Source organism: Botrytis cinerea, chromosome 9, assembly GCF_000143535.2.
Source record: "Botrytis cinerea B05.10 chromosome 9, complete sequence".
Lineage (NCBI taxonomy): Eukaryota > Fungi > Ascomycota > Leotiomycetes > Helotiales > Sclerotiniaceae > Botrytis > Botrytis cinerea.
Window position 1 is genome coordinate 2,296,583 of NC_037318.1, and position 250,984 is coordinate 2,547,566.

Here is a 250,984-nt window from a genome sequence, read left to right on the forward strand (position 1 = left end):
TAGACGGAAAATGAGAGGTGAGTGTTGAAACTCCATCCAAATTTATTTTGTTCTCTTCACTAACATTGCACTAATACAAATGTTTTAAAATGCCACTTTTCCAAACTTCCTCCATGGCTTCTAATTTTGGATTCATCTTCCTCCATACGATATTGGAATCCCAATGTTTCCCACCACCTGATCCAAGTAGACGAAATCTCGAAAAGCATCAATGAAGTTCACCGTCTCCACCAACACAAAGAATGATGGATTGTAGAAGGTGATAATAACAGTTCAAATCCCCATAGTTTATTGATAAGCATCATCATGTCTGGTAGACTTTAATGAAAGGTCGTCATGCTCATGGGATACTGGTTTGATGGGTTTATTTGGGATTCACACTCACGAAGCTGTGGCAGTCTAATTAATATGAAAGACAAGAAGACTTTCAACATTTCTTCGTCATCTATATGATACAGTTACTTTTTCTACTTACGGCAAGCTTGTGAACACGAACTGTGATTGATCATACTGTAAATTTCCGATCTGGAGTGAAGTATTTCCTATTTCATAATTTTATAAACTAGCTCGACACAAAGATACTACTATATTGTATGATAGCTCATCACGCACTTACTGTGAATGTGCTATCCGGATTATAATTAGTACATCCTACTGTTCATTACTGACATAAGAAGAACAGGAGCTGGGGGACCCAGGGTACTCGAAAGAGGAGAGGAACAGATATTGGAATGTCTTCTGGTGGCAGTCAAGTCGAGGATTGTCTTGAATAATGATGATATACGGCTTCCGCAACAAACTGGGATACCCGTTTGAAACGAAATGTACAAAACTCGAGGCGACAGCAACTCATAAACGTTAACTTCAATTCGCCACGTGTGAATGCTAATGAGAACAATACGCCTACAATTGTATCAGCTCGAGTGTTTGATACTGCTTGAATGACCGATAACGGAAGAAGCCCTCGAATGGTCAATATAGCGTCGTGGAAGCATGTAATATGGGATTTATGACAGACACTTGATCAATCAACAAACAGCGTCAGATTGGCAGTCTTGTAGAATTTAAGCCCGCTGATATTTCAGCCTTCCACACCTAGAGTCATCCCATAATTGAGGTAGCACAGAAAGGGCCAATTGCAAAATTGCCCTTGCAAATTTCTCCGACCGATGCGAATATGATGTTTGATACAGCCTCGCATCTTTGATACAAAGGGTGATGAGTGGTCCTAGATATTGGTGTATTGATACCACTCATTAATTTTAGCTCACATATGCTTGCTCCATAGTAAGTTGGATATTTTAGTGCGGTGTTACCTTACTATGAAGCTAATTGGAACTCAGAACCTTGAATAAGGAGTTCAAAGATTGCTGTTTCCTTGATTGGGGAAGTTGGGTAGTTTATGTTTGAAAAGAAATGCCTTTCCGTAGCAAAATTGCTGAATGCTGAGTTCGATTGTGAGTTGGTATAAGAGCAATTTCACAGAAATATTTCTCCTTCCAGATGTCGGAGAACATAATTTTGGTCTCAACGTAATGCCTCAATGCGAATGTTGTGGTCTTGGCAAGCTTACATATTGAATCGACAACTCGTATGCATGCTACCTTCCAAGTATGAACGAGATAAAGAATCCTTGTCTCCGATGGGGTAGAGACCCATTTCCAAGGCTTCATCTGAGAACCATGGAGTGTTAAACAGTAGAATGAAAACAATGCCTCGAGATGTGACGGCAGTAGAAGGCAAGCGATACTGCCCCATCATATCAAGGCCAAGACGGAGATAACTACATAATAGATGAGATGAACTTTGTGTTTTCCAAAATCGAAGATGTTGGCCATACCTCTAATCCCATTTTCTTTCTTTGGCCATCCTTCAAACTCTGTAGCAGTGGCAGCCTGATATATAATAGGCTGATGCAGCAACCGACCAAAAAGGAAGGCACAATAAGACGAACAAGGTACAAGCGGCAGTGAGCACTTGGCCTGTCTATTATACGGAGTATCTAGTCAAGACGAGAATGTCTCCGTTGTACCAACCGTAGATCATGATGTTGTGAATCCCAAGCGCTTTTAGGAATTCCAGATGATAATTTTCAAACACTTGTAATGAAATCTACCAATATACGGAAAGACGTCCCCTCATCCAAAAATATATGAGAACAGAATTGAGAACATGTCTCATGAACATGATTTTAGGCTATGCAAAAAGCTTTTCGAAAATTTCAAATCCCCAAGACCATCGGTCCCGAATGCTTGGTTCCATTATCCACACCAAGCCCTCCCCCTAACCGGATATGTACATCCGTACCAGTACGTGCCACATCCACGGGGAAATGTCGTCGTAAGCTTTACCCGTACTGCTCGTGATAATGGAAACACCAAGTCTGCAAACCAACTAGAATGAAGAAAAGGTGTTTTGTTGCAAGTCTGAAAAATTGCCCAGCTTTCTGCTTTTCCTTACTGGGCTAGGTTTGTAATCGGGAGATATGAATTGGTGGAACTTTGAACGCTTAGTTTGTGCAAATGTTTATTTTGAGATGGAGTGGTGGGAGAGCCAATGTTGTGTTCGCTTTGTTCCCTTGCTCCCTTTGTTTTATTCCCACCAGTAGATGTTGAATTTGAAGTCTTGGTGACATTGAAGAACGTTACCTACTCAGAAGGTAGAGACGTGGATGAAACTTTAGGAGATGTCGAAGGGAATGAGGGAATTAGGTGATGTTCGTCACGTGAACGCGTGAATTTTTCAACTACGAATTGGCATGATTGGATTCGAGACCTTCACCTCATGAGATTGTCAAACGCGTTGAAAGCACTACCAAGAATGAGAGCAACGCACGTCATATACTTGATCAATTATGGAAAACACTCATTCAAGTATGATGATTTATGATTCCGAGGACCTTACGTTTTGAGCATTCAAAGTGATAACATGATTTCTTGAAATGGCCATACGTCTCACAACTCCCCGCCTATCAACGTAGGACAATCCATCTCCCGGGAATTCTCGAAATGGCTGAAATAGATCATATGGCTCGGACAGAAGTCTCGAGTCCTCCAGTACCAGCTCATCCAATAACAGCGGATCAATTGCTTGAATTGGAAGAGCGGCAACGAGCGCTATTCAATGAGAAAGATGATGGACCGACACGCATCAAAACAGGATGTCAGGAAATTGATGATTATGTTCTCTGTGCCGGCAAAGATAATTTAAATGGAGGATTCGAAAGAGGAATTGTAGTAGGGTTGAGTGCTGCTGATGGAGATGAATCGACAGCTAGTCGAATGGTAAGTCTTTGCACTATGGTGTATTGAATTATGTATCGAACAAGGGTCTGATACATTCACTCTCTAGATATCTCTCAATCTCATAGCATCAGTCCTCCTACAAAACATCGATTTGGTAGATGCCATTCAGAAGTCCCAGAGTGAATCGGGGAATAGCATCAAGCCAAAAGTTGTGGTAATCGATACAACTGGTTCCTTTGACCTTCCTCTTTTAGTCAAAATCTTGAGATCAAGGCTCTTGGAGAGAAGATATGAGATGAGGAGTAGGGATGATATAACTAAGAATCTCAATGATGGCCATAATCCAAATGAAAGCACCGAGATCGACATACGAAAAGTAGTCAATGCATTATTGGAGCTGGTTGCTATCAGTAGAGTCTTTGATATTGAGGGGTTACGGGAGGTATTAAGTGAGCTAGGACGACCAAATGACCAGCCCATAAACAATGGAGGCGATCAAGAAATACCCAAAATCACACCATCACACACCAGCAAACCTGTCGAAGGAGAAGTAGAGCCACTTCACAAGATCCCAGATGAAATCTGCGATAGCGAAGACGAAGACATCGAATTAACACCACCACCAGTCAAACCCACAGCACTGAACCCCAGCTCAATAGAAACCCGTCCCGAAATACTAATCATAGACAGCATGCACTACCTAATATCCCATCTCTTCACACACTCCGAAAAGGTGTCGGCGCACACTCTCCTCTCCCTCCTATCACGAACTCTCCACACACTAACCCGTACTCAAAATATCCTCACCATCCTCCACAACACCACCATCTCTACCCAAGCCAACTTCACAACCCAACACCTTCCTCGTCAACCTCCCCCTCCAACCACCCACTCAATCTTCAGTTCCCCCGGCCAAAAACCCTCCTTAGGACGCATCTTCGACGACTTCCCCAACCTCCACATTATGATCTCCAAACTCCCAAAGAAGCGCGAAGACGTCGAGGTCCTCTCCAGCCGCGCTAACCACCCATCGCATTTTGGAAACGAGAACGAGAACGACAATGTGACGTATAGTTTTGTATTTGAGGTTTTGAGGGATGAGTGTCCGGTTTTGGGCGGGGATAGGCGGTTAGGGAGGAGGTTTGGGGACAGGGATGAGAGGTGGGGGGTTTTTGAGATGGGGGTGGAGTTGGGGATGGAGAGGGGGAGTGAGATGAGTAGTTAATGTGTAATGAACTGGGGAAATGTGGAAATGGAGAAGAAGGGGGTTGAAATGATTGATAGACAGACAGACAGAAAGACAGATAGATAGATAGATAAGTACATCTTTCGCATACCCATCCTATATCTACCTATATCTAGTATATAATCATAATCGACTTGCTTAAAATCACTTACTTATATACTATACCTATTACTCAATAAGTTTCTATACATGTACATATACATTGTAAAAATATATCACAGGAGTTTTAGGAAAATAAGACAAAAAAAATACTCACTCGCAAGGATTTATACATGCACTTCACTTTCCACTTTCATTTGAAAAGCCTTGAAATTTTCTCTATTATTCATGTAGGAGGAGAGATAGGGAGGGGCGGGGGGGATTAACCTTTAAGTGAGTACTCCATGTTGTATCTGTTTAACCACAAAGACTATTCATGTATATGATATGATATCATGGATTCTCATTCCGATTTCAACTTCAATTCCGCAAATGCAATACAATGCAATGCTTAGGTTATGCTATTACTTAAAAACAAACAAAAAGACCTATTCCTCCGCTTTCCTGGATATTCTACTTCATCTCGCTAGCCCTCAACATATCAAAACTCTCTCCACTCTCGCTTCCCTCTCCCTCGTCCTCCTCATCTTTAAACCCACCAACTACACCCTCAACCAAGACACCCCCCTTTCTAAACTTCTTCCTGCCAGTTTCCACCTCTTCAAGCGCTAGTCTAGATCCATTTCCTAAAATGAATCTTCTATGCCATTCTCCTACAAACATACCTTCCGGATCCGCATCATTTCTAATCCTTCTCCAGTTCTCCAAATTCTCTCCATACATAGCTTCAATATCTTCACCTGTAGTTTCGAAATTCTTAGCCCAATGAGGTCTACCACCTAATTCTCGCATCAGAAATTCGAATCCTTGGTAATATCTTGCATGGCATGGTGGATCCATATCATATGGACGATAGAGAGTTGCGTTTAGGTAGAGAGTTGCTTCTTCTGTGCATGTAGGATCAAGATGTGGACGAGGGGTAAGACTATTGCTTGTTTCTGTGACGCGAACTTCGACAGGTGCGTGAACATACAAACCTTCTGCTGAATAAGGAATACCATGTGCAACGTAATCTGGATCATCTGGAGTAAGATGGTTAAGCCACGAACTCAATCTCTTTAAAGCTTCTGGACCTTTGGAAATTGGAATTGCCCATTCGTTAACGAATTGCGAGTAAAGACAATTCATCAGGAGAGCTTGACGAGATGGTTGAATTGCAGAACTCTTGGAACCATTTGCAAATCCATATTGCATACCAAAGACAAACCATTCTACCCATGGAAGAATACTTGGAACGTAATGTCCTAGGGCAAGAAGATTGTGGTAGACGTGATATCCTAACCAAGCATCATAATACGATTTTGGAGGAGGCATGGGAGCCAAATCTGTCTTTTCAGCAGCCCAAACAACTGCTCTTCTTGTATAAGGAAACCACCACACTCGAACAAATTCGGTTTGTGTCCAAAGTGTTTTATCCCAGTTATTCATCATTCGAAGATCTGTGTCCACGGTTTGTTCCCATGAAAGAGTGAAAGCTGGGACGGCTTGGAAAGTAATTTCTGTAATGATACCGATTGCTCCCAAAGAAATGAGAGACGCGCGAAAGAGTTCCTCATTTTGATCTGGTGAACAAGTTTCCGTTTTACCATTCGAAAGAGTAATCTTCAATTCCAAGATCGAACTTGACAAGATACCATGCCGTAAAGTACTTCCGTGAGTTCCTGTCGAAATAGCCCCAGCAATCGATTGGTGATTAATACTACCCAAATTTGGCATGGCCAAACCGACAGCATCAAGTTGTTCACCCACGGAATACAATCGAATGCCACTTTGCATAACCACCACGCCTGTTTCCCGGTCCGCAGATAGGATTTTGTTGAAATTATCCAGATTGATGAGCCAGCTCGATGTGCAAGTAATATTGGAAGGAGAATGACCACATCCTACAGTTGTAATTCGGCGTCTACATCTTCGCGCAAGATTGACCACCTTTTCGACTTCGGCGATAGATTGCGGTTGAATGAACAATTCGGGAGACGAGTGAAATGTTCTTGCCCATGTTGACTGTGTATGGTTTGTTACTGCGCGGAAAGGAACGTCGTCGCCATATTTCTCCAATTCGGATTTGATTGCGGGGTCCATCTTTGCGCCCAGATCTAGAGACGATACCCAGGTGGGTTTCTGTGAATGGTGTAAGCAAGTTGTCGATCTATATTGAAAGGCTGATCCAAACTTACTAGGTACTATGATGCGAGTATATAATCTGGGTCGAGAGGAATATTCTATTCTCATCTGATACTCCCGAGAGAAGTGGAAGAAAGGAAATATTCTCCTTCTCCCATTTTTGTCGCCTCTCGTCGAAAGAGGGTTGATACTTTTTTAGGCGGGGTGGTTTTGAATATGAAACTAAAATGGCTGCAGATGCGTGAATGAGTGCATAAAAATAAGCCGACGCCGACAATACATACCGATACGATACATCCAATGAATCCAATTTATACCAGTCCAGTCCAATGCAGTCCAATGCAGTCCAGATGTTTGCATGGTTTGATGAAACTAGACCACGAATGGGCTCATCGTCTACAATCGCATCATCCGTTGGATACCGTGAATACCGTGAATACCGTAAATACCGTAAATACCGTAAATACCATAAATACACATACATATACAGACACACATACAGACACATATACATATTCTATCAATCTAGGTATTAGATATCATACTATATTATACTATACCATATTGTATTGCATTTTATTGTATCTAGACAATTGAATGACGCTCCGCTGGCCCTTCGGGGACCACTGCCGTGGAGGCAGACTAACTTCTATTACTTCTATTACTTCTAACTTATATATCTATATCTACACCGTTTACATCTCGAGCGCAGCGAGCTATGGGGGTTTGGGGGCTTGCCCCCATCAATAGACTCAGAATATGGACATGCAAAGTTCAGATCCTCTGGATTCTATCTAAGATATATGAAAAACACGAAGACGACGAATGAGTTCGTGCATCTCCAGCTTCTTCTCGTTTTCTCCCGGGCAAAGACAAGAACGAACGATAAAGTTTCTAGAAAATGTCGAGAATGTAGAAAACCGTTCTATTGGCTCTTCGCAGGGATATACATGCTCAATTAATATATAATTCCAAAGTTATATCACTCCCACTATGCAAGGCGACCTGTCAAAGATATTCATCACCAGTCGTCAAGATCATGTCTCCACCAATATCACAACGATCCTATTGATCTTGGCCAACCCTCGAAAATCTTTTTATATCTCGTGAGCCTCACACCGGTGCCAGTATACATGTACATGTACATGTACATGTACAAGCATCCTCTGGAGTGAGGCAAAGTACGTGGAGTATACTGTCTTCGATTTTCAAGCACACCATCATATCCAATATAAATGAAAAATCGAGATGGGAGGACGATTTGCCAGACTTCCCCAAACCCTCGATCCCTAACTTTTCATCTCTTTTTCCTTTTTTTGCAATTCTTTGCATGAACTTCATCTGAACTCTTATTTCATGGTCAGACCAAGAACCGACCCTTCGTATGCGGAACATCCGGACCCCTCGCTATCCATTCCAATGAGGTAAAAGTTTAGACATTGTGTCAATTTAACATAGGGGAGAAATCTCCATTGCATTGTGTTGCTTTGGAAAGGCTCTCTAGGTCCAAGATCTAGATACTCGAGTGCAGATTTTATAGCTCCAGACCAGACAGCAATAGCTACAATAACTATCTCCTCTCCTACATCATTCTATCGGTCTGATTCTACATACAAAAGTACTTATTGCTTTATTTCATCCTCTCTCTCCCTTTCTCCCTCTCTCCTCTCCTCTCTCTCTATATACGCGCACTTATATATTCACACTCATATCCATATCCATATCCATATCCATATACATATATACATATATACGTGCATATACCTACTTACTTCCCCAATCTACTGTCCATCATCTAAATCTAAACTGTTCACGTCGCCTTCTTTCGCTCTTTTCTTATTTCATTCTTTCCTTCTCTCACTCTTTCTCCATCCTCTATTCTCTCCGTCTCCCAAGAAGATGAAATAATGGTTAATGTCGCCCTCTCACTCACTTTATCAGCTGGAATGTCTCCCACACCAACCAGCACATTTTGCGGTCTTCATCGTCCCTCACACTCTCACTCCAATGCACATAAAGACGTCGCCCAGCAAGATACTTCCGACGCAAACTCCACGACTTCCTCGAAATATCGCAAACAACTGGTAGCAAATGCACGACCTCTTCTCCTCCGCCGTCGCGATACCGCAAACACAACTCGCAGTCTCCCCAATTTGAGTTCCAGATCAAAGTCCAGTCTTCAAGACAAAGACAAAGACAAAGATAAATTCGGCAGCAGCAGCGACGATTCGCATTCTTCAATTCCAGTCCCACCCGGTCGAAATCTCCGATTAAAGAAATCCCAACCACCCGGGTCCAGTTCGCCCAATTTTTCCCTTCCGCTCAATAATAATAATAATCCTAAACGTCCATCCGCCGATTTCCAATGGGCGCGTGAAGATCAATTGAGTGTGATTTTAGAATATCTGGATGAAACCACACGGAGCGGGAGTACTCCCAGTTCAGAGAATGCCGATCCATTAATTCATTCCAATCCAGCAACTCCGCTCGCATTACCGCAACCCCCCCAAACAAAAACCCCACCTCTCGCAATCCCCGAAACAATACGAGAAAACTTGTCTCCGACACCGACATCATCACCTCGCACACCCAAGTTTAATAAGATCGGTGTTCGCGAACGTGCAAGCAATTCCAAAATTCCAAGTTATTCTTACTCGAGAACTCCTTCTACTCCCTCGACTCTCAATACTGCCTTTACCAATTCTTCAACTCCTTCCAGACCCTCAAATCTGATCAGGAGAAGTGAACAACGAAATCTGGAGGAAAAATTCAGAGAAATAAGAGAAGGCTTGAGAGACAAAGATCGTGTCGACCCAGTTGACTTTTCAAGTAGCGCATTGGGAATCAGAATGGCTAGCAGTATTGGTAGTGAGAGGGGAACACCGGAGACGGCACCTAGACCTATTGCGCATCCGCCAAAAGATGTAAGTATCCTTTTTATTATGATTCTCATTTCTGAAGATGAGATGGCAGAAGGGGGGGTTGGATGCTGCTCTTTATGGGGGCAAGCCCCCAAACCCCCTTTTGCTCGCTGCGCTCGATTATTTCCTTTTATGAAAATAGTCGGCCTCCACGGCAGTGGCCCTCGGAGAGCCAGCGGAGCGTCATTTATCAAGTCTTTATGGCAGACAGTGCCCTATTCTATTCAAATGTGATACATTACATATCTCAACCGATAAACATCAGACCAAAACTTTCAGTCCACATCTCAATCCCATTAATCCATTTCACTGAATTATACTAACATTACCTCTTCTATAGCTCGAATCTATAGCCCGCATAGACTCCTCCTTAATCTTCGAACATTTCACCACCTCGGATGCTTGGGTTCTCGGATCCGCTCTTCGCGAGCGTCTCCTTCCGCATCCAACTCCAGTCGTTATATCCATTTCCCTTTCGAATGCCAATCAGGTTCTTTTCCACTGTTGTACCCATTCTGGAACCATGCCCGATAATGATTCTTGGGTTTCGCGAAAGAGAAAGACGGTTTTGAGATGGGGTGTCTCAACATGGTATATGTGGTGTAAATTTGAAGGGGATGAGGGTGCTTTTGCGCGCAAATACGGGTTGGGGAATGAAGCGGGAGATTATGCGATTCATGGGGGTGGAGTACCGATTAGGGTTACGGGTGTAGAGGGAGTGGTGGCTTGTGTAGTTGTAAGTGGGTTGAAACAATGGGAAGATCATGGGGTTATTGTGGAGGTTATTAGGGATTTGTATTATTGAGCGATTTATTTGTGGATCTGTGGATGAATGAATACGTCTAGATTAGATGGGATTAAAGAAGTGAGGAAGGAAGCGGTGTTTTTCATATCCCTTGACTTGCATGATGCATGATGCATGATGCATGTAAAGGATGGATGGATGGATGGATGGATGGATGGATGGATGGATGGAATTGCGAACGTTTTTAACTTGGCTTGGGTGGTTTGGTTCGCATCGCATTGTTTACGCATGTTAATGAATATGCACATAGTAGGTATATTGTTGAATGGGGAAGTTGGGGAAAGAAAATGGAAGGGAAGGAGAGCGAGCGAGCAATGATTAATGATTAAAAGAAGAAAGGAAATCAGGATGGATGGAATGGAGAAAAGGGCATGCATATCTATGTGTGTGGATGGATGAATGTATAGAAGTATACCCAACAAAGCCTATCAGTGGCTATGGCTATGGCTATGGTGATGAATGAATGGAATTGAATGATATGGAATGAAGTTAAATTAAATGATATATTGTATTGTATTGTATCATGCTTTGTGTGTATATGTGTGTGTGTATGTGTGTATGTTGTTGATATGTATATAGATAATATGGTATGATATGATATAAGTAGTTTGTTTTTTGGTTTTTGGTTTTTTTCTTCTTCTGAATAAAGTGAGGAAATAGAAATAGAAATAGAAATAGAAATAGAAATAGAAATAGAAATAGAAATAGAAATAGAAATAGAAATAGAAATAGAAATAGAAATAGAAATAAATATATCCATCCCAATCAATCAATCAATATAAACAAATAGAGATATATAATTAGTTATTACTTATATTTATTGATATTCTTTATCTTTCTATTTGTTTATCTCTCTCTCTCTCTCTCTATCTATCCACCTTTCTATCTATTTATCTATCTATCTATTTACTTACTTAAACTTAAACTTAAACTTAAACTTATATTACAAAACTCGAGTGAGTATATTTATTAGTATTTATTATATTACATCACATCTCATTACATCTCATACCATCTCATCTCCAAGTAAGTATTCCTCGCTTATTTTCTCTCCTCTCCTCTCCCTCCCTTCCCCCCTTTCCCCCTTTCCATTTCATTCTAAAGTCACCCTTTCTCTCCCTCCTACTTTACTATCGAATTTTACTGATTGGGAAAAAAATCTTATGTGATATACGTATGTCAATACATGAGAATTTCCTGGGGGTTCCTATCATTTTATTTTCTTCTTCTGTCTTTTCTTCTTAGTTATTTATATATGAGTGTGATGTGTATAAGATTACTAGGAGTAATAACTCTTGTATGACTGTTCGATAAGGGATTTAGAAAGGGAAAAAATAAGTACAGCGTTATTTATTTAATCAGCAAGGCTATCTAAACATTTCTAAATCTCTCTAATTACTCCTCTTAAATCAATACATATCCATCTCCACCTCACAAAATAACTCATCTATTTCTCCCCCTTTTCCCTCTCACCCTCCACTGAATTCTCAACCACATCCACCATAAATGCACCTCCTAACAAAATCGCTGGTTCTTCTAAACTCTTGTGTTCATAACTCAATGTTCCTACTCCGCCCGCCTCTAGCAAAAAGGTCGGTCCATCCTGCAACGTCTTTCCAACCCATCTCATCGCAAAGGCTCTCAATATATGTCCATGAGCTACAATCAATACATCTCCTGGTCCTGCATCCTTTTTATCTTTCCCAATTACGGGGCCGTGGTATTTGGATCGGATATCCGAGATGAGAGCATCGATACGTTCGGTGACTTGTTCGGGGGATTCGCCATCAGGACAACCATCGCGCCAAATATCCCACTCGGGAAGTCCGGCGGCTTTACGATCAGAGCGAATTTGTGCAGAGGTGATTCCTTCATAAGAACCGTAATCCCATTCCCGGATATTTTCAGTAATTTCTACTTTTGCTGATGTGCGAATTCCTGAGGTTTGGGAATTAGCAGGTGTCAATATACATATTAGAAGTTGGGAAGTACAATTGCCCAGGAAACAAAAGAGGATTTTAGATTGAGGAAGCGAGGTAAGGAAATGAATATTCACCATTTTCAGCATGTTTTCGTCGTTCTTCCCATGGAAGTTTTTCTGCACATCCTACTTCGAGAAGTTCGAGGGTTCTTTGGGCACGTTTCCGAGGGGAGACATAGCTGGATAGTTGTTAGAATTGTGAATTGGCTTATCTCTTTAACAAGAAATAGAATATTCGAGCGCAGCGAGCAAATGGGGGTTTGGGGGCTTGCCCCCATTAATATCAACTTAAGAATTAAATGAAAGACGCTCCGCTGGCCCTTCGGGGACCACTGCCGTGGAGGCAGACTAGGAGAAGATGAAAACATACATGTGAGCCAAATTTCTCGGAACAATTAATCGGTCATCGCCAATTAATGCTCTTCCTGTTGCACGAATTCTCTTTTCTCCATTGGCAGTTAAAGGAAGTTCTGTGATACCTGTATGGCGTCCATTGAGAGACCATTCCGTTTCGCCATGGCGGATGACGAAGACTCGAGGGGTAGTCATTGTGTGTGTGTGGGAGGATATGATGTGATGTCTGTTTGTCTTTTAACCTTCAATGGAGGGGTGGAGGTGATGCTTGTTTTGGCGGCGTAGAATGTTGGTTTAAGTTATGGGATAAATTGTCCAAAAATGAACGACGTATTTATTTATAATAAAGTCTAAAAACGAATTAGCATTTATTCCATTTCTTATAAGTTCCAACATCTTTTCCATTTCTCCCGGGTCCCAAACTCAGAGCTCTTCTATCTCCTCCTCTGCTCTCCTCTCCCCCCATTTACTGCGCATAAATGGCGGCAGGACAGGAAACCAACATAATTGAACCTACCCAGCTGCCTGGCTCACTGTGCCTCACTTGCTCCTTCGACTTCGAGAGTCCAACGATAATTACTTCAAAAGGCCAAGTATTCACGTCAACACCAAACAAAAATGCCAAAATCAGATCAATATGCAGGCAGCTTATTACACAATGCGAAACCAAAACCGTGGGATTTCTGCCCCTCACTTACACGTCTACACACCAATGACGTCGATTTGAGTTCCGTGAGCTCCGTACACCGAACGCGAACCAAAGGAGTGGAGTTGATTGGCGAGGAAATGGAAATGGAGATGGCATTTAGATGGAAGGAAAGAGGAAAAGAGAACGAAAATGAGGAGGTGAAAGAGACGGAAAGGGAAGAGAAGAAGGAGAATAGGAAACTTACTAACAATAATACTGGAGAGAGAAGCAAGAAACAAAAGAAAGTAGAGAGAGAAAAATCTATTGATGAAATCTGGAAGGGAGTTTGGAATTGATTTTCTGTTTCTCGAGATATCTGCTTCTACTTCTACTTCTTTCTACTTATTACTCGTACTGCTTACTGCTTACTGCTTGCTTATCGGGCAATCGGGAAAGTCCAAAATCTTCGGTGAAGTTTGAACCCGAGATTTCTTTTTCCAGAGCTTGAGTGTCAATCATCAAATCACCAAGCAATAAACTTTGCGACGACACAAATCATTGCCGACTACCCCAGCGAGCATAAAAATGTCAACGGCACAGCAAGTAGTCAAGTTGAAGAGAATAGTATGGACGGGTGCAATTGCATCAGTTACAGTCGTGGGCACAATCTACGGTGCTGGATTGAAAACGCAAGGAGAACAAAAACAGGTACTTCCCTCTCGCTCAGATCTACTACCCGAACCCTCTCTACAACCTCAAACCCAAAAGCTAACCTTTTACCTTTCTTGAAGCAAATTCGCAAAGTCCGCGAAGCCCCAATCTCCGAGCGAATTTCCCATCTCGAAGAACAGCGAGGAGTACTGGTAGGGAAAAGAATGGGGCTGCAGAAGAAAATCGAAGAATCACAAATGAGGAGGAATGGGGCGACGGTGGAAGAAAGTACCAGGGGAATGGAGAGGAAGAGGGGAGAAAATGTTGGGCTAACGATGGAGGGGGAGAGGAAGGCGACGAGGGTGGATATGGAGGATAATTTGAGGGTGGTGGGGGTGGAGACGGAGATTGAAGAGGGGAAGAAGGGAAGAGAGAGGAAGAGGACTTGGTGGTGAGGGGAGTACATGCTTAGAGATTCGAGATATTCGGGGGAAGAGGCAGGCTATACATGCGGTGGCGAAGACTTGTGATAGGGCTGGACTTTGACCATAAGCATCGATATTTCCATGGACTCGAGAAGATGGAAATTGACGATTGCAAATACATCGCATAGCACAAGAGGGAGAGACTTATAGTCAGGCCGGAGTAGCTGTACTATAGGGGCGGCAGCATAAGAATTGCAAGTCGTCATCGAGAAAAGAAGGGAAAGGGACCTGGCAGCCGAATTTCGAGAAAGCAGTCTACATCATAAAAGTGAAAGAATGCAAGAAGACTCTCACTCCGATTACCGGAAAAAGGACCACATGAAACTTTTTCTAGCCGACTCGCCATCTTGGATAAATCAACCACTTCGCACTCTCAACTCTCAAACAGCGGAAGACGAGCTTTGGAATTGGGATCAAAATACCTTCGTGTTGGGGAAATTTACTCGACAGAACATCTGGATCATATACAAGCCATTATACTATACTGGCTCTGATAGATGGCAAATATCAAACTCACAGTTAGCAGCCCCAATGTTTTGAGTAGTCATGAGGAGGATGTAGATATCACTACATAGCCAATGATACCTCCTGAGATAATATCATCAGATGATTTGTATGTCAATAAAACACTAAGACGATGCAAACCTGCCTTCATGATTATTATCTCAAATGATATATAAGCTGTTTGCAAGTGCGTTCTGAAGGTTACACATGCATATGATATACGATCGTTCAAGCAATTCTATCGAAGTCCCTGGAATCTTGTTACATGGCAAGTCGCTCATTCAAAATGTATTTCCATTACAATCTCATTTTCGTATACGTGAATGATTTCATGGGCTAAGCGGATCCATCGTTGATAACTAGACACATATATCTTGACAAAATACACCGATACAAAGATATCATATTTGCAAACGCGTTCAATCCTACCTTAAACTTCTTATGTTGTATTTGTATGGTATGATCGACGCCTTACTACCATAGTTCTTGTTATAATCCTCTACCAGCTAATATCCGATATCAAGAAGAGTCGATCTATTTACTTGGTATCTTTCCTTTCCTTTTTGACTTGATCTTTCATCTTCAGAGCCTCCCATATCTTACACGTACGTAGTAAATGGCAACAAAACGCCATAACAAGAACTCAGCATTTCACTTCTTACTTCTTACCGGGTAATGAATGTATCACATCACTTCACTCACATCTATGTATCTATCATCCATCACAACGAGGGAAACCTCGATTACATAACCACAAATTGGAGACGAAATAAAACAGTATAGTATGTATTGAATATAACCCATCCGATTCTCGTAAGCGAGGAAATCCATATCTATGTAGCTCATCATTTCATTTCATGTCTGTGACAATTTATCGATTGTTAGATTGATAGCAATGCATGATGGTTTGTGAGTAATAAGAAGTAGAAGTGGAGTGGTTCTGTTTATTATGATTTTGTGCTGTGCTGTGTAGTGAGATGAGATGAGACGAGATGAGTTGAATTTGCCGAATTTGCTGAAAGTGATGAGATTTGTAACTTGTGGAGGCGGGATGATGATTAGTTTGTGAATAGGGGAGATATGGAAGATAGGGCTTGTGATTGTGAGGGGTTGGTTTTTGTTAGGAGGGGCGGATGTGATGGTTTCCTTCCCCTTACGGCGGGATAGATAGAATGTGGTGGCGTGGGATTAATTGTGAAGGGGAATTACTGGGGGTGAAATGCTTGATTGCAGTTTAGAGTCGTGATTGAGGGGCGAATTTATGTTCGACAGGATGTTATTGATTAGTTTAGCAAGCTTCGTATTTGGTTGGGGCGATGAAGGGTGTGTTTTGTTAAACGACTAGATTATTAGACGGAGTAGGTTCCTATGCGGCGCTTGTGGGCTGTTTTGTATATTATGTATATCTTATATAATTATTCATGCATTTAGGCCTATGTTCAATATCATAGTTATGCGAGTTGCTTCAGCACCGCGAGCACCCGTCAAATAGAATACACTCACCATTTCCAGAAACGATTGTATTCTGCCCAGAACTTCACCATTCACTCACCAATTTTCGGCCACTTGATCCAACTCTTAATTATCTCCCAAGAAGCCTCCGCTCTCTTAGCATGTTCATCCGGGACATTTTCACCTTCTTCAGCCATCGACCGATTGAACAATTCCATACTAACCCATCCCTGATAACCCAAACACTCAACAATAATCCTAGTCACTTTTTCAACCGGCAAATACGCCCCCCTTTCACTCTCCCCGGCAAACAACCTCGCATTCCTACTCCAACTCATTCGCGCAGGTTGATCATCATCCCAAAATTCATGGCCCTTGACTAACGGCTCTTGCATTTTCTCCGCATCAACCACTTGGATATAAAAAAGCTTCTTCACATCAATCGTCTTAGCTAGCCTCTCCAAACTTTCATTCAACGCTCTCTCTGCATTTTCAGTTTTCCCATCGCTCGATGCTGGATCTCCATACACCCTCCCGGCAATATTAAACGTATCCAAAACAAACCCGAAATTCTCTCGATCGACTCTCGTCACAATCTCCCATCCGGACTCCCACGTGTCGAAAAATGTACTCCAGCATAAGTTCTCGTAGGAAAAGCGCACGGTGGGCTGCTCTTTCGCGCCCATGTCGGCGACTTCTCGTAGATCCGAAATGATGATTTCCATATCGTCAGTTAATTTATCTTCGGGTAAGAAGTTTGCGGGGATTTGGATGAGATCTGTTCCTAGAATCTTCACGATTTGCAGCCAGAATTTCATTTTCTCGATTTTCTCGTCGTGGGCCTGTCTATCCTTTAAGCCCTCGTAGAAGGAAAATGGTTGCAGCGAGATGATGGTGATGTTTCGTGCGTCGCATAGCGCTTTTATGGTGGAAGCAGCGTGGAGAAGAGCTTCTGGGGAGGGCGTCTCGGTGTTGGATTCCGTCCGTGCGAGATGTTCGAGATCTTCGTAGAAGATTTCGAGACCGAGGATGTGGTGGTTGGATGCGGCGGAGAGTTTGTTGGGCATGGAATGCATCCAGGCGCGACCCAGTGACATGGAGGATATGGCTGGTTTGAGGCCGTTCATTTTTATGGGTGAGATGGAGGGGATATTTGATGATTTTTGATGGTAGTGGAGAAAATGGAAAGGGAGAAGGAGCAGGAGAAGGAGCAGGAGGAAGAGAATCGTGATGTCGTATATAGCTTTTTTGAGGTTGATTGGATGTGAAGTACTACCTCGATGTCATCCTAGCTTTGACTTATAGAACTGGACCCCACACACTCTGGTCTATGACGACACTCACTTGAGCGTCTCCCCACATGGTTGAGAGAAGGGATTGAGTATTTGTTTCTTTCTCCTGAATACCTGAGTTAAGGTAGATCATACTACGTCCCCCCTTTCAAAGGTTTCAAGCTCTATGGGTCCCGCCATTTGTAATATCGGAACGTGCGGTCGTCTCGGCCGTTAGGATTACATAACACGACCATCCATGTGATTATCAAACGATTCTCCTGCCGTGTTGAGAGACCGAACGATGTTTTAGGTAGTGAAAGGATGAATTATTGGAATGATACAAGACGAAAATGATCGTGGGATGAGAGGGATCGAAACGGCCGAGTTTCTCTACTCCGCTCCCTGTTGATATCAGGACTATCATTGAAAGTGCTCTGATCGGTATTGCCATTGTTGTTTTTTGTTGTTGTTTTATATTCAATTCTAAGAGCAAATGTATATCTTGGATGCGATTCATTTCATCTGTCAAAAGAATCTTGCTGCCATTCCTTGGAGATAATCGAAATGAATATTCTTGTCGTTGGCGATTACTGCGTGTGGCTGTTTGCTGTCCAGCGATGGGTATTTCAATCAAGTGAAACGTTTTATTGATGAGATGTGAATCTTTGGATTGGTTGTTAGCATGTAGACAATCATCATTGAAGTTCAAAACATGAGAAGGTATTGTCACATTCTCTCTTATACATGCCTGTAGTAAGGGTCGGACGTCTGTTGTTTTTGCTCATTGATGATTATCCATGGTTGTTTGAAGACTTTTGGTGCGCTATAGTTAAGATATTCACACGGGACTCTTGATGTCTCTGATGAATGAGCTTTCGCACTGAGATTCACCGAAGGGTGATGTATGAATGTTGAGTTTGTGGTTGCAATTCAGGCTCATAGACTGAGGTATTGGACTTGAAAGATTTTGACGCTTGTTTGTACTTGGAAACGGTGACTTTATCCTCTAGAAGTTATGTCTCTTCGACCCATTTCATAGGGTTCGATTTGTGGCTTGTTTGACTCTATCCGTTGAACAGGAGATCAAAAATCTATTCAAGTAGAGATGTAACTATATTTTCCAAATATTTCTTCCGAGGTCAAAATCTTCCTAAAAGTGTCAGCAAATTATAGTATAAATGATTCGTATCTCTTCAACTAAAGGTCCATTTCACTAATGTGGAGAACATAGGAGGAGGCGCATGATATCTCTATTAATTCACTAATTCATCTGCATCTACTTCCTGAAATACTTCTCCGCTTTATTACTATTTGAATCACCACTCTTCTTCTTCTACACTTTGTACTTTACTTAACTACGACCACGCTACAAGTAGTTTGACTTGCTCACATATCATTACTCGCCATTATTTCGACTTGAAGCTTCACTTGCGCCACCAAGAAGTTACTCTTGCTGTTGTTACAGCAAATCCGAAGCAATGACTACTGCACCAGATCCCAAACATCCAGACCTTCCTGGTTTGATCTTTGGCTGCTCCCCTTCTAAACATCGAACAAGCTACATGAGACGTCTGCTTCGTCGCTATAACGTCCAAGTCAATGGGAATGAAAGAAAAGAAAACACACTTCATAAGCTTGTCGACCTCGAGAAATCTATCGGCGAGAGAGAAAAAGAAGCACTTGTCAACTGGTTTGCTGGTGAAGGTACTTATAGAGCTCTGGCAGCTTTGCTAGGTGATGCTATCAAGGTAAGTCTTTTCACTCGATCCGAGGTTTCATATCATGTCAATGTTCGAAGACCTTAGTAAGACTGCTAACCTTCGAGTATTACAGCCACCGATTACCCCGAAAAGCATTGACGAGCCAACAGCCAAGAAAGCAAAGCTCGAGGAATATGACGATGATATCATCTTCGCCGTAGTCGACGAGTGTAGGATTTGTATGGAAAACCTAACACCGGAAAAATTTCCACAAACTCGCATAACTAGCACGTGTGCACACCATCCAGCGGTCTGTAGTCGATGTTTGACTAAGCACATTAATGATCAAGTTCAAACCAGGGCATCAAATCAGGTTTCATGCCCTGAGTGTCAAGAGAAGGTTTCTGATGCCGAGATAAAAAAGTATGCCTCGCCGGAGGTTTTGGAGAGGCAAGATAATCTCTTCTCCTCTATCTTCACTCAACTAACTAATATATCTTCTAGAAACGGAAGAAGACTATTAAATATGTCTCTTCAACACCTCCCAAACTTTACATTTTGCCTCAGTCCTAAATGTGAATCAGGTCAAATACACACAGGACCCGATCATCCAATGATGACATGCACTACATGTGGTTTCAAGACATGCTTCATTCACAAACTTCCATGGCACGAAGATCTCACATGCGCAGAATTTGATCTATTCAATCAAGCCAGAGTTCGACAAGAAGCAGCCTCTGAAGCATGGATTGCAGAGCATACAAAACTTTGTCCAAATCCAAAATGTGGAATGAGAATCCAGAAGAAAACTGGTTGCGATCATTTGACTTGTGAGTGTATGTTGTATGATTTCTATTGTATTACTGTTATGAATTTAATGTCATAGACTGACTGAGAAATTTTATTAATCATTAGGTGATTATTGCCTCTCCGAATTTTGCTGGTGTTGTTTTGCCGATTTCAAAATGATAAAGAAACGAGGTAATGATCACCATAAGGAAGACTGTCGGTGGCATACGAAAAATGAAAACGGTATACCTGGACATGGTAGAAGACATAAATCTGCTCTTAAGAAGCTCAAGGAACCGAAGAAGTCGAAGAAACTAATAAAATCGGACGATTCCAAACAATCGGATGCAGGACCAGCGCCGAAAGAACCGAATGTTCTGGAGGAGTCGGAAGAATTGAAGGAGGTAAATTTTCGAGAGGAATCGGAATCAACAGATAACCCGACTATTCTGGAGGATTTGAAACAGTCACATTCACCAATGAAGCCATCTGAGGCAGCGGATGAAGTGAAGCCATTTCAGCCAAAAGTTTCAGACGATGTTAAGAATTCATTTGAACCAGACGTTACAGAAGATTTGGAGAGACCCAATCAATCTCAAGAACCAGTTAAACCTTTTAAACAAACGGAGTCGACAGAAGCATTAGGGTTGAACATGCCAAATCCACTAAAGCGACCTCGAGAGGAGTAAGCTATTATCGTGCATGTTTCTACAAATCTCTACAATTTGCCACAAGTGCGATGTTGTTCGGATCTCAAAGCTGCTGCATGGTTTTCTTTGATTGGATTTCGTTGGGATTTTAGAGCATGGGAAGAAATGATGCATATCCTTCTTACCATGACTGATGGTGTCTTTTTCGGTGGGTTTAAATAACATTCAGTACAGCAGGAGAGACGATTCATATTATTATCACTATCATGACTGATGAACTTTTCGGTGGGCTTAGTCGAAAGCTTACAACATGGGTAGGTATAATGCATTTGATTATTACCATTGTTAGAAGCTGTGGCGACATGAAATGAGGCGATTTTAAACGCCCCAGACAAAGACTGCGGCGACAACGGGATCTCAAGGCGTACTTGGCAATCGAAGAATGCACTTCTACCCTTTTCTGAATTTCAAGTTCATTTCAAAAGAATGGAACAAGGAATAATCCAAGCTTTTCAAATCATGCAATAAAAAAAATCAGCAAGCAGGTAAAGTATTTATCCAATCTTTTTCACCATGAAGTTCACATGTCTCTCCATCCCAAGAAAAGAAGAAGAATATCGGCATGATGATCCGAGAAAGATACGCAAATTCCTTTCCATAAGTAGTAAAGAACCATCGAATGATTCTTGAATTTGTGGTTTAGTACGGTCCCAGGGGCTTGGACATGATGATTCGCTTCGTGACGAGACAACGTCGCACTAGTGAGATCCGTGCGTGTTTCTACTTCCTTCGTGAACCTTGACCCCGAAACTTCGTACCCTGATTGTGAATTTGTTGTGCATAAGGAGAAAAGAAATGTGGATTGGGAACTGGCTGGGGATTAAGGTTTGTATTAGACTAAGATTCGGATCGGGGGTTGTTTGTAGATATTTTGAATATCTGTTTGCTTAGATTTTGCCAACTTGAGCAATTGGAATTGTACTTCTAGTGAAGTCTTCTTTTTAATGTCTACAACAAGCTCTCAATGACATATTCCTCGACAATCAATGAACAACCGGCTTTATAAAGGGTACAATCAAATTGTAATCATATGAAATAGTTCTTCATCAGATTCTACCTTGAGTCCCGATTGGACGACATTCCCAAACACTTCGCGCACAGACTAGTGGTAACCAAGATGCGAAGTTCTCACATCACCATTGCATGTTTGCATTTTTGCGACCATTTGACAAGGCAAATTCTGTGAATGCCATTGGTATGAAACGCGCAATCTAGCCTTAGATGATCGCGGGAAGGTAAATCCAACCGTGTACGTTATGCATGTCCAAATGATTACTCGTAGGTGTGGAGGTTGCACGCGTCCTCAACTACTGTATGCTTTGTCCCCCCCCCGCGATTTCTGTCACTTTGGTTGATGTGGTTGTGATATTTTGATGTATGGCATACATGTTAATGGAGTATTGAAATCGAGAACTGCCGGACAGAAAAAAAGAATTAATGAGTAGATTGGATGGATTGGAATGGTGCTGGTCACATATGTAGCTGAATTTTAGTATACTAAGGTAAGATCTCATTCATATCCCATACAAATGTCAAGATGTCGGAGTATCAAAGCTAATTGTCAATTCAGACCACTCGAGGGCGTCATGCACCTTACTCAATTTTCCCTCCTAGTCTTCGCGACAGGAACAGGACTATGCAATGCTTCTCTTCTTCGTCGAACCCCACAACCTGCACCAATATCTACTGCTTCAACGACTCTTCAAACTGTCACATCATCACCTACTTCTCCAACTCAACCAGAAGTTACAACACCACCAGGCCTCAAACTCGCTCAAATCGCAGGCATTCTCACAATCCTTCCAGAATGCAATCGCTACATCCTTTCATCCTCCAGCGCTGTCTCTTCAAATGGCGCATCCAACGTTTCCGACCAATTGATATTTCTTAGCACGGCCGCTGCAGCCAGCATCTCCATGGCACAAGCCAGCATCTCCGCTGCTGATGCTAGTGCTTCTAGTGCTATTGCTGAAGTTCAATCATCCGCCTCGGCAGCATTGGCAAGTGCAAATTCGGAAGTAATAAGCGCCCAGGCAAGCGCCAGCTCACAACTCGCAGCAGTATCCGCATCTCTTATTTCTGCGGCAGCAATGGCAACAAATAGTGCTCAAGCAGCAGCATTAGCGATAGGTGCTGCGGCGACAGAGAGTGCATGGGCTATTTCGAGTCAGCTGGCTGATGCAACGACGGCAGTACAGTTCTCGAAAGCGACAACTTTGCCGATGACGGTCGCGGTCGTATTGATCCTTGGGACGAGTTTTGCGACTGGTGTTGTGAGTGTTTTGGTTTATCGATTTATCTTTAGGAGGAGGTTAAAGAGGGAAAAGGAAAGTGAGAATGAGATGAGGGATGCACAGAATAGGAATGGAAATGGATACTATGGTGGTGGTGGAATGGAAAAGGGCCCAAGGAATTATACAACTCCACATCCGGGGACATCATACAATTATCCCGCCACTCAGCACTCCTCAGTTTCAACCTCTTACCCGAACGAAAAATACATTTCACGATACACCCCTCAACCCGAAGAAGAAGTCATCAACAGAGATTATGTAGAAGGAAATTATGAAAGAGGCAATGAAGATAATTATTCTACACACGATATAATCGACATTGAAAAGGAAATCGCAGAAATGAATTACCAGATGAAAATGGCCGAAGCGGAATTAGGGCGGAGAGATAGAGAACGATCTTTCAGAGCAAGTGAGAGTGGATTAAGCAGGAGTAGTAAGAGTATTAGTGTTCTATTTACTCCCAGAGACGTACCCCAGAAGGCGGGAGAAAGGAGAGGAAGTGGGGCGAGGAGTGTTATGAGTATGGGAATTGGTGAGAGATTGAGAAGCATGATGCCTTCTTATCGACAATCCCAGGCTTCTTCTTCTTCTTCTTCTTCTTCTTACGAATCGAAAGAATTTTCAAAAGATAGCATACGAAATTCCACGAGAGAAATGACTGAAAGAGATTTGGAGGAAGGAGAAGAAATTATTTTCACGTTGGATGAAAGACCACCGCCGTTACCTAAATCAAACCCGGCAGCGGTTACGAGACCAACGCATGCTTATACAAATAGTGATACCAGTATTATGACGCTAAGTCCGAGTGTTTATGACGGTGGTGGAAGTCAGAGTTCGAAGCGGGGGAAAGGGAAGGGACCTTTTATCCCTTCGATTGGGAAGGCTTATTGATTGAGCGTCTCGCAGTACGATGTACAAAGATATTGTGTAGTTTTATTAGATATTTTTATTTTACTTTCGGGTTAGGAGGAGAAGGAAAAAGAGGGCAGGATACCAGAGATTTTAGCAGACTGTTTATTGTATTTTTTAAGGTTACTCTATATGAATAATGAACAGAAATGTTGGCGTATAGATTACCTACTCAAAAAGAATGTTTCTCAGCAGTGATTTCATGTAAATGATGGTTGTGATTTCTATACTATGTTTCTCATTCGAGCATGAAAAGTCTCAGAGAGCAACACCTATTGTACCCCGATCATCTGGAGTGTTTGGCGGAGCAGCAAGTTCGAAACTCATCTCTGGCTGTGTATATATTTTCTGAATTAACTGGCGACGAGAAACGTCATATTTTGACCTATAAGATTGTGGTCAGTTGCTTCGTCGAGAAGAACTTTGGAGATAACACTGGCATCCGTAGGAAATATAGTCCCACACGGATCCCGAGATCACATATAACTGAGCCTCCTGTGTAACAGCACGGAGGAATATTGATCAGAATCGACATAGTTATGGAGTTCGCCAAATGCGGGGTTGATTTAGTGTCATTGATTCCCGCTTCCTGCTCATTTCAATTATCCGGCTGGGTAATCTCAGATGAGATTTCTTTACTTGACACAGGAAACCTGAAGCATTTCAGTTGGTAATCGTAAGATGGCATGTGTGGGATGAAAAGGGAGACATTTTGACCTGAGTTGCTAGATGTAGATCGTCTGGAAATAACAAGATACTTGCCGCCCATATTTCTCTTTGTTGTCGATTCGCTACTGCATTTTGTACTGTCATATTTTCACACTCGCGAGCTAATCACTACTTGCTCGATACATATCTTAAAATTCAGGTACTACGAGCTCATCCAAATAATCTCAGGTACTTACTAAATGTAAAAAAATGTATTTGCAAGCTTAGCTTCCATCTTCCATGCACCTATATAGTCACCACTCCAATCTTTCACATTGCCAGCTAAATATTTTAAACATCAAGAGGGGGACTACTTGTCTGCCACATCTGAATCTTTAATAGTGAGAAAAACCTTGCATTTCAAATATTCCGATCTCCCCGAGATAAAATCTATTCTCATTGGAGAGCAATCATGAAATCTTGGACTGATATCTGGACATTAACTTTCATCAATAACACCAAAAGTTGAATCATATGAATGCAAGACTATACTAGGAAGATATACTCTTTTTGCTGCCCCAGTTCGGCTAGTAGTGCTGTTCTCACAATACTGCAACAAAGTCCTGAGATGAGAAGTTCCCTTGTACCGTAAGTTCGGACCGGCAAGACTGCTATCATCGATCAATGTGGTACTCATCGGTTTGCGGTGATTCACTATTAAGTCTACGTAGAGGGAATCATGCACTTATGTGGAGCATGCTTCAACCGTTGAAGCTAGGGCATTTTTCCTTAAGTTTCGGCTCCAGGAATTTCTATATAAACTCCGGGCTGCGGGCTGTCTGTTTCATGATTGCAAAAAATTGTCCACTTGCAAAAACTAAAAATCATGTCACTTTATAGCCACTGGTGCATGAATGAAATGGTGTGATTTGGCGCGGTATAGATGAACGAAGCAGTACACCAGCTTTGATCTTCATCCAACGTTGTTATTAGAGCTATTCTCTCTGTATCAACCGAGAGAGTTTTATATTGAGCGACAGCAAAAATAATGGGATTCATTACAGAATTACAGAATGATAACAAGTGCGCCTGCCATTATCACTCCACAGCTGATAGATTGTATCGGTTCTTGCACATTCGCTCCAGGGCTCACTATTGGTCCTAGAAAAGCGGAACTGAATAGAGGATGAAGCTTACCTAGGTAGCCATCAGACTAATTTCCATTACATGCGAAATTTTCCTTAGAGCTCGCTCATATTTCCATTTGGAGTCTTTATGTGGAATTTCTTTGATTGGAGCCCGGCAAGATACGATTCACTAAGTAACAAAAGACGAGGCATATAGTATTTGCGGGTTACCATGTAAATGAGCCAGATCATGTTATCCTGCTCGAGCATATGAACTTGCTCACTCGCGTGAAATCTTTGTAGAAGAACAGCATAAATACTCCTCGATCTACCTACGACTCAAGGATCAATCTACCCGGACAGATCGAGGACGGAAAGTGGGTAAGTGTCACTTCGTTTTCTTTTTAATCTCGAAGGCTTGGATCTTAATAAAAATCACGCTCCGAGGGAATGACGAAACAACAGGATATTGATGGATAAGGGACTCGACTCGAAGAGATCGAACGTGGAAAATATGAGTATTGTCAATCTGCAACTTTGCCACCACACTTGTCATGATATTCAGACGAATAAGAAAATCTTGCTGTAATTCTCTTTAGATAGAATTAGATGAAAGCTCACTTGAGCCTCGAAATATGCCATCGCGAATCAGAAGACGCGACGCGAAGGACAAAGAAGGACTACCAAAACTTCGAGCTCTGGACGCACCCTTATTTAGACCGGTTGCAAAGTAGCTGAAGGTAATTGTCTCAGTCGGTTGCAAGAGCAATGCCTTAAGTATCAACAGACAGGAAAATACCTGATTTGCTACTTGGGTGAGTAGTGAATTCACTCATGGGTAGATACCACAGGGACCGTCGTTTGTTGTTTGTGGTACTTGGGGTGAATCGTGATCTCTTTAGGATTAGGATGGTGAAATTCTGCAAGCTTCTTGTCTATTAGAAGAGATCCTACATCAAGGAAAGAGTGCTGTCTGAATGAGGTTGACTTCACAAATCAAAAAGGGTGTATTCTCCACCCCCACAATGTTGAGGCGAGGGGTAAATTCTTATCCGAGACCCATTTTTATTCCCCGCAATCAACCTCTGTGCAAATCCTCCACCAAAATACACAAACCTCAAGCAGTGGAAATGCAAGTCACTACTGGTACAGTCGGCATAGTAATCCGAGCTTCAAGAATGGATGAAAGCAATTCCGTTGAATAGCGTAGGTTAAGTAATCTGTATTTTCTCTCTCCATGCATCTCAATTCTACTTCGTGCTCACTACCATACAAACAAATACACAACTCCAAACCATCAATTGAAACCTCAAATCAAATCTCAAACCAAATACCACCACAATGGCCGTCAAAAAGATACTCCTCCTCAACGGTCCAAATCTCAATCTTCTCGGAACCCGTGAACCCCACATCTATGGTTATGACACCCTCGCCTCCATCGAATCCTCACTCACCACCTATCTCTCCTCTCTAACACCCTCCGTCACACTTCTATCCTTCCAAACTAATTGGGAAGGTGCGCTCATCGATCGTATCCACGAAGCACGTACTGATGGCACCGATGCTATTGTTATAAATCCTGGTGCCTTCACACACTATAGCATAGCGCTGCGAGATGCGTTGACTGGTGTTGATATTCCATTTGTGGAGGTGCATATTAGTAATGTGCATAAGAGGGAGGAATTTCGTCACAAGAGTTTTTTGAGTGATAAGGCGGAAGCTGTTATTTGTGGATTGGGCGTCTATGGGTACAGAGCAGCGGTGGAATGGTGTGTAGGGTATTTGAAGGAGAAGCCAAAAGCGTGAGGGGAGGGACGATTAAAATGTGATGCAGAAAAGCATCGGATCAAGTGTATATCTAGATATGTGGAACTTCAAATAAGAAATATTAAACAGCAGTATATTTAATTGATGGCAATTGGGTGAATGAACTTCAGAGTAGTAGTTATTGTTGAAGAAAACTCTAGTTACCCTGAGAATTTATGTTTTCTTAATTAAACATGAACTCGATTTTTAAAAAGAACTTTTGAATTTTTAAAGAAAATACCTAATAAGTAATCAGATTTGTATTTTAAATATTAGAACGAAAAGAATATAACTTGGAATTAAAATGCAATATTATATTACATTTATCAAAATTTAAATTCCTTGAGCGATTTTTATTTAATTCGATAAATGATAGAATTTCTATAATAATAATATTTTGATATTTATCAAAAACGATAAAGTACTTTGGAATCTAAATTATTATGGTTTCTAATTTATTTATATAAAAAGATTGAGGGGAAAATAAAAGGAATAGAGTTTTATTATAATATTGAATTTTATTTTCATTTTTTATTATTATTGAATAATTAAAAGTTTATTTTAAGATGAGAGCAATTGTAAAGGTTTATATGTTTTTTAAGATATATAACCAATTATATTAACTACATTAGCCAGTTTTATTAAATATAAATTAGAAGCTTTGTTTTTAACTTCCTTTTTAAATCTTTATTAATAGCTATAATTTCTACTTTATTGGTTTTCCTTTAGTTTCTCAGTTCATCATGTGTAGAGATATCATCACTAATTTCATTTTCTCCTAGATAAGGATCAAAATTAAAATTATCATCTGCAACACCAGCAGTATCATTCAAGAAACTATCAAAGTCGAAGTCATTAAGAACATCCGAATTTACATTCATAGGATTATTGGACTCCACCACTGCATCGAACTATTCGAAGATTAGTAGTGAAACTAGAAATGAATTATATGTAATGAGCATACCGATGGTTGGCTCCTTCGGGATGCATCTTCCCAGGCCACAACGCTTTCTGGAGATTTATTATTCATTTGGAATGCATCCGAAACAAGGGGTTCTGTCCTGGTGGCAAGAATTTCTGCAAGGCTGGGCGACTCTTCGTTCATGTTAGGGGAATGATACTTTTTATTATGCTTGTTTAGGAGCGCTCGGGTGACGAATCCTCTCGTGTAATAAGCGCACGAAAGATGTGCGCATTGGTACCGACGTTGATGATGTGACTCGTGCTTGTCCCGTTGAGAAGAAGTTTCGAAGCCATCAACATTGCGAACACAATTTAAATATCGGCATAGGAAAACTGAGGCACCATAAGTCTCTCGAAGAATTTGGATATCCCTCTGACTGATATTAGGAAACTCTGTCAAAGCATTGCTTCCCAGCAGAGACTCGATCGTTCGTTGAAAATGGAGACCAATGGCACTTAGATGAGTTGGATCCATTTCACATAAATCCGTTGAGATTGCTGCTGAATTTTAGTACAGATATTGAATTTCGAAAGTTGAACTTACTTTCCGGAGATTTGTCCAAAGCAGCCTCCAAGTGCAACTTTGACCGGGCTTTAAATCCAAGAATATCTAAAATCAACTGTCTAATTTCAGGCAAATGACTCAAACCTTGTAAACTCTGATTTTCGATAACAGGTCTCATCTCCTCTTTTGTGTCTTTTGGTGTGATGTTTTCTTTCCTGTAGCGTAACAAATATTGCAGTTGATCCAGAAGCTCTGCAGGGAGTTGAGAATGCTTCTGAAAACATTCTAGGAGATGCTTGTACCAGAATGTAATGGCATACGTGAGCAGACCATGAAATCCCTTTACAGCAACAACAGCCCTCTGAGCTTCCGTGAACTTGCTCGGAATCAGATTGTCGCAGGAATTCAGTATGGCGATGCAAGAGAATGAGATGCTGAGATTTGCGTTTTCACGCGACAGAAATGGCAACTTCTCTTGATACTCTTCTTCAAGTAGATATCTGTAAGGAGTCAGCCACATCATCCTTACATTTTTAAGAGTTTTAAGGGGCTTGCTACTCTCTTACTGAGAAATGCACAAATTCGACTGTATTTGCAGGGCCATCTTCTATAAGAGGGCGACAAAGATCCAATGCTCTTTTTCCGATTTTTGTTTTAGACGTAAGAGTCCAATTTGAACGATCAATTGCAACTCCATCAAGTATTTCGTAGTTCTTAAGTACTCGATAACAACATGCCATCCATTCCAGAATACGAATAGCCATGAATCTTGCCGTCTCAGGGTTGCTAGGATCCATGATTCTGTCAAGAATACGGCCATACCTGTTAGACATCAATTACATGCTCTGGTATAACTAGTGGTATCTTACGCTGCCTTCAAACCTTTCGGTAAGCTCATGACTGTCTTTTCCAATGCTTCATCACTGTAGCAAAATTTGAGTTCGCCTAAAACTAGCCGAACCCATAAAAACATACCTAACGAAGTTAGTATCGCTATTTGTTTCATGACATTAAACTTGGTTTACCATTCGCCTTTTCCATCAAAGTATTTTCGATTCTACTTAATAAGTCCTGATCAGAAGTATCAAGTTTAGAGACTTTGTATTTTAGGTAAGACTGAATGTCTTGATTGACTTCTTGGCGGCTGTCTAGAGCGATGTGTGGTTGTTTGAGAAGCTTCTGGCGAATGTGTGCTTCTTTTCGACTAGAAAACAAAATCTTGCATTGCAGCGCTGGACCAATACAAATACTGCGAAGTTCTTTCAATATCACTTTTTGATCTTCCTTTGAACATTCATCCAAGCCGTCTACAACGATTCTTGTAGATGCAACAGTCTGTAGAAGCTGTGGGACTAAAGTTCTGAGCTGAGTCATTGTGCAGTCTACCCCTCGGTAGACGAATTCATTGGCAACTAGAGTGGAAATCTCATGGTGCTGTCTAAGAAGTTGAACTGCAACAGTTTTTAGGATCTGCTGGCAGACATTGCCAGAGCTGCGACTATCACAATAATAGTAACATGTAGTCAATCCAGGCCTCTCTATCAATGTTTGGATTATGTACGAGCATATAACGCTCTTGCCTTGGGTAATGAAATTAGCCATATCCTTAACTTCGAATTTTATGAAATAGGGGCAAACCTGATCCCGGCTTGCCATGAAGCCACAGGCACGGATCTTCTGTGTTATTCTCCATCCAATTCTTAAACTGATGTTCCCTGGCCATCCACTCGCACGTCTTATCATGACGCTTTTTGTGGATTCTGTCATGCACAGCTTCCTGATCCTTACCATCAAGGTTAAACCATGCAATAGCATGCTGCAAACGAGTAGCTTTCGCATTTTTCTCATTCTCTTCGACCATTTCTAACTCTCGCTTCTGCCTCAGCCGTATGTCGTCTTGCATCTTAGCTCGTGACTCTCTTGACTCCACAATATCAAATGAAACAGCCTCTATGTCGATAAATTCTCGATGTTTCTTTAAAGAATTGATGATGGAATCAAATCGGCTCCCGAAGTCCTTCCAAAAGGAAAGAAAGATAACATGCCAAGCTACATTCTTTCTTTAGTGTCAGTAAACATAATTAGATTAATCTATTTACCTCTTTGTCGAAGAAATTTGTAAGCACGTTGATGAAATTCTAGTATGTTAGTATATACTGTAGCAAGGGATTGCTGAAATTCGACGTTGTTATCAAATGCCTTTTGATATCGGTCAAATCGTGGTAAGGCTTCACCAATATCAACATATGCTAAGATCAAGGCCTCAAAAATATCACGATGATGACTCGCGATCTACCACAGAATAAGCTTGAAGTCTGAACACAAACTATGGATACCAACCTGAAGCATAAGCTTAATTGGAGCCTATGTAATAATTATCATCATCATCATCATCATCATCTTCTTCTTCATTCGATTAGGTAGAAGGGTACGAACCCATATGAACGACAAGTAAGGAGTTCCATTGCATAGAACGTCCACTATTTTCGAGTACTTTTCAACACCTCGTAACAAAGGTTCGATACGGCGTAAATTCTGACCAGATTGCCGTTGTCTTTGTGTGCTATCGATCTCGCGAACAGCCAGCCACACATCTTTTAACTCTGTTGAGGCGAAGTTATGCGCATCCTGTTCCGAGATTGAAGATTTGAGCCTCTTGAATGCACCAGCAATGGTGTTTTGGGGGCTCGCCATGGAGTCTCTATGGCAGTATGATTTACTCTGTCGAAGAATCACGTTCTATAGGAAATTGAAAGCGATCGAAGAATTCATACGCCCCTCGTGGTATTTGTATTAGTTAAATGGAGTTCAAGGCGTTCTGCGAGGCTTCCGTGATGCAGGTTAAGTTGCACCGCATGGAGGCTTAGCTAAAAGGTGCAGGGAGGCTGGACATACGTGTAAACTTGCGATGACCTTCTCATTCGTCGATTATCTCCAGCGTAGTATGCTGCAGGGATTACTTGGCTCGCTAATGGTGCTGACAGATACAGTTGGCAAGCAGGACCTCCACTGCTCGGAAAAGTCGACCGACTCAGTTAAATCTTATACCAGAACACTTATTTTACTTCCTCCGCTATATAACTGTTACGGAAATGATTAAATTGACAGTCAACATACCTTACTACAACATTTAATTCTCTCGCTGCTCACTGCTGTGGCATCTTTAATTTACGAATAGCATACCTCTAGACGCATCAAAGTGTTCGATCTTGACAATGTCTTACGAAGAACGACCAGCAAAGCGTGTGCGGGTTGACAATTCTGGGAATCGTGAGAGCGAGATCAGAGTAGATAAGGGTTTCTACTCGCCTCCCGTTGAAAACTCGAATGCCCTAGGAACCGTTGGACAGGAAGTATATGAATGTTGTTATGGGATGGTAAACAAGAATTAAAACACCTTTAAGGCCCTTTCCAAAAAATCCTAATAGAATATAGTGTTAAACAACATCGTCGTAAAGAAATTATGCAGTTCAGAGATCCATTCGAATTTTATACCTGTCAAATTTCGTAGTCCTAATCATCTTTCCTCGGGTGATGATGATCACTCAACTACCTTCGACATATCAGACTTTGCAGCGGCCCAAATCCTAAAGGATTTGGCAAGTGTTCCAGAGGTCACAACGCAGTTATACTGCCATTCACAGGTTGAATTCAACCATAGCGGACACAGTCGACAGATGAGCAAACGTTCTGATAAATTGCGCGGACTGTGGTTTTTGAATGTGATTATTTTTGGTCCAGATCGTTTTGTTGAAAAGATAGGGGAGTACTTATCAATCAGAAAGATGTATCTCCAAGACACACTAGGGTGTGAGCGGTGCGTCCCGTACCGCAATCCTCATGCTATGACCCCAGACACAGAGGAAGTTGTAATGACAGATTTATCCATCTTGGCTCCCGGATACCACGATATAGAGGAATTAAAATCCGGGCCAGATCTTCTAGCGCAGTTAATGGAAGGGGGGACTCCTTTGAGAGAGACCGAGGCACCAAAAATTGTGGAGACTTCCTTATTTAGGTAAACTACTAGCACATTCATGAGGGCATTATCTACAGGGGCTTATAGAATCTTCATTATAGGCATCAAAAGCAAGCTCTGACTTTCATGCTGCGTCGCGAAGAAGGTTGGAATTTTGATGATACAGCTTCTGACATATGGAGTCTGCGAAGTGATACTTCGGGGCGATTAAGGTACACATCCGCAATCTTCTGATCAATTTCTGTGTTGACTGAGGCTATTAGTTACGTAAATAATGTCACCGGATGCAGCACTTGTGAAGCTCCTCCAGAATTTCGAGGTGGCCTACTGGCAGATGATATGGGACTGGGAAAGACGCTCTCCATGATATCTTTAGTAGCTTCAAACCAAGCTTGCTTAGATTATGAATTAATGCAAGCTTATCCTCGCTCTTTAGAATTGAGCCCTTCAAATACCTCAAAGGCTACACTACTTATTGTGCCTCCAGCATGTATGTTCCATTTCATGGCAGAGGAGTTAATTTCACAATACTAACACAAGAATAGTGATTCAAGTATGGGAGCATCAATTTCGATTGTAAGTCTCCGCACATATATCCAAAATCGAAGTTGCATGGCATGTGTCTTTGCAGTCGTGCTAGATTTATGCAGTACTAAACTATCCAGACATCTTGTACCGCGAGCACTAGCATGCTATATCTACCACGGCCATAACAAAAAGAGCATAGACTTCCTCAGACAGTTCGATGTTGTTATCACAACATACCACACTATTGCGGCAATTTGGAAGCATCATAGCGCTCATCAAGATGACGAATCTTTATATTCTTTAACTTGGCATCGCATAGTTTTAGACGAAGGTGAGGGAAGGCATATCATAAATCTTCATGCCTTTATCTAAATTCAATAGCTCATATCATCAAAAACCCTCAGAGCCAGCTAGCTCGAGCCTGTTGTGCTCTTAAAGCAACAAGACGATGGGCGATAACCGGAACTCCTATTCAGAACAAACTTGTGGATTTTGCTAGCATTGTAAAGTTTCTGCGCGTTCATCCTTATTCCGATACAAAAACCTTTGGAGAAGAGATTACAACGCCATTCAAGAATTCTTCCTCTATTGATGCTAAAGGGTTTTTACGACTCAAAACACTTGTACGGGCCATTACCATCAGTCGTACGAAGACAGTCATTGAACTTCCATCACGGGTTGACGAGATTCACCATCTTCACTTTACCCCGGCTGAACGAGAGAAGTATGAGGCTGAGAAAGTGCGAGCGAGAGTATTAATCGAGAGAGCAATCTCGTCTGGGAACCAGAATGGAAAAATCTTCAATGGGTTATCATTACTCAACCGCTTACGTCTGATCTGCAATCACGGTATATTACAGCTTACGTCTACTACAGATCATGTGGTTTCTCAAGGAATTGAAGTTGTTGCTTGTTGCTCCATGTGCGGCGACTATCTACAGGAAGAGGTCTTTGGTGGCCCCTTTCCTTCGGGTATTGATATTCAACGACAGCCATTCTGCGAACAATGCATTCTCCAAGAAAGAGACAACTGTGACCCGTCTTCGAGTAACACTTTAAAACTTCCCGGTACAACAGAAGATTTGGGATCTGTGACACTGCCAACAGTTACAGATACTGAATTCTCTATCAAATATATGTCGACAAAAATCAATGCTCTTTTAGCAGATCTCCAGAAATACAAGAATGCCGAGAAAAGGTTGATAAATCCCAATAAGACCCAAAGAGTATTTTCAGAAACTAATTTGCGATAGTGTCGTGTTTTCATACTGGACTAAAACACTTGACCTTGTGCAAATGATGCTGAGTGATCAAGGAATACGCTACACAAGAATTGATGGGACAATGCCCCTTTCCAGAAGAAATGAGGCTTTAGGTGCTTTCAAAAACGAAGATACTGTCCGCGTAATTCTTGTCTCAGTCACTTGTGGTGGGGCAGGGTGAGTTATATCTATTACAAATGTTAGTATTTAGCCACTAATGGGCATGGACAGTCTCGATCTTACTACTGGGTCCAGAGCATATCTTCTCGAACCACATTGGAACCCAATGATTGAAGAACAAGCTCTCTGTCGTGTACATCGAATTAGTCAGAAGCGTAAAGTTACTACAATCAGATATTTGATGCACAATTCGTTTGAAGAGGTAAGCTTGCCCATCTTATGTCTTCCATTGAGACGGGATTTAATGAGAGCACCTGGTGAGATTTTACGGTGATATTCTAACAACTTATAGCAAATTGTGGAACTCCAAAAGAGAAAGAAAATGCTTGCAGATGCTACGTTTAGTCAGAGTTGCATCTCAGAGGCTGGCGTTGATGTGGGTATTTTGAAAGTACGTTTCCCAATTGAACTTTTATATCTCGTTTGTCATTCTGATAAATATCCAGCACTTAAGATCTGTCCTTGAGTAATATCATAAGAGAGGTCTAAGATTATTACTTAGCTATAGAATCGCACCTTATAAGATTGTATTATCTAGTAAGAGTCAAATTCATAATATTGGGCCACAAATTCGCTCTCGTCACGTTGGAAAAGTTTCTCTGCCGGGTTTGATTACACTGCTCCACCAGTAAATCGACTTATATACGTGGCGTGACTGGGAAAGATACTAGAAATAGCGAGGAAGTGGTATAACTTGAAGATATAAAGACACTCGGATCGCACATATAGGTGGCCTCTAGTATCTAGTCATTAGTTCCGCTTATTATCAATTCCCGAATTCCAAGATTTATGGACATTTTATGCAATATGCGTTATTTTCATTGTCAACTTTCATATCCTATCAGCTACTTCTATCCAATCCGGTGATGGAATTCCCGTATAGACAACAATGGATATAACGGCAATTTTGAAGTAAAGCGTATAGACTCAGTCTCGAACGTGTCCTGTAGCTTCATAATCCTATCTATTTCAACCCCCTAGTAAGTATGGTCCAAGGGGAGCAGGGCCTACCAGAGTTCTCTCTATGTTCTCATATCACATCCCCAAAGTTCCTTAGACCTTTGACGCCGACGTTTAAAAATTCTGGTATCTTATTTATATCTAGAACTCGTGTCCAAAAGTATAGTGGGCCGGGGAATCATTTAAAATTCTAAGCTCATTAAAATTCCGTTTAGAATAGAAGGTGACTCGAAGAATATGCATTAATATAAAGTCTCGCTGAAATAATTTCGGCATCTCAAAAGTATTTCCTGATGACCCAGAAATGGACAAGGGCTGTGTTTGTATGGAAGATACAAGCTTTGAAGAAATATCTTGAGAGAACTTAATTCACTTACGGTGTTTCACGCGCTATCCGAAGAGGTTCAAGGAAATCCATCTCAGTCATGAATTCGAGTTTTTATGACAGTGAGTACATGTTTTCGCATGATGTTGACCACATTATCACACATAACTGTCTATCCATTAAGTCCAGTTGTCTCTCTACTCGAATGCTTTTATTTTCTATCTCTAGGCCCTTCACCAGAGAGAATAAAACATAACCATCTCCAAGTAACATAGAATTCGGGGTTTTATTCAAGCGGTTCGGTATCCAACGTATACTTAGATGTTGAGAACATGAATGAGAGTATGAGAAGGCTCAGATAACAGTGAGACTTTGTCCAGATCTTAGGATTAGTGTCGCCACAAGTAAATGCACCACAACGAGACATATAAGCTAAAAAGTCACCAGTTCATCTATGAGCTTCAAGAGAAACGATTACAGAGCTAAGATTTTGATTTGAAAAACTGTTACAGAGATGACCCGAAAACGCCGAGAACATTCCTTAACTCCCGAGCTGTCCAAAAACTCACTTCTCCTTTCCTCCATCACCCTCACTATGGCAATGACGGCAATCAAGATCTAAAATCGACGACAAATTCACACGATTTCATTTATTTGCGAACTTTGAATCGTCTGTAGAGCTTACAATTTCATTAAGACTGTCATAACAACATCTTTTCTGGAACGAATAATCATCAGAGCCTTGGAAAAGCCCGAGGGTCAACATAAGCATTCTTTGCCGATATCTGACGGGAAATTATGTGATCTTATTTATAGAGAAGTCTTGAGAACGTGCAGTTCTGAAGGGGGATTTGATCTGAGTTCTAAGCCCCAAGTGAATTAACATATCCCTCCTCGGATGCTGGCTGATGAAACCATCTTGAGCAGCATAAAGGCATTGAAAATTGGTAATAGCTTTTCTCGAGCAAACCAAATAAACAGAAGGGCACTTGCATCAGGATGATATTCAGCATTGCATTTGCAAACTTCTAGGAGTCACGGCGTTTAGAGTACACACTGTATGTAACATGGGGGTTGATCTTTGGAGCTTTTATTTAGACTTGTGTTTTTGAAAATGACAGCGAGATATATATGACGCAAGTCATAAGCACCATCGAAAGTGAAAATTCCTCCCTGAACTGTTCCCGTGAGCTGGCATATAAGATTTTTGACTTACGATCTACACTTCTCAGAGTTGCAGTTGAGGTTAATACTGAATAAATTTCGGCAAAGTTCAAGATCACACCCCCACTGTGAATATTCCTCTTTTTTTCGAGCAATAACCTCTAAATCTATCAGGTGAGTCTTTTTGTATGAACCCCAGGGTATCTCTTTGGCCTGATCTGAGGAAATATCTACAGGAAATGAAAATATGATATTAGTTACCAAGACTAGCTAGGTTGTGACAGGAATACTCAATATTGTCTATGTCTACATTACTGAATTCAAAGCAGCGCCTATATTAACGATGAGGATCTTGGATCAGAGATTTATCCTGCAGCTAAGAAATCTAACATTTCTAATCGTATCAGGATGTCGACAATTCAGTGCTAGTATTTCCGCCGCGTGTATCAGGAGAAAAAATCCCCCAGCTTATTAGAAGTTGGCTCACTCTGTATCCGATTCTTTGCAAACACGTCACTGTTGGAATTGAGAAGCATGTTGTCAATTCCTTCCAACACTTGTTCTACCCCTTGAATGACAAAAACTCACAGCCGAAAATCAAACTTATTCGTAACAGCCAAACCGCCGAGACGAGAAGACTAGAAGTCCCTCAGAGAAACTTCCGATCTCCGTGGTGAGAATATATACTCAAACAAAATCAAAGATTTCCACGATGGATCCTAGAATCTCTTGTTGGGTCCAAGGGCCAGATGGTTTGTAACAAAACAGATTAAGAAACTGTACCAAGCTGTTTTATAGTTACCAAGCTTTCTTTACCGTTCGCTTGGACTACAATTCTATCCTAACTTATAAATAAAACACCGCTTTCTGCATGAAAACTACTGGTCTATTTGTCGGTAGTCGTTTCTACAAGTAGAAATGTTTTATTTTTCGATCTGGGGGATGTATAAAGAGACAAGACTGTGAACCTAGTGACGCATTATAGTAAGAGAAGAGACATCATTACCGACGATTGATAGCCAGACTTGGTGAAGATATATTATTAGTACATCACTTGTTGATTTTACAATATCGAATCGGGGTTACCAAAACTTGATTTTTTTGTGTTTAAGTTTGTGTTGTTGGTTTTTATATATAGTTGTCAGCCGGTATCAAGTGAATGATAATAATATCAAAGCGACAGCGAAAACATGCTTCAATAACTTATGTTACGAGTGTGATATCAAAAACAGGATTGTAAGTGTGTAGTTGAAGATCTCGGATCACTGGCTCCTTGTCCACACAATTTTGGACACTAAAATTCATGTCATTATCAGTTACTTCTTATCAATACCGTATTTATAAACTCGGTGTAAACTCCTTGAGATTGTTAGTTATGAGTGATTGAAAAGATATCATTGTCTTTCAGTAGCTGATTATTAGTATTAGTATTACCATTTATGTACACGATTATCTAGCTCTCAATCTAATGTTGTCAAAATATATTCTGTGTTCATACTTAATGCTTTTTATCCGCAGTCTACAAAGTCTGAGATTTCAAAAATAATAAAATTTTCACGGAAGCATATGCATACTACTAGAATCTAAGCTCAAGTCATCAAAAGATCACGCGGGACGCTTAGCTACCCATGATAGCTCTGTCTTTCCAGCTACATAAATATCATCGCGAGGCTTCCACACCCACCAAATTAGCACCGGGTCAAAGTCGGATTCGAGCCTTCTCCATATACTGGATGGATTATCCACACGCATATCCACAGCAATCTTTTCAATAGATCTCAAACCGAACTTTTTATAGAGGGAGTAGCACATCTCGCTAGATTCCACAACCACCTCTACTCCCATTCTCTCCGCCTTCCCCATCCCCCATTGCATAAGCATATTCCCATACCCCTTGTTGCGTTGCATCGTGTAGGTAAACATGTAATCCAGCTCTAGAGGGAGTTATTACGGGAGTAGGGACTGTGGACTGGGAACAAATTACGACAATGAAGCCTCCGCAAATGTTCGCCCCCGAATTGATAAATTTGATTCAAAACCCGACCTGCGAGATCTCGACCGATATCTTCCGGATGCCAGAGAACAACTGATTCAGGAGCACCATCCATGAATTTCTGATGGTAATGGATTAAAGAGCGGGTGATATATGTATTGATAGCAGTATGTACACTTGTTAATTTTAGCAACAGTAAAAATAGTAAAATTTATCTGCGGATATTGAAATATGTGGCAATAAGAACGAATTTCACCCAAAGAAGAAAAATAGCAGTTGTACACTTGTACTCTCAGTTTTCAAGAGCGATTCTGATACGAAGTGTTATTTGTTTACTAATTACCCGCACGCTTACCTTTGCGGATTACCTAGACTTCCTGGGTTTCTTGGGGTTGGCCCTCGTTACGTATAATTGTCGAAACCCTAGAGAAAGTAATGTCATGCTTTTATTTATGTGTACCACGTCTTCCAGTTCGGGACAAGCGAAGGTACTCAGGGGTATTGAAATCTCGAGACTCGGTTGGATCTTGATCTCTAGATTACTTTTGTAAGTATGAAAGACGATAAATAGGTGAATGTATTGGAATAGGTACATAATTATGCAATTGTATTGTTTTATGCAATAGTTCAATGAATAGTGATGATTCCTCAAGAGGATTGGGGTTCATGTGGAACTTGTCTTTCCAGTTCAAATGTAATATTTGCGAAAACGTAGGCTATAGACGAGCAGTCTGGATAAAAAATCATCGATATTGAATGATTACCGTAACGACATCCGAACAGTTTTGTTCTTCTCGTCGTTTAAGTCGGATTCTCATCAAATGTATTGGATACCGCAATCTGCTTAGTTGAGGTGGAGGTAGGATGCATGATGACGACGACGAGGGGGGAAAAGACGGGGAAGAATGGAGAGAGTGGAGAAGAGGATGTAGTAGGTGTATCGACTGGAGAGATAAATAACGCAGCGGGACAAAAGCGGATATTGAATGAAGACACAACTCGACTCTTTAAAGTATTCGGATGTAGAGTACTGGCGTATTTACTTCAATCCTCAATACTTATTTATCACCAACGATACTATCACCAGCAATAATATCACCAACGATGCTATCACCAGCGATACGATCACCAAACAATCATGTTGATTGACACCTAATAAGCATCTACCCAAGCTACATAGGTATTCAAGCTATTCCATTCCCGGATTCACCTAACGCTCTTCCTCCCCAAACCATCAAACATTCCCTTGCCCGTCCGTTCGCTATTCCCAATCCGAAGTCCGTATCTAAAGTTCACTCCTTCCCAAAGCGGCCATCCAAGCGACAAGTAAGTTTTTTACGGAGCTGAGGGGAAATCATTATCGCCGAAAACGAACAGATGTATGTGAATGCCACGCACGATAAGAATGGAGATGGATGGATGGATGGATGGACGGATGGATGGATGGGCTGGAATGCAACTTTATAATTCCACTTGAATCTAATCCAACGCCAACAATTGACCTTTAATTCAATTATACGAGTTCGTGCTAACTCGTTTGACCACTTGAAAGATTATATAACTTACATCTACTAACTAGTACATACATATATACATACATACATACATACATACATACATAAGATCGCGTATATATACATATATATACATATATACTTCTTGGAATCATGAATATTATATCCCTCTATCTGTCTGTCCATTTATTATACAACAACCACTTCTCTTCTTCTTCCTCCTCTTCTCTTAAATAAAATTGCTTCACATTACATTAATGTATCATGATTACATGAATGAATCTCAATCATCTATGATTAAATGAAACAAAGCACAAAACCTCCCCATCCATAACATAAACACACACAAAAAATGGCCCCTTTACCTCTACCCCCAAGACACGCCCAAGCTTCAAACCTCTCTTCTTCATCTCCACTGCGTCATTTCAGCCTCAATCTGGTCTTAGCAAAAGATTCCATTCTGATAAATAGTTATCAACCGCCACCACGTAAAGCAAGACTAAGACGACTACCGTTGAATTTAGTGCGTTTACCTATTTTAGAGGAATTGGATGGGATGAGTACACTTTTGGGTGAGTTTTGGCTTGTTTCTTTGATTGGAGAGGATGGGTGGAAGGATGCATCGTTGGAAATGTCTTGAAAGAAAGAAAGGGAAAGAAACCATTGAGAGGAAAGGCTGGATCGATGATTTATTGAGAATTTCATGGGATTGACTTGCTGATTATGATTGGGTTTACCAAACGATTAGTCTCAAAGGCTAGAAAGGTATGTGTTCACTGTTTACTGTCTACTGTGCTGTTTCGTTTGATTCAAAGATGGATGATGGGTTATGAATGGCCAATGGCAAATGGCAGATGGCAGATGGCAAAGGCTAGATAAGAGAGGGAGCAAGGGAAATGCATACCGTTTGAAAGCTGTGCAAATGGGCAGACGGCAGATGGGAGGTTTAATCGAAGAGGAAGAATATCTGAGGATATATCATTCACACATTCATGTATACATGTAAACTGACAATCATCTCTCCAGCCCAAATTCGATTTAGTCCTTAAAGTAAGTTCTCCTTCCAAGGATTCCAACACACCGCACCTCTTCTTTCCCAGCCAAAACTAACCTCCTACTCCCGCAGTTAATAGATCTCAACAACGTCCCTCTAACTAGTGGAACCGTATACATAAAATGGCACATCTCTTCCTCTGTTGCCTCCGAACATGCAGGACAAACTCCTCGCTCTCCCATTAAAGAACATAAAGTTCAATGGGATTACACTCGATCCATCCCCGTCCGTCTCACAATCGATAAATCCAACTATCTTTCCGAATGTCTTATCCATTTCGAAGTTATTCAAGATTATAATTCCGGGGCTACCTCGAAGGGAGAACGGGTCACTCTAGGACATATTACGTTGAATTTGGCGGAATATGTGGAAGAGAGCGAAGTGGAAGGAGAAGAGGGAGTGGTGAGGAGATATTTAATGCAGGATAGTAAGATCAATAGTACGGCAAAGATTGGGATCAGTATGAGACAAGTAGAAGGGGAGAGAAATTTCGTAGCGCCAACATTAAAGAGTGCACCCGTTTTTGGAGGGATCGCGGGAATTATGAAGGGCGAGACGGGAGATAATGGTGATGATATTGGTAGTGAGTTTACATCCTTTTTTCATCCTTCCGTGTATTTCACAATGCGCAAATGGAACCCGGAATGCAATTCTAACGATTCTAAAAAGATATGCCACAACTTCAAAAATCCTCCGATAAATCCGATCTGCACGACATGTATCGACGCGCCCTCGCAGCCTCTTGGACGTGTTCCCCTGGCGAAATGCCCGCAGATGAATGCGTCGAAGATATATTCGCCGGAGGAGATGGCTGGAAACGCGATCCGGGTTCCCATTCAACTTCCCATTTCGATAACGACTACCATCGAGACCTACGAGACACGCCTCGGATTGTCCATGATGATAGGGAGTTAAGCGCGAGTGGAGGAAGCGGAGAAGATTTGAGAAGGCATAGGAGGAGTCCTAGTGATGCGAGTCAGAAGAGCAATCTAACTACAGCATCTTCTATTCCAGGCGGAGGTGGAAAAATGGGAAGAGTTGATGGGAGAGGGCATCGATATAAAAGAAGTAACGACACGACACGCAGTGGTGTTTCATCAAGTGGAGGCAGGAGCGTGAGTGCGCAATCGGGACTTTCGAGTATGGGGGATAGAGATGATGATATTTCGATTATGGGGACTGGAGAGAGGGGAAGACAGGGGAGAGGTCTGGGCCATATCCCGGGAAATCATCATGGGTATGTGAGACCGAGGGAAGTGGATGAATTTGATATGAGAGAGGATTTGGTGGCGTGGAAGTTACCTGGGGAGGTTTCTTAGATGGTCACGGAGCGGAAAGGGGACTTGTGTATAGATAGACGGTAGATTGGACTGGGTGTATATTGGATGGCGAAAAAGAATAGGCCGGCTTCCGTTTGGGCTTGCGTATATATGGAGTTTATGGTATTTCTAGCTGGGGCATGGCTAAGGAAGATCGGAGAAGCATAACATGCATGGATGGGTGGATGGATGGAGGAACCACGGAAAAATAAATTGGCTGGTTTTTATCATAGATTTTTTAATTGTTTTAATTTATAAATCCCTATTTTCTTCGCGTCTAAGATGTGTTTCTGTTCGTGTACCTCTACCAGACACGAATTATGCAAAGGTAGGGAGGTATATCAAACTCCTAAACGCCTCGCTTTGCTTCTTCTTTTCTTCTTTTCTTCTCATCCATGTCTTCTAGTTTATAACCCTTTAGTCTTGGAGATGTGTGATTTGCAGTTATGCCATATTCATTACCTAGATAAGGCGTAGAATAGGGTGGAGAAGATACCTGTCCCCAAATCGGTATGTGCGAATCGTGATAGAGTCTTCGACCAATTGGGAAATAGGCTCTGTTTGTACACCCATATTCACATCCATATCCACATCCACATCGACACCCCCAGATTTCGAGATTCTGTTGGTCCAAATAACCAAACTTTTCCCATACACTCCCTAAATTCCCCCTCCATTATCCCCCATCAATACCCGTCTCACAACTCACCCACTTCCCTCTACAACTCCCCACCCAGCCCCTCCTCCCCCTCCAAAACCCTCCCCCGCAAAATCCTCACCTCCTCCACCGGCCTATCCTCCGCCCCCGTCTTCACAAGCCCCATCCTCTTCACCGTCCCCATGCCCCTCGTCACCCGTCCAAAAATCGTATGCTTCCCATCCAACCACGGCGTCGGCGCCAGCGTAATAAAAAACTGCGATCCATTTGTATTCGGCCCCGAATTCGCCATCGACAATATTCCCGCCCCCGTGTGTTTTAGACTCGGAAGATTGCTTCCCGGCGGAGGCGTTAGCTCGTCTGCGAATTTCTCGCCGTAGATGGAACTGCCCCCGCGTCCGGTGCCGGTGGGATCCCCGGTTTGTAACATGAAGTTTGGGATGATTCGGTGGAAGATTATGCCGTCGTAGTAGCCGCGCCGGATCAGAGTCTCGAAGTTGGTGCAGGTTTTGGGCGCGTGGGAGGTGTAGAGTTCGAGGGTTATGGTGCCCTGTGTTTTTGGGTTAGCATGGATTGAATGATGCTGAGAACTCTCTATAGCTGTCTGCCATATAAATGACGCTCCGCTGGCCCTCCGGGAGCCACTGCCGTGGAGGCAGAATATTGAGGACGGGAATGCGAATGGGGAGTTTGTACATACCATTGTGGTTTCTAGAGCGATATTTACGGCCATTTTGTATGTTTGGATATCTGTAACGAGTAAAATCTGACCAATTGATAATATAGAGACTATGGATTCAATTCAAAGTGAAGAAAGTGTAATATGGTTAGGATTCGAGAAGGCTTCAATTTATTGTTCACTTTTCTGCAAGGCTGAAGAGAGCTTGTCGCCCACCAGTGGCCTTGTCAAATCCCTGCCGTTTGTTTGATCCTTTGGGAAGGACAACATCTACAACCAACTTCGTATCCTAATTTTTGTGATTTCCTAGCTGAAATTCAAGAATTATATTCACTTGAAATTAAACTTGGTATTTCTGAGAGTGAAACGGTTTTAGCTAGCTAGAAACGAAAGGATCTTTAATTTCAAGTCATCACAATGAACTAACTGGCTTCAACTGTGAAAATACTCAACACTTCACAGCTTAAGGTTAATAACTTCCAACCTGTCAATCCCATCGTGGTCACGATTTACCCTGTACCAACACCAAACATTCCAACCACGCAAAATGGACAACGTTAAAGATTTGTTGGCCAAATATGGCTCTGCAATCTACACACACCGAGAGATGATTAAATTGGAAATCCATGTTATCCTCGCCGCTCTCTTCCCCATCTATATCGGATCACATGCATCACTTCAACGCCCTCCTTCCGCCTCGCCACCTCGCAAATCCTCTTCTTCCGATAGTCTCCAAACTTCAGATGAAGAAGATGAAGAAGAATCCAGAGCTCAGATGGAGGGTATGACGCCTTCTGATGCTATCATCTTTCCACTTCTTGCTGCTGTGGCGTTGGGAAGTCTCTATTTTATTATTAAATGGTTGGACGATCCTGCCATTCTCAATAAGATATTGGGGTGGTATTTTTCTGCTCTGGGGATTTTTGGAGTAGGGAGATTGGCAAAGGATTCGTTGGATGTGGGAGTGGGATTTATATTTCCCAATGTGTGGACGAGGGGAAATAGCATTTTTCATGTTGATCAGAAATCGAGACGACAAGTTTCTGATGATGGACAGGGAACGTTGGTCAATGTTGGAGTTGTGCATCCTCTTCCTGGACGACTTTCAAAGCTCCGTTTGCCACAAAGAATCACGGATCTGTTGTGGGATGTTCGTGGTCTTTTGAGAACAAATTATACGCTCAATCTTCACATCAAGACTATACTTCCTCATCAAAAGTCTCCGATCAAATTTACATCCCTTCTCGGTCTGTTGATAGGTATCGCCACAATCACAGCTTACAACATGCTGAATGCACCATGGTATCTTACAAATCTTATGGGATTTGGGTTTTGCTATGGATCTCTTCAACTTATGTCTTTGACTACATTCTTCACTGGCTCATTAGTTCTCTTCGGACTTTTCTTTTACGATATCATTATGGTTTTCTATACGCCTCTAATGGTCACTGTGGCTACTACTCTGGATGTTCCAATCAAACTTGTGTTTCCAGCAGGTGAGAGCGGAAGAGGTAGTATGTTGGGATTAGGAGACATTGTTTTACCAGGAATCTTAGTTGCGTTGGCATTGAGATTCGATTTGTATCTGCATTATTTGTATTTACAGAAATCAACATCTCCCACCGTTTCCCCTTCCACAACCTCAAAGAAGGCCACAGAAATCTCAACAACTCCCAATTTCCCATCCCAAAAACCAGCCTACAGACCAGCAACCGGTCTCTGGGGTGAACGTTTCTGGACCTCTTCCTTTTCACCTCTCTCCTCTTCCTCCCTCAAAACAGGCGTCGAAGGAACTCGTTTCCCAAAACCTTATTTCAAAGCAGCTCTTGTGGGGTACATCATTGGAATGCTTGTGACATTATTCGTTATGAATGTGTGGAAACATGCACAGCCAGCTCTCTTGTATCTGGTTCCTGGCGTCGTATTTAGTTTGTGGGGAACGGCGGCTGTGAGAGGAGAATTAAGAGTTATGTGGGAGTTTACTGAGGATGGGAGTTTGTCGGATGAGGGCAAGAAGGATGAAGGGAAGAAGGATGAGGATGAGAAGAAGGTTGAAGGAGGAGGAAAGGAGAAAATAGACGAGAAAAATGGGAAGAAAGAAGACGATAAAGTGAAGGAAAAGCAAATCTCAAACGGAGAAGCAACAGAGGAGAAAAAACACGAAGAAATCAAAACCAAACTCGCGGAAGCGATCGATACGCGAATGAACGATTCAGATGCGAGCTCGATACTATCCGACGGGTCGATTTCGTGGCCGGAAGATAATGGAAATGAAAACGCGAGTGAAGCAGATGATGAATCGACATACGATAGGTTGGAAAAGGAAAAGCATGAAAGGATTGAGAAAACGGCGAGAAAGGAATTGAAGGCGAAGGAGAAGAAGCGGGAGAAGAAAAAGGAAATGGAAGATCAGATTTTCCTCTTTTCTATCACGGGACCGGGATCAAGGGGTGCGGAGAGGAAAGGGGAGAAGACGAAAGTAAATGGAGAGGGGGAGGGAAAGAAAGATAGATGAAATGTTGAGGAGGGTGAAGGAGTCAGTACCAAGAGAAATCAAAACAACTAGAAATATCTAGTACTCAGAGAACGGGAATGACAAGTTCATATGTATCTACCCTTTATACCATAGCAAAGCACAGCACAGCACAGCACAGCATGGAAAGGACAAAAGAGGAAAGATGAAAAAGCTCTAGATAATATTACATCATAACATAAATAAATAAGTAAATAGATGTATAGTTTACATATCACATCACATCGAATCCCAAACCAAAAATATCATTACCCCTCACATTTCACACATGATATGATGTGATGTGATATCTCATGCTCGCTCGAATACCTACTTCTACTACTTCTACTACTACTACATAAGTAAAGATCTGAATGTCCATCCATCCATCCATCCATCCATCCTCCGTCTCCACAGCAGTGATCCCCTAAGATTCAGATTCAGCAGAGCATTATTCATATTCACATTCATGTTCCTGTTTATATAGCAAATAGCAAATAGCAAATAGCTAACTAAAACTATAGAGAGGGAGGGAGGGAGGGAGGGAGGGGGTACTCGATATAATATCTGCCTCCACCTCCCTCTCCTCCACCATTGCGGTTCTGGATTGGTAGGTAGGATTTTAGAGTGATAATTATAAGATGACATATGCAATACGTGATTTTTTCCAAAATAAGGCAAGGAATGCATTGCTCTGTATTTTGAATGTATTGATCTAGGTATCTATCTATCTATCTATCTTATTTTCCCCCGAATTCTTTGCCGGTTCTGTTTTCTTCTTGTGGCTGTTGTTAGATGGAATGAAATGAAATGGCAAGTCTTGTCTTCCTACCTGTCTAACATCTATTGATAAATCCATACGCAACTTCCCAATGTCAAATTTTTGGCTCTCAGTTTATTTATTCATGCTTCTCCGAACCCTTTTATTCCATCTCCTCTAATCTTTCAACTTCCAAATCCCAAATCCCAAATCCCAACTTCCCATAAACCACGAATATCATGCATTTCAAGAAATGAAAAAAATCTCCCCCTCGAATCATCTAAGCTCCAAATGCAGCAGCAGGGTAACTTCGCTTTTTCTTTCCACCACTCCCTGAAGCTCCACTCCGACTACTACTTCTGGAACTTTCTTTACTTTGTTCATCTCCTTGTGCTCTAGGACGCAAGAATACTTCTTCGGGTAAATCATTCCATTCTCTTTCTGGTCTACGATCTTGAAATGATGTTGCATGTTTTGATAGGGGTGGTCTTGTTGATGTGCTCATTGGAGGAGGAGGGGGTGTTGATTTCGCATTTGCATTTATGATTGAGTTTATTATGGGAGTAGGATTTGTTTGTGGTTGTCTAGAAATATGATCTTGAACCGAGAATCTTCGTCGAAAAACGAATGCGTCTTGTGGTCGTAAACGTCTGTAATATCCTTCAACTAATTCCCCCTTTTCGAATCCGCGCTTGGTATACCATTCTAATGCTTCTTGATTATCGACCCAAACGTGCGCGTACAATCCTTCTATTCTGACTCCAAGTGGTATGCGAGAGGATGTCGCAGATTCGATGACGGAATTTAATAGTGCGGTTGCGAGACCAAGGGTTCGGTAGGGAGACAGGAGAGTGAGCGATTGGAGATATATACTATATACATTTGCGGGGGGTTCGGCATATGGAGAAGATGGAGGAGAGGGATCGATTCGACAGATTATGGAGCCGACTACTTTTGGTTCGGAGTTGGAGTCTGGAGTATATGTGACTACTCTTGAGAAAGAGAGAGAGATTGGTATCGAAGGAGAAGGGGGAGACGTAATAGCGTGGTAGAAAGCATCTGGGTATGGAATTGGAAGGAGGAGAGCATTAATACGACGTAGAGGTTGGATATGATGATCTTGCGGTATTTCGATTTTGTAGCCCTGGGGAAGTTTCTGTGATGATGCAAGTGACGATTCTACAGAATCCGGGGTAGCGACAGTTGCGGTGGCTCCCGGTGGTGGAGGGGCATTGGTAGAGCTTGGTGGACCCGATGCAGGTTGAGGTGGAGGTACTGCTTGACTTGCATTTCCATTTCTGTTCTCATGGGAGTCGGGAGTTGTGATTGGTGTGGTTCCTGGCGGTGGAGTGTATGTAGGTTGTTTTGGTTGAAAGAATGATCGAATAGTTGATTGTTGGGGACGCGGTGGTGGAGGGGTATTGTTTGACATGGTGTCTGCTGTGTTCATTGTTCAATTTGCTTTGCTTGGGTACCCTTCCGCTCTGATGTGATGTTTAAGGAGAGACAAAAATGCTTGGAGGAAGAAAGGAGATGTGCGTGGTGACTGCTCCGTGTGTATTGTGTGCAGTTCGACTCAAACATGTGCGAGAAAAGAGATCTGTCTTGTTAGACTTTTCCTACCAGTATTTCGTAGAGCAGAGCAGAGCAGAGCAGAGCATGAGATCAAGTATAGCTCATGCCATGTATGATGTGGAAATCCATTGGAATGGGGGCATTGTATCAAGGTTCAAGGATATCCTTTCACGGTGTACCTTTTTTCACCAGCCACAGGTTTCCATTTTTATCTTTTCTCTCCCTTCACTTCAAACAGGGTGCCGTGCCTCTCGCCAGTGCAGGCAAAACAGTGAAGCTTGCTCGCCTCCTCGCTTCTCGTGCCCACCCAGCTTCTCGAGGGCCAGTGATTAGTCATCCCAGCTGCCCTTCACCGCTCTCACTAGGCCGCATCGGGCTAAACATGACTGGCAATAATTTCGAGCATATCATTGAGCTCTGGTGGTGTGAAACCCCAAAGGACCGTTCAGTACGGGAAGCGCGAGAAAGCGGTTCAAGGGAAAACAATTAATAACAGTACCAAGTTGATCAATATCAACCAACTCAATTTTCTACCGCAGAAAAATTGAAGGTATTCAGACAACGACGACACATACCACTTACTGCGGTTCTTCCTTTTTCTCACTTCACATTCAAGCAGGGGCAATCTCAATTATAAAATGATCTATTATTTATTTCAGATCCCGTTTATCATTTCTTGAAAGAAGGAGAGACAGAGACAGAGACACAGAGAGAGAGAGGAAGAGAGACCGAGAGATCTTCCAATCATTTCTGTCCATCCATAGCTCCTAACCCTCTCCCAAGTTTCCCCCCCAATTTTAACAATACCGTCAGCCTTGGGGTTTCCAGGAAATCCAATTTATTTCAAGACAGGCCATTCCACCACGGGCAAATATATCTTCAACATGTCTGCCAACGATCAGTTTCCTCACTCTGGTATAATAATTGCTGGGCAAGATGAAGAAATTGACACCATGGGGAAACTGGTAATTATTCCTTTTCATTACTTTCCCTTCCCTGCCGTGCTTCTTCACTTCACTCTGTGAGAAACAAACTGGTTTTGTTGCCTTGCTTACTTACCAATTTACTGACATTTTACCGTAGACAAATAGTGTACTTGATGACATTTTCTACAACATCATTCATGATATGGTATTACAAACTCATCGTGAAGAGAAAATAGCAAAGGCATGCTCTGCTGCTATTGCCATTGAACAAAAAGTCGCAGAAACCAATCCTGATTCAATAGACGATCCTACAAATTCATGGAACACAAATCAAATTATAGAAACCGACGCTGCAAAGTGGGAAAATAAAGAGGTTTTCTTAAAAGGCAATCCGTTGGAATTGGTCGAGGAGATTATCTGCGCAAAGTGTGGCTTACCTCGACTTTTACAACCTACAGATGGGGTGGGGGCAAAGAAACCTCCTCCAGGAAAGGAGTTCTGTAAAAAGAAGCCTTTCATTGAGAAACCATGGCATGATGTTTATGGTCAGACTTATGTGCCAGAAGGACCCGGGAGAGGAAAGAAGAAGAAGGACATGATCAATCCTTTACTGCAACAACAGAAAGAAGGGACACCAAATAGTCAGGATGGTGAAGATGAAGGGCCTGCGAAACCAATTTCTTTCCCTCACGCCAAATGTCACAATTGCAATACGTTCTTGCCGATTAAGCGAATGAACAACCATATGGTGAAATGTATTGGAGGTGGAGGAAGAGATTCTGCGAGAGCAGCTGCCTTCAAAATCAACGGAAATGGATTGGGTACAGGAAACAACAGTCAAAATGGCACACCACCTTTGAGTCGACAAGCAACGCCACAACCCAATGGAGGAAAGAGAGTTAGTCCCAATAAACGCGAAGCAGCCGACGATCCAGATTTCGAATCCGATTCTCCACAAAAGAAAAAGAAATTCTTGAAGAAACCAGGTAGTTCGGGCGGAATTATTCTAAAGAATAAACTCAAAACTCCGAAGATGACAAAGACACCTTCACAACTTTCTTCATCAAATCTAAGTTTCGAGCACAAAAGGCCGGATAGTGATGATGATAACGATTCAGGAGATGATGATCGAGATGGTGAATATGGAAGGAGAACTAGTATTGAACCGAAAAAGAAAATGCTGGCCAATAAGGCGGGGTCGGGGATAGTCAAGAAAAATAAGGACGGTGGTGGTCTTGGTATTGCTGGGTTGAGTGACAAGAAGAAGAAGAAATTATTATTGGGAAGACCGGGAAGTGGTAGTTCAACGCCAGTACTGAAACCAGGTTCGCTACCAATGGATGAGGATCGAGAGAGAGAGAGAAAGAAGATCAAGAATGGAAATGGGAGTGGGACTTTGAGTGCTCATAAGAGAGATAGAGAGAGAGAAAGAGAGAGGGAGAGAGATAGGGATTGGGGTGCGGATGAGAAATCTGAGAGTAGTCAGACTTTGTCTAGTCCAAACTGAGGGTCGTGAACTAGGGGGGAAAGGTGGTGGGTCGTTGAATTTGAGTGGTTAAGGAGTGACTACAATAGAGAGAAAAGAGAACTCATGAGTTCCTTAGTGTAAGACCATGGTGGGATGAAATTTTGAAAGGCATTGATGAGGAACAGGATTCCAATGGGTAACATACATGCATATGGTTGGCGTTCATTTCTTACTACTCACTTCTATGTTCAGCATTCGAATATGCATATGCACAAACGTTTCGAAGGAAGAATATATTTGAGGTATGGTGTTTACATTGCTACCGGTGCTGAAAATGTATCGGGAATGCATTGGGGGTATACATTTGGCGTTGCATTACCTCGTTTTTTTTTTCGTTTTTCTTCCGTCTTGGACGACTTACTTCTTTGTATTTATGATGGGAAGGGGTTGATGGATTGGTGGATGGGATGTGGGAATGGGGAAGGAGGGGATGATACCCGTTAGTCAGGAATGGAAGGGGAATATAATACAATATACTTTACTTATGAGTGTGGCTGGATGGGTTTTCAATAGGGGTTCGTGATGTGCTGTGCGCTATTGTGCGGTGATGATATGTGTTGTGAGGAACGACTTTTACGCAGAGTGTGAAATCGTGAATGGTGTGTGGGGGCTTGGATTGGTATATAAGACAAAGAGGTTGGAGTGTTTTGCCATGGATCGGATTGGTTATTTGGTTATTAGTATCCTAGGCAAATGGATAAAAAAGCAAGTGCTCATGTGTCAAGAGAGAGACGCATAAGTGAGTGAGGGTATGTGTGGATGTGTGTATGCAAAGAATCTTTTGCATATGCTCTGGTGGTTTGATCTTGTGTTTTGATAATCTTGATGATGGGATAGAGTATGTGTCTGTGTCTGTTTGTGTGTTTGTGTGTATGGAGGGGGCTTAGCTTTGTACTGGTGAGAAAGGCTGTGCGTGCTTTTTAGATCTTGATTGATTGGATTGGATTGGGTCGAGATGTTGTGCAGTTAGGTAGGTGTATGCGGGTTGAAGAATGGGATTGAATGGGGGGAGGAGGAAGAGGACTGGGGATATACGGGTTTTTGGGTTTCTGGTGGGTTTGTGTATCTCAATGTGGAGGGGTGGAGGTTTCATTGTTTATTTTCGGGGCTTGATTGGGAGGGGGGAGGGGAGGGAAGCGAAGCGAATGGAGAGATATAAATATGTCTGCTGTATGCATCCTGCCTATTTTTTGATATCAGCGTGTTCTGGAAGAGAATCTACTCACGAATGATGGGCTGCTGGGATGATGTGATGGAAATCCTCCAATCCATGTCGAGTATTCGATTCCATGCGAATCGGGAGGAATCTTGTAATGTGCGGATCGCACGAGATGTGGTGGAGTTTGGGATGTGTGAGTGAACTTTATTCGTCATTGTTGGAATGATTTTGCTGTTGTTATTATTGTTGTAGTAGGTTTTAATTGGTGTTTTGCTTTTTCTTTGCTTTTGGGAGAGTTGGCGTTTGCTGTGGATTCGGGTCTTATTTTTGTTTTGGTTGTTTCCCCCCCCCCCCCCCCCCCCCTTCATTGTCATTGCAATTATTGGGAGAGGGGCCGGGGGCTCTTGCTGCTTCTTAGAATACCTGGCCCTCTTCATATTTGGTTCTCCTATCGCAGGTTGGGGATGGATGTGAGATTTGACTGGTATTCTCGGGATTCTTAGTCATGGGGTTCATGTTGTGTTTCGAAAGTAGAAGGGGAGGGTGAGGAGATCATTTTAGTCGCTGTTATAGGATTGGCGGTGTTTGTTCTCTCTGTGGGCCTTGCTGTCTATGTATTTGGCTCTCGAGGAGCAATTCTGCAGAAGGGATGATTATAAACTAATGTTTGTAATGGAGGAGGTCTTAAGATGAGCGACTGCTCTCATTCTTCTTTATTATTATTTTTCCCGCATGAGTTTCTCGTCTTGGTGGGTGGGTATTTTGGTACAGAGGTTGGTAAGTATAGCTTCCAAGTCCGCAAATATCACCGTTCTTGTTACGATGCTTAACTCTAAATTTCGATTATCTCTTATTCTGCGATTTTTTATGTATTCTATAGATGTAACGAGGTAGATCTATAGATACCAGGAAGTTTTGCCCGGTTGTCTGTAAAAGAAACTTGCAGCTTGTAGTTTGAAGTTTTGCAATCGTGTGGTACTCACAGAGTGGACCAGCAGACTGAAGGCGCTTTTTAAAGTTTTGATTTGTGGTGTTAGATTGAGATGGGTTCGGGGACAAGAGAATATGAGGCGGTAGAATATTTGTGTTGGTGATACGAGCTCCAAGAATAAGTGGGAGGGGTATGAGTATACACATCGCTATGGATAAAGCTGCTATTTTTGGAATTTGCACTGTTGTATTCGTTCTTTGGCTCATTATTTCTTCTTGTTATCAATCAATAGTTGAAATTGCATCCGCTGTCCTCATTTGTTAATACCGCTTTTTTTTACACCAGCGCCGTCTTCGTCATGGCTCCCTTCTTGACTGATGGAACTCTTGAATCTAGAAATGTGGTTTGTGTATCTTATCCAAGCAAAATTAAAGGTAGTATGATCATGAAACTGTGCTTTTCTTCCCTCGTACTCCTTGGTAGAGATTTATGTGTTTTGGTAGAGACAAAAATATATGTAGTGGGGATTTATAGAAACACGTTGAAATGCAAGAATTAAGACCGAAGAGAAGGCTTAGTTAGGAGCATAGTTTAAAGTGGCGAGATAGAGATATTGAAAAGAAAGGAGGATATGATAGAGTTTAGATAGTCATTTTAAATCATAACATTTGGAGAGTAGGGAAATAGGTATATAAGTCCCTCTATTTTGGCTATCTATACTCTCAAAAGACCTTTAGTAAGGGGTATACGCGCACTTGAGGACTGAGTTGCTCTCCGTCCATTTGTTGATATTTGGATACAACTCAAAAAATGAGAGAGTGAGAGGGAAGCCTAACGTGGAAATATAAAGAGACTTGAAATCTCAATATTACTGATGTTCACCTTATTGTCATTTCTCGAGTATTTCCAATGTTCTTTTTCGTTGTTATTCTTCCATTACAGTGATTTTTTTTATTTTTTTTTCACAATTTGGAAATCATCGTTGTTCCACAAGCTTAAATACTGGGCTTAGCTGTTTGGATATAGATAGTACTTCAGATGCTCACGTTGGGCTCTTGCTGTTTGTTCCTAGTATAACGAGACCGAATAAATCCTCTTTTGCTTTTAGAAAGTTGAAGTCAAGGGGAGTGGAGTGAAGCTTTCATATATATGGAATTGTCAGTAAGCTTTGGCGGCGTTTTGGCGAGTGGGATGTTGGATGTTTTGGTAATGTGAACTTCGCTCCTCCTTATTTGTGTCTAGAAACTCTTTTTACAAAAATGCACATTCACGTATACATGGCGACTTCTTCTTGAAGCTTTTTAGAAATAGTGAAGAAGAATTGAATGGCTTTGTAGATATTTGGATTATTATTCGGGCGATCAGTAAATAGTCCATTGCAAGGAATTATGGACGGATGTGTGTCTGAGACTCGCAGCAGGAAGATACCGTTCTGCATTATTGTTATTTATGAATGTTCACATTGGTAAATACCTTCGCTGCCGGCATTTCCATCGCCACTTACACTCCACTATTACAATTTTTTGTATCATACCCATACTCCAAGGATCATACTACTTTAAATGTAGGCTCAGCACAAGCACATCTGAAGCAATATCAGTCCACCGGGAAAATTGATTCTTGTTCATTTACCTTTGTCAAAAATGTGACAAATCTTGATACCGGATCTGGGGAATGAATAATAGAAGGAGAGACGATTGGGCTTTTATAAGAAGCGGTGATGATATATGGAGGTTTGTGTGCAGGGGGGTGGGCGATGAGATTCTGTATATTATAACTAGGTTAAATTATCTTTGCTCCTAGTTAGATTTGGCATGAGGGGCAAAAATTTCTGGGTTCCGATTCGAATTGTTGAGTTACTGACTGGAAATAGAATAAGAGTGTGGTTGTGGTCAAGCGATCTTCTTCACATTCTCCTAGAAATATACCTGTGGATGGGATTACGTCAAAGCTCCAATGGTGGAATGATTAACCGCTGTGAAGATGAAATTCAGTCGTCGTTTGATTGGTCAACTTCTCATTTCTGTTCTCGTCATCGATTTTCATGGCCATCTTTACTACTTTCTCTAGCTATTTCGTAGTTAACTCGTTTAATGATGTCTGGAATTTCCTACCATTCGCATGACACTCACAATCTATTGGAATTCGATACTCCATGGTTGTCAGATCGGGATAATAGCCACCCATTCGGATTGTTCACGTATTATTTTGTTGGCATAGGGATCAATCAATAGGGATGTCATGAGTTGTTTTATATTGTTGTGTTGAGAATATTCATATCTGGACTAAAGCAAGTTTGTGCCACAGCAGAAAGGCGGTTGTATGACATGAGTGAGCCGTCAGTTCAACTCCATATGTTGAAGGTTAAGACTTAGTAAACTGGACAGGGAATTTTGTGTCTTGATATCATGGGTCAGCAACTGTCAAGTACATAAGGGTTAGCATTATTATCCATTTTTATCCAGCAACATTCCCTACAATGGCCACTACAAGCCAGACGCATGTCCCAGTGCGACTTCTCAAGATAAAACATTTAGCGATGAGCCAGAAAATCATTTCCTCCCTTTGCAGAATAAAGCTTTACACATTTATGGGATTGAAAAATGTCTGAATGTTGTTATTGTCAGATGTAAGTTGATGAATTTGTTGGCATTTTGTACTATGGGGTCATGAAATGAATCGTTGTCATGTCTACCTCTTTTCTTGTAGAGACTCGTATGTGTGTTGAATACGAAGAATCTCTTTCTAATGTGTTACGGATTGAAATATTATGGTGATTAAAATTGAACAAGTCAGATAATAGGTCTAGCAGTTTAAAAAACTACTCTTGATCGAGATCCGTGGTTCGTCGTAAACTTGCTTCCAAATGTCTCGCATTTCATGAACTCAAAGAGTTATTCAAGTCCGATGAAACTTGCTCGTACGAAAGACATGATCTAAATCATATCATAAAGTTGGATCAAAGGATCGAGTGTAAATGTCCATCGGAACATACCATAAATCGAGATATAATTCTTTGTTTGCCACGTGCTCAAGATTCTTCCCCTTTTCTTATCCTTCAGCTTTCTATCTCCGGTTAGAACTCACATGAGGGGTGCGGTAGCTCTGAATTAGCAGCACACCGGTGATCACACTGTTTTCGAATTCCCCGTGATTCAGAATAGACTTCTTGATAATGATTTGACTTCGCGTGATTGGTAATGTTCGAACATAGCCGCCTAGATTCAATTCGACCTCGCGTAACTTTCCATGTAGTTTAGACGGCCTTTTCCATGGGGAAATACCACAAACAACCCAAAAGCATCATTGTAGCAAAGATTAAATTAAGGATAATTCCGTTATATGTCATGAAGAATTTTGCGATAGGCATTCAGAGCGCCTTTGACTATGATTGATGAATTTATAAATTCAAGGCTTTTTGCCTGAATTATGATGCCATGGCATGGAAAGTAACCTTCATTTTATCTTCACAAGACTATGAGGCTATTATATAAAGCGACAGCTCTTTACCTTTTGGCTGGTGAAAAGCTAATTGGAGCTATAGCTACAAACAATGCACATACCACCCAATTTTGCTTCACAAGGTATAGCTCCGAGAGCGTGTTTTCTATATCAACTACAACACACACAATCACAGTTCCATCATATACTATTACTACATACCACCCAGAAGAGTTGATATCAGTTACACTTCCACTGATAGTAACCACCACTATTTCTCTTTCCGTAGCCACTTCTACGCAAATTGGAGAAGCCACCAAAACTGTCACAAGCAATGTTATTTCTACTGGCACGGTTATCCAGACAACAACCCTCATGGAAACTACTGAAATTGGTCCTACTATCACTGTAACAGCGGTGCAATCAACTTTGATAGTCCCTGCATCTTCTGGATTTCTTCCTCTGGCAAATGATCCTTATGTGATCGCCAATGGAGGGGCTGGAGGGCCCAAAAAGAAGCGCAGAGAGGTCAACATCGACTCAAAGATCAATATTTTGATGAAAAATAATAAGACGAAAGCTCCAGCCACAAATTCACCCTCTAAGCCAACTAGCTTTAACAACCGCCGCTACTCCCGCCATCATCCCCACCAAGCTGATAGCCCAGAGCCGATTGACTCTTCAGCTTCTGTTCCAATGGATTCCGATATTGGGGCCAAGCTAAAAAGATGGTGGTTTGATTCATGGTGGACAGGCACCAGATATCCTTCCTTGGTGTATTGTCGAGAAATTGTCAGGAATGTCCAAACTCGAACAATCACTCTTCAACCACAAGGAGGAAGTACTACAACTTTGCCTCAAGAAGTCGCAACTTCCGTCATACTATCAACGACAACACAAATCATTACATCGACCCCGTCTACGACTACAACAGTTGTCCAAAGTGAAAATGTAACCTCAATAATCACCGAAAAGGATGTGATCACTCATGGTTCACCAACTACAACAACCGCATTTCCTCCACAGGCTACACTGTTTGATATGTGCCAGGAGAACAACATAGTAGCGACCGTTGGAGGTGCTACTATTGACTACTCTTTACCCAGCTATGGTCCATCCAGCCTTCAACTTCACTGGACATATATAGCAGATCCCTATATAAAACCATACAACTGCTGTGCCATATGTGCACAATCATCTACATGTGTTGGATATTTCTACAATATAGACACAACAGCCAATCCCGGTCCTGCTGTGACCTGTTTTACACACGAAGCGACAGATGGTGTTTGTGATCCTTCTGGGATTCGGTATGTCTTCCGCGCAGATCCTAATCGCAGCACTCTATTTCCTGATATAGTAGGAAATGGAAATTGCGGTAAAGGGCAACTTGATACAGGGGCTAGACCTACGCTGGATGGTAAAATGTGATTCTTTGTGTCCATTGAATTCCAGGAGAATAGGAATGATCGTTGGTCGACTAACCAGGGTATATTTTATGGATTGTTATGTTTTTCTTCGCTTCCAAATTTCGGTTGGGCCAAATGTTCAAAACCCTCACATAAATAAGAACCAAAAAAAGGAAAATCTGGGGTTTTGATTGTATGTGATTGAATTTCGAAGACGTGGAACGCCTTACAAAAGGAAAAGTAAATCACATGGGTTTATCTTGTATTTGTCTCAAAAATTAAAGTCGAATTAAGATAAATTGCTGTCTACCTTCTGGTGAAATGGAGAAAAAAAGATTGCATGTGAGATCCCAGCTATACAGCCTATTAATTTTGCATTTGTTTAACTCCTCTGTCATTCAATGCAAAACATCATTTCTAGTGTGTATAGTCCGGGGAACTAAGTCCCAGTCATTCAGAAAACTTTTGCCAGATTAAATAAATTTCAATTTCCAAATATATACAAAGAGAAGTGAATCCAACCCAAGTACCAATGTATTTCCGTGTTTTTATCGCCATCTATCCACTCTTCTCAAGCTTCCTCAACAAAACTTTCGCTCCATGTCTTGGGATAACCATTGTGGTGTATCCCATAGTAAGCGCCTTGTTATCATCCGCCAATTTAAATTCGTAGTTGGTCAATAAATGCACCAAAATTTGTTTCAATGATGCGCTGACGTACCAACGGCCAGGACTAAGGAGGTGTTAGTTTTTGCACCATGCACAGTCAAATGAAAAACAAAGGAACATTTTTACTCACCAAGCTTTCCTACTAGCCCCCCAAAATGGAAATCCCTTACTAACATCTGTATACTTCATCCTGGGTTCTTCTCTCCCTCTATCCTCAGGCAGGACAAATCTGAAACCATCAAAAGTATCCGGATTGTTGTAATACTTCGGACTCTTCATTAGAGCGTCCTGAGGCACCGCAATGAGATTACCTTTCGGAATCATTTCACCACTCGAGAAAGTGAATGGTTTCATGACTTTACGTTGGATGGAAAGTGCATCTAATGAATTCACGCGAGCTGATTCGCGGAGGAAAGATTCCATTAAAGGCATGTTCTTGTAATGGACTTCTTCAGGCAAGGATAGCATGGTGCGGATCTCCTCAGTTAGTGGTTCAATGTATTCTGGGTGAAGACAGAGGTTGTAGATTGTGAAAGTTAGAGCTAGTGGAAGTTGATGGGCCGAGGCAAAAGTCAGAGCAATTATTTGTTGGACAATACGCTCTACGGTGCGCTGGCGCGGAGTTGTGGATGATTCCTAGACGAGGTTAATAATTTTTGGAAAGACAATGTGAAAATCGAGATTCATACAATGACCCAAGTTATACAGTCAGACTGTGATAAGGTTAGCAAGCAATTCTTAAAGATTTTCCATGATAGCTTACCGGTAAAGTTTTCTTCTCCTCGATATATCTGAGACGTTGGATAACCAAAGGTCTGATTTGCGCGGCTATTTTCTTCATTGCACCACTCCAAGCCATGATAGCAGGGCAGGCGTATCTAAGAAAAGATCAGAATTAGATACCTAAAGTGTAGACATTGGGGTGCTCACGGAATGATGAATGCCGGCATGTAACGACAGAATTCCATAGACAAAACAACATCATTCGAGTATCGTAACACGGCATCAACATAATCTTGATTGTTGGCTGAGAATTCGTTAGTGAAACTAAAACATCAAGTAAGATTCCGGCGTAAAGACGCACCAAGTTCATCTCCGACAAGTACTTGACAATTGATTCTCAAGCCGATATCCTTAGATAAACCCAAGACAGAAACCGATGTCCAATCTACGTTAAGTTAGCAGAGCTATTTTTCACGAGTAATTTTCACAGCAAGTTCATTACCATTCACAGCTTTTCCTTTTGACAAAACTTTACTGAAAGCTTCCTCAATTTTCTCTTGAATTCTGGGTCTCAGAGCTGGTTGGTTTGTTCTCAAGAGAAATTTAAGAACACGCCCTGGTACAGTATCATGAGGATCAATCTCTCCCGTCTCAAATCCATAGAATGTATATTTCGCTTTGATTCTCTGTACATTACATTAGCTCAACCATCATGACACAGGAAATTCCTTCTCAAAGGCGACAGAGAAGACACACATCTTCCATAGCATCATGCAGGGATAAATGGTCTTGAGAACTCCTATTGATTTCCGCAATATGTTCCTCGGACGAGACAAATACTTGATACTCGTCTAGAGCGGGAATAGCAAATGGCTTTCCATTGGCCTACAACCCGGTTAGTTTTGGATCAAACATAGAATTGACAGCGGGATATTAGAGTGCAGTACCTGATTGTATGCCTTTTGGATGATATCCGGAGCACCAATGACATATTTTATGCTGCTCAACCACTTTCCCAAACGTAACTTGGGTCCAGATATGAGTATGTTACGCTATCGAAGTTAGTTATTATTGACATTGTGAGAAGATGAAGGGGGGCTTACGGGACGGTTGCGGTAGATAGATGCTGTGACATAAACTCTATTCAAAATGATCAAAATTACACAAGCATCAAACGCCACCTCTAAACCTATTCTCCAAGCACCCGCTTGAGAGCGAACTAGGTCAAAAAGTTCCTGAAGCATTTTGGTGATACAAATCAAGGTTTGAAGATGACCGACACGAAGGATCACGAGAAGAAGACTAGATGTGTATTGCGTGGCAAAGGTCGGAATCTCATTTTTAGAGAACCAATTTCTTAATTGGGAAGGGTGGGGGCGTAAAATTGTGACTTCACATCAGGCAGAACAGATGAAATTACCGTACTCTAAGCCGTGCCGCGATAGTAGACATACAATCGACGGCGGTGAGATAGAAATAGCCGCTGCCAACTTTCACAGGTGATGAAACGATTGTGATATCAAGTCACATAAGTGCCGGAAGCACTGCTAACTACGAACGCTCCACTAGATAGTTCATTAAAACTTAATCGTTCCTTCACCCCGAACAGGTATAACAATATGATGAGCGGGGCAGATCGTTGAGGTATGAAATATAGCTTCGGTAGTCAGCCCGTTTTAAGAAACTCGCAAAATTATAGTGGAGTGAAAGTTCGTGCCATTGGGACCAATTTGATCCGTGTTGCATGAATTAACTTGAAGCCTACGATAGTATGATAACTAAGTTTGGGCGGCGTGTGAGATGCATGCTAGTGTGTGCGCGCATCAATTAAGCGCAATCGATTTACCTCGACCATGTTCCTGGAAATTGCGCGCAGTCTTCTACCGGAGGATTCTAACCTGGAGAGATCAAATACCGTGAAACCCATCAATTTCGATTTCATCACAGTGGGATGAAATATTACTGGTTGAGATGCGTTTTGAACGGAACATTTTTGTGCAGTGCCACGTGCGGCTAAGGCGTTTTTTGGCTTTCAGGGGTAATTAAAAGTGTGGTGGAGAACGTGGAGCTAGGCTTTTGTAATTAGGGTGGAAACACGATTTTCTTCAAGGGAGTCAAATAATACATGATGAAGAATATGTCAGCGTACCTACTAGTCAACGGGGGTGCTTATATCCGGTATATTCAATTCCTTTTTAGATATTAGAGTATCATTGCAATGGGCATAACGTACGAAGTACATTGACATAGCGTGGGGGCAGGAACTAGGAACTGGTATTGCAGCATTGGTGCATTTAATAGTCTCAGAGAATATTATTTTTCGTGGTCCGGATATTCAATTGCAGCGTACATGTTGTCCAAGGGTGGGATACCAGGCGTGGCGTGGAGGCGTGGTTGCATTGCATAGTTGCATTGCTTTGCTAGCTTAACTATACATAGAACGTTGGAAGAAATATTGAAGGGATTGATTTCTAAAATCAGCTTTTAAGTTTGAATTGATCATTGATCAGCAATTCCTTGCACTTTTGAACAATCAGTCCTCGTAAAATATCCCAATCAGCTCAGCTTAGCGAACGTTTAGAAAACCGGTTCTGTGTTTTTGTGCTGTGAGTCTAGCCGAGCTGAAATTCCCAAGCAAGCATGTAGAGGCCGGGTCAGGGGTAGTTCAAACCAGGGTATGCGGGGTATGTATGCACATCTCGCCCTGCTATGCGCCCGGGGTTTCTTCGTAAGGTGCGGATATTCTCCAACAGCATTACTTGCAAATGATACCAAGCACAGAATGAAGTTTTTAGAGTTTTTTTCGAGAAGATTTCCCCAGGAGGTTTTCCCTGCGAAGGATAAATCTGTGAAAATTTTGATTCTAGGCTCTGAGATTAATTGTGGTGTGATTAATCACCAGTGGGTGACAAGAACCAGACCAGAGAATAATCTGACTACCGTGACATTCTCAAACCTAGAGAAGATGAAAAGCATGTGTAAAAGAATAATAAATGTGGGTATTTGCTATATAAAATTTTGGAATGAATACAGAAGAATCCCAAGCCCCTAAGAAAATCGTAATACGTCCGTTACGCATGCTATAATCCTTTCCTCGACCATTCCAACCATTCCCACATAATCCATAACCCATACAATATATACAACATTGAAAGAGAACTAAACGTGTTCATAATATGTACGCTCACGCTCCGGTGTCGTCGCAAGCTCATGAGTGACCTCGTATCGTTGCTTGACTCTGACATTATCCAATGGAAGAATATTTTGTTCGCTTGTTACACTGCTTCCTCCATCGGTAGGACTCTGGTTGTTCTTCGGATCCTCTGTTCGCATATAACTGTCTCGACCGGTAAATGTATCAAGTGTTGCTCTCAATCTGTTTTTTCTGCTGTTCTTGAGGTAGAATTCGGAACTCTTCGGTGGAGTGTATTTAGTTGGTTTAACATTTTCTTCCTTGGAGAAGAGACCGCGAATAGAGGCAAGGCAGACAACTACAATGGCTGAAAGAGAAATATGAATTAGATTACCGGTTTCAAGATAGAATATGTTAGAGAATTAACTTACCGATTGTAGTCTCAATGGCAGACCACATGTAGAGCCAAGAGGTATCAGGCATGCGGGTCAATGAACTAACGACCGTAGTTCGCACGATGGCGAAAATGACTGTGATAAGAGCTAGGGAGAAGATGATACCGAAAGTAATCTTTCTCTTCATCTTCATTTGTGTACCCCACAACATACTGATTGGAATGATCATGACTATGCAAGTTAGCTAAGTCTCACACAAGGAAAAAAAAAGAGAAGAGAACTTACTCAAAGCATCAGAAAGCACATCCCAAACACAGTTCAACTTCAAGGTAATTTGTTGGAAGTTTACCGCAGAGTCCGTTGTACATTTCGTTTCAATTGTAGTCAATGGGACAAACAAACAATTATATTGAATCGTTCCAATGCAAGCAAAGTAGGTGCAGATAGTGAAAACAGTGATTGGCCACCACAGGAATTCCACCTTTGCAACATGCGATCCAAGTCGTCGAATGAAAAGCAAGAAAGAGAACTTGACAGACCACAGAGTGGAGTAAAAGAGAATAATGACGACTCCGGATGCTTTGGAATAAGCTTCGCTGTTGGTGACGAAATCTGTTCCAGGCATTTTTATCCCAGCCGATACGGCCATGAGGTCGAACATCGCTTGGGCATGAATCTGCCATAGTATTGCACTGGCAAGTGCAAGAGCCAAGGCTAAAAATGCAAAAATATCGTCGGTATAGAGACTTTTGAACGTCTTGATTCTAGAGAATGTTCGCAGGGCCATGCAGATTACAGCTATAGCGAAACCTCCCCAGATGACACCCTGAATGATTGTTAGTTGAGGCTTCCCCAGTGTCCGTGAATACAACAAGTGCACGTACCAGGAAGGTTTTCATATCAACCTTTGTTGGCTCAACAGTAGCCACTGAGCCCGAAGTAGAAGTAGACATGGTGTATGATAGGAATCAACCTTGAGGAACTTGGTTGTAGATGCTGAATCAGTGAAGGGTGATTGTCCACAGCACAAATGAAGACAACTTGGTCTTTAAAATCTCGAACATGAAGAGAGCGTGGTGCTTATCTACTGCCACTGGTTACAGAGATGCCACATAGAAATCAAACAAGGATTGGGCATAGAGGTGGGGTCCCTTCCATCACAGCCTTTTAGGATGGGGTCTCCGTGAATCGCATTGAAACTGTCCACTGTAATCGGCATACCCACTGTGCAATGCGCTTATTACTGTCATGTAAGCCCTAATGTAGTAAATTTGCAATCCTCGCCGTTCACTCTGCCACGATTTATGCAAGAATCTCATGGTTAGTCGTCTATCTCACGGCCAAAGACTGTGGAGACCCCCAATTGCGTTAGTCTCCGAGTTCATTACCCTGTATGGTTCGTCAATACCCCTCCAAATCCTTGATTCCACTAGTCACAAACCCCAAACATTGTCGTCACACGGTAGTATTTTGCCAATTCTTCATTTATATGTTCATCGAAATTTTGTGACAGGAGGAGTCACGGAGGAAGCGTGTCAAATTCTCATTTCCAACCGCCTGGATGTAGATCGGCGTGTGCCATGTGGCCAGTGCGTGTAATTTGTACAATCACATAGGCTAAAAAGTTTACCTGCCTAATATGGGTCTAGCTCCGTCCCAGCATGGCTGAGCTCGATATCACCGTGTATATCGCATATCTCGCGTGCGGAGAATTTCAATCGTCGGTATTGCACGATTTGTGAAGATTGTGCCATGGTTGTGCATGCCTGGCTGTAAAGACCCAAGTTTTGGGTTCAAGGTACCACGGCTTTGAAGGAACCGTTGCGCTGGGTTTGCAATCCTGCCTATGAATGATGCCGACACTTGAGCGTGGCAGACTCTCTGACTAATAATATTCAATCGCTTAATACCGAGGTCTAGAATAGCATCTAAACGAGACGCAAAAAACGACGACCTTCTAAAGCTTTCGCGTAATACATTACTCCATGATAAATTTAATCCATGTCATGTTGTGGATGGATAGTCAACGCAAACCAATGACACAGGGACACTCAATTAATCAAGCATGATACAATCATCTTGTTACCAGTATGAAATCGGAATTAATGTTAAATGATTGATGAAATTCAATTGTTCCTCTCGACGCTCAAAAAAATTGTTAAAAATATGTACATAAAAAATAGAGGCGAAGCTGTAACAAAGCATCTTATGAAACCCCTCCCAATGAATAATTGCTATCCCTCTCTCTTAGTATTGGTAGAACTTCTCTCTTTCGGTCAAATCCATGAACACATCCATATTTTTCACTGGACCTGTAATTCCTAGCGAAGGTGTACTCTCATCCAAAACCGGAAACTTTCCATTTATTCCAGGTGCCAACTTAACATCAAATCTTCTGAAAATGATGGCAACGAAAGCGTAAACCTGCTCCTTGGCCATAACACGCCCAGGACAGTAACTGATTCCACCTCCAAATGGGCGGTAAGAAGAATGCTTTAGCATGCCCTTATCTCTAACAAATCTCTCTGCGTCAAAGTTCTTGTAATCTTGACCCCAGACACTCTCGTTCATATGCAGTTGTCGGGAAGGCATGAGAACATTAGATCCAGGCTGCATTAGCTTGTTGCCAATCATAGTTGGCTGCTTGACTTGACGACTCATCATTGCACCTCCGTTTAAGCGTAGTGATTCTTGGAATGCACCGTCAAGATTGGGCGAGTTGGCACATAGATATTTGATATCAAGCTCGCCGTCCTTCCAGCCTGCTTCCAATTCGTCGCGAACTCGTTCCATAAGAGGGACGTTGTAAACAAGATGAGCAATAAGCCAAAAGGAGATGTTGTACTCATTTGAGTTTGCACTATACAATGTTAGAAATTTATTCTTGTATTCAAGCATCAATGAAACTTACGCCCAGTAGATCAGTAAAAGCATGCAAGCTCTACTCTCGATATCAATACCAACAATTTCCTGTGCCTTAAGAATCGTGCCAATTCCCCAAGCTTGACCCTCGCGCTCTTTTTCTGGAAGACGAGCAAATTCGGCCATTGTCTTTTGCATTGTTTTGCGTGCTTTGGCTACTTTGGCTGAGAAGATCTCGGGAAGACCGAAGAACACCATCCAAGCACTATCATTGAAGTCTAACATGTGTTGTACAATATCTGGATTGAGCTTATGGAGAGCTTTGTCGAACATGGAAAAGGTTGCAGCTTCCACAAGGGTAGACCGACAAAGAGCTTTTAACGAGACTCGGCGAGTGAGACCATTTCTGCTCAAGGTACAAAAGTCCATTTTTGGTGGTTGAAGAGAGTCTTTGAGCGATACGATAAATTTCTCGGACATCTCGGTCATATGCACACCAGGGAGTAATTGTGCAATGTACACCTCCTCAATGAGTTTGACTAGAGATAGTTGCTTTGGGTTGACTGGATTCTTGTGCATATAACATTTATCTCCAGGAATGGGCACATGCCATGCCAACTTCAATGCTTTGCCAGTGAAGCCGAAGTTAGAGAGAATTTGAGACAAGTGACCATCCCAACTCAGAGTGGCTACATTTCTGTAAACCTCTGCGACATCTTTAGGTCCTGTGACAATATAGAATAATTGGGAAGCCACTTGAAGTGCGAAGGGTTCGTGAGTTCTGCCAGTGTAGTCTCTGGAATGCAATTGTTAGTATCATATTCCGACAGCAAGAAATACATCAAGACGGATGAGAAGATGAGAATGAAAACGTTAACGTACAAGCCACGCTCGATCAAGCTGTCAGAATTCTGGAAGAAACTAAGACTGTGTCCGAGAACTAGGTAGTGTTAGTAAAGAACGAAGTAGATTTTTGGAAGATCGCCTACTTGGGATCCAATAAGGAAGTTCAACAGGGTCTTGTGGTCTAAGGTATGGCCGAATGGTGAATCTCCACAAACGCCATGAGAGAAGCCAAGTACCGAATAGTGCTGTTGCGAGAAAGTACTGTGAGTACTCGCTTGTGGACACAAATCTCCAAGCTGCGTTGAAAAACATTGTGAGGTAGTCTACTGTCTGAAGAGCTTTGTGGACTTGAGGGTATCTAGAGCAAAGATAATATACGTGTGAAAACGAAAGAAGTGCACGATAATCTCTTCGATTGGAGATCCAAGAGGATCGACATCAGTAGATATACTTTCTCACTTTTGCCTCCTCCACTGTTGAACATGATAGATACAGCCTCCAAGGCAGGACTTTGCCGATACTAGTCGCATAGTGCTGATTGTGCTATGGGGTTCTTGTTCAAATTTCCAGATGCGCGGTCCCCAGATTGGCCCATCACCTAGGCGTCAATTGATATTGAGAATCTGCCTTGAGATTCCATCACTATCACGAACTATCATGATGAGATATTACCCAAAGCAGACATTTCCCGACAGTTCATACTTTACGAGGTCAGGGTTGTCTGCATTGACCACTTCTTCACATCAAATTTATATTGGAAACTAAAATCTGCGCACTAAATTTTAGTGTAACATCAGCTGACAGGGGGGTCTAAAAATTGCCCCTCCCTTGTCGATTTCATGTGCACAATGCGTGATTGAAGTCCGGTAGATAACTTGCGTGTCAAAATGACTGGAGGAACAAGTAACAAGCCGGATATGCGTCAATTGCCCTCAGGCTCCAACATGGCTTCGCCTCGTGTGCTGAGATCAGCTTGAAACGATGCCATCTCTAGTTAGTCAGGCCTTGCACATTTTGGGGGGCTAATCATGATATTCGGCAAAATCCACCCGCTGAGCAAACGGTGAAGGCTGTTCGTCACTCATGCCATGCCATGCAATTTCTTTTCCACCAAGAATGGTGGGTAGGGAGTGGACAAGATTCGGGAGGCCCAAATTGCTGAAGTTTTCCTTCCATCTTTGATTTCATATACAAGAAGCATTTGGGGCCACCAAACAAGAGATTCACGACTTCGAGTGGTTCGCAATCATCTACCAGCCATGACATTGACGCAAGACGAAGCTTTGTCCAGCAAGGACACTATCTCTATCGATAAAGATATGGCAGCTGTGACCATTACGGATGTGTCAAGCCCCTCAAGCCTCCAAACATCCGAGTCCGATGAGCTCTTCCTTCACTCATGGCGTCTGGCGGCTGTCATCGGGTCTTTATGCTTGGGAATCTTTCTCCTAGCATTGGATATGAATATTATCGCCGTTGCAATTCCGAGAATTACATCTGATTTTCATGCATTGAATGATGTTGCCTGGTATGGTTCAGCATATCTTCTTACTGTCACGGCATTCCAGCCTCTGTTTGGTAACCTGTACAAATACTTCGATCCTAAGATGGTTTACATGGGGTCAATAGTTTTATTTGAACGTAAGTCCTTTCACCGCACGAATCAATTCAATGATATCTGACTTGACACAGTGGGTTCGATATTGTGTGCGGCAGCACCTTCTTCCAGTGTTCTTATCGGAGGCCGATCTGTTCTTGGTTTCGGGGCAGCGGGAATCCATCAAGGAAGTTTGGCAATCGTCAATTACGTGGTAGAACTCGAAAAGAGACCTATGTACCAAGGCATAGTTATCAGCTCTTTTGTCATTAGCGTGTGTGTTGGCCCTGTGCTTGGTGGTGTTTTCACTGACAAAGCCTCCTGGAGATGGTGCTTCTGGATGTAATTGATCCTTTCTATTCTTGGTATCTCAGATACACTAACAAAACTGTAGTAACGTACCTATGGGAGCTGTTGTACTTGTATTCATCGTACTATTCTTTCGAATCAATGGCGTACAAAACTCGAATCGTGCCTTGAATCTTTCAACAAAATTGAGACGTATGGATATTGGCGGAGTCTTGCTGTTCCTCGGAGCTATATACTGCCTTCTTCTAGCATTACAATGGGGTGGACAGACTATGCCATGGAAATCATCTAAGATCATAGGATTATTTGTTGGCTTTGGCTTACTTATAGTATCCTTCGGTATCTTACAATGGAAACGAGGCGAACATGCCACAATTCCCTTGCGGATTCTCCGGCAAAGATCAATTCTGATGGGCAGCATATTCCTCATGTTATTTGGCATGATGAGTTTTGTCTATGCTTATTATCTACCCATTTACTTCCAATCCATTCAAGGCGTCACAGCAATCCAAAGTGGTACCCGATTCATCGCGATAGTCCTTCCTCAAATCATTGGCCTGTCACTTACTGGAGTTGTGGTTACAAAATGGGGATACTACGTTCCATATATGATTCTTGGAACGATCATCGCAATGGTCGGTGCCGGTCTTCTTACTACCATTGATACCACCACTTCCACGGTCAAATGGGCCGCATATATGGTAATCAATGGATGGGGGACTGGAATGGCACAACAACTTCCATATACCGCACTACAAATTGTGTTGAGTGAAGAAGACGCTCCTACTGGAAATGCCATTGCAGTATTCATGTACCAGATTGGTTCTTCTGTCTCTGTCTCTATCGCACAATCCCTCTTTCTGTCAAAGTTACAGACCAGTGTACCAGCGCACACCACTGCTGTATCAGCAGAAGCGGTCATTAAAGTTGGGGCAAGTGGGTTACAAGATTTGGCAGGCGGCTCGGAAACTGTATTAACTGCCTTGAGAGAAGCATACACCATTGCTATTAGAGATGCAATGTATTATGCTTTGGCTGCGGCATGTTTGTCATTACCATTTGCTTGCGGAATGCAATGGTTCAACCTCAAAAAGGTTGCAGAGGAAAGGAGAAAAGCAAAGAACGAGGGGAAGTCGGTTGGGGAAGAGACCTCGGTCATGGTGGACAGTGTGATTGGTTCCGAGAAAGTTTAGATTGTATGAATACTTAGATATATATTCTAATAATGTAATAAATCAATTCTACAATGCCCTTCCCTGAGTGAATCTTCAGCTAAAAACACGGGTGTTGCTTTTACCATTTTTCACCATATAGATTAGATTAAAAATAACCAGCAAGATTTCCGATTTCATTCTGTGTGTTGCTCTAAAGTGATGCAGTTGATAAGTAGTTTCATTCATAATTCGTAATTTCTAGTACGCCATCCAAAATGCAAATCTGTCCGTCCAGTTCCCATGACCCATCACCATCCAGCCCATCCAGCGCATAGAAAATCAGAATGTAACCAAAACCCTATCCTGGAACCAAAACCAAACCGTATCCATAATCGTAGCTATATCTCATATTCCCTTCCGTCCGCACCAACGCCATACTAATGCCAGGACTACCTGGTCCTGAATTCAAAGAACTACATACGTAGTCGGTCGTCGTCGAGAATACCAAATTCCCGTCTGATACATGTGTTAGCTTCGAATATCTATGAGTGCTTTCAGCACCACGGTACATACCAAAACACAAAGAATAGTATCTAAGAGACCCCAGTTAGTCAAAGAGTCATATTACCAGACATATAAAAATCACAAACTTACAATCCAGCCAGTCCAAACTTTCCACCGCAAACGCTGCTTTTGCAACTATTCCGAGAATAATTAAAACCATGCATGATATCTGAATGGGAGAATTGTGTGTGGCTTCGGAGCTACCAGAGTATTGGGAGGTGGCGGTTGAACGTTGAAGTTGGGTCAGGCGCTCATCGGCGAGGAGAGCGGGGAAATGCATCTTGGAGTATGATTACGTGCGTATGGAAGGGGTTTAGGAAAGAATACCCTTTATAGATATGCTATCGACGTGCTCAGTATTTGATCTATTGTTATACCTCTGGCGTTTTTAAGGTTTCCCAAGAGTTGGAAACGGCGTTTCGAATGGAGGCTTGGCGTGACTTTCGTGTGATATGATGTAGATACCTGGGAATAGATAGGGATAGGTACAGCCTAGTTGGTATCAGATATTAGATCGTCTTTGGACACGGCTGAGCACGGATGGAGAGAATTGGCATACAGCAAGCAAGCTTAGCGAAGCCACATGTTAGTGGGCGGGGGCGGATAGCCTAGCCCGGCACAGTGTCGCATCACAGTGAACGCCCCAGTTATTAATGCTCCAGTAAATATAGGCCCCCAACTTTGATTCTGCGCCATTACCGACTATCGTTCACAGCGTTGCGTTGGCGTAATCACTTATTAGAGTCACTACTCTACCCCATTATTGAATGACTGCATTGAATGACTGGGCTCGGTAAGCCCCATGAAAGGTAATATGGTTGCGTAACTTCCTGAATGGTGATTTGCTCCGTTTCCCGTTTGTGATTTGGGGGCTGCAAATACATGTGCCGGTTATGCAACGGCTTGTTTATAAGTGCTTATGCCTCATCTGATGTGAGATGTAAGGATTTTCCATTTGTAATTTGTGATTAATTAACAAAAAAAATCCCTTGTGTTGCTTCATTAGGACTAGAATGATTTGGCCTATTAATATCTAATTGTATACCCAGGTAGAAAAAGTATAATAGATAATGGCTTGTGAATAATTTGAACGACAACATCACACCACCCCATAATGACAAGCAAAATGCTTAGTAGCTTTCCCTAACCCTTACAAGCGTAGACGCGAGGTTGATTTCTCTCGAGCGTCCAATGATCTTCGTGTAATTTGTTTTAAGCGCTGTGCCTCTCGACTGCTCTCAATATCATTTTATTTGATCAATTGTGGATACACCCATACGAAAAGTCCCATATTTCCATTTATGGGCAATTGGCCCGAACAATGGTCATCAACGCGAAAAGCTTTGAAATTATTGCCTTCTGGTTTGTGAATATCTTCTGTCTTTGCCAGTCAAAGTTGCTGCTTTTTGTTGCTGTTCAGTCGTCAATCATGGCTGGTTTTTCGTTATTCTTAGGATTTATCCTCCCGGTGGCAGCATGGATTTCATACGTACTGTATTCGTTAGCTGTCAACTACAATAAAGCCAAGACAACTGGTCTACCCATCGTTATCTTGCCTATTGATTCCGGCAATCCTCTATGGATGGCCGTTGATACCAAGATCTTGCCATACTTCAAAAATCTACCCTTCACCAAAAACTTTACTCGGTTCAATTATCGAGGATGGGAAATTCACGATCGATACAAAGCTCATCAGGAGATAGGCGATGCGTTTATTCTCGTCACCCCGGGCAAAAATTGGCTACAACTTTGCAATGCAGAGACTTTGATTGATATCAATGCACGTGGTAAAGAATTCACCAGACCAACGGAGATGTTGGCGATGTTGAACGTGTTTGGGCCTAATCTCGGGACAACCGAAGGAACACAATGGCAGCGTCATCGCAAAATCACCGCCACTTGTTTCAACGAGAACAATAATGAGATTGTTTGGTCCGAAGTCATTCGTCAAGCAACAGGAATGCGAAAATACTGGTCATCAAAGTCCTCCATCAATACCATTGGCGACGATGTCCGCACGTTGTCATTGCACGTGATGTCTAGTGCTGGTTTTGGAAAATCATATCCATATCAAGGAGCAGAAGAAGAATCTGACACTCAAGGCTCTGCGAATATCAGAGATGCATTGAAATTGATTTTGGACAACTGTATCGCTTTGGTTGTACTGGGCCCAAAGAATTTGGACAAATGGTGGTTGCCAAAAAGTTGGAAACCGCTTCATGAAGCGACTGTCACATTCCAAAACTACATGACAGATGCATACGAAGAAGGAAAGAAAGCTGCCGCGGACGGAAACACACATGGAAACAACTTGATGAATTCACTTGTGCGCGCGTCTCAAGCGGAAAGCAAGGAAGCTTCCAGCCAAGGTGGCTTGACGGAACAAGAAATTTACGGAAACATTTTCGTCTTCAATTTCGCTGGTCATGATACCACAGCTAATACACTGGCTTTTGGTATTTCCATGATAGCTACTCGTCCCGATGTTCAAGATTGGATTGCCGAAGAGATCAACGAAGTTTTCGGGGACCAAGACCCAGAAACTTCAAACTATGCAGAAATATTTCCTCGTCTGAAGCGTTGTTTGGCTGTTACTGTAAGTCATCATTTACAACCAATTCACTAGACTCATAACCATTCCCAACTTATACTGACCCTTCTCATAGTACGAAACAGTCCGTCTCTTCACTCCCGTAGCCATTGTCAAAACAAGTGGCCCCGAGCCCCGAGAGCTCAAAGTAAACGACTCAACTCACGTCCTTCCACCCCATACCATGATCATCCCCAGTTACTCAGCCATGCACACCCATCCCCGTCACTGGGGTTCTAATTCACTTGCCTGGGAGCCCTCTCGCTGGATCATCCCCGCTTCATCACCTTCAAACCCAGCTACTGAAACCTTTATGGAATTTCCAAAGGCAAACAATCCGTTCATTGCTTGGTCTGGTGGTGTGAGAGTTTGTCCCGGGAGAAAATTCTCGCAAGTTGAGTTTGTTGGGGTGTTGGTGGGACTTTTCAAAGATTACAAGGTCAAGCCTGTACAGCTTGAGGGCGAGAGTGAGGAGGATGCAATTGAGAGGTTGAAGTTGTTGATCAAAGAGGATACCGGGTTTAGATTGCTACTGCAGTTGTTACATCCGGAAAAAATGTTTTTTAAATGGGAGAAAAGAGTTTAATGGTCTCATGTGCGGGGAAAGAAGATATGTTTGTGGAAGATGGAAGGGATATTCATTGTAATTATTTAGTTGTATATTTATAAAAGACTCGTCTTCTTCTTTTCACTATGTGTATCATGATTTATCTCCACGCGGTAAGCACAGAGTGAAAGGCTTCGAGTCGACCCTTGGCGAATTAAAATTCGTGATTATCCCAAGGTTTACTTCGGCCCCGCAGGTTCTTTCATCTTTTTCTCATCATCAAAAGTTTGGATTTATTGCCACCTACCAGTGCAGTTTCGCTGTCTATATGCATAACCTCTCATCATCCACGTTAATAGCATTATCAGTCTGCACAAGCTATGAATTGCTAAGAATTTTCAATCACAATTCTCTCTTTCGATACAGACTTGAGGGGAAAACAAACTGAGACCTGGCCAACCCTCCCTCCTCTATGAGCGTTCTTGAAGTAAATATGTGAGCCCTACCCTTCTCACGTATCGTAGACATTAAGGTCTTTTATATCTCACCCTCGCATATATATTATCCGATCAAAAGTAAGACAATCTCTTTTTCCAGATTCCTTCATTCAGCATCTTAAGCTATCTCTTCACGCCACAATTCAAACTTACACTTACTTGTATGCTCTTCTCTAGTGTTTGCTTGGTTCTTCGAATAGATAGCACCCTAGAAGCTCTCGATATCTTCCCCCTTCCAATAGATCAATCTTTAGCCGTTGAGATTATTCTTTGATCGTTCTTGTTTCTCGATATTTACACCGCAAACCTATTTGTTGACTGGATCTTTAAAGGAGGGGTAGGTGGTTTCATAGGCGCAATCTCTGCATTCATATTGTCATACGCTTATTCTCACTGTCGTATTTATGAATTCATCATTTAACTTGAATTTATATCATTTCATGTGGCCCATTCTATATCACTCCCAAACTGATCCACAATAGCTTGAAACGTCAAATGAGTAGAAGATAGACCCAGTATACACAAACAAATACAGCAGATCTATCTCCTAACACATATGTATTCTGTCTTGAGCTAATTACACAGCGTCACATATTGCCCCCCTTTCCCTCCCCAACATATCTCTTCTTACACTTTCCGGAATTCCGAAATTTCCACTATCTCGTATTCCTAATGAGACATTCTCCGAGCTTTGTCATTTGTATGTTAAATGAATCGGCGTGGTTTAACCTGAGAGTGATTGGAATAGATTTCATTGTTCTTTACAGAACACTCTTCTTGATTGCCGTTCCTCAAATTCTGGAGTTGAGATGGTGGATGCATATCGTTGACGGAAACAGGGCAAGGCATGATTACATTTCTCACAAAATGCCTTCGTTGTATGGAAAGAAAATGCTGAATTGGGGAGTTTCTTGATACCCAGATATATTCCTACGAGTAGTGAAGCTGATGTCTAAAAGTCATGCGTTTTGCTCCTCCCAAAATGTGATGATTAAGACCAAGAATGAGATATAGAAGTAACGACGATAACAAATTTCTATTGAATTCATGAACGCTGCACTCTTGCTACCATTTTCTTCATCTCATCGATACATCTTGACTATGTGAAGTGCACCCCCTCCTCATTCTCCCAAAAAGATTCATTGTACGTTTCGACTGACTATACATTTTACAGCAAATTACTCTCATGCCCCTCAAATATCATTTAATTACTCTCATACCCTAAAATTGAAAAAAAAAATACTCTTATACCCTTTAGATTCTATAATAGAATCTATCATAGATTCTATAATCAAATGAATAGATTCTAATCTTTTGAAACTAGATTTTATATTTAAAGAAGATACAAAAATTACAAATTACTTTATTATAGAATCTATCTTAAAATTAGAATTATAGAAAAATAGATTCTATAATTAAAAATATAAGTTCTATAATAAATAATAGAAGGATAGATTCTATAATTAAAAGTATAGATTCTATAATAAGCGAAAGTAAGATAGATTTTATAATATGATTTTGATAAAGATAGAATCTAATCTAAAATAGCTAGATTCTATAATTTTAGATTAGATTCTATAATAGAATCTATAATAGAATCTAAAAGACATAAGAGTAAATTATTTCTGAATTTCAGGGCATAAGAGTAATTAAATGATATTTGAGGGGTATAAGAGTAATTTGCTGTACATTTTAACCTTAGGTCACATATGAGGTCTTTGCTTCCACCAAAAAAACTTATTTCGTACGATCCAATGCGGATTTCAAAACGAAGAGAATGATCATCACTTGAAAGCTTATATAGTCACCCCCGTTTCAGGAATTCAAGATTTAGTTATCCATATCCACCTTTCTGAATTTCAGACGGACCATCATTTTCAATGCGGTCTTAGCTTTGAGCCTTCTAGTCCTCTGTTTCCCGATATAGAAATGCTGCTACTTGTATTATGAAGAATTAAGTACTTTTCTGCTAAGGGTTAAGATAGGGCATTCAATAGTTCGGACTGCAGTTCAACAATTTAAGGTTTTGAATATCTAAAAGTAATTAGAATATTCAAATCAATCAGGATATTAAATTTGGTAAGAATACTAAACCATTTTCAGATATCTAATTACTTTTAGATATTCAAATCCCTACATTGTTGAACTGCAGTCCGACCATTGGACATACCGGGATAAGATGAGAGATGATTTCAAGTAGGAAACTGTCTGCACATTGAAAGCCCGTCACCACCCCGTTCCTAGATCTATCTGTCTGTGGGTGCGGAGTTGGAACAGACCACGATACTCCTTGTCATTTCTTCTCAACTGATCGTTATCACCATTGTGTATAGCAACAGTACTTAATTACCGTCACCCACGTCATGCACAGGACCGAGTTGGTTCTTCAAATTTGTTTCTCCAGCGAACGCTATCTGCAACAAATGTAAGAACACAAGTTGCCTTCCCCATCGCTCGTTGCTACAACACATTATTATAGATAGCGCTAGCTTTACCGAAGCCAGTCAGGATCTTGGCGCAAGAATGTATGATTCTAAAATACTACGCTTAGTGCATGAGCCGATTTCTTCAAGCTCTTTTGAAACAGATAAGATAGATGCCGACCCGGACACTGCAAGAACACATAGCACGATACCCTTCATCGTTCCAATTTACGTACGTGCTGGTCAGAGAGAACGTACGCAAGCTCGAGCTAATGGAGGATTAGAAAAAGTATTTTCAGAAACCATTACATTTTCACATCGTCCTCGTAAGATACCACCGATGACCAAAAACCACCTCCGTGTATCCTGATTGAAAGTCGAGTTCCTCTACTCACATCAAGGTAGTAGGACAAATCATAGCAGAGGCATCTTTAATTGTAGATAAGAAAGTTACTTGAATTTGCAGATCTTTTCAGATCTCTTCTTCTTCTTCTTCTTCTTTGAATTCTGAAATCAGAAAACAAAAAAGGTCTGTAAACTTAAGGCTTCACAACCTTTTCCTCCAGCCATAGCCCACTTTGACCTATTCTATATATGAATTGAACTCGATCTATCTTGCTTTGATATGTTCAGATCTTTGCAGAGTGCGTTTCCTAAGAGATCTCTGATGTTTGGATATGAGTTACTCAAATGAGATCTTCTGTTCCATCGGATACACGCAACTCTTTCCATTCACCTTCCTTTTGCTTTTTGGAACCAGATTCTTCTCCATGCTCGACCTTTCTCTTCTTTCCCTTTCCCTTTTTCTTTCTCTTCACTTCTTTGCTGGCACCTGCTTCGACTCCCGAATCTTGTCCATCATCATCTGTATCACCTCTTTTTGTATCACCTTGAGATATATCCGCCAATCCCTCCGCATTTCTCTCTGCCTCCTTCATGTCCTTCTCTGCCTCTTTCATGTTCTTCTCTACCTTGCTCTCATTCATTCTCTCTTCATTCTCTCTTGCCTTTCCCTCTTCGTTAATATCATTCTCCCTCTCCTTTTCCTCCTTGTATTTCTCGACTGATGCCATAACTTTGTCAAAATCGTCGACAAATTTCTCACTCATATCATCCCAAACTCCATGTTCGACCAACAACTGCTTTTCAGCAGTCCAATCAATGTTTGTATGCATGCGGGTGACTTCTGAACGACCGAACAGCATTTCTTCCGTGGCTATCTCGAAAATCGATAACAAACAGTCAGCAACTAAAGTAGAAATTGATCAGCTTCTGTTGAATATGCAGAAATTATTTGAACCTTTTTACATAACATTCGTTAAGTATCAGTGAAGAAACGCTGCTAATATTTTCTTCGACATTCTTTGGTGCTGATGCCTCATTGGAAGATTTCTCTGCATTTTTCAGTGCCCCTTGCGAAGACTTTAAAACAAAAATCTAGCTATGTTTGCTAAAAGTTAGTGACAATAAAAGCACATTAGAGATCAAAAGGACAGTGAGATCCATATACCTTATCTATGAACTCGTTTGCGTTCTTAGTAGCAGTAAATGCATGTGAGTCTGCCGGACTTGCGATCATCAAAACTCCTCTGGTCGCAATATCTATGTTATGGACAGGGTCGCCAATCAATGTAATGCCATGATACATATGAACTTTTCCATCATCACTTTTGCTTAACCGAAAATTTCAACCAATACGATTTTCAATAGATGATTGTTGTCATTCTTGTTCTAGACATCTTTTATGCCGTAACAATGACAAAGTCAACTCGTAGTTTGGCTTTACGTGAATAAGATTCGATCAAATCTCATCATCAATGAAATCGTTTCTTCGATTGAAATTTGGATCATTCATGACAGAGCTCTCGAACAGAAACTATAGCAACAGGTTATGTATTTTAAACTTCAACTCGAATTGGGCAATGCATGAAATTTATATAAGACTGGGCCAAACCTTCTATCTATCTGAGTATTTCGAACATTCCCGATTAGATATAAATTGCACGAGTTTTCGATAATCCATCGAGTAGACTTGACATTTCCATTACTGTCCCAGAAAGATAAGACGGGTAAGAATGATTCTAGGGCCTTTGGATAGTACCATTCACTATTGCAGATTTTCTTCCCAAAGCTCAAAACCATCACTTCAATGTGATCAACATAGGTTACGCTCCTTCTCTACCAGATGACAGGTGATTCTCGTTTGATATCATACAGTTCGGGGTATAAATATCTCATCTTCAAACTTGACGACGCAAACTACAGTCCAAAGCTCGAACAGGAAAAGATCGAAGGTTCTAAATCTACGTGAGTTTACCTTGTACTCATCTCCAACCAAGCTCGAGATTCAAAATAGTCTACACATCTTCATCTTGGTTTGAAAGACACATGGGCTCTGTAGATCCCAATTCGTTTCTTGCTGTTGTTCCTCCCGAGAAGTGTTGACGAGAGAGATATTTGACTATTGCCGTAAAAAAAAAAGAAAAAAAAAAAAGTTTCTTGTCGCCAGCACAAGCAACTGTAAGAAATCTCCTCAGCAGCTCTCAAACCGGAACATCAGCATAGATTTCTTCAAAACGATACTTACAGTAGTTTCAATGTAAGTCTGGAAATTGAGAGCTGGAAGATGAATATTGCGGGGTTGTACTCAGTTTTAGATGGTGTAGAAGCACTTTGAATACTATACTCGGACGAGAAGACGCGAAAGTCAAGTCATCCAACCTGGTAGAGTTGGTTCGCTCGCAAAAAATGTTCCAAGTATAAAAAGAAATACTGTCTCTGCCTGGAATCAGCACACTACAATCCGCAGCGATTTCCCGGGATTGGATGGGGAACATATTCCGGACGTCTTTTAAAACTTTCCTAAAGAGAAAAAGGTTCGAGTCGAGCTATTCGAGGCCTCAAAACTGGGCGTCCTGTGCATGTTACGGGTTTTGCTATCATTTAACAGACTGATTGTTATCTTACATGAAATATCTCGTTCGAACTCGAACGGTCGTTAGAAAACTTTCTTGCTGGCCGAGAGAGAAAAACCACGAAAAACCACAAAAAACCACGCGCGACCAAACATATCATTCCCGCCGAGAACCATACCAATTACGTGCACCGAATGCGTAGAATACAGATTCTGTTTAAGAGCATGAAAGAACATCCAGCAGTTGCTGCCGAGGAGTCATGCGGGAGAAAGTGAAGAAGTGTTAAACGGTTATATACATCAGACGACGGAAGTTTGTTCCTGACTTGGAAGAGAGTTGGCATTCACTGGATCATATGAAAGAAATCTTAACTTAGGACCACTTAATCATAAAGCGTTGGATGAGCTACGAAAAACGCTGATTCTTGATGTCTGGAATTGTTATAAATATTGGGTATTGTGATTTTAGCAACACATCCCTCATTTGAAACATCAGTGCGGATCAACAGTATAGCAGGTTCTCAAGCTTTCACGTCCAACTAGCGTCACAAACAATAATAAAATTTAAGCTCGAAAAATGTTCAATTCTGTTTATACAGGACATAATATATACAAGAAAGTGACATGAAGCCTATCCAACTCATCATGCGGCTCATAAATTTTCCATCCAAGCTATGCCCGATAGCCCGAATCAGATCCAAAAATAAACCATCAAAATATCATCAAAAAGATTTTTAGTCAAAAGGAGGTGCTGATTTTAAACCAAAGAGGTTCAGAATTTATGCAGCGGTAACGGTGACAGTTACGACGTCAGTAACAGTGACGTAGTCGGTGATCATATCAGTGACAACGTTTGAAGGTGCCGAGGTGACAGCTGGGGCTGAGGTAACAACTGATGCAGCGGAACTGGCAACAACTGATGAAGCAACGCTAGCAACGGAGCTGGAGGCAACAGCTGAGGAGGAGGCTACTGGAGCAGCGGAACTGACGGCGGCAACTTGTGCGCTGGTTTGAGCGGAGGAAGAGGCGACAACAGCGGCCGATGAAGCGGCGCTTGAGGTAGCTACGGCGGCGGCTGAAGAAGCAGCTGAAGAAACGACGGCGGCTCCGGTGGCAACTGCTCCGGAAGTACCTAGATTGAGTTAGAAATTATGATCCAAAGAGAGATATTTGTAAAGAGGAAATCGAAAGCTTACCTTGAGCAACGGAAGCAGTAGCGGAAGCCCATTGAGTAGGACCTGGGACATCGTATGAAGCAATGGAAGCGTAGATGTTGACGTTGACACCGGCTTCAGTCTCGGTGTAAAGAGCCGTACCGAGAGTGGTATCTGCGCTAGCTGGAACAGCAGATCCAGAGCCGGAAACCCAAAGGTTAATACATTGTGGGTAGTTTTGAGCTCCATCGGCTTGCTCAGCGGAGTGGAGTGCGATGATCTCGTGGCGGAGAACGTAACCACCTGGTGCCAAGGACTCTGGGATGGTAACAGACCAGGAGTTGTTGTTGGCGATGAGCTGATCAGATGCCCATGTACCTGGGACGGTGGAATCATCGATAAGTCCTACACCATCGATCTTGAAGAATCCGAGGGTGGTCTTGTCAACAGTTGTGCAATCACCTCCAGTACAGGCAGCAAGGTAGTCTAAAATATTGATTAGTGAGAAGAATATGCAAAGAGATTTGATATGAGCATACCGATGACTGGACCGTGATGCGAATCGGGCCAGGTGGTCCATTGCAAGTTAACCTCACTTCCGGCAGTGACATTAACGTATCCTTGAGCATTGGTAGCGGCCAAGTGGCAGATGATGTCGGATGTACCATAAGCATCTGGTGCAATGAAACCGTTCGATTGATCAGTTGGGTCGGACCATCCAGCAACGACTGGTGCAACTTGCTCGTATTGGAAAGCTGGGTTGTAACCCTCGTACCTTTTTGAATATAAGCTTTTATCCCAAGAACTTTATTTGAGTTTTACTTACCAAACACCATCAGCAGTGATACCTTGGACACGTCCGTGAGCAGCAACACCAGAGATAAAAGCGGCACCAGCCACAACGGCGATCTTGGAGAAAGACATTTTTGATGATAAAATCTTGAGATTGATGATTTTGATGGAAAAAGTGTTTGGAAGTTTTTCGTGAGGTGGAAAAAATGAGCGTTGGATTTGAAAAGTTGTTGATAAGCTTCAATCAATGAAGTAATGAATGTAGATAGTCACCGAGGACTGTGTAAATGAATGTGATGGGTAAAGAAAGAAACGTTTGCTTGAACGATGAAGAATTCGAAGTCAAACTGGCCAAGAGAAAGATACTTATACAAAAGTTGGGGAATGGGACCTAGCACTGTGCCATTAGATGAACTGGTTAGTTGTGGAGATTCAATCTGTGTACAAGAAACTAGATATCCCAGTCATCCACGAATCGAACAAGCAGATTTTGCTTTTGGAGGCAGTCAAGGGAGCATTCACCAAAGGGCTAGAAACATGATCCAACGCTTATGCCCGTCATAAAGCTTGGATCGGATTGGATCAAATCTGTTTGTGGATGATTTTGAATGAACAAAAGAAGTATGCAAGGCGGTAACTGGTAATATATTTGTTGCTCGCAAGGGTATTTTGATTTGGAAAGGGTGATGACCCATACATGAATCAATTCCTTCCAGTGCTTTCCTCCCCACTTCAATCTGACCGATATCCGAATTGCTCAGATGGAAAAGAGAGGAGATTAGATGAATTATGGGGATTTGACTACTTTGAAGCACTGGTAAGGGTATGAAACACAGATCTCGTTTAATTAGCCCCTGTAATTCCATCCTGGGCTCACTCTACACTAACAGAGTGACAGACTTGGTCTGTGTTCGCATTGTCGTCGTTTCGACCGTGCAATGCTACCAATGCATGGGAAGTATCTGTTGTTCCCACCCAATAAACGTTCACTGGAACAGTCTAGATGAAGAGATTCAATAAAATATCCAATAATCCTCCAGGTAATAAACTTTCTTTGAAACTACTGACGACGTCGCTTTATTAAACTTCCGGCCCCGTGCACCAAATTCCATCATTCCACCACTTACGGAGAAGGATAAGGGAAGTCAATTGAGTCGAAAGGGGCGGCTCTAGATTGCATGCCTGTTTTGTTTTTGGAGGGTATGATGCTGTTGTCGCCAGGATGAAGTACCAAAAGAAGCAATTCGCTGTCCATGATTTCCGATTAATTGATATTAACTTCGCGAGTCAAGCTGCGACTGTCCCAGTGTAGCAAACTGAGGGTCTTCAATTTCTTTCATCATTTACGTCTTCGCTCGATACGTCGGATAAAGATCCAAGAGACTCGATATGGCCTTCTGTTATTCATTCATTTCGGACAACCATTCGAACATTGATTCTGAGCCACTCTGGAAGGAGACTTTGAGTGGAACCCTGCCTGTAGTATTTGGTGCCGAATGGCGATTATTGATTCGGAAACAGGAAGCAAGCGCCGTTGAATATTGATAGTATTGGCGCTGGAATCCAAAAATAGCCTCCAAGTGTATACAATTCATTTATTTCGGAATTGCGGCAGCTCGACAGCACTTGAGAATCTGCTTGGGTCCTTCCTGGGATGGGTGAGAGAACCTACGATATGAAAGGGCGGTGATTTGGCAAAACGCTTCGAAGTTGGCTCTGTATGATCTTATTGCTAGTTGATTTTTGTGGATGGCTCTTGAGCTTCAGGGAGGGCTTGCTCAATCTGTAGCCTCTTCACGTTGTAGAACATTTACAAGGGATATGCCACCCTACCGGGGAGGAAGAATTTAGCGTGAAGTCTCGACCACATTCCTAAATCTTAGCATAATATTCTACCACTCATTGCATGGAAATTATTGAAAACAAAGCATCAGAAGACAAGCACATGTTGCTGCATGCACGCTGGTGTGCGTTCGATCGAATGTGATGACTTTTCGAAGGAGCTCGCATCGACCGTGTAAGACTTTTCTGTTTTGGCCGTCAACATTTCCGTGAGCGCGTGGGCTCATTTTATATTTTCAAATCAATTGGTTCGAATTCGTATCAAGAGGCCAGTATTGAAGCGATCTCGTCATGGTAATGGTGGTGAATACTCCTATCGGAAGAATGATTGCCCGTTTTGACTTCAATAACCTTCTCCCACGAAGAAGCCCCCTGATTCTCAATGTCTCATCTTTCATATATCGAGGATACAAGTGTTCCATTCGTATTAACGGTATAAGTATTTTGTTCCCGGGCTGTTATTGTCTTTTGAGTTGTCATTCCCGATTGCTTCTCCAGTCTTGAGTTGTTCGATGTTTCCCACATTGGTATCGCGACGAGTATTTAGTCTTTGTGTTTCAATTTGGATTCGGCTGGCAGAAATAATGTTTTGAAGTCAATGATCTTGTTGTTGGGGGTGTTCGTCCATTTTGTATGAGGATGATTTGGTCTTGGCGCTGTCTAGTTTTTGTCCACTTCTTGGCCATTCATGGCCCCATTATTTAAACCTTATAATGCATTTGTGGAATGCTTGATGTTGTACTTGGTGGTATTGAGTTTCTTGAGTTCTATTTGACTTTTAAAAGACCCGAGAAGTCGATCTGGGGATATCTGATTTGGGACTGCTTCTTCATTGGCTTTGTGAGAAGTGCATACGATGCTCCCTCAAAATATTCTGCTACATACGTCATGATTATGATACTACTAAAAAAAATCTATACCCTATTGACTACCGACACCGACGTGGACGCTTTTGTACCTAACTCTGAGCTTATAGGTTGCGTCATCCTATTATCTCAAGGTCTTTTGATCTTCCTTTCGTAGTGGTACCCCTCGGATTACAAGAACATAACATTTGGATGTGTGTGGGATCTTTTAGGGTTTCACGATTTGCATTATAGAAACGCTGCATTTTTTTTATGGATTCCCACTAATTATCTATGAAAGGGACAAAAGTCAGAATCATAATCTACAATCATGGTATTACCACTTTACAATGTGAACTCGATGCGTATGTTATCACAAAATCAGACTATAGTCTAATAAGATCCTCGCTGATTCCGCTTGCATGTGCCCTAGGAATGAAACTCAAGGTGTTATCATACCGCTAGTGTCTTTCACCCTACACCGATAAGAATAATTCAGCGTCTCGTTTGAACCTTTGAGAACCGCTGTACTTTACGGGAGGCTCAATACTATGTCTTTGAGTTGGATGAGATTTTCCCACCGAACCTGGCACTTGTCTAGAGTCTTGCATATTTGTGGGAGTGGGACGACGATGCTGATCCGCTACAGGCCCTGGCATTAAAGCTTGTGGATGCTGTTGAGAAGTGTTATCCTCTTTGCGTGTACTACGCGGCGGCTGGGACGGGGTTTCTCTTGTTTTGGGATAAGAGGTTCCATGATTCTGCTTCCGAGTAGATTTTGTGATTTCATCTCCAGCACGAGTCTTTTCCCTGCGTACGGGCGGACCGCCATCGGAACCACTCCCTACAGAACTTTGGGCTCCATGATAACTTGGGCTTCTTTTCTGGATATCTGAAGTTTTGTGCTTTAATCCAGACTGTGAGGATGTTGTATCTTTTGGGGGAGGCCGGGAATTGTAATATGTGCCGGCTACTAGGGCGTCTCCATAATCATCTTCGCTGGGACATGTAACATTCTTCCTGATTACTGCGGTTTTCGATATTGGCTTTCTTAGGACTTTGAATTTATTGGGCCCTTTAGAAGAGATGTGAGTCGAGATTGCTTTTTGTTCAGGACGAGATCTTTGTTGAATTGGAGTGTTACTTCTGGCATCCGAGTGTTCGTTTGCACCCGATTGACGATGAGCTTCATTCCCTTGGCTCACTTCGGAATCCATACGTCCAAAAGCCCGAGAAATTCCCGCGGCTGTGTATTCTATTTTTCTCGGCTGTGGATGCTCCAAACCTAGCTCTGGTTCCTTTTTTGATGTAAATTTTGGTTCCTCTACATATAGAGATCCATTGCCTCTAGGCATTTCTTGCTGCTTCTCTCTCTTCATAGCCCTAACTTGTTGTCGAGAATCCGAACTATGTGTTCTTATTGTAAGATTTTACTTATAGAGATTCTATCAAAGAGCTGTTTGATAGAAGATGATAGGCGTGATTATGACAGGGAGTAGTGATAAAAAAAGAAAGACTTATACGTAAGGAGATGAAAACATTGTAAGTCTCGTGCAAGTGAAGATTAATTTCTCAAGGAGAACTGGATTTATATAGGTACCCGTATCTATGTAATAAGATCTCTCTTTTGAATTCCTTCTGTCTGAAAAGGCTTACTTTCCAATTATTCCAGTAAGACCCATGGCGGTGCAGATACAAACCTTTGGAGTGAACAGATATTAGGAAAAAATGACTACTTCACAATAAGGCCGTTAAGTGGTCTACAGATCAGACCTTCATCCTAAAAATTCTGAAAAGTGACCTAAGTCATCTGAGAACGGGATAACGTAGCTTTCATCCAGCATCGAGCAGTAAATTTTACGATGTTCCTCATGTCTTTCATCATGTATTTTGAAAGCTTGCGCCGCAACATTCATCCACAGTTCTTCCAGCTGAATCGGTAGGCCTCAATTTTCTCCAATGACTCAATAACCAGGCCTACTTGACCACTGAAACTTGCTTCATGACACCTGCTAGAAGCTAACCATACATGGCCAAGGTGTGGACCTCTCCCTCGACTTTCAAGTTATAGAAAAAACAATTCTTGCTGGTGCATAAATCGCAGAAAGAAACGCAGAACACAATTAGGCTAGAGCTTTTTTTCATTGTGGTGCCACCCCAGAGATGATAGAATTCATGTGACTTGAACATCGGGATAGATGACGCGGCCAGGTAGTCATGTGATGAACGGAAAAGGAGAGTAGATATGAGCAGATATGAGCAGCTAATATCATTACCCAGCGGAAAGGTTACGTATGCGTTACAATTAAGACAAATCTAATGGGTCCACAACATCTCGTACGGGTTTGAATTTTGTATAAAAGACTACCTGTTTCCATCGCAGCCAAGAACTTTTACACAACATGTTGTTGAAATCAAAAACCTTTTTGTTGAACATTTCAATCATCGATACCTGTAGGAACAACGCGGGACATTCCTTGCGACCTGGTATCGTCGGACTACACGGGCGCTTCGAGGACACTTGAAGGGTGGAATGCGCAACCTTTGCTAATTGAAGTTGGATTAAGCGCTTGCCAAGATTCATATAGTTCATTCTACATATAGGGGGTAACATTCAAAGACGACATTGTTTTTCATCGAAAGTTTCATAACGTTGATGCTGGATTCTATTGATTCATTTGACCAGACTCGAAGAAGCACCAGTCACCTCCCTATGGACTGACGTTGAACGTTAGGCGAGCATGAGTTCTGTTTGAAACACCAACGTCTCAATAACCAATCGGAGAAAATCAATAAATTGGGCGCTAGAGCCACACGCCAAGATACTGTTTGCTGACATTACTGGTTAGAAACTATACGTCTTTCTCTATTTGGAAACCCGGGTGTACCCCTGGATTATTAATCAATTTTCGTCACACATTTTTTCTTTTTCAACCCACTTTGATCCTCATCTAATCTATTTGATTCTACTTCATTTCCGCGATTATGGTTGGCAAGCTTACCTGGATTTATCGTGTGTTGCTGGAAGGATTGAAAGAGTCAGTTGCCAGTACAACGACGTCAGCTTTCAGTCTATTCAATACGCTACTTGGCATCGGAACATTAATTCGCAAAGTTGCGCATGTACCTTATTCCACGGAAAACTCAATTCCTCGCCTAAAGACTGGTGTACACTGCTGAATTAGACCTTGAGGAGAACAATTAGCGAAAATGGTAATACGATGTACACAGCCACAGGTGTATCATAAGATTCCAAGGCTTCAAAAACTTCATCCGATGCATTATACTTGGTACGCGGAGGTACATCTCGATTGATTGAAAAACCAGATGAACAATGATTCAAGGAGGTCGTGAACACTGGAGTCGACGATAAAAGAAACGGATTATAGCTGCATTCGAAACATCAGGGGGAAACTATTACCACACCAAGATCGGAACATTAGATTAACGAGATTGCGGCCACGCCTATAGTTAATCTAAAACGCTTCCAAGAGCCCCAAAACGTTTCGAGATGCGGGTAATCCTAGTCTCTTTTCTCCAAATTCAATCCGTTCAACCAATTGAATTAATATCGTCTTCTCCATTTACAAACAATATTTGATCCCTTTTGGAAGCGCTTGTAATTAAGAGATGAAAGTGGTATGAGAACAGCATCATAGTCAATATATTCTCGACTGCTTGGCACTCAGTGTCAACCAGATGCCAAGGCTATGAGGTACGGATTAGATACATACAGATTATGGTAGGGCGTCTACCCATATCACTATTGCGTGAATGGGGTGCAAGGGTATAATTCAAAGTTTTATATATTCCGACGACTTCGCTCTCCTCCTCGATATTTCTCTTTCAACCACATCAAAGCAAGCCTTTGTACATTCAAGCTCTATCATTCTCTTTTCGCTCTACCACACTCTCTTTTTGCTTTACGCATTTACATTCATTCAGCTGGTCTAACATCTCAAATTCTTTTGAATTTTTTTATCATTCTATTGTCAAACTCACTCACTTTTTTCTCCAAATCCCCAAAAAATATCAATCAAGATGTCTTTCTCTAAGCTCACCGCTTTCGCCAGCATGGTTGCCGCAGTTTCTGCTCACGGATATGTTTCCGGTATTGTAGCTGGAGGAACCTAGTAAGTTTAAACGTTCTCTACTTATTACAAAACTCAAAATACTAATTCAAGATAGCTACCAGGGATGGCTCGTCAGCAACGCATACCAAACCCCACAACCCGATTCCATCGGCTGGGCTGACCAAAACCTCGATCTCGGATTCACAGCACCATCTGCTTATGCCACTGGTGATATCATCTGTGCTAAGGAGGCTACCAACGCTGCTCTCTCAGCTAAAATTGCCGCTGGTGACACCATTGATTTCCAATGGACTGTCTGGCCCGAATCCCATCACGGCCCAGTCATCACCTACCTTGCCAACTGCAACGGAGACTGTGCTACTGTTGACAAGACCACTCTTGAATTCTTCAAGATTGACGAGGGTGGATTGATTGACGACGCCACTGTTCCCGGAACCTGGGCTTCCGACAAGATGATTGCCAACAACAACACCTGGACTGCTACCATCCCATCCGATATCGCTCCTGGAAACTATGTCGTTCGTCATGAGATTATTGCTCTCCACAGTGCCGGCTCCGAGGACGGTGCTCAAAACTACCCTCAATGTATCAACTTGGAAATCAGTGGTTCCGGTACCCTCGCTCCTGAGGGAACTCTCGGTGAGGCTCTCTACACTCCTACCGACCCAGGTATCTTGGTCAACATCTACGCCGCCCTTGACTACACTATCCCTGGTCCAGCTATGTACAACGCTTCCGGAGCCGGCGCCGCCACCGGAGCCGCATCTGCATCAGCCACCTCCGCCGCCGTTGTTGCCACCAGTGCCGCCGCTAGCTCTGTCGTCGCCGCTACTTCTGCCGCTGTTTCTTCCGTTGCAGTTTCAAGCGCTGCTGGTGCCGTTGTATCCACAACTGCTTCCCCAACCACCATGATCACATCTGTTGCTCCAGCCGCTACATCAGCCGCTGCTTCTGATGATGACGAGACCTGTGACGCATAAGCGTTTTGAGTACTTTGCTCACACCCGGAGGAGATTGATTTGGATGAATAAACGAAAGTTTATTTTCAATGTATATATACCTTTTTTGAATAGGAGACTCTTTCTGTAGTCTTTCTATTACACACATACAAACTAGCGTTTAGAAATGATAGAAGTTTCAAAACCCATAAATTAGAGCATGAATGATGTGATTCAAACTGACTTATATGTGCTGCTTGGTGATTTCTTGTAAATTCATTATAGGTATATAAACCAGATTATTCAAGTGTGGTTTTGAATCCAGAATTTGCGGCGATAGTAGCAAATGCTGAAATATGCAAGAAGGAAGGGGGAGGTGATAACGTTGGCAAAGAAAAAGAGAGGAGTAGTGTGTACAATAGTCCGGATTGCAGTTCAATAATAAAGGTTATCAAATCTCCAAACCAATTAAAACACCCAGATCAAGTGAGATATTAAAGTTGATTAGAACATTAAACCATCTTCAGATTTCTAATTGCTTTTAGGCATTCAAAACCTTATATTGTCGGACTGCATTCTGGGCTATTGGATACTCTGGAGAGCAGTTAGTAGGTCGACGAGAAGGTATAGATGAGGTATAGAATGACAAAGGAGTGAATGGAGAGGGTAGGCATAGAGAGGGCAAACAGACAGTAGATTTTAGCCTCAAGAAGCAAAGGGGAGACTAGTAAAAATGGTCACGTGAAGACGAGGAAGATTAATTCTCTCGATCAACTCGTATCCAAAGGTTAGGGATGTTAGCAGATATTCTCTGGTCATTCATTATAGAGTACAGGACATCAGGAACATAGCGCTATAGCAGAGTTTGCTCCATTTGTCACTTATATGTTTTTTCTCCCACGTGCTGGTCAGCGATTACGTACGCATGTTCGAGCCAATGGAGTATTCAAAAAACTATTTTCGGAAACCATTACATTTTCACATCATCTTTTACTCACGTGAAGATAGTAAAACAAATCATGACAGGAAGACATGTGATTGTGGATACGAAAGTTACTTGAATTTATGAATCTTTTCAGATCTTGCTTTCTTCGAATTCCGAAATCATAGAATAGGGAAGGAAAGTCTTTAAACTCAAGGCTCTACAGCCCTTTCATCCCATCATAACCTACTTGATATATTCTGTATATGAATTGAATCTTTACAGATAGATCAACTTTCACCTCATAGGTTGAAAGCCAGTCGATCAAAAGATTGTTGCAAGCCCAGGGCAATACAATTTCAAACCACGTTGGAGAGGGTGGAACACCATCCGCCAAACCCTCAACTTCTCCCTATTACTTCTCAACTACATCCTGTACCTTCTGCGCAGAATCAACGCCCTCGGGGCTCGAGATGTCGGCAAAATAGTCCGCATCACTTTCCGCAATGTCATCCTCCTGGGCCATGTGTGCTATTAAATCTGGTACAACTTTATGATACCGTTTATTCATACGGACTTGCATAAATGTGTTCTGCACCACAAGCTTATACGCTCGACTGATTCTGGTTTGACCAATTCGATAGATTCGTGCAAGTTCCTGGCCCTCTTGGGGGTCAGAGAAGCTAGTGCCTGACATGATCTCATCGGAGCAATTGTGTTGAATGTTGAGACCGTACGCCGATAGCTTTGTTGACATTATCATGACAAATGGATCCTCTTTTCCTGAATTGAATCGAGCAAGCAATTCTTGTCGTTCTACCTCACTGAGACCGGAGTTATACGACTCACAAGGACAGCCGGTTGCCTTCAAGCACTATAAATCAACATTAGCATCTTTCCTACCCTTCTTCACAACCCCTCCACGAAAGATTCTTACCATTTCAATGAAGAATTGGGGGATAGGAAAATCCGTCCACACAATGATGTTTTTCTTTGTCACGAACACCACATTTGCAACCAAGAACGCGATCCGTCTCAATATCGGTGATTCCTCGCATATTACATTGAATAACTCGACGTCGGAGGATTCTTTGATAGATTTTGTGCCACTCCATTCGTACTTGGTGTCGTCTTCTATGGTTTGAAGTAACCTTTTCAGGTTGTACTTGTTATTTCGGAATACACTCATGTCGTTTACGGTCCACTCGTCCAAGAACATAAGTGAAGCCCAAATATTCATCATATGCAGTGTACGGAAGACATTGATATGGAATCGAATTTGGGACCCGCCATTCCTTCCTTCATCATATGTCATAAGCTTCATGGCTACTGGCTTAACCAAGTCCAAGTACTTCTCCATACCCTGCGCCGAAAATTTCAACGTGCTATTACCCTTATGAAATGGAGGTATATCTTCTCCAAACTTGCGGTTGCCATACGAAACTTGAATAACCGTGTCGTATGTGATTCTTCAGAATATTTGCTTCAACAATTTCCCCATATTCTGAGCAGACTTGACCGGATCCTTTTCCTTCACAACATATTCCACATACGCCATTTCTGTTCCCTGTAAGATGGGTAAGTTGAAACTGGGCAATAAAATCGATCTGCGATTTTCATCGCCTTGGTGAAAAACTCATCATTCTTTGTAATCCTTTTCGATTTAGGACCGTATAGCTTTACGTTGAGGTGTGGGAAGAACTTTGTAATTTTGCTGTGTTAAGAGGTCAACACATTGGCTGGAACCACAATCAAGGTAACTTTTGGTTTCCACTTCTTCGCCACCTCTGGATCGTCTGCCATGGCTCGAATGACTCCAAGAGCTTGAACTATCTTACCAAGACCCATCTGACAACCAAGAATCGCACCATAATTTCGCATAAGTTTTGCTTTGGCCCATACAATCCCGCAAACTTGAAATACTTCAAGAACGAGTGTTGGTGATGTACCCGGCAGCCAAGGTCTCCAGATGTTGCTGATATTTAGATATTTCACTGCCTCGGAGGAAGTTGGTCCGTTCGCCTGCCCATTCAAGAGAGATCTTGCAGAATGAACCCTTTCGACTGACTCTTGAGACGGGGCGTCAAAAAGGTCGTAAACACCAGTTGTAAAAACTTCTACTGTAACACCATCCGGACCAGTCCCGTACATCTCCACTTCTACGAGTGTTGATCTAATGAGTGTTAGAAAGGCATCGCGATCCTTTCTGAATATCCACTGGCAGGCGTTTCTGGCAGCATGTTTCATGTCGATGTAGTGTGTGTGAGAATTGACTGTTCTTTGCAGAACGTTTTGGGGGGCAACGAGTTTCGGGTTTGAGCGAGGTTGTAAATGATCGAGCTCCACCAACCTGCATGCTTCCTCGACGAACCCTTGAAGTTCGATCTGCGCTTCAGTCATGTGCGTCTCTACATACTTGAATAGATCCTCGTCAATTATTTTCCGTATAGTTTTTTTTGGCGGAGCTTCATTGAACTTCTTCAGCCAGTAACGGTAAGGTGGCTCGATTTCTGCGATTCCTTCTTTCTTAGCCTCCAGCACATAGTCGCCATAACTGGTTCCATATATAAAAGCGAAAAGGACCAGGTCATCGATCTTACAATTTGAGGCAAGAAGTTGGACAATGATGATGAGGACACCTTAAAGTAAGGTAAACCTGGAGGAAATGATGGATATCTCCTCATGAACGAACGGTGCGTGAATTTCATTACACAGATCGCCGGTGCTTTGATATTGAGTGTACACGACCTCGAATTTGGTTGTGAGGTATTTGAAAAGGAGATTGGAAAAGTGTGTATGCAGAAAACAAGCCCAAGTGGTTGAGAAATTTGTATTGTTGGATAAAACACACATATAGTCAAATTGCTATGATTTACGTTTGAAGCTCGTTCGCAGCCTTTTCGTGTAGGCAGTTACAAGATAAACACTCGCTCATAAGGTTACATTAATTGCCGGAGGTGAGGTGATAAACAAAGCGCAATAGTTTGCGTCGCTTCGGGGAAATTTTCTATCAAAATCACAACCAGAAATGCGCGCTGATTAAACTTTGTATCGAAGTAACAACAATGATTGCGCTCCGATTGAAACTAAACTTTGTGGTCTATCTTAATTATTCTTTTCTACAATCAAAAATGTTGCGGGAAAGGAAGTGGATGACAATACGAAAGATCGGAAGACCGAAAGCGAATACAACTGTGGACAAGAAGGAAACGAAGTTTCAGTTGACGATAGCAATGGTAACGACGAACAGAAGGATGCGGAAATTTGAATGGGCGAGCAATTGGCATTCGATCCCAGAGCTTACGGGCACCCTGTTGTATCTCATGCCAGACAACAAGATGTGCAAGGGGGAAGATTGGCACAACTGCCTCGCATGGAGTTTGATTATAGTGATTGAACGGAGGAGGAGGATCGGAAGTGGGAGATGGTATTGAGGGAGTTGCATGGATACGATTTGAAGAGATTGAAGGGGTGCTTGGTATGGAAGATTATCGACTATGCCGAAGAAACGGGGAAGATGACATCCGATCAGACACGTTGGCATATACGTGGCATTCAAGAGATGGGAGAAAAGCATTGGACGTGATTCAACGTACTCCCAGGTTCTGACACAGATTCGAATGACGGCGGAGTCAAGTGGGAAGGTCAAGGAGATAGAAGTGAGCAAGTAAGAGAGAAGGTTGCTGAAAAGACCGACGTGCAAAAGTTAATGTCAATCCTCCACAGTATTTATTTCCAGCAAACTCACCCCGATGTCCAAATCTTATTGTCAATCGTCGACAGAATTTATTTCCCGCAAATTCACTCAAAAGGCCTAAAGTTGCTAAACAAAATGGGGTGGAAGAGTGTTGGGTATCCAATGGATCCAAGGTGACACCAATGGGTGAGGGTCAATTTTGAGAAGAACGCCGGATACAGCGAACAAATTTTCGGAATTATCAAGCCTCTCATGTTATTCGGACAAGATAACAAGCGCGGATTGGGCTATGTCGAAACCGAAGAAGAATCGAATAACAAAAATGGTCGTATAATCACAAGGAACTTTCGAAAATATCCAATGTCATTTTTTTACGGAGAAGATACAGAGATCGGTAGTGGATGAGAGCAATACAATGTTGGTGAGCATGAGGGGTCGCGTGGAGGAATCGAAACTACGAGTCTTAAATCTGTGCCTCCAAATACTCAAAACAACACCCTTAGTCAGTTCACTCAATTGCCTCTGCGCAATCCATCGGTGCGCCCTCAATTACAGCCACGACCACCGCAGCATATCGCCAATGACCACAAGGCTTATTCCAATCACCAAGTAAAGGTCATCACTGCCAGGTATGTGCCGGGAGGGAAAATTACTACGAAAGCCCGACGAGCTCTCGAGAGAAGAGATTCGCACCAGTGAAAGTTACTGTCCCTGCTACTGCATACAGAAACGAAAATCTACCTCCTCTATGAGACCATCTCCATTATCAACTAAGACTAAAATGGAGGCTAAAAAGCCTAATGTGGAAATCAAGCCATGTGATCCGGCGATACTTCAAGGAAGAACTATAGGTGAGATCTTACCAGACTATCAGAGAATCACACGGGAATTCATCGATGAGACATATCCATCAATGAGTGATGAAGAATTGCTTGATCTCCCTAGCAGCTTGAGAGTGAAAGGCGATCTAGATCAAGCGAGGGTATTGTGGGCCTTTCCGACAGGCTCATTATCACCCGGAGTTGCCGGACAAGCTATGATGAGAGTTATGTACCACGACGTGAGATTTAATTCGGATAGTACAGTCGTTTCTACGTTGAGGCTTGCTGCTCATGGCTTGCTCCATGAGGCAAGTGTACGAGATCCTCTTAATACGAATTGGGTGGAATTGATGTCGCGTGTATTGGATCATCCTGTTGGGGAAGTTGACGAACTTTTTTATTTAGAATGATTATAATAATTAGAGTGATGAGAGTGATGAGAGTGAGGGTATATGTGCCCTCTAAGGTATGTGACCGGCTATACTAGCCATACTAGCTAGTCTTTTTAAGCATGGGTTAGAAGAGAAGCTTCTAACTTCCCTTTTAGATCTTCATCAATGACTACAACTCTAAATACTACCTTTCCTTCGGTTTTCAGTCCATTACAATGAGAGAGATGAGAATCTTTTAAATCTTTTAAATATCATGATATCTCAAATTAAAAGATCATTATTTATATTTATTTTTTGAGAAGAAAAAAAACAAGAAAAAAAGAAAGAAAAAAGATTTAATTATACGTTAATTAATTACAGTACAAAAACTTAATTGGAAAGCTTTCTTTTATAAAAAACGAAGAAAATTAAAAATTCGAAAAGTCAAAAAGTTAAATTAGATATTTGATCTACATAACTGGTAATAAGATACTCATTCACTAATAAAATCTAGACGAAGATGAATGCACGTATGCAAAGAGAACCTTGGTAAAACCATACCCAGAAACAGAAGAAAATTCAAAATAATCACTCTTTCTCTCATCCATAATTCCCCTCATTTTCATTATAAATATCTCCATCTCCATATCCATCTCCATCTCCATCTCCAGCTCCTACTTTCTCCATCCCCGCTAGCCCTTCTCAATATAATCCCCCCTCCAATCCACTCCGTCTCGCTTCATCCCATAATCTCGCATCTCCTATTCCCCCTCCATATGCATACCCCGTTCTCACCTCTCCATATCCCGACGCGTAGCCTGCTCCATAACCTGCTCCATGACTACATTGATAATTATTAGCCTAGAAAAATATACTATGATTAAGTGAGAGGGAGACGAGGATGAAGATTACGCTGCTGAGGAGAAGACATGATGGGAAATAATCAGAAAGAGAAAATTGGAGAGGAAATTATATCAACTGCATAGAGCAGGAAAACAAACAAGAAGTTGAATCAACCTTGCAACCCAAAAGCGAAGGGGTGCAAATAAATCCATCTACATAACAAATAACCTCACTCCAATGCCTTAATCAAACCCTCAACCCCAAAATCTCAATACTCCTTCCACCATATATTACATCAAGCATTCCGCTTCCCCTCCTCAAGACATTAACTGACTCACGATCGACACGATGTAGAAATGAAAGAAAGATGCAAGAAATAAACTCACCCCACACAACAACCAACCGGATCCTCAATCCACCCCACCAAGCGAAAACTACTCCTCATACTAAAAGGATGAAGACAGTATTTCCTTAGGAAAGGTCTTATTTTTTTCTCATGATGCTTTCCATGTTTTCCCTTTCCCTCTCCCTCTCCCTCTCCATCCCTAGCCTTCCCACTTCCCAGGAACCCTCGAACTTTCCCCTTTGCCCTCCCAAAACTTTTCCATCTCTCCATTCGTGAACTAGCCATCGATACACCCAGCTCACAATCACTTTTCCCCTCGACATTCAAAAACGAAATATCAGAAACCGCAGACCTCGAAGTCAAAGTCTCAAGAGAGAGTCCTGGCACTCGTGGGATGGATGAACAAGATGTATATGAACATGAACCGTTATCCGCATCTGTATTTGGATATCCAAGAGTGTTGGTGGAGTATACACTACTTGCAGCTGGACTTGTATCTCTCCCTTCCATTTCTTTTTTTATATCTTCGGACCGGAATATTTGAGATTGAGATTGATGTTGCGCTTGTGAAATCTCCCCATCCTCCTTCCTCACCACAGCCATCTCATCACGACAAACCGTCACAGTAATCTCCGGATAAAAAGCAACAGACTGTTTCTCCACATCCACATTCCGAATCACAATATCTCCATTCTCCCACTCCGGCATTGTGGGATGTGAGAACTGAGGCTTAACATGATCATGGAATTGAGGCTGGATCTCCGAAACCGACTTTAAAGAACTCGAACCCGATGAAGTACGACGGAATGAAGTACGTTTGAAAGGTGATCGACGATGTCGTTGATGAGAGGCTGGCATTTTCCTTTTCCTTTTCTTCTCGCCAGAAATGAGTTAAACAAATCGAAAATCCTCCGCTCTCAATTTCTTTTCCGCAGTATCCCATCCGTGTGCTCACAGCTAAAAATCAAAACCAAAACGAAATCAAAATCCGCAAGAGAAATCCCACAGGATATATCATCATAAAACCACATCCTACATCCTACACCTCAATCCAAAACATAAACACACAACGGACGGAAAGAAGTACGAAAAGTCTCATCTCATCTCATCTCATCTCATCTCATCTCATCTCAACCCCAATCCACCATCCACTACCCTTCATACAAATGTAAATCTGCGTCTACGTCTGCATCCAAGACCCCGACTCAGACTTTATTATCACCTGAAACCAAAATCGGATCGTTGAGTTCCGGTGCTACAACACAACACAACACAACACAGTCCATTCATATTCCAATATTTCTAAATCCTGAAAGAAACCATACAGTACAGTACAGTACAGACAATCAAGTATGTAACAAAACCCTCAATTCAACAAGTAAGAAGCTCACAGTTAAAACCAACCAGCAGAAGCAGAAGCAGAAGCAGAAGCAGAAGCAGCATGAAAACACAACGCAAAACAAAGAAATGAAATAAAATAAAACAAAATGACAATATAACTAACAATAAACAGACCATTCTCCTACAAACCCGCCGCGAAATCGAAATGCGTAATAAAACATATATATAGACTAGAGATTTCTGTACTTTCTCGAATTCTGCATATAAACACCTCGTACGCCATACAATATCATCATCTTTCCATCCATCCATCCATCCACCCATCCATTCACCCATCCACTCATGCAAAGAAACATAAAGCAAAACCCAGTAAATTGAGCTCTAATACCCATTTCTATCCATCTCCCCCTTTCCCACCCCAACCAAGTAACTCGTTCCAATCCAGAATTCAAATGCCCGAATCCCACCCACTCGTCCAATCCACTGATCTCCGCACCATGTCCCCAGAAAAGAAGAAGAAAAACTCCACGATGCAAGCGCCAACATTACTATCCAAACTGTTACTCTCTTCTCTTTCCTCCCCTTCCTTTTCCTTTCCTTGCCATTCCTATTTACCGCCCGTTTCTATCCCATCCCCATCTGACCATTCCCATACCCATCTCCATCCCCATCCTCACTTTTTCACCTTTTCACCTTTTCGCCCATAATCCAATAATCCATCCATCGCGCATCATGCATATAATACAACGAGCCATAATTCTTCATTCATCCACCTATCTATCCATCCATCCATCTCGAGCGAAAAAAAAAGGCATGTTTCACTTCAGATCACCTCACCTCACACTGCATCCCCGAAATTTTGTTTCGTTTTGCGGGGATGTAACGACTAGAGTTGTGCGAGTATCACAAGTACAACTATGTACCACACACCGAACACACAAACACAAGTACAAACACATACAAGCACAAGCACAAACACATACAATAAATCAAGATCAAAAGTCATAAGTATAAGATGAAATTGCATATTTTCATTCACTACCTCCACCTCGACTACTAATCACCACCATCTATCACTCATCCTCTATTCCCAATCCCCCATCAACAATCATCATAATTCATAAAAAAATCACCCCTCCGGTTTCCCATCTCAATACATACACACACCTACATCAATAAAGTAAGAGAGACGGGTATAATGCTCGCATGTTTGCAAACAATGCAATGCAATGAGACATCGCAAAATGTGCAATGCAAACCAAGCAAAAGCCACAGTAAATACAAATGCAAATGCTCAAAAATATGATAGAAATGTATACAAGGTTTTGGTATCCATTAGACATATTAGAAGACTATCCCCCCATTACATCATCATTATTAGCTCCTCCATATAATTGCCATTTTGTCCAGTATTAGTAGACATTCATCATATCCATCCACTCAATTCTCCACCATCATACACCCTTCACCTATTTTCTTCTCGTCATAAACATTCCCCTAACTGAACAAATTAAAAATCAGAAGAGAATATTTAAGCCGCTTGTTCGTTCTCGGCTTCAGACTTATTCTCAGGAGTAGCATTTCCTGATGCGGCCGCGGCAGCAGCAGCAGCAGCCGCTGCCTTTCTCTTCTTCTTCTTAAGGGTAGACTTTGATGGGGATGTCGAAGATGATGGGGATCCTGGAGATGTTGGAGATGTTGGGGTTGTTGGAGATGTTGGTGTAGCTGGTGACTTCAACTCAATAGTTTTAACATTCTCCTTGATTTGACCAAGTCCCTTCTCATTCAAGAAAACACCCTCTTGAGCAATCAACTCTACCTTGGTCAAAACTTCCTTGGTATCAAATTTCTCGGTTGTAGTCTTAATTTCAGTCAAGACACCATCTTGGGCAGAGATGCTTGTAATGATTTCTTTGACGGAAGATTCAAGACCAGTGATATCAGTTTCCTTGAAGGATGGAGCTGGAGTAGATTTGATTTCATCAACGGTAGTCTTGACGGAGGCGATAGAGGACTCGATGTTGGAAAGATCAATCTTTTCTGGTGCAGGTGATGCCTTGACTTCTTCGATAGCTGCCTTAATCTCAGAGATAGATGATTCAATTGAGCTGAGATCAATCTTTTCTGGTGCTGGAGCAGCCTTGATTTCATCGACGGATGACTTGACAGCAGCAATAGATGATTCAATGTTAGAAAGGTCAGTAGCTTCATGAGTTGGGGCTGGTGTAGCCTTAATTTCATCCACTGTAGCCTTGACAGCTGCAATGGAAGACTCAATGTTGGAAAGATCAACTGCCTTTTGTTCTTGAGCTGGAGTAGCCTTAATTTCATCAACAGTCATCTTAACTGAAGCAATGGATGCCTCAATTACACTCAAATCAACCTTTTCGTGAGCTGGAGCCTCCTTGGCCTTGATTTCTTCAACGATGGACTTGACGGACTCGATGGAAGATTCAATCTTGCTCAAATCAACTGATTCTGGGGCTGGTGATTCTTTAGCCTTGATTTCGTCGACTGTGCTCTTGACAGAGGCAATTGATGCCTCAATAGCGCTCAAATCAATCTTTTCGGCAACTGGGGTCTCCTTTGTCTTGATTTCCTCAATAGATGCCTTGACAGACTCGATGGATGACTCGATTTGGCTCAAGTCAACCTTTTCGGCAGCTGGGGTTTCCTTAGTCTTGATCTCCTCAATAGATGCCTTGACAGACTCGATGGATGACTCGATTTGGCTCAAGTCAACCTTTTCGGCAGCTGGGGTTTCCTTAGTCTTGATCTCCTCAATAGATGCCTTGACAGACTCGATGGATGACTCGATTTGGCTCAAATCAACCTTTTCGGCAGCTGGGGTTTCCTTAGTCTTAATCTCCTCAATAGAGGCCTTGACAGACTCGATGGATGACTCGATTTGACTCAAATCAACCTTTTCAGCAACTGGGGTCTCCTTTGTCTTGATTTCCTCAACAATTGCCCGAACAGATTCGATAGATGATTCAACGTTGCTCAAATCGACCTTCTCGGCAGTTGGATATTCCTTGGTCTTGATTTCCTCAACAGATACCTTGATGGATTCAATTGAAGATTCAACATTGCTCAAATCAACCTTCTCGGCAGATGGAGTTTCCTTGGCCTTGATTTCCTCAACAATAGTCTTAATCTCGTTAACGGAGCTCTCAATGGTAGAGAGATCAGTCTTTTCTGGTGCTGGAATAGACTTGATTTCGTTGAGAGCACCGGAATGAGATTCGAGGGATGCCTTGATTTCAGCAATGGAGGATTCGAGAGAAGAAAGGTCGACTGGTCCAGAAGCGGAAGACTTGATTTCCTCGAGGGTGCTCTTGTGGGATTCGAGGGAAGATGTGATTGGAGTGAAGTCAATTTCCTTAGGAGTGGCACCAGTAGAAGTCTTGATATCCTGGAGAGTAGCAATGATGTCCTTGACAGAAGATTCCAAGCCAGAAATATCAGTTGGTTCAGGAGTAGCAGCTGGGGTAGAGGTAGATTCCTTAATAGCTGCAACGTTAGAGGCAACTTCCTTAAGTTGAGCATCAATTGGAGAAAGGTCGATGGTTTCGTGAGCTGGAGCTGGGGTAGATTTAATTTCATTGACGGTAGCAGAGATCTCCTTAACAGAAGCTTCCAATCCAGAAATATCAGTCTTCTCAACAGTGGCAGCTGGAGCAGAAACAGTTTCCTTAACTTCACCCAAAGTAGAGAGAATTTCCTTAACGGATGATTCAAGACCAGAGATATCGACAGTAGATGGTGCAGGTGCGGACTTGATTTCCTCGATGGAAGCAGCAATATCCTTGATGGAGTTCTCGAGACCAGAAATATCAGTTGGGGCAGAAGCAGGAGTAGATTTGATCTCTCCAAGAGTTGAAGCATGTCCTTCAGCAGCAGACTTGATTTCGTTCAAAGCAGCAGCGTGGGAAGCGTGAGATTCATTGGAAGAGTTAACAGCGGAGAGGATATCCTTGGAGGTAGCACTTGAGTCAGATTCCTTGATGGCGGCAACATCACTCTTGATAATAGCAAGGTCGGATGTGATGGCATTGAATGCCTCCTCATTTGTAGAACTCTTAAGAGCAGCAACCTCTGTAGCAATTCCATCCAACTTTGTAGTGTGCGATTCCAAAACCGATGTATCCTGTGGAGAAGCAGACTTTTCGTTCAATCCCTCCAACAAAGATGTAAGCTTGGCAACAGCTTCTTCGACGGCAGCCAGTTTGCTTGCAGTCTCTGCATTGCTGGCATCGATTTGTTGAGAAAGCTTGGTAGCTGTGGCAGCGAGTTTCGTATCGACAGCATCAACATTGAGGGAAACATTTTGAATAGCGGTAGGGATAGAAGCGATAGACGATTCGAAGGCTGGTTTAATCTGCGAGACCAAAGAGGTAGCGATGGCATTTGAGAATACATCCGAGTTCAAGGCCTTCTTGACAGCCTCCTCGATCGCAGCCTCGACGATTTCCTTATCCCTAGCATCTCGCTCGGCAGATGTAGTTGAATCCTCTCCACCTGATGTCGTAGTAGTTGTGCGAGAAAGAGGAGCTCCAAGAGCCCTTGGAGGGGAAGCGGTACGACCTAACAAACGACCGAACATGGTTGGATTGAAGATTGCGTATGGTAGGTGAGAAATGTATCGAAAAAGAGACATCCGGGAGAACCTGGATGTTTACTTTCTCTTCTACTCACTTTTTTCTCCTGCTTGTGAGATGGCTACACAAGGGGGGGGAAAAAGAGGAGATGGAGTGAGGTTGACTTGCAGGTTGGGAGAAAAAAGTCGGAGAGACTTGTGATGTGGTAAGGCAATGAGGGAAAGCTCTTTTCTTTTTCCCAATGCGGCAGATGGGACCAACAGTGAGCAAGGAAAAAAGACAAGGTTGGGAAGAAATGGGTGGGTTTGTATGGGTAGAATGGAGGGGTTGGGAGGGCCGGCGGATGAACCAATGAATAAGATCACAGATGTCGAGGGAAAAGGAAAAGGAAAAGGAAAAGGAAAATTTACTTTATTGCATCCGAGAAAAGATTTACCTGTCTGGGTGTGAAGGTGATAGGTTGTCGTGAGAGACTTTGCTATCCACTTTCCGCAATTTGCACCGTCCACCGCATGATTTATCGATGCATCTGTGGAATTACGGCCATAATGGCTATAATGGCTATAATGTAGACAATAAATACCGCATTGGGACGTCTCGTAATTCCGTGGTAAATGAGTGAATACGGGAGTGGTTGTCGTGGGCGAAGCGCTGTCCACACAATCTGCGGACATTCGCCAGAGAAAAGATTTTGATTTTTCTCCGGCCAAAGATGAGGTTATCCATGAACATGAGGGGGTCCAACAATGACTAAGCTGTAAGTGGATTAGTCACACCCGGGCCTTTGAAAATTGGGTACAATTGGTCCATTGGTGGATGCACGAGTGGATACCGCAGTGGATACCGTAGTGGGTCAGTAGTGGATTGCAACCTTCTCGAGACTTCTGTGAAGCCACTTCGAGCCATGCATGGTCTGTCAAGCTACCCTTGTCACTAGGGAAGAATTTGTTGTCACCGCATCTTTCGTCCAAAAAAAGATTGCTAACGAAAATGAAGGTTTTGTATGAGCTTCTGTCCATTCTTTCCCTTCTTTCCCTCCTTTCCATTGATAATCAGAAGCAAAATGCCGAACCTAGCCTGTTCACATTCATGCTAAATGCTCAGAGTATCATCAGAGGGATGTCAAAGAGTCATAGATGTAACATGTCAAAGAATAAAGTTCTCGGAATTGAAATTGCTCCAATGAATGCCGTGCCCGCGTCGTCAATGGGGAGAGAATGGAATGATAAAATAGGATGTTGACGTGCTGGCGCCGCATGTCTGCCCTATGTGTTGTGTATGTGCGCACTGCACTGTGTCTCGTGAACTCACGAGAAAGGAAAAGGAATTCGTCCCCACTACCGAATGAACACTCCTATCATCGGTGAACAGTTGTCTAGACAATCCATGGAAGTTATCGGAACCATTCTGAGTGGTTGTGTTTAGCTTCATGGAATCTCTAGAAGCTCCAAAGGCAAAAAGAAGCTTGTGAATGATGCTAATCATGGATTTGATGGGTCGGATGAGATGTGCTCATTGGAAGTCTCATTCTTCTAGAAGTTTAGAAAGAAGCTTGTGATATGGTGAATGGTATTCAAAGCCAGGTACCGTCCCATCCAGATGTACAGTGAGCATACAGAGTAAGAATTGTCCATAGATCCATCAGCATGAGCTTGAAACTTTTGATTCCCTCAATTCTGGCCCGACTCTCGAGCTCCATATGCACAGAGTATGCCCCCACGATGATCCATCTGCAAGCCAACAATATTTGTACGGTTCAAGGTTCATTCTACGCCAACGATGCTGAAGATCTTTCGTCAAACAGGAAGTTTTGCGGCTGAGTGATGGTTCTAGGTCAGGATCGTCGTCACAGCCTTTCACTTGCACAGACACTGACAGTTATTCAGACAATCAACTGAATTCCCCCTGTGTCTTCCGTATCTAACGGCGAAGATGTTTCGCTTTACTTGTGCAATGGTACACGGCATCACCTCACGAGGTGACAAATATATCTTGTGATTTGAAACCAGTGAAGCCTTTTGGGTAACGATGCCCGATACGTGCTCTAGCGAGTCCATCGATGTCTTGTTCACTGTTCTGGTGACATCAAGTCGCCTATTGTGAGTCTCGGATATGTACTCCGGGTTGGGTATCTTGGTCTGTCTGTCGATGATGATGATGATGATGATGAAGCTACCAGGAGCTTCGAGGCCGGATGGCTATGCTTGTTTATCAAACTCACCATCAACCCCTCGCAACAATCGCTACTTCCACAGTCCTAATTTCTATCGTTCACTTCTCTACTTTCACTAAGGAATCGAGGTCTGGAGGTAATATGTATCCATGTTAGATGCAAGCGCACATCCTACTGCTGTATAACATCTGGCAATTGCGAGATTCTAGGCGGTATGGTTGAAGGATCTGAAGATATACGTCTGGATTTGGAGTGCTGGAGTCTAAAGATTGACTATAATGATTGATGTTGTGACGTCTAGATGATGGTGTTTCCAAAAGTGTCGAAATACGGTGATCGCGATGTGCTCGATGTGCATTTAATTGGGACGTAAATTCATTTCGCATCGACTCAATGATGTTTTATCCGCAAACATACATTTTCACATCAGTCCAAAAGGAAATTTGATCATTCTCAAGCTCGATTGGATAACGCTCTTCAATACTCGAATTCGTTCAGAATGCTCTTGCTCACCAACTACCTGTCAATTCAACCTGGCATTTTGCATCTTCTTGGCTATCAATCCAAACTTCGAAGTCTCGATCACAAGATCTTGGTAATGAGTAGATTCAATCTTATCGCCGTCGAATAACTCAGTCTTTGCAACTCAAGACCCTTTTATGATAATCAAGAGGCTCAAAATAGACCGCAAACTCCCAATGAAGGTTGTATTGCTGGCTCAGGAAATCCTAATTATAAAGTTTTCCTTGCTTATTTTCACCTCCTCATCTTGAGTTTCCATTTATATCTGGTATCTGGTAGTCAGTGGGCAGCTACATAGACGTGATACACAAGGAGGGCTATGGCGGCAGCCCTGGGCCACAATGCGATGTAGTTCAACCTTAACATCCCACCCTCTCTTGGTTCATGCTTCATCTCAATCTCCTTATCCTTTTCCAAATTTCATATTTCACATCTTTTTCCTAAATGTTGATCATACAATGGAAGGGTTGATGGATGCTGGTGGTGCTATTGGCATGATTTCATTGACAGATCAAGTCATATAAAGCTGTAACTATTTACACATCAATTTCGAGGGCGCAAGAGACGCTCCTATAAAACCCCTGTTGCTAACAACGAGCTTTCGATTATAAAGCTCTTTTCCACGGAGTTTACAGTCTCGACGCCTGATAACCCTGAACATCTTGCCGCTTTGGACTTTTGTAATGAGTCACTTCACAAACTACGAGATGTGGTTGATGAATACGGTATCTTAACAGGCGTTGGAAGATATCGGAAATGAGGGCCATAGCTTACATGGAACAGGAAAAAGACAGGAGTCTGTATTTCGGCAAGGCATCAACATGTCGATGATTCAAATGCTGCCGCATGAAGATGTGCATGAATTGGTGACGGATATGCGTACTAATGATGCATGCAGTTGTCAAACATGGCATTTTCTTACACCGCGTTCATGAAAAGTATGAGGCTCGATACTTAGTTACAGCGTCCTCAGCATCTGTCAATCTCTTTGGGCACGACTTCATGCTTGATTCAATTGACTCTAGATTATATGATACTCCAGAAAGGTTCCCACTCGAGATCATCGTATGCCATTTATTCTTCTTTGTCTACAAGGTATGGAGGGATGGCAGATACTTGGTACTCAACTCTTAATCATGGATTCCAGCAAGTTCCAAGATCTCAGAACTCTTCAGATCGGGAAAATCTTGAATTCTGCTGGATTCATTCGTGATTTTTGGTGTAATCTGGTTCGCCCTGGATGATCACTTCAACATCTCCAGCACCTGGGAGATCGTACAAGAAATTGTGGAAATCTAAAGGCGGGATGTACGCAATTCGATGATATCCTTTTTCGGAAAATAGCGTTCTTTTCTGAGATTGTTAGATGATACACCGGTGATGGTTGTGATCGCATGGCGAACATCTCCTTCGTGCCAGATTGCGTTTTCTCGCCTACCACTAGTGACTCACGTCAATTGTGAGTCGTTAACAATTTTATCTGGAATTTCAAGCCTGCAAAAATTGAAGGTGTCGGATTTATGTTCTTGGAATTTCTATTTAGAGTTGAATGGAGTCTTACTGTTATGTCTTGAATGGAGGCAGGTAAGTTTAGTGTGTGGTGGCCAGCCGAGACACGAAGAAACGAGGGCATATTCAATGTGTATATTTTTATTATATCAATACTTGTAGAGATGGGCACCGAAATAAAAGGACAGTCAATGTAGAATTGTAGCTCTAGAATGAGACCCGGGAATGAATTATAAATAAAAGCCCCAGATCAAGATTTGATGATCTCGGCTGATGCATCCTATCCTATCCCCTTCAATAGCCATGTGCAAACACTATCTTGTTAGGGCTATAAACTCTCGAATAATCCTGTAAGACTTGATTCTACAAATCAATATATTCCCTTCGATTCCGTGTTTTTTCTTCTCTGTCCCCACCAAATCCACATCGCAAGATACACAATGACAAATATTCCTCTTACAAAAAACCAATCGAAAATCACAGTAAACGAGCTCCTCATTCCAGCGTCGGTTATTTCTTTACCGATATACCTATTAACTTCAAATTTTTAATCTCATAAAACTCTCGCCTTCGTCACGAGGGCATATGGTCTTTCATCTCCAGTAGATCTCCATCTGAATTTAACTTTATATTAGGAGTCGCTACCTACGTGGATCTTGTAGTTGAAATTAATGTAGTCTCTTCTTTACTGATGGGATTGCATTCGATTGATGTGTGAAATTGGTATGGGAAATAATGGTGTATTGGTAATTCTTGCATCGATAGCGGACCTTGTGGGGGTTCGAGCGGAAGGGAGAAATTGCTTTTGGAAATAGGGATTGTGGGATGTTGAGCTAAAAGAGTGAAGAGGATTCTGGAGACTTGGGGGGGGAAGAAAAATGGTAGATCACAGGGATGAGGGTTTCGAGAGTTTGGGGGGGGGGGGGGATCGAGAGAATCGTGAAGATGGTGGGAGGCTAGGTGTTTGGTGTTTGGTGTTTGGTAATGAGAGGGTATGATGTTTGGAGGGTGGATAAATGAGGGAACGGCGGGGAGGGGTCAGGTGGCATTTGGACAGGTCTACACAGAGGAATAAAGTTTCGAGATTGGGAAGCAGATGTAGGAACAAGAAACAAGGGAAGAAGGGGAGAAGAGAAAAGAGAGAAGGATGAAGAATATTGAACATGTTTTCCACAACAGACAATGGATGTTATTCTCAACAGGACCTCGAGAGAGAGAAACAAAAATGGATAGAAGTGAAAGAAAGGACTCTCACCTCAATAGTTAGTAATTACTTCTAGCAACGCTAAGAATACATATCACTAAACACTAAACACTAAACACTATTCCCAAATCTCATTTCTCATTTCTCATTTCTCTTTCCTCAACTACAAACTCTACTCATCTGATAGATCTAGACACCAGGTGTTCTCAAACTTGAGATCACAACCAACCCGATATACCCGCATTGATGCACTCACTCCACCAGATTTCCAATCTTAATACGAGGAGGACACATGATGAAAGGATCGTTCAAGCTTGGAAAGCTCATTCACGATCACGATCCTGATGTATAGTACAATATGCTCGGGAGTGCTGAATTCTCAGTCTTGATTCTCATGGTGTGTTTGATTTGCTATGTTTGAGAATTGTGGGTAGAGGTTTGATGTGATTGATGTGATGTAAAGTTAATGTGATGTGGGAAATGTGAAAGAGGGGGGTCTTGATCACCCATATTGTTGATTGAGTCTTGTCGGAGACTTTTGGCAGTGGGAGAGAGCATCAGAAAGTTATAGGAAGGAGTATTGAGTTTGAAATAGGAGAACAGAACAAAGCAACACAAAACAGACAATGAGTGGGATGAAGTATCAAGGGACTTGGGACAAGGAAGTTGACTGGTGGGCTACAATATTATGCTTAACGAGATCTATACATTTGGGGGCGTTATATCAAGTTGTTTCAGGGAGTATTGTTCTTGATGATAGATGAATTTATTGTAAAGAGTCTATGCCACCCACGCAGTGATGCTTTAATACTACTTTAGATATGGAACTCTAGCCGGAGTTAATCCAAACGCCAATGGTATAATTTACCATAGTATACCAGCATCAACTAAATTACCACCCCATTTTATTCATTATCATCATCGTCATCATCAATAGATTCCACAATCAAGTTCGCACTCTTGCCAACTCTCTCCCCAATTGTTCCTCCGCCTCCAATTTCATACACTTCTCTAGGTATGCTCTGCACTAATCTGAAATTATATTTGTGTTCATATCCTTCCGGCTTTTGCCCACTGTAATCGTTGCTAGTTTCAAGTAAATCGTGGCATTCAACAAATGCGTAAAGTTCTTCGATTTCTGAATTCGCTTCGAAACGTCGAGTAATTCTAGCACCCTCTGGCATTCTCAATGCAACTCGAACAACATTGGTTCCGGGCTCAGGTTCTGGTTGAATGGTTTGTACTCGCCATTGTTTCCATTGTTTTTGGGTTTCGGCTAATTTGGCAGCAAGTTCTTCTTCCTCCTTCCTTCTTTTTTCTTCTGCCGCAACCGCAGCTTCTGCTTCCTTTCTCTGCCTAGCACGTTCTCTATCTTGTGCCAAAGATTGCTCATAAGCAGAATCTTGTTCTTCTCTTAATGTGCGCTCGAAGTTTTGCGCTGAACGTTGTGCACGAACTGCAGCTAATTTCTCGGAATGCTGTCCCATTGCGCTTTGTAATTTCGCTACGAATGCGCCAGGTGCCTCTTGTCCAGAGATTCTAGCAATCACCGACATTGATGTAGCTCCTTGGTCGGGTGTATGAGTAATTAAGGCTGTGAATGGAAACTTGGTACATCTCAAAGCTGAAGAGACTTGATATGCTTCTGAATCGCGTACATCTCCCATCCAAAATATTATGTTGTTGGTTTTATCCCCTAGGAATGAGGTGACTTCTTCGGAAAGTAAAGTTTGTTGTACAAAATCAGATGTATCATCATGTTCCGGTGACATTAAATGAACAATAAGGAATTTTAAATCTTTCTTCGCAAGATCCAGTGCTTGGGCATAACCTCCATCGAAAAATGGTATATTATTTGGTCCATATTCTTCCTCGAATTCGCGCTTTGTGCGAGTTGCCGCATCTCTCGGTTTGAGTGACCTCCGTCCCATTGTATTTGATGCGCCGGTAGGTCTAAACCTTGGTAGAAAAGGAAACAAGAATGCAAAGGCTCTATATCCCATCGAGAAAACTTTATAGAGCACACTAAATGGTGCGAACAGTATGGCAAAAATAAGGTTTGGTCTTCGAATAACTTGATCCTCTGGTTGAGGAACAATCCTTGGAGCCGAGTCCACATTTTGAGCTCTTGATCGATTTGAGGATTCGTTGAGGAGACTGTATTGAAGATTCTCTTGTCTTGAAGCTCGAGGAGGTGGAACGTTTTGGGCTGCTAGCCCTGCTGCTGTCAAAGAATCATCTTCGCCGTCAAAGAACTTTGCGATTGCAATCTATTGAGGATTAATACTACGAGATGAGAGAAATGGGACTATTGAAGGATAAAGCTCGAATCCTTACCTCGACACTCCATTGTGATCTCTGCAATAGAGGAACTGCTTGATCTACGTCTTGGCCAGTTACCGCAAGTAATTGTTGTAAAGCTGCCTGCTGTGTTTCGGACAGCTGGCTAATATCGGTGTCTGAAGTAGCCATTGTTTGTGTTGTCCGTTTGTTTGTCGTGTCGTCCAAAAGACAGAAAGTTACTTGAAATATATTTGCATATTCAGGTAAAACGATGAGTACCGTAGTAGTGGCCAGATAATAGTAAATCGTTCTTTTTATACAAATTAGAGTTGTGTGATATCACGATTCTCGAGTTATCTTAACTAATAGTTACCTTATCCAGTCTAGAATTGATGATGATCGTTCAATGATTGAGCCACATATCGGCATCGGATAAACCAGCGTGCCGTCCAAGCCACAGCAAGGCTGAGAATCTGGATCCACCTCTTTATCGGATCGCATTAACTTCTGGTGCATCACCACCAGCCAGCCAGTGTTCCCACCTTCAAAGGAACCTCCACCCCGCGTCATATATATTATGATATCTTCAGCCTCAACACGACTGTTGGTCTAAATTTTCATTGAATGTGCTAGATATCACATTGGTTTTGATCTGTCTGTTCCTTGGCAGGACTCTCTATAGCTCTTATGTTGAAAACCATTTCTACTCATTAAACCTCACAAGCACCAATCTTCGTCTTATTGGATTTTAGGAAATGTCAGCCAGATTCAAGTGAGCAGAAAGCAGATTCATCACTTACCCCCTTCATTTTAACCCGTTTACGCGTCGCTGCGGTCAATGCCCTTTCGAAAACGCTAGATGATACTTGAAACTACCCCATTTGTTGAATTGAACCAAGCTAACTAATATGATTCCTTTTTCTTAGGCTTCCTAAAGTGTCATTGGGGTCCGGCAGATAGTTCCATTCATCTTTAAGCAAGAACTTAACATATAATATAAAACAATGGCGGCTACAAGATTCAATCAACCCGAACTTCGCAGACCGACGAGTTCTCCGAGGCCGAAAGGACGTGGTATGTTTTAGGCGCATTCTTGGGTTGATGTACATTGGAAATGAGAATGGATATTGATGAAGCTGTACTAGAAAATGCAAAGGATACACTATGTCGAAATGTTCTGATATATGGGCATTGTCGTTATGAGGATCAAGGTTGTGCCTTCAATCATGATCCCAACAAGGGACTTGGAGGAATAATCGATCAGTGAGTTGATTTCAGTTTTTTCGGATTCAAATAAAGGATGTGGCCCTCTTCCATTTCGATCTCGTCAAATATTTGGACTTCCAGATATATTTCCCCTTGGACTTCTATGTTGGTTTCCCCGAAATTGGGAAGGATCGCCATTGGTATTGGAGTTTAATGGAGGTGAATTTCGAGCGAATTGGCACTTTGTTCGCTATCATGGGATCAAGACCCCAAGCCTCACGGCTCGCTGCGCTCGATATGATTCATTGACTCGAATCGGTCTGCCTCCACGGAAGTGACCTCTGTAGAGCTAGCAGAGCGTCATTCCAGCTAAATCTGAGACTCTTTTCAATGGCAACTGTGAAAGATAACATCACGATACTTCATTGAAAAAGTTATGTGTTGCTTTGTGTTGCTTTGATTAATCAGAGTGTTGAAATGATTTTCAATTCCTTGACATCATATACTTTGCAAAGAGTGGCAATCGCTGTTGTTCGGTAATAAAGGGGAATGATCTGGAGCTGTGGTTGTCTCTTGAAATTCGCTTTCGTCGGTTCGAACATTTCGCAAAGCCAGTCTCGGTATTCGTACTTGATGTTGCAATTGGTCAACCTCTTTTCTCCACTTTACAAAAACTGTCTGACTTACGGGGTATTTGGACCATGGTTACTCATTTCTGGCAACTTACCCAGTCTCGTGGTTGGCTCCTGCTATGATAGGAATGGTATGGGGGTACTACTTGCCTGTCGTATCTTCATTGCGACTCTATTCGAATCACACATTATTCTTACAAATACATTCTTTCTACTCTTCATTGCACAACTATCTCCTGTAACACCAGACAGGAACAACAGATTTTATTGAGTTGCAGGTTTTAGCCAATAAACACCTCAAGAAAGCAGTCCTAAGATCACATCATACATCTATGGATTGTACGGATTGTCAAATCTAAGTTGATCAAAAAGAATGGATAATCCATGGCACAAGCCATGGTTGGTCGTAGACAAAAAGGACCATCCAGTTTCCAAAACCCAGGTCGTTAGCCCTGCAAAAACCACTCGCAAAAGAGTATGGAAAGATAGACACACTTCGGGCTCGGCAGAATATTCTCCAACCAGTGTCCAGGAAAAATTTAATCATTCCTCGACTCATCCGCAACAATTGAGTCGTTTGGAAACACCTTATCACGGTCGAGATTTGGGATCGAATGAGAGGCCGGGACAGAAACTTACATTGTTGAATACTAACTTTAACGATGATAGGCCAAAGAAAGCATTAAACGTAGATTCGCCTTCTTTTACACCAGCAACCATATCCTCGTCCAATAAAGGAGCATCTTCAATAACTTCGCAAGCTGCAAATGCGGCTCCATTCACTCCCCGAGGACTTACGAGTGGGACTGCTACACCTAATGCACCACTCGATCCAGAAATACCTCAATTCAATCCAACACAAAGAGACTTCACTCCACAGAACTACGATCTCTCTCAAACTGTAAGCACCACTTCAGTCATCCCTAATCGTCATCTCCATATCCAACTTGGGCATGAAAGTATCTATTGTGTATACTGAATAGCGTACTGACGTAAAATCAAGCTACCCACCAACGGTGCCACACCTGAAGCTACTTATGATCCTTTTTCAATGGGAAGTGTCTCTCAAACGATTCCAACCACTTTTCAGAACCATTATTCGGAAGACCTTGGCATTTTAGCAGGACCAGGTGTGGGAACGGGAGGAGCAGGTGGAACCTACTTTCAAGGACAACCAAACTATAGCGTCCAGCCTTTGAATTACCACTTTTATGCTCCGATTGGTCCACATACGGATAACTTGACACCTTATCAAAAATCTATCCATGATCTTTTCCTATCCGACAGGCTTCGTGAAGAGCTTCAAAGAAAGTCTGAAGCTTATCATCAAGCAATGCCAAGTAAGCACGAGAAACGTTATGATGGTTTCATTACTAACCAAAATAGATGCCCTTCCGACTATTGGTACATCACCGAATTCATACCATTCTCTCGTCGCTTTAGACACAACCCAGAATAGGAGCACCGCTGTTTTTGGTTGCACAAGTTGGGTATACAAAGCGATGGCAGAAAAGAATGGCAAATTTTGCTGCTTGAGACGACTAGAAGGTGAGATAGCTACATTCCTTTCTTTCCGCGAATTAGGACTAACGAATGATAGGTTATACTCTTGCCAATGATAAAGCTATTCGAGCCATCAAGAAATGGAACGAAGTCAATAGTGCGGGTGTAGTATCATTCATTGATGCTTTTACTACGCGACAATTCAAAGATGGCAGTTCATTAATAATTGTCACAAATTATCATCCACTTTCAAAAACTCTTTTAGAGGTTCACTTTTCCACCACAAATACAAGTCGTTATAGAAATCAACTTCCTCGAATATCTGAAGACATTCTTTGGGCATACATTGTACAAATCACAGTTGCAATCAAGGCTGTCCATCAGGCTAATTTTGCTGTACGATGTATGCATTTGAGTAAAGTTATTCTTACAGAAAAAAATCGAATTCGTCTTAATGCATGTCCCATTTTCGACATCCTACATTACGAACAACGTCGCGATATCAAGGAACTTCAATATGAAGATTTACATTTATTCGGCATACTTATGTTATCCTTAGCCACAGTCAATGCATCAATCACACCTCAAACTAACCCTCAAGTTTTGCAAACCAATATCGATAGCCTTAGCCGAATTTATTCTGCAGAACTTGTCGATACAATAATGTGGCTTCTCACAACGCCTTCTTCCCCGGAGACTAAAGATTTGCAAACTTTCATACGAGGAATTTCCGGCCGCATGGCCACTGCCTTCGATAGCTCCCTCCAAGCGAATGACGAATTAACCTCCGACCTCGGTCGCGAGCTCGAGAATGCTCGACTCGTTCGCTTAATGGCTAAACTTGGCAATATCAATGAAAGACCAGAATACGAAAATAACCCTCAATGGAGCGAAACTGGAAATCAATACACGTTGAAACTTTTCAGAGATTATGTGTTTCATTCGGTTGATCCAGAAGGAAGGCCAGTCACGGATATGGCGTGGATTATAAAGTGTTTAAATAAATTAGATGCGGGGAGTGATGAGAAGATTCAATTGACAAGTAGAGATGGGGAAAATTGCTTTATTGTTAGTTTCAAGGAGATTAAGAAACAAGTCAATACTGCTTGGGGAGATTTGCAGAAGCCGGGGAAGAGGTTCTAGTGTGGTTGGTCAAGAGGAGAAAAAGGTGATTTGATGGAGGGTGGATTAGTGAAGCATTGGAAACAAATAGTTGTCTTTACTGACCTCATAAATAAGGCTTATGGGAAGTTGACATTCATTGGAATTTGATGAGGTGTAGGTATAATTGGGAGGAGAGAGATGGGATGATAGCGATATATTCAGTTAGAAAATTACAAGTAGGAGAAACAATCAAGGAAATTCATTTTATGGCATGTGCCTGTCTTGTGAGTCTCGAGATTTGAGGCTCGAGGAAATATGGGAGGGGTATAGAATCAGATGTATAAGAGGCGTTATGATCAAGCGAAAACCCAAGTTGATTATACAAAATCTTGTTCCTCGGGCCAGGAAGGAATGTGTATTGGTTGCACGCATGATAAGTGGTGCACTACACCAAGGGAAGATAAAGTAGGTTTCATGGCGTGCATGTTCTAGTTTAATGCGAGTAAGAATCAGTGAGAAGGAATCAGTGAGAAGCAATACTTACACATCTCTTTATATCTCTAAACGGCAGCGAACAATCTCATTACTTAGCTGTTGATAAGATAGCAACGAGAATCCTCAGGTGAAAGATGATCTAGGGGGTGATTTTATGGGCAGAGGACCTCAGCATCATGCCCTGAATGATCTCGTGATATTATCACCACGTGATCGTTCCCCAATTTTAGGCATCATGTCTACAATGAGTTAGAATGAAAGACTGAGAGTAACAGTAACTCATAATTAATCCTCCGGTTTGGGACAACAACGTCGGATTGATTACATGTGGATATTCATTTTTTCCTAATTGAGAAATTGTGGGATGAAAACGAGTGTTCTGCCTACACTAAGCCGAAAAATGATTAGCTTCAGCTGTTCAATACCAGGCGTACCTAGATCTTACATCGACGGTGTCGAATCCTGAACAATCTTGAAATATTTCCTTCTCTTATTCTCTCAGGCAGAATAGGCAGAATATGCTAGCATCATCTCGACTGAACACATAGTCTGAGCGACGAGATATAAGTTCCGACGACCATCCTCAAGAGAAAATCACACACATTCATTTGGTCCATCATTCGTTCATTCACCATCTATATACACGATCACAGACAACGAGAAGGAGCAAAGCGATCCTCGAACCCTTTGAAAATGCCAGATTATCCAGGTCTTGGCCTTCCCTTGCGTTATGATCGACAGAAACTGTCCAACCAAAGTAGTCACTATCCGATTGCTGCCCATGATGGCTGTTGGGGCGCAATTTCGAAATTAATCTATGTCCGAGAGCTTGCCATGATGAGCATTATGGATGGTCTCACGGATAAGGAAGATTGGCACACGAAAGTCTTCAACGAAGAAATTGTGTCCAAGTGGCGTGCAGAAGCTCTAGCCATTCCAGATGAACAATTCTGGATGATAGCAATTCGTGACAAACAACAAACTCGAAACAACCACGGCAAGATTAGCACGAATCATGATAACATTGACAGACGTTTAGAGGGTATCATGAACGCTAGTACTTTTGACTGTGTAAGTGGCTCTCCGCATGATACCTTCTGCTACTAACCTACTTTGAAAAGTGCATCGAGGAACTTCGAAGTAAAGCCAAGTATTATGAGAGGACCGGTGTCATTCCAACTCTTGATGCCTGCGCATCTGTTGCCAAATCGGATCATTTAGTCTCTGCGGATCTCCATAATTCTTTGTGCGAAGCTTTTGATACGCTCAAGAGTGATCAATCTTCATCGCTTGATTGGCATCCCAACTCAGATGACATGGTTCAAGACCTTGTACACCCTTCAATGTACCCTTTAGTCCACGGTCGTAGTCGAATCATGAAGGATGAAGCCGTTGGAGTCAATGATGCCATCGAGAAATGGGCAGGAAAAGGCGAAATCATCCCATTGGGAGCGGAAATACACAGGGGGACGAGAAATACCACCTGGGGGTACCAAGGATCCGATTCAGGACGTTATCATTATTGGTCAAACAAGTATCAATGGTTGCCTGCAAACATGGCTTTCCAAGAAGATGGAACAGTCAAATTTACCAGCTACATTAACAACATTCATCCAACCAGATACCCCGAGATTTATCGCACAATTGAAAAGTTGGTCGAGACCACTCTCCCTTTATGGGATCAATGTCTTGCTCTTAATATCGACTACAATACAAAGCATGGTGCAGGAAGACTGCACCCTCGGTTCCCATACCCTGAAGACCCAGAGTATGTGTTTCCCCCAATTCTTTTGGGATGAGGATTTTGATTCTGACTTGATTCCAGCGATGAAAATACGGAGCATTGGAATCCTTCGGGTCCTGAGCCAGTATTTGGCCAAAAGAAATCGAGTCTCAAGACTAGTGATAAGGATGAGATAGATATCGAGGGTACTGACAATGAAATGGAAGAGGAAGAGGAAGAGGAAGATGCTGAAGAAGAATGGAAGGAGATACGCAAACCCGTTATTCCAGAGCCTTTTTTCCAGGATATCGATTATTCAATCAAGCTCCGCCTTGCACATCAATTTCACGAGTCCGGTCTTCAAATCATTATTAAGATGGCATCCATTGAGCTTACTCCGGAAAAGCCTGAATTTCCGGCGGGTAGTTGGCATGTGAGTGAAACACTTTTATCCAAAATAAATCTTGCGCTAATGTGATGTAAGATCGAGGGACAAATGAATGAGCACATTGCCGGTACTGCGCTCTACTACCTTGATAGTGAGAATATTACTTCGAGCGACCTCTCATTCCGTATGCAGACAAGGGAAGATATAAACAATGATCTCGAAACTGGACAGGATTCCTATTCTTGGCTAGAGCAGGTTTTTGGAACAAATCTGGGACAAGGAAATTCCCCGTGTCTTCAAAATTATGGCAGCGTTGAAACACGTCAGGGAAGACTACTTGCTTTCCCAAACGTCTTGTAAGTTAATAACCTCGTTTTTTTTTGAATGCTGGGTGCTGACGCATAGAGAAGTCAACATAAAGTTTCGTCTTTTCGCTTAGAAGATCCTACCAAACCAGGCCATCGACGGTTCATTGCCTTATGGCTCGTAGACCCAACCTTGCGTGTCATTTCTACCGCCAACGTTCCACCGCAGCAACTTGACTGGTGGGCTGACTCTGTATTTGGAAACACTCCCGAGGCTCGTAGAGCAGCTATGTCGAAACTTCCTGCAGAGTTAGTAATGCTTTTGAAAGAGAGTGGCTTAAACACAGATACTTCGACCAAAGACATGAAATTCTCCCCGGAGCTGATGGAAATGGTGCGAGAATACTTTAATGACAATGATAATCCATTGCTTATGGGAATTGAAGAGGCCAAGGAGCATAGACTCAAGCTGATGGAGGAACGTGGCGCATTTGTGACAACAACTGGAGAGGCATGGCATAATACAGGTTATAATTTCTGCGAACATTGAGTTGATTGCCGATTTCCCAATATGAGGTTTGAGGGAAATCATTTTGCTTTAGTTGACAAACGGTTTCCATAGTGTCAAGAAGCAGTTTATAATGAAATGTATGGATGGGGTTGGAACAAAACATTTAGCTCTTTGATTGAGTTAAAATTCCCTCGGTCAGTTTTGAATGTTTAGCGGGTTGTCGAAATCGTTCCAGCTTCTTAATGGCATGAGTTTCCAGTTTCAAAAGTACCTATTCACTTCCAAAAAATGAAAAAATTTACATGCACAAAGCAATGTAGTGTCAGGGTCAGGGTCTGGATATGTGATGCTCGATGCGGGGATCCCCTTTCGTGTTCAATTGCGATTGGCAAGTGAAAATTGGATAAGAGTCCCATGATGTAGTAGGACTATCCCTTCTCTTTTATGAATATTATATTCGAGTTTTCCAACGGCCCTACAGTTTTCAAAGAGTTCCTAAAAAGATAAAGTCTGAGTTTGGCATTTTATTGCACAAGTAGTTGTGAGATTGTGATGAAGTAAGTCAAGATACCCTACCGTGTGAGACGCATGCAGGTTTCAAGAACAACCTGATGAGATTATTTCCTTGGCAATATCCAGTACTACATATGCGTGACAGATTGGAAATGACGGCGAGCTTTAACTTTGATACGTGTTACTATTCTGTGTAGCAGATAGTGGGGTAGTACGATGGAATTGGATCTTCGCTCTGGAAGGTTGGGAGACAAGTAAAATATCGCTTAACACTTTTCGAAAAGAGAGTATGGTAATATCTACACCCCGAGGAGAATATGATCTGTATTTCTCATACGCGAATCGTTTGCGCTTGTCTGCTTCTCTATGTCATGCACATAGATCTGAAAGTGTGTATTTTTCTGGAAGGAAAAAAAAAAAAAAAAAAGCTCGTGTAATTGTTTCCGGATCTCCGAGTTTTGATCTCGCGTCTCGGATATTTTGTCTCGCTCTTTGTTTAGCAGCAGATGGAAATTGGGAGGCATGATGTGATTCTGAACTTGCGTTCTAGAGATTTCGAAAGCGTCTGAAGTTGCTGGTTGATGATGCTTCATCTGCGGTCTGCGGAAGTTTTTCAGAAGTAGGTGGATCGGGTTTGAGTTTGAGTTTTTTTTTTGTTGAGCCCGTGATAGGATGGATGATGGTGGAGTGTTGATGGTGGTTTATATACGATTATGAGTGAGGTTTTTGTTTTTTGCCATCTTGATGATGTTTGTATGCGTTGTGAAGAATGAGTTGATTATTAGGTTGGTTATATATCTTGTGATAAGATTGAGATTGAAAAGTGGATGAGGGAAGTAACGCTACAGGTGGTTTTATTTCCATAATTAGAATGATTTTCGACTGGGCATAGATCTTGTAGAACTGAGCTCAAAAGTTCCAAAAAATGGTTGAGAATAATAATACTGTTCTCATTTTCATGCTCGAGTAGTATAAATTCAACACCCCTCCCCTCCTCTCTTTTCTCCTTCTTAGGCATTGTTTTGGAAGCCCCTAAGCAGGTGATCATGGGTAGACTCCAAAAATCAACCTTGATGCTTTGGTGAGGGATACACGAGGATGTATTTTTTACAAATAATGAGATGATGAGTTCTTCAGGGAACGTCGATTGAAGAATTTTGGATTTGATGGCGGGAACTATGTGGTGACAGTGCGAAGATCTTTGCTCGGTTGTGAATGGATATGGAAACGGCAGTGAAATAAATGTATACATAACAGCAAGAATTCCATAAGCTCTTGAATCCGGACGCCGCAATATGGTAATTTTGAAGGATGAATCAATCCGGATTTGGCTTTACTATAGCAATCAGACTATTTAAAACCCATCAGTTGATGGATGAGGATTGAAACGATGGAAGCGAGATCAAATTTAGGATTTCGCTAAGAGTGATAGGAAAAGTCTAACTATAAATATGACTTACCCCAAGTATTCGGTTTGATTAGATAAGACGTTCACTACTTTAATGCTCGGCATATAAAAGATCACTGTGCTTTTCTTCTTTCCCTTTCCCTCTATTGTTTTAAATTACCTATGCTATCGCTATTCACGTGCTGGAGACGTTCTGAGGAAGTAAAAAAGTTTCAGAGCAGTTGAGGGGAAATAATTTCATTGATATAAGCTCCGATTCCTAAGTATTATTCGAGAGTAATTGTGGAGTCGTGTTTGTCTATGAAAATTTTTTCATCGATTTCTCTTGTCTTGTGTCTTGTGACATATATAATCCGCAACCCCTATTAATCTTATCAAAAGTTCATGGTTTTTGATTCACTGCCACGCTCATGAAAGAAAGCTATGAGGCTGGGTGGAATCGCAACCGAGAGATGAAAGTTAGAAGAGAGCTAAGAATAGAGAAGCGTATAAATTTACCGCTTAGTGCAGTAGTGTACTAACAATGTGTTCTAGATCTGATTTACGAAAAAAGCATTTTTAGTAAGCCTGAAACTATCTTATTTCAAACATCTGGGATGTCACTTCCCCACACTCTAAAGCCTTTCCAATCTCTCCGTTCATAAGACCATGCGAGTAACATTGGCCAACCACTGTCCAATAATCACCATGTAGTCTCAAGATATGAGGCACAGGTGACCCAGAGAGAACGCACAATACATCACCCTTCTCTACCTGTTGGTGGCCCAGCCCAATATGTCCTTTGGAAGTGATAAAGAGTCGTCGGCCTCTGATAGCTTCTTCAAGATTCTTGTCAAACATTCTGCTTTCACGAAGCATAGACATTCTCTTGAGTTCTGTTGGTGTTGGCTTACACATGTCTTCATTGTATTCGGGGACGTGATCGTCGTAAAACCTTTCAAGGGTATCTGATTCGGATAGAATCTTATTCATTAGTAAGGTCCGACAATACGCTTCCGTCAAAGTACCACCGGCCACGTAAGATTCTTGGTGCTTCATTGATCCTCTAGCCTGACGCAGATTCAAGATAGAAGTCTCCCAATCATCTGTGTCTAAGGTTCCCTCACTCCAACCACCTAAAGTTGTATCGCTGATCGGTCCCCAATTAGGTGCCCATGATGAATTGGCGCTGCGAATCCTCTTTTTCCAGGAATCCCACACACCCATAATTGTACCAGAATTTTCAGATTGAGATGCTACTAGGTGGTCGCATCGAAACCTCCGTAGCATAGTATCTTCCCACTGACCTAAAATTTCGAAATGCGAGTGCGTGTTTGCGTCCATGACTTGACCGCATGTATCGATATCGCCTACTATGACACCCCTGGCGCTCAGCACACGATCATTGTCATGGAATCTCAAATTTGAGGTTAGATCCGTTGCCGCTTTGTAGCAATACTTATCGTTATCGTATATTGTAAGTGGTCTAACTCCAAAAGAATGCTCTGCTATGAGATCCAGATCTGTGGCCCAGGACGGTGCGTCATTGCTGGAGGTACTCTCATCTCCACTGAACACGCCAAGATAATTAAAATTGCCGCTACTGAGTATATTCTTCGCAGCTTGGGTATAGACCTGAGTTCTCGATAATGTGTAGTCTGGTATGATATCGCAGCTATTTGCAAGTCCAAGAAGCCCATAGATTCTATCACGAGGGTCTGTGACTGCGATGTGAGGGCCAATTATCTCCAGAACTTCGCTGAGTAGAAGTGACTTGTTTTCAGCAACGTTGGCTCTCGAATGAACGAGTCCTTTGATACCATATGAATATTCGTCCAACCAGTGTTCTTCGCCACTTGTCACAGAATAACGTGTTCCACAAGACGAAGCATACCGAATGGCAAAAATCAAATCATCAAATGAGATTGAGTGTGAGCCACAATGAACAGTAGGGTTCTTCGCTAGAGCAACTTCTTGGATAATCCATAGTCTGCACCAGTAAGGATTTCTCAAAGGTTTCCAAAACTCGCATTGCAATGCGTCTCGCCACTTATCTTTGTTCTCCGAGTCTAGATGAGGCCACTCTGTTTCACCACGCCGGGCAATCTGGCACCAATCAGCAAGTAACTTCAAGGAAGCAAAATGGTTCGAAGTGCTAGAAACAGTACTCTCAGTTTCTGCATGAGCATGCTGATCATCCCGTATTTCTCTGGCTGCAAGCTCGGGTGGACCGAGCCATATCATCACATATTTTGCCTCCTTATAGATACGACGCATTTGTTGGACCTGCATACCCCGCTCGGGGATATCTTCTTGGTTAATGCAGACTGCGTCGACCCATAGAACGCGAGTGATTTCGGGATCCCGAAAATACCTCAATGCGCTTTCTAAATTCGTCGTCGCCATAAATACATGACCATCGACGTTAATCGGAGCACGAGCTGATGGATCTCCCCAAGTGTAGGAAAGTGCATCGTATGTAGGGTTATCATCAAGGAGACACGGAGATAAAGTGCAGTGAATAGGTTCGTCGAAGGCACCAGGCTTTATTTCGAGAACTCTGATCTCGCCATCTTTTATTGGATCATATAGATCTCTTGCGGGCGGCATTTTATTATAAACTATCTGAAAGTAAGCATTCTGTAAAGAAACATCACTGAAGAGACCTTAGATATGTGTTATTGGCACTTTGACTGACTCAGTTGAAGAACCTTTGAAATATAAACTGGGCCAATACTGCAACGTCAAATATTCGTGCTGAAATTTGGGGATTTAAATATAGACTAGATATAAGAGGGATCTTCAAGTTCATAAGTTATATAAGAGCAGTCGTACCTTGGGAATTCTTATATGTTCGAATGAGAGCCGCATCTACGTAAGTCTGACATGTACCCGCCCCACTTTACTCATGCACATGCACCTACGCCACAAACCAATACACGAACATTTTTTCGAAAAAAATCCAACTTTTCATTTCAATCATTATGGCCATAAAAAGAATGGCATTCTCATTCAATCTTCGATTCAATGGGAAGTTGATTAGAATTATTTCGAATTAGTATATCGATTCTATTAATTAAGGTCTATGTTATAACATGGAGCTTTTTTTAATCTGAAGTTATATTGATTGAATGAAAAGCAATCGAATAACTATTAAGTTAAATGAATCTAGCAAAAAGGTCATTAGATCAAAAATTCACACTTTGGAAACATGTTATCAAATCGAGTGTAGTGCACAAGAACCTTCCTATTTCATATAAAAAGGCCCCCAAAGTGTGATTTCTTAACCAATTATTGGATCTAGGTGCTGCATACACATGCAATCCAGAACACAGCCCATCTCACCCCTTCCGAACTGTAACCTTCTACGAACGACATCAGCACTTCGCCACATTTTGGTAAAGAGGACGCAGAGGATTCGCAAACATATTTGTTTTTGATATATATAATGAAAACGCAGTAGCTGATAAAAGGACTATTAAAACATACTCATGTATATTGTGTATCGGGGAAAAGCATTTGGAGAAGTAGTTCTCAAAGGAAGTTCCTGACAAAGAACGTGTACTCCATATTTCTACAAACTCCCATATCACTAGATATATGACTTTTGTTTGTTAAAACTTGCATCTCAAACTTGCATCTCAACCTTGTAATCACCTTGACTACCGTTGGTAGTATGACCAAATGACTTGGAAAACCCCTGAAAAGCCACTAGCGCTCTAAGTCCTAACACCCTGCTTAATCTGATACATAGGCTGGCATTTGCAGAGTCTAAGTATTTGAAGTTTTTTGATACCTAAGGAAGCTAGAGGGAGTAACTAATGCAGAGGAAAAGCTCTCCCCTTAGCCCAATCTTTGTTTAAATGAGAGCATATCAGCTCATAAAGACCCAAGATGAATTATCACGCACCATGAAGTATAAAATTATAAATCAACGCACGGCAAAACTAAGACTTAAAGGCTGCATTTCTGAAAGAGTACGAATGATCGGTATTTCGAGTCGATTTTGATCCACGAAATGCCTCATTATCGATCTCACTGACTAGACCGCCGCGAGTACTCTCACTAATTCCTCTCACTAATTGCTCTCTATCTTTCCCCCTTACAGCTCTCTCCTCCTCTACCCATTCACGCAAGTAAAACCTCCCTCAACCTCGGTCTCTCCTCCTGCCACCCCTCAACACTCACCCACCCTACCGCAACCCTCATCGCCACCCCCTCCTCCTCATCCCACACAATCCACATAACACACTTCATCCTCCTATCCTCCATCTCCTCCACCATCTTCATAAACTCTTTCGAGAAAGTACCTCGCGCACTATGCGTATTCATCCACATCAGATTCTGCACCGACGAGCTCCCAAAATCGATTTCAAACAGGGAGATAAGTTCGATTTGTATAATTGTACTGGTGGAATTTGAGGAATCTTGAGACTCGAGAAAAGTATTCAAAGTGGTGTAATCGATTTTTAATTCTCCGATCATTTCATTGTTCGTAAGAGAAGAGATGGTGAAGAATCTCAAGTCTTTGTGTCTCGCGAGCAGCGGTCGTGAGATTTCATTCGTATCGATTTGACAAGTAATCGAATATGTTTGAAACAACAAAATACTCGGACCAATAAAGTTACTGGACATTATCTTCCGAGTTCTGGATTCCAGTTCTCCCTCTACATCAAGTGTAGCCCTAAATGCTGTTTTCGGAAATCTTGATCCTGGTGTAGGCGAATAAGAATGTGTATACCATGAACTCATACTTTGATGTGATTGTGATGGAGAGGTATGCACTTTAATAGTTGGAACGACTTGCTTATATCTCTTCTCTTTTGCTTTTGTTGCGTCACCATCTGTCATTGGAATCGATGGTTCATAAGCTTCATAAATAGCCCACCTCACCTCCCCCTTTACCCCACACTTCTCCGGACCTGCCAGGAATGGATACTCGATCTGTCCCTTCCAGCCCGCCCACGACCATGTCGGAAATTGAAGAGTCGTAGCACTCGAGTTTTGAGACCCTCTACGCGTAAGATTTCCTTCCGGTTGCCAAGCCAGGCCAAATTCAAAACAAATAGCCGGTATTCCACATACCGAGCCCCCTAAACCTTTCAAAAGAAGGCCTGTGTAGAGCCCTCGGCAGGCATTCAAACAGTCGCTCTCTTGGGTGAACTGTCTCGTAGACATCTTCGACACCATTGCCGTGTAATTTTCGAATGGATCCAATTTATTTCGAAAGTCAAAGTCCGTTTTGAGACTTTCGTCGTAAAATTTGTTTTCAACCTCACCCGCATCTCCATTCTCGTCGACATCCCAAGTCAAGAGAGGAAAATCTTCACTCCAGCTCCCTTCTTCGCATGAGTAATAAGTTCTTTCCGTCATAAAATAAAGAATTCGTTTTGAAAATACTAATTCCTGGAATGTCCAGCCCCGGGTAAACCATGTTGAAAACTCTATCACTTCACGAAGATCCATCGAATCAACCGTAAACCTGATTTCATTGATTAAATGTGATTCTGCATCTGCGAAAATTGAATCGATATCCAGTAGTCCAGAATTCGCGCCATCGCCTGTAGCTGCTACGATTGTCATTTCCGCTTGTGCGTAGATCGTATGCATTCGATCAATTTCATGCATTTTGTTTTCTAGATCATCTTGCACTATACAGAGGGCGTCGACCCACAAGTACCTTATTTCAAAGCGTCGAGTAACTTCCATTGCATCTAAAATTGTTTGCGGTATTCTTTGGGTTTTGAGAGAACCTGGTGTGGAGAACTCTTTCTCATTTGTCTTCTCGAGAAGAAGAAATGGTGGACGTCCCCATACATAACTCAGGATGAAATACTTTGGAGCCTCATCAATCCCCATTTTCACAATCTTCATATCCACGATATCGATTAATCTACTTGGCCCAAACCCCGAACTAAGGGCCCCGGTCATTTGTGTTTCTCGGCATTTCTCATGATTTTGCAAGCAAGAATTGAAACAGTCTGAGAACAGACCCAGATCTCTTTTAGTACTTATTTTACCACTCGGCAAAGGAATCCAGAGTTTTTTCACACTGGTAAATACAGCTTTGTGATCAGCAGCAAGCATTGGAATTTGGGTAGGCTCGTCATTAATCTCATCCACTGTATTCTCGGGCCACCAGATCGATAAAGTTCCATCACTTATAATGGTACTGAGAGAAAGCTGAAGTGATTCCGAGAACGGATCAATGATCCAATCTACCTCGTTCTCAAGTTCAGTAATCTTCTCTGCATAAGCCAGCCGAAGGAGCCCAGTCAAAGTCATCCCATGAAGATCCACCCCCTTCGATCTTGCATTCATGTAAATCTCTCTTCGCTTTATCCGCAAAAATTGTCTCGTAAGTAAACAACAAAGGGAACAATTTTTAGGGGCAAATACTTCTTTCAGACTGCCTAGATGTAGATTATCAGAAGAATCTCGGGCGCTCACACCGAAGTCAAACTCTTGAGCTTCATCATTACCATAACACACGTCTTTCAATCGCTCGCCTACTGCTACACAATAACTGCAGAGCGCACCACCATCACCACCATCACTGCCAGGAGAGTTTGCAAAGTATTTTTCAAGAGGTCGTTCCGAAATCGCGTTTTCGAAATGTCGCAAGGCAAGCTTATAGATCTCAATACTTGGATTTTGGCTGCCGTTGGGAATGGAAAGTGTTAATTCCATCGCACTTTGACCCCCTCTCTGAGCTGTAGACTTGGGGGAGTAAGGACAGGCTATATGATGAAGATACAAGTTCGAGCGATTGAAGCATAGCGAGCTATAGATATCTGAGATCTAGTGGCAATAACGGAAAGCGAGAAAGCAATTCAAAAATAACTTCGAGGTTATTCTTTGGAACAAGCTTCTCAGCTGACATGATTTGCACACTTGCATCACCACAGGAATTTTACCCAATAGATAGCCGCCAATGGCTACTACATCCGATGCTTACATAAATCTCGGCGTTTTAAAAATATGCAGAAGAATCAATTTCAACGAAAAGAATACTAATCGATGAATGGTTAAAGCGGTTTACGATTGAAAGGAATTATTGTTACCTTGGACTTTCAAGCGTGGCAATAGAAATGTAGAATGAAAAAATAACTGGCGAAACTTGTAAATGAATTCCCTCAATTTCTATATGCTATGTTATGTTTTCTATCCATCATCTATCTGTACTCAAGTATTATGCACCGTTTTAACTCCTATATGACAATCGCTCGTCAAATGCAATAACCCTAGATTCTTTGTTATGTCTGAGTTTAAAATGTATAGATATCGTAACTCATAATGTTTGGACCTCGCTCGCTTCCATAATGAATTGCCCGTTGACATTGATTGTTAGAAGCAGCCCCTTCTCCCCATGATCGCCTTCGTTGGGCTCAAATTGTACACTCATCATTGAGCTCTTCTGACACCCCACACACCTCTTCTAACATTCCAAGACTTTGATCCTCTCTGCCAACCCCTCGGGTAACTCCTCTTTCTTCATAATTCCCAACCCAACTACATCTCCCCAAAAGAAAAGTGCTCTACTTTGCGCATACCCCAGATAGTCAAACTCATCTTCTTCCTCCTCGACTTGTTCTTCTATCTTGATTTCCCTCTCATCTTCCGTTTTCATCTTCATATCCTCGGGATTTGCATGTTCAAGAATCCCATCTTGAGGCCCGTCAATTTCATCTGGCGTCACGACAAACGCTGGCGCATCGTCCAACTCGGGAACTTTAGCTTGTACAATTCCCCAAGCAACCCATTGTGCACTATTTGCCAATCTCCAAATCCGGATTTCTTGAAGAATCTCTTCGACTTGCTTTTCCGTTTCTTGCTCTCTTCTTGCCTCTTCTTCTGCATATAGATTTACACTACTAGTCGGAGTATCCTTCTCGCCACCTGGCGTTCGACTATCCAACATGAATTCTTTGATACTACCTGGTGGTGCATCTTTGCCTTCCAATTTTGGAGTCGAGTTAGCGTGAGGATTGAAATGAGGACGATGATTGAGGTATGCTCTGACGAATCTCTTTTGTTCTTCGACTGTTGGATAATTTCTAGTGTCACAAGTCCAAGTCATTGGAGCAGGCGCGTGGTAATTGTAACACCATTCTGTGAAATGATTGGCAAATTCTAGGCCAGGGGTATTTGCACTTGCGTACTCGAAATCGATGACCACCAGCTGTTTGTGGTGATTCATTGGAAGGAGAAGAGGGGAGGGTGCTGATCCGTTAACAGGTGGCTCGGGTACTAAGCGTAGAATATTGCCATATTGTGTCTGAAGAACGAGATTAGTTCGGAACCGCAAAGATTAATGTGGCAAACATACATCGTTATGAGCAAATACCAATCTACGACTTAACCCCTCTTTTCCACCATAACTCTCCTCTAACCATTGCCTGTATTTTTCAACAGCAGTTCTGAAAACAGGCCATTCAACACCACAAACTAATCCTCTATCTCTCCAACTTTCGCCTCTAACGCTTTTACTAGAATCTCCTTCCAAAATTTGTTTGTCAAGATACGTGGTAATCTTCTCACATCTATCAACCCATTTATCCCAATTCTTGAACACAAATGGACCATCATCTCTTTCTTCTTGAAGTAATTCAACACCATCGTGCAGCTCTCTCATACGTTTCGCGATTTTCCTACTAGTTTCAGGAATTCTGAGATCTTGAGCTGTAAGAGTCTGAGCATTGAAAAATTCTTCAAATCGACCATTTCTGAAAGTTCCCAACATTCTGGGTCCAATCTTCTTTCTAGCTAATCTTCTCAAAATACTCAACTCCGCTTCTCTATCAATTAAATGCTCCACCTGAGGACCATAAATTCGAAGCAATAACTTTGGAGGGGATTTTTGACTCTTGGTTGAAAGATTCGTACTACTCGCAGATGGTGGTAAATCTGCAGGCGGAGTAACAACATAAACGGCGTTTGTAAGAGCACCACTTAATCGTTCCACTTCAATCTCATGACCTCGATCTAATGGGACTCTTCTCCATCCTTTCAATCTGAGTGTATGTGCCAATCTCACAATTTCATTCTTGAACTGAATCCACGCTTTTCTTTCCTTTTCGGCTCGTTTCGCATTGCTTAATGTGGTTGTTTCCATGGAAGATCCAGCGCCACCACTGTATGCAAGCGTTTTTGAGTTATCAAGAATCACATCACAAGATGGAACCACAATATCTCCTTCGTGATATTCGGTATCGGATGATGGAGAAGCTTTCAGCGAAGGACGAACAAGGGATCGTTTTCTCGATTGTCGCTTGGGGGAATTGAGGTGCGGAAGTTGATTGTGACCGAGATCTAACATGTTATCTTCCAAAATTCTCTGCAACTTTTCTAAAGAAAGAGCGCTTGAAGTGGAACTATCAGACATTGTTCTTGGTTTTGAAGCTATTCCTCTGTGAGACAAATTCTCAGCCTGCGCCTCGTTCTCCTTGGTGTCCTTTTTATTTGCTTTTCGGGAATTTCTCTTCGCCTTTTCCGAGTGCAGCCACTCTGCAACTTGAGAAAGAAGTTTATCGCGGTGATGATGATGCTTTGATTCATCATTGGCTTTTGAGGATTCCGGGGAAGGATCATCGCGACTTGGTTCTTCTAAGCTAGTCTGACTTCGGAGAGACAGTTTGGAGGAACTGGCAGAAGGCATGTTTGGTCGGCCTGTCATTCTTTTTGCAACGCCGGCGCTGAAATGTTTTATTCTTGAAGATTCGTCTGTAGGAGGAAGTTCGAATTCTTGTATGTCTTCTGGTTCTGGCTCCGCAATTGAGACGACTGAGAAGTTAATAGATAAGAGGTTAGCGAAACGCCAGGGTCAACGAAAGTATTGAATAATTATGAGAAATAATTGCAATTGCTAACCTTTGGTTGGTCCACTCTTGGGGCTATGGAGGTCATCGGTATCTGCCCTCAATGCTGGCCTGCGAGGCACCGTCGGAGTATTGACATCTGGTGGTGAATTCATCTTGGTGAATGGTGATGCTGACACGAAAATCGCAAAATCAATAAATTCGCGATTGCTGTGAGAAGGCTGTGAGGGAGGATTTCTTGTAAGTTCAGCGCTTTGAATCACTTGTCGATCAATATCCCCATCTCCAAACGCTCTCGCTCCCTCATTTGTATTGTTTTATCCCACAATTCGGCACTACCCCACCTTCGAGGAGCTGAATGTCGCTTTTAGCTATGTGGATGTGGGTGGGTGTTGTGGATATGGATGAGGATGTGGATTGTGGAAGGTTCTTGATTATTTCTTATTTTTCTTCTTCTTCTCCTTTCGACACTGGAATCGATGTACGTTTATTATGGAAAGCGGTGGGATGTGCGCGTTATGATAGCATCAGGACTAACAAATGATAGGAAGTTTACCTCTTGTACGGAGGACACTGTGTAGTAAATCAAGAGAGAGGTCAACAATGGAAACGATCAAACATCACTCAAAACAGGAATATCCAGGTATATTCATCTTCAAGGGTCCTATCCCTGCCACCACACCACACAGGATTGTTCAGCCAATCAAATGTCAAGCGCAACAAGATAAGTTGGGTGTGCACGTGCCTGTGCACGTGCGTGCGATCTCTCTATCATGCGTCATTCTTACATGCATTTCTTACGTGCATTTGCATCGATATCCATCCATCCATCCATCCATCCATCCATCCCCCTTCGTATCATCGTTGAAGATACATCATGTTCAACGGATACCTATGAAGCATTCAAAGCTTCATTCTTGAAAAGGTCTGTCTCCTAGCTCTTTCCAACCCAGTCTTCGATAAAATCGTTAAATGCGAAGATGGTTAAACGCCAACCGTGACACCAAATGGTATACATACTGTTCGAAGGTACGAGAATCCCACAGGCGCAAGATTCGCTCTTATTATCGTCTCGCTATGCTCGGTTGTCTTCTTGTCATCATTGGGTATGATATGTACAACCAGGTAGTGAATGTCACGGGGATTATTGAAGTTGTTGATCCAAACTCCTTGATATATTACGATGGAATCTTTTCTGGGTTCTAGATCACACACTAGGTACGTCAACATTTCTATATCTGCAGGCCATTGTATCAAAATCTATACCCAGTGAGATGATTTTCATGGCACCGGGGTCTCTGAATGGTATGGATGTGCCTTTCTCCTCGCTCTGTCCAGTTTTTAGTCGGCCTGGGGAGCAGTGTACGAATATTTTCGACTGAAATAGATATACCTAGCATCGATCGTTGTTTTTGAGCACGGCATTTAATTTTCTGTATGCTCTCCTCTTTGTACACTTATGACATCCAGGTCCTTAGCGACAAAATTCAACAAGTGGGCGTCAAATGAGCGTTTAGGTGTTGCTCGAGGCAATACCACATTTATCGTTGACCGTCCACTAGCTTAGTGGTTCCTGAGAAAAGAGCTACATATGCTGAACTTGCTGGTGCTGCGTGAGGTGTTGCTAGTGTGATTAGGCCCTCGGAAGGAGGTCAATCCACGTCACATGTATCGTGGCGATGATGTATGTTGGATATTACTGAATTTCAAAAGGCCCAAAGACAACTTATCTTTCTGGGCTTTCGTGTAAATCTTCCTGTTGTTGGTGGAGGCTCGGCGGTCATAATCGCCCTTTTCTTTATTTCGCCCGATGCAGCAAACCTAGTGAACGCAGTATTTAGCGAAAAGATTCTCAACATAGATATGGCCGGAATCATCGCGATCATGTGTTCCGCCATATGCTATCTACATACTTGCTCTTCAGAAAGCCCGAATCACTACCCCTAGAAGTCAGTCATAGCAATCGGACTTCTTATCGACTCAATTCTTCTCTTCATGATCTTTATGATTGTACAGATCTGGTTTGGGGAACGTGTGATGTTAGTCAATTGTTTGTTGAAGGAGAGGACGATTTATGAGGGCACGGTTTTCATGTTCTTCCTGGATTCGATGTCGTGGATTATTGCATACTGCTTTCCTGTATAGCTCCAGACTACCGACGCCGTCTCGGTTTGGCGATCAGGAATCCGAACTCTGCCGATCGTTATCGGTATGATAACTTGCACGATCATATCCGGTGAAGCTGTCGGTACTATTGGCCAACGTGTTCTCTTCATAATTCTTAGTGGTGCTCTGGGTTTTATCGCCATCGCTCCCCTTCATATCCAAGGCATCGGTACTCACAGCACCAAGTAGATTTAATGTCAATCTCTTGCGGATCTAGGCTATGGCTTCGGTATTCAAGTGCGCAAAATTGCAGTGCAGGCTTTGATAGTTCCATAGGACATAGCATCCGCAATAGTAATGATTCATTGAGCAAAGACCCTTGGAGGACCTCTCACCATATCTGCCACTAAAGTTTACGTTTGCTAACACTCCGATCAAAAATCTGGCGGTCTATGCTGCAACTGTATCGCCTATGAAGTTTGTCTCGGCTGGTGCCACGGAATCGAGGGATATCTTCACTGTTGATCAGTTACCAGGCATTTTCAAATATTAAATGGACAGTTTGAAGAAGGCCTACATCATTGCAATTCCAGTGGTAGGTATGATGTTCCTTGTGGCCTGGTAATGAATTCCACAACTCGAATGAAATTAACACTGCTAAGGCTACAAAAGAGAAAATCGGAAAGTGAGAATCCGCACGACAAACTTGGGGAGAGAAATGGCCGGAATCACTGGTAGGATTGTGCTGCTTTGAAATGCATATCGACAACATTTTTTGTTCAAGTTCATTAACGGAACCCTGTACTTTGAACATCGGGCAGGGTAGTACTTCGTTGAAGCTTCGGCATCTCGTTATCCCGAAGTTGATCCATATTTGTGCATTTTAGCAACAAAGATCAGTATCTTTTACTCCAACAAGCTAAACAGTGTTTGGGTCTTAACCGCTGCGTATTTTGTTTGCTCGTATTTTTCGGTGTGATACTCGATTGAAAAGCCCTCGCATGCTGGGCTTCATTTTCCAAGCATCTGCCGAGAACTAAAGACTGATGGCCAAAGTTCTTATCATTTTCTTGGGACTCTCAAACAAAATTGAGATAGTCACGTTATAGTCATCTACAAGGCATTCATCGGAACAAAATCCTCATTGAGCAAAGTTGCCAAGATCACACGGAAAAATACTTCTACACACATGGTACGAGGGTACCACCACATGCTCGTGTAATCCACTTCACACATGCATAAGCAGAGAATAAATTAAATACTGAAGAATTTCTTGATTCTAAGATCCTTCTGTGTTGATGCGGGGAACCTTGTTCTCGCATTTGGCCTCGGTTGATGACCGATCTGGTAAATGTTGCTTGGCGATTTTGTATTACACGACCTGATTAAGGTCTAAGAATATGAAATTCATTTTGGGCCTCAGACATGTGAAATACAACGTAGGGCTCGTATATGTTCGTACTCATGCTCTGTCCGCATTTTGACGGATGGGCTTGGAGCTTTTAGAACGGTATGCTAATTTAGTCTCACCCCGCATCTCCACACCTCCATACCTTTTAATCATTTTAGTTACTGTAATGGGAATATACCCGGTCGTACACGCACATAGGTACCAGGGGTTCAAGTTCACAACAGGAAATGATCTCTCACACGACCCCAGGACCCGACTAATCCAAGACCAGTATTAAACTTTCCTATCCACTCTAGAGCAGTTTATTCCTTTGGCGCCGGCAAATTGAAAAGCTTCTGTGCCATCAACATCAAGTAAGGCACCATTCTGATGTCCAGTCGGCGGGGTTTGCGAGATGTCGAGCTATGAGAGATTAAAAGTGATTAGAAAAAGGTCAGGTGGATGATTCTGTTGTCACTGACCGAGGAAGCACATGTTGACGAGATAGAATTTCACAATATTTCCTTCTGAAAATGGGATACAATGGCACACTGATGTTTGTTATAATACGGAGAAAGAACGAAGTGATGGCTTTCCAATTTCGGTAGTCTCCACTCATTTTCCTACTTCCTTTCCGAAAGAGCCACATTCCAATTCATCAATAATCATGAAGCTCTCGCTGGTACCGATTTTTGCTCTTCTGTCAACCGCATTTGCTCTTCCAGTCGAAAATGCCGAGCGAGATGTACCGATTGAAGAAAGAGCTGCAGCCCCAACAGTGACAATTGCATCACCGGCAGCTACTATCATCGGAGGTGCTGGTGCAACTGTTGAAACCTTTGCTGGTGTTCCATTCGCCAAACCTCCCGTTGGTGCACTTCGACTTAAACCACCTCAACCCATCACCTCTGCGTTGGGGACAATTAAAGCAACAGCCCAAGCAGCTTCTTGTCCTCAGTTTTTCTTCAGCACTACGATTAATGATGCAATTCCTACATCAGCACTAGGTCTTCTCCTTAACACACCAGTTTTCCAACAGGTTCTCAACGCTGGAGAAGATTGTTTGTATCTGAATATTCAAAGACCAGTTGGCACAACTGCTTCATCTAAATTGCCAGTTTTATTTTGGATTTTTGGAGGAGGATTCGAATTGGGAGGAACAGCGATGTATGATGGATCTTCATGGGTAGCGGAAAGTATTGCAGAGGGGAAACCGATCATTTTTGTCCAAGTGGCTTATAGGGTTGGTGGATTTGGATTTTTACCTGGAGCGGAAATTTTGGCGGATGGTAGTGCGAATTTGGGATTGCTGGATCAGAGATTGGGATTGCAATGGTACGTTGTCCTGTTTAAGAGTTTTAATTTTTTACTAACAAAGTCTGTAAAGGGTCGCTGATAATATCGCTGCCTTCGGTGGTGATCCATCCAAGGTAACTATCTGGGGAGAGTCGGCCGGTGCAATTTCAGTCTTCGACCAAATGGCTTTATATGGAGGCGACAACACATATAAAGGCAAATCGTTATTCCGTGGAGCCATTATGAATTCCGGAAGTATAGTCCCAGCAGATCCAGTCGATTGTCCAAAGGGACAAATTATCTACGATAACGTCGTAGCCTCAGCAGGATGTTCGGCCGCAGCCAACACTCTAACTTGCTTACGAGGCGTACCATATTCTACTCTTCTAAATGCGACAAACTCTGTTCCTGGTCTCCTTAGTTATTCGTCTATCGCACTATCTTATCTTCCACGTCCAGATGGTACCGCTCTTACCAAATCCCCTGATCTCCTGCTCGCATCAGGAAACTGGGCAAAGGTCCCCTTTATAATTGGCGACCAAGAAGATGAAGGAACAATCTTTGCTCTTTTCCAAAGCAACATTTCCACAACCGCTCAACTCACAACCTATTTCTCCGATTTCTTTTTCCACAACGCACCTACCTCCGTTCTCACCGGGCTTCTTAACACATACCCCAATGACTTGATCTCTGGCTCCCCTTTCCGAACTCTCTTGTTGAACAATTGGTATCCCCAATTCAAACGTCTAGCCGCCATCCTCGGTGATCTCACATTCACCCTCACCCGTCGTGTATTCCTCAAAACCGCACTGAAAGTCGCACCAACTGTTCCCTCCTGGTCTTACCTCTCATCCTATGATTACGGAACCCCTGTTCTCGGCACCTTCCATGGCTCGGATATTCTACAGGTCTTCAACGGTATCAAACCAAACTATGCGGCTAGTGCTAGTAAAGCATATTATTTGAGTTTTGTGAATACTTTGGACCCAAACAATGGGACAAGTAGTGCATATGCAAACTGGCCCCAATACAGCAATGGAGCGCAGTTGTTGAATTTGTATGCGAGCTTTGGGGGTTTTATAAGTGATAATTTCAGGAGTACGAGCTACGATTATATAGTGGCTAATTTGCCCAGCTTTTATATTTGAGCGTGAAATTGGTTGATGAAGAATAATTATTACCAGGTAGCAAAGAAATTTTGGCTGGGATGAGGGGTGGGATATGAGTTATGAGTTATGAGGTAGAAAGCGGAATTTTATCTCATTTAATGATATAGAACTATTTGCTTCAAAATTCAAAGACAATTTCTCAAATTCATAAACAAATATTATAGCAAGTGATCATTTCATCACAAGATTACTAACTTGATATTCATTAGGGCGTGCTCCAAGGAGATATTAATGAAGATTATATAGAAGAGGGCTAATATTTATATATAAAGTTTATGCATTGTAATTGCTGTGGTTGTCTTAATTAATCTTATAAAGGACGTATTAGTTATGCGATATCACAATACCAAAAATGATCCTTATATGCGAAACAACTTACGTCGTTCGTTAGAGATTATAGCTGGGAATGATTGGTGATACCATGACGTAACTCGCTTGTGAGAAACAGAAAGTTTTGCCCTTGATTTACGTCTTGGATTTTGTAACATGGTGAATGTGAAAGATTAGAGAGACTCTTGGTACAGAAGAATGGGATGGGTATGTTTAAGTATTAAATCCCATGGCAGAGATGTAGTACTGTTGTATGGAAGGTGATATGTTTGAAGGGGGCTGGATAACGCCGCATGCATTGCACGTGATAACTAACTATACATATCCCCTCATACATCTTTGACTTGCGACACTCTCGAAAATTTCTTCCTCAAAAATAAATTCGGAATTTGTCAGATGCCATCATGACTGACGCAACACTCCTCACCCATCCTCTTCCTCTCTTCTTTGCCAACATTCTCCTCGTCAATCTGACCGCAGTTTATACCACATCTCGCACGGCACGTCTTCTATCTTTTTCCCTGAGCGTATATCTCTGTTATATTGCACTATCAAACTGGAATGAACACATCAATACAACAGGCTGGGCAGGTCGCTTTCTAGCCAGTGGTTGTTTCACTATGCCCAATGTCATTTTCGATCGGTTCATTATTCGAAACTGGCAATATGGAAAAGACGACTTGGGACGCAAGAGCATCGGAAGGGATAATGAAGGTGAAGGAAAGAAACAAACAAAATCAGAATGGGGACAAGAGGTGGTTGGAAATACTAGATATATCGGCACTTCTCTGGAGGTTTCCAACGTTCCGCTTTTCAATACGGAGGATCCTATTCTTGGCCCGACGAGATGGAGATTCTGCTTACATCACGCTTCTATGATTGTCGCCTTGTATTTCTTGAATACGCTTGCTATCGATGGACAACTAAATGCGAGTCAGAAATGGATGGGTGATGAATATATTCCATGGTTTGGAACGATCTTTGGTAAAGGTATCCACCACTTACGAGACCAGATCATTACGAGAGTCACCGTCAGTCTTCTCTACTGGGTATCGCAGTTTTGTTATCTTCAGTTTTTCTTCTCGCTCGCTGCGTTGTTGGACGTTGGACTTGGCGGTGGGGAAGTGAGACAATGGAGACCTTTCTTTGGAGAAGCCAAACATGCTTATACGATTAGAGGACTCTGGGCGTAAGTACTGTTCAAGTTTCCTTTTTCTTTTGGGGAGTTATGGAACTGAGAAAACAAACTAATGTTCATGCAGCAAGTCCTGGCACCAAAACATTCAACTCAACATTAAAGGCCCTGCCGAATTTATCACCCACAGCATCCTCCAGATTCCTCGATCTACCCTCATCGCTCGCTATCTCAAGATTCTTTTGACATTTGCATTATCGGGCGCGACACATGTGGCTGCAGATTACGGAAGTGGGATCTCCCCAACACGATCCGGTGCAATGTCATTTTTCTGTGCACAAGCTCTTGGCATCATGATTGAAGATGCGGTTCAAGAGATCTGGAGACTTATGGGTGGAAAGAAGAATACTCTGTTGGGAAAGACAATTGGGTTTACTTGGGTATTGGCGTTTACGTGTTGGTCTAGTCCGGTCTGGGCTTACCCTTTTGCAAGGAGTATGCGGAGGGAGGATATGATTTTGACGTTTGGGGCCTTGCAACCTTTGCTGGTGGGGCTTAAATTCTGGTGATTAGTTGAGCTATTTGGTGTTATATACACCTGAGTCATAATTAGAGATGACGGCTATATTGGCCAATGAGGCATATAGTTCATCGCTTGCCATTCGGGTAATCATATGTTCATTGTCAATGACAATTAGAGAGATATTTAGAACTTCGCTCTTAGAACAATAACAATGTGAAGGATACTATCAGGTCTTTTAGATTGTTTCTCTACTTCTGTTTCTGCCATTCAGGTCACGGAAAGCATTGCGTCATAAGATATAGCTAGCCGTGGTCAAAACACAATTCCAATCATACAGTTAGCCCCAAAATGAGATCGGAGTAGTCATCAACACATGTCTGGTTATATGCACAAAGTAAATCTCAGCATCGTCTTGCTTTTCATGTTCTAGATGGATCCTATGTAATTAGTTGGAGAGAAAATGGACAGTTTAGCATACGTGTTAAAATTTGCTAGTATGCTTATGACGTTAGTCCTATTAAGTACTTGTTCGAACTTTGGACTGTATAAAGAAGACTCGAAGTTCGAGGCTCCAATGTATTAAGAATATAATTTTCTTGGCTTCAATCTTTTCTAGAGGCTGCAGTGTCTCCACCAGAGTTTTCACACACCCATAATATCTAAAATCTGCTCAGTAGATGGGACAATGCTCTCAAGATCTGGTATTAGTCAATATCTACTGCCGTTAGAAATAGTATATACTTTTATTAATAGTGATTTTCCTGGGCTTTGGAATCTTTTATCGCTGTTAAAGATTTCATTCATTTTCTCTATTCCCATTCCCACTCATTGATCTTGTTCACCAATTTCAATGGCGGCAATGATGAAAACTCACCGCCGAACTCATGTTCTAGAATTCTTATCTAGAAGAGGTAATCTTTAATGTGGTATGGTTCTTAGAATATCGGATATCTCCTCAACTGTGTCTGCCAATCTATGAGTCAAGCGTACAAATGATTCTATGAATCTCCACTTCAACATGTTTTCATAATAGTTTCTGTTAATTAGTATGTACTGCGAGGTGTAGGGTAGATTTGTCCTTTCGCATACGCAGTGGGCTGTAATTGATTTCAAGCCGAACATGTATCTGTCAAAAGTCTAGTTCGATGCTTCTAGCGATGGATGTTAAAGACCAGCGACTAGATTGATAGCTCCGTGAAAGCAATGTAGAGCCTACGAGCGAAAATTCAAGCCATCAATCAATTTTGAAATATAGTATGTCAGTATCATTCAGGGAGTTATCTATATCAAGGCTGGAAACTTAAAGAAATTGACAAATGGCGCTCATTTCTAAGTTTATTGCTGTTGAAAATCGTCTTGTTGTCTTTTGTAGTTTCACTACCCCTTGTCTAGTACTAAAAAGCCGCCCACCATTAAATTCCATCTCATACGCCAAGGGCCTTGTTGACATAACCACCAGAAAAGTTTGTTACTCCATTTGCTTCTTCGACGGCAGATCTAAGATCGCTAATGAGAACTTACTTACGAATCAACAACTCTTCTTATATCTGCACCTCTAAATCTTGATTTGATCTAACGAAGTGTGGATCACTGCAGACCGTAAATATTTACGTACAAAACTTCTTTACTTCTTCATCTTGAAATTTTCTGGGTATTTGAATGACTACAACCAAAGATCAAGGAACAATGATCTGGATCGAATATCATAGAGAAGTCTGAATGAAGAGCTCTAATTCGTTTCATTAAAAGCTTTACTTCTTTCCTAGATTTTGACTTATAGTAAAATCCTATTTTTACTGTCAAATTGTCTTCTCTTATTTCCTTGAGGTATGTATCTCCTGCTGTCAAAGCACATACAGGTAATTTTGTTCCATACGTGTTTATCCTTGGATTAATCATCGATTGATCGAGTGAGCCATCTTTCCAGACAAATTAGCTTACTATTTTCCGTAAACCTCACAAAAGCGCATGACAACTTTTCTCTTCTTTCGTTATCTAGAGAACTATAAGTTCAAACTCTCCACTAAAACAGAGCATTATACATACCCTCCGATCCTTTGTGCTCATCTTGATAAGGCTGTAAAGTCAAGAAAGATCAAACCAAGAGCAACACGTCATCTCAGAAGCAAGTATCTGTCTATTTTTCTCAAAACAGGTAAGGTGGAAAATAAATCATCAACTTAGTTCTATAAATTGATGGGAGCTTTGAGCCGAATTTGAAACAATTAAGATAAATTGGAGGAAAGCATGGCAGTTAAAAGGAATAAGTGAGATTATTTTTATAGAAAGAAGTTGAAACTTCCCAGGATGTGAATCAGGATTCTTCTCGGCTCAGCAACTCTATCTCTCTCATTCAGTCAAAGAATATGGCAATAGATGGATTTCTTCATTGTCGTCTTCTTCACTCATCATTGTTTATCGAGACTTGCAATTCATCTCCCTGTTTTTGTGACACTTATTACTGTTGCTGGGATATATCCACTATCATCCTAAGTCTGACTGCTTGAGGTTCTATTCCTCTTGGAAAACTCGAAAATCTGCAAACGTCTCGACACTAGCCACCGGCTTCAACTTCTGGCTGACGGCACTATTTAATCCATGAAAATTTCTATTTTTCTTGATTTACTCTACACATTACCGTTTATTGATACCTCCAAAGTCGTTCTTGTTTCAAGAAAATAACAACGGGAGAGTGGTCAGAATAACTGTGTCCATATTAAGAGACAATTCGGCGTAGCATTAAGTATACCACCAATCAGATTCAACATTCTCGACTGCAGGTTACGAAATTTCAAACATCAAATTTACAAAAAGGTATCCCATCTCCTGGCACGAATCTGCATACCTCCGGAACAAATTTGCTACAAACAGTCACAAGGTCTTGAATACTTATTATACTTAGGCTTGCACAATCTCACTACAAAGTACTTTAATAACTTTATTGTTGAATTTGGCATCAGCATGTATCATTTCGCTATTACTCTCCATGAAGTTTTGTTGCCAGTCTCTTTGATATTTATTGTCCTCGCCATTTCAAAAACCCAACAACAATAAGCCCTCCACGCCAAAATCTCAAGGTTTCCACAGTTCCATAACTCACCTTGAAACACCAGTTGATACATAAAAACCTTCTCCAATTCTCAAATAATCATCACCAAAATGAAATAAAGTATCCTTGCATTTTTCCGAATATTTCAACAATGAAAAATACTTGCGCTTAGCGAGCGCTGGTAAAGGGGCGGATTCCGGTAATGATAACACTACTCATATCCCATCTCTATCTATCTATCTATCTCTCTATATCGATATCAAAAACCACCACCAAAACCAAATAAATATCACCAGATTTTACAGTCACAAGCGCCAATCTTATATCACACATACATACGTATTTCAACATCTCTTCTCTTCTCAGATAGTATAGTGATGAATAGGTTCACCGTCTTCTAGCTTAGTATTAATCATCAAGAAAAACATCTTCTCTTAATTCCAGAGTCTTAATACTATCGATCGTCTTTATCATGCAAGCCTCTGTACGATATACCTAAAAGAGATAGTCACTAGAAATTGAAATCGAGATTTGCTCACAAACACAAGTCGATATATCATATCATATCATATTATATCACATCTTATCACTTACAACAACTTTTCCTCGCGAGCCCCTTCCCCTCCTCCTTCCCGCTAAACAAGTTAAGAAGAAGGGGGAGGGGGGGGGGGGGAAGATATCCCGCGATACATCCAACCACTCACAAAATCAAAATAATAACCAAAATACAATAGCGGTGTGAACGAAGTGAATGACTTCAATTCAATTACCACTGTAATATAGCTACTGTAGTAAAGCCCTAAGCGAATGCGAAAGAGACTAGCTCTTTCAGTTAGTCTTTATAAGACTTACTACTTTCAATACGTACCTAGCTAGCTCTCTAGACAGAACTCAATTATTAGACATACAGGACCTACGCAATTCGTGGGTGCTACGTCTTCCGTATCCTTCTCGTACCAACAATAGCCAACCACTCACTCACATACATACTCATCACTATCCAGCGAGCTTCAATACTAATAATAAACGAAAACAAGACAAACCAAAGGCTCATTCAACAACGAGCAATTCTTCTCGATCACTCGTTGGGGAGATGCGGATACCAAAGAGTACGATAATAGTATTTTTATTATTAATTATATTATTGGGATAGAGAGTATTAATAAGAGATATATAGATAGGTATAGAGGTAGGTTAAACATTCAAATAATAATAGCAACTGTGGATAGAAAAACTAGTAATAGCGATATCCAATTCAACATCTCCCTCTCCCTCTCCCTCCACTCTATACAAAAACAATCCGATTCCCTCAATTCTCTCTCTCTCTCTCCCTCTCTCTCCCTCTCTCTCCCTCTCTCTCCCTCTCTCTCAAAACCAGAACCACAATGAAGATTTCGCCCAGACCTATAAGTACTCCATCGATGAGAGGTAATAAATAATAAGCCTCCAAGAATCCCGATCCCGATCTCCATATCAAAACAAAAACCAAACCAAACCTTTACACCCCTCCCCTCCCCTCCCTCTCCCTCCCAATCCACAAGAACTTCTTCCTCTTCTTCCTCTCTTTCCCATCCATCCATCTAGCGACCGTTCCCCATAACAAAAACGTGCTATCCACGGAAAAATATACATATCAAATCGCGCACCACAACAGCACTAATAAGAATTCTCCTCTCTTCTCTTCCTCCCCTCCCCCCCTCTATCCCTCCCCCCCCAAAAATAAATAACCCAACTACCACTTCTAGATTTTCGATTCGAATCTCAAAACAAAACAAAATAGAAAGAACCAGCAGCACAAATCTACATTCACTACCCAGAGAGATACATTCCCATCACGAAAAGAAGTTGCAGACACACGTGCACATATCGCCTCTTCGGAATAAAATTTCCCCGACCGTCCCTCGTCCCTCCATGCCCAACCCAACACCAAGCCGATATCAAAGCCATCACTAGAAATTCAACCCATTATTGACCCTCCCACTCATTTCCTCCTAGCTACATACCATTAACCACCACTCACTCGTCCCATAAAATATTTGGTTGGATTTATATGCATTTTATTTTATTTCATCTCATTTCATTTCGTTTCATTTAATCTCAAAGGTTCTATCTTTCTACCACCCCTCCGTTTATTTCATTTCATTTCCTATCATATCCCCATACCCCATACCCCAAATCATTCCTCATTCAAAGAATATAATAATCCATTTCATTTATTGCCTAATACCCGTCTTACATGCTATGCATCATCAAAAGAGAAGAAAAGAATTTGATACGTTTTCGTTTCTTAGGACAGAAAGAGAAGAATAAAGAAGAAAAGGTAAGAGGTTCAAATGTACAAATCGAGTTCCCCCCAGAATATGCACTTCTAGGATCTCAAAATAGAGTCTGCCTACCGCCAGCTTGTCAATCGTTTAAAAATCGTAATGGCGCCCGCCCTAAACTCCATTCCATGCCATGTAAAATTATCTTTCTTTCCCATTTCGTCTTATTTCATAAGCTCATTCATTCACCCTGTATCAATCCTTCACTGCTTTACTCCCTCGGACTCGGCAACGGACTAACCGTATCCAAAGGCGCCTTGTGTAAGGCAGGTTGCGCGTGTGTACCCATGAGACCCAACTTCTTCCTCTCAATAGCATTTTTCACCCATTCTGCAACCTCCGAGTCTTCGGTGCCTGTCAAGATACCATTTGATGTATCTTGTTTTACATCATCTTCCAGACTTAAACCACCCACATCGGCCTGATCTTCCTCTTCCTCTTCATCTTCTTCCGAAATTGTGTTTGGTTTCGAAAGCTCAGCCAACCATGGATGTTGAAGTAAATCACTGTAGGTAGGACGCATATTTGGAATTTTGTTCAGACATCCTCGAACAAAATTGCGGGCGGTCGGGGAGAAACCTTCTGCAGGAAGATCGGGTGGTTCACCATCGACAATTGCCTATTTTACATTAGATTCAAACCTCAAGATAAACGCAATGATGGAACGTAAAAAAACTTACACTTAATTGTGAAAAGATATTATTATATGTCTCTGGTGGGTACGGATATCTTCCCATTGCACACTCAATAACACTTAATCCCAAGGACCAAATATCACTTTGCACACTATAAGTTCCACCTCCAGGATTTGCACCAGCTTGTGATATTCCACCACCCGAAATTCTTTCTGGTGCCATATATGATTGACATCCAATATTCGTTTTTGCGATACTAGCGACCAAGTTTCCAGAGACACCAAAATCACAAATTTTGACCTGCCCTTGGGTATTCACGAGAATATTCGTCGGTTTAACATCTCGATGAATGATGTTATGTTCGTCTTTCAGGGTTTTTAAACCTTGAGTTGTTGCATAGGTGATTTTCCTCAAGACATTTTCGGGAATACCATCTCCATAAATTTTATCAATCGATCCTCCATCCATAAACTCTATGCAGATGTAAACAGCTCCCTCTTGAAAGAATGCACCATAAAAGTCGATAATATAAGGACTCAAACATCTATGCAGGATATCCAATTCCATAATGATTGCCGCGAATTTAGCTTCGTCAAGTTCCAGTCGAAGTTCTTTCATTGCCATGACTACACCAGTTGTATTTCCTCCAGATTGTACTTCGCCATCATCGGTATCAGTTGTAGATGATTTATTACCCGCGAGACCCAATCCAGGTTTGCGCATTCGTGGTCTTGCATGTCGAACTTTGTAAACGGTACCATAATTCCCTTTGCCCAATTCTTCCAAGGTATCAACCTCATCCAAAGATATGTTGAAATTTGTACCATTTGCAAAATCGATACCACCTCCATGAATAACTGCTTTTCCTGCAAATTTCAATGTCCCTTTCTCTGTGTCAACATATTTTGCAAATTGATTAAACATAGAACCCCCATTTGCGGTGTTCGGTGTACCATTTGATTCCGAACCTGGCGCAGCAGCTGGAGCTGGAGGTAGACCACCAGGTAGTTTCAATCCTCTTCTTGCGCTTAGTCCACCACCCATTTTCATTTTCGGAATTACCGGAGCAGAAACAAAGTTTTGTGGTGGAGGTCGCATGTTAGGTGGTAATTGTAGCCCTCCAGATAATCCATCTATGGCAGGTGAAGCTGGTACCCCCGGTGATGATATTGTCGCGGGTAACTGTGGTCGTTGTGTAGGTGTGCCTTGTCTTGATGCGTGAAATGCTTTCATTTTTTCTGCCATGGAAGTGGGTAAACCACCACCAGGTTGTCTTCCTACTTGCGAAGATCTACCTCCTCCTGGTATCGATGGACCAGGTCTTGGCCTTCTCGCATTCTGCAACATACCAAGAGGTGTAGAAGATGCTGTCATGGTAGCTATCCCCTCCGAATCTGATGCGGGTCGAAGAGATGGTATAGTAGGAGGTTTCGAAGAACTAGGTGATGTAGGAGCCTCGTTATTTTGGTCATCTGTAGGCTTTTGTTGAGGGGTATCTTTAAGAGCAAAATCGATTGAGTCGCTGGGAGGACCCATCGCATCTAGTTGCGGATTATCTGCCATTATTCTGATAGAAAGAATGTTCGCATTCGAGAGGTAGTATGAGTGGTGGGGTAAGAATCGAATGTTATTGTCGACGTTTCTAGTGTGAAAAGGATTAGTTAGCAGATGAAGTGATTGATATCGCTCTTGGCAAAAGTATATTTCGGATTGAAGAACGGAGATTGAAGGACTCACCTTGTCAATGAATCAAAGTGGTCAAGACTCAACAAAGGTCACTGGTGAAATGGATTTTGACTTCACAATTGCCGTCCGTATGAGGATTCAGGATGATCGGTACTTTGTTGAACGGGAAATATCCCGATTGAGAAGAGGGAAGGCTGGTCTAGAGCATATACTAGAAGATATACCTAGACCAAATTTCTACTAGTAGTTCTTCTGATTTCCCTTCGTGTGAACTTTGTTTGAATTTTAGGAGTTTAGATTATCCCTGGGAGATAACGAGGTCGTTGAGGCACAAGTCGGTATACTGGCCGGCGAAAGGATTTGAGTCTTGACTTTTTGAAGAGAAGAGTGTTTGGGGCAATTCGAGACGAAGAAATGAAGCTCTTGACTGATTTGAACTTTGGACGTGGTGGGTCGAAGCTTCAGATGTTGGGGGGAAGCCGTTTCTACTTGAATTTTTTCCGAAATTTCTTCCTTCTTGGTCTTTTGCTTTTCGGCCTTTCTCTGCCGTTCTCTTCGAATCTTTCACTCCGGGGATGTCGAAGCGAATGAGTGGTTTACAATAGTTGGCAAAAGATGGATTGGAGACTGGAGACTGGAGACTGGAGGTCTAGGTTCTTTATTTGGGACGGGACGAAGCTTTGATTAATAATGAGGGGAAATGGTATTTAGGACAGACAGGTTGAAGAGGTGGGCGTGGTTAGAGTGGTGGGCGTGGTGAGAGTAGTAAGAGTAGGAGAGGAGTGAAATGGTAGGCAATCGTAGGCAATCGTAGGCAATCGTAGGTAATCGTGATGAAGATTGAATTGAGGAAGTTTCACGGAATTCCAAGATATTTATTATTTAGGTTCGTGATGAGATTATGATTATGTTACGGTAGAAAATCAAAGTAGGTGGGAAGTTGGTGAAAGAGAGAGATTCGTATGGTTATCCTCACTCCCCCCTCCCCCTCCCCCTACCCCTCCCCATTCCCCCAAAAGCATTCAGAGAATATCTTGATCTTAGCAATATAAGGACGTAAGTGGTAGGCAATCGGCATCAAATCCATCTATCCATCTATCCATCTATCCATCTATCCATCCTTACAATGGTTGATATGGGATCTCGGTGAATCATTTTACCACTCGAGCTCAAGCGATGATTTGTATTGTTTTATGTTGTTTAGACTAGACGTGATGTATGCACCAGTGTTGATATCGATATTTCTTCTCCAGATCTCTATTGTCAAGTTGATCTGAATTTGCATGTTGCTTTATGTGTATTTGCATTTATATGGGTATTTGCGCTTGGATTTACAGAGATTTACAGGTGTTTAGCGCGGTATTGTTTTATATCGTAAAACCAAATCTCGTGTATTCTCTATATTCAGCATGATAAATGATACATGATACATGATACATGATACATGCCCAAGACGACGAAAGGGGGTGCATCTGCAGCACGATGACGTTGCGTCCGAAGAGTGAAGGACGAAAATCGATCTTATGGATGGAGGGGCATTGATGAGTGGAGGGGGCATGCAAGTTGGGGGGGGGGGGGGGGGGGGAGGGGGGTGGGACAATAACAATAACAATAACTGTCTATCTGGTTGGAGCGAAGGTTGGAGTGAAGACGGAAGATGGCGATGAGATGAGATGGATGGACATGAACAGTTAACATTACATCAAAAGATCCAATTTGATTGGCTTCAACGAACTAGGAGATGGATGGGTTTTCCATTGGATGAGAATTCCATAATTCCATCATCTCTTCTCCATGATGTTTCTCGATTTTCTCGATTTTCTCGATTTTCTCAACGTTCTCAATTGTTCTAATGCTCTCCCTCATTTTCTTCCATCTCCCATCTCCAACCTCCATCCACCTACTGCCACCCACTGCCACCCACGATCAATCTTCACATTCAAGCCACATACGAAAGAAATTGCCCAAACGCTTTGGAACGTGGATCCATTGTTGTGTCGAGTGAAGACACCGTACGTAGATTGGCACATGAGGCGAGCCGAGTTGGTCTGATGCGAACCCTGAATCGAATGTAGATCAACTTACGATATATACGACTATCTACGTAAACGTACCAAATCTTTGATGGAGAGGGATATGCATCTACGTACTTTTCTTCACCTCTCCTTACCTCTTTCTGGATCGATGTATTTACTGCGTATTTACTGCGTATTTACTACATATTTATGGTGGTTTTACTCTGCACCTACTACACACCTCCTGTATATCTACTACTTTAGGACATCAGACCCTGAGTGGCGTGTTGGAAGAAAAGAAAAAAGACATCTATCTACTTGGTACAGAGGACGGAGAATCATTATATTGTAATGTGTAAGCTATATCAACGAGGATATCGATACATGCAACTCCATCAACTCCACTGTTCCCTGAGAGTAATGTCTAGTTTTGCAATTGCTGTAGTTATGCTCGGCATGTTAAACGAGTCAAGTCAGGAGAAGATGATAGGTATTGGACGTATGTACCAGCCGCCTTGGTAGTTTTATCCTCATCCTCATTCTCATCCAGCGAGGAAGGGAATGGGGCTGAGGTAGACGACACTTTAGTACTAAGGTATCGATAGACCTGACTATATTTGACTTTTCACCATCTTGAGATAGTCCCATCGGAATGAAGGGTCCGGTACACGGTTGTCAAAAGTTATCCTCTTCCCTATTGAAAACCCCAACTCTCTAACCTCGAACTTGAATTTTGATGGATGATTTGATGGATGATTTGATAGGTCGAGGTCGTTGTAGGGATAGATATCCAATCTTGATTTCGTAAACACGAACAAGAACAAATAGGACACGACGCGGCCTGTTGTACTTCCCTTCCCGTCGTGATAATTCCTGGAAACTAGGTATGGGAGGTGGCTTTTACCAACATCTTTTCCTTCTCCTTGCTCTATTCTGGATCTCTTCTCCATGATTGGAATTGTGCCAACTTTAGTTTATCGAGTGGCTCGAGTGGGTAACATTGGATATGATTGAATTGCATGCTTTGACGTTTCCCTTTCCGTTCTTCATGCAAGTTCACGTCAGTCATTAATTTGCGATACAAACAGGGAAAGCCAAGAAATGGTGGAGTTTTGGAAATGGCGAGGGAGGGAGGGAGGTCTGAAACTTTGGGAAATTTCATCGTCATTGATGTGGCACTCGAGGCACTGTGGCTGTTTGTGAATAGTGGCTGGGTATCGCTTCTTATCAATGAGCTACACAGGTTGGGTTGGGTTGGACTGAATGGCGGCGATGTACATGATAGAAACTACCGATATCATCGTTTGAGAGCATCTCATCATACAAAAGAGAACAAAAAGAGGTGGTGAGACTGTGAGCTGGGCTGAATTGAGCTGGATTGAATCTTATTGAGTCTGCAATTGAACGGCGTTCGAACGGGTGAAAAGATCTCCTCTCCTCTCTTGCTTCCATGACTTTGATATCATCCAAGCCAACAATTTCATCATCTCAAGCATCACCACGCACCACAGAGTTACACCCCAAGAAGCATGATGTGAAGTATTTCTCTTCTTTTGTTACACATCATACGGCTGAGTGTTATATGTGACATGCATTTCTAGACGCCGACATCTCAATGGTCAATGTACCAAAGTATAAGTCAAGAACGAGTGCCAGAACATGCGGAATGCCTTTTCTTTATATAATAGATACTCAGATACGACCACGAAACATCCTTTGGATGCAACATCGAGGGGCGATTATCGTCTTGGCCAAATCCCGAGAAGGAGAGGTGAGAGTATTGTTGTCACCAGTGTACTGCATCTGCATGAAGCCTTATTGTGTATCGTGCACCTGGCGGGACTTGGAGTGTATATGAAGAGACGGAACGTCCTCGACAATGATGCGTATGTGCATGTACCATATACATATCATCTTCAATTCGACGCGCTGCCCCCAATTCACATCCAGTCGATTGACTCCTTTTGTTTTATCTCTTTATCACATCACCACATCCACATCACAACCAATCAGTCACAGCTTGATTTGATACCAAGAACATCCTCCGCCTCAACTTATTAATAATTCCAATCGAGCTCTTTGTTTGACCCTCGTGCTCTGACACTGACTCTGGGTTGCTGTCGTGCCATACGATACCTCCTCCTCCATATCACAATCGACAACCGCAACTCGATGCGACTCAAGGAGTTCTCTCTCGCAAACCTCGACCGTCAGATCATCATATGAGCTACCGAATCCCATCATAGGCACAAGCAAAAGCACAAGCACAGGCAGGGCACACGCATAGGCCCTTTACTTATTCATCTTCCTTGTCATCGTCATCACCACCAACCTTTCATTCGTCAATGATATTCGTCCACGCGGCGACTGCTCAGACTTGGTAGAAAATTTGAATGGCTGAGAACGGATCAACACCCACATATTCCGTAAGTAATCAATTACCAAGGTACGGTGCAGGACGCAGTCTAGTCCCTCTTCTCCTTATTACCACCATACCATCCTTGGCCTTATCGCATTTTCCAAATCCAGGTCCGGCCCAAGAAAAGCTAAAACCACGTCAATTTTGCCCAGTCGTTACACAGCCGCCGTCCCTCAATACTTATCATTCGATAGCTTGAGGGCCAAAAGAAAGAAGAAGAAGGCGAAGAAAGGAGCAAACCGAAAAGGCTGATTGCACTTCTCTTCATCAATACATTTGATCGTCGTCTTCTATTCAAGCCAAGCAATCTCACAAACTTGATCCCAACATACGAAAACATTATCAAACATCTTCAGCGATTGTTTGAAACCTCAATTGTCAAAGAGGACGAAAGTACCTCGAATATCAACAGCCTTATATCCTTCAGCCAATTTCTATCGCAGACTTTGGTTTGATCATTCAATCCCATCAGATCATCATGGGACTTTTTACATCGCCTACGTCCTTTCGACTGGCCAATCTAGCTGCCAATAACGATGTCGGCGTATCTTCCATCTCAACACGATCCCTAACAGATGTCGCCTTCGGCACTATGGCAAACGATCATTCTTCACATCCTGCCCTTGGCCATCTAATATTACTAGTCTTCGAAGCCGTCTTGGAAGTCGTATGTGTCAGTTTACCAGGTTATATTGTGGCAAGGCAAGGAATGTTCGATGCAGACAAACAGAAGTTTGTAGCGAATTTAAATGTTGCTCTCTTCACACCTTGTTTGAGTAGGTACCTGGGGACCTGGAGAAATGTGGATAAATGCTAAGAAATTGAATAGTCTTCACCAAACTGGCATCCCAATTAACGGCAGATAAATTGGTCGAACTTGCAGTCATCCCGGTTATCTTCATTGTGCAAACATTCGTATCGTATCTGGTCTCGATAGGGGTTGGTAAAGCATTCGGACTTGGAAAAAGACCTGCCAACTTTGTTACTGCTATGGGTGTATGTTATTGTCACTCTGAATTATCGATTGATAGAAATGCTAATAGTCTCAACAGGTCTTCGGAAATTCAAACTCTTTACCCATTTCACTCGTCATTTCGTTGTCGCAAACATTAAAAGGTTTGCATTGGGATAGAATACCTGGAGATAACGACGATGAGGTTGGCGCAAGAGGTATCCTATACCTTCTCATCTTTCAACAATTAGGTCAACTAGTTCGTTGGAGTTGGGGTTACCATGTTTTACTTGCACCACCCGAAACCTATAAGGATGAAGAAGAAGGACGGTACAGAGATGAACCTCTTCTAATCCCTGGATTGGATGGCGAAGATGATAATGATGATAACGGTGAATCGTCCTCAAACTCTTCTAATTTCGGTGGCAGAACACCAGTCACTCACGCTTTACATGACAATTCCGATGAGGAAGAACCTGCGAAAATACCTGGTATCTTGGCCACGCCTACAAATGGAAATCACTTACCGGGTGACAATGATGATATTACTTCATTCCCAAGCATTCGAACACCACCGTCTGAAGAGGAATCAGAAATTCCAGATGGAATCCGAGGTTGGGTCCCCAAGGCAAAATTCCACACTAAACGAACCGTCGCTAAAGCATCTCATCAAACCTATCATGCTTTACCAACTCCTGCCCAAAGAATTTTAACAAAGGTTTCAAATTCTGTCAGCAAATTCTTGAATGGTCTTTGGGAATTCATGAATCCACCGCTCTGGGCTATGCTTCTCGCTGTTATTGTCGCATCTATTCCCAAACTTCAACACCTTTTCTTCGCCGAGGGATCTTTCATCGCTAATTCCGTCACACGAGCCGTTTCTCAATCAGGAGGTGTAGCCGTTCCTCTCATCTTAGTCGTTCTCGGTGCGAACCTTGCTAGAAATACACTTCCTCAACATGTTCTCGACGAAAATTCAGAAGAGAATCAAATTGGCACAAAACTTCTCATCGCTTCCTTGATCTCCAGAATGTTACTTCCAACGTTGATCATGGCACCACTTTTAGCTTTGACTGCAAAATATGTTCCCGTCAGCATATTGGATGATCCAATTTTCGTTATCGTTTGCTTCTTGTTGACAGGTGCACCTAGTGCTTTGCAATTGGCGCAAATTTGTCAAATCAATGGAGTTTATGAGGGTGTGATGAGTAAATTACTCTTCCAAAGTTATGTTATTTGGATCTTGCCAAGTACATTGATTTTGGTTATGTGTGCGTTGGAGGTTGTGGAGTGGGCTGCTTAGGTTGAGTGTTGATGAGGGGAGTGCTTTGAGTTGCGAAGATGGGAAAAGACATTCGATTGGAGATTGAATTACAGGGAGATGAAAGTGAAATGCATTCACGAGTCAAGTGGATGGGAAATTCGAAATGAAAAGCAAAAAAAAATGTACACGATAGGCATACACGGATGAAGCTTGCGCTGGGAAAATCATGTTAACTGTATATTAATTTGGTGGAGGAAAGGTTGCATCAGCGTGGCTCGGCGTTTTTGGGACATCATATTATTTGATTTTGATCGATGCGTGGTATGGCAATGATCTACTTTGTAATGCGCGCATGTAGGTTGTGGGTTTTTGGAGTGGTACAGCTAGGGGGAACGGTAGTAGGGGAGAAGAGAGGAGGAAGTTCAAGATAATACCATGAGATACGTTTGAGAAGAAGTTCATAATAGATACCATACATTCATGCATATATTCATTTATAAATTTTAACATCCATGCATACATACATGTTGGTTTCTCTATTGCACTGATTGTTCCAAGGTGAAGAACTGAAATGAGGGTGAGATGTATACGTATGTATTCATTCCTTTTGCCATGTACATGTAGATGGGGAAAGTAGATCTGGAATTCTAATTGTATCCTATCCCTGTTGAGTAATTGACGTTTATGGACAGAGTGGTGACTAGACTGGTGAGAGAGAAGCTTTGTGGATTTGAGGTTGGGATTTGAGGTCGAATGTGAGTATGGAGAGTGGAGAAAGGAGAAGAGAAGAACTTCCGGGGAATATTGGCGGTGGATTCTAAAGGGAGGAGGGATGGAAGGGTTGGGGAGTTGGGGGATTGAATATACTATATGCTATATGCGGGTTGAGGTTTTTTCTTTGGTTTTTTGGGATATTGGGATATTGGACTCTGGTATTGGGATGGATGGATGTGGTTAATGCGGGATTTGTTGAGTGATTGGGGAGGTTTTGATAGGGGGGGAGGGGGAGGGGGAGAGAAGGAGAGGGATAGAGAGAGGGATGGAAGAAGGAGACAGTTTGCGGAAAGCTGGGCCTGTTTCTGCAAGGGCTTGTGCTCGTTCGGGCTTGTTATGGCTTCAAGCTTCAGATGTTATCATTTATTTATTTATTTGTTGGTTGGTTGGTTGGTTGTCAAAGCAAGCAAGCAATTTGAGATTCGATTTTACTTGTTTGATTATTATTGTGTTTATGTTTATATTTGTATTTGTATGGACTTGTTGTGAGACGTGTGAGATGTGATGTGTAATATGTGATGTAATGGAGTTTTTTTATTGAGGTCGATATTGATATTGATATTGATATACGGAAAAAACTATGAGATTGTATATCTCTCCTTCAACTTATATACATCGCTTAGGTGGGAGGAATAGTATGCTCCTATTTCTTGGTTGTTCTTTTTTCGCAGCCTTCCGTGGTAACATATCTTTATATTATTTGTATCGGCGCCTATAATGTAGAAGGGAAGTTTTAGAATCGCTGAGTATGTAATCAGAATCATGTATGTTTCTTGCTGTCTATGGTGGAAGTTTGAGGGCTTGTAGATCCATAGAATAGAGTCTTTGCTTTGAGTGGCTGATAGATGTTGGTCGAGCATTTAGGAACATTTGAGTTGTAGATATAGAGTAGATGTCTATACATGCCGTCCGTTACTGGCACAATTGACGTTGATGTGGATAACAACTTAAGCGGATTATTACTATTAGATCAGAAAAGCTATTGTTAAATCATAGGAGTACTTGAATTACCTAATATAGTTATTCACTCTTAAGAGAAAATTCATATATTTACCCATTTAACAACTTGAATTGACCTATTGACACAAGGGAATCGAATTGATAGATGTAAATTAATTATGCATTTTGAATCGACTTTCGATTCGCAACCTTCGGGATTACAAAGTCGAGTGGAACAAATAATGCTGGAGATTGTGAACTTTATATCAAGCAGAACGATGCTAAAGACTTGCTATACTCTCAATATTGACCAAGTTGTTATATCGTACCTTTTCACCACTAAGTGATTGTTGTTCAGGAATTCTGTCTCTTATTTTCAACGAAAGCCTCTCCTATAGTTTATGATATCTTTAACGGTGTCACAGAATAGCTCTGGCTGCTAGAAATGAAAAGTCACAGCCGAGTGGTGAGCACACTGTGCTTTCGAATTTGCTTCGAGGATCTTGAACTGAGTATGACCAGATTCATCTCGGGAATTAGAAAGTAAGTGGCCATAGAGTGGTATTTGCCGGTGTGTGCTGTTTGCTTGAAATGACATGAGTTATTCAACACCCTCTTTTATATCCGAGTTTATCTCTCTGTGTAATGAAAGATTTCATTTTGTAGTATTGTTACACCACTGAGTGCTAATACTATACTGTGTGGATATTAAAAGAGGGGTAACGCCCGAAAGTTATAATCAAATGATACTTTCATGACTCCGGATTATACATATTCGGATACTCTTCTCTCTTACCGTGGAGTTCGAGGTCGTGCCCCTCGTGCATCAGCGTGGCATCCACGGTTATATAATTACACAACTGCTACTCTTTTCGTCTGATATCTCATTTAGTGATACAAAACACAAAGAATAGAGGCTGGACCACATTAATTGACATTGCCATTCCCGATCTCAATAGATTGGCTATATGACTTGTGAGGAAACGAATGAAAGCAAAGTTTCTTGATTACCACGATCCGAACTAGATATCCCAAAGAAATATAATAGAAAGACAGCACTACCCCTAGATTTTTTTCTTTCTTGTTCCTTTATAGGTTCCTCTTTGACATTCGCACTGCGGATAGAACACTCTCTCATCCACAAGTATCAACTTGGATTCGACAATTCGCACCGACGATCTACATCTACGCTTCACAATGTACTCGCCGTCCATCCTCATATTTGGGTTAACAGCTCTTCAGGCTGTCTTCGGGATACCTATTCCAGTAAGAAAAATTTCCCTCATTATTCTGCTTCAATAATCCAACAGTCACTCATAACCATCCGCATGAAACTCGCGCAATGCTTATTAACTCTTTCAAGAAACTTCCTACATCCAGCGGAAACATTACAGCATACAGTAACAATGCTCATATTGTGAGTATGAACAGAGCGCAAATTACTAAGTCCCATGAGATTACTGACAGCTGTCAACTGGCTCAGGAGTCCCATCTATCGAAGCGATCTTTAGAATCCAATGAAGTCATTGAGTGCCCCCTGGGTTTTATGCCAAGGGGCGGAAGCAGAATCGTCACGTGTGTTTCTATTCACCTCAAACTGGAGAAACAAGACTGAGAAGTTCATGAGGATTTTTATTTGAAAATCAAGGCAAGCGAGGAGGTTAAGAGAGATGTTTCAAGGGTTGTGTAGAATTCGGTTGAGGGTAGAAATTTCTACGATCGAAGGATTACCGCAGACAACAGTGTGATAGGATTCGGATATACAGGATTGCATAGACTGGCTTGCGTGCAATATGGATCTTGTGATATGGTTTGAAAATAACAGCTTTTGTGGATCTAGGGATAAAATTTGGGCAAGATCTTCATGGATCTATACATGTACAGATGGTATCTCTAAGGATACATATTTTGAGAGCTGGAAGCTGTGGCGCTCAATATTTTAATTCAAAGAGGCATCAGGAAATGCTTGATTTACAAAATGGATATAATGTCACAAAACAATCCACATGTTTGTATTAAGAAACAAGCTCAATATACAAGCAATCAAGTGAGTTCCCAAGGATGATTTGAAATATACTATTTCAATTCAGGAAGCAGTCACAGACCTATATTGAGATGTGTTGAATGATACTTGTGAGAGGTTTCCCTTCGCTCTCTACCTTTGACCATTCATTGGTTTCTTGTAGTGCATCATACTCTGTAGCACTTGCACGGGATTTGCAGAGTATGTAACACCACACTTGTCTTTTCACCCCCGGGAAACTTTTGAATTTCAATCGCATGTACTGCTAATCGTTCTGACCTCGGGCTCGGCGGCCAGAAGGAAGTTCTGGTAATGTCTCCTCAATTACTAAATGTTCAGAAGCAGCTTCAAGATTAAAATTTGTTTGAATTCAACGACCCAATAATATATGATACACCAAGACTAGTAAAACTCCCATTCTAAACACCATGCATCTCCGTGTCCACTATTTCACCACTCTCTATTCCAGGGTCATCAACAACATCCTCAACTATGAAATCGTCCGGAATCTTAAAAATCTCCAAAGATCTCTGTGCGTTTTCGTCCGTGTGCCACTCTGCGGCATGTTGATTATAATTCTTTTCGTAACATTCCTCAGAGCAGAAAAGGGCCTTATGTCCACTAACCATGCATACTTTGCACAAACACATCCCATCATGGGACACCTCCTCATCTGCACTAAACTCCGAAAGGCAACAATCTTTCCAATGGGCACTTAGGCAATAGTGATCGGCTTTGTCGTGATCTTCATGGTCCAGAAGCGCATGACTAGGAGAACAATAATAAGTTCTTTTGTGATCCCTATCTTCTGGAACTTTGGACGCAATCCAGTCACATAAGATGCATTGTATTGCACCTTCTGGTACGGATAGATCCACATCTTCATCACAGCCATCGTACGAGCAAAGCGCTTTACTCTCCTTTTCCACTTGCTGATGATGTAGATATTTGAGTGTATCTTTCTCTGCTTTCTTTGCCTTTGCTTTGAGATGGGCAGATTGTGCAAGGTTAAGTTCGTTCAGGCGGTGCTGTAGCTGTGCTATCTCGGTATCCTTCGTACGAGCGCTCTCTTTCTTCATAGCGGCAACAACCTCATCATAGGGAATTTCATTCTCAAACATTCGAGCATATTTACTTTTGTAGTTTCGCACGCTGACAGAGTCCGATTCCAGAGGGCTGCAGTAATATGAGATGTAAATCGGAATTCGTTGTTTATGAGTTGTAGTATCGTGCAAGTGAAGGATAAAATCTACCTGGTCTGGACTTGGGCATGTCTTGATGTATTCCGTCAGGTAAGTATTCAAAACTTTTGAGATATTTCTCCCTTGATCTAGTTCCATTGCGATGCGGTCCTTGAATTCGACAACATCCTCAGAGTCATCCGGTCTATGTGCACAAAGATCTTTCTTTAAATGTGCCCGAAATTCATCATCGACTCTTGTGTGAATTTCGTCGAGCCTGTGGACTTTAGGTTGTTCGAACATCGATTGCAACTCTGTTTTGTAGTCAAATAGTTTAGAGTACCAACGATCTGGATCTTCTGAAAGATACCAATCCCAATAAGCCTTGCGGGTTTGACGATCCTCTCCGATACAACTCTCGCAATCCTTATGGTCAGTGGTGTGTGGTGTTGCAAAGGGGCTCTCGTAAAACTTTTTGATACTTTCAAGCGTCTTTCTGAGAGCTTCATGATCGGCACGATAATTATCCGCATGTTCAAGACGCTCGCCCAATGTAAGAGGATAAGTTTGACCTTGCGGTCTCAATTCAAATGATGTATCTCTGTGATATAGGTCAGGAAAACGCGCTGTCACGTGAGTGTCCCGACTTACTCCATGACCATCTAAACATGCGCCTCGCCGGAATCAAAGTCAATTGAGGACCCAAAATCGTCAACTCTAGTAGGCTCGACAGTTCTTAGTGATATGTCGATGGCTTAGTTTGCCAATTATGAAGAAATCAATCTTGTTAGTTGCTCAGATGTGATTGTACTACAGCTTAGGAAATAATGCCCGTTAGAGCTAGCGGCCGCTGGATGAAAGACGGACCGGGTAAACGTTCAATAGACTTAGAGACTGGTAGATATCTCTTGACTTGATTCTTCTCACCAGCACAACCTGTCAATCAACACAGAATGGTAAGCTTTTCTACAATTCAATCCTGTTTTCGTGATCGCATGGCATTCGCGACTCGTGTTTCTTATTCATTTTCAGCGATAATGCCAACATAAACAATAAAAGCACTACTGATACGTCCTTGGGTATAGGCAGACAAACTTCGCGCGCAGCAGCAGCTCGAACAACTCCAGCAGCGTTATGTTGGAACGGGCCATGCTGATACAACAAGATTCGAATGGACGAGTAATATTCAAAGAGATTCGTATGCCTCTTATGTAGGCCACCCGCCTTTGTTGAGTTACATGGCGATTGGAATGGGAAGTCCGAGGGAGATTGTTAGGAAAAATATGATTGAGGTGTGTAATTTTGTACACCTGAACCCTTCTTATCTTGACGTGGAAGTTATTGGACATGTAAAAGTGCGAATCAAGATGGAGACTAACATTCAACAGAAAATGATACAACCAGTTGGAAAACCCCCCGAGGTACAGGATTAGTGATCGTTTTTTGGGCATGGAATCTTCCTGTGGGAAATGCAAAGGTATGTTCGAGGACTTGGTAGTATCGTTTTCGTTCAGAAGTGATTTTAATCATACACAGGGCATCCCTCAAATTGAAAATAAGATGCCGCATATCGACAACACTCATGGACACGACAAGATGATATCGGCATGCGGAGCCAGGGGAGGATTGTTCAAATTGTTATGGGCGAGGAGTCATACTATGGTGTTAATGGCGCATACATATAATGGGAGTCAGATTAATATCATATAACGAAGCTTCTTAAGGGGATAAACAAATCTGCGAGAGCACGTGCAATTGAAGAAATATCGCATCGGACATTGCATTTGCAATAGCCCAATCTCTCGCGTGTCCCCTTCTCCAATTCGAAATTTCCAAATGATGATGCATTGGCCTTGTATTGCGCATATGATTTCCCTCAAGATTGGGGTCAAGGCCCAAGATGAACTTGAAGAACCTGGAGTAAGTGGAAACCACTGAATACTTTCTTTGTCAAGATTAATTGTGAAGATATTTTAGACTTAATTTGCTGCAATACTCACGCACCTTACAATTCTGGATGTGATGTGAATCAAGGGGTTTCCCCGTCACTCAATTTCAGAGTATTTCATGACTCGAATAATGACCCAAATTACTCAGCGCCTGCAACTCCGTGGCCCCGAGATGTGCACTACGTTTCGCAGCCAAACCTTCAAGTCTTCCCAAAATAACGCCCGCTCTACAACTGCCGTTACCGTTCCGTTCAATGCATCGACTATTTATTCATCATCGTGGTCATCTTCATCAGCCGCTTCCCGTCGTGGCCTTCCCCTCGCGGAAACTTTCCTAGAGCTTGATGCTCCATTTTGTTCTGACACTTCCGTTCCCTCTCCGTTCTCTCCATGAGTTGTCTTCCTCTTCCCTAGTCCTAAGCTACGCTCCAACCGCTTATCGAGATCCTCTGGAGCATGTTCACCATAAACCTCCTTCACAAGTCCTTGCACACCCTTCGAACCGATCTCCATCCTTCCTCGAGGTCCCACTCTCCATTCGATCAGCTCCTCCCCATCATTTCTTTCGATAGTTCGGATTATGTAATTTTGTTGCATCATCTTCTTCAAGATGAGAGCTGTTTTGTCTAGAGGCAGATTTGTTTCCGCATTTAACTTTCTTAGAACTGACGTGAGCTTGCTGTCTGTCATCGTTGAGTCGGGGCTCAGCATTATGACAGAAACAACCGTTGTATAAAATCCTATATATGTAGCTTCGTCCCACTGGCTAATAACTTTGGAAGGCTGAATAATCGAGGATGATCGGTAATCGATAGGTAGAACACTGGTGAGAATATATGAAGAAGTTGTCGTGGATTTCGATTTTCTGCTAGCCTCCTCTGAAGGAAACTAAATTAGGTGGGAACATAACAAGGCAAAGGTTCAAAGTTACTCACTCAATCGACCTTTAACAGTAACATTTTCTTTAGCGGGGAGCTCGACCATTTCCATGCCAAATATGATTCTCAGCGATTCTTGCGCCGGTTCAAATATAGATTTAAAGGATCTAGATTGTGCTCCAAGAACCTTCTCCTTGATACCAGTTCTTGTAATGGGTAATCGCTGGAATTCGCAAGCCAATGCATATCTGACCAATTTCTTCACAACTTGATCCAAAGACTCCTCCCTATCCGAGCCCATACCTTCACCCGTTGCATCATCCTCATCGTCGTCACCATTATCCTCTTCTTCCTCTGACTCTGGATCTGGGCGGCGGCGTTGCTGAATGTTTCGAGGTGTTTCTTCTTCTGACTCTTCATCTTCTCTAATTTGCTGGGATAAGTTAGCTGTCAAGCGCGGGGTCATGAAGAAATGGAAAGTGTAGAACGGGTATAACTTACGACGTGTCGCCCACCTCTGCGGGACTTAGCTGGCATATTGAGTTTCTTTTTGGGTATGATCGTTCTTAAGAAAAATTAATATTATGAATGTATCTAAGTGTTTATGATTTTATGATTTTATCACTCTTTCCTAAAAAGCGGGAAAAAGTTAACTTAATTTGGGGAGACGCGACCGACCGCGTTTGATCGGAAAAACTAATGCGGAGAAAAGTCGGCCGCCTTTGCCGGTTCTCACAAAAATATGAAGATTTCCATGAATGAAAAAGAGATAATTGTAACTTTCCCTCGACGAACTTTTAATCCGCATACATGATTCGCCGACATATATCTGCGGCGCATATATGCTTGAGATGCCAAATACGATTAGATCGAAGGCCTTTACCATCCCTAGCCCGGAGAGCGTATTCTACCGAATTGGATGCAGATCATGAAGACAATGGGTTACAGACGTCGAATGTTCAATCGCAGGGAAGTAAATGGGACAGCAATGGAGAAACAGAGTTACATACCAGCGAAAAGGATACAGATACAGCGAGACCCAGAGAATGGCCACCAGAACGGCAGGACGACATCGTTATAAGAAGGACCTATGGTGTGTTAAAGGGTCCAAAATTAAGCCGCGGCGTTAAACACATCAAGCCAGAAGGACATATCAAAGAATATAAGCCTAAGATCTATGGACGTACTGGAACAAAACAAGTTGGAAATAGTGTGACATTATCAGGTGTGGATGCGTTGGGGAAGGACGCTGAAGTCCTCGTCTTGCGAGATTTGATGTCAAAATCTCAAAAGGTGAAGAAGAAGAAGAGTCCTCTTGGCGAAGGTCCAGCACCTGAACCTATTAATATTCTAGCTAGACTTCAAAGCGAAAGAGGAATTGTATCTTCAAAAGATGTCGAAGCACATATCAATGAATGCAAACCTACAGAGGGAACCATACAAACATGGGACGACTTCAACGGTCTCGTACAATTATTAAATAAAAGTTTCACGATTCCTCAGCTGAAGAATTATGTTCAGTCATACCCAGAGGAAGAAAGAATGAGGAAAGTACCATCTCTCGGTGTTGGAATTTTATACGACGAGAACGCAATTTTCCGAGCCACTCCGTGGGTACCAGAAATCTCCCCTATAAACCAGCCAGTTGATGACAATCCCTTGCGGGGATATTCTCCAGCATCCTATAATTACAAACAAAACATTGCGGTAAGGATATTAAGGGAATGCTGGCAAATGGAAGTTCCAGAACTTGTTGATGGAATAGGTGAAGTCGAAGTTCAAGTTCAGATAAGGGATCTAGACTTTTTAAATAGTACGTAAAAGCAGCCTTTTGTTTCTTTCGACAACTCAGCTGATGTAGTGTAATATTTAGCCCAGGGATACATAGAATCTTTGATCAAGCGATATTATCTAAACGACCCCGAAAAGATTGAAATATATCGACCTCGTCAAGTGCTCCGCATCACCTCGACTCGAGAAAAGGCTGCTCTCATTATTGCTGAGATCCAAGATGGAATACAAAGTATTAGCAGAGAGGAATTCCAGTTGAAGGACTTATGCTTTTCTCATTATATCAGAGGGTGGGAGAATAGGACTCTTACTCCAGAAGTATTGGCTAAACTTGGTGAATTGACCAAAACGGATATCAGAAGATTGCCACACAAAGAGCCGACTGTCAGTGTTCTTAAATTTCATTCCAAGTTATATACACTAACTATTCACAGCTTCTAATTTCGTCCATAATTACCGACAGAAAAACAGATTTGTCAAAACGGGCTGATGTAGTAAAACGCTTGTTACTAGATCTAGCCCGCTTCGATGGGTCTGATCACAATTCAAGAAAAGTTGGGTTGCGAGACTTCAACGAGTCTTCTTCCACACTTGACTTGCCTGGAGGTTTTGTCAGATATCCAGGATCGCGTGAGCTTTCTTGGCACGAAAGGCTTCGTACGTGGAGTCGATGGACTACAGCCACCTCTAAGTCTGCGGCCATCGATAGCCCGATTGAAACGAGTCAATACACCTTTCCTTTCAACACTGTGGACGTGAAACTAGCTGGAAACCCCCAGAAGAGCGCCAATCCTGAAGGGGCCGAGTTTTTATGGTCTTATGAGTACTCGCCCTCTACCACGATTAAAGCCGGAACTGTTCTACACAATATTAGCGGTCATCGAATTGGAAGATATATTGATAATGATATGGAGCATTCAAGGGGACCACCCGCGATATCCCCCGATAAGACATTGAATATGATCAACCTGAAGACTGAGATGGATAATGGATCAATCCGAATATTTTCCGCACAAGCACCAAACATATCAGGCCTATTTCAGTCGGATCATATCAAAAATGGACAGTTTGACAGTGCAAACCAGGAACTTGTTATGCAATTTAAACCTAATCCATCGGCGCTATGTCCAAATGGCGTCCCAATTGGGCCTTCCGCTTTCAATGACTTTCCTCCGATAGAGATTTCTTTCATCATCAATCGAGAATCTCTTGAAGTAGAGTTTCGGGAGCTTCATGCTATTGTTTCCACTGAGACAGCGGATTTGATGCTCCCTGAACTCAAAGCAGATCTTCAATTTCAAAGAATGATTCGTTCAAGAATGTTACTTGATGAATCTGAATCAAATGGTGGGCTGGATGGTCTGAAATTAGCCGCACTTTCTGTAAAGAGTTTCATTCAGAATTCCCAACTAGATCTAACCAGTGAACGGCCCCTAGAAACACCACCGAAATTGGTCATTCCCCTCGCTAGACATCTTTGCACTGATAATGGCTGGAAACGCATGAATGGCAAGCCAAGATCGGGTGTTGATGTTGAATATTTGTTTGCCAAACTCGAATACAGAAAGAAGACAACTTACAATTTCAATAATCACGAAATATGCTGCACAAGTATCGAGGCAGGAAAAGCTGGTGGTTCACATTTGGAATTGAGTCTTACATCTCGATCCATGCCAAATCAAGATGAATTCAATGAGACTATGAAGACAGCGTTGAAGATGGTACAGTTGATGGATATCAAGAATTTCACAAGTGTCTATGGACAGGTGAGAGAAACATTCCCAGAACGAAAAGATCCGGTCTTGGGCCCTGATGATTTCAAATACATACCAAAGAGGCCTAGTGATTTCTTGGACGTGAAAAGACTGTACGAAAAAGATGACGAAAAGAAATCCAGATTTGACAGTGCGCCGGTTAAGGAGGACGTCGATGAATTGCATGTGTCGTTGAATAAAGGACAAGAACCTCAAGATTCTGAGAGCGGAAGATGGTAACTGTTTATTGGATCTAAAGTTACATGGTTATAAACATTGTAAAAAGCTGTAATATATGAAATTATGAAGCAAAATGGGATCTGGAGTCATAAAGGAGAACATGGCGAGCATTGCTGTCGGTCTTTTGAATACACGACAGGACTCCTCTGTTAGGTACATACTAGATGTTACTTGTAAACACTCATACTAAATACTATACAACCAACTCAAATGTTAGATATGCAACTTCCTCGCAAGCTAGCAAGGTATTTTCGTCTAGCTCTGTACCACTGATACGTTGCCTCATGTGAGACTTTTTATCATGCTGCGATCAATTACGGGCGTTGTGCGGCTTATTTTCTATAGAATGAATTGAAATCAGAAGGCGTGGGCAGCGTACAAGTTTCTTCTCGGTCGAAAACTACCCTTGAGAAAATGATTAGCTATCGCTCCCTTTTAATGAACATGTAGAGTGATTTCCGCAGTACATCAATTCTCGGTCGTGTGTTCCGCGATAGAAAATGTGTAGCCCTTGTCATCGAAGACATCCCGCTCACACATACAATCGCGGGTCACTCTTCGACACCTTAAATTGTTAAACATGCGAAAATATCCGTTGTCTTCTGAAACTGATACCTGGAGTATGATAGAAAGCCTAGACAAGGAGATCACCATCCACATCATCACGATATATTGCACCCAGCACATTTTGATCATAGTGAGAAAATGAACAGCCAGATGGAAGGAACTGGTATTGTGCTTTGAGCGGATGGAACCCGAAATCATGGATATTCATTTCGACTAGAAGTTACAAAGTGACAGGGGATTCGCGTAGAAGATCAGTAACCCTTCCACAACAAACAACATCTTCCCCAAGGGGGATCCACTTTACTCCTCTCAACCGAAACGTCTCGTTTCCCGGGGCTTCCCTTTCCGGAAGAACAGCAACACCCCCCTTCCCAAGCCATACTGGTGCTATAGTTACTATAACTCCATCTATAAATACTTGACCTTCAGCTAACATGTCGTTAATAATTCCAGCTCCTCCTTCGATCATCAGGCTTTCGATACCTTCTTTCCAGAGCGCTTCCAAAATATCTTGCCAGGAGAACCTTCCTTCTTTGTCCGGCGACAAATGTATGAACTTCCCGCTCGTTGCTCTTAGCAAATCTTTCTTTTCAAATGATATCTCATCTTCCTGTTGGGCAGTAATGATCCAAGGAGCTTTGCCTCTGCCGTCCTTAACCAATCCGAAAATTTTACTGTCCTCTCCGAAATTCCATCGACCTTTGGGGTCAATTATAACCGGTCTCGGCTGCCCCTTCAGATTTTCCCCTCCTCCATAACCTCCAACCCCTTCTATCCTGCAGTTCAAACTTGGGTTATCTGCAATTGCTGTATTGACACCAATTAATATAGCATCATGCTTTGATCTCAAGTAATGCGTCATCGCCTTTGACGCCGGGCCAGATAAGGGTGAACCAATGCCGGGACGCATGGTAATCTGGGAGTCCATGGAGGTAGCAAATGTGAGTGTTGTATGTGGAAGTGACTTTAAGTGAGCAGCTATAATAGAACTTTTGGATGGTAGGTAATCATCTATTTGGGCGCGATCACTTGCAGGGAAGCGGAGAACGTCCCTGATTGAAGACATTGTACTTTGATGACCTGACGATCTGATTATGAAGTGAATAGAATGATAATTTCGTCTTGATGTATTACAGATAGTGTGTTAGAAAGAGTAATGTCAAGAAGATCACATTCGCGTGATTTGCGTCGAGTTTGTGCACGTGAAAACAGGAACTCGCTGGATCGAACTAAGGCATATTGGTCATGTGACTAAGATGGGTTATTTCATATGTAAATCACAGCTACTCCCCTGAAGTTCGGCTATGGCTACATGCGAAAAACATTCTTTTGGTGGGAGCACAAATATATGCGCAATCTTGACGCGGTGCTTGATTCAGACGGCGCAGCACAGTGTTTGCAATGATCAGCTAGAATTCAATGTAAAAATCTAATTTGAGGTTTTGAAGATACCATTGTTAATTTCATGATTTCATCATTTCAAATAATGTAAGAATCAGAAAGAACTAGACATCTGTAGATTTTTGGTTTTTGGATTGCAGTCCAGACAGACTATTGAACATTCTGGCAGCGCTTGCTTTGTCGCTCTAGAGCTACTTCTGATGTATCTCCCTTGTATTTTCCTCAATATTGAAGTCATTTGCCGTATTGTTGATCTTATTCGCTTTTTGTCCCATCTGCGCGATCTCCGGCCAATCGCCAGAAACGTTTTGAGCCTCAGTTACTGCTCGAACACAGCAGTCCAGTCCTCATTTTTCATCCACTCTTCCAAAGTAGTCATAGGGCATTTCACCCCAGCCTATAAAGTCAGATTAGCCGCCCGATTTCTTGTTCCTCGCTACTTTCATCTCCCTCCCCCCCAAAGAAAAAATAAATTTTACATACCTTCTCAATATCCTCCTTCATCCACAATGTCTTATCACCTCCATCATATCCCGGGTCGCTAGAATAAGCAAACATAGCATACAATTCCTCTCCGAAAGCTTTATCTTGTTCTCGTCCTACAAACTCATCTTCTGTACATTGTCTATATGTCGCAACCTTTCCAGTCGTTTCACTCCACAGACGAATATACTCGCTCCAGGAACAATTACTACCACATGCCATGTAGCTTTTACCAGGTGGAAGTTGCGAAACGGCATAAACAAAAGAACCAAGATCACTGTTTATGGCAATGTGAGGAACCGCTTTATCCGGTGTTGTTGGGAAACTCATTTGGAAGGTTCCGTCGGGTTGCTATTCAGTATCATGTTAGCCGGTGATCTTTCCCCTCCTATGGCCACGTTCAGCTATGGAGGCAATAATAATAAGATAGCGATGTTGAAACGTTGTGTGATATCTAGATGAATGAACAAAGAAACAAACCTTCCCCAAAAAACTTTTCATGGCCAATTTATAACTACTAGTAAAGTAGCCCGTCATAACACAACTCATTTTTACAGCCAATTCCCCTTCGCCTCCATATCTCTCCCTCACATAATAAGGGAAGATATCAGCCTTTGAATCATGATGATACACTCCCGTAAACTTTCCTTTACTAGATTTCCCAGCATGACTTAACGTACTTGCAATGAACCCATTTGCGTCAAGTCCTGAAACGACACTTGAGTGAGCAGCGGCATCAGCGATATTCTTTCCTTGTCGATACTCAACATCGTAAGCATATTTCCGGCACGAGATTCCAAGCTCCTGAGCTTTTTGACGACAATCGGGACGGAAGAAAGGTTCCCAGTAGTTTGTGACGCTAAAAATAAGGTGCGCGCCCTGAAATGCAGAGATCAAAGAGTTTACATCATCTAAGTCCGCTTCCACGATCTCAACGCCTTGCGCGGAGAGCGATTGAGCTTGGGCAGATGTAGTATTTCGTGTTATACCGCGGACTTTGTAGTTGGAGTCCTGAAGAAACCTTTGGGCCACAGAATTCCCTTGATTGCCAGTCACACCAATGATGACGATTAATTTGGTCATGTTTCTTGGAATGGGTATGGGGGTTGAGATGGCTTTGTCTGGGAAACGGAATGATTTTGGAATAATTATTTTTGGAGTTGGCACCGAAAAAGATGTTGAGATTAAGTGGGGTTTCATAATCTACTGTACTCACCCCAGTCATCCAGTTTATTTCATCTGATGTCAGCGAAGTAGGCAACACTACATTTACGATATGCTAAATAATGTAAGAACATACTTGATAGCTCAATTTCACAGTCACCGTTCTGACTCTTTCGTATCGGCATACACTGAAATTGAAATCATCTGTCGAAGCAGTGTCGAGTTAAATCTAGAGAAAAAGTTACTCAAACAGCAAGTGAACAATCAGATAGATTTAGAGATGATATTAGAGATGGTGTTTTTGTTAGGTACAAATCCTCAACGACTAGTCCATGGTCTTTTCCATAATTTCACATCCCCCCCGTAACCCACAACTCAAATTGCAATGTGCTCTAACTTGCAAGGCGAGGTCATCAACTGCTTCTCCCATTCCCACGGCCAGATCCTCCATCCCCCTTTTTTCTTCAGCCTCTTTTCTACTTTTTTCCCCGACTTTATTGTCGCTTTTATAGTTATCTAGCTTATCAGCTTTTCTATTCATGTCAATCTTATTCATCTGCAAGGCAGTAATATTTCATGAATTAGATCACCCCTCCGTCCGTTGATATTTCTCTTCGTGTCGCCAAATGAGTTCTATGTGCTAGGCATAATTATTGCACTTAGATATTTGACAACACCTTAGAGTAGTTGATCTTAAATTACGAGGGTGATATTCCCATACTTTAATGTAGATACTTAGGTAGAATGATTTTTATGTATGTGGGCGTCGAAGGCGATGATTTGAAGTCCTAGATTCATAAGAATGTTCTTGATACAAGTAGGATTTGGAAATAATAAGTAACTTCAGTCTTCTAATTCTAGTTACCCATCAATAGGTCTCTGTGGTAAGAGCAACTGGCACTGGCTGCTTGATAGGACAATATCCCAGAAAATTCGACAGAATACAAACAAGCAGACAGAATAAGGAAGAAGCCTCCAATATGTATCTGTGGATGTTTTCGCATTTCCTCAACCCACTACATCTTGGACCACAGTCGGGATATTTTTGCCACCACTGCATTTTCAAGGCGTGTAGACAGCGGCCATTTGGTAGCATAAAGAAAAAAATCTCACTCAAATCAAAAATCAATCTACGAAAAATGTTACAAGTATGTAGGCTTAAAGGTGAATGCTAACAAGAGACTAATATCGAAGTAGCTTGGCTGTATAACTTCATTTCTAGAAATCATTCCCCAATAAGAACAGGTCCTCATGGAATGCCATATTAAAAAGGTAGACTGACTTCATTGAAAGAGAAGACTTTCACAGTAAAATGAGGACTTCGTTCATATTATTTTGGTGAGAGAAGATGAAACTACAAGAACATCTTTGTTGTGTTTCGAATGGAGTATGCCAGCTCACGAACACTAACAATCGAGCGCGCATAGACACACACTTACCAAACCCTGAATGGGATGAATGCCAAGTTGATACTAACAGGCTAAAAGCTCGGGATGGAAGCACTGGAAGGTATAATCACCAAAAGCCTGGTTGCCGGCATGTACCCGGTGATGGAAATGGTTTCGCTACAAAAAATACCGCCGAGCACGCCGAGGATAGGAGAGAGCTTTTTATACAGGTCATGATTTCCACACTGATGCAGATCAAATACGTGGATATCAATACACTTGCTGATATTCTTGAGCAAAAATGTCATATACGAGGTGGACGGAAATTGATAGCAATTTCTCAAATGATCAAGTAAACCTTGCTGGTCTTACTAAATATCCGATGCCGAGAGTAGAATTTCTTATGACTGATCTGAAATTTTGAAGTCTCTCCAACTGGACTGAAAGATGGGCACATCAAACTCTTCAAAATCGAAACACTTTCCGAAACGACTTCGTTTTTCGAAATTGGATAATAATATAGAAATTTTTGTAAGATTTGATGAAACTATCAACAACTGCATACGACCAATGTTTCAATATTCTCAACCAAATAAGAACGGCAAATTTTAATAATCTGAAGATTGTATGTATTCGATTTTCCGTCCACCAGTCCCCGCTAAAGAGAGTAAATTCTACCAGAAATTTCAAGTGTGGGGTTGTGGGGTTGAGGGGTACGGGGATGAGATCGACATTTCCTTCACCGTATACTGTCAAGTTCGAAGCTTTACCCCATCTTCGACCTTGAAATTTTTGAAGATGCTACAATTTCGATCAGCCGTTCTTGCTATCCGTTGTCCGAAGCTTGATCTTAATGGTTGGTAGAGTTCTCGGTCACATTGTGCAGGCGTACCCGTTCGGTTCTGTCCAATCACTTGAGATTTTGAGCACATTAGCTCTTAGAACTCATGGTTCTTGGGACTCATGGTGGACGGAATGGATATGTTGGTATGAAGAGTGGACTTAATAGATGCCCTCGTGAGTGAGAAAAATCAAATGGCATCAAAATTGCTGTACTGGTTCCCGGATTCCAGGTACATAAAAGCTAGAAAATCCCACGTCAATCTCCAGAACTACACTTGTACACCAGTTGCAAACAATGGAGTCCCTTAATCCAAAGAGTTTGCTTCGTGCAGCCTTGCTTTCTACTGCATTATGTGGGCCAAGTATCACAAACGCGCAGGATGTTATTACCGATGATACATATTTCTATGGACAATCTCCACCTGTGTATCCATCTCGTGAGTTACCATATTCGCATCTTGATTGATTCCCTATATATCTTTGGACAAATGACTTATAAATACCACAGCCGAAATGCCAGGAAACGGATCATGGGCATCTGCCTACTCCAAGGCTGTTGCTCTGGTTTCCCAAATGACCATGGCGGAAAGAGCCAACCTCACAGTTGGGCAATCAGAAGGCTTAAACGGCTGTAATGGCCTAACAGGTTCTGTACCGCGACTTAATTTCAAAGGTATCTGCATGAATGATGCCGGAAACGGTCTTCGTGATACGGAATTAGTAAATTCCTGGCCTAGCGGTGTCCACATGGGCGCAAGCTGGAACAAAAATTTAACTTACCACAGAGGGTACAAAATGGCAAGGGAATTCAAGGCAAAGGGCATCAATGTTGCTCTCGGTCCTGTTGTTGGCCCTTTTGGAAGAGTTCCAATTGGTGGAAGGAATTGGGAGGGGATGGGCACTGATCGTAAGTTTTCTTTCCATCACTAGATTCCCTGAGTCATCCGCTTTTTGGTAATGTCTCGAGCCAACCTGAATTTCGCTAATAACAAACAGCATATCTTTCAGGAAAGCTCGCCGCTCAAACTGTTTCCGGAATACAAGATGCTGGCATAATAGCATCAGTGAAGCATTTCATTGGAAATGAACAAGAATATAAACGAAATCCATCGGGCAACGTTTCTGCCGTCTCCTCCAACATCGATGATAAAACAATGCACGAATTATATCTTTGGCCATTTGCCGATACTGTTCATGCAGGAGCTGCCTGCGTCATGTGTTCATACAATCGACTCAACAATTCATATGCCTGCCAAAACAGCAAAGCTCAAAACGGACTTTTAAAAACCGAATTGGGATTTGAAGGATTCGTTGTAAGTGACTGGGGAGCATTGCACGCTGGTTATGCAGCAGCAGAGGCAGGATTGGATATTGTCATGCCAAGCTCAGACCTCTGGGGAGTGAGTGGTGAAAATTTAACAGCATCCGTTGCAAATGGGTCTCTTGCGGAGTCAAGATTGACCGATATGGCTACTAGAATTGTGGCCAGTTGGTATCAAATGGGTCAAGATGAAGATTTCCCAGAACTCGGTTTGGCATCTTCATATTTGACACCACATGCTAAAGTCAATGCCCGAGATCCCTCGTCAAAGCCAATTCTTTTGAGTGGCGCAATGGAGGGTCATGTTTTGGTTAAAAATATTAACAATGCTCTTCCTCTTAAGAAGCCCGAATTGCTTTCTATCTTTGGGTACGATGCACCGGTGCCAAGTCAGAGTAACATTGGAAACAGCCGATATTCGTATGGGATGGAAGCTATTTTGGATCTCAATATAACTGACACTCCCATCGATATCTCATTGCAAATCGCAAGCAACGGTACTCTTATTGCTGGAGGTAAGATGAGTTCGATACACCCAACAAGACAGCACATGTTAACAACCTGTATAGGTGGAAGCGGCTCAAACGCCCCGCCATATATCTCTGCCCCTTTTGATGCGCTACAGGAACAAGCTTATAATGATGACACAAGTATTTTCTGGGACTGTAAGTTTATGTCGTTTTATGTTTTTAAGTCTTACTCATAGATCATAGTTGTTTCCGTTGACCCCGACGTTGATGCCGGCTCGGATGCTTGCCTTGTGTTCCTCAACGCATATTCTATCGAGAATAGTGATAGACCTGGTCTTTATGGTTAGTTCAGCATTCCCTGCCGCACTTGAGAAGTCTAATACTAACACATGCAGATGACTTCTCTGATACCTTGGTAAATAATGTTGCATCAAAATGCAATAACACAATTGTGACCATTCATAATGTTGGGATACGCCTGGTTGATCAATGGATCGAGCATCCAAACGTCACGGCCGTGATTTTTGGTCATCTGCCCGGTCAAGATAGTGGTCGAGCACTTGTTAAATTGTTGTACGGTGTTGAATCGTTCTCCGGTAAATTGCCATATACGATCGCAAAGAACGAGTCAGATTACAATGTGTATAACCACTCGGCACCTGAGGGTATTTATACACAATTCCCACAGAGCGATTTTTCAGAGGGTGTTTATCTCGATTATCGCGATTTTGATGCTCAAAATATAACTCCAAGATTTGAATTTGGATTCGGATTAACATACACTACTTTTGAGTATTCCGACCTTTCGAGCTCAGTTGTTTCGAATGCGAGCACAGCTTACTTCCCGCCAATTACCACCATCATTCAGGGTGGAGCCCAGTCTCTCTGGGACGTTGTCGCAAAGGTTCAAGCAACTGTGTCAAACAACGGAACAATGACTGCCATGGAGGTTGCACAGTTGTATGTCGGTATTCCGAATGGACCAGTCAGACAGTTGAGAGGTTTCGAGAAGGTCAACATACCAGTTGGAGAAAGCGCGGTTGTGGAATTTGAGTTGACGAGAAGGGATTTGAGTGAGTGGAGCGTGGAGGAACAAAGTTGGGTATTACAACAGGGAAGTTATGGGATCTGGGTTGGATCGAGTAGTAGGGATTTGCCATTGAGTGGAAATTTGATCATTGGAGGATCGTGAGATTGAGAGGGATAGTAGATGAATCGCCAACGGGAATGAATAGTAATGATAATGATACAACCATCAAACCCAGAGTTTCAATTCTTCACGACAACTAGAGCCTGCTTGCTTGTGTTGTGCGCTCTCTAAGGTTATCGTGTGAGATTGTAGGAATGCCTTGCACACTCTGTTGTATCACGACGCTCCTCACCAAAGTCCCCCGGTGCCATGTATCCCTTTTGGGTATGAATGAATGCAGAGCTTCCTTCACGGAGGAATATCAACATTCGTTCCTCCATAAGCTTCGCATCGATACAGGACATCCCGTGATCTACTCGGAGACTTCAGAAATCGCACCACGACAAATCTCTTCGTAATCTTATGCCAGCTCAACCGTTGCTGGTGTATGGTTTCTCCTCCATATGAAGTGATTCTGCGGCAAACTGTCAAAGTACGTGTTCTGCAAGCTCCACGTGTTCTTGACGTGTCATTAGCCTCAACACTAGATTGGGGTTGAGGTTGGTGTTGGTGTGTCAGATCTGGTCCGCAAGCTTGCCAATTTATCCTTGAGCTCTCTCCACTTGCAGCGTTCAGGCTCTCTTGAAGAACATTTGCAGAGCCCTATTAATAACATCGCGGCCACTTTCCAAATGACGACAAGCTCAGCCACCATCCAATCAATCCGGCAATCCGGGGATGTTAGCGTTCGCTCGAGGTCGATAGGATGAGGCGTGTTTGTTTCATCGCTATGCAATTATACACAGTACACAGCACGCAGTACGAGATATACCGTGATCTTGAGGGGAAGGCTGTGTTGCTTGGCGACGGCGATGATTTGTGAAGCGACTGTTGAGGGTTACGACGAGGTGACGAACTCAAACTGGATACTGATTGCCACATGATGGCTTTGAGGACAAGCTGGCGGGGAGGTAGTTAGGTAGCCAGGTTCTTGTTCTTTGTCCCAGTATATGGATCGTACCTCAGGATGTATTTAAGCCGTTTCAGACATAGTAGCTATCATTGTCGACGACAAAATCCATCCACGGTACAAGTAGTTCAAAGTAAATCTTCCATTCGGAAACATTCACAGGACCATTCTCCGTCTCCTCCTTCTTCCCCTTCGCCTTCCTCTTCTCATTCTTACCTGCCAATTGAAGAGATACACTGAAATTTTTGACCGGATTGGGATTTGATAAAAACTACGCCGCACCGCTGCATTTTCCAAATTGCTATCAATTGCCATCAATTGCTATCATATCAGCCTTCTACCGCCTTGCCAAAAATAACCGCCCATCAAATAAAAATCTACTTTCCTTCCTTGAAAATTTAATATACAGGAAAACATCTCGAAGAATATCCAAGAGAACGAAACAAACTGTGTATCGAAAATATCAGTTGAAACTTCATGCAGAACATCGACGGTCCACAGCCTATGGTGATATAATCTAAGCAACGGCTTTCGTTATCGCAGTACATCGCATCTCGCTATCACATTCCCTACAAGACACCGGCATCGGTTTACAAGAAAGATAGAACGTATCGCAGATTATCAAAGTCAATTTTCGCAGTCACAGCCATGAAAGCCATGAAGAATATGGGCATGAATCGCATGCTGGGTTCACTGAAGCGATGTAGGTAGATCTCGGAGGAGTTCCACTACTTATGCGCCATAAAGTAAGGGCGTTGATTTGAATTTGACTGACCATGGATATTCTCTCTTTTAGCCAAAGACTCCAATGAAGAAACTGGAGACCCTCAGCACGATACACCCGAAGCAAATGCAGCCAGAAATATTGTATGTTACTCTCGAAAATGACCGAAAGTTATAGTATTGATCGTAATACAGCGCTCGTTCTGCGAATCTGGGGGTCCAAATGGTTCGGTATGTACATTCACTCGACTGCGAATCTCCTTTCACCAAGTGGCATATCTAACATTTTACAGGGTGAAGAAGTTGGTTATCTGCCTGCGATAGTTGAAGCCGCAGAATCCTCTCCGGGAGCTGCGAAAGAATGCGCCTACCATATTCGAAAGTTCCTCTCCAAGGACAACCACAGCAAAGCCTACGTACAATATAATGCAATTATGTTGATTCGGATCCTGACCGATAACCCTGGAATGACCTTTACGAGGAATATCGATGCGAAATTTGTACAAACGGTCAAGGAGCTTCTGAGAACTGGAAGAGATCCAAGTGTTAAGCAGATATTGATGGAAACTTTGATCACATTCACGAGAGACAAGGCAAACGATGAAACATTGGCTCCTCTTATTGAGATGTGGAAGAAAGAGCAAGAGAAAATGATGAAAGTAGCAGCAAGTTCCCCCAAGCATTATGGTCGACGAATTTACTCTTCTAATACATCGCAGGGTCCGGCAGGTCCGGCAGGTCCGCGAACCCTCATCGCTCCACCCTTTGATCCTAATTCGCAAAATTACTTCGGGCGAAATCACCATACTCATCGCCTTCCCCCTCCACACGAACTCTCGTCCCGTATCGAAGAGGCACGCACTTCCGCAAAACTCCTCTCCCAAGTCGTACAATCTACACCTCCTTCCGAACTTCTTGCTAATGAACTTATCCGCGAATTTGCTGATCGTTGTCAATCTGCAAGCAGAAGTGTACAAGCGTACATGGTTTCAGAAAATCCAGCACCGGACAATGATACCATGGAAACCTTAATTGAGACCAATGAACAATTAAGTAAAGCTATGAATCAACATCAAAGAGCAGTGCTACATGCGCGGAAACTCATGGGGCTTGGGAATGGAGATAGTACTCCTCCGGCAGGAACAAGCTCGGGATTTACACCACCACCTGGTCCGCCACCCAACCAAGTTTCAAAACCTGTCCCAAGTAATGGTAAGAGATCAGTGCCACCGATTCCTCCACCAGGAGATATCGCGCCTATGGATGACGAGGACGATGAACGAAATCCTTTCAGTGACCCAGAGCCAAACTCATCAAGGAGACCACCATTCCCATCTGATGCGCCACCGAAAACGACTGCTCAGTTCAATGATACTCTTGGTGTCGAACCATATCACCCTGGATTCAAAGAAACCAAGAGCTATGTCGGAAGGCAAGATAGTAGTATAGGCAATGTCACAATGCATGCTGCAGTTAATGAGCAGTTATCAGATGATGAGGACGACGAGCCAAGATACTCAGTAGCTCAGGGTAAGCAACCTGTCTATCGATACTAGATGATTTTGAAGGATATATAACGCACGGGTAAAGAGATTTCAGATCTTGGGGTGGATATTGAAGAATTGATGCATTTACGATTTGATGGATGTATATTGGAGCGATCTTTTCGGGTTGAGAGCGAAGCGGCATTTTGATACCTTGGGGTTATAAGATTACTAAGCGGAGTTTTAATGGGTGGTAGTAGCTGTCAATTTAAGATCGAGATTATATTCTTTCGATCCGATTTTCCTTCACATCTTGAATCACAGGACTGGTCCAAGAGATTGGACGGATTGGATCAATGTATTAGATCAATCGGGCTCTGATGCTATTCCCACTGTATGTTAGCCCATTCCCCACTGCGGAATCATCATTTGCAGGCTGATAGATTGGAATGCATCCAACGCTCAAGGTGGTATGTCAGAAGGTCTCCATCCGCCTCTGACGTTAATCCCCGCATGATTTTAGGCTAAGACGTTCGAAGTGTATTGTAGATTGAAAGGGCTGGAAGGCACCGGAAACTTTGGGATCGTATCGTCAATGCTTCATCCCATCTATGAGAATTTCCGGTCCCGAATCCGAGATTATCACTATGCAGGTACATATTCAAGTACTTGTCATGGGAAAGTTATGACAAAATTCTCATATCTAACAAAGATTGGGCGAACTCATTATCAACCGCCTATCAATCTTATAAAAAACGCCTATCAACACACCCCACTAATATACAGTTGATGTATGGATCTAGCTTGAGCCGAACTTTACCCCACCCGAGCTTCGAGCTTCCTTATTAGGTTAATCCCCTGACCTCTCCCCGCCATCTCGGAAATACCCTTGGCTCGGGGTCTAATATCAACGTGAGGATGGAAGCCAATGAGATAACAACTGAACAGTCAATTAGATCTTCAAGCAAGTACCTCGTATGAGACTCATTCAAGGTTTTTTCCAATCATTAGATGGGGAACTTACGCGGCTCAGCCATGATTCCTATCGTTGTGTTGCGGTGTCAGATATACCTGCAAGTTCCTGCATTATCAATAACTCTAGATAATGACAAACCGATTTCGGTGTTCATGAATTAGATTGATCTGTATAAGTATTCATTCAGCGTTGGCTGGAAATTAACACTTCAGTACTACCCCTCTTGTCAAGAACAGTGAAGACGATGCCAATCCTATTCATATAATACTAGAGAAACGCAGGAATAGCTTCCATCCAACTTCATTATTGTCGTATTCCTACCCTTATAGCCATCATTCTTGGCCCCATTGCCATCACCTTTTTGTACAAATTTTCGGCTTGAAGTTTCAAGATGTTGTTCCCTCGTCGTCTTCCTCACGTTCTCAGTGTCGCCTTAGCAGCCTTACCTTCCATAAAAGCTACATCGATACCACTAAACTCGACCTCAGTTAATGATGGAAAGAATGGAGCCGTTGCTAGTGAAAGTTCTATTTGCACAGACATTGGTATTGATATTTTGAAAGTCGGAGGAAATGCTGCTGATGCTGTGAGTTCAATCATACCAAAATTTGTGATCAACTTTTAGTCATGCTAACACCCCTATCAGATCGTGGCCGTACAACTCTGTGTCGGAGTAGTCGGAATGTATCATTCCGGTATTGGAGGTGGTGGTTTTGCAACTGTACGATCAGCCAATGGAAGTTACGAATTTATTGATTTCCGTGAAATGGCTCCCGCCGCCGCTTTCGAAACAATGTATTCCCCTCCTCTCTCAAACTCCGATGCCTCTCTCTACGGTGGTTTGGCAAGTGGTGTACCAGGAGAACTCCGTGGTCTCGAGCACATCCACACAAAATACGGAGTATTGCCATGGAAACAAGTAGTACTACCTGCAGTTAAGGTTGCTCGCTATGGTTTCAATGTTACAGCTGATTTAGCCCGCTACATGGCCTCTGCTACATCTTCTTACGATTTTTTGACGTATGACGAAACCTGGGCAATTGACTTTGCACCAAATGGGACCAGAGTCAAGTTGGGTGACCTATTCACAAGAAAAAGATATGCGAATACACTTGAATCCATTGCCGAATATGGCCCAGATGCATTCTACACAGGCGCCATTGCAAATTCTACAATTGTTGCACTTCAAAAATCCAATGGAACTATGGAACTTTCGGATTTGAAAAATTACACTATCGAATCTAGAATCCCTTCAAATATTAATTATCGGGGCTTCAAAATTCATAGCGGAACTGCTCCATCGAGCGGTGCTGTGGTTTGCAGTGTCTTGAACATTGTTGAGGGGTATGATATGTCAAGTCCAAGTCAGCTGAACTTCTCGACTCATTACTTAGATGAGGCAATGCGATTTGCTTATGGTCAAAGAACGTTGTTGGGAGATCCAACTTTCCTACCAAACTTGACAAGTTATCAGCAGGAGATGCTATCGGAAGATACAGCTGTTGAAATTCGATCGCAAATCGAGAAATATCATACTTTGAATGTGTCCGCTTACAATCCTCAAAATTATGGCATTCTTTCCGATGATGGAACATCAGCTTCCGTTGCTGCTGATAAGAGCGGCCTCACAATTGCCATGACATCTACCATTAACACATTGTTTGGAAGTAGACTCATGGTTCCAGAAACAGGTGTCATTATGAACAATGAAATGAATGGTAAGATCCTTGATTCAAGTTCAGTTTTTGTATTTCCGCATCATATTAATGATTCTCTAGATTTCTCTATCCCAAACACAACCAACGCATTCGGTTATGCTCCCGCCCCAGCCAACTTCATTCAACCTTTCAAGCGACCCCTCTCTTCCATCTCCCCAACCATCGTTGAATACCCCAACGGTACTGTCTACATTGCGCATGCCTCTGCAGGTGGCTCCCGTATCATCACAGAAGTAATCCAACATCTCTGGCATGTCCTCGACCAAAACATGACTTCGGCCGAAAGTCTCCGTCAACCAAGATTGCACGATCAATTATCTCCTAACAACGTTTACTTTGAGTATGGATCCGATACTTTCGGCATCGAAGGATATAGTAATGAGACCACTGCATTTTTTGAGGAAATCGGAGCAACGATTTCGTTTGTAGCAGTGGGAAGTACGACTGCGCAGGCATTGAGGAGATTAGGAAACGGAACGTTTGAGGCGGCAGGTGAGCCAAGACAACTCAATAGTGCGGGTTATACGATTTAGATCTTGGAAGTGGCATTAATGATACGGTGTGTACGTGACATGATAATGAAAAGTTTATTATTCCCCTACTACTGGGATACATATGTACTTTAGAATTCTGACAATACTGAGCATTTTAGTTTAAGACTTAATAAAGAGAAATCTAAAGCTTCTCACAAGCCTCATTTTCTTTTGCTATCACTCATTCAACTTTGAAGACATAATTGGTAAATTACATGCTATTTTCATTGTATTTTACCTCGCTTTCTGATCTCCTTCCAATGTCTAGATTTCGCATACTCAGTCTAGCACTCACAGAATTTATTATTTTACCTCATTAGCATAGCAGAAATCACTTCCACCCCCCGCAAATATAACGATGAAATAAATACACCCAAGGGGACTCGGTATCAGTAAGGCGACTTCATCATAAAGCGGATTGCTGAAGGGTGTCACAAGATTGAAAGTCAAGGAAACTATACCTGGAGAGTCGAATAAAACCATTAGCCGAAATGTTAAAGTGAAATGAAGGGGTTGTTTCCTTTGGGAGATAATGAGAACATTGGGTACGATATAAGCATAACAAGAAATGTTTATATAATTAGATATATCAGCAATTGACTCAGAGAGAGAGAGAGAGAGAGAGATGAGCATAATAAGATCGTAGTTGATATCATGATGGCATGAGAAATCATACGACCTGCGATGCAAAGTTGGTTTCTTTGTGTCGTAGGAATTTCGTTAAGAAACAAACCTGTGATGTGAAGTATTTTAAATAGAAAAGTACCAGGACACGTGGTTCGAATGCAAGTATCTTTGAAATTTTTGTTATGGTTCATGCAATTGGTACAAAAATATTTAAAGATTGACTGAATCCATAATGTCCATGGCAACTATAAAACTATCAATTATTTCGAGATCGAGTTGGTGGGCCCACCGGTGGCCCCGAAAGCTGGGAGATGCAAAAGGTGGCATATAAGCTATGAAGATCATTCGAGCGATCAATAATACTGCATAACATAAAAAGGTATGAGCTGGGGACGGAAGATTTCAGATGTGCCAAAAATGGGAAAGATCATCAACATTATAGTAGCCAAGCAGATAAATGACGAGCAATTCTTATTTGACTAAACAATAGATAATAGATGTGAGCTAGTACCACATAAGGATGTAACACAAACATTAGATAATAAAATTGAACCCATTAAGAAAGGATCCAAAGAAAGAAACTAGCGTAGACCAAGGAGAGGAAACTGGTATACCAAACACGCGCCCATGAATCCTTGAACCATCCATAATAATCAACCGGGCGCTTTTCGTTTTGATATCTCATCGCAAATGGACCTTGAGATACGCGCCATTTTTCCATACTAACAATGCACCTCCAATAACCTCCAATAAGCAGCGGGCAGCTCCCCACAAATAGCCCCGGGACGCCATAACAAGAGAATTATTAATCATTCGTTGCTTCCAAAAATCGGGAATATATTAATGGAGCTGGCAGCCCCAACTCTAGATGATATCCAAGATAAATGTAGATGCCAACATGAGATGATAATTTAGTCGGTCATCCTATCTTTGCTGATGATCTGACGTTTTCATATTCTAGTCCATATCGAGCTACTCCCGTAATATCCTTTTGTCATTGAGTAGTAGCCGCAGCCGCAGCTGAAGCCATCTGTGCTAATAATGTGTGTTCGGCAGAGACTCTTCTTTCTTGCTCTGGCTTTGATTGTGGTGATCTGACTGGAACAGTGGCGGTGATGTTGGGGACGTGATTGTTGATTTTTGTGGCGTTTTGAGGACGCAATTCAGATTCTAGACCAGAAAGCATTGATATGTGCTGTGCATGAGCCTATAAAAATTATGGATTTAGTAGGGCAATTGACTGGTGAAAAGGGTGGCAGAAAGATAGTCAGTAGATGTGACAACTTACAGGAATTTGTCTACTCGATCCACTTGCTCCACCTGCCGCGATAGTAGTAACACCACTAGTAGTTGCCAAGGTGGATCGTTCTGGTGTGTGCTTTTTATCAACGATTAGCAACCCATCTTCTGATGAAGCGCAAGAATCTCGCTGTGCAGATGCAGATGCAGATGCAGTTGCTTCGAGTTCACCATCCTTGACATCCTTCCAAGAACATTTGGCATGCTTCTTTGTGCATGCAGCACAAGCAGTCATATGCTTGGTGCATGTAAATCGCAAACGTCGACATCGATCGCACGGTGGTGTAATTGGATCTCCTTTGTGGAGTTTCTCAATCCTGGCAGCCATTAAAACACGATACTGTCCTTCGATCCCATCATCAGAGTTAGATGGTGGCTGTGATGCTCGTTGATGATCAGAGCCTGGAGCTGCACCATTGAAAGAATGGAAGTTGGAATGCTCAGAATTATTAGGCCGGGGTTGCTTCGATCTTGGCTGAGATGGCAACGATTGACGACGACTTGGGCTATGGAATTGTTCCAACAGATCTTGTTGTAGCTTGGCAGTTTCACCATTTAAGGGAGCAGGTGATCTGCTTCGATTGACGGCAGAAAATGGTTGAGATGCAAATGGAAGGGGGGATTCAGTAGGTTGTTCGGGAGATTTCTTTGCCTTGATAGCATTCTTTCTGCCTTTCATATGGTAGTTGAGTTGTCTTGCTTTACTAGCGACTGCATCGGCCTTCTTGATTAACATAGTAAGTCGATTTTCGAGAATGAGGAGGGTACCAAGTTCAGAGTCCTCATCTTCCGGTAGAGGTTGGCTTGGAATCATCCTTTCCGGAGCACCTGACATGATCAGTCGATAATCGTCTTCAGATATTTCGACTTGACCTCCATTAATCCAGAACCGACAAGCTTTCATGCTGTGTAATGCATCGCTAAGGATGAAGTCTGCTGGATTACTACGCGCAAAAGAAACAACCTCCAACCAGGTAATTGGCGTTTGTTCGAGAGCATAGGAGCTTTGAATGACTTTGATTGGACCGTCAAAAAGCTTTTCAAATGATTTCAATAGTAAAGGGCCGACAAGTTTAGCGCCAAGGTTGGATGCCAGACTTTCGCGCCGTTGAAGAACACCTAGCTACGTTATTACTATATTCCCTCCATGGTCACCGCGCACAAGTAGAACTTCCTCCCTTGCTCCCCCACCGAGCGGAAATCAATACACGTGATATGTATACACACCTTCATATTCGTCCAACATGCTCAAAACATCTCCGAACGTTTCGGAATCTCCTTCGACCAGTTTAAGCTTATCGCTTCTAGCTTTGACTAAATAGTTGATTTGCGCAGCAGCTGTTGGAGTTGCGCTTTCGGCCAATCGAGGAACTTGTGTGATGCGCCCATGGCCCTGACTTCCTGAACTTTCCGGGCTACGTTTTCGTTTTTCACCTTGGGACTCCGTTGTAGGTTCCATGATTTTCGCTGCAATTCAATCGTGTGGAATGGCGAATTGTTATCTATACGTAGATAATACGTAGGTGAGGAAAGATGATGACGAGCGGAGGGGGAAGGTGGAGAAGTAGGAGAGGCGGAGAGGTGACAACAAGTTAAGAACAAACAGAGGGAGGAATGGAGGGTGATGTTAAGGTTTCAAGTCAATTGTGACATTGAAGTTCGAAGTGTAGATTGATAGGAGTAAGACAACACGAGTTGTGGTTGCAAGTAAACAAAGTTTTGATGGAGGATTGTGAAGGGACTGTTTTGTACAAAGCGGAAGATGGACCTCCGCCGGTCGCGCTTTCCTCGGTTGAAAGTTAAACCTTAAAGAAACATCCACGTGATAGCACCCGGTTGTTTACCTGGGCGTGCTCGGTTTCCACTCAGGAGATGAAGATTTGACTGTAGCGATCCCACTCAACAACTAAGAGAGGTGTCACTCCATGGTTTGGAGCTGGAATGTCTGCTTTACAAATAATAAATAAAAAGAATCAATGCTATCTTGAATTGAGCCTCAGATACATCTCTACAATGGTTCTAAAAGGAGCGCCTCAATTCTCCATCTGTCCCTTCCCTTCTTATTATTTATAGTCTCGATGTACAAGGGATATATATAGATCATCTCTTCTCATCCGTTCTATTTTGGCTGAGAAAAACCTCCGACATTCCGCTCCCTCCCCTCTCCACTGAAAGAGGGAGCTCTGTTCAGGTTGAAATATATGTATTCCCGTTTCTCTCCGACATGACATGACATGATTAGACGTTCGTCCATCTTGGAGATTGCCTGGGAGCGTTGCATGTTTGTTATCTATTGAGCAATTGTTGAAGAGAGATATTCAGCACATGTTTGGGCGTGTTGAGCTCCCCTGACTTGCCAATGAGTTGGGTGGACTGAAAGAACAACACCAAGGACAGGGCAGATATTGAAATTTCCATTCATTCACCACTCATAAAACTCAGTCAATCATTCGAGTCTAAATGTACCAACTATGCCGTGTTTCTGTCCTCAAATTCGCAATCACGCCCAGGTAGGTAGGTGCAAATCTACAATTCATGATGAATAACCATCGGCGAGGCTGAGGCCTTTTCAAGCCCCGCCATTGGAAACGGTCGATATTTACATACATTGGGGTTACCCCTTCAGCTGCATACAAAACAGCCAGCATACTTCTCTTCCAACCAATTTTCCACACTCGTTTTTTTACCATCGTTTCAATACTTCACTTACCGTGAGCTTCCTTAAATAGAACAATACTTTTTCTTTTCTCTTCTTTTCCGCACTGCACTGCCACTCACTAAAAATTACGAGGTAGTCTTGCAGATCTCATTCATTGATATAAAAGGGGCAGCCGCGCGCTTTATTCTTCATCCCGATAATACACATCATACCCTGAATCGACTTCACAACTACCTTCGCTGTTCTAGGTTCCATTCGCATACTCTCCCTGAAAACTACACTCAAATACACAATGGTTTCCACCAACGGAGTTACAGACACCAATGGAGTCACCGCAGGACTTTTTGGGCCTGAGCTCGTCTCCCCCGAAGTCGCCAAATCTCTCCCTGAATCATATACTCTCCGCGCCCTTCAAAAATCAGATTATGCCCGCGGATTTCTAGACGTTTTGCGGGTTCTGACTGTTGTTGGGGATATCACCGAGGAGCAATGGAATGAGCGATACGATTGGTACAACAATCAAGGAAAGGGTGGCTATTACCTCTTAGTTATTGAGGATCAGGGAAAGGTTGTTGCTACAGGTGCTTTGATTGTGGAAAGGAAATTGTGAGTATATTTAGTTTAAGGAGGTGAATTCCGAGAAGTAACGAATACTGACTGAATGAAAAGTATCCATAATCTCGGTCTCGTGGGCCACATCGAAGACATTGCCGTAGCGAAAGACCAGCAAGGAAAGAAACTCGGATTGAAGATGATTCAAGCACTGGATTTCATCGCGGAGAAGATCGGTTGTTATAAGAGCATATTAGACTGCAGTGAGGCTAATGAAGGATTTTATGTAAAGTGTGGGTTCAAGAGGGCGGGCTTGGAAATGGCTCATTATTATGATCATTGAAACAAGCGTTGAGATAATAAGTTTGGATCTCCAGACATAGCGAATTTGTTGGATTTTGATTTGGAATTGAGCATAGAGCGAGCGTTATAAATGGAAGATAAAAAGGATACCATGGACAGATTTGTTTTGATTGGGAATGGATTAACTACTGCTAGGAAGTTTAAAGCAATGCATATTAGATTTATTGTGGTTCTGTTTCCTCGTCTTCTTTTCATACATTAGTGATTTTCTGCTGCTTCAAACCCATTGAGGTTTTTTGACCGTTTTTTTTCTTCTGATGGTCCCAGGACCAGTCCGCAATCCAATTGGACTAGACTTCATAACCATTCGAGGTTCCTTCTTGATTGGCTTTCTTGTAACGCCGGCAGGGCTCACAAGTCCCAACGCGGAGTCTCTAAATTTTGTCTCTGGATCAATCTTTCTGGAAGGAAGTGAGATGAGGGTCGGTTTGATCACGTCTTTCCTGTTAATTCTGATGGGCACAGAAACCCCGGATCCAATAACCACCCCTGACCGTTCATCAGACACATAGCTGTCGGAATTCACGGACATTCCCCTCACTCTCCATCCCAAAACATCCTCCTCAACCTCCTCCAAGAATCCATCCAAGCTTATACGTCCCTTGAAATTATCATCCAGTCCTATCCGAATACTCTCTTTCCCATCCCCTAAGGATAAGCTACTATGGTTCCCTCCCCATACACTTATTGTGTTATTTTCAGATTCCCAGTATCCCGCTCCTGCTGTGCTTCCGCTATTAATTTTCAAAGGCGGAAGGTCAGCAACCCACCCATCTAGCTCTGCCATCTCCAATTCTTCCACATATTCTTCCACAATATCAGCCAACTCGATCATTCCCTCGACTTCCTCTTCCATGATTAATACCATCTCTGTCAAACCGCCAAGTACATCCCCTTCCAAACCATCTAGTTCCTCTCCACACATCATTTTTTCTCCAGTAATCGTGTCCATTACAGAAGCGACTTCTTGAAGTAAAGACGCGAGTTTATGAGCGGTAGTTTGATGACTAGGTATAGGAGTCATCGGTATTCGCGGGTAAAGCTGAAGTGGTGGAAAAATTTCGAATTGGTACGTGGATTCTATCGGAGCTTGCGTTTTGACATTCGGATGCCTCTTTGTTGCTACCACCGCGTCATTACGCTGAAATGTATGATTTGACATCGATATTGGCGCTTTTCAGCAGTCTGAAAGGCGATGGGAACCTGAGACTTCTAATTGCTGTTGCGAAATGGCTTGAGATCTCTCAAAGTAAAGGGATAGTGATGAACGAAACATGAATTAAATCTCCGACATAAGTTTTATTTGCTTCAGCCCTAGATTGTTCGACAGGGTGTCATAAGTACTTGAAGTCTGCGTTAAATATCTACCACATTCCAAGACGGGGTAAGGTAACTCGCAAAAATGCTGTTGGCCTGGAAATCTTATAACCACCCGAAATGTTTTATTGCATCCCACATCATCGGCCAGAAATGGCATGATGATATTGAGACGTTTAAAATATGCCACTTATGCTGTGAATCCCTTTCACTTGATTGTGGATAATTATCATGGGAATTAACAGGTGTTGGTCAGGGATCGTAGGAAAAGAGGGACAAGTATAGCGAATCATGGCCGGATTCCGTACGAGTCATTCATGCAAGATGTAAATGCATTGACGAACCTCAAGTTGAAAGAAAAGCGAGGAATGTGTACCTAGGTGTTCTTTTGTACACTGAGATATGGGATAACAAACCATAACTAATTGCAGGCAAGGAATGAAATGCAATCCATGAGGGGAATTAGGACATTAGAATGGGCCCGGCGAAGTAGATAGCATTGCAATATTCATCGCAGATTACTGTGTTGGAGATAGTGAAGAACTATACGAAGTCGAGATTTAGAAGCTCCAACACGCAGCTTCAGAGCCCCATTCGTACAGTTCAAAAAAATCAATTGAGGGATTGGCTGATTTATGTCATGATTTTTGTGACGCCCTGATTGGGCAAGGACTGGAATTTTCAATGAACAAAATTTATTCCAATCCAAGGAGACATTCAAATCTAGAGAGGTATTCGAGTTTGATGAGATGTTTAAGCCCAATGGAATTATTCGAGCCAGTTCAAACGTTCAAGCGATGTTGAGTGTTCAACGTAGAGTGCACTCACTCATCACTCCAGATATCTTTCGGAAACTGTACAACAAGAACATGATTATCGAAGCAGCCGCTAGGCTTCATTGCACCTGCATTGGGTACCCAAGACGATCAGAGGATCGTTGGTTGCTTGAAATTCTATCACAAGATCTTTTAACTCCCCGCCGCCGAATCTATTTGGTAGCATCACATCACATCGTCCGATTCATGAAAGACCAGATGTTCAACGTCATGTTTCATTCTTTATGGTCTTATTATTCCCAAAATATCTTGCACCTGAATAACCTTCGGATATCATGTCTGCATCATTTTGGGTGGCGCTTGTAAACAATCGGGTTTGGTGTGGGCGTATCTGGCTTTTCCTTGAAGCGCATTGAGATGTTCTTGTGGATTTCATCCCCTTTCACCTGACATTCTCTTCTACCCTCTTCTCATTCTTCTCATTCTTCTTGTTGTACGAAAGGATTCGCAATTTCTTCGCTACCATCAACTGGACTTATTCCAATGAGTAAGGTTCCTCTTGCAACCACTAAGCCCAATGACCTCCAAGCTTCTGTTCCTTCATCATCTGCGAAAGATTTCAGTTAGTAAATGGGTTTGGTAGAATACAAATACACTTTACCAGTTAGCTTCTCCTCCACATCATCCAATACCAAATTCATCAGAGCATCATAACCCTTCAATGTGCCTTTCACTAAGGAGGATTTGTGTTAGTAACTTTCGAGTCTACCAATGCAAATCAAAACGTACCATGTCTGCCACCATTGAACTTGACTGTGACCTGCTTATCCATGTACTTTCCCAGGTCCAAGATATTCTCTTTCTTTGGTTTCTCAAAATTTCCCCCGCCATGTCCACCCCTCTCCCCACCATGACCTCCTCTACCAGCTCCCCTGCCACCTCTGTGTTCACCATGACCTCTACCACCTCCACGTCCGCCACCTCTGTGTTGACCTTGACCCCTTTCAGACATTGTGTCGCATGTATGAGAAAATGCGGTCTGTTATCTGTTGGGGGGGATATGTGAGGAGTATTGACGGTACCAAAGAATTCTAGAACTTTGGTGATGGAAAGCTACAGCAATTGAAGCAAGTCAGCCGCTAGAATAAAGCGACATAAGTGGCTGATATGGAAGGCTGTGGAGACGAGGCTGAGCTCATAAGCTGTGGCTGAACATATTTGTAAGTGCGGAAGGGCGGTGCCGATACAATGGAATGTATTACCATTCCAATTTTACACGAAGCATCAACATGTCAGGAACACTTCTGCTTCACCAATATAATACTCACATAATGTCTACGAGCATGTGGCGTTTTACTTCTCAAGATTGACAAGAAAATAAAAATCCTGTGCTTGACCAACCCAGTGATCATATTGAAGTCGAGTGTCCAGTTCTACAGAGGTTTCTCGAAAGTCACATTCCCATCAAATCGATTTACTGGCAACTGTCTCTATTCTACAAGACGGTGAGTGCACATCCTTAGCCAAGTACGATTTCTTAATACCTTTGCATTCTTCACTGTCATGTATGGTTGCTATCACAACATCATTCCCAAGGCCATTACGCATTATCACATGTCAAATGGTATTCAATTCTGTTGTCAACACCCCGCCACGATTCAATGATCTTCGTCATACATCATGAGAAATAATATGCACCACAACTACTCAGTCCTGTCAGGTACGGCGACCTCAATTTCATCTACTTCGATCATGAATCTGTAGGGTCAATTTCGAGAAAGTCTTGATTCTCGAAACCTAATCGAAACCCTCAATTTGCCACGCATAGCACAATCGATGAGTTTGAAAGAATTGGAGCCTCAAGCTCTAGAGGCTCTGAATGAAGAACCGCAACGTGAGGCAGAGGAGATAGACGGGCTAGAGGAAAATGCGGTATTGTACCATCAACGTCTACCGCAGATAATTCGAGAATCGACGCTTCTCCCAGCGCCCATTGCCACTGCAATTAGCCTGGTGACAAGATCATCTTCTCTTTACATTCGACTTGGCACATTCATAGGGGGCCTTGCTATAGATGGTGCACGAGTAACAACACTCACCGGGCTAGAAGTCAGTAGAGCTATTATAGAGGGAATAATACATCGTGCCGGAAAGGACGTTGCAAATCGGAGTACTGGAGAATTAGGAAGGTTGGAAGCAGAAGGACTATTGGAACGAAGCATCGCGAATTTACACGCCACTATTACAGGAATATCATTCGCTGCTTCGACTAGTTTTCATTTTTCTTCTGTAGCTTTGTCTTCAGCTACAGATATTTCACAACAGCTACTGGGTACATTGGATTCGATTCTTGGTTCGACTGATTCTTCGAGAGCAATAGCAAGCATCATTACACTGATTCGCAGAGAGTTCCAGAACCCTGCCACAGGAGCAGAAGGAGAGAAGGTTAGTGTAGGTGATCTCTTGTTGGGTATTTGTGGGTTGGCATTGTTGCAAAGATGGTGTCGCAAATTGACCGACCTGGAATGCCGAGAAAACAAACACGAGGAAGTTCTTTGGGATGTGGTTGTGCTTGATGATGGACGGCGAGCGGATGTGGTTGGTATGATATCAGGAGATTCCTCCAATACTCAAGGAGATACCACCAAATTGTCTTTCATGAATACAAGAGGTGGTGAACTGTTAGAGACGATTGAAAGAGAGGAGCCAAGCCAAGCTGATGTTGGAAAGGACAATGCGGAGAGTGTATTGAGACAGAGGCTAATCCAGTCTCTACCTTCTGATGCCTCTGTTTCCATTACGACCTCTACCATCACAACAACCATAAAAACAATCACTGTGGAAGTTTCAGGATTCGAGCCTCCTGTTTTTTTGCCACCTCCCGGAGTGGAAATACTAGAAGAACATGCTATTCGTCTTGAAAATGCGGACCTAATCACCGGGGGCAAACAACAAGAAATTACATCAGTACCGAGATATAGAGTCGTGTATGGGATAGTAGGAAATAGATTGCGAAATACGAGTGTCGCAGAACAAGAATCACTACAAGATATTAAGAAGAACGTGGAAAGTGATAACGGTTCGGCCGATGACCAGGACAGCAGCGTCACCTATTCAAACATACCCAAAGCGACTTATCTAGACGATGGTTTGCCTATACAAGACGAATACCCGCCTGTCATTGTTCGCAGAAGAACGATTGGTAGCAAATCAAAAATCCCCAGACTTTCCCTTCCTGGAGTTTTGGATGAGAAATGTATAGTAAGTGCGGAAGTATCTTCTTTGGTTTCGGATAACTTAGCAAATCAAAAGAGATCAAGAAAGCCTATCAGCCCAACATCATCAGATGATAGTTCTAAACAGAATTTCCTTCAACCGATTTCGAATAATCAAATATCTAAAAAATCAAAGACCGATGAAACAACGGTGGAAGGAGAAGATAAGAAAAGTTCTTTTCGCCAGGCCTTGAGTGGACGATCTAGCACCAAGTTATCCAATCTGTTCCACAAGGATGGGATCAAAGAAGACAGCAAACCCACACTTCCGCCTCGGCCTCGTTCAACATGGAGAGACCCCACTCATGCGTCAACGGTTAGATCTACCCCAGCCCATCTATCAATTCCACAGAAACGGCCAAGAAGTACTGCAGGCTCCTCAACACCATTGCGTGGAAATCAGACCCCATTGACTTCGGAAAATCTTGATAAGATTCAGCCCGATTTACCACGCACTCCCTCTAGAACTAGTTATTACACGGTTCACGAACAACGAAAAGATTCAATGGTTTCTCAAATTGACACATATTCAATCCACTCTTTTGATCAAGGCCGTTCTCATTCCCCAACAACCCCGAGGAATCGTTTCATGGGCCAGAATAATGCTATGAGGCTACTATCCGAGAGGGGTTTGACCCTCGAAAATTCACTTTCGACACCCAAAAGCCATCGACGCACACATTCAAATGAAGAAAGCATATTTACATTGAACACAAATAATTCAGAGATTTGTCTCATCCCAAATTTTAGAAGAGAAAAGGGTATATTTGAGGGCAGGGAAGCACTAGATTCCCTGGTGCGGACTGGTAAGATTGATGGCACTTTTCCAAAACGCCATCTCATACAAAACATTACTCGTTTCGTCAAATTTGCATCTGCTTCTTACGGTTCCAATTTTCTTCGAGTAATGGGGATCTCGGATCCTAGTACAAGACAAGAGCTTAATGCTATACATCATCTCGAACATCAATCATTTTCGTCTCATACACAACTGCCTGCCGACACTATTCTTCTTTCTTCATTTGTTGATCCTCAAGGTGGGACTGATTCTAGTGGACTCACAAATACTGGCGTTCCAATGGTCCATTATGTGTCACTAGATCATCAATCACAAGCTATAGTTCTCACATGTCGTGGTACTCTAGGATTTGAAGATGTTCTCGCCGATATGACTTGTGATTATGATGAACTGATTTGGCGTGGTAAAGCTTACAAAGTCCACAAGGGGATTCATGCATCTGCACGTAGACTCCTTCATGGCGGTGGAGGCCGTGTTATGGCCACAATAAAGGCAGCGCTTGAGGAATTTTCAGGTTATGGTCTGATTATGTGTGGGCATTCATTAGGTGGCGGTGTAAGTACTTTGTTGGCCATCATGGTTTCCGAGCCTGCTGGCTCCGGCACATCATTCGTTACTTCCTATAATTCCGAAAATCTATCCACATCTCATGACGCTACTAATGATTCTTCTCGAATACTACAACTGCCACCGGGTCGATCAATCCATGTCTATGCTTATGGCCCCCCTGCTACGATTTCTCCATCTCTCCGATCTGCAACTAGAGGTCTCATCACAACAGTTGTGAACGGTAACGATCTCGTCCCTCATCTTTCCCTTGGTCTGCTTCACGATCTTCAAGCAGTAGCTCTTGCATTCAAGAACGATGATTCTGGTGCGAAAGGCGAAGTAAAGAGAAGGGTATGGACTGGAATGAGTAATTCATTTGCTGAAAGATGGTACGGACGATCTGGTCATGGAACTGATGAGGAAGAGGAAGATACGTGGGCATATGCTGCACTTAAAGCGCTTCGAGCTTGTATGTTGAGCAATAAGCTAGTACCACCTGGAGAAGTTTTTGTGATTGAGAGTATGGCTGTCTTGAAACGAAACGCTTTCACAAGAAAAAGTGATGTGAGCGATGGAAAGAATCATAGAGGGGAAGACGGATTAGGTAAACCAGCGACTAGAAGTGTATTAAAATACGTGAGGGATGTAGAGAAGAGGTTCGGTGAAGTCAGGTTTGGGGGAAGCATGCTGTTAGACCATAGTCCGGGAAGATATGAAAGCAGTTTGAGGGCATTGGGAAAGGGCGTCTTGGATGGTTCATGACTTCTTCAACACAGTGTATCATTGTTTTCTGATATATAAATTTGAATTTGGAGCATGAAGAGTTCCTGATACTGCACAAACATCATATTTATCAAACAGGATTTATTCACGAGACGAGCTATTCAGAGGATGTGTGCATGAGTTACACCATGTGTAGTTGCTATCCATCTTTCATTCATGTTTCCGTTAATCTTAATAATTTCATCTAGGAATTATTAGCACCCAAGAAATTACTGGCAAAGTTTATCTATAGGAATGCTTTAAAGCAGCCACATTGTATGTTTTCATTCCAACGCGTTTGAATATCACTTTCTTTCCAAAAATTATTGCTTCGTTCTGATTTATCCCACGTTTGTCAACTGAGTAACTTCTACCAAATTCAAAAAATTTCTAGCCAAGATGGTCATTTTCATCATTCTCTTTGCCATCTGGACGTCTTTTGTTGGTGCAATAGGAAAGTCATTGCCGGTAGTGGATCTGGGATATTCTGTTAATCAAGCTACTGTTGAAGTATGTTGCTGAGATCTCGATCATGTCTCTCTCAAAGCTAACTTTTCCACGACCACTAGCCATTGAGAATACTACAATTTCTCAAATATTCGGTATGGAGAAGCTCCTGTTGGCCCACTATGTTTTTCCAGACCAATCCCACCACGGACTGCCAATCGAACTATAAATACTGGCCAAGAAGCAAGAACATGTTACCAAGCACATCCTCTTTGGTTATCGACGGCATGGCAATATATTCATGGGATTCCGTTGGAGGAGATAAAGCAAGAGTGGTTCGACATCAATAACCCACCTTCGCATGATGCCAGTCAATCCGAAGACTGCTTGTTATTGGATGTGATGGTACCTACTACAATCTTTGATAAAGCTGTGAAGGATGAGCCGTGCGATGATGATCCTGGTGCTCCTGTCCTAGTTTGGATTGATGGTGGTGGTTTTACTGGAGGATACAAGCATGAAACTAATCCAGCAGGATTAATTGAGAACTCAATAGTTTTAGGAGAAGAGTTTGTCTATGTTTCTATAAACTACAGACTTGGTCTTTATGTTAGTATAATCATGACTATTCTTAATTTGAGCATACTAATTTTATCAGGGTTTCCTAGGTGGGCCACTCCTGAAAACGGATGGGAATGCAAATGCAGGTCTGCTTGATCAACGACTAGCATTAGAGTGGATCCAGGAGTTCATTTACTTATTTGGAGGTGACAGGAACCGAGTAACTATCATGGGCGAATCGGCCGGAGGTGGATCTATACTACATCAAATAACTGCATACGGTGGAATGAGAGGTCCCCCGCCATTTCAAAAAGCTATTTTACAAAGTCCAGGTTTTCAACCAAATCCAGGAAGTTATGAACAAGAAAGAATCTCATATTATGTGTTGAAATATGCAAGCAGCTTTTCGAATAGGTCGATTGCAACTATTGATGATTTACGAACCGTCGATGCTCGGACATTGGCTAAAGTCAATGATTTCATCGTTGCAAACTCTCCTTATGGTCTTTATACATTTGGTCCAACTGTTGATGGAACCTTCGCACCAGCACTCCCTGGTCAGGTCTTAGCGGATAAGAATTTTCACACTTCTTTGGCATTAATGATAGGGAGAAATGATCAAGAAGGTATTCTATTCACTTCACCCTACATTTCAAGCCAAGCAGGTTATATCACCAATCTCAAGTGGTTCTTTCCAAGGGCTCCTGAATCGATAATTTATGATATCCTAGCACTTTATCCTGACCAATTCAATCGCAAATACGGTTATACGAATGAGATGTTGCGCGCAGCAGTTACTAGTGCCGAGTCCTGTTTTACATGCAATACTAGATACTTGAATGCCAAAGTCGGAAACAAATCCTACGTTTATTCATTCAATGTACCGCCAGCACTGCACGCACAAGATGTCGGATATACATTTTACAATGGTCCTGGGAGTGTTACATGGGATGGGAAACCTGTATTTGGAGGTGCGGCACTTTCTCTTCAAGATTACATTATAAATTTCGTGACTACTGGTACTCCGAATGGGAGGAGGGTTCCTAATTTTCCTCTATATGGCAGCGAGTCGAATGTTTTGAGTATCAACTCATCGTTTCTGGGAACTATTTCTGTTGATACTTTGGTGAGGGGGCAATGTGAATGGTGGCAGAAAGCGCTTTACTATTGATCACATTTGTCTTTTCCTTCATTTATGACGCACAACAGGAATTTGAATCTCGAGGCATTCAGGCTGAAAAGCGGTTCATAACTTAATGAAGACCATGTGGTACGAAACTGAAAGCTTGAGTTGTATTGATTAGATGTTTCTTTATTATTGATAAATCAAGGTTAATCACAATCATCTTGAATTAAAAAAAATAAATCTAGGAAAAGATTCGATAAATAGCTATGATAATTGTATCTTCTCTTCTTATAAAGAGTTATAAATCTACGACTAGTCATTAATCAATCGCGTGTTGAATTGAAAGATAGATACACAGTTAAAGATTATATATTGTCATGATAAATTATATTATTTCTTTCATATAACACCTATAGTTGTAGATAAAAGGGACTATTATATTATCGTATGTACTATCAACTTCATATCAGACATTGTAGTACCACCCGTGTACTAACTAATGCAAATACTTGAATCAACTAAGCATAACCGCTGCGGTAGGCTGTCTTTACCTGATCCAATCCATGGTTGGCCATCCACTCAGCAGATTGATAATACCCCTGAATCAAATGGCCTATCGGACCAAATCCAGCCCCAAGATGACAAGTCACCTCTTGCGGCAAGATATAACGATGGCCTCTCCAGTTTCGGAAATGATATGGAGGAGCAAGAGGTGTCCGGTCCCAATGATTCAAAAAATCCCAAGCTCGGATCTGGTATCGTCCATAAAGCTCATTGAGCAATGTGAGATAGCCCATATCGCCTGCTCCCGTACTCGCAAATGTGAGGTGTTGAATAAGCGATCCAAGGGTGTCGTCGGAGGCCCAGTCTTGAGGGGATGAACATTGAGAGCCATAAGTGTGTCGGACATGTTCCACAATCTCTGTGAAACCCAGGCTATATATTGCCTATCAGCTTGTTTTCTAGACATGTGATGAAAATAGTGGAGACCTCACGTGCTCACCCCTCCGCCCATGGAATAGCCAGCAATAATCAATTTTTTTTGGCACTATGCTATGATCCTGCATTGTGGCCACTGCGTCACTGAGAGCGCAGAAGACGGCAGATTTCATCCCATTCCACATGTCCAAGTAGAAACTGTGGACTCTATTCCCGTAAACGTATACAGGATATGGAAGATTCCACCAGTTTGGACCTTTACCATCAGTCCACAGGTTCACCAGAATCTCATCATCCGTAGACCCTTCAAAGGCAATGGTGATTGTATCCTGGTCGTTGATGAGAATAGCTTTTCGAGTCCGATTGATACCAGTGTGAAGATTAATAATTGTTGGCGCGGAAATTGTATCGTAGTTGCGAAGATCATTCTGCAGAGCAGTGACATCTGAAATTTGAGAGGCTCTCCATAATATTAAGGCAGCATGTTTGACATCCTGCCAGTCACTGGTTCCAGGATTGAGTTCTACGAGAGGCATACTTTATCAATGTAAAGGCTGTATTCGATCGATATCAATTATCAAGAAGCTATCGGCAACAGCCTCCGCATCGCATGCGATGTTGGCTATCTGCTGGAAATTACATGAGTCGTTTGTTGACATGTGATCACGTTACCACTTACTGATTGTTATGTTTTGAGTCGACTTCTATATCAAAGCTGGTATATTTGATAGAATGATGTTTCTATTCATGAATTTGAAAACTATTTCGTGGAATATTTGTTAGGTAAGGTTAGAAGGTGTTGTGTCTGATATCAATAGGATGATGATGAAATAATTATTAAAGGACGTACGGTGTATACCCTCGCAGTCAATGAGTAGAATAAGGGGCAATAATATGATTATATATGATCAGCTCTATAATACCTACCAATAAAAAAAAAATCATATGAATCTTTTATAGTATAGTTTCACACATTGATTCTCATCGCCTTCTTGTAATCGAGGAAAAGAGGATTAGCTTATGTTAAAAAAGATTTTGTTTCAGAGATACTCATCAACTGCCGATGACCTACTATTGAGGCTTGTGAGTCCATGATATTTTGCCGATATCAATTTCATGTGAATATACAATCTGTCAGTCTTCAGAATCAATATGACGCCACAACAGGACATGGCCACTCAACCCCGCAAAGGTATATACATTCGTATTACTACATTAACAATAAGGTTAATATGATATAGTTCATCAGTGCGTGTACCACTTTCACTTCAATTTACACTTTCAAATCTATGTTATTCAATAACAATTAAATCAATTAGTGAAAACTATTAAGATTCTAATAATTTATACAAAATTCGTTTGTGCATAATCGTGCACTTTATTTATTTATTAATATAATAACGTAACTTGATTAGAAGTGGGTTATGTCATGATATGGGTCAGGTACCTTTACACCAAATTTTGTATGTAAAGGTACTTAGAGCGAATTTTTCTAACTCTATAAATACTAGAGATATAGTTTCGATATTTTGAAGTATAATATATTCAATATGAATATTTAATATGATAAAATATTATAGAGATACAAAAACGTTTAATAAAGATATTAAAGTTTCTTTCAAATTTTCGTTTTTGTCTAATAAAAATTACTATGGGAATTTTTAAAATCGTATCAATTTAAGAACAATATTATTAAAAAGTATTTTGTAACTTTAATAATATATTTTTATTAGATATTAAGCCTAATTATCAAAATTTTTTAAATTATCTTTAATATCCATAGAGATATAAAAAGTCGCTCTAAGTACCTTTACATACAAAATTTGGTGTAAAGGTACCTGACCCATATCATGACATGATCTACTTCTAGTCAAGTTATGTTATGAGTTTTTCTAAAAAAAACATTATAATTATTTATATAAATAATAAGAATTTCTAATCAATTATTAGAAATTTGATTTAATATAATAGTTATTTTTTTTAAAAAAAGTTTTTTTTATAACGAAAACCGTAACAAATTCAATCTTTTTAAAAATATAATGAAAATATTTATATAAAAATTATGTTTTTGAATATCTAAATGATAATTTTTTTTAAATATTTTCTTCTTTTCCAAAAATAATGATTAACTATTAAAATATAAATATTAAGAGAACCCTGATTTTAGTATAATTTTGAAGTAGTGCATACACTGATATGGTGCACGCACCGATAAACTACGTTATATTATTAAATAAAGAAAGTACACGGTTACGCACAGACGAATTTTATATGTGAAATGAGTGGTACACACACTGATATGATGTACGCACTGATAAACTATATTATACACTACTACTATCTTGAGATTCATATTCATGCTTTGAGATCTGCAGCTTCTTAATTTCCCTCGAGTAATGCCCAATACTTTCACAGGGAAGGCCAGTCACTGTATCTCATAGGATAAAGGTTTGAGCAACTACATCTCATCTCTGTTGCATTGTGAAGCCACACAATTAGTTTTCCCGCCCAACATCTTCAACTCTGATGTAACTTTAACTCGAAGTAAATACCAAATTGCAACAGGTATTTTAGATAATAGCTTCAAGTTTATCTGCTTCGGATTTTATTACGATGACAGGATTCGGGGAGTCGTCTCCGCAATCCAAATCAGATTTGACTTACCATGTCTGCAAATGCGACGGTTGAATTCAAAGATAAGAATTAATCTATATTACAGTATGTGAAGGCTAAACTCTTCCTGACTAAATTCACAAGTCTTTTCTATAAAGCTTCTTCTTTTCTCCCTTTCCTCGACAGCAAAACATTGCATTTTCAAAACTAATCGAAATCTTACCTCCAGCTATAATCATGACAAAATACCCTGATACCGACCAAACAGACTTTCGCAATGCTAAGGCAGGATGGCAAGGTGGCATGGAAAATTGTGTGATCTATTCTAATAGCGATCCCACCGTCAAAGTCTGGAATAACGATGAATACGCATCGTTCATTAATGACGATGCCACCTGTCCCTCTACGGTCAACCCATCTCTTTTCAGACAATCACAACTCTGTGTTAAGCAGGGTCTCTTTGAGGTCGTTAAGGATGGTGTCTACCAAGTCCGCGGTCTGGATATTTCCAATATGACTTTCGTCGAGACGCCTGATGGAACTGGTGTTGTGGTCATTGATCCATTGTGCTCGGTTGAGACTGCCCAGCAGGGTATTTTGTTATATCAACAGTGCCGCAAAGACAAAGATATTATCGCAATGATTTATACACACTCTCATGTCGATCATTTCGGTGGCGGGAGTGCCGTCGTTGGTATGCTACTGAGATTTTTTATCCTCGTTTTCTACTCGATTTACCACCATGCTAACATTCTAATCACAGCGGCCTCAGGTGGCACCGAAGAAGACTTTAGCAAAGGCACTTTGAAAAATATATACGCACCTGCGGATTTCCTTGACCATGCTGTAAGCGAAAATGTTTACGCGGGAAACGCAATGTGTCGTCGAGCTGTATACATGTACGGTGAATCGCTAGACAAAAGTCCCACGGGACAGGTTGGGACCGGCTTAGGTATGGCTGCATCAACCGGTGTTAGTTCGTTGGTCCCGCCTACGGTGAGCATTTCTTCTACAACTGGAAAATCTTATTACATTGGTGGTACCGATAGTACCAATGCCTTGGAAATTCTTTTCCAGGTTACCCCTGGGACCGAAGCACCTTCAGAGATGAACTTTTACTTCCCGCAGTACAGAGCTCTTTGCATGGCGGAGAATGCCACACATACTCTGCATAATATTCAGACGTTGAGAGGTGCATTGGTTCGTGATTCAAGAGTCTGGTCTCGGTATTGTAAGTAAAATTTCTTCGACTAAATTCACTTCCTTTATATCGTCGTGCGTCATACAGAGTCGTTTTGAGCTTTAAATATGAACACTTGTCCGTTATAATTATATTTTAAGTCTTTACTAACCGCGATTGATGTTTCAGTGGACGAGGCAATAGTTCTTTATGGAGACGAAAGTGACTATCTTTTCGCCAGCCATCATTGGCCAACTTTCAAATCCGATGGAGGCAATGAAATCGTCGAGTTCCTTTCTCAACAGCGTGATCTCTATGCATACATGCACAACGAAACTCTCCGACTCCTTAACGACGGGCAAACTGGTCTAGAAATTGCAGAATATTTTGAGTTACCACCTAGCCTGAACAGACTATGGAACGCAAGAGGCTATTATGGCTCTATCAGCCACAATGTCAAAGCAATATACAATCGCTACATGGGTTGGTTCGACGGCAATCCCGCTCACTTGTGGGAACATCCACCAGTGGCCATTGCAAAACGTTACGTAGCATGCATGGGTGGTATGGAAAATGTCGTTGCGATGGCCAAAAACAATTATATCAATGTCGATGAGCCTGATCTCCGCTTCGCAGCCACGCTTCTCTCTCATGCTGTCTTCAGCGATCAAGAGAATGCCGATGATGCAAAACAAGCGCTCAGTGAAGTCTTTACTAAATTGGGATATGCCGCGGAAAACGCAACATGGCGAAACTTTTATCTTGTGAGCATATTCGGTTCTTTCACTTTTCACTGCTTAATCCCAAACTACACTTTGATGATTCATCTTCCGAATCCTCTTTACTCATAATACAGCTTCGATTCCTTATTTAACTTCAAAATTATTCCTTAATAGGTAATTACTGACTTCCTGTGTTCTAGTGTGGTGCGCTGGAAGTAACGGGACTCACCCAAAAAGCTTATAACTCAATAGATGCTGCGTCCATGATGGCACTGACTATTGAACAATTGCTGGATACACTAGCTATTCGAATAAACGGCCCCAAAGCCTGGGATGTCATACCTTTCCAGATCGATATCATGCTCTCAGATGTAGCCAAGACAGATGGAAGTAGTAACAAATCGGGCTGGCACGTGAATTTCGGTAATGCCACTATGACGGATCATGAGATTGACTACTCAGATACACCAAATATTGGTGTGAACTTCACTTTCTGGGCCGGACATCAAGACCTAGTTGATTTGGTAGATGGTGCTCGTAAGAATTTTACTGGTTTGACTACCCAGGGGGATTCCAAGGTGTGGGATACACTTTTCGGGTTATTGGAGCCGTTGGATAGGGGATTCGCTATCGTTACTCCGGAGCCTAATAATCTCAAAGCTTGATTCGATACCTTGGGGTTTCATGCTGGCGGGAATGAGGTGGCTACTTATTATTAATCGGAAGCACTTTTCCTATGCTTTCAACAAGCAGAGTATTAGTAGGTGGAAGTAGTAGCGGTAGTGATTTCAAAATTGATTTGGTTTAACTATAACTATGCTATGTGGACTTAGCGATATATATAAGTAAATTTTATACTATACAACAAAAAAATGAATTTATTAATGATTTGGTTCACATTATATGAAATATGATTTCAAAAAATACATAGATCTAATCCAAAGTAAAACATTTTTACTAATTCTATTATTACTATTATTGAATAAAATAAGAGTTGAAATAATATTATATAATAAATTAAATCACTTTTCATTCTAATGATATATATTTAAGAATATAAACGAAATTATATACTTCTTTTACATTTTTGAATTAATGGATTCGTAGAAGCAAATCAAGTGGAAATGTACTCATGTATTATGTAATCATATATTTAAGTAATAGGTCATTTTCATACTTACAGATTATAAAACCTCTTCTAATTGATTATAAATAATATACTAATATTAGAACAGGATTGTTTCGATTAATAAAAAGACTGAATTGTTATAGAACAATTTTAATCTAATATATAACTTTTTGAGAATATATAAACTAATTATTAAAGATATATTCTATTAGAGTTTATTATATGTTTTTCAAATATATTATTTTTATTGCTTTCTAAGTTCTAATTGTAAAGTTATATATCAATATAGATATCTTATTATAAATCTAATTAGTTATCAGATCGAAATCTTAATATTCTTAATTCGTAAGCTGTCAGGTTATGTAAGCGAGAATTAGAAAGAGAATTAAAAAGAGAATTAAAAAGAGAATTAAAAAGAGAATTAAAAAGAGAATTAAAAAGAGAATTAAAAAGAGAATTAAAAAGAGAATTAAAAAGAGAATTAAAAAGAGAATTAGAAAGAGATTTAGGAAGAGAATTAGAATGAGATTTATGAGATTTATGAGATTTATAAGACTTTGAGGTTTTGAGGTTTTGAGGTTTTAAAGCTTAATTGCATCTCCGGCGCCTTTACACGAGCTAGAAGCGAGCGGTTAGCGAAGTTTATAAATAATAATAATAATAATAATAATAATAATAATAATAATAATAATAATAATAATAATAATAATAATAATAATAATAATAATAATAATAATAATAATAATAATAATAATAATAATAGTTTATAGATTTTATTAATCTTTTATCTCTAGCTTATATAAAGATATTAGAAATTTTATTAATCTTTTATCTCTAGCTTATATAAAGATATTAGAAATGTAATTAAACTTTAAAATCTTAAAATCTTATAATTCTTTTTTCTTATTCTCTTCTTTTATTTTCTTTCTAATTTTCTTTCTAATTCTCTTTCTAATTCTCTTTCTAATTCTCTTTCTAATTCTCTTTCTAATTCTCTTTCTAATTCTCTTTCTAATTCTCTTTCTAATTCTCTTTCTAATTCTCTTTCTAATTCTCTTTCTAATTCTCTTTCTAATTCTCTTTCTAATTCTCTTTCTAATTCTCTTTCTAATTCTCTTTCTAATTCTCTTTCTAATTCTCTTTCTTGAACTTTTCTATAGATTCTAATTTAGATTCTAATTTAAATTCTAATATTGAAAAACGTTTAAAGCTATTGTTTATAATATTGTTTTTATAAATAAAAATAATAATATAATATAAAGTTGATATTTTTTAATTTATATGTATATATTCAAATAAGAATAAAGTAATTTTCATTATAAATTCAAATTATAATTTAATGATAAAAGATTAAAAATTATAATAAATCGATTAAATAAAATCAATAAGATAATAATTAATTACCTAATCATTATTTCAAAAGAATAAAAGGAATAATAAATTCTTTATTTAAAAAATAATTGGATTAGGAAAGGGATTTTGAATAAAGAAAGCTAATTTTAAGTAAATAAGTATAAAAAGAGATCTAATCCTTCAAATTGTAAAAAAATAAAGTTAATCTCATATAATTTTTCAATTAAAATCACGTGTCACACTGCTTATATAGTCTTTTAATCATTCACCCGAGCATGCTTTCATATTATATATATATTCACCCCTCATATGCTTTCGACCTACGACAAAAGCAACTATATCTCAGACATTATATATTTGCTTATAAATATATCTTCGAATTTATTTTTATTAATCCTTTCAATTTAATTAATTAATTCCATCATTATTATAAATCTTACCCTAAAATTAATTAGACTATTAAAAAGTTTTCAATTGTTTTAATCTAATTACTTCTCTTTCAATTGAATTTTCTTTTCTTTTAAGGTTGTGTATTGAATTAAAAGAATTTCATAAAATCTATTACTTTGTTCAACCGGAACAATTCTGTTTTAGTGTTAGTATATTACTCATGATTAATCAGAAGGGATTTTATAAATGTGTAAATATAAAAATGGCCTGTTATATAGATATATAATTATATAATATATTAGTATTTTTTCATTTCATTTGTTTTTACGAATTCATAAATACAATTAAAATATATTTTTAATTCGATTCAATATTTTATAAATCAATATATTCAAAACTTTCTAATATACTTTACATTCTTCAATTCAAAAATATAATTTATTATATCTTTTACTTTCTTAAATTTAAATAAAAACCCTTTTAAATTCATATCAAAAATATATTGAATAATAATCTCCTCTTCTAATTCTATAAATTTATATCGATTCATTCGAATTTCAATATATAAAATTAAACTATTCATTTTATGAATAAGAATTGTATAAAGAATATTATATAATTGAAAAATCTTTCAGAAACTCAGTTTTTTATTATTTTCAATAACTTTGATAGTTAAAAACAAGTATACTTCTTTATTATTAGATTATATAATAGATAATTAATAAATCGCATATTGAAATCGATTATATTTATTAGAATAAAAAATGATCCACTTAATAATATAATTCTTTCGATAATAAATCATGTTATAAATAATAATATTATATTTATAATTCAAATAAAATTTATATATAAGAATATAAATCCTAAACAAAGCCTTATACATATTCCTTTCATTATTTATTCACTTCTTTCCTTTCTCTTTTCTTTTCTTTTTCGTCTCTATAACTAACTTCTAATAGGAATTGTATTAATAATAACAATAACAATACTCTCAAATTCAATACAAATCAACAAAAACAATAATAGTTATATACCCCTATCTCATCAACCTCAAATTTAACTTCGCTTGTTCATATCAATAATCTTAGAATCCTACTAGAAGCGTAATTACCAACAGAAAAAGAGCCCCCCATTTTATTGATATAATCATATCTACAAGTTTCAACAATTATATTGCCATTACGAAGATGCGTTCCGTTGTTTCAACGCAATCCACCAACATCCACAATTTGCTGTACTAGTGCTTGTAATATTTATCTCGTAAACAAGATCACTTCCAGAGCTAGATTGCGGTCGAATGGCAGATCTATCGTTTGAATTCGGATACTGTGTGTAATAAGGGCTTATTCTAGAAGTCTCAAAGCTATTCTCAAATTCCACAACTTTCGGATACCCGAGAATGGTTTATGTGCTGAAAAAAGAGCTTGAAGTAAAAATTGAAGTGTAACAATTAGATATTAATACACCTTCAGCCCAGCTTGAGGAGCATCGCAAGCATTGTTTCACAAATATAAGCAGCGAATTTTTTTCTAAAGTTATGCCCGGGCCCGGGTAATATCTTTTCGCATTTTCTGACAATGAATGACTAACGATAATGTGTACACGTGTAAAAAGAAAGCAACACAGAAAGATTCCTCCTCTACAAACATTCAAGTTTTATGTTCATGATCCGCTCCCTTGACTCAAGTAAAACATGGAAAGGAACAGTTTTCTGCTTCTTTATCCGCACGCCCCGAGATAGAGAAGCTGTTGAGAGCTTACCACTGCAAGCTGCAAGCCCTTTTGAAAAATCCATGAAATCTCAATTCCCTGGCCCACGAGTGGAGAGTCATCATTATAATTTAAATCCAGACACATCCAGTACCGGCTTGGCCGCAAGCCATCTGTATGTGAAAAAAATTCTATTAGCAAGTATTTTTTCATAAAATTATGAGAGAAATCAGATAGTGCTGGGTTCTTGGTTGTCACTTCCGTTGTACTGTTCAGTTCTCCATGAAGGAAAAGTAGACTTACGACATTGGGTGCGTCTCCGGGGCAGTGCCAGAGATCACAAGTCTCTTTTTGACCTTTACAGCGACAGTTGGTCTGTCCGACTACATTCCCGCCGTTGCAGGCCGGTAGGATTTGGCCACAGTTGGCGCGAGCCTCGAGCTGTCCAGCCTCGACATCGCGAGTTTCAAAGGTGTTGGGCATAGCGAGGGCGCTAGTCGCGAGGAGAGCAAAGAATGGAACGAAGAATTGCATTTTGAAGCTTTCGGTGTGAATTTGTTGGTAGTTGAAGTTTGGCGTGTGGAAATTCTGGTGTATTGTGTTGTGAATGTATGATGAAGTTGATGATGGTGAAAAGAAGAAGGGATGATTGATTTGAGGGGCTTATATAGATCTCTTCGCTCAACAAAAGCATGCTCGTTTCTATCAGCTGAACAGCTTCTGCCTTGGCATGTAGTTATTGTCATTCACTCTCTAATCTTCACATAAAGTGTTCCTGTTAAGCCATCATACTGTCCTCAATGATCTACGTCACTTTTACGTGAATGAGTCTATCTTGAGAGATAATTATTCAAGCTACTTATGGATTGAAGTTTTCATTGATAATTGGGCACACAGAAAGTGTTCTCCCTGCAGACGATTTGGTCCTGGAAGATGTAAGATTAGACTTTGCTGCTACTCGGATAGTACTGCGGCGTATCTCTTTCAGCCAAGGTTGATCTGCGCTCTACTCGGATTGATTACTGTAACCCAAGATATATTGTTTCTGGAAAGATTAACTAGAGACTTTTGAGTTTCATAGAATGTTTATACCGCCATTTCGGCGCACAGATTTCCGCGTGGCCCCCTATTTCCCTTCGCATCACACATTCTACACCACCCACTTCACGATCTTTTATGATTCCGTTGAAGTCACTATTGCAACTATCATAGTCTAAGCTGTTTGTTTCACCCCAATGAAATGGGCGAAAGAAATCAAGAACTAGAGAATACAAAGCCGTAGAAGCACTTTTTAGCTACGTGGCTTTTTTTAGCCCGATTTAGTAGATCATGACCTATATTAATTTGCTCTTGTTCAGATATTCTAACTACATGAATGATCTTAAACACGATTCAATTGGCAACACTGACAGACTTTATTACTGTACGAGCTACAGATCCCTTTCATGAAGCAAATGGGCAAGCGTGGTAGAGGGAATAGTGTTACAGTTAGATATAGCCTCTACTGCATGGATGACTCCAAAACGTTAACTTAATAGTATATACGTGAAATGGTTGCATACGCATCTCGGAAGCTGCTTAAGCTAAGACACCACGGAGTTGTAAGCAACCATTCTACCCTTGCAATTGTCTTCTAAGGATCTTCCGCATATAGTAGGATATTATTCTTAGTTTGAATATCAAGATTTAATGCTTACTATAATTACGCAACTTGTAGAAGTGTTGGCTGTACAATGACATAATATTATGTCAATGCTTAGATGTGCTGACCTTGGCGAATCCTAAATTATAAGTTTCAAATGAAGGATAATAATCTTTACTCGAAAACCCTAATGATAGTTGCAGCTACGCAATTTTCTTGCTTATTTCTCCTTTTCCAAAAGCACTAATAAAGTGTCAGAAAACGGCCTACCAGGTAAAATCGGGTTGCAAGAAACCTCTGAATTTGAAGTACCCCTTGCAGCTTGGCATTTATGGGCACAATGAAATGGCACAATGAAATGGCACAATGAAATGGCATGATAAAATGGCATGACATCGTAAAAGAAGAATGTCAGGTAATAGTAGGCTGCGGTGTGGGTACTGATGGGTGGATTTTTCGACTTTCAGCCCTACTCGTATTCTGCAAATTCCACATAAAAAGAATGTTGTCCTACAAAAGGCAGCTAAGCTGTAAGCTGACATCTTTCTCCCGATTTAAAATCTGGACTCGTGCTCTTAATGTCTTAAAATTTTCTTTCGTCAATTAAGACTCAAATTCTGAAGGATGAAGTAGCTAAAAATGTGAAGGATCGTGGAATAACGTAATTTAGTACCTGGTACATTCCTACATACCTACATTAGGAAAATTGAGTGTACGTAAAACCATCCCTCGGCTACCTAGTTCTAGTGACCTGCAGAGCACCGCAGACTCGATTCTGTATTGATATATATGAAGAATCATGACCTTGAAATAAATAAATTTGACAGAATGATTACAAGTCCATCACTGGAGAACACATTCATTACCAAAATGAATACTTCCGGCATGTCTTACCATTCATTTTTACCACGAGCCTACATTGCTAATTTCTTAGCAATTGTAGTTATGCTCTCTGTTTTCATCGATTTTGCATTCACGACACGAATCACAGGCGGCTCTGATCCGTCTATTATGAGAGTTGGTGACACGTATTATTCCACTGGCTCAGACGGCGCTTCCGTTTATGTTCATTCCTCAAGCACACTCGAGGGTCTCGCTGCCGACAGTGGTCACAAGGTCTGGTCTGATAATGCAGGCCGAGGAGAAGTCTGGGCTCCTGAGATTACCATGGAGGGATCAAATACTTACATCTATTTTTCTGCCGGCACAGGTGCCAATCACCGTATGTATGTGATCAGCGCCACGACACCTCTCGGACCCTACTCATCAGAGCAAAATCTGGCTCTACCCGACGATCGGTGGGCTATTGATGGCACTTTCTTCAATTACGGCGGGCAAAGATGGTTTGTCTGGTCTGGATGGGCAGGAGCCAGTAGCTCGGAACAAAATCTATACATTTGTCGGATGAGTGACCCACTCACGCCGACAGGAGCTCGATATGTAATTTCACAGCCACGTGAAAGTTGGGAGCAAGGTGACAGTCCACTGGTCAATGAGGGTCCCGAGGCTATAATTGACCCCAATGAACAACTGCATATCGTGTACTCCGCTAACGGCAGCTGGGACAACAAATACTGCCTTGCAGACCTTCGCCTTCGTGCTGGTGGTGACCCAACCAATGTGTGGGATTGGTATAAATCAAACGGCTGCCTCTTTGGTTCACACCAAGACAGGATGATGAGTGGTTGGGATGCAACTCTCCACATTGATGGGCCTGGTCACAACACCTTTGCATTACCCAACGGCGACATCAGCAATAGCCCCGGTGGAACGAATCGTATCCCTTTTGTTTTCCATGGTGTCGAAAAGGGCACTCCATATAGCTGGGGGAACCGGGCTATATTCACTGGCAGCTTCGTTTGGTGGGGCAAAACTACTTATTCTCGCAAGAATGTACCGGGCGACACCAGCAATCAAGGCTTCAGCTTTAAATTCTTTGAGTAGGTGTATCGAAATTGAAATTTATAATGAAAGTAGTAATGAGTTAAATTCTTTATATAGTCAATTTTGAAACTACTTTATATTATACTACATTCTAATTAGTTTTTTCTTATTATTAATTGATTTAACATTTTATTATTTAGTACAATATGATTAAACACCGAATACATCATGTCACCGAATATATCACTTTCACCTCAATTTATATTTTCAATTCTATATCATTCAATAACAATTGAATTGATTGATTAAAACTATTAAGAGTCTAATAATTTAGGATTTATTATATTATTTTAATAGGTTTTTATATTATAATTTGTTTTCTTATATTAATTATAATATTGATTAAAACATACTTTCTTATTTAAAATTTTCTTTTTTGATATTCATTATAATGAATTTAAATATTAAATTTTTATTGAAATAATTTATTAAAAGATTTTTGCTTAATAAGTATTTTTTTGTATATTGATATTCGTTTAATATTTTATTTATTTTTGAAACATATAACGTAGTTTATCATCGAATAGGTCATATTATCGAGTGAGCTACTATAAATATATACAAAATTCGTTTATACGTAACCGTGCACTTTCTTCATTCAATAATATAATTTTATAAAATTTGAAATTATGAGATCTAATTATATAAATATTATAAAAATGTAATTTGTTTTTCAAAATTCTAATTAATATAGGAGTTATTATTAAAATAATATTTTTGTAACGAAAATCGTAACAATTTCTAATTTTTATAGAATATAATACAATTTTTCATATAAGAATTAAATATTTGTATAAGAAATCTTTTCTTATTGATATATCTTTTTTTTTTCCCAAGAATATTGATTAATTATTAAAATGTAAATATTACAAAAAGGCTAATTTTGGTGTATTTTGAAGTGGCCCACTCGATGATATGACCCACTCGATAATAAACCACGTTAGTTTTTTATATTTAAGAATATATTCTTATGAATTATTTTCTTTTTATATTATAGAGGGATAGCTATGTCAATTGGTCACTTTGATTATTTAATAGATATATATAGTAATAATAAATTAGATCGATTTAAGTATTACGGGAGCTGCCTTTATGTTACAACGGATTAGTAATAGGCTATAGAATCACCAACGTATAGGCTATAATAGTAAAGTTTTTAATTGAAAAATAAATTAAAAGTAATATAAATAATTTATCTTTTACTCTCTTCTTTTTTAAACTTTCGACTAATGTTTTTTATCTATTTTATAACTCTTATACTTACTCTTCTTTTCTTTTTAATTTTTATATTTGTTTTTCTCCTTTTTCTAGTTTTTACACTTATCTCCCTTATATTCATTTTCCCTTCAATTTTGATATTTATTGAATTCTGAAATTTCTAGAGCTTTTCAAAACTTTTGTTTACTTTTTTTTATTGAAAGTTAATATTAAGTAAATTTCATTTAAAACAATGAATATTTATCAATAACGAAAAAACTATTTCGTTATTAATAAAGAGAATATATTATAAATGTAATGTATATTTTAAAATTTGTATAGAGATTTATATTAAATTTCTTTTCATTGAAAATGTTAACTTTGCTATTACAGGGATGATAAGATTGGGGCTATTACAGGCTTCCTATTGTTTCAACGGTGTTCTCACTCAATGGGGTTTAGACTACAAACTCTTCACCAACTTTCAACCAACGCCAAGGCTCATGGTTTCTGTCACGACCCTCAAGCAAAATCTTCACCATGCATGAATTTCTTAAAGTGTCTTATCGAAATCCATGTTATGACCGAAGAAATCGAGCAGGCTTCCGTACAAACTAATCAATTACATATTAATAAAAGATCTTATAGTAGTTTCTATAAAATTTAGAATCAAGGCATATATTAATTTAACTATTCATATGTAATTTTACACCTCCCTAGTATGGTCTAGCGAAAAATAAACTCGAGTATAGAAAATTTATATAGAAATTTAGATACTATATAATAATAACAAAGATACTTGCGGCGCGAATCAAAATGCTGAATCCGCGAACTTCATACTAGGCTGCGCAAAATTATCTATACTCGCGAGTTATTTATTAGAGGTTCTATTTATACTATCAATTATCTATAAAAGCTTTAAAATTATTTGTTTTATATAAGTAACTATTTATATCAACTTGATTGATAAGTATAAAATAAGAGTTGTAGTCATAGCTCGTAGTACCCTTTATTAATTCGTAACAAAATTCCTATAAAATGATATTTTATTATACAAAATTAAATATCAGATAAAATTTTAAACTATTATTATACTATAAATTTGAAACTTTGATATAATTTGATTTGTCAGATAATAACTGAGAAAAAATGAATAAAATATTTTTAATGATTTTTATAATTGAAATATAGAACCTCGAAACTTAAATTTTAAGAAAATTTTAATATATAACGTTTTTATTATATAAAATAAGTAGTTTTTCTAAAAATTCGAAATTCTCAATTTTCAGACTTTATATCTCAATTGAAAGCAATTTAAAAGAGATTTCATTTATTTTTTGAATGATTTCAATGATATTTTATTATTTTTGATAAAAATTAAAGAATTACTCTATATTACATTAAATCTTCAGGGGATTGAAAAGTTGAATAAATGATAGTTTTTGATGTATTTTCGATAAGGGTAGTACGAGCTATGACTACAACTCTTACAAAATGTAATACTAGGATTAATAAGATTATTTACTATATTTTTTTTTCAAAATTCTTTTTCTTTATAGCAATCTCAATGTCAAACCAAAGTAATTTAAGCTTCTATCTTTTTTATTAAGTTTATTATCTAAATCCATCATATCTTTTTCAATAATAATATTATACTTATTACTAAGATTACCATTAATATTTACATCAAAAACAATGTTCTTTTTTTTTATATTTCAAAACTATAGTTCATTAATACTATTGTATTATGTTATACAAAATGTACTGTATATTTATATTTTCTATTTAGCTTTAATTTATATATTTATATTCAATAAAAACAAAGTATTGATTATTTTAAACTAGAATTCAAGAATTTCATTAAATTCCTTTAAAATAAAATTTTCTAATCGTTTATAAAAGAAGAAGCCTTTTAATCAGTATTTTAAAAACGCTTTTTTTAATATATTATAAAATTATTAAAGATTTTCTTAGGCTTATGAAGCGGTCGCTTCGTCACCCACGGATTCTACCACCACAGGGCATAAGAGGGTCGGTCCTTCAGGGTCCCTTTTACATATAGACTATTTGTAGATGGAGGACAGCTTTTTAAGCAGTTAGATAATTGAACACGTACCTAAGCTCAACCTCATCAATCCTGAGTATATTTAATTAGCTTCAAAGCCTACTAACAATATGTAAAGTCAAAAGAAGAATATATCTTCGATTCATTGAGTTAAATAATTTCGAATCATATAGGTAAAAACAATGTATGTCTTAAACTTTCGATCTGAAATTGATTTCAAAATTATACGACAGGGTTATTTTTAGGCTACAGTATCCTTTCGAAAAATTCGAGGAACGCTAGCAAGGATTGATAATTTAAGCTCATCATGAGTTGGGGTTACGGAAAACACCAAAGTTGTTTGATTCACCATCTCAATAAATTATTCTATCGAATATTTACTTCTATTTTGAAGCGTTTTATTTTGTTTAGGGAGAAGCCAATTGGCTCTCAAAACACCCTAAAGTAATGATCCTTGCTAGCGTTTCTCGAATTTTTCGAAAGAATACAGTACTAGATCTTCAAGGGCTCTAAAGGATCCGGATTGGTTACTTTTAGGATGATTACCAACCGGTATGCTGGTTGAGAGGCATACCACCCGACCTTCTTTCGAATGTATTAATTGTGATCCTTCTGTCCTTTTCGGGACCGAATAACATCTTTCAAGCTGAAGTCTGCAGAGTCTAATTTTGCTGTATTACTTTCTATGATTCATTCAAGGAAGGTATCAAGAAGATTCATAACCTTTTCAGTATATGAATGAATACATAGAGGATAAACTAATAGAACCTAAATGCTATTCATTTGATTTATGAGTAAAAGAGACTGACATCGATTGTCTAGCTAATTGATCTTGCTATAACTACATTCAATTTCCAAAAAATTCTATTAGCATACAAAGAAAGTACACGACCACGCACGAATGAATTTCGTACGTAAAAAAGATGATTTACATGCTGGTATAAGTTAGTGTCTATGTGTAGGAGAAAAAACAGGCGGAATTTGACCCTGAGAATGAGTATATGCACCCTCACCTAAATAACGCATGTCGCATTGATCAAATTCCGCCTGTTTTTTATTCTACGCATAGAGTGTAGTGTATGTCCTGATAAATCACATCACCTGATTTAATACTTGATGAGATAATGAAGCAGGGGTGTGTGTCTAATAAAGCGTTACAAAGTATATAAAGCTTTCAAAAATACCTCCCCTATAATAGCAAAGTTAGTAATTTCGATAAAAAGAAATTCAATTTAAATTCCTATACAAATTTTTATACATACATTACATTTATAATATATTCAATTCATTAATAACGATATAGCCAATTCATTAATAACGAATGGAATCGATACAAAATGAGATTCATTTAATATTGACTTTTAATAGAAAAAAAGAAAATTGTAGCCCTGAAAAGCCTTAGAGATTTCAGGATCAATGAATATTAGAATTCTAAAAAAAGTAAACAGAAGGAGAACAAGTGTAAAAGCTAAAAGGAGAAAAAGGAGAGTGAGTATAAAAGTTAGGAAATAGATGAAAGGTATTAGCCGAAAACTTAAAGAGAAAGAAAAATAAAGAATAAATCATTCATTTACTTTACTCTCAATTTCTTTTTTAATTAAAAGCTTTACTATTATATCATGTTATATAGAATATACTATTAATATACATTATCTATTTAACTTTAATTTATATATTTATATTCATTTCAATTATTAATCAAATTCAATATAAATAAAATATTAATCATCTTAAACTAGAATTCAAAAATTTCACTAAATCCCTTTGGAATAAAAATTTCTAATTATTTACCAAAAAAAAGCCCCCTAATAAATACTTTAAAAATGCTTTTTTCAATACATTATAAAAATATTGAATATTTTCTAGGGCTGACAAAGCAGCCACTTCGTCAATCGCGGATTCTGCTACCATAGGGCTCACTACAATACAGTTTTATAATAATTATATAACACAGTACTACATTACGATATAATTCATATAGAGGTTTCATTTACTACACTCTTATGATATTGAATTGAATTCTACACAGAGTTTTTAAGATTTTTTACTCTTAAGCTTATTTTTTTTCACACTTTTGTTGTTACGATATATAATTGTTATCGAAATTGATAAGAGTACAAAATAACTATGACACCTGAGCCCGATAGGACAGTCCTCGAAGCCCTTATGGGCATTTATAAGAGAGTGTTAAGAAACCACATTACTCTTGACGAAATTATTACTGCCTATCCATCGTTGAAGGAAAAGGCTCTTTCTATTCCCTCCACTCTAACGGACGAAGAACGGCGTGTATTTCTCGATCTTCCCGATGTAAATACGGAGACAGCAAATATCAGAGCGGTAACAACTCTTTCACGTGCGGCGTTGATTGAGAAAGCTGTCAAGGACCCGAGCAGCCTTACACAAGAGGAAATAATACTTCTGAAAAACAGATTCTGGACTCCTGAAACGGAAGCGGAGCGTTTGGAGATCTGGGAACACCTTTGTGAAACAGAAGAAATAATCCTGGGAGAAGAAGGAGCAGCAATTGAAGCAACTGAGAAATGCGTCTATCTCCCCAACGAGCGCGAAGCGATCCTCGCTGGAATCAGAGAATCCTATATGCGTCCTGCCCGCGCAAGAGAACTACAAGACAAAGCCATAGCCGAGGCTGCCCTGTCCAATGCCCCAGAATGGATTCACCGACTCTATAAAGAAGAAAAACAGTTCTGGGGTTTTGTAGTTTTGTACGATGTGGCAATGCAGGGGCTGGATGCGGAAACTTTGGACAATTTTATGCGCAGTTGGGGGGGGTTCGTCAGTTGTGCATTGAGATACAATGGCTCAAAGGATGTTATTGATGTGAAATGGCGGATGATTCCATTTAATGCACCGGGCCCTGCGGAGGTACCTCATGCACCTGGCGTTGGGACTACTCTAGATGTAAGTGAGAATAGCATCCAAAAGGAGGGCTTGGTGCTCAGAAACGCCTTTCGCGAGATCCTACAGGATCCCCTACAGTATGAGCAGAGATCAGATGTCGCACCTATCACCCTCAACAAACCACGTCAGTTTGAAAACTACAAGAACGGACTTGCTACTTCGGGCATCCTCACCAATACTTTCCTAGTATTCGATCGCATATGTATGGCTTCGGTTCTTGAATCTGGCAGGTCCATCGAAAGTATGCAGATCCGTGCCTTCGAGGCCGATTATCCTGTACCAGGAAAAGTATATGCAGAAGGGTATCAGGGGTACACATGGGTGAGGCTAGACCAATTGGTGTATAACTTTTATGAGTTAAGGTTAATTCAGGCGGATAAAGTGGGTATGGATGAGATATGGCAGGCTGCACAGCGGAGTCGCAATGCTGCGTTCGTTAGTATGGATATTGTGGAAGCAGGCAACTGGACGCGATCGAATCCAATGAGTGGCTTCACTCCTCAAAGCATTTTGGGTCAGAGATTTTATGCTAAGAGATAACTGTCACAGGCCGGACTCAACTGCAATGCTGTCGCTCACGTGTACGATCACGTGTACCTAGCTAGCATATAAGAGCATTCTACAAGCGATCGGATTGTGATTCTATAGTTTTAGATTCTAAAGATATTTTGTACCCTGCTCTCGCAGTTCCACAGCAAAGTGTTACAATATATTCAATTCAATTGAAATCTAAATCAAATAAAAGATATCTTATTAAAAGGAATAGAAGTCACTAGTGCTAAGTCAACCACCCTACTTTCTGGCCATTTCTGTTTTGGATCACCCTTTTATATCAAAAATCGCTTTTTGTTCTATTAATACCTCTATCAAAATATAATATAATTTAATAAGATTTTATATAAATATAATTTGAATTGTTTTAGATTTAATTACAAGTTTTCAGAATTTTGCGATTTTTCTGAATGAAAAGCTGAAGCTTCAAAATATTGATTTTTCAATTTATATATAAATCATATACAAATTCAAAATTCCATTTAAAACTTTTATAACTTTTTAAAAAAAATTCATAAAAATAAACTGAATATTTTTATCATATTAATAGATTATAATCAAATAAAATGAATTCAAAAATATATTGAAATTTATATTAAATAAATATATATAAAAATACTTTTGAAATTATAAAGATTAATAATCCCTATAGAAGATTTATATCTATAATTGTTGATTTTTTATAAATTTTTCTTGAATTTCTATATAGATATAAGATTGAAATTATTAAAAAAATAAATAATTTATTTTCCCTTATTTTTATTATAGTTTTATTAAACTTCTAATTAGAATTTTGAATTTGTATATAATTTATATATAAATTGAAAAATCGATATTTTGAAATTTCAATTTTCTATCCAGATGTTAGGATGAATAATAGTAATGAATCAACTAGTATATTATAATATTAAAACTTTTCATTGCTTTTCTATAACTATGCAAATTATATAATTTATATATATATAAGTTTCATTTGGTATATAATAGATCCAAAAAATCCACTATCATATATCTAATTGAGTTGGTTACATTTTGTTTTATAATAAAACCTTTCTTTTTATATTTCATATTTCGAAAAGTATTTATTTTCTTTTGTATTATTTATTCAGAATATAGATTGTATTATTGTATCGTTGTATACTCGATTTTATACCACATTCCAAAAGTAATTCCAATCTTATTTTTAAGTATTTATAAACAATAAATAAGCAAACAATGACATTCCTATACATTTTATTGTTTTATTAACAAATCATTAATAATTCTATAAAAAAGACTTTCCTTACCTTTGATATATTATTTACAATTAGATTATTTTCTTTTATTTATTTATACAAAGATAGCTGTATTATAATTTATTACTTCGATTGTTATTATTAATCGATTTATAATAGCCTTTATCATATTAATTATTCCTATTTATCTTCGATATTCTAAACAAATTGCTATCTTTTCTAATAACGAATTTTATTATTTTAATAAAGGCTCTACTTTTAAATATAATTATTATTATAAATAAAAGAAAGTCTGCTTTTTGATATTTCCTTGTTTTGCTTTCAATATAAATTTCTTATATTAAACTTATATTTTTTAATACTTCATTTCAAATAATAATTAAAAAAATAAGAATGCTTTTGAAATAATAGTTTGCTAATATAATCGATATGTTAAAATAATAAAGACTTTTTTTTGAAAAAAGATTAAATAAAAGGGGATTTATAAACTTCAATTTGTAAAGGAATTGATTCTTCTTTTGATATTCAAATTGAATAAAATTAATAATCTTATAAAAGGTATTGTGGATTTATATTAATTTATTATCAATTATTTTACTTTTGTTTTTTGATATTATTAATAACTAATTTAATAATTCTTAAAATAATCTATCTATTTTAAATATTATTATTACAACTTTTATTACATTATTAATTATTATTTTAAATTCAAACAAAAAAGGAGAATTCATAACTTTGATTATATACTTTTATATTATATATATTATTACTAATATATTATAAAATATTCAAACTCCTTTGAAATCTTTAAATAATAAATAGAATTTGAATATAATAATTAATTCTTTAAATTATTATTATACTTTTATTTTATTGAATTAAATAAATCTTATTATTTTTATAATAATTCAATAAAACTTTCAAAAAGATTCTACAAAATTGAAGAGAAATATAATTATAGATTTCAATAAATTTAAAAAATTTATTTTTAAAAAGGATAATATATTGAAATAACTTTATTAGATTATTGATATCCTATATTATTTTTTGAATAAAAATATATCGATTTTATTATTTGAAAATTTGAATAGGAAAAATATTTCTTTTATTATACTTTATTATTTTCAATTTAATAAATTTATAATTAAATCTATTATTTCCTTTTTCATTTCTAAATCATTATAATTTATTTTTTATAATATATTAATACTTTATTCTTATTTCAAAAACTTTTTTAAATCTCAAAAAAAAACTTTTAATATTATTTAATAAATTTATATTAATAAATCTAATAATTAAATAGATTTGCTTTAAAAGCTTTATTCTAAATGTTCTAATATAAAATGGATTTCTAAAAGGCAATAGATAACTATTAGTTTTTTGATAGAAGTTTGTTTTATTAATGAAATTTATAAAAACAAAAAGAAAGGAATTAATAATTCAAATAAAATTAATAAAAAGAATAAAATTAATTAAATCGAATTTGCAAATTTCGGGGGATATATTAATAATATAGATTCTATTCTTTTTAATAATTGAAATATTATAATTAATCTTTTAAATCAAATAAATAAATTAAAAAATTGATTTCAATTTTTTAGAATTCTTTTATATAATAGATTATTTGGATTTGATTATTAATATATTATCAATTTAGAAAAGTTTTTTTTTTGATTTTTTTATTAAATAATTTTTTTAAATAGTTTAATATAATATATATATTCTAAATATAAGTTTTATAGAATTTTTATATTAAATATTTTTAAACCTTTTTTTTATTCTTTTCTTTTTCTATATTAATAATACTTTTTTTATAATATTCTTTTATTACTATCTTTATATTTTTTAAATTATAAAATACTTTTTATATATTTTTTATTAATTAATAATCCTTTTATTATATTAAATATTATATACCTTTACCTTTTTTTCTATATATTAAAATCTTTTCCATTTTATATTTTATATAATTATTAATTTCTTTTGATAATAACAAATCAATAATATTTTTTTATTTATATTATAATTCAAATAAAAAGATATAAAAAATATTATAGATTTTATAAATAAATAACAATCCAAATTTATATACTTGCTTATTAATTATTATATTTGTTATAATAAAAAAATCTATAAATTAATTAAAGAATTTTTTTTTGAATTATAATTATTTAATATTTTTTGTATTTAATATTATCTTATTTTCAATATTATATTATTATAATAATTCCTTTATAATATTCTTGTTTTTCTAATTAATTATTAATTTCTAAAATTCTTTTAATTTTTCTCTTTTTTTTTTAAAATATTAATATACTTATATATTACTAACATCCTTTCTTTTAAATCAACATCTTCACTAACATAATAAAATATAAATTAAAAATTATATATAATCTAAAATAGATTTGTATTAATTATATTATATCATATTATATTATATATAAATTCAATAAAAAATAATAATAATATCTAATTGTTTTATTTATAATTGATATAACAATTTATATAATAAATCAAATTTTGATTTTATTATTCAATTTGATTATCAATTTGTAAATAAAATATTATCAATAATTTATAATAAATTTATAAATAAAATATTAAATTATTTCAAAATTTATTAATAAATTGCAATCCCTTATCAAAGATTATACTCTTTAATATATCAAATTTTTCAAATATTATATTAATTATAATATTAATTAATTCAAAAAACAATATTATTTTATTAATAATAATATATTAAACTAGTTTTATAAATCTATTAATTATTATTAAAATAGAATTATATATATATTTTCTATATTTCGAAAAAAATAAATTTATAATAAAATCTATAATTATCTTTTTTCAAAATCTTTTTGAAATAGAGAGAGTTTGTAATTCATTATATGATTTATATTTTTTGATAATAATTCGCTAATATATTATATATATTTTAATATATTATTTAATATCTTTTTTTATTGAAAATTAATAATATTTAGATTTCAATATTTTTAATATTTTAATAATATTTTAATAATTTTCAATAAGGTTATTATAATATATTTCTAAGATTTTTATTTTAAAGATATTATTTAATAATATATATATATTTTTTTTGTATTTAAAAAGTTCATTAATACTTATTTATTATGATAAAACATTTTCAACAAAATATAATCTTTATTTTAAATATTTTTTATTCTTTATAAAATCGTTTTCTTTTTAAAATTATAATAAATTTTTTTTTATTAATTTTGATATAAATTTGAATACTATTTTATTGAATATTAAAATACTAATAATCTGATATAATATTAATTATTTGTAATTAGTTTTTATTAATAAAATTAATTGTTTATATAATAACAAATTATATTCTTTTCTTTATAAATAATTAATAATAATATATAGGGATATTGTTTTTATAATAAATTTATAAAATAAATTTATAATAATTACAATACTTTTTAATTTATTTTAAAATGTAAATAATATATTATTAATATTTTTTATATTAATAATATAATTAGAATAATATAATAATTTATTGGTTGAATTTAGTTTCCTTATTTTATATATTATTTTCAAATTATAAATTATTAATATTTTTATTTATTTAATTTGTTTATTATTGAAAATCTTTTTTATTATAAAATATTATAAATTATTATAATTCGATTTCATTATAATAATATATTAATTATTTATTAAATAATAATATTATTATATAAATATAATATATATTATTAATAATTCCTAATTATAAATAAAATATTATTATTTTATAGAGTTCAGTTTTCTTGAATAGAATATAATAAAGTATTATTATTGTATTGATACTTTTGTAATTCTTTTTTTAAATAATTATAATAGAATATATTCTAAAATAAATACTAATAAATTAATTTTGATTATAATATAAAATAATAATTCGAAATACTTAAATATCAATACCACAATAAATACTTTCTTTAATATTTCAAATATATTTTAAACCTTTTTTATCTATATAAACTCCCCTACCATTTTATTTTTCTTTATTTTTTTTATAAAAATAATCATTTTATAAATTATTATTAAATAGATTCTAATAAATTATTAATAGAAATTTATAAAGCTCAAAAGTATTTATAGCTTTTTAAAATTTATAAATATTAATTATTCTATAATAATTTGAATACAACTAAATTCTATTATCACTCTCGCTTTCAAAATAACAAATCCTAGAAATTCAATCTTATAAATATAAAAAATACATTTTTTCAATTTTACAAACAATTTATATTCTATAAAATATTCAAGAATTTTATAAATATCTCACATATAGCTTTTTCTATCCTCAAAATAAATAAAGATATTATTTAAATATATTATATATATAAGATTTATTAAATTTAATAATATTTGATTAATATATATTTGAAATATTATTAAAATATTAATTAAATTGAATAATATAATTAAATATTCAAATTGTTTATATTATATATAAAATACTGTTTTTTATTTATCACTTTTTTTAATACAAATACAATAATAAGCATTTTATAAATCCAATTTAATAAAAACAATATTTTATTAAAATCGATTTAAAAATTTATTAATTAAAAATAATGAAATTTAATTCTTTTTGATTATTCTATTTAGATCCCAATAATCAATATAAAGCTAATAACCTTTTCCTTTTTTAAAAATAAATATAATTAGTATTTTTATTAAATTAATAAATCTTTTTATTTATTTCTTTTTTTAATATTTTATTAAATATTCCTTTAATATTATTAATTCCTTTTCAAATAAAAAATAGATTAATCTTTAAAAAGATTTCAAATTGATTTCGAAATTAATATAATACTTTATCAAATAATATTCTAATGAAATACTACTTTTTTTTTTAGAAAAGGTTTATTAATATTCTTAATATTCTTTAAAGATATTTAATATAAAGAATATAAGCATCCAGCGATTTCTATTATCTTTATAATAATAAAATTGAATTTTTAATAATATAATATATATATAAATATCCTTTTTTATTTCATTATAAAATTCATTTATAAAAATTATTTCAAGATTATTAAAAATAAAACAATAATAAAAAGATATCAATTTCCAATTAATATTTAGATTTATTATTTATAATTAAAATAATTCAAATATAATAATAATAAACTTATAAATAAAGATTCTCTTTTTTTTTTTAATTTTTTTTTTCAATAAAGAATTAATAATTATTATATAATAATATTATAATATTATTTATAATTATATATATATATAATATAGAAGCATACTCGAGTGAATAACTAATGGACTATATAAGCAGTGTAATATATAATTTTGATTGAAAAATTATATGACATTAATTTTCTTTTTTTTACAATTTGAGGGATTAGATTCCTTTTTATATTTATTCGCTTAGAATCAGTTTTTTTTATTTAAAATCCTTTTTCTAATTCAGTTATTCTTTAAATAAAGAATTTAATCTTTTTTTTATTCTTTTGAAATAACGATTAAATAATTAACTATTATTTTATTGATTTTATTTAATCGATTTATATATCTTTCAATTTTTCATTATTAAATTATAATTCGAATGTATAATAAAAATTAATTTATTCTTATTTGAATATATATATATAAATTAAAAGATATCAATATTATTTTATATTATTATTTTTATTTATAAAAACAATATTATAAATAATAGTCTCTTTTAATATATATTATTTTTTAGAATATTATTAGTTTTATTAAAAATCTTTTTATAAAAATAAAAAGAGTATTAATTTTATATATTCTAATATTAGCCTTATTAAAAAACCTTTCTAAATAAATAAAAAAAATATTAATTTTTATTTTTATAATATTCAATAATTATTATAATTTTGAATTATATTAATAAATCTAAATAATTTAATTCTATTTAATAGTTTAATTATTTCATTAGTTATTTGTTTATTAATCGAGATTTAATTTAGATTTAAAAATCCTTTATTTATAAGATCTTTTATATAATGATATTTTATATTTATATATTTATTTTTATTATAATATATAATATTTTCAAATATAACTTTTATTGTTATATTGTTTATTCATATTAGAAATTTTTCTTAATTATATTGATTTAATTCAATTAATATTCTTTTTAAATATATAGCTTCTTTAGTAATTAAATTTATAACAATTAATTTAGATTTGGTTGTATTTTGAGTTATTATTGATTATAATTTAGTTTTTCAAATAATTGGATTATTTCTATATATAAATATATATTTATTATTGGATTTTGTAGAGCTTTTATTATTAATATAATTAGAATTACAAAAGCCTTTTATAAAACTATTATAATCTTTTTTATATATTATTTTAAAGTTTTTAGTATTTTTTAAATATTTAAAAATTCTTTTTATTATTATTAAATATTCTTTACTAAAATTAAATATATATTTCATTAATTTCAAAATCGAAAATGCAATATTTCATTTAATTTTTAATATTAAATATAATAATTTTCCTATTATTTTTTGAATCAATTTAATATTATTTAAATTTGTTTTATTAGGATTTATTTTTAAATTATTTTTAATAATTATAGAAGTAATTATAGAATTATATTTTTTCAAATTTAAATCTATAAAACGTTTTTCAATATATTCTTTTTGAAAAAATTCTATAAACTTTTTATTTAAATTTATTTGAATATTTAAATAACCTTTTATAAAATCTAAATTTTTTAGATTTAAATATTTTTTTAGATTTTTTATAAAATCTTTTATTAAAACTTTATTAGAGTTTATAATAGTAATATTATTAATAAATATATTAAATATTAATTTTGAATATTTATTTATAAATATATATTCATTTGATTTTATATTAATAAAATTTAATTTATTTAATATACTTTTTAATATAGTATATTAGATTCTAGTGGATTGTTTTAATTTATATAAAGCTTTATTTAGTTTTAATATCATATTTTTATTATAATATATTTTAGGAGATTTAATATATATATTTTTATTAATATTTTTTTAAATAAAAGCTAATATTATATTTATTTTATATATATATTATTTTTTATTTATTATCAAAGTAAATATTAATCTCCAGATTATTTGTTTTATTATATTAATAAATGTATTTAAATAATTTAAGTTATATAATTGTTTAATTTCTTTAATTATGTATTTAATTTTAAATTTAATATTATTTTCAAATAAATATTTGATTTTATAAATTCATTTTGTTTTTAAAATATTTAGCTTTTTAATATTATTATTTTTATTAATAATATTTTAGGTATTATTCTTTTCTAGGGTTTTTATTTTATAATTTATAACTTTTTTTCAATTTTCTTTTTAATTCGAATTTATAGTTTTTGAATATAATTCAGAAGTAATTAGATTTTTACTATAAGGTTTTTTTATTATTACTTTTTCTTTAGTTTATATATTAAAGTATAATAATATTTTATTTTTATATTGATTGTTATTAATATTATTTAATTTGATTTTTTAATTTTGATTTTTTAATTCAATATATAATATATAAACAAGATTATATATATTTAATAATAATTCTATTTCTTTAATATATTTAGATTATTTTATTGAAATAGGTAAATTAGAATTATATAGGATTTTTATTATTAATCTTTTATTATTATTAGAATTATTAGAATCATTATTATTTTTTAAGTTATTGTAAATATTATTATATTTATTTACTTCTTTTTTTTGATTTTCATTTTCAAGGGTTTTTATATTTAATTTTTCTAATAGGTTATTTATAATAAGATTATTATTATTATTTATATTTTTATTATAATATAAAATATCTTCTTTAATAATATAGTTATTAGAACTTATAATTTTATTTCTATTTAGAATATAAAATAATAGATTCTTAAATAATTCAAATTCTATTAAAATTCCTTTTTCTGATTTATAATTAAGCTTATTTGTTTTCTTTTCTTTATGTTTTAATATATATATTAAAGATTTTAGAATTCTAATTTCTTTTAAATTAGATTTTTTATTTAATATTAATTTAAAGGGAGAGCTTTTTATAGTTCTATTATAATATTTGTTTTTAATATAAATTATATTTTTTAATATATTAGATTATAAGAATATAAATAGATTTTTATCTTTTATAAATATTAATGATCTTTTTATTAAATATCTATTTAATTTTTCGGCTATTCTATTTTGGGAATAATAATGAGGATTTATAAATTCTAATATAATGCCTTTTGATTTAACAAATAGATTTTATTAATTCGAATTAAATTCTTTAGTATTATTGAATCTTATTATTTTAATACTTTTATTAAATTGATTTAATATTAAATTATAAAAATCTTTTAATATAATAAAAGTATTAGATTTATATTTAATAGGATATATTTATATGTTTTTTATAATTTATTTAATAAAAGTAATAAAATATTTTTTCCTTTTTAATTTTAGTATTTTAAATTATTTATAAATATTAATATTAACTTTTTCGAATTGATTTAATTTAATATTAGAAAGAGTTTTATTAATATTTTGAATTATTTTAATATATATGTAGGTTTTATAATAATTTAAATTAATATTAGATTCTTTTAAATTTAATGTTTTTATAATATAATCTTTATTTATATAATTTAAATATTTATATTAGAGATTTAAATTATTAAGATTTATATTTTTCAATTTCTTTTTAGATTTTATATTTGAATTTATTTTAGAACTTTTAGATTCCTTTTTAGATTTATTTTTTGAATTTATTTTAAAATTTATATTTCTATTAATAATATTTATATTTATATTATAATTTAATTGATTTATTAATTTATAATTTATATTGTATTTTAAATAGAAAGTATTCTTAATTTATTTAATTTCAATTTTAATATTTAATAATTTATTTGGAAAATTATAAATATTATTAAAAAATAATATATTATTAATTTATCTTTTTTTAATTATTTATTTAATATTAATTAAAATTAATTTTAATAAAGATATATATTTAATTATTCGAATAAATATTCTTTTATTATTTATAATAATTAAAATATCTTTATATTCTAATATTAATATAGATTTTTCATTTATTATATTAATATATTTTAAAATTTTATATATTTCATAATTTATAAACCATTTTTTATTTGGGTAATAATATTTTATAACTTTTAAATCTAATATAATATTATTTTTAAATTTAATAACATAATTTACTAATAAAACCATAATATTATTTTCATATTTGAAATTAAATATAATATCGAAATCTTCTAAAAAGATTTAATTTATTTTTTTAATATTAAAACTTTTAGAATCTTTTTTAATTTTATTAATATTATTTTGATTGACTTTTTTATTATTTTTATTTATATTATAGAATTTATTAGATTAGTTAAGATTATTTAATTCTTTTGTGATTTTATAAAGCTTATTTTTATTATATTTATTTTTATTGGAATTTTTAAATCTTTTATAATCTTTATTATAAAGTTCGAAATGCTTTTTAAAACATTTGCTTTTTAAATAATCCTTTTTATTATAATATATATAATTTGAAATAATATTCTAAAATTTAATGATTTTATTAGATTTTATAGAATCTTTTATTTTAAATTCTTTGAATATTAATTCAAATATTAATTTATTTAAATCAATATTATTATTAATTGAATCTTTAGAAATTTCTTTTATTTTTTTAGATTTAAACAAATTAAAAAAATTATTTAAGTTATTAAATACTATTCAAATTATATATGCCTTTTATAATTCGAATTTTAAATCTTTCAAATAAATATATAATAATAATATATTATTTGTAAATTCATTTATATTATTAAAATCATTATAATTTGATTGTATTAATTTATTAAAATATCGATTTATTAAATCTAATAAGATTTCATTATATATTTTATTTATAATATTTCAAAACTCTTTTGAATAAGATTTTTCTTTACATCTTTTATTTAATTCTATTAATATTATAGATTTTAATATAACAAAAACTTTTTTAAATTGTTTTTTAAATTCTTTTAATTTTTCATTATATTTTAAATGAAGCTCTTTAAATATAAGTATATTATTAAATTTAAAATAATATTATTTATCAAAGCTATTATTTAAATTATCTATATAAAATATAACACTATTAGTTTTTAAAAAAAACTTAGTTTTATTATATTATTTTATACAATTAAATTAATCATTTAGAATTAAACTTATATATTTGATTTTATAATTTATATTTAATAATCTCTTAAATATATAATATAATATAATATAATAAATACTATATAAATTAAAATCTTATTCAAAAGTATTTTTAACTTTATAAAAACTTTATAAAATTATATTATATATTTCAAATATTAATATAAACTTTATATTAGATTTAATTATTATCTTTTAATTTAAATTTTATTAAATATATATAATAAAATTTATTCAAATTAGAATATCTTTATATAAAATAATTCCTATATTATTTATTATAAATGATATATATATATTTGTATAACTTCTAGAGATTTAATTTTATTTATTTAATTAGATTTAGTTTCAGGGATATAGACTTATATATAAAAAGACTAAAAAGTTAGTGCTTTTATAAAGATAAAAGCTTAATATATATTCTATTTTACTATATTATTTTCCTTATTCGATTCTCAATATAATAGGAATATTAAATTGTTTCAATTATATTCTTTCTTTTCTTAATATATTCAATATAAGATTTGAATTATGATTTTTTAGTTTAATAAGATTTATATTTGAATTTAGTATTTTAATTATATATATATTCGATATATATTCTAATAATCAAAACTCTTCAATAATTAAATTAGAATTTCTTTTTATATTTTTTATATTATAAATATAATATATAAATATATTGAAAATAAAATCTTTTATATTTAATTAATCTATTATATTTTGATTTTCGTTTTAATAAATTATTAGATAATATTTTGATTTTTATATTGAAAATAATATAATAATATAAGTTATTAATATAATAAACTTTCTTATTATTATATTGAATTATATTATATTGTTTATTATTATTTATATCTATATATTTTTTAATCAATTAATCAAAATATCTCTATAATATTTCTATATAATATATATATATAAATAAAATTCATAGATATATATATAATATATATTTCAATAATATATATATATATATATATATAATAATCAATAATATATATAATAATTAATAATATATATAGGAATTACAAATGTATATATATATAAGAAAGTATCTTCCAATAATATACTTTACCTAATAATATTATTTTATAATATAACAAAAATATAAATAATATATATATATATATATAAACTATATAAATTCAAAAAGAAATATAAAATCGATATTGATTTATATTAGTATATATTTTTTTATATATAATATATAAAATATCAAATTCTAATCGAATTTCAATTTGATTTTAAATATACTTTGAATATATTTAATTTCGAATTCGAAAATCGATTTTCTTTCAAATTTTCAAAAACTTTTTCAATATTTTTTAAAAACTTTTTTATTGCTTTTTCAATATATATTACATTATATATTAAAATAACTTACTTTTTAATCATATATATAAATTATCAAGCTCATAATCTATTATAAATCGAAAGTATATAAAAAGTAATTATATATATATAATTATATATATATATATATAATATAAAAACATATTTGAATAAATAATTAATAAACTATATAAACAATATAATATATAATTTTAATTAAAAAATTATATAAGATTAACTTTCTTTTTTTTATAATTTAAGGGATTAGATTCTTTTTAATACTTATTCGTTTAGAATCAACTTTCTTTATTTAAAATCCTTTTTCTGATCTAATTATTCTTTAAATAAAAAATATAATCTTCCTTTTATTCTTTCGAAATGACAATTAAATAATTAACTATTATTTTATCAATCTTATTTAATCGATCTATATATCTTTCAATCTTTCATTATTAAATTATAATTCAAATACATAATGAAAATTACTTTATTCTTACTTGAATATATATATATAAATTAAAAAATATCAATATTATATTATATTATTATTTTTATTTATAAAAACAATATTATAAACAATAAATCTAATAGATCTTTTTATCTTTTATATTTTTCTAAAACCCTTTATTAAAAATTAAAATTCTTACTAAATTAATAATTATTCTTTTAAATTTTCAATAAATATAATTTATCTTTATAGATTGCATATTAAAATAATATTTTATAGAATTAAACTTTCAAATATCTTCAAAGCTTTTATATATTCATTCTATTTTTATATTATAATATAACTTATCATTATATAAGTATCAAAAGTGATTCACTTTCTCATTGACTCACAAAAACATAGAATATTCCAAATACTTTTGAAATAATAAATTTAATGTATATATTTAATTAAATAATCACTCCCTAATACTTGTCTCTATTTTATATAAATCCATTCAATATACATCAATTAAAAAAAAACTAATAATCCTATAACTATAGGAATTTTATAAATATAAAATACTAAAAATATAATAATTATAACTAAATTAATCACCAAAATTGGATTCAAAATACAATTATCCTCATTCAAATTCATACAAATAAAAATCTCAAAATAAAACACTTTTATATTTAAAATACAATATGAAAAATAATCCACTTTTCTATTAATCTATAAAAACATAAAATATTTCAAATACTTCTGAAATAATGAATCTACTATATATACCCAATCAGGTAATCGCTTTCTAATAATAATTATTGTGAGAGTGAAAACACGTGACTTCAGGGTCACGTGCTACCAACGTTTAGTATTTATAGCTTCTCTTCTATAGACCTAAAAATATCATCGAATTTTCTACCTTCTAAAATTGTCTCCTAAAGAATTGAATACCCAGCTCCTATTGTCTTTTTTACCTCACTATTATAATATAACAATTTATTTTATTTTATTATATATAATCATTTATTTTATATTTGATATATACAAAGGTTTTTCTTATATAATTATTATTATCTTTTATTTGTTTATATTAATAATCTATATAGAAAAGAAAATATTGAAAAATTAAATAGTTATATATGAATTTAAACTTTTGGATTGTTTTTAGAAAGTAAATGGTTATTGGGTATAATAAGTAAATTGAGATAATAGAAATATTGGAATATTTATAGATAATATAATATTGTAATTTATAATTGTTGTAGTGAGGGAGATATTGTTTTTTTAAAAATTCAAAATCGATATGTAATCTTTTGATATAAAAGTGAAAAGGGAAATGGAAAAACTTTATTATTATATTTATATTTATTATAATATCGAAAGAATATATTGTAACTATTTCGAATAAAATAGTTTTTTACAAAAATGCTAATATTGTTTAAAAATCAAAAGAGAATCTTTGCTTTTTCAATCTACAAGTTATATAAGTAAGGGGATATTAAAGTAAATAAGATGAAAACTTAAAAGTCTATAGAACTAGAAAATTCCTATAGAGTTTTGATTATATATAATTAGAATAGGAATAAACTAGTAATTATTTAATAAATATTTATTAACAATATAAAAGTGAATTCTTTTTTACCCAATAATAAAAGGAAAACAAAAAGTAGAGATACTTTTTTAATCAAAAGCTATTTCGAAAATTCAGGAAAATAAAAGATTATAAATTAAAGAAAGCTTAATATCAATATACCAAAAAAGTAGTGAAATATTGATTGTTGTAAATACAATGGATTTCTTTATAATTTCACAAACTTTTTATAAAATTATAAAAAAGAATAAAAGACTTCGAAATTGTATAAAAACAACAATATAAAATCTTATTATTCTTTCAAGATTGCAATCTACAATAATCAATCAAGAATAAAACATTAGAAAAAAAAGGAAAGAAATCATTTCAAATAAAATGAAATCTATTAAATTCGAAAAAGAGATTAATCAAATAAGGAAAAGAGATTCGATCTCTGATTCGATTTTCAATATATTAATTTCGATTATTATATCCAACTCTCAAAAATAAAGAGATACTTTCAAAGCTTTAGAAAAAGAATCATTCTTTTAATAAATAAAAAAGCAATGAAAAACTAAGTCTATTAAACAAAAACAAAGCGTTAATGTATTTCTATAAAATAGATATATTAATATTATACAATTTGCTATTATTTTGAAACAATTGAATAAAGCAAATGCTTTATTATTGTTCTTTTCTGAATAAAAAGGAATGCTGTGGTTTCAAGATTTCAATATTATAAAGTGATATAAAGGTATAAAACAATTCTAATGCAATTATAGGATAAATAAGAAAGACTTTTGTTTTCGAATTTCATTATAAATGAAAAGGATTCTTTAAAAAAATATTAAAACTATAAAAGAATAATAATAAGAAGATTGGAATTGAGAATGCAAATTCAAGTTTGCATTTTTCAAAAAGCATTTAATAAATGATATTTATTAGAAAATATATTCGAAAGATTATATTCATTACCTTATTAAAAAATATAAATAGAAAAGGAAAAACAATACTAATACACTTATATATTTTATATATCAATATAATCAAATTGCTCAATACTTAATTAAAAATAAAGCTTCAATCAAAAATAAGGTTATTGAAACTTTCTTAAAAAATATTCCTAAAAGAATTGTTTATAAATATATTATTGAATTCAAAATAGATTTAAAGAAATCTAATATAATAAAATAGAATAAAGTTTTTCAATAAGTAATATAATATATAAATAATGAATTTCAATTTAGGATTTTTGAGGTAAGCGATTTTGAAAAAGATTTGGATTTGAAAGAATTAATTGATATTATTATTTCATTCAAAAAAATCAAAATGTAAATCAAAAGTTCTATTATTTTAAAAGTAAACAATATCAAACAAATTATAAAAATATTTGAAAGCTTTTTTGTAATAATTCAATAAGAAAAAGCTTTCAAAAGAATAAAAGAAAAAATACAAATACTTGATTTCTATTCAAATTACAAAATCCTTTTTATTATATAATCCCAAATATTAATATATTATTCTTTTTTAGATTCGAATAATATATAAGATAATATAAATAATAATATAGAATATATTAATATTGTTTAAAAGAGATATTATTATTTTTATTAAAATCAATATTCTAAGAAAAAAGATTATAATTTCAAAAAGGATTGTTTTATTTTCAAAGAGTATATTGATTATAAATATATATATTATAATTAATATAATAAATTGTTTTAAAAATCAAAGAATATAAAAGAGAATCCTTTATTTATTATTTATAATTATAAGATTCAAGATTCCCTTATTAAAATAGTAAGTTTGAAAGCTAAATTAAATAAATAAAATCAATTATAAAGAGAAATAAAATAAATATAATTAATTGAAGATATATATATTATAAAAGTTTTTAATATCGATAACCTAGAAAATTTCATTATAAATAAATATATTAATACAATTAATTTTGAATTTAGAAAACGCAATCGATCTTTATATAGTTTTAATAAGATTTACAAAATATTTATTAAAAATATAAAGAATCAGAATTCTACTTTTATTTTGAAAGTTCTTAAATATATTCATTTAATATCTTTTAAGGAAGATACTCTTAATTATAATAGAATTGAATTAAATATTGAATCTATAAATATCTAAAACCCCAATAAATTAAAGATTATTTATAAAAAAATTATTAATAAAATTAAAAAACCAAAAAAGAAAATAATGTTTAGATTTATAACAAATACTTTTAATAATATAAAAAAGTTTGATAGAGATATTCTTTTATTAATTATTAATGTATTTCTAAAATTGATATTTAGGGAATGTTTAGCTATTTGAAAAAAATGAATAATCAGAATAAGTGATTTTATTATATTTTTAGAATTGAATAATCATTTGATTAATATTATCAATCGATTTTTTATTAATCTTTGATTCGAAACCCCAAAGCAAATAAATTATATCAATTTAGTATATATTATAAATGAAGATAGAGAAAGCTTTTCGAAGATTAAAGTTAATATCAACGATTTAGATCCAATCAATACGATCTTGGATTTAGGATTTACGATTAATTTGATCGACTCTGTTTTGATTAGAAAACTTAATCTATTTATTAGTTCAGTTTAGACAATCATTATAGGTATCAATACAGACTCCTTAAATCTAAAAGGAATTTATAAAGACGTTTGTATTGTATTAGAAGGAATCTCAAATGTAATCAATATTTATATTATAGAAAACGTTTATAATGAATTATTATTAGGTATATTATAGTTTATTGTAAGAGAGATTAGCTTTATATATTGGGATAATATATAATATTTTATAATTGTGGATGATAATAAAGAAATTCAAATTAGTGTTTGAAGTGTTGAATAGAAATTTCAAATAATAATATAATTGGAAAATTAAATATTGATATATTAAAGGAATAATATATTAGCAATTTCTCTAATTCCTTTAGTTTTTGTAATTTTATAAACTTTTTATAAAGTTATAATAATAATAAAATAAAGTATTTTATAAAAATATATACTTCCTTTAATATCGAATTTCAGAAGTTCTATTTCAATATATTAAAAAGGTTAAATAAAAGAAAATATATTATATTCTTTCAAATCTTTGAAGAATTATTTAATATTTATATTATAAATAACAATATAGAATAAATAAATATAATATATAAAAACAAAGTTATAAAGATTCACTCCTCAAATCAATTAAATAATATTATTAAAAAATCTTTTAACAAAAAAAACAATTGATTTGAATATAATTAATTAAGAAATCCATATCAAAAGCTATTCGAAAAATAAAAAGAATTTCTTATATCCTATTTCAACAAAAAATCTGAAAAGTATTGACTTATTCTAAAAAGAACAAAAGCAATTGATTATAAAGATCTTTTAACAGATTTGGAAAGAGATATATTAATAGCCTATTTCCTTAATCGAGAAGGAGCTTTAGTATTCGATTGAATATATACTGGATAGATATAAGAGGATATAGTCCTATTATAAAGAATTAGAATTGTTCCTTATAAAACTTAACAAACTTTTGATTTCCTAATTCCAAAAGCCTTAATAAAAGTGATTTCTATTATATTTAAAAATAAAATAAAATAAAAAGTTTTCGAATTATACAATAAGCCCTATTGTAATCCATAATTCTTAATAAAAAAGAAGATTCCAAACACCTATCGAATTATCAATACTGTAATAAAGCTGAATCGATATACAATTCAAGATATGAATTTATTTTTTAATATAAATACTTTTGCAGAAAATTTTGTAAGCTATATAATAGCTTTATTAATCGACTTCTTTTCTAATTATAATTAAATACCTTTAGTTTTCGAAAATAAAGATTTAATAATATTTCAAATTCCATTTAATCTTTTTCAATATATTATATTTTTTTAAGAAATAATCAATTCGATAATTTAATTTTGTTATATTATTATAAAAATTCTTAATAATTTGATTTTGATAATAGTAATATCCTTTTTAAATAATATTGATATTAAAGAATTGAAAATGGTATATAATAATAAAGAAGTGATATTGGGTATATGAAAGTTTGTTTTAGAATATATTTAAGTAATTAATAGAATCTTTGAATGTTTTGAATATATAGATTGTATTATTAATATAAAGTTTAAATAATATTATAATAAAATAAAAGTGGTAGATTATATAATTAGATTAAAAGAATAAAAGTTTATGAAAATTAAAATCAAAAAGATTTTTGATTAATCAGAATCCAAATTAATAATAAAAATTTAAATATTTCTAAATATCTATATATATTATAAAATATAGATTGAAAAGTTTATATAGAAAATAGAATTATTGTATTGTTTATTTAAAAAGGATATTGAATTTTTATAGATAATTAAATAAAAATAAATAATGAAATCGCTAAAGGAAAACTTAATCAAGTTTTCAATTCTAATATCTTTAAATTATAGAAATATAATGATTATTGAATAAATTGTTTTTGAAATAAATATTAATATTAATAAATAGGAAATATACTTAGAATAAGAATCTAAAGGAAAATGTATTGTTATATATTTTGAAAATGAATTATAAAATAATATTAAAAAGAATTATAATATAATAAAAAAGAAGTATAAAAAAGTATTAAAAGCTTTTCGAAAATATAGATTCGATTTATATAAAATATACTTTATTTTGAAAACAAATATCAAAATTTTAATTGTTTAATTGAATTAAATAATAATAGATCTTTTTAGAGTTTTGATTATTCAATAGATTATATAAATTAGATTATTCGATTTTGAAGTGTAATATATTAAAAGTATAGTTTATATTGTTGTTGATAAACTTTCAAAAAGATTAATTATATTTTCTAATATATTTAAAAAAGATAAGGAGAAAGATATTAATAAATAGATTATAAATCAATTCAATAATATAAAAGATATTTTTATTATATATAATTTTATAAACTTTTTGTGAAATTATAAATTGAATAAGAAATATAATAATAAAAGTTGAAAGATTATTTAATATCTAATTAGTTTGTAATATTTCGAAGATATAATAAATTAAGAATTTTCAAAATTTAAAAAGTGTGTTTTAGAATTCTTTATATATAAAGAATATTTATATAGAAATAGGATTTGTAATATATTGTATTATAAGATTATTGATGAATAATAATAAAGGATATTATTAATTGATAATTTATATGAAATATATAATTATAAAAAGATTGAAAATATATTTAATAAAATATACAAACTTTATTATTAAAATAGAATATATAAAGATATCAAATAATTTATTAAATCCTATCCCAATTATTAAAAATAATAATCTAATATTTAAAAAGAATTTCTATATTTTATATAGATGAATATTTATTAATAAAAATATAATTTAAATATTATATATATATTCCCAAATAACAATTACAAATATCTTATTTTTTTATAAAATGATTTATCAAATTGAATTGAAACTAAATTATTGAGAAATATAATATTGTAAGTTATTATTATTTTTATTTAGAATATTATTTATAAGTATTTAATCTTTAATAAGGTTTTTATAAACAAAGGATTCGAAAATAAGGTATATATCGAATATTTCTTGAGAAAGTATAAAATCAAATAAATATAAATCTTTATTTATAATTCGAAAGTAAATAACTAAATTGAATAAGAATATAAATCTATAATTGATAAATTAGTAAAGGTAATAAATAGTAAAAGTGAATGATTGTATTATTTGAATATAATATTGTTTATTAATAGAATGATTATATATCGATTAATTAATCTAATTCTATTCTATATAATTTATAAACATTATTCAATATTATCTATAGAAATGTAATATAATATATAAAGAGTTTTAAATTGAAAAAAGATTATTTCTTATAAAAATCTTTTAATATTATATTTTTGTTAATTAGAAATGTATAATTTAAATATAAAAGAAGTAGTAATATATAAAAAACGATATCATTTAAATGGAAAGGTATATTTTGATAAAGATAATAATATAATTGATAAGAAAATCATTATAAAGAATATAATTCTTCAATTTGATTTGTAATCGAAAATCAATATATTTAAAGAAAGGAAACTTGAATATTAATAGTTTAATTCATATTATATAAATAAAATCTTATTAAACAAAAGTATTTATATTTTAAAAGAAATAAATGGAATTTCAATTGATAGGATTTATTTAGGAGTTTGTTTTAAAAAGTTTATTAAAAGAAAAGAAAAATATATCCTAATTGGAGGAGAAGAAAAGGATATAGGAGATATTATTAAAAATGAATTTAAAAATTCTTTAAAAGTATTATTAAATTTAAAAAGAAGTGAATAAATCGTTTAATATTTTATAATAATAAAGAATATAATAAATTATATATAAAAGAATCAAGATATTATATTATCAATAAATATTAATACTTATATTATAATGGAAATCCCAATTATTAGTTTATTAATATAATATGTTTTTTTAATAATACTAGAATAATTGATAGAATATCAACTATATATTAAAATAAAATAGAATAATAAACTTTGTTTGTTTTTATTAGAAATCGAGAACTTCCTTATTCGGATTAAAAATATATCTTTTTATATTATACTCTTTTATTGTCTTTATAATTAGATTGCTTAGAGAATTATATTTAAATTCAAAAAAGCTAAAAAAATTCTATAAAAACAAATAGAATTTTCATTTTCTTTTTTCATTTGAAATTCAAAATACTACAATCCTTTATTTAGTAATTCCCTATTTCAAAAATATCTCTCTTATTTTTTTTAAATCCTATTTCTCATTAATTCCCTTTTCTTATATCTTTTCTTAAAAATACTTTCATTTTTTTTATAAAATATAACTTTACAAACTTTTTATAAAATTATATTCAATATAAACTTTTACAATATTGGATAAAGATAATAATATAGATTTAGATTATTATTTATCAAATAATTAATTTCTAGTTTCTAATAATAATAAGAAAGAATAAGATCAGATTATAATGATTGATATATCAAATATACAATTTTAATATATATAACATAATATAATAATAACTATAAAGAACAAAGCTATATTAGCAATAATAAAGGTTTATAAAGTCATTTAAATATTTCCGAAAAAAGAATAATATATTAAATATTTATAATTCAATAATTAAATTAATATTCAAAAAGATTATAAAAACAATCTAAAAGAAATATTTATAATTATTATTATTCAAGATAATTTTTATATCAAAGTTAATATATTGATAAAGCAAATAAAGATTGATAATAAAAAGACTTTTATAAGAATAGAAAAGATTTAATATATACAATAAAAAACTATTAATAAATTCAATCTATTATAATATCATTTTTATAAAAGCATTATCTTTATTACAATCCTTATTATAATATATAGAATTAGATTCCAATATAAATTAATCAAAATAATCAAATTGATTAACCCCAATATATTATTAGAAGTAGTTAATAGAGAATTCATATACCAACTAATAAACCCCCCCAAGTTTGGAATATAGGTTAATAAATATTTGATGCTTTTTGAATTTAGAATAGCTTTCAAAATTCTCAATCCTAAATAAGAATTTAAAGCCTTTAAATAAAATAATGAGAATTAAAAACAATTTGATCTTAAATATAATATAATTGGAATGCTTGGAAAGGAAAGTTCTGATTATTCGGAAAACGTTCTATTAGTAGAAGACTTATATATTGAATTCAATATTATACTATTTCTATTTCCTAATAAGGAAGTGATTGCAAATCTGAAGAGATGGTTAAGATTGGGAATCACAATAGCTGAAGAAGATAAAAAGCTATAATAAAATTGCTTAATGGATAAGTGGATTATAAAACAAATTGTATTATTGAGAAGTGAGGAGGAGGCAGAAAATGTGAAACAATTTAAATTATATAAATATCTATTAGAGGTTTTAGTATTAAAGGATTGATATCTAATTTTGAAAGAAAAATTTGTAGTCAAATAAATCGGCTGAATAATTATAACTAAATTAATTCCATACAGACTTGAAGGATTTTGTAATTTCCATTTTTACTATTTAATGAATATATTAGATTTCAAAACTATTCAAATGAAAAGCAAGTATTTTATTTACTATTTCAAAATTATATATAAATATAGGGATTGTATTAATGATATGCGAATATATAACAAATACTTTATTTAATTCAAATTAAATAAAGGCATGAATAAGGAAAGAAAAAAAAGGATTCTTAAAGTTTTGAAATTTCGATTCTTAAATCCCTCAATTAATAAACCAGTATTCGAACTAAAGCTATTTACTATTTTTATAAAAGTTTATAAAATAGATAGATGAAAAGTATTGGTTATTAATTCAATCCTTATTATATTAATAAATTAATATTCCGATTTTATATTTACATCAATAAAAATATATTATTATTATAACTGATATAAAAAACAAAAACTTAACTTTATTTATTACTACTATTATATCTCTTAACAATAAGATTATAAATAAGATCTAATACTTTGAAAAAAAGTAATTAAATAATATATAAATTAGGAATATCATTTGGTGATAGTATTATTTCTTATATTTATTATTTAAACAAAAAAAGATTTTAATTGTATTTTTATATATAGAAATATTAGGGATTTATATATTGTATTCAATTATAAGATAATAGATTATATTACAGTATATATTGTATATTCCTATAATGAAAATAAAGAGAATATATTACAAATTGAAATCGTATATAAAAGAATTAAATCTTTTGTTTTGAATAATATAGATTGAAGAATTTTAATTGAAAATATACTTAGCAAAAACAAGATAATCTTTGATTATAAATTCTTTTATAATATTATAGCTAAAAAACGATATTAAAGTTATATTAATTTGATGAAATCCAATTAGTATATAAATGAATGGAATAATTTATAGGTATTCATAATTAAAAGGAATTTTATTTCTATCCAGTTATATATGAATATATATAGGAATAAATCGTTTGTAATCATAATTGTTTTATATATAATTATAAAGAAAAGAAATAATGAAATTTTGAATCCGATTTTCGAAAATGATATGAAGTACCAAGATCTGAGGAATGCCTATAGCAATTTGAAATCAATCTTTAATAAAACAATCATATGGAATAGATAATATGAAATTCTAGGGTTTATTATCAAATGCTATTTGATTATTGAAAACCCTATCGAATAAACTTTTATTAAAAAATTGCTATAAAATAATTACTTTGTTTTTATTAAAGCTTCACTTCTTTTCGAAATAATTAATAATAAATTCCATAATTAATATTATTAATATCAAAAAGAAATTTGATATCAATATCAATATGTTTTTATTGATATCATTTCTAAAGAATTGATTTATAATGAAAAATCGTATTATTATATAACCTCTATAAAACCAACAACTAAACAAAAACGAAAATATACTTCAGCCAATAAAAAAAAAGGAATACTGGGATTCTTTACAAATACCAACAATGAAAATGCTATTCCTCTTTTATTATTCTAATCTTCGAGTCCTGTTTTTTCTTTTTAAGGAATTAGATATATAAAATGAAAAAGATGCGAATTTATAGAATAAAATAAAAGATTAAACAATAAAAGAAATAAGAATAAGAAAGTTATGGATATAATAAAAAATAGCCTTTTCAACAATCGAGGTTTTTCTGAACAATCAAAAGATTTAAAAAGAATATGTGAAGTTATTTTTGGAGAAAGATATAATAAAAAGCTTACTGATTGAACTTTTCAATTAGAATTGTAAAAGAAGATGATAAATGTATTTCATAATTTTGCAAACTTTTTGTGAAATTATAATTGCAATAAAAAAAGTATTGTTATTTGAATTCTTGATTTTAATTAATTCGGTAATCAATTAATCAAAGTAAAAAGAAATATAAAAATGAAAATATATGATTTCAAGATTATATATTATCAATATTTAATATTTATAGTTTCTCTTTTATAAATTTAAAAATATTATTGAATTTTCTATCTTCTAAAATTGTCTCCTAAAGAATTAAATGCCCAACTTCTATTATCTCCTTTACCTTATTATTACGATATAGTAATTCACCCCATTTTATTATATATAGCCACTTACTCTATGCTTGGTATATGTGAAGGCTTTTCTTGTGTGACCATTACCACCTTCTACTCGTTTACATTATATACTTTTTTATTTTATAAATCTAATTATTCCTATATACAATTTAATAATTATTTTTTTTATTTGAAATATAATTTTTATTCACTTTTTTAATTTATTCTTTACAATCTGCAGAATAATACAATTTACTAAATTAAATAAAGTTAATATATATTATAAATAAAACAAATAAAAAAATGTACTTTTAAATTATTCGTATCATCGATATAAGTAATATTACAAAATTTCGAAACTCTTTAAAACTTTCTTTTTTATAACTTTCAATTAATTCGCAATTTGAAATAACATTATTACATTTATAAGAAATTCAATATTGTAAATCGATAATTAATATAAAATGATATTCTAATTTTTTTTGACTTATTGAAATAGATAAAATTTAATATTTTTAACATTTGTTTTTCGGGACTCAAAACTTATATAAATAATATTTTATAAATAATCGAAAAATCTAATATTAAAAGAATTATATTTTGATTAATGAATTATAATATACTAAATAAATAATAGATCAATTATCTTTTTAAAAGAATTTTACAGAAAATAATTTAAAAAGACCTTTTTATAATTAAAGTTGTTTTTGTTTTTTATAATAGTAAAATAAAACATTTTAGATTGAAAGTAAAAAAGAATCTAAAATTTAATATCAATTTATAATATAATTGAATATTGATTGATATTTTTCTGAAAGAAAGAAGAATATAATTATATTTATAATGAAAATTTTTAATCAAATCAATGAAAACTTATTTCACATAAATTTTTCAATAGTTTGAATTTGAATAATATAAAGAATATTAAATAAATATAAGTTTAAAGTTATTTAATATAAGTTATTTTCAAATAATCGATTGGATTTCAGATTATAATCATTAGATTATAATTAGATTAATTTAATTCGATATAAATTAAACTAAATATATCGAATTAAAACTAAAAGAAATATAAAAGTAAAAAAATTATAATTTCCATATTATGTATTATTAATATTTAGTATTTATAGTTTCACTTTTATAAAACTAAAATAAAAATCAAATTTTCCATTTTCCAAATTGACTTCTAAAGTTTGAATAACTTATTTATTCTACTTCTCTCACCTCATTATTATAATATAATGATTTACTTTATTTTACTATATATATTTACTTATTCTATATTTTATATATATAAAGACTTTTCTTATATAATCATTACTATCTTCTACTCTTTTATAATACTCGTGTACTTTCTTTATTTATTAATACAATCGAGTTTTCCCTAAAAAAAAATTATAGTTATTTATATAAATAATAAGAATTTCTAATCAATTATTAGAGATTTGATTCAATATAATAGTTATTTTGAAAAGAAAAAAAATTTGTAATGAAAATCGTAAAAAATTCTATATATTTTAAAATATAATGAAAATATCTATATAAAAATAATGTTCTGAATATTTAAATTACATATTTTCTCAATTATTCTCATCTTTTCCAAAAATAATGATTAACGTAGTTTATCAGTGTGTGCATCATATTAATACGTATATCACTTTTACCTTAATTTATACTCTTCAATTTCAATATGTGATTTATTAATTATTTATTATATAATCGAATAATAAAGAAGAAAGAATATTCTTAACTATCAAAGTTATCAAAAAAAACAAAAAACTTTCGATTCGAAAAGCTACTAAACTATATAATATCATATATATAATATTTATTTGAAAAATAAATAAAACAACTTTTACAATTGAATTTCAATCATAGAATTTAAAATTTATTAAAATAAAAAAGCAAATAATTATTTTATATATTCTTAATATAAATTTGAAAGATTTTCTTTTTAAACTTAAAAGAGTAAAAGATATAACTAATTATATTCTCAAATCGAAAAAAGGAAAAGTTATTAAAAAACTTTGAATATATCGATTTGTAAAACAATATAAAGAATTCAAAATGCATTTTAATTATATTTATAACTTTCAAAAAGCTTTTTATACAAATCCTAAGCTTTCTGAAGAATAATTTCAATTAATTGCAAATATATAAGTGAAATATAATATTTTAAATAGAGATTTCTATAATTTTGATGAAATAGACTTTATAATAGGAATTACATATATAGCAATAATGATAATCAATATTAAATGAAATAGTAAAAATAAGGCAATACAATTAGATAATTGAAAATAAATTATAACAATTAGATATGGAAATAAAAAAAAATGAAATTATTCCTTTATTTTTAATAATTCAAAAATAAATTTATTTTTCCAATTAATATATCGAAATCGATCTTTTTATAAACTAAATTATTAAATTTATATTTAATAAATAAATAAATAATAAAACAAATTTAAAATAATTGAAATATTTTAATAAATATATTAAGAATTGAAGAAAAAGCAAATATTGAATATTGAATATTAATACTGAATAAATATAAAAACTATAAATCAATAATTTTTCAAATATATTATAAAGAAAATAATATTATATATTTATATTTATTATTATATTCAAATCATTTAATTCAACCACTTAATATTAACTATTTTAATAATTTAAAATGTTTATATAGTAATCAAATTGATAGATTTATTAAAGTATATATCAATTATATTTCAAAAATTGAATTCTTCATAATTTTTAAAACTATATATAAAAAATCAATCACTTTTCAAAATATAAAATCAAAATTTTAAGAAATAGATTTAATCCTATTTGATTCTAAAACTATATTTTCGAAATTAAATATTCAAATTTATATACCTACCCTTTTTTTTTTCAATCTAAATCAATAAATCTCTTAAACTTTTTATAATTCAATTGAAACTCTTTCTCAATCAATATTAATTAAATCTCGAATAACTTATTATCAATTAAACTCACTTATACCTATATTTAAAACTATATTAATTCTAATTAAAAATACAAAACAATTAATTTATAAAAATATATTTTTGAATATAGAGATTTATACACTTCGAATAGTAAATAAAACATTAAGCAAATATCGATATACAAAAAAACCCAATTATATTAAAAAGGAATGTTTATCAAACAAAAAACTTTTAATATATTATCTCAATAAAAGATTGATATTCAGATTCAATATAACAATATCAAAAAGAAAATAAATCCATTAAAGAAGTATCTTCTATTCAATATTATAATAAATATAAAAAAACAAATCACAATACAAAAATCTATCAAAATAATATAATAGATTTTAGATTATTAGATTCTAAATAGTTTTAATCAATTGATTCAATTGTTATTGAATAATATAGGTTTGAAAGTGTAAATTGAGGTAAAAGTGATTTATATATTGATATGATGTACGCACTAATAAATTATGTTAATTATTAAAATATAAATATTAAAAAACCCCTGATTTAAATATAATTTTGAAATAGTATATATATTAACACAGTACACGAGCTGATAAATTATATTATAGGCATTTTATATAAAGGACTATTATAAAAGAATTCAATTCTATTTTAGAATCTAAAACTAGAGAAGGGAGAAAAGAATAAGAGAATTATAAAAGTTTTGAGCTATATATATCAATAAGTTACGTAATAGACTAAGGTCCTAGAAGCTTTATATTTTACTAAGTAAAACGTACTATATATAAGAGGTAGAGATATTTGCCTTAATCGAATATTATTCTTAGGAAAAACATAAAATCGAAAATTGAGCGTCGTGTAAAATACATGACTGCTATTCCTTTCATCTCTTCTTTAAAGATTCATTCTAGTCTTATTATAATCTATATAAGTTTCCTTTACATTATCACATATTGTAATAGATTATAATTCTTTACCATAGTCTCACTACTTCTCTGACTGATCTGCTGGATGGTCCCGAAGCCATTGTTTGATTTCTTTAAGACCTTTGTCTTCATCGGTCCAAGAATTCATTGTGGTATCAATACTCTTGAGCTGATCAAGAATTGTCTGATCTTCGATAATGGTAAAAGACTACAATAACTGAGTTAATAGGTCTCAAAGAGAAGGACAGGGTTCAAACCTCTTTGTAGCCGGAGACCATATCTTGAACTAACGCTTTCATTTTTTCTTCTTTTTTCGATTCGGTCATAGTTCCGTCAGCCACCAGCTCATTCAAGGCATCTTCCTTTACAATGAGTTTTGTCATATCTAGAAAGTTAGTAAAAGCTTGATCAAGTCTCATAGCGCCCTGTTTGATTGAAAATCTCTTTGCAAGATATTCAAGTGTTTTCCTAACGTTTTTCTTTAGCAGCAATTCTCTCCCTATTCGATAATTCATACTTCTCTAGCTCAGCTTTCTGTCTGGCGCCTTCAACTGCGTCGGAAATTAGAACACCAACAGTCACTAAAGCGGCGGCTACGCTCAATGAATTGCCCGCGATCTTGAAGTAGCGCATTCCTCGTCCTACAACCTGTGTACCCTCGGCCGCTGCTTCGGATCCTTCAGCGGCGACCTCGGCGGCGCCACCAACACCCTTCTCAATTGATATGCCTGATTCTGCAGCCTCAATAAACAATTTTGCTTCCTGAGCTGCGTCCCCAACCAGACCAGCATCACGTGCAGCCGACACTTCAGCAGCACTACTTTTGAAGCATTCAGTAATTAATTTGATGGCATTCGCAGCAAGAGGCCCAAGTTCTGTTTACAATAAGCAATGAGCGCTTCGATCTCAAGCTGATCATTCACATACCTGCGGCACCCCGAGCGACCACGTTCGCTAGGACTCGGAGACCAGAGTATCTGACCATGGATCCGAGCAGAGCAAGTCCTCGCTCGGTAGCTGGATGGATTAGCCAAAGCATGTGGGTCATTTTCGAACATGACTTACTTCCTAATCGCCCCAGAACGGCAAGAGCGAAGACACCACCGGCAACATCAAAAGCAATCTTCATATCCTCACTGAGCTTAACTGCCTCATCTCGCTTTCTATACCATTCTAACTTTTCCTTCTCGGGTAGCCTATCCATAGCCGCGGTTATGTAGTCCTGGGGCGTAGGATAACCAGCTGCTTTAGAAACTTTTTTGAGGTAGTCGTATGCGCGTATGTCGTTATCCTTCCATTTTGCATCCACCCTTTTCATTTCATCTTGAATCATCACAGATTGGTTAACCAGATCTGTAACGCGCTGTTGTCGAAACTTATTGTCTGTACCATAATTAGCACTCAGTCCGTCCTATCATGGCAAGTCTTAGAGCTTGCCTGTATAGAACATAGCCATGATTACTGCCGTATGCTATGGATATTGGACAATCTGAAGTGTCTAGAGCAAGCCTTGGTTGTTGTAGCAAGAAAGTAACTGTCTGTAAATCGAATTTATATCCTTTCTATCTTTTAAGTATCTGCGCTCTCCCTTTGCTGAATTGTTTAATTCCCCTCGATAGGTTCACTTTGATGCCGCATAAGTGGATCCATGATTAGCACTAGGATATGACAGACTCTTCTACTATGACGTGAGCCTGATAAGGGTCTGAAGTAGTGTAGAAAACCCTAACCTAATTCGAGTGCATTTGCTGTGGGTCTATGGCCAAAAAATATACATACACGAAAGCATATTGATCCACATCTACTGTATGATGGAATCTGTACCACAGACAAGTATCTATATCTGATCATTAGTACTTACATGTTGCTTTAGTATAGACTTAGTTTAGGGTCAGCATTCGTCAACTCGAAAAGAAACAAGTTTTGAAAATGAGTACGATTGAAATAGCGAAAACTAATTTGATTCTAAGCCTATTTAAATATAATCTATACTACACATCTAGAATAAATTCTTTCAAAGAAAGGCTAATCAAAATAATCGTAGTTTTGCTTATAACAATGGCTTTTAATATCAATTTCAACGAATCAGTATATTCTAATGATTCGAGTAATCTACTCCTAATCTGCTCTAGCTGTTTATTTATGATTAGCCTTATATATATATCATCTGATTTAATATCATATAATTCTTATATAATTCTTATATAATCTTTAATTGATTTCAATTATATACAGTTCAAAGTTATATAATAGGTAATAGAGGTTATATGTAATAATTTATAAAACTATTAAATTAAATAAATATTATTAATTTAGATTGAAAGAAATTATATTCTCATTAATTATATTTGAAAGATAATAAATTGAATTTGAAAAGGATAATTAATAATTCGATGTATATATATCATGTGAGTATATATGTGATTTATTTTGACTTAGAGAAAAAAAAATCTGAATTTCAGAAGCCTTGTAGCCCCCCCCTTGTAGATCCACAAAAATGTGGGCTATGAGTTGTTAAATTTGACTTCCTTATTAGGTTTAGATCTGAATTAGTTTTCGTCATTTCAATCGCACCCTTGAAAATATTCGATACTCCAAGTTTGTGCAGGAAGGATCTTTTTCATGTGCCATTTCCTGTATGCAAGGCCATCAACAGCCAATGACAACGCCAGCCATGACTCAGAAATTGAATTAACTACGCCAATAGTGAAAGGAGATATGTCATCGAACAGCTCAGCTGTCATCTTTCTGTCACAGCGGGAGGACGCAATGTGGGCACCTATTCGAAGTTCACATCTGACTTTTCAAGATTTGGAACTAGGAGTACAAACTTCAAGCACGAGATTACAAGTTCAATGATTTGAGCAAGTCTCGCCGGCGTTAGTCCGCAAAGAATGTATATTGTATTCCTTATTTGAGACAATACGGAGTATAGAGGTGGTAGAAGGTAGAATATATGCATTACTATTTGGTAAAGCTACAAGTCGTCAGATTCTTTGCAGCTGCGAAATGTGTTATGTCAAATAGTGAGCACAATGTAGAATACTATCCACTTTAATCCTAGGTTCCAAGACGTCGAGGTCTAAAGCTGAACTTGAGGGACTATTCGAGTGGTCCACTTGCCGGAAACTAGTCTCTCCACTTGTCTTTCCATGCAAACATAAATATAAGCATATTCTTGAAGGCGTTTTAATCGGTTCTTGACGCCCAATAAGCCTTTCCTCATAGATCGCTTCTAACAAAACTGTCGCTTAGGTAAGCATAATTACCCTTGTAAGTGTATCCTTTTCTGCAAGGTGGGGTATATTTATCTTGACAATTTCTTTTCGTATATGCAGTCAAAAGATAATAAGAGCTGAGGGGTGCGGCTTAACTGTTCTCATCTTTAGTGTGGCGTAGGTAAACACCATAATGCAACTGATTCCAGATCTGCTTCTAAGGGGTCTCAGGAATTTTTTAGGTTATGATGCGCATCGGAAGTTAAGTAGAATCATGCCGGGGTGACGAAGTCCTCCACGTGGCAACACATGATAAGCGATGATGGTTGGAGGTTATTGCCTTTTACCCAGTAACACGTCCCTCACGCATGTTACGCAATCACGAGGCAATGCTATGACCTTTAGAGGCATGGGAATAGTACGCCACGTATGAGATTCAGCTGTCACCAGTTCAATTCAACTAGCAGAAAATAATTTTCCACAAGTTGAAGATTGACTTGGATTGATTACTCAAAACGGGCGCCGCGTGCGATTACGAAAAGTCATGAATGGCGCAATATTTGCTTAAGGCAAGTGCTGTCGATCATATGGAGTATACTAATGCGCAGATGTGCGACTTGGTCTTGCTGTTCGTTCGTTGACATCAGTTGACCAAAATGATGTTATAGACTTTCATATCCTATTGTGACGTAGTGAAATACAGAAATAATGAACACCGATGAAAACTAATAAACACTAATACAGGGAATGGCCATTCTCAGCTAGTCATGTTCCGAATAAGCAAGCTAGGGCCTGCAGTTTCGCTTCTTCTTTCTCCTCTTCCTATTGCTTATAGTGGAGTTGCACACTAATTAGTGACGAGGCTTACGTAGAGCGAGCTGGTATGTGGGCATGAATCAGTTTAAGTAACATGCACTGTACACGCAGAATTGATACCTGCTGAATCGGGACCTAAAGTCACAGAGGCTCGTTGTGACTTCAATGTCAAGGTGCTGGTAAGACTTCTTCTCAATGCACTTCTGTATGGTGTAAGTTCAGTGCTCTACTTTTGGGCCACCCCCCTCTTGGACCACTTTTCCATATCAAAAATAATAAAAATTATGATTTTTAGTCTCTTTCTTTATTAATATTATTAGTTAAAACTTAAATTATAAATTATTGATATAAATATAAGCTAATTCTAAGATTCTCAGATTTTTAATAGTTTTTTAATAATAAAATATAAATGATTGAAATATTGATTTTCAAATTCGTATAAGAATTATGTACAAATTTTAAATTTTATCAACAACATTAATATTCTTTTAATAAAAATTATTAAAAATAAATTGTAAAGTTTGATTGTATCTTTTTACATCATTGTATTTTAAGATCTAAACTTTGAAATTCTGTTAATTTATTTTAAGATTTTATATAAGATTTTAAAATGTATAGAGATTAGAAATCAATGATTTCTTCACAAGTCAATATTTATTAATTATTTATATAATTTTTTTTTTCGAGTTTTTTGATTATGAATATTTTAAAACCATTATAAAATTTTATAAGAATTAATTCAGTTTTGAAAGAGATAATAATATATCAAAATAGCTTGTTTTGGTATAAAAAGGCGGCTCAAAAGTAGGGCACTGAACTTAGATCTTTAGTTGCATGAGCTGAATCGTGAGCTCCTTCACCAACGGAAATAGTTTTAATTTTGTGTTTGACATGTGAGACTTCTGCAGCTTGAACAATTAACACGATTTTCTCCAGCAAGGGTTCGAATTTTATGACACGTTACGAAGTGCGCACTCATAAAAAGCAGAATTAGCTCAATCGAAATGCATTTGGTGCTTATCTGTTCTGAATGGTTTCAAAAGTAAAGACAAGATTTCAGCTTCTCAACTTGACTGAGCAGGTCTAAAACTTGTTCATTTATATTACCTCACACTGTCATTTGAGCGACAATCTGAAAGCTGCAAAAATGGGAGGCGGTTCAAGCATGCCAGAAGTCGGCATTGGTGATATCTTCTATCCTGATAATCCCAAGAGAAGAGCTCGTGCTGAACAGCTCTCGAACGAAACAAAATGGTGGTGTGCAACGTTTAACGAACACAAAAAAACACTGTAAGAGATAACATGTTATCCTAAGCGTTTCAACAGCTCATCGAATATGCATAGTGATAGCCTTGAGCCAGTTGTACGGGGTCGAATTGATGCGTATCTCAAGAAATTCGGATACGCCACGCTTGACGATCTTGTGAGCAAGGTCGACAGCACATTGAGTGGGGATGCCCTCAAGGAGTGGACAACTCTTAAGACAAGGTGAGAAAAGGCTGTTTGTCCGGCTAAAACTTTTGTACAAGAATCGTGCTTATTCTCCTAGTCTTTCACAGGAACACTGGCTAGACAACTTCTTGCTGACTATCAGCGGTATAGTGGCTGCCGGCAGTGGAATAGTCCTTGGAGGCCTCGTGTTGTTTTCCGTTATCTCTGGTCCAGTGGGGTGGTCCGTTTTCGCTGGTGTCAGCGCCGCAATGGGGGTGGTAGCTCTAGTCGCAGGTTTAATAGATGTCATAAACGGAGGACAAGAGAGACAGGTAAAGATGCCCACCAAAGACGGCCTGAAGAATCAACTTACGTGAAATAGAAACTCCGAAAAGCGATCGACGACCTGTATAGTGCGCGACTCCAGGCAGCTCAAGCTTACCGAAAGCTTGAGGTCTACAACAACTGGGTTATTTTATTCAGTATGTTTCAACTGCAAATCTTTAACATATGCTGACCTTCAGGCGATTTTTTCAAGGACGAGTGGATCGAGCTGAGCCCAGAAATCTTCGAGAAGAAGTTTGGACAAGGCTTCCGCAATGATTTTTACAAGTTCGACAAAAGCACTGTTGCGAATGTGAGTTGATTATCTGTGTATGTGTTTGTGCTAGCAGCTGACTTCAGTAGGAACTCAAACAACATGATCGAGAAGTGAATGCTTGGACCAATGAAGATCCGGCTAACGCCAATATCAGTAGTATGATGCTCACCGCAGCAACAATGCCGATGTTTACTGCAACGATGGTACAGGGTGAGACTGCTCTGCCTGAATCTAGCTATGGAGGCACTGTCGATGTGTCGGAGACTAGCAAACCAGAAGTGTTGAGCAATCCAATAGTCGAGGTAATTAAAACTGCACCAACTTTTGTTCGATGTCAAAGTAAGATGCCGTGGTACTGACAAGCTTTAGGGAATCTTGGATGTACATGTTACAGCCGATGGCGGAGTCCAGAACAATCTGAGAGTACAGCTGCAAGAAGTTCTGTCAACGACTGCTTTCACCGTGTTAGACCTGGCTACAGTAAGTCAAATATACTTATCATTTGAACATGCCATATCTGATACTGACCTTCGCAGTCCGAATTGCTTGGAGTTCGTGCAGAAGTAGCTGATTCAATCAAACCAACAAAGACGTTAGAGGATATGAAATTCTCTATTACAAATTTCTCTACGATGGAGACATTACATAATTGTATATTCTCAAAGCAGATACTCGCTATATAATACTTATATTACTTAACAATTAAAAAGTTAACTAACTACTATACACCTAACTACTATACACCTGATATTAACGTTTTATCTGGTATTAACTCAAATTCAGGGTTTTTAGGGTCTTTTATATATATATAATTATATTTTTATAATTCTAATTCCTATACACCTGATATTAACGTTTTATCTGATATTAACTCAAATTTAGGGTTTTTAGGGTCTTTTATATATATATAATTATATTTTTATAATTCCGAGAAAATTTTTGATTTAATAATACTTTTTTTATTTTGCTAGTGTTCTTTTTTATCAAGTTCTATTTTTAGAATTTTATTTGGTATTAATTAATATCTCATTTAATTTTGAAGCTAGTTTATTAAAAATAATTTTTTTGAATTTTTCAAAATAAATCAAATTGAATGATATAACGTAGTTCATCAGCATATGGGTTATATCACTATATGGGCTATTTGAAAACACATTAAAATTAGGCCTAACTATTATACACCTAACTCCTATACATCTAATTTCTATATATCTGATATTAATGTTTTATTTGGTATTAATTCAAATTTAGGGGTTTTGGGGCCTTTTATATATATATAATTATAATTTTATAATTCTGAGAAAAATTCTGATTTAATAGTGATTTTTTTATTTTGCTAGTGTTTTTTCTTATTAAGTTCTATTTTCAGAATTCTTAGGGTTAGGGTTAGGGTTAGGGGTTAGGGTTAGGGTTAGGGTTAGGGTTAGGGTTAGGGTTAGGGTTAGGGTTAGGGTTAGGGTTAGGGTTAGGGTTAGGG

General features: G+C 38.2%; 66 protein-coding genes across 87 annotated transcripts; 34 read left to right on the forward strand and 32 right to left on the reverse strand.

Annotated features, from left to right (window-relative positions):
* The first annotated feature begins 2,630 nt into the window (after positions 1–2,630).
* On the forward strand, positions 2,631–4,632 carry BCIN_09g06490 (hypothetical protein). The gene is made up of 2 exons (XM_024695302.1): positions 2,631–3,284; positions 3,352–4,632. Exons 1-2 carry the CDS (start codon positions 3,009–3,011, stop codon positions 4,468–4,470), a joined length of 1,395 nt encoding a protein of 464 aa, XP_024551096.1. The 5' UTR covers positions 2,631–3,008; the 3' UTR covers positions 4,471–4,632.
* A 187-nt stretch (positions 4,633–4,819) lies between these two features.
* On the reverse strand, positions 4,820–7,146 carry Bcalo1. 2 transcript variants are annotated; one of them, XM_024695304.1, is made up of 3 exons: positions 6,999–7,146; positions 6,768–6,945; positions 4,820–6,711 (listed from the first exon to the last, which is right to left on the reverse strand). In XM_024695304.1, the coding sequence occupies exon 3, from the start codon at positions 6,670–6,672 to the stop codon at positions 5,044–5,046; it is 1,629 nt and encodes a 542-aa protein (XP_024551098.1). In that variant the 5' UTR covers positions 6,673–6,711; positions 6,768–6,945; positions 6,999–7,146; the 3' UTR covers positions 4,820–5,043. The 2 variants fall into 2 exon arrangements, with proteins under 2 accessions (XP_024551098.1, XP_024551097.1); XM_024695303.1 differs by having other exon boundaries at positions 6,768–7,146.
* A 476-nt stretch (positions 7,147–7,622) lies between these two features.
* Positions 7,623–10,927, forward strand: BCIN_09g06510 (hypothetical protein). Of its 2 annotated transcripts, XM_024695306.1 has the most exons (3): positions 7,623–8,332; positions 8,656–9,638; positions 9,976–10,927. In XM_024695306.1, exons 2-3 carry the CDS (start codon positions 8,661–8,663, stop codon positions 10,438–10,440), a joined length of 1,443 nt encoding a protein of 480 aa, XP_024551100.1. In that variant the 5' UTR covers positions 7,623–8,332; positions 8,656–8,660; the 3' UTR covers positions 10,441–10,927. The 2 variants fall into 2 exon arrangements, with proteins under 2 accessions (XP_024551100.1, XP_024551099.1); XM_024695305.1 differs by having other exon boundaries at positions 7,623–9,638.
* A 742-nt stretch (positions 10,928–11,669) lies between these two features.
* On the reverse strand, positions 11,670–13,398 carry Bcshb17. Its single transcript, XM_024695307.1, has 4 exons — positions 13,293–13,398; positions 12,792–13,125; positions 12,497–12,600; positions 11,670–12,378 (listed from the first exon to the last, which is right to left on the reverse strand). Exons 2-4 carry the CDS (start codon positions 12,968–12,970, stop codon positions 11,888–11,890), a joined length of 774 nt encoding a protein of 257 aa, XP_024551101.1. The 5' UTR covers positions 12,971–13,125; positions 13,293–13,398; the 3' UTR covers positions 11,670–11,887.
* A 456-nt stretch (positions 13,399–13,854) lies between these two features.
* BCIN_09g06530 (hypothetical protein) lies at positions 13,855–15,447 on the forward strand. Its single transcript, XM_001553225.2, has 2 exons — positions 13,855–14,111; positions 14,195–15,447. The coding sequence occupies exons 1-2, from the start codon at positions 13,989–13,991 to the stop codon at positions 14,507–14,509; spliced, it is 438 nt and encodes a 145-aa protein (XP_001553275.1). The 5' UTR covers positions 13,855–13,988; the 3' UTR covers positions 14,510–15,447.
* A 974-nt stretch (positions 15,448–16,421) lies between these two features.
* Positions 16,422–17,902, reverse strand: BCIN_09g06540 (hypothetical protein). Its single transcript, XM_001553224.2, has one exon. The coding sequence runs from the start codon at positions 17,620–17,622 to the stop codon at positions 16,588–16,590; it is 1,035 nt and encodes a 344-aa protein (XP_001553274.2). The 5' UTR covers positions 17,623–17,902; the 3' UTR covers positions 16,422–16,587.
* Positions 17,903–18,992: 1,090 nt separating this feature from the next.
* On the forward strand, positions 18,993–21,289 carry BCIN_09g06550 (hypothetical protein). 2 transcript variants are annotated; one of them, XM_024695309.1, is made up of 4 exons: positions 18,993–19,517; positions 19,603–19,919; positions 19,974–20,305; positions 20,385–21,289. In XM_024695309.1, the coding sequence occupies exons 1-4, from the start codon at positions 19,248–19,250 to the stop codon at positions 20,945–20,947; spliced, it is 1,482 nt and encodes a 493-aa protein (XP_024551102.1). In that variant the 5' UTR covers positions 18,993–19,247; the 3' UTR covers positions 20,948–21,289. The 2 variants fall into 2 exon arrangements, with proteins under 2 accessions (XP_024551102.1, XP_024551103.1); XM_024695308.1 differs by having other exon boundaries at positions 19,974–20,299.
* Positions 21,290–22,199: 910 nt separating this feature from the next.
* BCIN_09g06560 (hypothetical protein) lies at positions 22,200–24,331 on the forward strand. The gene is made up of 2 exons (XM_024695310.1): positions 22,200–22,470; positions 22,539–24,331. The coding sequence occupies exon 2, from the start codon at positions 22,555–22,557 to the stop codon at positions 24,151–24,153; it is 1,599 nt and encodes a 532-aa protein (XP_024551104.1). The 5' UTR covers positions 22,200–22,470; positions 22,539–22,554; the 3' UTR covers positions 24,154–24,331.
* A 2,704-nt stretch (positions 24,332–27,035) lies between these two features.
* Positions 27,036–27,882, forward strand: BCIN_09g06570 (hypothetical protein). Its single transcript, XM_001553220.2, has one exon. It carries the CDS (start codon positions 27,288–27,290, stop codon positions 27,750–27,752), a length of 465 nt encoding a protein of 154 aa, XP_001553270.1. The 5' UTR covers positions 27,036–27,287; the 3' UTR covers positions 27,753–27,882.
* Positions 27,883–28,343: 461 nt separating this feature from the next.
* Positions 28,344–32,051, reverse strand: BCIN_09g06580 (hypothetical protein). 2 transcript variants are annotated; one of them, XM_024695312.1, is made up of 10 exons: positions 31,657–32,051; positions 31,561–31,584; positions 31,320–31,512; positions 30,859–31,269; positions 30,246–30,800; positions 30,090–30,195; positions 29,787–30,042; positions 29,260–29,720; positions 28,717–29,213; positions 28,344–28,663 (listed from the first exon to the last, which is right to left on the reverse strand). In XM_024695312.1, exons 1-8 carry the CDS (start codon positions 31,912–31,914, stop codon positions 29,709–29,711), a joined length of 1,815 nt encoding a protein of 604 aa, XP_024551106.1. In that variant the 5' UTR covers positions 31,915–32,051; the 3' UTR covers positions 28,344–28,663; positions 28,717–29,213; positions 29,260–29,708. The 2 variants fall into 2 exon arrangements, with proteins under 2 accessions (XP_024551106.1, XP_024551105.1); XM_024695311.1 differs by having other exon boundaries at positions 29,779–30,042.
* Positions 32,052–32,244: 193 nt separating this feature from the next.
* BCIN_09g06590 (hypothetical protein) lies at positions 32,245–35,952 on the forward strand. 2 transcript variants are annotated; one of them, XM_024695313.1, is made up of 11 exons: positions 32,245–32,597; positions 32,656–33,238; positions 33,301–33,411; positions 33,463–33,689; positions 33,745–33,775; positions 33,865–34,058; positions 34,109–34,925; positions 34,981–35,166; positions 35,221–35,371; positions 35,462–35,560; positions 35,616–35,952. In XM_024695313.1, exons 1-11 carry the CDS (start codon positions 32,582–32,584, stop codon positions 35,637–35,639), a joined length of 2,439 nt encoding a protein of 812 aa, XP_024551108.1. In that variant the 5' UTR covers positions 32,245–32,581; the 3' UTR covers positions 35,640–35,952. The 2 variants fall into 2 exon arrangements, with proteins under 2 accessions (XP_024551108.1, XP_024551107.1); XM_024695314.1 differs by having other exon boundaries at positions 32,245–33,238.
* Positions 35,953–41,233: 5,281 nt separating this feature from the next.
* BCIN_09g06600 (hypothetical protein) lies at positions 41,234–43,728 on the forward strand. Its single transcript, XM_024695315.1, has 5 exons — positions 41,234–41,697; positions 41,874–41,890; positions 42,152–42,175; positions 42,252–42,762; positions 42,849–43,728. Exons 1-5 carry the CDS (start codon positions 41,478–41,480, stop codon positions 43,496–43,498), a joined length of 1,422 nt encoding a protein of 473 aa, XP_024551109.1. The 5' UTR covers positions 41,234–41,477; the 3' UTR covers positions 43,499–43,728.
* Positions 43,729–44,159: 431 nt separating this feature from the next.
* BCIN_09g06610 (hypothetical protein) lies at positions 44,160–45,045 on the reverse strand. The gene is made up of 2 exons (XM_001553211.2): positions 44,857–45,045; positions 44,160–44,706 (listed from the first exon to the last, which is right to left on the reverse strand). Exons 1-2 carry the CDS (start codon positions 44,887–44,889, stop codon positions 44,218–44,220), a joined length of 522 nt encoding a protein of 173 aa, XP_001553261.1. The 5' UTR covers positions 44,890–45,045; the 3' UTR covers positions 44,160–44,217.
* Positions 45,046–45,097: 52 nt separating this feature from the next.
* BCIN_09g06620 (hypothetical protein) lies at positions 45,098–47,616 on the forward strand. Its single transcript, XM_001553210.2, has one exon. The coding sequence runs from the start codon at positions 45,383–45,385 to the stop codon at positions 47,348–47,350; it is 1,968 nt and encodes a 655-aa protein (XP_001553260.1). The 5' UTR covers positions 45,098–45,382; the 3' UTR covers positions 47,351–47,616.
* Positions 47,617–47,989: 373 nt separating this feature from the next.
* Positions 47,990–49,966, reverse strand: BCIN_09g06630 (hypothetical protein). 2 transcript variants are annotated; one of them, XM_024695316.1, is made up of 2 exons: positions 48,180–49,966; positions 47,990–48,125 (listed from the first exon to the last, which is right to left on the reverse strand). In XM_024695316.1, exon 1 carries the CDS (start codon positions 49,555–49,557, stop codon positions 48,388–48,390), a length of 1,170 nt encoding a protein of 389 aa, XP_024551110.1. In that variant the 5' UTR covers positions 49,558–49,966; the 3' UTR covers positions 47,990–48,125; positions 48,180–48,387. The 2 variants fall into 2 exon arrangements, with proteins under 2 accessions (XP_024551110.1, XP_001553259.2); XM_001553209.2 differs by having other exon boundaries at positions 47,990–49,966.
* A 155-nt stretch (positions 49,967–50,121) lies between these two features.
* Positions 50,122–52,607, forward strand: BCIN_09g06640 (hypothetical protein). The gene is made up of 2 exons (XM_001553208.2): positions 50,122–50,647; positions 50,766–52,607. Exons 1-2 carry the CDS (start codon positions 50,567–50,569, stop codon positions 52,113–52,115), a joined length of 1,431 nt encoding a protein of 476 aa, XP_001553258.1. The 5' UTR covers positions 50,122–50,566; the 3' UTR covers positions 52,116–52,607.
* A 5,063-nt stretch (positions 52,608–57,670) lies between these two features.
* BCIN_09g06650 (hypothetical protein) lies at positions 57,671–59,267 on the forward strand. Its single transcript, XM_001553205.2, has one exon. The coding sequence runs from the start codon at positions 57,704–57,706 to the stop codon at positions 59,096–59,098; it is 1,395 nt and encodes a 464-aa protein (XP_001553255.2). The 5' UTR covers positions 57,671–57,703; the 3' UTR covers positions 59,099–59,267.
* Positions 59,268–59,542: 275 nt separating this feature from the next.
* BCIN_09g06660 (hypothetical protein) lies at positions 59,543–62,136 on the reverse strand. Its single transcript, XM_024695317.1, has 10 exons — positions 61,572–62,136; positions 61,416–61,520; positions 61,225–61,353; positions 60,971–61,154; positions 60,830–60,913; positions 60,676–60,772; positions 60,509–60,623; positions 60,435–60,458; positions 59,876–60,381; positions 59,543–59,809 (listed from the first exon to the last, which is right to left on the reverse strand). Exons 1-10 carry the CDS (start codon positions 61,710–61,712, stop codon positions 59,635–59,637), a joined length of 1,560 nt encoding a protein of 519 aa, XP_024551111.1. The 5' UTR covers positions 61,713–62,136; the 3' UTR covers positions 59,543–59,634.
* A 1,309-nt stretch (positions 62,137–63,445) lies between these two features.
* BCIN_09g06670 (hypothetical protein) lies at positions 63,446–65,016 on the reverse strand. Its single transcript, XM_001553203.2, has 4 exons — positions 64,881–65,016; positions 64,282–64,822; positions 64,033–64,227; positions 63,446–63,968 (listed from the first exon to the last, which is right to left on the reverse strand). The coding sequence occupies exons 1-4, from the start codon at positions 64,947–64,949 to the stop codon at positions 63,628–63,630; spliced, it is 1,146 nt and encodes a 381-aa protein (XP_001553253.1). The 5' UTR covers positions 64,950–65,016; the 3' UTR covers positions 63,446–63,627.
* Positions 65,017–66,116: 1,100 nt separating this feature from the next.
* Positions 66,117–68,426, reverse strand: BCIN_09g06680 (hypothetical protein). The gene is made up of 4 exons (XM_001553202.2): positions 67,848–68,426; positions 67,741–67,798; positions 66,908–67,654; positions 66,117–66,856 (listed from the first exon to the last, which is right to left on the reverse strand). The coding sequence occupies exons 1-4, from the start codon at positions 68,014–68,016 to the stop codon at positions 66,244–66,246; spliced, it is 1,587 nt and encodes a 528-aa protein (XP_001553252.1). The 5' UTR covers positions 68,017–68,426; the 3' UTR covers positions 66,117–66,243.
* A 132-nt stretch (positions 68,427–68,558) lies between these two features.
* On the forward strand, positions 68,559–70,856 carry Bcmfs1. Its single transcript, XM_001553200.2, has 3 exons — positions 68,559–69,345; positions 69,397–69,643; positions 69,696–70,856. Exons 1-3 carry the CDS (start codon positions 68,964–68,966, stop codon positions 70,801–70,803), a joined length of 1,737 nt encoding a protein of 578 aa, XP_001553250.1. The 5' UTR covers positions 68,559–68,963; the 3' UTR covers positions 70,804–70,856.
* Positions 70,857–70,964: 108 nt separating this feature from the next.
* BCIN_09g06700 (hypothetical protein) lies at positions 70,965–72,130 on the reverse strand. Of its 2 annotated transcripts, XM_024695319.1 has the most exons (4): positions 71,888–72,130; positions 71,419–71,820; positions 71,338–71,357; positions 70,965–71,280 (listed from the first exon to the last, which is right to left on the reverse strand). In XM_024695319.1, the coding sequence occupies exons 2-4, from the start codon at positions 71,606–71,608 to the stop codon at positions 71,230–71,232; spliced, it is 261 nt and encodes an 86-aa protein (XP_024551112.1). In that variant the 5' UTR covers positions 71,609–71,820; positions 71,888–72,130; the 3' UTR covers positions 70,965–71,229. The 2 variants fall into 2 exon arrangements, with proteins under 2 accessions (XP_024551112.1, XP_024551113.1); XM_024695318.1 differs by having other exon boundaries at positions 70,965–71,357; positions 71,419–72,130.
* Positions 72,131–72,416: 286 nt separating this feature from the next.
* Positions 72,417–74,700, forward strand: BCIN_09g06710 (hypothetical protein). The gene is made up of 2 exons (XM_001553198.2): positions 72,417–73,924; positions 73,995–74,700. Exons 1-2 carry the CDS (start codon positions 72,650–72,652, stop codon positions 74,502–74,504), a joined length of 1,785 nt encoding a protein of 594 aa, XP_001553248.2. The 5' UTR covers positions 72,417–72,649; the 3' UTR covers positions 74,505–74,700.
* Positions 74,701–77,954: 3,254 nt separating this feature from the next.
* BCIN_09g06720 (hypothetical protein) lies at positions 77,955–79,036 on the reverse strand. Its single transcript, XM_024695320.1, has 3 exons — positions 78,896–79,036; positions 78,694–78,826; positions 77,955–78,634 (listed from the first exon to the last, which is right to left on the reverse strand). The coding sequence occupies exons 2-3, from the start codon at positions 78,698–78,700 to the stop codon at positions 78,072–78,074; spliced, it is 570 nt and encodes a 189-aa protein (XP_024551114.1). The 5' UTR covers positions 78,701–78,826; positions 78,896–79,036; the 3' UTR covers positions 77,955–78,071.
* Positions 79,037–80,869: 1,833 nt separating this feature from the next.
* BCIN_09g06730 (hypothetical protein) lies at positions 80,870–82,955 on the reverse strand. The gene is made up of 4 exons (XM_001553195.2): positions 82,280–82,955; positions 81,993–82,228; positions 81,496–81,939; positions 80,870–81,431 (listed from the first exon to the last, which is right to left on the reverse strand). Exons 1-4 carry the CDS (start codon positions 82,375–82,377, stop codon positions 81,079–81,081), a joined length of 1,131 nt encoding a protein of 376 aa, XP_001553245.1. The 5' UTR covers positions 82,378–82,955; the 3' UTR covers positions 80,870–81,078.
* Positions 82,956–85,152: 2,197 nt separating this feature from the next.
* Positions 85,153–86,336, reverse strand: BCIN_09g06740 (hypothetical protein). Its single transcript, XM_001553192.2, has one exon. The coding sequence runs from the start codon at positions 86,309–86,311 to the stop codon at positions 85,409–85,411; it is 903 nt and encodes a 300-aa protein (XP_001553242.2). The 5' UTR covers positions 86,312–86,336; the 3' UTR covers positions 85,153–85,408.
* Positions 86,337–87,913: 1,577 nt separating this feature from the next.
* On the forward strand, positions 87,914–90,166 carry BCIN_09g06750 (hypothetical protein). The gene is made up of 2 exons (XM_001553190.2): positions 87,914–89,065; positions 89,121–90,166. Exons 1-2 carry the CDS (start codon positions 88,974–88,976, stop codon positions 90,004–90,006), a joined length of 978 nt encoding a protein of 325 aa, XP_001553240.1. The 5' UTR covers positions 87,914–88,973; the 3' UTR covers positions 90,007–90,166.
* An 839-nt stretch (positions 90,167–91,005) lies between these two features.
* On the reverse strand, positions 91,006–92,447 carry BCIN_09g06760 (hypothetical protein). 2 transcript variants are annotated; one of them, XM_001553189.2, is made up of 2 exons: positions 91,824–92,447; positions 91,006–91,760 (listed from the first exon to the last, which is right to left on the reverse strand). In XM_001553189.2, exons 1-2 carry the CDS (start codon positions 92,244–92,246, stop codon positions 91,302–91,304), a joined length of 882 nt encoding a protein of 293 aa, XP_001553239.2. In that variant the 5' UTR covers positions 92,247–92,447; the 3' UTR covers positions 91,006–91,301. The 2 variants fall into 2 exon arrangements, with proteins under 2 accessions (XP_001553239.2, XP_024551115.1); XM_024695321.1 differs by having other exon boundaries at positions 91,006–92,447.
* Positions 92,448–92,578: 131 nt separating this feature from the next.
* Positions 92,579–93,604, reverse strand: BCIN_09g06770 (hypothetical protein). Its single transcript, XM_001553188.2, has one exon. The coding sequence runs from the start codon at positions 93,284–93,286 to the stop codon at positions 92,606–92,608; it is 681 nt and encodes a 226-aa protein (XP_001553238.2). The 5' UTR covers positions 93,287–93,604; the 3' UTR covers positions 92,579–92,605.
* Positions 93,605–95,280: 1,676 nt separating this feature from the next.
* BCIN_09g06780 (hypothetical protein) lies at positions 95,281–96,001 on the forward strand. The gene is made up of 2 exons (XM_024695322.1): positions 95,281–95,870; positions 95,952–96,001. Exon 1 carries the CDS (start codon positions 95,332–95,334, stop codon positions 95,812–95,814), a length of 483 nt encoding a protein of 160 aa, XP_024551116.1. The 5' UTR covers positions 95,281–95,331; the 3' UTR covers positions 95,815–95,870; positions 95,952–96,001.
* A 253-nt stretch (positions 96,002–96,254) lies between these two features.
* On the reverse strand, positions 96,255–98,059 carry BCIN_09g06790 (hypothetical protein). The gene is made up of 2 exons (XM_024695323.1): positions 97,005–98,059; positions 96,255–96,616 (listed from the first exon to the last, which is right to left on the reverse strand). The coding sequence occupies exons 1-2, from the start codon at positions 97,820–97,822 to the stop codon at positions 96,478–96,480; spliced, it is 957 nt and encodes a 318-aa protein (XP_024551117.1). The 5' UTR covers positions 97,823–98,059; the 3' UTR covers positions 96,255–96,477.
* A 1,255-nt stretch (positions 98,060–99,314) lies between these two features.
* BCIN_09g06800 (hypothetical protein) lies at positions 99,315–103,585 on the reverse strand. Its single transcript, XM_001553184.2, has one exon. The coding sequence runs from the start codon at positions 102,963–102,965 to the stop codon at positions 99,837–99,839; it is 3,129 nt and encodes a 1,042-aa protein (XP_001553234.2). The 5' UTR covers positions 102,966–103,585; the 3' UTR covers positions 99,315–99,836.
* Positions 103,586–104,358: 773 nt separating this feature from the next.
* On the forward strand, positions 104,359–105,395 carry BCIN_09g06810 (hypothetical protein). 2 transcript variants are annotated; one of them, XM_024695324.1, is made up of 3 exons: positions 104,359–104,489; positions 104,543–104,739; positions 104,793–105,395. In XM_024695324.1, the coding sequence occupies exons 1-2, from the start codon at positions 104,473–104,475 to the stop codon at positions 104,724–104,726; spliced, it is 201 nt and encodes a 66-aa protein (XP_024551118.1). In that variant the 5' UTR covers positions 104,359–104,472; the 3' UTR covers positions 104,727–104,739; positions 104,793–105,395. The 2 variants fall into 2 exon arrangements, with proteins under 2 accessions (XP_024551118.1, XP_024551119.1); XM_024695325.1 differs by having other exon boundaries at positions 104,359–105,395.
* A 3,590-nt stretch (positions 105,396–108,985) lies between these two features.
* Positions 108,986–110,938, reverse strand: BCIN_09g06820 (hypothetical protein). Its single transcript, XM_001553182.2, has 2 exons — positions 110,652–110,938; positions 108,986–110,584 (listed from the first exon to the last, which is right to left on the reverse strand). Exons 1-2 carry the CDS (start codon positions 110,784–110,786, stop codon positions 109,220–109,222), a joined length of 1,500 nt encoding a protein of 499 aa, XP_001553232.1. The 5' UTR covers positions 110,787–110,938; the 3' UTR covers positions 108,986–109,219.
* Positions 110,939–111,121: 183 nt separating this feature from the next.
* Bcpan3 lies at positions 111,122–115,568 on the forward strand. Of its 2 annotated transcripts, XM_024695326.1 has the most exons (7): positions 111,122–111,369; positions 111,524–111,671; positions 111,743–111,860; positions 113,105–113,336; positions 113,439–113,775; positions 113,822–113,983; positions 114,036–115,568. In XM_024695326.1, the coding sequence occupies exons 2-7, from the start codon at positions 111,602–111,604 to the stop codon at positions 115,079–115,081; spliced, it is 1,965 nt and encodes a 654-aa protein (XP_024551120.1). In that variant the 5' UTR covers positions 111,122–111,369; positions 111,524–111,601; the 3' UTR covers positions 115,082–115,568. The 2 variants fall into 2 exon arrangements, with proteins under 2 accessions (XP_024551120.1, XP_001553231.1); XM_001553181.2 differs by lacking the exons at positions 111,122–111,369; positions 111,524–111,671; positions 111,743–111,860 and having other exon boundaries at positions 112,674–113,336.
* Positions 115,569–115,801: 233 nt separating this feature from the next.
* Positions 115,802–119,121, forward strand: BCIN_09g06840 (hypothetical protein). The gene is made up of 5 exons (XM_001553180.2): positions 115,802–116,608; positions 116,659–117,305; positions 117,363–117,693; positions 117,745–118,004; positions 118,059–119,121. Exons 1-5 carry the CDS (start codon positions 116,231–116,233, stop codon positions 118,501–118,503), a joined length of 2,061 nt encoding a protein of 686 aa, XP_001553230.2. The 5' UTR covers positions 115,802–116,230; the 3' UTR covers positions 118,504–119,121.
* A 1,559-nt stretch (positions 119,122–120,680) lies between these two features.
* Positions 120,681–123,416, reverse strand: BCIN_09g06850 (hypothetical protein). 2 transcript variants are annotated; one of them, XM_024695328.1, is made up of 2 exons: positions 123,200–123,416; positions 120,681–122,985 (listed from the first exon to the last, which is right to left on the reverse strand). In XM_024695328.1, the coding sequence occupies exon 2, from the start codon at positions 122,972–122,974 to the stop codon at positions 120,959–120,961; it is 2,016 nt and encodes a 671-aa protein (XP_024551122.1). In that variant the 5' UTR covers positions 122,975–122,985; positions 123,200–123,416; the 3' UTR covers positions 120,681–120,958. The 2 variants fall into 2 exon arrangements, with proteins under 2 accessions (XP_024551122.1, XP_024551121.1); XM_024695327.1 differs by having other exon boundaries at positions 123,063–123,416.
* A 496-nt stretch (positions 123,417–123,912) lies between these two features.
* Positions 123,913–127,265, reverse strand: BCIN_09g06860 (hypothetical protein). The gene has a single exon (XM_024695329.1). It carries the CDS (start codon positions 127,052–127,054, stop codon positions 124,493–124,495), a length of 2,562 nt encoding a protein of 853 aa, XP_024551123.1. The 5' UTR covers positions 127,055–127,265; the 3' UTR covers positions 123,913–124,492.
* A 210-nt stretch (positions 127,266–127,475) lies between these two features.
* Positions 127,476–130,781, reverse strand: BCIN_09g06870 (hypothetical protein). Its single transcript, XM_024695330.1, has 3 exons — positions 130,235–130,781; positions 128,694–130,147; positions 127,476–128,642 (listed from the first exon to the last, which is right to left on the reverse strand). The coding sequence occupies exons 1-3, from the start codon at positions 130,335–130,337 to the stop codon at positions 127,803–127,805; spliced, it is 2,397 nt and encodes a 798-aa protein (XP_024551124.1). The 5' UTR covers positions 130,338–130,781; the 3' UTR covers positions 127,476–127,802.
* A 3,309-nt stretch (positions 130,782–134,090) lies between these two features.
* Positions 134,091–136,255, forward strand: Bclip1. Its single transcript, XM_001553174.2, has 2 exons — positions 134,091–135,013; positions 135,066–136,255. Exons 1-2 carry the CDS (start codon positions 134,346–134,348, stop codon positions 136,120–136,122), a joined length of 1,725 nt encoding a protein of 574 aa, XP_001553224.2. The 5' UTR covers positions 134,091–134,345; the 3' UTR covers positions 136,123–136,255.
* A 449-nt stretch (positions 136,256–136,704) lies between these two features.
* Positions 136,705–138,467, forward strand: BCIN_09g06890 (hypothetical protein). Its single transcript, XM_024695331.1, has 2 exons — positions 136,705–137,662; positions 137,736–138,467. Exons 1-2 carry the CDS (start codon positions 136,878–136,880, stop codon positions 138,175–138,177), a joined length of 1,227 nt encoding a protein of 408 aa, XP_024551125.1. The 5' UTR covers positions 136,705–136,877; the 3' UTR covers positions 138,178–138,467.
* A 4,663-nt stretch (positions 138,468–143,130) lies between these two features.
* Positions 143,131–146,799, reverse strand: Bos5. Its single transcript, XM_024695332.1, has 3 exons — positions 145,877–146,799; positions 144,185–145,781; positions 143,131–144,123 (listed from the first exon to the last, which is right to left on the reverse strand). The coding sequence occupies exons 2-3, from the start codon at positions 145,700–145,702 to the stop codon at positions 143,716–143,718; spliced, it is 1,926 nt and encodes a 641-aa protein (XP_024551126.1). The 5' UTR covers positions 145,703–145,781; positions 145,877–146,799; the 3' UTR covers positions 143,131–143,715.
* Positions 146,800–149,495: 2,696 nt separating this feature from the next.
* On the forward strand, positions 149,496–152,992 carry BCIN_09g06910 (hypothetical protein). Its single transcript, XM_001553168.2, has 3 exons — positions 149,496–151,035; positions 151,089–151,255; positions 151,312–152,992. Exons 1-3 carry the CDS (start codon positions 150,738–150,740, stop codon positions 152,512–152,514), a joined length of 1,668 nt encoding a protein of 555 aa, XP_001553218.1. The 5' UTR covers positions 149,496–150,737; the 3' UTR covers positions 152,515–152,992.
* Positions 152,993–155,158: 2,166 nt separating this feature from the next.
* On the forward strand, positions 155,159–156,246 carry BCIN_09g06920 (hypothetical protein). The gene is made up of 3 exons (XM_024695333.1): positions 155,159–155,454; positions 155,552–155,605; positions 155,672–156,246. Exons 1-3 carry the CDS (start codon positions 155,386–155,388, stop codon positions 155,801–155,803), a joined length of 255 nt encoding a protein of 84 aa, XP_024551127.1. The 5' UTR covers positions 155,159–155,385; the 3' UTR covers positions 155,804–156,246.
* Positions 156,247–156,543: 297 nt separating this feature from the next.
* BCIN_09g06930 (hypothetical protein) lies at positions 156,544–158,172 on the reverse strand. The gene is made up of 2 exons (XM_024695334.1): positions 158,044–158,172; positions 156,544–157,993 (listed from the first exon to the last, which is right to left on the reverse strand). Exons 1-2 carry the CDS (start codon positions 158,052–158,054, stop codon positions 156,631–156,633), a joined length of 1,374 nt encoding a protein of 457 aa, XP_024551128.1. The 5' UTR covers positions 158,055–158,172; the 3' UTR covers positions 156,544–156,630.
* Positions 158,173–158,307: 135 nt separating this feature from the next.
* Positions 158,308–159,384, forward strand: BCIN_09g06940 (hypothetical protein). 2 transcript variants are annotated; one of them, XM_024695335.1, is made up of 5 exons: positions 158,308–158,348; positions 158,478–158,684; positions 158,781–158,869; positions 158,929–159,312; positions 159,370–159,384. In XM_024695335.1, exons 1-3 carry the CDS (start codon positions 158,346–158,348, stop codon positions 158,823–158,825), a joined length of 255 nt encoding a protein of 84 aa, XP_024551130.1. In that variant the 5' UTR covers positions 158,308–158,345; the 3' UTR covers positions 158,826–158,869; positions 158,929–159,312; positions 159,370–159,384. The 2 variants fall into 2 exon arrangements, with proteins under 2 accessions (XP_024551130.1, XP_024551129.1); XM_024695336.1 differs by having other exon boundaries at positions 158,929–159,384.
* A 76-nt stretch (positions 159,385–159,460) lies between these two features.
* Positions 159,461–160,814, reverse strand: BCIN_09g06950 (hypothetical protein). Its single transcript, XM_001553163.2, has 3 exons — positions 160,721–160,814; positions 160,277–160,652; positions 159,461–160,219 (listed from the first exon to the last, which is right to left on the reverse strand). The coding sequence occupies exons 1-3, from the start codon at positions 160,754–160,756 to the stop codon at positions 159,609–159,611; spliced, it is 1,023 nt and encodes a 340-aa protein (XP_001553213.1). The 5' UTR covers positions 160,757–160,814; the 3' UTR covers positions 159,461–159,608.
* A 196-nt stretch (positions 160,815–161,010) lies between these two features.
* BCIN_09g06960 (hypothetical protein) lies at positions 161,011–164,239 on the forward strand. Its single transcript, XM_001553162.2, has 3 exons — positions 161,011–162,032; positions 162,093–162,394; positions 162,445–164,239. Exons 1-3 carry the CDS (start codon positions 161,030–161,032, stop codon positions 164,002–164,004), a joined length of 2,865 nt encoding a protein of 954 aa, XP_001553212.2. The 5' UTR covers positions 161,011–161,029; the 3' UTR covers positions 164,005–164,239.
* A 483-nt stretch (positions 164,240–164,722) lies between these two features.
* Bcrib7 lies at positions 164,723–165,761 on the reverse strand. The gene has a single exon (XM_001553161.2). It carries the CDS (start codon positions 165,635–165,637, stop codon positions 164,792–164,794), a length of 846 nt encoding a protein of 281 aa, XP_001553211.1. The 5' UTR covers positions 165,638–165,761; the 3' UTR covers positions 164,723–164,791.
* Positions 165,762–165,968: 207 nt separating this feature from the next.
* On the reverse strand, positions 165,969–167,623 carry BCIN_09g06980 (hypothetical protein). Its single transcript, XM_024695337.1, has 3 exons — positions 166,936–167,623; positions 166,456–166,806; positions 165,969–166,369 (listed from the first exon to the last, which is right to left on the reverse strand). Exons 1-3 carry the CDS (start codon positions 167,536–167,538, stop codon positions 166,292–166,294), a joined length of 1,032 nt encoding a protein of 343 aa, XP_024551131.1. The 5' UTR covers positions 167,539–167,623; the 3' UTR covers positions 165,969–166,291.
* A 1,949-nt stretch (positions 167,624–169,572) lies between these two features.
* Positions 169,573–173,392, forward strand: BCIN_09g06990 (hypothetical protein). 4 transcript variants are annotated; one of them, XM_024695338.1, is made up of 6 exons: positions 169,573–170,287; positions 170,359–170,757; positions 170,847–171,686; positions 171,741–171,836; positions 171,885–171,983; positions 172,037–173,392. In XM_024695338.1, exons 1-6 carry the CDS (start codon positions 170,146–170,148, stop codon positions 172,831–172,833), a joined length of 2,373 nt encoding a protein of 790 aa, XP_024551135.1. In that variant the 5' UTR covers positions 169,573–170,145; the 3' UTR covers positions 172,834–173,392. The 4 variants fall into 4 exon arrangements, with proteins under 4 accessions (XP_024551135.1, XP_024551133.1, XP_024551134.1 ...); XM_024695340.1 differs by having other exon boundaries at positions 169,573–170,757; XM_024695341.1 differs by having other exon boundaries at positions 170,847–171,836.
* A 104-nt stretch (positions 173,393–173,496) lies between these two features.
* Positions 173,497–176,469, forward strand: BCIN_09g07000 (hypothetical protein). Its single transcript, XM_024695342.1, has 5 exons — positions 173,497–174,443; positions 174,537–174,607; positions 174,659–174,694; positions 174,757–175,128; positions 175,183–176,469. The coding sequence occupies exons 1-5, from the start codon at positions 174,389–174,391 to the stop codon at positions 176,017–176,019; spliced, it is 1,371 nt and encodes a 456-aa protein (XP_024551136.1). The 5' UTR covers positions 173,497–174,388; the 3' UTR covers positions 176,020–176,469.
* Positions 176,470–177,011: 542 nt separating this feature from the next.
* On the forward strand, positions 177,012–179,331 carry BCIN_09g07010 (hypothetical protein). Its single transcript, XM_001553157.2, has 3 exons — positions 177,012–177,509; positions 177,570–178,641; positions 178,702–179,331. Exons 1-3 carry the CDS (start codon positions 177,315–177,317, stop codon positions 179,172–179,174), a joined length of 1,740 nt encoding a protein of 579 aa, XP_001553207.1. The 5' UTR covers positions 177,012–177,314; the 3' UTR covers positions 179,175–179,331.
* A 924-nt stretch (positions 179,332–180,255) lies between these two features.
* Positions 180,256–182,995, reverse strand: BCIN_09g07020 (hypothetical protein). Its single transcript, XM_001553155.2, has 3 exons — positions 182,328–182,995; positions 181,090–182,219; positions 180,256–181,008 (listed from the first exon to the last, which is right to left on the reverse strand). Exons 1-3 carry the CDS (start codon positions 182,557–182,559, stop codon positions 180,796–180,798), a joined length of 1,575 nt encoding a protein of 524 aa, XP_001553205.1. The 5' UTR covers positions 182,560–182,995; the 3' UTR covers positions 180,256–180,795.
* A 557-nt stretch (positions 182,996–183,552) lies between these two features.
* On the forward strand, positions 183,553–184,838 carry BCIN_09g07030 (hypothetical protein). The gene is made up of 2 exons (XM_024695343.1): positions 183,553–184,365; positions 184,429–184,838. Exons 1-2 carry the CDS (start codon positions 184,052–184,054, stop codon positions 184,652–184,654), a joined length of 540 nt encoding a protein of 179 aa, XP_024551137.1. The 5' UTR covers positions 183,553–184,051; the 3' UTR covers positions 184,655–184,838.
* Positions 184,839–184,847: 9 nt separating this feature from the next.
* BCIN_09g07040 (hypothetical protein) lies at positions 184,848–185,963 on the reverse strand. The gene has a single exon (XM_001553153.2). The coding sequence runs from the start codon at positions 185,834–185,836 to the stop codon at positions 184,892–184,894; it is 945 nt and encodes a 314-aa protein (XP_001553203.2). The 5' UTR covers positions 185,837–185,963; the 3' UTR covers positions 184,848–184,891.
* Positions 185,964–186,733: 770 nt separating this feature from the next.
* Bclsm7 lies at positions 186,734–187,905 on the reverse strand. Its single transcript, XM_001545016.2, has 3 exons — positions 187,557–187,905; positions 187,429–187,500; positions 186,734–187,374 (listed from the first exon to the last, which is right to left on the reverse strand). Exons 1-3 carry the CDS (start codon positions 187,777–187,779, stop codon positions 187,247–187,249), a joined length of 423 nt encoding a protein of 140 aa, XP_001545066.1. The 5' UTR covers positions 187,780–187,905; the 3' UTR covers positions 186,734–187,246.
* A 112-nt stretch (positions 187,906–188,017) lies between these two features.
* Positions 188,018–192,471, forward strand: BCIN_09g07060 (hypothetical protein). 2 transcript variants are annotated; one of them, XM_024695345.1, is made up of 2 exons: positions 188,018–190,028; positions 190,080–192,471. In XM_024695345.1, exons 1-2 carry the CDS (start codon positions 188,604–188,606, stop codon positions 192,150–192,152), a joined length of 3,498 nt encoding a protein of 1,165 aa, XP_024551139.1. In that variant the 5' UTR covers positions 188,018–188,603; the 3' UTR covers positions 192,153–192,471. The 2 variants fall into 2 exon arrangements, with proteins under 2 accessions (XP_024551139.1, XP_024551138.1); XM_024695344.1 differs by having other exon boundaries at positions 188,018–192,471.
* A 42-nt stretch (positions 192,472–192,513) lies between these two features.
* Positions 192,514–194,505, forward strand: BCIN_09g07070 (hypothetical protein). Its single transcript, XM_024695346.1, has 3 exons — positions 192,514–192,662; positions 192,722–193,208; positions 193,258–194,505. Exons 2-3 carry the CDS (start codon positions 193,002–193,004, stop codon positions 194,329–194,331), a joined length of 1,281 nt encoding a protein of 426 aa, XP_024551140.1. The 5' UTR covers positions 192,514–192,662; positions 192,722–193,001; the 3' UTR covers positions 194,332–194,505.
* A 121-nt stretch (positions 194,506–194,626) lies between these two features.
* Positions 194,627–196,267, reverse strand: BCIN_09g07080 (hypothetical protein). Of its 2 annotated transcripts, XM_024695347.1 has the most exons (4): positions 196,076–196,267; positions 195,905–195,985; positions 195,282–195,854; positions 194,627–195,222 (listed from the first exon to the last, which is right to left on the reverse strand). In XM_024695347.1, exons 3-4 carry the CDS (start codon positions 195,759–195,761, stop codon positions 195,058–195,060), a joined length of 645 nt encoding a protein of 214 aa, XP_024551141.1. In that variant the 5' UTR covers positions 195,762–195,854; positions 195,905–195,985; positions 196,076–196,267; the 3' UTR covers positions 194,627–195,057. The 2 variants fall into 2 exon arrangements, with proteins under 2 accessions (XP_024551141.1, XP_024551142.1); XM_024695348.1 differs by having other exon boundaries at positions 195,905–196,267.
* Positions 196,268–197,538: 1,271 nt separating this feature from the next.
* On the forward strand, positions 197,539–200,604 carry BCIN_09g07090 (hypothetical protein). The gene is made up of 5 exons (XM_024695349.1): positions 197,539–197,943; positions 198,068–198,532; positions 198,602–199,069; positions 199,208–199,782; positions 199,941–200,604. The coding sequence occupies exons 1-5, from the start codon at positions 197,901–197,903 to the stop codon at positions 200,403–200,405; spliced, it is 2,016 nt and encodes a 671-aa protein (XP_024551143.1). The 5' UTR covers positions 197,539–197,900; the 3' UTR covers positions 200,406–200,604.
* A 3,549-nt stretch (positions 200,605–204,153) lies between these two features.
* Positions 204,154–204,999, reverse strand: BCIN_09g07100 (hypothetical protein). The gene is made up of 2 exons (XM_001553148.2): positions 204,629–204,999; positions 204,154–204,498 (listed from the first exon to the last, which is right to left on the reverse strand). Exons 1-2 carry the CDS (start codon positions 204,857–204,859, stop codon positions 204,457–204,459), a joined length of 273 nt encoding a protein of 90 aa, XP_001553198.1. The 5' UTR covers positions 204,860–204,999; the 3' UTR covers positions 204,154–204,456.
* A 1,531-nt stretch (positions 205,000–206,530) lies between these two features.
* On the forward strand, positions 206,531–208,000 carry BCIN_09g07110 (hypothetical protein). Of its 4 annotated transcripts, XM_024695352.1 has the most exons (3): positions 206,531–206,679; positions 206,807–206,850; positions 206,911–208,000. In XM_024695352.1, exons 2-3 carry the CDS (start codon positions 206,838–206,840, stop codon positions 207,909–207,911), a joined length of 1,014 nt encoding a protein of 337 aa, XP_024551146.1. In that variant the 5' UTR covers positions 206,531–206,679; positions 206,807–206,837; the 3' UTR covers positions 207,912–208,000. The 4 variants fall into 4 exon arrangements, with proteins under 4 accessions (XP_024551146.1, XP_024551144.1, XP_024551147.1 ...); XM_024695351.1 differs by having other exon boundaries at positions 206,531–206,850; XM_024695353.1 differs by having other exon boundaries at positions 206,807–208,000.
* Positions 208,001–213,178: 5,178 nt separating this feature from the next.
* On the forward strand, positions 213,179–214,867 carry BCIN_09g07120 (hypothetical protein). Its single transcript, XM_024695354.1, has one exon. The coding sequence runs from the start codon at positions 213,301–213,303 to the stop codon at positions 214,633–214,635; it is 1,335 nt and encodes a 444-aa protein (XP_024551148.1). The 5' UTR covers positions 213,179–213,300; the 3' UTR covers positions 214,636–214,867.
* A 28,386-nt stretch (positions 214,868–243,253) lies between these two features.
* BCIN_09g07130 (hypothetical protein) lies at positions 243,254–245,136 on the reverse strand. Its single transcript, XM_024695355.1, has 6 exons — positions 244,879–245,136; positions 244,507–244,824; positions 244,369–244,458; positions 243,959–244,316; positions 243,699–243,909; positions 243,254–243,649 (listed from the first exon to the last, which is right to left on the reverse strand). Exons 1-6 carry the CDS (start codon positions 244,895–244,897, stop codon positions 243,503–243,505), a joined length of 1,143 nt encoding a protein of 380 aa, XP_024551149.1. The 5' UTR covers positions 244,898–245,136; the 3' UTR covers positions 243,254–243,502.
* Positions 245,137–248,363: 3,227 nt separating this feature from the next.
* On the forward strand, positions 248,364–250,349 carry BCIN_09g07140 (hypothetical protein). Of its 2 annotated transcripts, none has more exons than XM_024695356.1 (8): positions 248,364–248,765; positions 248,820–248,963; positions 249,025–249,238; positions 249,289–249,388; positions 249,431–249,543; positions 249,594–249,809; positions 249,877–249,987; positions 250,044–250,349. In XM_024695356.1, the coding sequence occupies exons 1-8, from the start codon at positions 248,623–248,625 to the stop codon at positions 250,188–250,190; spliced, it is 1,188 nt and encodes a 395-aa protein (XP_024551151.1). In that variant the 5' UTR covers positions 248,364–248,622; the 3' UTR covers positions 250,191–250,349. The 2 variants fall into 2 exon arrangements, with proteins under 2 accessions (XP_024551151.1, XP_024551150.1); XM_024695357.1 differs by having other exon boundaries at positions 249,078–249,238.
* The last annotated feature ends 635 nt before the right edge of the window (positions 250,350–250,984 follow it).

Excerpts from the sequence above, each read along its gene's own strand:
- BCIN_09g06790 (XM_024695323.1), bottom strand. The coding sequence starts at position 97,822 with ATGCCAGCCTCTCATCAACGACATCGTCGATCACCTTTCAAACGTACT. Across the intron at positions 96,617-97,004 it reads CCGGTTGGTTGTTGTGTGGG|TCATGGAGCAGGTTATGGAG; the intron begins GTGAGTTTATTT and ends TTATCAATGTAG.
- BCIN_09g07120 (XM_024695354.1), top strand. The coding sequence starts at position 213,301 with ATGACACCTGAGCCCGATAGGACAGTCCTCGAAGCCCTTATGGGCATT.
- BCIN_09g06530 (XM_001553225.2), top strand. The coding sequence starts at position 13,989 with ATGTCAACGGCACAGCAAGTAGTCAAGTTGAAGAGAATAGTATGGACG. Across the intron at positions 14,112-14,194 it reads CGCAAGGAGAACAAAAACAG|CAAATTCGCAAAGTCCGCGA; the intron begins GTACTTCCCTCT and ends CCTTTCTTGAAG.
- BCIN_09g06650 (XM_001553205.2), top strand. The coding sequence starts at position 57,704 with ATGAGGCTATTATATAAAGCGACAGCTCTTTACCTTTTGGCTGGTGAA.
- BCIN_09g07010 (XM_001553157.2), top strand. The coding sequence starts at position 177,315 with ATGTTGTTCCCTCGTCGTCTTCCTCACGTTCTCAGTGTCGCCTTAGCA. Across the intron at positions 177,510-177,569 it reads GAGGAAATGCTGCTGATGCT|ATCGTGGCCGTACAACTCTG; the intron begins GTGAGTTCAATC and ends CACCCCTATCAG. Across the intron at positions 178,642-178,701 it reads TATGAACAATGAAATGAATG|ATTTCTCTATCCCAAACACA; the intron begins GTAAGATCCTTG and ends ATGATTCTCTAG.
- BCIN_09g06820 (XM_001553182.2), bottom strand. The coding sequence starts at position 110,786 with ATGGCTACTTCAGACACCGATATTAGCCAGCTGTCCGAAACACAGCAG. Across the intron at positions 110,585-110,651 it reads GATCACAATGGAGTGTCGAG|ATTGCAATCGCAAAGTTCTT; the intron begins GTAAGGATTCGA and ends AATCCTCAATAG.
- BCIN_09g06890 (XM_024695331.1), top strand. The coding sequence starts at position 136,878 with ATGACTGACGCAACACTCCTCACCCATCCTCTTCCTCTCTTCTTTGCC. Across the intron at positions 137,663-137,735 it reads ACGATTAGAGGACTCTGGGC|CAAGTCCTGGCACCAAAACA; the intron begins GTAAGTACTGTT and ends ATGTTCATGCAG.
- BCIN_09g06870 (XM_024695330.1), bottom strand. The coding sequence starts at position 130,337 with ATGAATTCACCACCAGATGTCAATACTCCGACGGTGCCTCGCAGGCCA. Across the intron at positions 130,148-130,234 it reads CAAGAGTGGACCAACCAAAG|TCGTCTCAATTGCGGAGCCA; the intron begins GTTAGCAATTGC and ends TTAACTTCTCAG. Across the intron at positions 128,643-128,693 it reads TGGTATTTGCTCATAACGAT|ACACAATATGGCAATATTCT; the intron begins GTATGTTTGCCA and ends CTCGTTCTTCAG.
- BCIN_09g06640 (XM_001553208.2), top strand. The coding sequence starts at position 50,567 with ATGTCTGCCAACGATCAGTTTCCTCACTCTGGTATAATAATTGCTGGG. Across the intron at positions 50,648-50,765 it reads TTGACACCATGGGGAAACTG|ACAAATAGTGTACTTGATGA; the intron begins GTAATTATTCCT and ends ATTTTACCGTAG.
- BCIN_09g06990 (XM_024695341.1), top strand. The coding sequence starts at position 170,146 with ATGGAGTCCCTTAATCCAAAGAGTTTGCTTCGTGCAGCCTTGCTTTCT. Across the intron at positions 170,288-170,358 it reads TCCACCTGTGTATCCATCTC|CCGAAATGCCAGGAAACGGA; the intron begins GTGAGTTACCAT and ends TAAATACCACAG. Across the intron at positions 171,837-171,884 it reads CACAAGTATTTTCTGGGACT|TTGTTTCCGTTGACCCCGAC; the intron begins GTAAGTTTATGT and ends CATAGATCATAG.
- BCIN_09g06550 (XM_024695309.1), top strand. The coding sequence starts at position 19,248 with ATGACTACTGCACCAGATCCCAAACATCCAGACCTTCCTGGTTTGATC. Across the intron at positions 19,518-19,602 it reads TGCTAGGTGATGCTATCAAG|CCACCGATTACCCCGAAAAG; the intron begins GTAAGTCTTTTC and ends CGAGTATTACAG. Across the intron at positions 19,920-19,973 it reads TCGCCGGAGGTTTTGGAGAG|AAACGGAAGAAGACTATTAA; the intron begins GCAAGATAATCT and ends TATATCTTCTAG.
- Bcshb17 (XM_024695307.1), bottom strand. The coding sequence starts at position 12,970 with ATGACTACCCCTCGAGTCTTCGTCATCCGCCATGGCGAAACGGAATGG. Across the intron at positions 12,601-12,791 it reads CCGAGAAATTTGGCTCACAT|CTATGTCTCCCCTCGGAAAC; the intron begins GTATGTTTTCAT and ends ACAACTATCCAG. Across the intron at positions 12,379-12,496 it reads ACGAAAACATGCTGAAAATG|GAATTCGCACATCAGCAAAA; the intron begins GTGAATATTCAT and ends CCCAAACCTCAG.
- BCIN_09g07130 (XM_024695355.1), bottom strand. Across the intron at positions 244,317-244,368 it reads GGTCGCTCGGGGTGCCGCAG|AACTTGGGCCTCTTGCTGCG; the intron begins GTATGTGAATGA and ends TATTGTAAACAG. Across the intron at positions 243,650-243,698 it reads TGGTCTCCGGCTACAAAGAG|TCTTTTACCATTATCGAAGA; the intron begins GTTTGAACCCTG and ends CAGTTATTGTAG.
- BCIN_09g06490 (XM_024695302.1), top strand. The coding sequence starts at position 3,009 with ATGGCTGAAATAGATCATATGGCTCGGACAGAAGTCTCGAGTCCTCCA. Across the intron at positions 3,285-3,351 it reads AATCGACAGCTAGTCGAATG|ATATCTCTCAATCTCATAGC; the intron begins GTAAGTCTTTGC and ends TTCACTCTCTAG.
- BCIN_09g07110 (XM_024695350.1), top strand. The coding sequence starts at position 206,757 with ATGAAGAATCATGACCTTGAAATAAATAAATTTGACAGAATGATTACA.
- BCIN_09g06760 (XM_001553189.2), bottom strand. The coding sequence starts at position 92,246 with ATGGAGAAGTACTTGGACTTGGTTAAGCCAGTAGCCATGAAGCTTATG. Across the intron at positions 91,761-91,823 it reads CCCAATTCTTCATTGAAATG|TGCTTGAAGGCAACCGGCTG; the intron begins GTAAGAATCTTT and ends GTTGATTTATAG.
- BCIN_09g06840 (XM_001553180.2), top strand. The coding sequence starts at position 116,231 with ATGCCAGATTATCCAGGTCTTGGCCTTCCCTTGCGTTATGATCGACAG. Across the intron at positions 116,609-116,658 it reads ACGCTAGTACTTTTGACTGT|TGCATCGAGGAACTTCGAAG; the intron begins GTAAGTGGCTCT and ends TACTTTGAAAAG. Across the intron at positions 117,694-117,744 it reads TTCCGGCGGGTAGTTGGCAT|ATCGAGGGACAAATGAATGA; the intron begins GTGAGTGAAACA and ends ATGTGATGTAAG.
- BCIN_09g06770 (XM_001553188.2), bottom strand. The coding sequence starts at position 93,286 with ATGACTGAAGCGCAGATCGAACTTCAAGGGTTCGTCGAGGAAGCATGC.
- BCIN_09g06670 (XM_001553203.2), bottom strand. The coding sequence starts at position 64,949 with ATGTCTACTTCTACTTCGGGCTCAGTGGCTACTGTTGAGCCAACAAAG. Across the intron at positions 64,228-64,281 it reads TGTGCTTTCTGATGCTTTGA|TCATGATCATTCCAATCAGT; the intron begins GTAAGTTCTCTT and ends TAACTTGCATAG. Across the intron at positions 63,969-64,032 it reads TGCCATTGAGACTACAATCG|CCATTGTAGTTGTCTGCCTT; the intron begins GTAAGTTAATTC and ends TTTCTCTTTCAG.
- BCIN_09g06750 (XM_001553190.2), top strand. The coding sequence starts at position 88,974 with ATGTCTTTCTCTAAGCTCACCGCTTTCGCCAGCATGGTTGCCGCAGTT. Across the intron at positions 89,066-89,120 it reads ATTGTAGCTGGAGGAACCTA|CTACCAGGGATGGCTCGTCA; the intron begins GTAAGTTTAAAC and ends AATTCAAGATAG.
- BCIN_09g06850 (XM_024695328.1), bottom strand. The coding sequence starts at position 122,974 with ATGCCGCCCGCAAGAGATCTATATGATCCAATAAAAGATGGCGAGATC.
- BCIN_09g06780 (XM_024695322.1), top strand. The coding sequence starts at position 95,332 with ATGAGACCATCTCCATTATCAACTAAGACTAAAATGGAGGCTAAAAAG.
- Bcpan3 (XM_001553181.2), top strand. The coding sequence starts at position 112,809 with ATGGATAATCCATGGCACAAGCCATGGTTGGTCGTAGACAAAAAGGAC. Across the intron at positions 113,776-113,821 it reads TTATCATCAAGCAATGCCAA|ATGCCCTTCCGACTATTGGT; the intron begins GTAAGCACGAGA and ends TAACCAAAATAG. Across the intron at positions 113,984-114,035 it reads CTGCTTGAGACGACTAGAAG|GTTATACTCTTGCCAATGAT; the intron begins GTGAGATAGCTA and ends AACGAATGATAG.
- Bcrib7 (XM_001553161.2), bottom strand. The coding sequence starts at position 165,637 with ATGTCTTCAATCAGGGACGTTCTCCGCTTCCCTGCAAGTGATCGCGCC.
- BCIN_09g06660 (XM_024695317.1), bottom strand. The coding sequence starts at position 61,712 with ATGCTTCAGGAACTTTTTGACCTAGTTCGCTCTCAAGCGGGTGCTTGG. Across the intron at positions 60,773-60,829 it reads ACTTGTCGGAGATGAACTTG|CCAACAATCAAGATTATGTT; the intron begins GTGCGTCTTTAC and ends ACGAATTCTCAG. Across the intron at positions 60,459-60,508 it reads AGGAGAAGAAAACTTTACCG|TCTGACTGTATAACTTGGGT; the intron begins GTAAGCTATCAT and ends ACCTTATCACAG.
- BCIN_09g07080 (XM_024695347.1), bottom strand. The coding sequence starts at position 195,761 with ATGCCTCTCGTAGAACTCAATCCTGGAACCAGTGACTGGCAGGATGTC. Across the intron at positions 195,223-195,281 it reads ATGGGCGGAGGGGTGAGCAC|CCTGGGTTTCACAGAGATTG; the intron begins GTGAGGTCTCCA and ends GGCAATATATAG.
- BCIN_09g07100 (XM_001553148.2), bottom strand. The coding sequence starts at position 204,859 with ATGCAATTCTTCGTTCCATTCTTTGCTCTCCTCGCGACTAGCGCCCTC. Across the intron at positions 204,499-204,628 it reads CCGGAGACGCACCCAATGTC|ATGGCTTGCGGCCAAGCCGG; the intron begins GTAAGTCTACTT and ends TTTCACATACAG.
- BCIN_09g06950 (XM_001553163.2), bottom strand. The coding sequence starts at position 160,756 with ATGCCAGCTAAGTCCCGCAGAGGTGGGCGACACGTC. Across the intron at positions 160,653-160,720 it reads GCAGAGGTGGGCGACACGTC|CAAATTAGAGAAGATGAAGA; the intron begins GTAAGTTATACC and ends AACTTATCCCAG. Across the intron at positions 160,220-160,276 it reads TACTGTTAAAGGTCGATTGA|AGGAGGCTAGCAGAAAATCG; the intron begins GTGAGTAACTTT and ends AGTTTCCTTCAG.
- BCIN_09g06960 (XM_001553162.2), top strand. The coding sequence starts at position 161,030 with ATGATTCGCCGACATATATCTGCGGCGCATATATGCTTGAGATGCCAA. Across the intron at positions 162,033-162,092 it reads GGATCTAGACTTTTTAAATA|CCCAGGGATACATAGAATCT; the intron begins GTACGTAAAAGC and ends TGTAATATTTAG. Across the intron at positions 162,395-162,444 it reads TGCCACACAAAGAGCCGACT|CTTCTAATTTCGTCCATAAT; the intron begins GTCAGTGTTCTT and ends AACTATTCACAG.
- BCIN_09g06610 (XM_001553211.2), bottom strand. The coding sequence starts at position 44,889 with ATGGCCGTAAATATCGCTCTAGAAACCACAATG. Across the intron at positions 44,707-44,856 it reads TCGCTCTAGAAACCACAATG|GGCACCATAACCCTCGAACT; the intron begins GTATGTACAAAC and ends CCAAAAACACAG.
- BCIN_09g06800 (XM_001553184.2), bottom strand. The coding sequence starts at position 102,965 with ATGTCTCTTTTTCGATACATTTCTCACCTACCATACGCAATCTTCAAT.
- BCIN_09g06860 (XM_024695329.1), bottom strand. The coding sequence starts at position 127,054 with ATGGAATTAACACTTTCCATTCCCAACGGCAGCCAAAATCCAAGTATT.
- BCIN_09g06940 (XM_024695336.1), top strand. Across the intron at positions 158,685-158,780 it reads TTAGGAAAAATATGATTGAG|AAAATGATACAACCAGTTGG; the intron begins GTGTGTAATTTT and ends AACATTCAACAG.
- BCIN_09g07140 (XM_024695356.1), top strand. The coding sequence starts at position 248,623 with ATGGGAGGCGGTTCAAGCATGCCAGAAGTCGGCATTGGTGATATCTTC. Across the intron at positions 248,964-249,024 it reads TGGACAACTCTTAAGACAAG|TCTTTCACAGGAACACTGGC; the intron begins GTGAGAAAAGGC and ends TTATTCTCCTAG. Across the intron at positions 249,544-249,593 it reads ACAAAAGCACTGTTGCGAAT|GAACTCAAACAACATGATCG; the intron begins GTGAGTTGATTA and ends TGACTTCAGTAG.
- BCIN_09g07020 (XM_001553155.2), bottom strand. The coding sequence starts at position 182,559 with ATGGAACCTACAACGGAGTCCCAAGGTGAAAAACGAAAACGTAGCCCG. Across the intron at positions 182,220-182,327 it reads CATGTTGGACGAATATGAAG|GTGTTCTTCAACGGCGCGAA; the intron begins GTGTGTATACAT and ends TAACGTAGCTAG. Across the intron at positions 181,009-181,089 it reads GATCGAGTAGACAAATTCCT|GCTCATGCACAGCACATATC; the intron begins GTAAGTTGTCAC and ends TAATTTTTATAG.
- Bos5 (XM_024695332.1), bottom strand. The coding sequence starts at position 145,702 with ATGGCAGATAATCCGCAACTAGATGCGATGGGTCCTCCCAGCGACTCA. Across the intron at positions 144,124-144,184 it reads ATATCTTTTCACAATTAAGT|GCAATTGTCGATGGTGAACC; the intron begins GTAAGTTTTTTT and ends AATGTAAAATAG.
- BCIN_09g06710 (XM_001553198.2), top strand. The coding sequence starts at position 72,650 with ATGGTCATCAACGCGAAAAGCTTTGAAATTATTGCCTTCTGGTTTGTG. Across the intron at positions 73,925-73,994 it reads AGCGTTGTTTGGCTGTTACT|TACGAAACAGTCCGTCTCTT; the intron begins GTAAGTCATCAT and ends CCCTTCTCATAG.
- Bclip1 (XM_001553174.2), top strand. The coding sequence starts at position 134,346 with ATGAAGCTCTCGCTGGTACCGATTTTTGCTCTTCTGTCAACCGCATTT. Across the intron at positions 135,014-135,065 it reads CAGAGATTGGGATTGCAATG|GGTCGCTGATAATATCGCTG; the intron begins GTACGTTGTCCT and ends AAGTCTGTAAAG.
- BCIN_09g06630 (XM_024695316.1), bottom strand. The coding sequence starts at position 49,557 with ATGAACACAGCAGACACCATGTCAAACAATACCCCTCCACCACCGCGT.
- BCIN_09g06560 (XM_024695310.1), top strand. The coding sequence starts at position 22,555 with ATGCACCTTACTCAATTTTCCCTCCTAGTCTTCGCGACAGGAACAGGA.
- BCIN_09g06570 (XM_001553220.2), top strand. The coding sequence starts at position 27,288 with ATGGCCGTCAAAAAGATACTCCTCCTCAACGGTCCAAATCTCAATCTT.
- BCIN_09g06980 (XM_024695337.1), bottom strand. The coding sequence starts at position 167,538 with ATGACCAAATTAATCGTCATCATTGGTGTGACTGGCAATCAAGGGAAT. Across the intron at positions 166,807-166,935 it reads TGAAAAGTTTTTTGGGGAAG|CAACCCGACGGAACCTTCCA; the intron begins GTTTGTTTCTTT and ends GATACTGAATAG. Across the intron at positions 166,370-166,455 it reads TGAAGGAGGATATTGAGAAG|GCTGGGGTGAAATGCCCTAT; the intron begins GTATGTAAAATT and ends CTGACTTTATAG.
- Bcmfs1 (XM_001553200.2), top strand. The coding sequence starts at position 68,964 with ATGACATTGACGCAAGACGAAGCTTTGTCCAGCAAGGACACTATCTCT. Across the intron at positions 69,346-69,396 it reads GTCAATAGTTTTATTTGAAC|TGGGTTCGATATTGTGTGCG; the intron begins GTAAGTCCTTTC and ends GACTTGACACAG. Across the intron at positions 69,644-69,695 it reads TGGAGATGGTGCTTCTGGAT|TAACGTACCTATGGGAGCTG; the intron begins GTAATTGATCCT and ends ACAAAACTGTAG.
- BCIN_09g07090 (XM_024695349.1), top strand. The coding sequence starts at position 197,901 with ATGCGACGGTTGAATTCAAAGATAAGAATTAATCTATATTACA. Across the intron at positions 198,533-198,601 it reads TGGCGGGAGTGCCGTCGTTG|CGGCCTCAGGTGGCACCGAA; the intron begins GTATGCTACTGA and ends TTCTAATCACAG. Across the intron at positions 199,783-199,940 it reads CATGGCGAAACTTTTATCTT|TGTGGTGCGCTGGAAGTAAC; the intron begins GTGAGCATATTC and ends CCTGTGTTCTAG.
- BCIN_09g06620 (XM_001553210.2), top strand. The coding sequence starts at position 45,383 with ATGGACAACGTTAAAGATTTGTTGGCCAAATATGGCTCTGCAATCTAC.
- BCIN_09g06730 (XM_001553195.2), bottom strand. The coding sequence starts at position 82,377 with ATGTCTTTCTCCAAGATCGCCGTTGTGGCTGGTGCCGCTTTTATCTCT. Across the intron at positions 82,229-82,279 it reads ATCACTGCTGATGGTGTTTG|GTACGAGGGTTACAACCCAG; the intron begins GTAAGTAAAACT and ends ATATTCAAAAAG. Across the intron at positions 81,432-81,495 it reads TACTGCTTCCGTTGCTCAAG|GTACTTCCGGAGCAGTTGCC; the intron begins GTAAGCTTTCGA and ends AACTCAATCTAG.
- BCIN_09g07030 (XM_024695343.1), top strand. The coding sequence starts at position 184,052 with ATGGTTTCCACCAACGGAGTTACAGACACCAATGGAGTCACCGCAGGA. Across the intron at positions 184,366-184,428 it reads TTGATTGTGGAAAGGAAATT|TATCCATAATCTCGGTCTCG; the intron begins GTGAGTATATTT and ends CTGAATGAAAAG.
- BCIN_09g07040 (XM_001553153.2), bottom strand. The coding sequence starts at position 185,836 with ATGTCAAATCATACATTTCAGCGTAATGACGCGGTGGTAGCAACAAAG.
- BCIN_09g06600 (XM_024695315.1), top strand. The coding sequence starts at position 41,478 with ATGGCCCCTTTACCTCTACCCCCAAGACACGCCCAAGCTTCAAACCTC. Across the intron at positions 42,176-42,251 it reads AATTCGATTTAGTCCTTAAA|TTAATAGATCTCAACAACGT; the intron begins GTAAGTTCTCCT and ends CTACTCCCGCAG. Across the intron at positions 42,763-42,848 it reads TAATGGTGATGATATTGGTA|ATATGCCACAACTTCAAAAA; the intron begins GTGAGTTTACAT and ends GATTCTAAAAAG.
- BCIN_09g06680 (XM_001553202.2), bottom strand. The coding sequence starts at position 68,016 with ATGTTTTTCAACGCAGCTTGGAGATTTGTGTCCACAAGCGAGTACTCA. Across the intron at positions 67,655-67,740 it reads AGCTTGATCGAGCGTGGCTT|AGACTACACTGGCAGAACTC; the intron begins GTACGTTAACGT and ends ATTGCATTCCAG. Across the intron at positions 66,857-66,907 it reads CTTTTACTGATCTACTGGGC|TGCAAACTCAAATGAGTACA; the intron begins GTAAGTTTCATT and ends AACATTGTATAG.
- BCIN_09g06920 (XM_024695333.1), top strand. The coding sequence starts at position 155,386 with ATGTACTCGCCGTCCATCCTCATATTTGGGTTAACAGCTCTTCAGGCT. Across the intron at positions 155,455-155,551 it reads TCTTCGGGATACCTATTCCA|AAACTTCCTACATCCAGCGG; the intron begins GTAAGAAAAATT and ends AACTCTTTCAAG. Across the intron at positions 155,606-155,671 it reads ACAGTAACAATGCTCATATT|GAGTCCCATCTATCGAAGCG; the intron begins GTGAGTATGAAC and ends CAACTGGCTCAG.
- BCIN_09g06540 (XM_001553224.2), bottom strand. The coding sequence starts at position 17,622 with ATGAACGGCCTCAAACCAGCCATATCCTCCATGTCACTGGGTCGCGCC.
- BCIN_09g06700 (XM_024695318.1), bottom strand. The coding sequence starts at position 71,492 with ATGCATGGTTTTAATTATTCTCGGAATAGTTGCAAAAGCAGCGTTTGC. Across the intron at positions 71,358-71,418 it reads AAGTTTGGACTGGCTGGATT|ATACTATTCTTTGTGTTTTG; the intron begins GTAAGTTTGTGA and ends GGGGTCTCTTAG.
- BCIN_09g07000 (XM_024695342.1), top strand. The coding sequence starts at position 174,389 with ATGAAAGCCATGAAGAATATGGGCATGAATCGCATGCTGGGTTCACTG. Across the intron at positions 174,444-174,536 it reads GCTGGGTTCACTGAAGCGAT|CCAAAGACTCCAATGAAGAA; the intron begins GTAGGTAGATCT and ends TCTCTCTTTTAG. Across the intron at positions 174,695-174,756 it reads CTGGGGGTCCAAATGGTTCG|GGTGAAGAAGTTGGTTATCT; the intron begins GTATGTACATTC and ends AACATTTTACAG.
- BCIN_09g06590 (XM_024695313.1), top strand. Across the intron at positions 33,239-33,300 it reads GTGGAGACTTCCTTATTTAG|GCATCAAAAGCAAGCTCTGA; the intron begins GTAAACTACTAG and ends TCTTCATTATAG. Across the intron at positions 35,561-35,615 it reads TTGATGTGGGTATTTTGAAA|CACTTAAGATCTGTCCTTGA; the intron begins GTACGTTTCCCA and ends ATAAATATCCAG.
- BCIN_09g06910 (XM_001553168.2), top strand. The coding sequence starts at position 150,738 with ATGGGACTTTTTACATCGCCTACGTCCTTTCGACTGGCCAATCTAGCT. Across the intron at positions 151,036-151,088 it reads TCTCTTCACACCTTGTTTGA|TCTTCACCAAACTGGCATCC; the intron begins GTAGGTACCTGG and ends GAAATTGAATAG. Across the intron at positions 151,256-151,311 it reads ACTTTGTTACTGCTATGGGT|GTCTTCGGAAATTCAAACTC; the intron begins GTATGTTATTGT and ends TAGTCTCAACAG.
- BCIN_09g06580 (XM_024695311.1), bottom strand. The coding sequence starts at position 31,914 with ATGGCGAGCCCCCAAAACACCATTGCTGGTGCATTCAAGAGGCTCAAA. Across the intron at positions 31,585-31,656 it reads CTTACTTGTCGTTCATATGG|GCTCCAATTAAGCTTATGCT; the intron begins GTTCGTACCCTT and ends ATTATTACATAG. Across the intron at positions 31,270-31,319 it reads CAAATTTCTTCGACAAAGAG|CTTGGCATGTTATCTTTCTT; the intron begins GTAAATAGATTA and ends GAAAGAATGTAG.
- BCIN_09g07060 (XM_024695344.1), top strand. The coding sequence starts at position 188,604 with ATGAGTTTGAAAGAATTGGAGCCTCAAGCTCTAGAGGCTCTGAATGAA.
- BCIN_09g07070 (XM_024695346.1), top strand. The coding sequence starts at position 193,002 with ATGGTACCTACTACAATCTTTGATAAAGCTGTGAAGGATGAGCCGTGC. Across the intron at positions 193,209-193,257 it reads ACTACAGACTTGGTCTTTAT|GGTTTCCTAGGTGGGCCACT; the intron begins GTTAGTATAATC and ends TAATTTTATCAG.
- BCIN_09g06510 (XM_024695305.1), top strand. The coding sequence starts at position 8,622 with ATGGTTAATGTCGCCCTCTCACTCACTTTATCAGCTGGAATGTCTCCC. Across the intron at positions 9,639-9,975 it reads TTGCGCATCCGCCAAAAGAT|CTCGAATCTATAGCCCGCAT; the intron begins GTAAGTATCCTT and ends CCTCTTCTATAG.
- BCIN_09g06740 (XM_001553192.2), bottom strand. The coding sequence starts at position 86,311 with ATGAAGAGAGAGAAGCAGCAAGAAATGCCTAGAGGCAATGGATCTCTA.
- Bcalo1 (XM_024695304.1), bottom strand. The coding sequence starts at position 6,672 with ATGGACCCCGCAATCAAATCCGAATTGGAGAAATATGGCGACGACGTT.
- Bclsm7 (XM_001545016.2), bottom strand. The coding sequence starts at position 187,779 with ATGTCTGAAAGGGGTCAAGGTCAACACAGAGGTGGCGGACGTGGAGGT. Across the intron at positions 187,501-187,556 it reads GTTCAATGGTGGCAGACATG|TGAAAGGCACATTGAAGGGT; the intron begins GTACGTTTTGAT and ends AATCCTCCTTAG. Across the intron at positions 187,375-187,428 it reads TGTGGAGGAGAAGCTAACTG|ATGATGAAGGAACAGAAGCT; the intron begins GTAAAGTGTATT and ends AATCTTTCGCAG.